The following is a 288,358-nucleotide window of genomic DNA, read 5'->3' on the forward strand; positions in this document are numbered from 1 at the left end:
ATCCTGTCTCAGACACTTTCAGACTGGATGACACAGAGACTCTGTTCTTATCTGCAGAATGTGTATAGAAATAATTCCTGTTTCGTCGTACTGTTGATGGGAGGAGCAAATGAGCTAATGTGCAAAGAAGGTTCTTCTCAAGGAGCTGTAAAAATATTTGCCAGCCTTGTGGGAGGTGATGCAGAAAAAAGAACATAATTCATGATGGTAATACTGGTTTTGGGTGTTCCAGCATTACGGGTGCTATGCTATGCTTAAGTACAAAAGTGGTGGCATTTTTTTGTTGGTGCAAAATACTGTTATTTTTATAATAGTAAAATAATAGGATCTAACTATTATAATTCATATAATCCTATACTATTATGTACTAGTATAATGTTTGTATAATATAAATAAATTTTAAAGCACGTTATTATATTCTAATAAATACTGAATGCTATTATTTCAGAAGCTGTAAAAAATGTAAAATCTGAATTATTCACATCCTGAGGCATCTTGGGAGGGATTTCTGGCATTAGTACTTCAAATCAAGGAGGTGTTATGTAGAAAGCATTTTGACTGTATTCTTCTTCCATTTAAAACTTTTCAGAGTATCTCTTTTCATTTTTTATCCCTTTTCCCCGGTATTACTAGTAAAGTCAGTTATTATTATGTTTCTTAATGATTTAGATTTTCTCCAGAGCCAGTTTGCCTCTCCAGGGGCTGCCAGGGGGTCCTGAGAGAGTTGTCTTAGAATTGGGGTGGGACAGGGATACCTGGGTGGCTCAGTGGTTGAGCGTCTGCCTTTGGCTCAGGTCGTGATCCTGGGATCCTGGGATCGAATCCTGCATTGGGGTCCCTGCCAGGAGGAGCCTGCTTCTCCCTCTGCCTGTGTCTCTGCTTCTGTCTCTCATGAATAAATAAATTCTTAAAAATGAAAAAAAAAGAATTGGGGTGGGATAGATGACCTTAGGAACAGTGGGAGGAGGAGGTGTGCAGGAGGGATGAGGGAAGAGGACCGAAGAGGCCCCCTCCTTTCCTCTCAAAGCTGACCACCTCCCATCCTCCACGCTCTGAGTGGCGTTTTCTCTGCCCGCCTTCCCTTTCATCTACCAGGTTCCAACGTCACTTCAGGGACAAGGACAAAGGACCTGCAGTGCTGGAACTGGCCATCTTTCTGTTGGAACATCTGAAGATAAACTTTGGAAGAATTTCCTTTCAATCTGTCATTGTTATAACCGCCCAGTATTCAATAGGAGGAGGATTCCGTGTGCTTTTTTTCCCTTTGATCTTGCCATCACTGTGGATAAAGTATGGAAACTTGGTGTCAGACAACCGTGCCATATTTGTCAGCTTGGCAAATCACATCACCTTCCCGAGCCTCAGGCTCCTTATCTTTAAAATGGGAGTTAAACAGAGTCACTGCTGGAAGCAAATGGGATCATCCTGACTTTTTTTTTTTTTTATGATTCTATTTATTTATCCATGAGAGACACACAGAGAGGCAGAGGCACAGGCAGAGGGAGAAGCAGGCTCCATGCAGTGAGCCTGATGCGGGACTCGATCCCAGGACCCTGGGATCACGCTCTGGGCTGAGGGCAGATGCTCAACCGCTGAGCCACCCAGGAGCCCCAAGAGCCTGAGGTGTTTTGCGTGGCTCTTGGCACATGTCGGAGCTCATGTTGGGGTCTCCTTCTTAGCTCCGATTAGACCTCCCTGTTCTACCCTAGCCCCAAGAACCATCTAATTAGATGAATCCCAACACTCTCACCCCTTCCATCCCTGACAATGTTTAATCACTTGGTCTAACATCTCAATTACACAATGTTTGTGGCAACGGCGGTGGTGGTGAATTGAATTCTCTGATTAACTGAGTGTTCCTGAGAAAACCCCCCTTTTGTCCTCACCTGTGCAGTCACACATCTTGGTAAAATAGAGTATAATCTATTTTCCTGCCTTCGCAAGTAGGGCTAGAGACAAAATAGGCTATCTGTCTTTTTGATGACTCAGTGCCCCTCTCAAAACACTGCACAGTCCTGAATAGAAAGGGCAGAGGACACTGAGCTGAGCACACCCTGGTCTGGAAGATGAATTCCAGAATAACACCTACACCCACTTTGTGATCTCACGAGTTGCCTCTCTCTAGAGAAGATTGAGAATCAAAAGGTATAGGAGTGTGTGGTCTGGGTGAGGAGGGGGGAAAGGCGTGTGCAAGCTAAATACACCAATTAAGGATTTCCAGTGCACGGTGGTTGGTTGTGGTCACTTGAGAATTCCCTGTAGTTTGGAGGCCCCTGAGCTGTCTGTCCACCACAGCCCAGGTCCCACAGCCAGACCAGCCTCTGGGAAGGCTGGTGCAACTCGCCCTCTGATTTGCAGTGGACAGCCAGAGCAGAGACGGCTGTGGCTTCTAGAAAATTCCTCTGATGCACACATTCCAACAAGCAGACACTTGCTTGGCATGATTAGCCGACATCTGTATTTGTACTGTTTCCTGTACCTTGTTGTCTCATTCCTTCCCCCAGGATGGTCCCCATTTCATAGGAGAAGAAGGAGTCATTCAGAGAAGCGAGGGGACTTGACTGGGGTGAACCAGCTGCAGCCAGGCTGTTTGTCAAATGTGCAGACTCCAAAGCAGTTGAGTCTTCCAGGCTCTCTCTCGTTTCCATTGCAAATGTTACTCTATTTAAATATGTTTGGATCATCCACAGTGCAGTTATAATAACTTTTTTTAAAAAAAGATTTTATTCGTGCACATGAGTGTTAGGGAGGGGTCAGAGGGAGAAGCAGGCTCCCCGCTAAGCTGGGAGCCTGATGTGGGGCTCAATCTCACCACCCTGAGATCATAGCCTGGGCCAAAGGCAGATGCTTCACCAACTGAGCCACCCAGGTGCCCCTAGAATAACTTTTTAAATGTGCTGAGTTTTTTTTTTTTAAGATTTTATTTATTTATTCATGAGAGACACACAGAGAGAGGGAGAGACACAGGCAGAGGGAGAAGCAGGCTCCATGCAGGGAGCCCAACGTGGGACTCGATCCCGGGTCTCCAGGATCACGCCCTGGGCAGAAGGCAGCGCTAAACCACTGAGCCACTGGGGCTGCCCAAATGCACAGTTTTATCCTAACATCTAAAGGATATCAACCAGACAAATGACAAATGTGCGTGCGTGCACGTGCGTGTTGGGACGGAGGTGGGAAGATGCAGGCAGTTCCCAGAGCGTGGCTCTGCCTCACCTGAAGAGAGAACTGCAGAAGAGAGGGACTCCGGCCACCATCCTGTGCCACATTATCCCATTTGATCCCCATGACCTACCTGAAAACTCAGATATTATCTTCCCCATTTTACAGATGACAAAACTGAGGCTCAGAGAGATTAAACAATTTCCCTAAGCTCATGGAGCTGGGAAGCCATAAGACCAGCCCAAGCTTCCTGTCTCTCAAGCCTGCTGCCTTCCAGCTCATTGGATACCTTGGTGTTAGTTTTCCGAGGCCTCCGTAGACATGCAGAAGCCCACAGAGGCCCAGGCATGCTGGCTGTACAGCTGAGGATGCTTCTTTGTGACACTCTGCGTATAGGAGGAACAACGAAACCAGCAGCAGCCAAGCAGGGCAACCACATCCCAGCTCCAACCTCAGAAGCAGCGACCTCGCACAGGCTCGGGGGCCGTGGCTGAGTTCTGCGGCATTTCCTGAGCCACGAGGCAAGGCTGCCACTCCCGAGGTTACTCCGTGTCCCAGCAGTGACACGGAGGGAACTGGTCATGGACTCCGAAGCCCGTGCCCTTACCAGTGTCTCTACAGGCAGTGGGCTGGCTCCCTGTGGTTCGAGGCCAGGGCGGATGGCCTCCCAACGGGCCATCCGGAGCCTTTCGGCAGCAGACTCCGCCGGGCCCCATAGCACCGAGTACTGACTGTGCCAACGTGCTATTTCCAGTTCCACGCGTGCCTGCGGTGCACCAGTGAGTTGCTGCCCTCTGCCTTTTCTTTACACGTGTTACACCCACAACCACCCTGGATGTGCTACGACGAGGTCCATTTTGTAGATGGAAAAACCAAGGCTCTTGGAAGGTAGCTTCTCAATGGGCGCCTGGCTAGTGAGTGGTGGGTGCAGAATTTGAACTCAGGTCTTCAGTTTTGATTGGTTATGTCTGAATCACCTGGGAGCTTAAAGTCCCTATTCCTGGGGCCACCTTGGAGTTGTGTTTTAGAGGTCTGGGAGGGGGGCTTCTGAGTCTGCAGTTTCAAGTTCCACATCTCCACCCCACATGGAAGAGCAGATACCCCGTAAGTACCCATGTTCCTTCAGCTGTCTCCAGCCACCTGCGATGCCTTCTAGCTAGCTGGCAGCCCCTCCTTCCTCCCAGACCCCTGGCCAAATCCCCAAGGTAAAGGTTAATTTCTAATTTCGGCCTCTGTTCCTTGCCTCTGTGCCGCGCTGTACCGGTTTCTCCTCTTGGAATGGCATCTGTGATAGTTTTGTGTGTCGGATTGGCTAGGTACACTACCCAGTTATTTAATCAAACACTAATCTGTGTTGGTGCTGCTATGAAGGTGTTCTATAGCCGTAGTTAGCATCTATAATCAGTTGGCTTTACGTAAAGGAGATCATCCTCCGAAATGCGGGTGGGCCTTGTCCAATCAGTTGAAGGCATTAAAAGCAAATATTGAGATCCTCCCGTCCCCCCATAAAATTCTGCCTTAAGACTACAGCATTAACTACTGCCTGCATTTCCAGCCTGCCCTGTGGATTTCAGACTTGCCAGCCCTCTCAAGTGCAAGAACCAGTGACTTAAATCTCTTAATACATGTAGTGACTTAAATCTCTTAATACATGTAAGCGCGCACGTACGTGCATGGGAACATGAGTGCGATCTCCCTGTTTTTATTTCTCTGGAGGGCCCTGACTGACACAGCATCCCTTCTTACCTCTTAACTAATTGTCCTCCTCTTTCTCTCGCTCCACTCCCACTTCCTTCTTCTTACCTCCTCCTAACCTACTCTCCCTTCTTTCCTCCCTTCCCTCCTCCTCCCGCCCTCCCTTCTATGAGCCAACAATGCCTGTCACACGTCAGACCCCAAGCTGAGGGAAGATCATGCCACCAATGAATAAGATGTCTTTCCTGCCCTCCAGGAGCCCACAGTCCACCAGTTATGCATAAAATCAGTAGGGGACTTGTAGCTTATAAATCACATTTGCTTACATTCTCTCCTTTAGATCCGGATGTAACCCTTTGAGTTAAAAAGTAGAGCCGTGATTCTCCTACTGGACCCAAGAAGGTGCGGTGGCATCTCGTGATCTGCCCTATGGATGGGGTCGGAGGGGACCTAGTGTGGCTGCCTGGTCCCATGGCCCATCCTTCCCTCCTTCCCCCTTCCCCTGCTCTGCTCCCCATCCCGTCCCTGGCTGGAATTCATCACTTCTTCTCCCTTAGTTTTTGTTTATGTTTTCCTTTTGACACATTATATCATATCTTGCATTTCAGTTACTTGTTTACATAGATGTTTCCTCTCTGTGTTGTAAGTTTCTCAGGGGCAAAATACAATGCTTTACTCAATCCACACTTTTTTTTTTCCCCAGCACTTACGATGATATGGACATATTTTTCCTTTGCAGTGATTCAGGGTGCTGACGCCACTCAGTCCGCTGGTTGTGAATCCTGGTTTCCTCTCTGTGTGTGACCTTGGGCAAGCTACTTAACCTTGCCGTGCCTTATGTCCCTCATCTGTGAAAAGGGGATCGTGATAGCACCTACCCCTTAGGGTGACTGGGAGTGACAAGTGATTTCGTGTACACCAAGTGCTTAGAAGGACGCAGGCACTCAAAAATATTAGCTATTGATAATTATTATTCGCAGCATCTCAGCAAAGCGTAAATATTTGCTTAGGAAATGTCTGAATGAATAAATGCAAGATTTGTATAAGCTTGGAACCGTCCCATGTGAGGTCTGCTAAAAGGCTGACGCGCTCCAATTAGTAGTGAAGCAGAAATGCATTTCGGCTGACTTGGGTTCTAATCCCACTTCTGCTGCTAACTGGACATTCGCATTCGAGCAAGTCCTCTGACCTCTTTAAACCTCTTGTTCCTAATTTGCAAATGGCAAATAAAATACATTGCAGTAGATGGCGTGAAATCCTGCCCTCAGCCCGCACGTTGGCCTGCCTTCGGTGTCAGGTCCACGCAAGGACCCCTGCCCGCAGGTGTGATCCAAAGCCCCAGCCCGGATCACCGTGACCCAGCTCTGAAGGGCCAGTGCTCAGGGCTCTGGACTTGTGCCTTTGGTTATTAGCACTGAGGATCCTGACACCAGATTTCAGAGCCAGCGTTTGCTGAGTAGTCTATTGTGATCCGCTCAAAATAGCCTTCTGCCGCGGAGCAGGGTATCAGGCCTTCTCCTAATACCCAGTAACTTCGTACTCAAAACATCAGCCAGCTATTGTGTGACTCCAGTGACAGCAGGTTCTTGCTACAAATCCTGAAAGCTGTCTCTTGGATACCCTTAACGTATTCATAACATTGGTATTTATGTATTTATCTCTGAAAACCATAACCTTGGAAAAAGCATTTAGGGGAAAGAAGGCTGTAGTGATTAAAGAAAGCTCTGTTCATTTGAACAACATTAAATACAACTGGCATAATGACAACTGTGAGATCTGATAGAGTATAGAGAAGGCTGCAAATAAAGGGCTTGTATTTTTCCCTGATGTAACATAATGGTCACATTTTTCTTTCACAATGGTTTTGCCGAGATAAAGAACAAATTATACTGATTTGATTGCTACTTAGAAATACTTAAAATTGAAAAAGACAGCAGGTGGGCCTGGTTGGAAAGGATGGTTATTTTAGCATAACAGATGCATGCATAAAACATCGCCCAGCCAATTTTTTAATCATAAGACCCCCCAAATTTTTTTCTCTACTCCTTTTCCTCGGGATGTGAGCAAGTGGGAGAAATAAGTAGGCGCTGCTTGAGGGCACCCTCTGGGCTCAAAGAACCACCAGCTCCAGAGAAAGCTCTGGGAGGAAGGAGTTCCGGCATGAAGTGAGCCCAAGCTCTGGCGGATTACGGGTGAGGATGGGGAGCTGGACCCGCAGGGGACCAGAACCGGGGTCAGGGCACAAGCGCACGGGGCTTTGGTCACAGGACACTATGCTCTGCCCTTTTAAACTTTGGTCTTCCCGTTGCTGAGAAAAGGGTGTGTCCGGCTTCCCATTCAGCCTTTCATTCATTCCGGGGCCTCTTTTTTCTTGGATTTCTCCAGTTCTCAGTGTCACAAGGATGGCAGAAGCCAGGGACGGTGCCAAATCCTCCTTTTCGACTTCCAGTTTCTCTGCTTCCAAGAGACGTGAATTGGCAATTGTAAAATGAAGATGTGCTCGTTCCCCACTCCAGATGATGCCCCGCGGACCTGTAGCCTTGCTCCCCACTCCTGGTCTACACCCCATCTTCTGGGTTGGAAGGCGCGGGAGCCCCGGACTCGCACATCTATTTGTTAGAAATGAAAGAACGACTTTATTCCAGGTGAGTGAGTCCTGGAGTTGGGACTATAGGAAATAGCAGGTTTTCAAGCGGCTGGTGGACTGCAGAGTTTCAGAGCTTAGTTTTGTCTTGCTTAACACAAAGCCTCTGATCCTTGCTCCGGTTTGCTTTGCTGTCAACCCAGACAGACTCGCAGTTTTGGAGGACAAGGTAAGCTGGAGCATTTCTGGCAGGAACCAGGCAAAAACCCTCAAATGCCCCCATTCTCCTGGCCTGTTGCTTTGTTCTTGGTGGTTTCCCAATGTTGGAAATTCATCTGATTTGTTCCTTTCTCTGAGCATCTAGCCTCACTCAGCTTCCACAAAGTGCTCACACAGGCCCAATCCTCTAGTTTCTTCTTTAGGCTTGAAGTTCATACTGTAGAATAGTTTTACATTTACAGAAAAATTGGAAGATCGTACAGAGGGTTCTATATAGCTCATCTCAATTCTCCCGATTGCCAATATCTTACATTAGTACGGTACATTTGTCGTAATTAACAAACCAGTATTGGTACCTACTTGTTAACTAAAGCTTTTATTTTATTCAGATCTCCTTATTTTTCACCAATGTCCTTTCACCGTCTAGGATTCCACTCAGGGTACCACATTATATTTGGTCCTTGTGTCTACTTAGGCTGCTCTTGGCTGTAACAGTTTCTTAGACTTTTTTTTTTCTTAATTTAAAGATTATTTATTTATTTTAGAGAGAGAGAAATGCAGAGGGTGGGGAGGGGCAGAGGGAGAGGAAGGGAGGGAGTCTTAGGCAGACACCTGGCTGAGTATGGGGCCTTATGTGGGGCTTGATCTCTCCACCTTGAGATCATGAATTGAGATGAAACCAAGAGTCAAATGTTTATTAAGTGATGTGTCACCCAGGTGCCCTTCTTAGCATTGATTGATTGATTTGTTTATTTATTTTGAGAGAGAGAGAGAGTACATGCTGGGGGAGGGAGGGGCAGAGGGAAAGGGAGACCTAAGCAGACTCCCTGTCAATTGTGGAGCCCAACATGGGGCTTGATCTCATGACCCTGAGATCACAACCTGAGCCAAACCTGACACTTGGACTCCCAACTAACTGTGCTACCCAGGCACCCCCTAGACTTTTTTTTTTTAAGATTTTATTTATTTATTCATGAGAGACACACAGAGAGAGGCAGAGACAAAGGCAGAAGGAGAAGCAGGCTCCCTGCGGGGAGCCTGATGCGGGACTTGATCCCAGGACACTGCGATCATGCCCTGAGCCAAAGGTAGATGCTCAACTAGTGAGCCACCCAGGTGTTCCACTCCTAGACTTTTAAAGTTTTTTGGTGCCCTTGACAGTTTTGAGGGGGACGGGCTGCGTATTTTGTAGAATGTGCCTCAATTAGGATTTGGTTGATGTTTTCCTCAGGGTTAGGCTGGGGCTATAAAGAGTTTGGGAAGGAAGACTACAAAGGGTAAATGTGCTGTCTTCATGTCATGCAAAGGGTACATACTATCACATACGTGGTGTATCACTGTTGGTGTTGACCTTATCACTCCGCAGAGAGTGTGTCTCTTGGGTTAATCCACTGTGAAGTTACACTTTTTCCATACTGCCCTGTCTGAGGGGAAGTCACTGTGCAGGCTGCACTCAAGGCAACTCTTCATTGAGGGCAGAGGACCTACATAAATTATTTGGAATTCTTTTGCCAACCTGTCTCTTATTTCCCATTCATTTATTTACATCAACATTTATATCACTACATTATTTTATCACTTCATTATAACAAAATGCTCCATGATTTAGCCTGTTGCTCAAAGTTTTCCATTTTTGGCCAATGGGAGCTCTTTTAGGTTGGCTCCTATGTCCCTTGGACCTGCTCAACCATCTATTTTTTGAGCACTTCCTTACTTACTGGTACTACAAGATGATCCAGGCTCAACTTAGGTAGTTTCTGCCCCAAACCTAGAATCAGCCATCTCTCTGAGGCGCCTTAATTTCTTTTTATTGGAGAATGGTGTTACAAATCAAGATCTGGGTGCTAGGTGTTCCTTAGACCTTTTAAAAACTCTGCTTTCAAGGTTGTCTTACACAAATCTCTATTTAGGTATTTACAGTAGAACCTCTCCAGCCTTTTCCAGGGGTCTGTCATCAGCTGCCTTATAATCTAGTCTCTTCCAAAGTCCCTGTATAAACTAAACACATGTCATATAACCCTGATCTGCAGCTAATGAAGTAGTAAGGTATACCACCACAGTGAACCTAATTTTGAGGATGTGCAGAAGTCCTCACAGGCTGCTCTGACTCTCCAACTCTGTATCACTTCAATGAACACCAAAACTCTCCATCCTGAAAAGATACACACAGGGGGAGCCTGGGTGGCTTGGTGGGTTAAGAGTCCAACTCTTGATTTCAGCTCAGGGATCTCAGGGCTGTAAGATTCAACCTTGAGTTGGGCTCTGCAATCAGTGAGGAATCTGCTTATCTCCTTCCTTCCCCACTCTACCCCTCTCTCTCTAAAATAAATAAATCAAAACCTTAAAATAAGGAAGATACCAATAGGCTCCAAGTAGATAAGAAGAAAATGTCTGGATGTGAGGGTTGTCCTGTGCAAAACAGGCCACCTAAGGAAGAGAAAAGAATCTCTTGATTTGGGAAGGCCAAAGACTGACCCCTGTAGTCTGAGTGAGGGGCAACAGTGCTGTAATAAGATAGGACCCATCTGCTATCACTTGGGGAAATTCATGCCTTCACTCTTCATGCCTCTTCTGTTTCATCTTCTCTGACACTGATCATGCTCATATATGTGGTTAGAAGACAAAGCTTCTAGCACAATCTTATACTATCAAAGGAGGAAGGACCCTCATGGGTTCTCTGGGCCAATGTCACATTCTGTTTGGGGCTCCTTTGCCATTTCCCATATCTGGTGGTTGCCCTGCCTCAGTTTGGAATCCTCTGATACCAGGGAAAGCATGACCTGCCCGGGACATCCTTTACACTTTGGACAGCCATAACCACTAGAAAAATTATAATCCTCCCCCATATTCTTCTTGGTAGCCTTCTCTTATGGATACTATTTCCCTTTCTCCCTCTGCAGCCACTCAGAATAAGTTAACTCCATCTTCAATCTCCAGCCCTTTGTATATTTGAAAGTAGTTTTCTTTTCTTTTTCTTTTTAAAATAAAATTCCATATCATAAATGTTTTCCTGTATCTTTAAATCTTTTTTGAAAACATGATCTTTAAAGGCTTCATAATATTCTCGTGTAGTTACACACTATAATTTATTTAACCATTTTCTTATTGTTGATATTGAGATGGTTTCCAATTTTTAGTTATTGCATATAAGATGTGGTGAACATTACATAAATCTTTGTGTTTCAATTATTTCCTCAGGGTAGATTATTAAAAGTGGTATCACTGAGTCAAAGGGCAACTCTAACATTGTATTTTATTAGAGAGTAGAGTAGTCTTACTATTATATGAAGAGATCTGAGTATCACACTGTGGTGTGAATCTAGTACTCTGAGATGACATTTGAGTGGTTTGTGGAAAATGGGGATCCTTGATTGAAACTGAAATACAGCATAGAGTAGATCACTCTGTCTTTGAAGAAGAAGCTTTAGCGGCCAAAGTGCGAGTTGTCCTGTGTTGACATGAAGGTGAGTGGCTGATGTTTAGAGCAAAAATGTAAAGTCCCATTTTGGATGGCAGCAAATAAGCCTGCAGGTGAGACCCCTGGCAAGTGAGAAGTGGCATATGCAGATGGAGTAATGCCAGAAGCAAGTCTGTGTGAAGGCATCCACATTTTTAAGACCAAAGTCAAGCTGTCCACAGTGATACATGGAGCAGCTGTCCAATGGCCCGATGGAAATATTGAAAAAGTCAGAGATTTCGCACATTCAGATAGAAGGATGGCTGAAGAGTTAAAATTAGATATAGGGACAGATTCATTCTGGAACCGAATCTGAAGAGCAGTAAAGTTTTTATACAACTTTTGCTATGCATTTTCAGTGATGAAGAGAAACAATGAAGTCTTGGCATTTATTCCATTTTTTTTTGAAGTAGATGAATAATATAATTTGAAATAAAATATTAACTTGGGATTGGTGTGTGGTATGGAAAAGGAGCATAGACATTAGCACCAGAGGGAGCTAGGATTAACCCTGGTCTCTTACACATGAGGGGTGGGGGGAGGCAGAAGGTAGCCTTGAAAAAGTTAATTAACCCCTTGAGCCTCGGTTTCCTGCTCTACATAATGAAGATTATGTTTCTTACTTCATGGGCCTGCTGGGAGGGTTACATGAGACTAAATGCAAAAAGTAGTTTATTTTATTTTATTTTTTTTTCCAAAAAGTAGTTTAGTACCTTGTCCATTCATTTATTTATTTAATCATTTATTTACATCAGTAAGGACTCATGGATTTTATTTTATATTTTCGTTATAAAAATGCTACACTACTTATTTCGTTGCTCAGATTTTTCCAGCTTTGGTCAATAAGAACTCTTTTAGTTTGGCTCCTGTGTCCATTCTTTAATTTTTTTTTTGAGCACTTCCTTACCTTGTGGTACAATTAGATGCTCCAGGTTCTACTTCTATATTTCCTGCAAGGAACTCTAGAATCAGTCATTTCTCCAAGGAGCCTTGATTTTTCTTAAAATTGGAGAATGGTATTACAAAATTAAAATCTGGGCACCAGGTAGTAGGTGCCTAGCAACAGTAGGTGCTCACTGTTGCCATTTCTGCTGTGAGCTGGAAGCTAAGAGCCCAAGCATGCCATGGAGAATTTCAATATCTCTCAGATGATGGAAAGTATGATCCAAGACCAAAAGTAAAGACAATGTTGATTTATTTCATTGACATCAATAACATTATTCGCACTGAATTCATTCCAGAAGGTCAAACACTCAGCCAGGCTTGTAATGTAGAAATTCTGTAGCACTGGAGAGAGTTTGAGCTACACAGAAAGAGTGAAATGTGACCCACGCTTAGGCAAGTCTCTCAGGTAGAAGAAGGGGAGAACTAGTATTTCTTCAGTGCCAGTGAGGTGGCTGATTTTGGACTAAACCCTTTCCATATGTCATCTTAGAACAATGAGGCGAGATGGATATTTGTGTCTTTATAGACACACAAACTGGTGGAATCATTACCTGAATTCAAAGCCTGGGCTTGCCAACCAATCATGCCAACTCTACGAGCAGACTTGGGTGGCCTTGTGTGATTAGACTTTTTCTGAATCTCAGGGTTTTTATTGCTAGAAATGGCAACAGTTACCAAAAAAAGTGGTTATTCCTGACAAAAATATGTTATTGCCCACCTTGGTCAGCCACTTTATTCTCTGTGATTGTCTCTCAAAGACTTCCAACTGCAAATCTCAAACCCATGCTCCAAGAATGGAGATTCGACTCCATGACAGGCACGTATGTAACCTCAAGCTCCCAGGTCACAGCAGTACAGAGGGGAAGGGCATAAGGAGCCAGAAAAAATTGCTGACCTCTCCCCTCAGCCCTCACAGCTCCTCACATGCTTCCCTTCTGTTCTTACCCCCACTGTTACCGGGTTGTGGTATTCCCCCTAGGGGCCATTTAAGGATTCTTGAAAAGGTAAAGGGGCCCATTTCCCTACCCGCCAGCCTCTTGGCATCTGCAGGTGCTGTTACACTGTAGCTTTTGATCAAGTGGTCCTACTTTGTCTTATTTTGGGGGTCTGGTGCCTCTCCCCAAAGGAATGTTATTTTTTCTGTTTCCTCTTCTGTTCCCTGGATAGTCTTCAACTCCAGCAGTAGAGTATCACTTCTTCTCCAGCTCCCCACCCCACTCTTGAACCAGGATTAATGGCTCAAGGGCAACTATGATATTCCTTTTGTAAAACTTTCAGAATCAGTGCACAGAACCTTTAAGAATGAGAACAAAGGAACAGGGTGGTCAGAGAGCCATCAGCTGGACCATCTCCTTCTACAGCATGTGGTCTGAACTCCATGCTGCCCGTGGGACCCACCTTTCACTCTTTGAGGATTCCTTGCCATCAGACCTACTTGTAGGTTTTTTTTTTTTTTAGGAAGAATTCATTTATTGACAAAACTTTAATGTCATTTCATACCAATAATTTTATTTACATAGCAAGAACATACAGGTTTCCACTGTAAATGTCAGAGATCATCTCAACAGAGAGCTTCACTCAGTTTGAGAGTCAGTAAAGGAAGGTTCTCTAACTTCCCATACCCTTCTTGCCTCTGCTTTTCTTGTACAAGGTGTGTAGTGCCAGCGAGTACATTACCGTAGCCTATTTTTAAAAGTAACCTTTACAATTTGAAATAGGTTTGATATGGTGGAGAATGGGTGCTGTTTTTTCCCCGTTACAGATTCAGAAGGCAGAGATGGTAGTCCTCTGATAGCATCTGAAGTAAATCATGGATGGCTGTACTGATGAATGATGGCAAAGTGACTCTAAAGTGTGTGCTAACAAACATTTAGTGTGGATTATATCAAGATGGTATTATTAACAGATTTAGAACAGTATCGTATCATATAAGATACGGTACTCACCCCTTGGTCTTTGCTCTGTGACTTGTTCCCCTCTGACCACAAATATGTGTAGGCCTCTTTCTAGTCTACCTTCATCTAGTCCTGATCTGAAAAATTATTGCCCCAAACTACCTCTACCTGCACCTAGGTTCACTCTGTTCTCTACTGCTCTCGGAGCCAGTGCTTGTTAATAGGTTTTTCATGTGGCTCCTCCTTTCATATTTTATGGCACTCCTTTCCTGGGCTTGGCACCACGTCCCTCTAGAACAGTGCTGGGAGATAGTACAAATGTCACTGTTAAGGGTAACAATGGATCGTCCCTTCTTCTTTAATGATCTAGCAGTGTCTGTGGACTAAACTGTTTCTCTTCACTGGGACAAGTCAATGGAGACCACTTCCCAAGAGATTAAGGTTCAGGGAGGCCTGGGTGGCTCAATGGTTGAATGTCTGCCTTCAGCCCAGGTCATGATCCTGGGGTCCTGGGATCGAGTCCCACATCAGGCTCCCTGCATGGAGCCTGCTTCTCCCTTTGCCTCTGTCTCTGCCTCTCTCTCTCAATTTCTCATGAGTAAGTAAATAAAATCTTAAAAAAAAAAAAAGATTAAGTTTCAATCTTTGTCTGCCTTCTTGACAGCTCCAAAAGTCTCATACTTCTAAAGAGATTTATGGAAGCCTTATGGAAAGAAAACCCCTAGTGGATGCCTGAATTCCTCTGGAAACAGCAGGAATCCCCTTTCTGGAGCTGTTATTTATTTATTTTTTATTTTAAAAGATTTTATTTATTTTATTCATGAGAGACAGAGAGATACACAGAGAGGCAGAGACACAGGCAGCGGGAGAAGCAGGCTCCATGCAGGGATCCCAACGTGGGACTCGATCCCAGGTCTCCAGGATCACATCTGGGTGAAGCCGGTGCTAAACCACTGAGCCACCCAGGCTGTCCTGGAACTGTTTTTTATTAAAATCACTTACAGTCAATTCCAGGAGAGATGTTCCAAAAAACGCTGGAGCAATGGTAGTCCTGTTGGATGGGAGTGAGAACACAGAAGGTGGAGTTAGCCAGCCCAAGTTCTGATGGGCAGACACCAGCTCCTCACTTTCCAACTGAACAACCTTGTGTGAGTCATCAAAACTCCCAAGCTTTTGCTTCTCCATTTGTAAAATGAGGATGAAAAGAAAGGCTTTCTGACGGGTTTGGTTTGGAGATCAAATAAAATAATAAATGTGAAAGTGTACTGTGAAATGTCAGGCACTTTTTAATGTTAACTATTAATAGTAAGATGTATTACCATTAGCCTATGATTCCACAGGATGCTTTAGCAGCAGAGAACAGAAACCTGGAGAAGTTTGGTCCAAGATGGTGGCGGAGGAAGACCTTAAATAAACCTCTTGCAGGACAGAGCAAATCTACATTGAATAGCTTCTGCACAAGAAAAGATAGACCACACAGAGACCAGCAGGGGAGTCAGAGTCTTCAGGAAGGGAAACCCACTCTGAGCTGTGAACAACAAGGAAAGGGATAACCCTGGGCGCAGGAAAAAAAAAAAAAAAAAAAAGAAAGAAAGAAAACAATGGTTTAAAAGAACAAGTAGAATATAAAGGAACTAGCCAGTTTGCCAAATAGTAGCAAGACAGTAGCTGGAACTCTCTCCAGTTTGGCAAGGCTGGCAAGAGCCACAGTTTATACCCCTCCACAGGGAAGGTGAGCTCTGAGCTATAGGTCATTCTAGCTCTGAGTGCCCTGGGGCACAGAAAAAAGCCTTGGTTTCAAAGGGCAACAAGAATACAAAGGATTCAGCCCTAAACTCTGCCAAATGGTGGGAGAGCTAGATCACACCCACCATGGCTCAGCACACAGCCAGCTTGAGGGCACACACCAGGACACTCCCAGTCAGCACTCACCATAGCTCCAGCTCTCTCACCAAGGTGACACATGTGCAAAGTACCCAGAACACTCCAGTCCTATACCACTTTGGGTCCAGCTGATTCACCAGGGTACCCCTTGCACTGAGCACCCTTGGGCCTCCTGGCTTGTACCCACTTCAGCTACAGCTGTTCTGCCCGAGTGCCTCTTGCATGGAAAGACCTCAGACTCCCTGGCTCATGCCCTGCTAAGCTCCAGCCACCCTGCCAGGGTATTTCTGCATGGAGTACCCTAGGACCCTGGCCAAGAGAGAATGGCATAATATATTCAAGGTACTGAAAGGATAAAAAACCTAGAACCAAGAATACTCTATCTAGTAAGGTTAAAATTCAGAATTAAGGGACAAATAAAGAGGTTCCCAGGCAAATAAAAGTTCATCATCATGAAACCAGCCTAATAAATGTTAAAGGGACTTCTTTAAGTGTAAAGTAAAAGGCCATAATTAGAAGTAAGAAAATTATGAGTAAAAAGATGTAAAATATGGCAACATATACATAAAATGTGGAGATGAGAGTAAGAAAGAAGTTCTTTTAGTACGTGTTGAACTTAAGTAACCATCAACTTCGTACAGATTGTGGTATGCCTAGGATGTTTCATACGAGCCTCACAATTACCACTAACACAAAACCTATAATAGATACAAAAGAAGAAAAGAAGCCAAATATAATGCTAAAGACAGTCATCAGGAGAGCAAGAAAAAAGGAACAGAAAATTACAAAACAACCAGAAAACAGTTAACAAAATGCCAATAAGTACATACCTATCAATACTTACTTTAAATGTAAATGGTCTAAATGCTCCAATCAAAAGGCATAGGATGGTGGAATGGGAAAAACAAACAAACAAACAAACTCTATCTCTATGCTGCCTATAAGAGACTCATTCAGACCTGCAGACACTCAGACTGAAAGTGAATGGATAGAAAGTGATATTCCAAGTAAATGGAAGTTAATGTATAGAAAGAGATTTTCCAAGCAAATGAAGAAAAAAATGGGATAGCAGTATTATGTTAGACAAAATGGACTGAAAACAAAGACTATAGTAAGAGACATTACAGAATGATAAAGGGATCAATCCAACAAGAGGGAAAAACAATCATAAATATCTATGCACCCAACACTGGAGCACCTAAATACATAAAACAAATATTAACAAATGTAAAGAGAGAAATAGTAGGGGATTTGAACCATTGATATTAATGGAAGATCATCCAGACAGAGAATCAATAAAGAATACAATATCTTTGAACAACATATTAGACCAGAAAGACTTAACAGATATATACAGAACATTCTAACCCAAAACAACCAAAACCACATTCTTTTCAAGTGTATATGGAATATTCTCTAAGATAGACCACACGTTAGGCCACAAAACAAATCTAAATAAATTTAAGAAGATTGAAATAATATCATGCATCTTTTCTGACCACAATGGTATGAAACTAGAAAGCACTTAGAAAAAAAAAAAACTGAAAGAAAAGAAAAACAATTAAAAAAAAAAATCCACAAACATGTGGATGCTAAATAACATGTTACTAAATAACCAATGAGTCAATGAAGCAAACGGAGAGGAAGTTAAAAGAAAAAAAAAACTGTGGATACAAATGAAAGTGAAAACACAGCGGTACAAAACCTCTAGGACCCAATGAAAGCAGTTCTATTTGAGAAATTTATAGCAATATAGACCAATATAGATCTATAGAGCAATATAGACCTATAGCAATATAGAAACAGGAAAAGTCTCAAACATTCTAACCTTAAAGCTAAAGGAATGGAAAAAGAACAAAGCCCAAAATTAGTAAAAGGAAGTAACTAATAAAGATCAGAGTAGAAATTTAAAAAAAGTAAAAACAAAAATAGAACAGATCAATGAAACCAAGAGCTGATGCTTTGAAAAGGTAAACAAAATTGATAAACTTTTAGCTTGATTCATCAAGAAAAGGGAGAGGATCCAAATAAATAAAATCAGAAATTGACACTATAGAAATACAAGGGATTATAAGAGAATACTATGAAAAATTATATGCCGGCAAATTGGACAACTTAAACATACGATCTTTCAAAACCGAATCAAGAATAAATAGAAAATCTGAACGGACCAATTTCTATAAAGAAAATTGAATCAGTAATAATGATAATAAAAAAACTGCCTACAAACTAAAGTCCAAGACCAGATGGAGTCACAGGTGAATTCTACCAAACATTTAAAAAACAGTTAATAACTATTCCTCTCAAACTATTCCAAAAAAAACAGAAGAGGAAGGGGAGCTTCCAAATACATTCTGTGAGGCCAGCTTTACCCTGATACCAAAACCAGACAGAGACTTCAAAGAAGAAAAAACTACAGGCCAATATCTCTGATGAACATAGATGTAAAAATCCTCAACAAAATATTAACAAACCGCATTTAATAATACATTAAAAGGATCATTCACCAAGATCAAGTGGGATTTATTCTGCATATGCAAGGATGATTCAATATTCACAAATCAATCAATGTAATACACCACATTAAGAGGAGAAGGGATAAAAACCATACGATTATTTCAGTAGATGGAGAAAAAGCATTTGACAAAATTTAACAGCAGTTCATGATAAAAAACTTTCAACAAAGTGATTTAGAAGGGACATACCTTAACATAATAAAGAGTACATTTGGAAAAACCCACAGCTAACATCATACTCAATGGTAAAAACCTGAGGGCTTTGCCTTTAAGATCAAAACCAAGACAAGAATGCCTGCTGTTGCCACTTTTTTTCAACACAGTACTGGAAGTCCTAGCCACAGCAATCAGACAAGAAAAAGAAAAGTCATCCAAAGTGGTAAAGAGTAAAACTGTCATTATTTACAGATGATATAATATTACCCATAGAAAACACTAAAGACTCCACCAAAAAACTATTGGAAGTAATAAACGCGTTCAGTAATGTTGCACGATACAAAATTAGTGTGCAGAAATAGGTTGCATTTCTATACACAAATAATGAAGTAGGAGAAAGGAAAATTAGGAAAACAATTCCATTTACAATTGTATCAAAAAGGATAAAATACCTTGGAATAAACTTAAGGAGGTAAAAGATCTGTACTTTGAAAACTGTAAAACACTATGGAATTAATTGAAGATGACACAAACAAAAGGTAGCCAATGCTCATGGAGTGGAAAAAGTAATACTGTTAAAATGTCCGTATTACAATTTGCAATCTACAAATTCAGTGCAATCCCTATCAGAATACCAACATTTTTCATAGAACTAGAATAAATAATCCTAAAATTTGTGTGGAACCGCAAAAAGACTCAGAATAGCCAAAAGAATCTTGAGAATAAGAACAGAGCTGGAGGTATCATAATCCCAGATTTCAAGATGTACTACAAGGCTGTAGTAATCAAAACAGTATGGTACATGCACAAAAATAGATACGTAGATCAATAGAACAGGATAGTGTAGAAGCAAACCCACAACTATATGATAAACTAGTCTATGACAAAAGAGGCAAGTATACACAATGGAGACAATTTCTTCAACAAATGGTGTTGGGAAAACTGGACAGCTATATTCAGAAGGATGAAACTGGACCACTTTCTCACATCATCCAAAAAAAAAAAAAATGAAGTGGATCAAAGACCTACATGTGACACCCGAAACTATATAACTCCTAGAAGAAAACGTAGGCAGTTATCTCTTTGACACAAGCCTTAACATTTTTCTGGATATTTCTCCTCAGGTAAGGGAAACAAAAGCAAAACGTAAACTATTGAGACCACACCAAAATAAAATGTTTTGCACAGCCATAGGAAGCCATCAATAAACGACAAGGCAATCTGCTGAACGGAGGAGGGTATTTGCAAATGATGTATCCAATAGAGGTTAATATCTAAAATATATAAAGAACTATACAACCCAACACTCCAAAAAATCCAATTAAAAAATGGCCCGAAGACCCGAATAGACATTTTTCCAACAAAGACATACAGATGGCCAATAGACACATGAAAAGATGCTCATCATCCCTTACCATCAGGGAAATGCAAATCAAAACTACAATGAGATATCACCTCACACCTGTCACAATGGCTAAAATCAAAACCACAAGAAGCAGCAAGCATTGGCGAGAACGTGGATAAAAAGGAATCTTGACACTGTTGGTGGGAGAGGGAAAGGAAGCTTTTCCCCAGACCTTCAGCACCTTCCTCTTACATCTCATTCTATAGGAGTTGATTCATTCACCCATTCCTCAAACAATCAGAGGCAGGGGTCCTCCAACCAATCAGGCTCTGGAGTTTGCCAGAGGGATGGTATGGATCATGCTGAGGCTCGAGCAGGAAGAAAGTGGGTGATGGATGCTGCGTAGCATCAGCCACAGACTGCCTTATTGTGATTATTGTTAAACTGCTCCGAAGGTGGGGGCTATTTCTGGGTGGCCGCATATGTCCCCGGTGCCTCTCACAGTATCTGGCACAGCGTAGGTGCTCCATAAGTGTTCATCGAGTGAAATAAGTGACAGACAACGTGAGATTTGATGAAACACCACCATTTACAAGAAAATGCCAGATGCACCTCACTTTGTAACAGACAACTCTTGCTGGGGTGCCAGGGCTATATTTCTCACTTGTTCTCCTACTCCCAGCACCAAATACAATGTCCTCCACATAATAAGTGCTCCATAAAAATGTGCTAGGTGAGAGGATGGCACATGTTCTATGGAAGAAATTAATAGTAGCAGATACGCTGTGCTGCTTCTGTTCCAAGTGTTGGGCTAAGTAAGCACTGAATATGTGTTGATTCCTGTAATTCTCACAGTCCTGTGACTTGGTACTCTAATGATCTCTATTTTACATCTGGGGAAACTGAGGCATGGAAGATTTACTAACTTGCTCTGGGCTATGTAGGAGGCTAGTGGGTGGGACTGGGATTTGAACCGGCTCAGCTGGCTCAGGGTACGTGCTCTTAACACAGTGCCCAGCAAAGCTGCTTCTCCAGAGAGCTCTGTCCTAGCAGTGTTCTGGCCACCGAGGAGGGGCCGCTGAACAACCTGCCTGCTGTTCCCCTGGCTGCCCTGCCCCTGTCCCTGGTGTCTGGCTGTTGGAACTGCCAGTAGACCACCTTTGCGGGGCTTCTCTCGTGGGGGATGACAAGGCCATGGTAGGGGAAGGAGAGGACACGGGGGGTCAGAGGCCTCCTTGTAATGACCCTTCTTCTGATCGCAGCTGCGGGTCACTCCACCTTCCTCCCCTGGAGAGCCCCAATCCGCAGGAGCACAGTGGCTTTGCTGCAGAAGCCTGCCATACATCATTGTTTATCAGTGAGTGCCCACTTCTGGCCCTCCCTCCTGTTTGTCAGCAAGGGGGACTATTTATGGGGCTGCCACTCTGCATAGATAGGAGGGAATCAGGCTGCATTAGTGGTGTTTCTACTGTCGGCTGGCCCGGCTGGGCTGACTCGTTTGTTCATTTGCAGGGCCTGGTGCAGCGTAGAGATAAGTCTCTCTCAGGAAGAGCCCGCCTCTGCACTGGCTGCTTGGCTTCCCTCAGACGACTGTGGGGGAACTGACCCCCTTATGAGCTCATGGCTCCATGCCCCTGACCTGGTCGCAATGTTAAAAAGGGTATTGATGAAATATCAGCAAACATTTATTGATCATGTATTATATGCTAGACACTATTGTGCTATTCTAAGCACTTTCAAGTATTAAATGGTTTATTCTTTAAAACAAGAGCCTCCTGTCATCGCCATCATGCAGATGTGGAAATTGAGGCACATTTGGTTTCTTGGTAAGCAGCCTGGTTGGGTTCCAAGCCCACACATCTGGTCCTAGGGGCTGCACACGCAGCCACCCTCACAGAACTGCTGGTGCTGCCCAAGCCTTTGCTGTGTGCCAGGCCCCATTTTTAGGCTTTATATATTCTCTCTTGTTTATTCTTCCCAGCGGCCCTCAAAGATAGAGATTATTAGGATCCAAGGAAACCAAAGTTGAGAGAGATTAACTAACTTGCCCAAGGTCACACAGCAGCAAGCTGAGCTGGATTCCAACCCAGGCAGCTTGCGTGGGTCCTTCACCACCTTGTTCTAAGCCTCTCATCCTCTTTTGCAAAAAGTAAGAATGGTTTGTCAGCAGAAACCAGTCATTCTAGCTTGTTTCTTGTATGAACTTCCCCTGTGCCTTCCAGGTCTTTCCTTCGGGGAGCTTTTCCTTAGGTCCAACATGTGGGCCTGAGGAAGGAATGAAGGAATCCTCATACTGCTTAAGGATAGAGAGGACTTGGCAGTGGTCTCATCAGGCTGCATGTCATAGAATCGAGGATCTCTGTAGCCAAAAGGGGCCTCCCTGAGGTCACCCTGTCATCCTCCAGCATCCGGGCAAGACTGTTGCAACACAGTCTCGCTTTCCTGATGCCACCTTTCTTCCCGATTGTTTCCAGGGAAGGAATGAGTGTTCCCCAGATGAAGATGTAAAGGGCTTGCCCAGACCTGTGCTCAGAGGGACCTTGCTCCCACAGTGACCAGAGCACCTGGAAGGGCAGGTGACAGAGGGATCCCAGCAAAGCCCAGAGAGCACTGGCGAAAACAGCTGACGGCGCCCTGCCAGCCCTGCCTGCGCCCCGGATGCCAAATGCAGACGACAGCCTGAAAACAATTTGTCCGGCCTGTGAGTAATGTCTAGTAACTAAATGCTAATTAATTTGCTGTTGCATTTGAGTTAATTTATGGGGTGTTCTCTTCACCGAGTAAATTTTAATTAAGAAGAGTAAAACAAATGACAAAGTAATTTCCAAAAAATTAATTTTCAGTAAACACAAGCCATTGTTTTTCTTTGTATCTATAATAAAAGTTAAAGTGAAGCCTCCGTAAGCCCGCCGCCACCCCCTCGTCTCCCCCTTGCTTCTAAAGATGAAGTTTGAGCCTAAGCCAGGCGCTTGGAGGCGGGCAAATTAGCAGTCAGGCAGGGCCAAAAGGAACTGGGCAGAGAGCCTGAGAGAAATCAGGCAACAGGCCTCAAAGAAATGCAACAACCGCTACTTCTCTGGTGTCGGGGGGTGTATAATTTTCATCCAACTCTGCACCTTTTAGAACACAGGAGGGGGAAAGGTGCGCTGTGCTTGCTTCTCGTAGGAGCACTAATGAGGAAGCAAGAGGCAGAGGCGTTTTGTTATTATTTTTTAATTAGTCCACTTGCATAACCAAATAGGCAAGAGAGAAGAAAAGAAGGCAGGAGGATGTCCTTTGCACGACTCTCCCCGGGGAGAGTGGCATCTACTGCTCGGACGCAGCCCCTGTGCCCCACCGCTCCCCGAGGAAGGGAGCACCTGTCGGCTCCCGGGTTAGCGACCAAGAAACTGAGGCTCTACAGCGTTCCCAGAGCCCCACGACCGGGCCGTTGGATTTGGAAACGCTCCGTGGCCCCTGCGCTCTTCCGCATCATCATGCTGTCTGTCCAATTACGTGTGTGACAAAATGAGCTTTGGAATCAACGGGCATGGTTGTGCTGGGTCTGCGTGGGGGACTGGGGGCAGCGCCCTTCTGTGGCTGGCTTGACTGAGACTCCAGATTCGGGTGGGAGGGGGCCCGTGGGCAGGTGCAGCTGGAGGCATGGGGGGTGGGGACAGCCATCGAGGCCCAGAGGGAGGCCTCGGAGACCGGAGTGGCTCTGAGCAGGTGCAGGGCCCAGGTGGGGACAGGCTGAGCAGGAACTCAGAGGAGCGAGGTCCTCCCTTCTGTCCCTGTTGTTCCATCCTTCAAGCTGTCCCCCTCGGCGTTCCCTGTCCTGAGTCAGGGCTGCGGCCAGGTCTGTGAGGGTGGCTGAGCAGAGTGAGCGGTGCCCGGCTGGGCAGGACCCCTGCCGCTGTCACCCCCACTTGAGGGTATCCGTTTTCGAGCATCCTGCTGGTCCTGCTGCGGTCACTGGGGGCTCCTATGAAAGTATGGATTTGTCTGGGTTTCTCTGTTTAATCCCAAATCTGTCAGGCCTTGTTAAATTTGATGGGGCCTGAAAGGTCTGGTGTTAAGCAAATACTCGGTGACCAGAGTCTTTGACGAGAATCAAGCTGAAGCTTAATCCTGAGGTAATGGCTTTCCCCATAATCCCAGGAGGCCGGGGATAAGGAAGGGGGAGGAATCCAGGAGCCTCCAGAAGCAGGGCTCAGAGCCAGTGGGGAACCGAGGCGGGAGGGGGAGAGTTGGCTGCCCCCTACAGCCTAGCATCCCCGGATGACACATGCCACCCTCTGGGGGTGAAGGCCATCCAAAGGGCGAGTCACCTGGAGAGCACATTCTGCTAGAAGTGGGGTCGGGGAGGAGAGGTCGGAGGCCTGTGAAGAAGGAACTGAAGGGAGGCCAGGAAGGAGGATGAATGAGCCGGGAGGTCAGATTCTGCAGGCCGCAGCCTCGGGGGCACGGGGACCCCGATCACTACCAATTGGGGTGCATGGGTCACTGTGGCCGCACCCGACTCTGCTGCCAGCCGGGGAGCTGGATGCCCTGGGCTGGGTGTGGCCTGGGAGGGGCGTGCCCTGCAGGTGTGACAGACGGGGGACGTGAGGCAGAGGGCCCAGGGCGGTGGCCCCGCTCCGCCACCCTCCGTGAAAAACAGCACTGATCACGCCACCTCCGGGTGCTCTCTGGAGAGGGCTGCTGTGCGCCTCGTCAAGGCACCTGATTAAACATTCATGGGAAAAAAAAATAAATAAAATAAACATTTTGCAAAGAGATGCTTAAGCAATCAGGCGCTTCAGGGGGTGGGTTCCCGTGGCGCTGTAACCACCAGCCCCGGGGGTAATCGGCATTTATTGTCTCCAGCACCTCCCGGTTCCCCACCTGAGGGGCTGATGGGACTGCCTCCCTCCCCAGAGACCCCAGCACCCCAGGGAGGCTGGGATCTCCTAGCCCGATTCGCTCAGCTGTTTATTCTCTCTCATTCTCATCCTGGCTTTGCTTTATTGCACCAAATATAACCTGCGTGGGAGGGAAGGAGCCGCCGTCCCAGGAAGGGAGGCAGGGAGGGAGAGTCATGCTAAGGGACAGGTCATTCTGTCCTTCGGGGTGTGAGCTTCCAAAAGCCAGTCTGGAGTTCGGCGTGGAGGAAGCGCGTCGCCCCAGACCCTCCTTTGTCACCAAGTGTGTATGCAGCGACGACAGAGATGTGCACGGCTTCGGTGTTCTCTGAACTGGCACGTGCCCAAAGGAATATTGATAAAGAAGCAGGAAACAAGGGTGATGGTGATGACATGCACTTGCCCGTGCCAGTGCTGATTTTCATTTTCACAGCAACTATGTGAGGAGGCCGCTGTCAGCCCATTTTATAGATGAGAACGGGCAGGCACTGAGAGGTTATGCAACTTGCCCAAAGTTATACGGAACAGGGATCTGAATCCAGATATTTTGGCATGAGTCTCACCTCTGGCTGCCTCTGGGTACTTAATAAATTGGAAAAGTGCTTTGGGTGCCTTACCAAGGCTTTAGGCAGCTAAAGGGAAGCTTTCCAGAGGAGGTGGCTTCTTAGCTGAGCCTTCAGACACCCTGGACTGTCCAGCCAAGGGGGTATACTTTCAGCACAAGGCACAGAATTTAATCCCCAGGCATCTCCTGATCTCCAGGTGACATAGTCTTGGGGCTTACTTCCTCTCCTTAGGCTGCTGCCCACAGAAATAAATAGGTATTGATGGCAGCCAGGGGCCCCTCTTTCTACGATTGGTGCAGAGGCTGCTTGGGCAGCTGCCCTGTCGCTGCCACAGGTGTCACAGGAGGAGGGATGCTGACACCCAGGCCGCTGGACAGATGTTGAACTAATACGTCCATTAAAGCAGAGGATCGGACACTTGCATCCTGAGCTTCTCTCGCCCACTGAGCATCTTTGCCGTGTAGGGGCTCATCTTTTAGAGGGATCCGTTTCTCTGGTAGCAAAACAAGCTCTCCAGGCCAGGAGACTTTTCTTTGCAAATTAAAGTAATTCATTGTGCATCTGCAGTCAAATACACATCCGGACCCTCTTATTAATATGGGCTCTGTTTTAATTGGCTTTCTCCATAGCTAATTACCTGTCAGATAAAGGGTTACTCATTGCATGGAGGGCAGTTATCCATCAGGGCATGGACAAGGCGAGGGCCACAGCACTGTGGGCAAACGATCAACCGAGTGCAGGTCATAGGGCCAGGGGGGTCCTGAAGTGAACTCTGGGAGGTAGTCACCTTGGGGTAGACCAGAAGATAATGGAGGGTAGGGGGCAGAAAGCCAAAGATGCTTATTCATTTACTCATCCCTCTATTTAGCAACCCTTATCAGAACACCCTTTCTGAGCCAGACACTCTGCCAGGAGCAGGATTTATCATGAGTCAGGATGGCAGCTAGCTGACACCCTTACCTGAGCTGGGAGATAGGAGTTATGGGGTTCCTAAGACCTCAGATCTCCAGCTTCCAGGGAAGGGCTAGACTTTTCTAGTCATCACTGACTGCTCCGTCGCACTCCACTCAGGGCAGCGGGAAATGCACTGTTCTGGTGGAGACTGTGAGTACAGACTCGTATAGCCCAAGCCCGCTTATAGGCCAACCTCTTGATTTTGCAGAGAAGTGAAAAGAAGCTCAGAGAGGAGAGGTAAACTGCTCAAGGACACACAGCAAAGTCGAGACTTGAATCCAGCTCCCCAGATTCCAAATGCACAGCTCTTGTTTATGCTGCCGGCCAGTAATGGGGCTGGGTGCATCCCTGATGACAGGCGGAACAGGGCAGGGCAACTGCTGGCCTAGGAAGGGAGTGCTTTTTCTTCTGGGCAGTGCTTTCCATGGCCCTCTTTTTTGCATTAAAAAAATGTTTTCTTTAGAAAGTAGGAATCCTGGTGCAGGACAGACCTTGCTCTGGACTTCACTTTCTGTATCTGTCCTGCAGAGTCCATTGAGAGAGACAGGCCCGTTGGAGGTGAGTGGAGAGTGTTGCCCTGCTGTCAGGGAGGATGAGGGCTGAGCCAGTGATCGATGCTTCTGGTGGCAACATCCCAGTGAGGGCGCTAGCAGGTCCTGGGCCCTTGGAGTCATGTGGGGTGTATGCTCTCTGTCTGGGCTGCGGGGAAGCAGGGGTGTGCACGTGTGTGTGCTGTATGTGCACATGTACACATACATTAGTGGAGGGGATGCTACCCTAGAGAGGGTGTCAATGATTTGTAGCTTCTCTGCTCTGAGTGATATTATATGTTCTGCTAAGGATTTCTGTGCCTCCCCTGGCATTTGGTACCAGCTCCCATCCTTGTGCTTTGTCCTGGGGCTATCACCCCTCCATCTACTGGGGTCCTAAGAGCTCTCAGAGGTGCTTTCCGTGGTGTGTCTCAGGCTTTAGTGGAATGTGCTCTTGTCTGATCAAATCTTAGCTTTTTGCCTCTTACTAGCCAGGTGACTTAGGGCCAGTTATTTAGTTAATCTCTCTGAACCCCAGATTTCTCATGAGTTCGATGGGGCTGTTGCAGGGGATCACATGACACAGAACACAAGATAATTCACTAAATGCCTCCCCCCTCCCCCGCCTCCATACCTAAGCTAATTCCATGTTAGCCTGTAGCTCTGTCACCCACAGGTCCACATCACCATTTGCAAATAAAACGAGGTAATGAAGAAGAAAGTTATTTTGTTAACTCAAAAAGATCACTCGCAAATCGGTGGTAGTGTTAGTAGTATGACCAAGAAGGATGATTTCCATGGATGATGGATGTTTGTTAAGCACATACCCTCATCTGTGCAGGGGAGAGGTAGGGCACAGCTTTAGTGTTAGATCCCAAGTAAGGAGCTGTTTCTCTTTTGGGGTGAAGGATCTGAGCAATCAGAATCCTTGGCTTCTGCTCCTCCCCAGCTAGGCTTTTTGCACATCAGGGATACCCATGATTCAAGGTTGCTGTAAAGAGTGTGGTGGTCTTACTAGCTGTGAAATCCTGAGAAAGTCACAGTTACCTGGCTCTCTGTGCCTGGATTTTCCCATCTGTGAAAAGGGGACAATAAGATACCTCCATCACAAGTGAGAAGGAAATGGGTGAATGCATGCAAAGCATTGGAGCACGCCTAGCACATGACAGGCACTCCAGGACTATTAGCAGCTGTTCTTATTATTTGGCTTTTGTAGCAGGTAGAACTGGGTTTAGAGTCCCAGCTCTGCCGCTAATTAGGTGCGGTATGTGAGCCTCAGTTTCTTATCTATGGGCTGGGAGCTCTGATAGTCCTGCCTCTTGTGGCAAATAGGGGACTTAAGTGAGATCAGATACGTGAAGCACGTGGTACCATGTCTGGAACGTGGCAACTGCTCTGCAAATTTTGATATAACATGCTATAACCACGGCCTGCTGGGACCCTCTCTGGGGCTCGCCTGTCCCCCGCCTCCCGGTACCCAATCCCAGACTCCGTGGTACGTGCCCAAAGCACGGGGCTGGTGAAATCTCCAGAGACTTGTGACTCTCCCATTCTCACTTGCAAGCCTGCTTTCAGGGACACCACCACCTCGCAGATATGGAGTTCTTTATGATTTTCAAAGTCACTTCATGTCTTTAATCTTTGTTGGTCCTGGCGATTCTGTAAGACAGGGTATAGATTATTAATCTTGTTCTGCAGATAAGGAAACAGAGACTCAAGAGAGGTTAAGTGATTTATCCGGAGTCATTCAACAAGTTCACTGCGTACTCAGCTCCAAAATCCATGGTTTCACAAGAATAATGCACACGGATTCATTGCTTTGTGGTGAAGAAAGACTTCCTCATACGTGGTCTTACTTGATTGTCATAACTCTGTAGGGGTAGGTGCTATTGTCATCCCCATTCTGGAGACCCAGAGAAGGCTATAGGACGTGCTCATGATAACTCAGCAAATAAATGATGAAAGAGGGTGTTAAAGTCATGCTTCCTTGCTTCCTGTCTGTGTTCTTTTACTTGACGTTGGTTTTGGTCTTCCTTAAGAAGTCAGCTTCTCATAAAAACAAAAACAAAAAAACAAAACAAAAAACCGTGAAACCGAAGGCAAGAAGACAAATAATAAACCAGCCAAACAGGGGCAGCAGCTACCCCCAGACCAGGCAGGTTGCACCGTGCCTTTCCTGACAACAGCATGGAGCAAGATCCCCAGCAGAAAGCGGGGAACTCCCCCAGCCAGCTTTGCACGGAAGGGTGTAATTAGAGAGCTGACAGGTGTGCACGCAATGCTGCTAATGGGTCCACCTGCGAGAGGGACCTGGCGAGCACAGGTAATTTGGACAGAGTGGAGCACTCAAAGGAGATGCGTGCTTCCAGTGCCCAGCGCGGCCCCCCCAGCCCAGGGCCAGAAGCCTCCCCGTCAAACAGGAGGGAGGGCCTGGCCTGGCCCCTGCTGCCGACACAGAGCTATTTGCTGTGGTGCTCGCTGCACATTATGCTAAAAGTGTGACAGATTTTACAGGCAGGCTGGATGGGAACCATGGAAACAGGTTAGGGAAGAGGAGAAGCCAATTGCCGTCGTGGTGTGAGCGGGAGGAGGGTGGGCTCGAGGGACGTGCCCTCCCTCCTCTGCCATCCTCGGCCTGGCTCCTGGCCCTGACCCCCAGGCCACATGCAAGCACTGCCCCCCTCAGCACGCAGCCAGATCGGGGCAGAGACACCCTCGGCTGGTGTCCGGGCCTGCTCCTCTGGACTCGGTCCTGATAATCCAGTCCCATGTGCCGAATGCCTATCGTGTGCCAGGCGCAGTGTGGGGTGTTTCCCCTATGTTGTTTCTGACCCTCTCAACAGCTCTGTGAGATGCTATCATGACCCTCGTTATGTGCATGAGAAATCTGGGGGCGGAGAGCCTCAGGAACTTGCCCTCCATCAGATGGAGAATTTGATCTAGAATGGTCTCTGGCGTTTATGCTCTAATGCATTTCACGGCGCTCACCTCCAAGATAACAGCATCCCCTTATGAACATTTACAAGCCAAGTTTTCCAACAAATCATTGAGGAAAGAAAAAAATTGCTAAACCCTTCTATCGATTTGCATGAGGTCACCAGAATTTTCCATAGTGGTGGCTCTGCCTTCAGAAAAGCATCGGGCTGGGATTTGTCATACTTTCTGCTGGTGGGGCCGTTCTGCGGATCCAGGCAGAAGGGACGAGGCTCCGTGCTGTAAGATCTCTTTCTCTGTGGGTCCTCACCAGTTCCTCTCTTTTTCTGTGGCTCGGTTATGGCCAATCACCATGGTTCCCACACTCTCCAGCCGAGAATCCATTGTTTTCTTCCAGGCTGGAGGAGGGAAGAGGTGCTGGATGTGTGGTCTTGGCGAGCAGCCCTGGTCACGCAGGGGAGCGGCAGCCGGATGGAGGGGCTGACAGTTCAGCCTGTGTGGCAGAGCAGGCCGGGAGGAGCCAGGCTGCTGCTGCAGATCCAGCTCCTGGGGTTCACAGAGCAGTTTGTGATAGTGAAGGGGGAGGAGCCAGTGCCCCTCCTGGGGCTGGTTGGGGGAAGGGGTAACCCCTAGTTCTGAGATGTCCAAGCTTTCAGGGCGCAGAGCCTCTGGCCTCTTGAGAGCCTTCAGCTTTGTTCCTGGTGACTTAGATCAGAAACCCTCCCCTCCCCTCAAAGGAGATTTGAAGGACTGCGTGCCAGGGCTCCTGCTCAGAGGGGCAGCCGAACGTACCCCAGGGAAGAGGCTATGCAGCTGGGCTGACACCAGAGGGGCTTGGACTTGGGTGATTCTATGCAGGGAATGGGGTGAGGCAGGTCATGGGGAGGGTTCCCTAGGGTGGAGAGAGGAACAGAGATCTTGGAACAGGTGGTATTTGGAGGTCTGGGAGGATGTGCCCTGGGCCCCATGGGGAGTAGTCAAGGACCCTCTGCTCCTCACTTCCGGGAACACAGTTGGAGAAAATTTCCCTCCTAAGCCCTCTCTAAATCCTGCATCTCTCCTCCTCTCTGCACTCTCTTCCCTTTCACCATACATTTTGTTGAAAGAGTGATCAATGTCTGTTGTCCTGGTTCTTATTCCGTTTGCCCCCTGGTCTGTGAGGATGTGTTTCTGCTCCCACTGTGTATGCATGCTCCCGGTGGACGATACGGACTGAACCCCTGCTGGGCACCACACACACACTCCATGTGCTGGGCATACAGCTAAGCAGTTCCTGTCTTTAGGACCTTACTTAAGTCTAGCAGGGCAGGTGACAAAAATAAACGCGACATGACAGTGGTGATAAGTGTTAAGTAGGCATGAGATGTGGTGCGACGAGAGGAAAATGGCATGTAGATGGGATCTAGTTGTTGGGTTGCAATAGCCACGTCGTTGCCAGATCCGATAGACACTTTCCAGTTGTGGGATGACTATGAGATTGCCCCTGAGAGAGACTCCGAGGAGTACTCTGAGGGGCAGGGGAAGAGCCAGAACAGAATAGTACCTCTGAAGCCAAAGGTTCAGAGTTCAGGGGGTGGGGGCATTTTGGGGCTCTCTCTGTCTAGAATACCTTCCTGTCCTCCTGTGATTGGCTACCACCCATTCTTTATTAAAGAGATTCAAATTGGACCTTTTTTTTTTTTTTAGTTAAGTCCTCCCAAATTCCTCCACCCCCATCCCAGTGATCTGCTCTGTACGCTACGTTATGCTGTATAGCTCTGTGCACCTACTCTAACTCTCAGCATATTGGGCTGGGACGTATTCTTTATGTCTGCATACCTTCCTCTCTTGGGGATCAGGGGAGCAGGGACCTGGGCAGGATGTGGTATGATGCACATTCTTATGCTCCTGCCTCCCACTACCCTGTGCACACACCCAGCCTTGTATCACAGAAGGGAGGGAGGGATGGATGGATGGACTATGGACCAATGGATGCCTCTGAACTCATTTGCAGACACATCCTCATTCCACAGAGGCAGTGAGATACTGCTGAAGGATCAGTGCCGCGAGGACTTGGCCCCAGATTTGGGGCCTGGCTGAGTCCCTTAGAATTATGACATTGTTTGCCTTTCACATCTTTGTATCCACCTTTCCAGTGGGTGAAATGAGAAGATCTCATGATCTGGTGTCTAAGTCTCTTTTGTACTCGATATTTCTGTCTCTTCAAGGCAGCTAAGACCATCTCTAGGGTAGGAACCATGTTTTCTATCAGATCAACAAGTCTTTTTGGGCTGCCTGGTGTGAGGCCAGCAACTGTTTGGTGTGTACGGTTTCATAAAGATGAGAAGGATGTGCTCCTTGATGGAATGACTGGTTAGTTGGAGAGAAGTTTGGGTCCAGTTGAAGCCATCCAGGGCCAGAATGTCACATAGGAACTGCTCCCTTCCTCAGTCTCTCTTGCTCTGGGAAGCCAAGATAAATGCCACCCTGCCCCTACGCCCACACCTATTCCCTTTTCTTAGGAAAGGATTTGGCTTCTTTGAGCTCAGTACCTCTGTACAGAAGCTCCTGCTCTGCTTGGGAGATGCTTCCAGTCCCTAAGGACCTGCCCTGGTTGCTCAGACTATAATCTAAACTGACAACAGACTTTCTGGTTTTTCAAAAAAGTCCCATCGTTTTCATTCTCTTCATTCAGCCTCTTTCCTCATCACTCCCTCCCCCAGCTTCATCATCCCCCTTCCTAGGTTGATAGTGAGTCTTATTAAGTGGCGCTGTGTCATAAAGTGTTGAGTTGTGTCAGCTGGAAATGGAACATGATTAAGGATATAAAGGAGCCCCAGCCTCGCCTGCCACAACATTCTACAACAGAAGCCTTGGCAGTGTGCGAACATCTTTTCTTTCTCTCCTTCCTGGGGAGCAGTGAGACCCGCCTCTCACCATGTGGGTCTAGCGGCTGGTCCCAGGCTCAAGTTGGCTAAGGGTGGAGGAGCACATGGGTAGAGGAGGGAGTGTCATGGCGAGTGGCTGGCAGGGGGGGTGATGTTTTGAGGGGTTGGAATTAAATTGGGCACAGGCATGCCTGGTTAGCCCCACTGGCATAATAAGAACTTTCTTATAGGAGACATGTCTCTTGCAACTGACTAGAGTTCAGATGAACCCATGGATGTAGCATTTCTTTGTCCTTTTTCACTCTAAAATATTTCATCAAGCTAGAAGAGTAGAAGGAATTTGGAGAGTGTGCTCCTGAGAGAGCCTGGGGTCAGGTGCAGTTGCCAGAGGTGAGTGGGTGCCCTTGACAACTCGTTCTTCCGCTCACCTCCTAGGTGGACTCCACTGGAGCTTTCTGTGTTCTGTGTTCCTTCTGAAAACATGCCGACTCTGTGAAACTTTCGGGACTGATCATCTGAAGCCTACTTTGTCCCTACCAGCTGCCCCAGCTTGGTTGGAAGATGCTCAAGAGGCAGAGGAGAGAGACACCTGAGTCCTTCCTGGGGCCCAGGCAGGACACACGCTGCTAGAGAGTCTGAGCAGCTCCCTGTGTAAGGCAGGGCCCAGGAACTGGGACAGTTGTCCCCGAGCTGAAAGAATGTGGCAGAAATTGATGAGGAGTCAGGGCATGGTCCTGGTTAAGCCACTGAGGATGGTACCAGGTGGGTAGAACTTCTGGATAAACCTCCGGAGGGACATAGCAGAGCCTGCATATCTTCTTATGGCAGGGAGCTGAATCCCCATGACTCCTCTCCCTCCCGATGTCTGATTTGGTAACTTTTCTGTGGGGTTGACTTGGACTCATCTGGTAGCGTCCTGTGTCAATGTCATGGGGAATCTGGAGACCTGTGACCACGTGTCCCGATTTCTGGTGTGTTGGGCCCCAGACACCCTACTCTGCTTCTGGACTTTTTTTTTTTAAGACTTATTTATTTATTTATTTATTTATTTATTTATTTATTTATTTATTTATGGAGGAGAGAGAGAGAGAAGCATGAGTAGGAGGGAAGGGGCAGAGGCAGAGGGAGAAGCAGACTCCCCACTGAACAGGGAGCCCGATATGGGGCTTGATCCCAGCGCCCTGAGATCATGACTTGAGCCAAAGGCAGACACTCAACCGACTGAACCACCCAGGGTGGCCCTGCTCCTGGACCTTTAAAGGGCTTTACTTGTAAGTTCATTAACTTGAGGAGTTACTTGTAAGTTCATTAACTTGAGTTCATTACTTGTAAGTTCATTAACCCCTTGATTCAGTATACCTCCCCTGTGTCATACGACCTCCTCCCGCTACAGATGAACCCGAGGCCCGGAGAAAGTGGTTGACACAAAATCTGGGTGTTTTCCATCTTCTTTTCCTCTCATTTCGCAGAAATCTCTGCTTTGATTTGGAGTTAGGGACTTTTGATCCACAGCAAAGGGTCACACGTGCCTGTGAGTTTGGGACCCATCCATGACTGTCCTTCTCCGGGATGTAGGACATCTCCAGTCTCTCTGTGACCTAGAGGTTGCAGCACCTGTGAGATCCTGAATTCCCTCCTGAGCCCCATACCCTTATTTCCCAAATGCCTGCTGGATATATCTCTGCTGCAGATTAATTCTTGAATTCTCCTTTTTCTTTTATTGCTCACATTTAATCAACACTGAGTGCTGGAGAGTCTCCCGTCTAAATGCCTCTTAAATCAGTCACTGCCTGATTGTCTCTCCAGCCACGGACTTAGCTGAGACCCTGGTGGTTTCTCTCAGGATTGTTGCCTCCTCTCCTCCTACCTGTTCTCCCTGCCATGCTGCCACCCTCCCTCCCTCCACCGTATCACCTCCAGGGTTGTCTTTCTCAGACACACATCTGATCATGTCTCCGCCCCGCTGGAAACTTCCAGGGGCTCTCCATCATCTTTGGTGTGGTGTCCAGAGATTGTCACAGTTTGGCTTCGGTCTATCATTCTGGCTTCGTCCTCTGCCCTTGGCCCCTTCCTTTTTTTTTTTTTTTTTTTCAAGCAAAAACTTTTATTCAGAATAAGCATTAGTGAAATGAATGATCCCAGGACCCTGAGATCATGACTTGAACCGAAGGCAGACACTCAACCGGGTAGGTGCCTCATAATGCAGGGCCACAGAGTACTCAGAAACAGATTAGAAAGTCATTACAAAAACTTTGCTACAGATTAAAATAAACTTGAAACCACAATCATGGGCTATAAAATGCCGCTGTATGGAGTCACTCTAAAAATAAAAGGTGAAAATCTTCAGACGATTTGGTCTCTTGCTTGCCCAGGTTGCAGGGAGTCAATAGCCCTCAGAATCCAGTGCAGCTGTGACACCCAAGGCCAGGGAGTGATCAGAGGACACCTCAGCCCCACCGCTGTGGCCCTGCCATTGAATCTGCATGAAGACCACCTGGCCTCCGGGTTCAATTAAGTGCTTGTGATTCCCCCAATGAGGACTCCCAATGACGAAGGATGGGTACTTGCAGCCATGCTGAACTACTTACTGTCCCCCGACATGCTGTTTTTGTTCCTACTGTGGTGTCTTTTGTACACCCTCTGTCCTTGACCTGGAAGGGGCTGCTCTGCCTCCCTCTACCTTCTCTACCTAGTTAACATCACCCCATCCCTGAGACCAGGTCAAATGTTTCTCTTCTGCCTGAAGCCTCTTCCGACTGTCCCAACAAGTCCTTCTCTGTGCTCCTATAATCCACTGTTCACATCTCAGTCATTTATAATATTGATTTATAATTAATTACATATGTAATATAATTACCAATATAATTATAATTGGACATATGTTCTCCTTCATTCAACAAAGAGCTTCTTGAGTGCAAGAACTGAACCCCTAGCATGATGCTTAGTGCAGACTGTAGGTACTCAACAAACAGTATGAATAAGTGTTGAGAAGTTTGCGAGATGAGCATGGGGGGTGTGTATGGGGGTCCACGGGGAGCTGAGAGCACATACTGGGAGAGGACAGCTTTTGTGTCCCTGCAATGTCCCTGCAGGGGCCACTTGGCATTGATTTTCAGGGACTCTCATAAAGAAAAATATTTAGTCCTATTTTCTATTTATATAGGTACATGCATTCCCAGATCAGGTAAGATCCTTCCCCGGCCACATGTTTCTGTCTCTCCTTTAGAGAACTTCCTCACCGTAACTGGTAGCCGATGCAAATGTTCCTCCTCCCTAGAGCCTTCTCTCTCACAAACTTCCAGCACCCCTGTCCCCACTGACTTCATAGAGATCTACGCATGCCCACTGTGTTGCCATTTGGGGTAGGAGGGAGGCTTGAAAATATGGTTCGTGAGCACAGAACCTGTCTGGTTCCCAACCAGCCACCAGTTGTGGGAGGATGCTGTTTTTTGGTTGCTGGAACGGCCAAGAGAAAAATCCATGTGTGGTTTGTGAGAGCAGGAGCTCACCTCAGCTGCCCTTGGGAATATGGCATTTAGCTAGCTTTTATTTGGCCTGCAATGTTTTGTCCGATTCTAATACATGGCTTTATGTGTTTAGCTTGTATACAAAGTTTACTCTCATAAATGGCTTATATTCTGTCTAGAGGGACTGTGAGTCCCAGACCAGAGTCTGTGAGCAGAGTGTAATATAATTCTTGTATTTTATTAACCATAATAACCAGAAGTCTCCAGCTACTAATATATCTGCATAGAGGTTTTTCTGAATTTCCAATTATTTTAACATTCAATATAAACTGGACAGAAAATTCATTTCAGTGCAGTTGAGCTTTTTATTCTTTTTAAGCCGAGAGTAAGTCATCTGCTGTGTGAACTATAAGTCCGGCGGCAGCAAGAGGCTGTCCTCCCGGACTTCTCCCTGCTACCGGGAATGGTCTCTGGAGCCATATGGATTGAATAGATTGGGAGGAGTTTCTTTTCCATTTCCCCGCTGCCTTGGCTGTGAACAAACGCCCTCAGGACCCAACGTGGGCCCTGTGAAATCTGACAAAATATTGGAGAGATTTGCCCCCCCAGACCCCCGCCATCCCCAACTACGGACCTGTTAGGCCAAGTTGTTGCTGGTTCTTTAAGAATCTTTTTTTTTTAATATATATATTTTTGTGTCTATCCCTTTAATGGGTGATAAAATTGATTGAATCTCTGGCTGTAGATGACTTCAGAATATTAGTTGGCATGGTATTGATTTTTTTCTCTTTATAAAGCTTTTCTATAAAGTAAGCACCTGACGACTTTAAGTTACCAACTTTGAGTTAAATTATGAACCTTTTAGCTTTGCATTAGAAGTGGTATCTGGAACCTGATTTGCTAGATCAAACCACATTAGTTAGCTGTGTTATGTTATTTTCTAAAAACACATTTCAGAGAAATAACTCCAATCTGTGTTGCATTTTATAGAGCAAAATAATTGAATGGCGGCTGTTTGTAATTTTAGCAATCTCTTAACCTTAATCATATTTAATGGCTTTTCTCTTCAGGCTAACAGGAGAGGAAAAAAAGGTCCCAGCTCCGTTATATAACGGCGCTACAGTAATGCACCCCGGTCCTTGGCAGCACTGTAAATTCCTCCTCTCTGAATTGTTGGTTCGGGACAATCATTCAGCAGGGAATTACTTTCTCATCTATGAAATAAATGAGATGTTAAACTAGTTTTCTGCTTCCTGCGGTACAAATGTATCAGTGTGCAGTCCTGTGCGGCGGGAAAACAAATGCCCAGGGCCTCTGATGGTGGCGGCCAGGAGCTCGAGAGGGCTCAGGGCTTGGGATCCGTGAGCGAGCGAGAGTGTGGCCCCTGGGAGAGGAGACAGGGATGAAATGAGATGTGAAGGCAAAAGGGAGAGAGTGTCACTGAGGTGCTGCAGGTGCTGCCCCTGGATGCAACAGAGCTAGGAACGCAGCTTGGGAACGTAGAGCAAGGGAGGCCCCCGTCCCTGGGCGCCTCTGCGCTGCCGTCTGCTGTGCATGGAGAACAAGAAGAATTGATTGGTTGCAGGTGACACTCCTTGGGATTTCTTCTTTAGAGCTTAAAACACGTTTCCTCTCAGGATCTCACTGTCATGGACAAAATGCACAGGACTTTGGAAAAAAAAAAAAAAAAAAAGGAAAAGATTCTTCCCGTTTTAATATGGGGAAGTTGAGAGCTTGGGAAGGGAAGGTGATACACACTATTGAGTTAAGGGTACAGCCGAGGACACAGCCTGAGGATTCAAGATCCCTGGGTTACAGATGGGGGCACACTGCTGCTCCTGCAAAGACAGGGGTGCCAGCCTTCCAGCCCGGGTGCCAGAGAGATGCCATCTTCTCTCCTGGCACTGGGTGGTCCTTTTCACAAGGGCCACCTTCATGGCCTCAGTTCCAGGCTTGGGAGAGCTGATAGGATATGATTTACTTATGGAAGCCTTCTTAGAAGGTGGGCTTCAAAATGAGGTGCCCTCCCCTGGGCTCTGCAGTACCCTGTCAGGTACTGCAGATTCCTCTAGAAACAGAGCTCAATGTTCTTGGCTGTGATCCTATGAGCCTGCTTAGATAACTCATCAGTCCTCTTTCAGGGAGAGGGGAGTAGGAGATGGAGTCATGCTCTTTATGTGTTTCATCAGCCACAAGTTGGGAGGCCTTCATGAACTGAAGCAAGAGATGGTTTTTTGTTGTTGTTGTTGTTGTTTTATTGAGCACATATTAAGTGCCTTAGATTGTGCCAGGCACCATAAGTCCATTATCTTAACTGATCCTTACAGTAAACTCATGAAGTAGTTATCATGTGCCCATTTTATAGATGAGACTCAGAGACTGTGATGTGGGAATTCAAATCCACCGCATTATGCTTATGCATCATTTCCTGTGAGAAAACTGGCTCTGCCTTGCTGACTATCTAGGGCCCTGGCCGTCACCCTTTGGCTACTCCTTAATTACTCAACAATTTCTGTATTTTCCAATAATCTATAAGCTCCAGGAGGGCGAGAATCATGTCTTTCTTGGTCCTACCCTTGGCAAGTCTTGGGTAAATGTTGAGTGAACAAATCTGCTCCTCTGTCTCCCAAGCCCACGTCACTCCCAGCTCAGCTTGTAAGAGAATGGGTCCAGTGGAGAGAAAGATCCACTGCTTTGTTTGCTCATCAGCATTCTGGTTCCTGACAGGCTGTATGCCTCCACTCAACTCCTAACCCAGATCCTAGGGTTTTCAGAAGCCTGTGTCTTAGACCAGGGATGCAGCTGGTGCCTCATTCCTGGGCTTACTTTAGCCTGAGACCCAGCTCTGCCGAGAGAACTGCTTTCAGATTGCCAAGGCTTTGTGTGTTGTTACTAATTAGGAAATTGCCTTTGGAATTGAAATATGTTTCACAGACGAATTTACTGAACTCCTCGCCGAGGTGCGATTCTCTCATGCTTGTTGTGAGACAATCCCACTCTGTGGCGGCATATGGAGATACCAGCGTCTCTGCAAATTACAAAATCATCAGCGCTCAAAAATACTCCCAGTGTCTTGGGTGCTTGCAAATAGTTGGGCTGACCACTGGGGAGGTCTCGGGTCTGGATCTGCCCACAGAGTGCCCTCTGCTATGGGTTCTCTGCTTCTGTCCCAGGGCTCAGAGAGAAGCCTCCTAGAAATAAATCTAGGAGCACGGTCTGCGGCTCAGTCATAAAGTGACAGCTGAGTTGAAAAATGCACATCTTCACTGATATTTATTTAAATAGTACCATTTTCCCCATTGAGACAATATTTTTGGCGTTGCCAGAGAATGAACCCTTAATGTGTCTAATGTACCTGACATTTTTGGGGCACCATTAAAAAAAAAAAACTCCAGGAAATGGGAAAATGAAGGGCCAAGAGGTCTCCCTAAGTCATGGTCAGAGAGAATTTGCCAGCCATGGGCCCGTGACACAGACCCTAGGGAATGTGTGAGTTCAGAAGACCTTTGTGGGTGGTAGGTTCAGACCCGTGAAGACAGCACTGTACAAGAGAGACACATAATGTTATTACTGCTCATATGAATGTAATTACTGTGAGAATTGCTGCATATTCCATGTCATCTGAATCAATCTTCCCAACAGCCCCTACTCTACAGGAGTGAAAGTACCTCAGAGAGGTTAGGTAATCACCCAACGCTACCCAGCTGGTATGTGGTTGAAGCAGGTTTTCAACTTACATCAGACTGCCTCCAAAGCCTGAGTTCTCGCCGTGACATGATGGACTCAGGAAACAGCCTGGGTGAGAAGGCATGATGGGGAGGCCCAGGACGGGCTGGTGCATGGAAGTGGAGGCATTTCACAGCTTCTGAGTCTGTTGACCATGGTTCCTCGATCCTTTCTGGGCCTTTCCATCTACTCCTAGCATACTTCGTGGCCCACTCCCCTCAGTACATGTTGAGTGGATGAATACATATGGAAACAAAGTAGATGAACACAATTGCTGTCTTCGGAGGCTACCCATGGGCAGCTAAGAGTGAGCCTAGGTGTTGATGAGATACACAAAGCTCACTGCCCTCTGGAAACCTGGGAGCAGAAATTTAGCCAGGTTCAGAGGCATCTTGCCATGACCCTTGGAGGAATAGAGGAGCTCCTTACTAAGACTGGCAAGAGATCCTTCTCTCTCTTCCTCAACCCAACACTCCTTAGAAGGCCCTCAGGGCCTCCTACCTGCCTTAACGGAGGACACAAGGCAGGGAGGTGGAGCTAGTGTCATCTGGCTGTCCAAGAGCCAGCCCCCACCCCTAGGCATTTTCTTGGTTCCAGGGGTCACTCTCTGAAGGCAGATGCCATGCCCCTCTGTGTGGGCCTTGCTCCCCCACATGCCCAGAACCAGCTCTCATTGGGCCGGGCCACCCTTCCCTGGCCCTCAGCCTGCTGGGGGGGCATGACAGGGGGTGTCAGAGGCCTGCCGGGAGATAATCACCTTTCTGTGGACCTCCTCATTGCTAGCACCTTCCTAGAGCATTAAAAGTGCGTTTGTCTCGTTATCTGGGAATGTTGCTGGTGTGTGTGTGTGTGCACGCGCATGCCTGTGTATGCGCGTGTGTGGGGCCAGAGCTCCCATCTGACATCAAAAGGGAAATATTAAACAAACCAATCATTTCTCTCCCTCCCCATCAAAAGCACAAATAACTTAGTTATCTGGTGAGCAGACTGCCTGATTTCCCATCCCCCCCACCTAACGAGCTCTTCCTGAGTTGCCTCGGATCCTAATTGTTTTTAAATGTCTGTGCTAACCGCTTCATACGGAGAGCATCAATCTGCATGTGGGTAACTGAGAACCACACTGCTGCTTAGGATGAAACATTTTTGCAGTAATTAAAAACATGCTTAAGAAGACTCAACCCCTCTGTTTCTAAGATGAGGCTGGCAAGGGTTAGGGCCGGGCCGAGTTTCCAGTCTGTTCTGGCCCAGTGGGTTGGCAGCTGAGCCCAAGCCCTCTTCAGGGGCAAAAAGAGCCTGTCTGCCTGTTCGGTTGCTCAGGGGAGCCCTCCATAGGGTCCTGCTTCTGCAAGTGGCCTGTAAGCCCCTCCAGGGCAGCAGGAGTCTTCTGTCCACTTGCTCTCCCTATCCCCTTCCCTGATGCTTGGTGTGTGAGCTGTACAAGGTCAAGGGCAGCACTTGATCCGCAGGAACAGAGCTCTGAACTGAGACTGGCAAGAGATCCAGGCCTGTCTGGCTGCCCTAAGTCAGGCTGCTTCTTCTTGGGCCATCAGTGGGCTAGCCTGACTGTGTAGACAGCAGGGCCTGTGCGTTTGACACCAGGCAGCAGGCAGAAGGAGACCCTGGGATGAGCCAATAATAGAGGCTCCTTTCCATTCGCTGAGTTCCTGGGACCTTGGGAGGGGGAAGCAGTGGCTGTCAGTGTGTTTTCTACGAACAGAGGTTTGTGTTGCCGCACTCCCCAGCAATCTGCAAGGACAGAAGCCTGGGAAAGTGTGGGGTGGAAGAGCAATGGGGCCAGGGCTCATGGCAACACTTGATGATACTTTCTGCGTCTGTGTGGGTTTTGATGACTGTTTGCCAGGTTGGCAGGGAGAGGAGTATAGGCTCTACTGGGATAGATAGGAGTGGGAGGGCAAAAGTATTATGATGTTCTCAAAGGTTGATTAGCAGTGTAACAAGATTGGGACAGGCACAGACAGGCAGGGGAGGAAGCAGGATAGGATATAAGACGGTGGGAATGATGATAAGTCCTCGAACTAGTAAGCCAGGAAGAGGTCAGGAGCATCTCCATCTCTGCACATTCCAGTTTCACTAGGCTGGGCTGGGTCTGGGAGTAAAGAACTCGACCCAGTGGGTCTCACATTTTGGCTAGAAAAAGCTGGAGCAGCCTCTGGAGCAGACAGTCTGGCTGGAGGAGCAGTTGGTTCCTGGCATATCGTGTTGCTTCCACCAAGAGCAAGGCCCCTGACACATTGTAGGGCCTGCAAGCTGCCCCCAATATCAGCTCCCACCCCACCAAGCTGCTCCCGGTTCCAGCTGTTGCAGCATCTGCTGAGGCCAGGCTAACAGAAAGCAGGGATCTGCTTGGGAAAGTTTCCTCCTCTCCGGACTCCAGGCTCAGAAAATATCTTCTGAATCAAAACTACACACCCGCTCCCCTCCCTCATCAGTGGGGAGGTGTGCATGTGTGCAAATGCACGCGCATACGTGTGCGCACACTTGAGAATTCAGCAAAACACAGGTCTTACAAGTATATCTAGCCTGCCACACTCCTAACTTTCTGCGGAATTCAGTTATGCACAAGCTTCCCACAAAACTTGAACCTTGGTCCTGGTTTAATTTGAGCTTCCTGAAAACAGTGCATCCCTCAGGTCTTAGGCAACCAGCCAATCAATCAGTCAATAAAATAATAAATAGAATTCACAAAGAGTAGAGCACTGATGTCTGTCTGTTGCTGGAAGTAATTCTACTCCGATGCCCCCTCTCTCTGAGCAGGGAGGTGAAGCTAATTCAGGGAGATGCAAATCCAGCATGACTCTCGAGCCCTCTTTCTTTAACCAGCTCATTATGCATTAACCTGTAAGACAATATGTTTTAAAGAGAACCACATTCATCACCTCAGAAAAGTCATATTAACATAATTTCTGGGAAAGAACAATGGGGGAGAAATGTTAGTCATTGTTGATGGAACAGGTAAGTTTCAGTAGCATGATCTGATCTGTTGAATATTCATACGATATTGTTTTTGACATTTAAGAACTCAATTATCCGATGACTAATCAGTCTTTTACAGTATGTTATTTTTGTGACTAGGACTGAAATACCGATAAGCCCCAAGAGAGCATAATGTTCGGATGGATTTATTAGTATTTTTCAACCCTGGCTCTCTCTGGCATGCATGTCCAGGGGAATTTAGTACCTGTGACAGTGAGGGGCTGAGGGCCTGGCTGGAGTCTGCGAGTGCACGGAGACCAGATGGTGTGCGGATTGATTTTGCTCCGGTGATTTTTCCTGTGAGTGAGGGCCAGCCAGACCTGTGATGTGCCCTAATGCTTTGGGCTCAGAATCGTCTCTGCTCCCCTTGGCTGTCACATTCGCTGCAGGTCATGGGTGAGGGTACCTGTCCCCACCTTTGGGTGTTCGACTATCTGTGTAGCAAGGCAGTTTAATGCTGTAATGGTTGAATGAGGTCTATGTTTGGAAAGTGTCCACGATGACTTTCTCTAGAACCAAGGTCTCTGTAGCAAATGAGCTCGCTGCCCATTCTTTCCTACCCTTCCTAGTGAGAGGGGTAATCTGTGCCTTTCCTCTCAAACCTGGGCTGACCTTCGGGACTTTCTTGATTGATAGAATGAAGGAGAAATAGCATTCTGGAGCTTTCAAGACTAGGTGGGGAGGAACCTGACAAGTCTTTTAGAAGGTTTGTTTTTGGAACCCAGATAGCATGCTGTGAGGAATCCCACACCACTCCAATGGAAAGGCCCATGTAGAGAAGGATTCAGGCCCTTAGATGATGCTCATCTTAGAAGTGAGGCCTCTGGTGCCCATCAAGCCAGCCCTATCAAGAACATAGAATAAAGTCTGGCTATCCCCACAGAGCTCTGCCCAGATTGCAGGCTTTAGAGCAAAATCAATAATTGTTTCTAAGTCACTATGTTTTGGAGTCATTTGTTATGTATCAATAGATAACTGGGACCATCCCCAACCAGTCCATGACAGTTATTCATTGAATTTGGAATTGCAAGCCCAGGTTCTAACCCTAGCTGTTGTGTTACACAGCTCTGTGACTGAACAAATAATTCTCTTGAGGCAGCCTGGCATCATGGGAAAAAGTTGTGCCTAGGGTCAAAAGATTCTAAGTTTGAATCCTTGTTCTGGCACTTACTCAGGTAACTTAGGGCAACCGTTTAGCCATCTTCTGTCTGCTTTCCTGTGTGTTTTCACCAATTCTCACCTGCAGGATTGTTTTAATAGCTGGCACATGGCAATGGGCAGTGCCTAGTGGCCCCATGTCCTCAATGTTAAAGTGGGGATGCTAGGGTATTGAGGGGCCAATGGATTTGTAGGGGAGCACTTGGACTCTGGAATTGGGTTCATCCGGGTGCCAACTGAGGCTGCTGTTGGCCCATATGGCACCTGCATCTGCAGAGGAGAAAAGCAGGTGCTGCCTGGTGGGTGGTGGCAAGCAAGCGGACTATGCCCTTGTGTAACTAGAAACAGTCATCCCTTCCCTCAGGTGGGCACAGCCCCATGCCAGGTGCTCACATTGGTGAGCAGAGCATGGGTAGAGCTTCAGTCTCTCTGCTGAGTGCCTGTGGCTGCTGGAAGACCTGCACAGCTGTATGAGATCAGACCAGACTGACCTTGTAACTTTAAACAAGCATTTATACTCTCAGTTTTCAAATCTAGGGAATGGGCGAAACCATACTCACCTGGTTGAGTGGTCGGGAGAGCTCAATGACCAAATGTGTAAAGGGTCCAGCAGGGTTCTTCGCACAAAGCAGGTTCATAGCACACAGTGACACACAGAATCATATTGGAAGCTTGTTTTTTAAACCTCTTTCCTACCCCAGGAGTGGATGAAGGAAGAGAAGATTTGGCTGCAGCACCTATTGTCTCCTGAAGGGCTAGGGAAGGTGTAGAAAGAAGGAGCAACAGTTTAGGAGTGGTCTGTTCAGGGGGTGGGGGGTGGTGGTTGAGGAAGAGACTCCATATTTTAATATCCGACAGACCTGTGATCTGATAGTTAAGTGTGGAGCTCAACAGGGCCAACTATTGTCAGTCGTGGGCACCATGGCCCCACTCAGGGCTGGGTTCCAGCTGGCTGAGTCAGCACAAGAATGCATGCACAGGTGGAGTCAGGTGGTCCCCCCTTCAGGACCCCTACATACCCTGTGCATTTCTTTATCATCACTCTTACCTAGTTTTCTATACTCATCTGCTGAATTATCTCCTCTCCTCATCCGAGGCGTGAGTTCTCTGGGTATAATGCCTATGCCTTTCCATCTCTGTATCCCCAGCCCCGAGTACCATGCCTGGCACATCATGGAACACAGCGAATGCTTTATGACTAATGAACACAGGGACAGAGAAGCTAGCATGTATTAGGCATCATAATATGCCAGGGATGTTATCTAAGTTATCCACTGATTCTTCGTGACGTCTCCGTGTGTGGGAAAGTGTAGAAGGTAAAGCGATTTGCTGAACTCCATCTATGCGCCAGGAATCCTGCTAGGGACTTTATATACATAATTTAATCCTTTAAACAAATTTGGAAGTGCTATTATAACCATTTTAGAGAGAAACATAAGAAAGCTCAGACAAAAATTAAGCAATTTACCCAGGCCTACATGGAATTCAAAGTTGGTATAGTTGAGATTTAAATCTGCATTTGCCTGTGAAGTCCTTGAGCTTTCTACTATACCATAAGCCTTCTTCTGGAGAAAGTTAGAGACTGAGTGTTCTAGAGATGGGAACACAAGAACCTGTGTTCAAAGACAGAAAATCCAGGGGATGAGGGAAAGAGTCAGGCAAGATGTCCAGTCAGTAAATATTGAGACCTACTTTGTGCCAGACAGTATTCTGGTATTCTAGTCACGTAGGATGCATCAATGAGTGCACTGGACAAAATCTGCTCTTCTCGAGTTTATAATCTATGGAGTGGTGTCATCTGAGAGCAAAGCTGAGTGTTAGATCCAGGTATCTATTTGAACTCCTGGGAGACAGTCTGGAAAAGTTCATAGGGCAGAACTGGCAGAACTGAGTGTTAGATCCAGGTATCTATTTGAACTCCTGGGAGACAGTCTGGAAAAGTTCATAGGGCAGAACTGTTGTGGCTCACAACAGGTATAGAGGACAGCACTATTGGGGCTCTGGCTCAGTTAAGGAAAACACCACCATTGTTGGATTTTCGGGTACGAAACTTGGCTCCTGGAACTACTTCCCATTGGGTAAGATGATAACCCATGATGTGAGATCTAGAGAACAAAGAGCTGGCATAAAGTGGGGAGAGACTGATTCATTACCAGCAGAGAGATAGGTATGCTAGTCTTCCTCTATTTCCAGCTGAGATTGGTCTTTTGAGATTGGGGCAGAGTGTCACCTGCAGATGGTCTTAAGTAAATTTAAAGAGTCAGGCAAACCATTTTATTTGGAGGTTTCCAGAATGTGAGACCTCCCCACCGCTTACTTGTAGCATTTAGTAATGGCCATCGTTGCCGTCACACTCAGGAATTTGGATCATTTGCCCTCTTACCATCCCTAACTTGAGTGACCACAAGCCCCTTGGGGAATGAGCAGTAGATTCTCTGTGGTATCAGTCTGAGGATCTTTGCTTTAGACTCTAGAACAAGCAGGCCATCCAGAAGTATAATCAGTTCTTGATTATCTGCACGAATTTAGGTTACCTTCCCTGTCCCTCCTGGGCACAGGTAACCTAAAATAATGGAAAATCTAAAAACCATTTACATTTGGCTTTGGGATGCATTATATGATTTTTTCCAGCAGGTTTACTTTCATAATGATGTTTAACTTAGGATGATATTAAAATTCGTTAGCTTTCTCTGAGCATACATAAGCTGGGGAGTGGGCGGAAAGAAATAGAAACCAATGGCCAGAGATGCTGGAGTCCGCAGCAGCTCACCGTGGATCTGGAGCCCGGTAATCCCTGTTGCTGACTGTGCCCCATTCAGGCGTATGGGCATTTTCGCTCTCGGGCTGGGTGAGGTCAATATTTGATCCTGCAGATTCAGATCCAACAAGATTTACTGATGTGTCAGACACTGTGATGAGCACTTCAACATCTCTCTTTCATTTCATCTGCCCATTGGCCTCGTAATGGAGGCATTATTATGCCCAAATTACAAAAGAGGAAATTGGATTTATGCTTCAAAGTTTGAAAGCTAGTAAATCATGGAGCCAAGATTTGACTCTAAGTTTTCTTGTTGAAAGCACACCGCCCTCCCCACGTCTGGCTCATGTGGGCAACACCGTCCATTCAACTGGTGCTTTGTGGACGCCTTGATGTGTCACCAGAGATCTGGAGATGAATAAGGCTTTGCTTCAGGATGTTGGGCGAGGCACCAAAGCTTTTCTCCCTTCTAAAATTCAGATGAAAGTAAGATAAATGCCATGAATTAATCACAGAGAATTTTAAACAAGTCCCTTGGTGGCTTCTATCCAGAGGTTGTATCTGCTTTGGGGAAGGGAAGTGGAAAGTGGTGTAGGTTGCTGACAAATGTAAGTGTGTCCTTGTGTCTTGTCACCATTGTTCAGGGAAGTGTGAATCCTGTTGCCTCCCTACCTGCAAATAATTCAAACCAGTCCTATGTCTATTTTTTAAATTTATAGATCCCAGAATGGGCTATTTCTCTCCCTCCATCAAGGTAGCTGAGAAGACAGATAGAAGAGGTTGGACTCTTGCTCTCTGGCCTTCCTCATAATGGCCAAATGGCTTTTCATTTTGCTCTGGAATCTATCCCACTAGCTCTGCTGATTTCATTATTGTTCTCATAGCCCACAGAGTCGAGGGGGAGGCAGCCAATGTTCCCCAGCCCAAGAATGGCTAATATCTCTCTCTAGGGCACCTTCTACTTTCTGAAGAGGAACAAGTGGCGGTTTGGGTCTCTCTGTGGAACCCACTTTGTCTTGGATAAAATTTCCTGGGGCTATACGGAAGTCAACAGAGACAGTAGCATTTACAGTAACTGCCAAGCTTAATAGCATCTTGTGAGGAAGTTTTACTGTAAACAGCAGAGAGGGTGGAGAGCAGCGAGCGGGGGCCTCACTCATCCTGGCAGTATCGAGTGCTTTGTCCCTACTCAGAAATAACACTTCTCGTGTGTGCTTCTTTACCAGCTTTTTAAATTGTTCTATGTGCGAGAGTCTTGGGATTAATACCAATGTCACCTGCTGATTTGATTGTACTTCTCACTAGTTTTTCTTTTTTTCTTTTTCTTTGGAGAGGAGCTGGGGAAGAGGAGGAGGGGCTTGTGAAGGCATTTTATGGGGAGCTGGCCCCGGCCACAGAGATGGCATTCCAGAATATTCTCATTCTCCTTCCAAGCATGCTCCTGCTTTCCTCTGCTCTGGGCCTCCTGGAGTTTCTGGTAGAGAGGGAGTGTGTCAATGGCCACTGGAGATGAAACCAGTCCAGATCTCAATCCTGAGATGTCGGGGGCACCTAGGACCCCCAAAGGACTCAGGTTCTGGTCTGTTCTGCCAGCCAATGAGTCATCTGGAGATGTCTGAGAAGCCTGTTCAGCTTGAGGCTGGCATGGTGCCTCCACTGCTGGGTGGGCAGAAGGATTATCAGGGAAGGAGGGAAAGGCTGGGCTGCAAACAGATGACCACCCAGGATGGCTCTCTGGGCTGCCAGCAGCTGGGCATCGTCTTTGCCCAGGGCCCTGCTGAGGTGAGGAGATGCAGAGGGCAGGCTTGTCACTGAATTCCCAACCATGTGGCTTGCATCGGGATGGTGGCTGTGTTCTGAGGGTTCCCTGAACACTCTCCGCTGTCCCTTACCCCCGCCTCATTTATCCCATATCCTTGGAGGGATGGAGGCAATGACACTCCATTCCTGTTGGCATGGGGCCAGGGCCTGGCAGGGATGGTGGTGGGAAGGTGTCAGAGTGACTCACTCAGTTTTCCTGCCTGCCCTCCCACCCACTGCTGTTTGTGCTGCTGGAGGCTGGGCAGTGTAGGAAAGATGGGGAAAGAGGGTTTCTGCATGTGCAGGGGGCTGTGGCAGCAGGCAGCAGGGCCTCAGACCTCTGTGAGTCTCTACCTGACCATACCTGTGAGGCTGCCGAATGAGCAAGGCCCGAGCACAGGATGGAATCCCAAGGCATGACTGCCAGGCTTCCCTCAGACAGGGACATAGCATTGTAGCCAGGTGATGATGATGATGATGATGATGATGATGATGATGATGTTGATGATGATGATAGATCCACTTCTGGATTTCTGAGGCATTTTTCTTCCTTATTTTGTCTCTTTTCAAACTCTCACTATACTTTGTAGATGGGAAGCATCTACCTTTAATATTTACACATGGCGAAACCAGGCCTAAGGTCATACTGTAGATCGGTGGTAGGGCCAATCAAAAATAATAAACATGACAGATATCATTTTATTAAGTGCCTACTCTGGGCTGTGACTTAACTATTTTTACTACAACTCTATGATAAGGAACAATTATCATCCCATTTGACACAAAGGAAAATTAACCTTCCCGTGGGCCGAGCTCAGGCGATGTCCTTAAACACAAGGCAACACGGCCTTCAAATCCAGTGTGCAGTATTTCTGTCCTCCATGCTCATTTGTGGTGGTTACTGGAATCACCTACTCTCCAGTGAGACACCAAGGTGCCCAGAGGCAGAATGAGGACAGCAGGTGTACTAGTCTGCTCAGGTGGTCATAGAGTTTATCATAGACTAGCATTGTAATGACAAAAGTTTATTTTCCTACAGTTCTGGAGGCTGGAAGTCCATGATCAAGGTGGCAGCAGGGCTGGTTTCTGGCGAGACTGCTCCCCTCGGCTTGCAGATGGTGACCTAATGGCTGAGTCCTCACATGATCTTCCCTCTGTTGCTCATACTCCTGGTATCTCTTCCTCTTCTTATGAGGACACCAGTTATACTGGATGAAGCCCCACCTTCATGATGTATTTTAACCTTAATTACCTCCCTAAAGGCCCTCTATGTAGTCAAATTGAAGGTTAGGGATTCAGTGTATGAACTAGGGGTTGGGGGGGAGGGGGCGGTGATGGGGTTGGACACAGTTCTGTCCTTAACAGCAGAGTGAAGAATTCGGCTCCCCGGAGTAGTTGAAAATTGAAGGCAAAAGAAGAAAGGACCTCAACAACCGAATACAAACCAAGCCTCTTTCTCCAAGGTCTCCACAGACCTTGCTATATCATGGGGACAGGGCTTTCTTCAGAGAAGCTGGCTCTTGCAGAGACTTGGACCAGAGTGACTGTAGGGTAGGTCCCAGCCAAAGAGGACAGTGTGAGCTCCAGATTTCATTCTGCTATTCTTCTTGCTGTATGCAGCTTCTGAGGCTTATCACGGGGCTCGCCTGGGGAATGTGGCAGGTGAACCCCAGCAGGAGAGACACCTGCAGAGTTTTTAAAGAGGGGTGAGCATCCCTTGGCAGCAGTGAAAGCCCCACTCAGGCATTTGTGGCCTTATGATAGTGACTAGAGCTTTCCTTTTGAGGAGAGGAATGAAATAGGACCTGGAAGGGGAGGCAGATAAAGGCCATGTGCCATCTATCCCGAGATACCTGACAATACCTGAGGCCATTTGGGCTCTCACCTGGTTCCTCTTCCCACGGAAGCTCCTTCCAGGTGAGGTGCATCCGAAGTGTCTTGTTTAAGGAGGAGCCTCCAGTAGAGCTCCAACACTTTGCCCTACATGCTCCTGGAGCCCTTTCTTCAGGGCTCCTGGATACTTTTGTGAAAGGGAACAGAGACGGTCAACTCTAGTCACTCTCCGTGGGCCTGGAGAACACAGCGGTGTCACCAGCTTGGAAGGCACTTGGCCCCCCGTGGAGCTACCCTGCTTGAGCTCCACCCCCAGAGCCCAGATTTCTGCCCCAACATCCAGAGCCTACATTCTCTCTTCAGCTCCCTGCCTTGTTCTGATTCTTCCCAGGAGCAGAAGCCATGGAGCCCAAGTAAAGGTGGCTTTTCTCTGGGGTGACTGCTGGGGCCAGAAAAGAGGTCACAGCTGCAGGCAGAAGCAAGGTTTGGGGATTATCTGTGAATTTCAAATACCCATGTTCTTGCCTGAGGCTAAGGGAGGTAGGTTTGTTCTTGCTTTTTGCATTTACCATGGTGACAATCCTTCCCCAGGACAATCACTTACCCCTGTCTGCATGGCTGGAGGAGGAGATGTCGGAAGAGAAAGCAGTGACTGCCAGCCTCTGGAAATTCCCTGTTGGTTGGTTTTAATCTATAGTAGAAAACCTCCACATTATTCCGCCATCCTGGGAGGTGACAGGTATTAATAACCCTATTAGCTGCAATCCCATCCGGCGCTATTTACACAGGCTGCGTCTCTGTCACAGCAGCCACTCGGTTGCAAGGGACTGGGGACGTTCAAAGCTAACGAGACTCTGGCTTCTGTTTTTCTCCTCCGAGCCCAGGGTGTTGACAAATTAGGTTTTTGGAAGGAGATTCCCCAGCCCCACGTGCCAACCCTGCACATGGACCCAGGCCAAATATCTCACAGCAGTTCTAAGGTGGTTTGATAACTTGGAGGAGGGTGACCGTGGGGGTCCTCCTGCTGCTTCTCTGCCTGAAGGGCTTCACCCTCCCTTTCTCTGTATCTGCAGAGCCTTTCCATCCTTCAAGATCTGGTTCAAAGTCACTTCTTCCTTGAAAGCTCCCCCGAGACCCCCAACTAGAAGTAAATGTCTCCCCTGAACGCTGACAGCTCTTAATCTGTCGCTCGCTGATGATGCTAACCACTTTCTGCTCCGTGTTCCGCACAGTTGTCTTAGCTCTCTTCCCAGGTGGTTAAAGGAGCTTTGCAGGCACCCCGGCCTCCCTGGCACCCGTACCCCGTTTTGCCCGCAGAATGTGGCTGGTCCCCGCCTGCTGGAGGAGGGAAGCTGGCCAGTGCAGTGGGGAGTCGGTGCAGGACAGGTGCAGGGCCTGCTGAGCTCCGGGGCCATGGCTGGCGGGACCACCCTTTATCCAACGGAGCAGAGGAAGGAAGGGAAAAGGAAGGGTGAGGCTGACCAGGGTGGGGGACTGATGTGCAAAGAGCTTTAGAAGGGTGGCACTGTAAGGGTCTAGAGTGTTAGCTAGAACGAGGCTGGAAGGCAGACAGGGTCTGGATTTCAGCCTGATACGAGCAGAGAACATGGGGAAGAGCGATGAGAACATGGATAGCACTGATTTTTGCAAGGATGGCCACTAACCCATGTGGTGCCTTTGTGTGAGTTAGCAAGTAGAATCCTCCCCTCGGGGTGACCCAGCTCTGGGTCCGGTGCACAGCAGAATGCAGGCTGTGGTTCAGCCCCCACGCATCCTCCTCAGCTGGACATCTTGTATCAGTTAGCTGTTGCCACCATATGCTGTGTAACAGATCATACCCAAACCCACGGCATAAAATGGCAATCCTGTATCTTGCAAATCTGACAGTTAGTTGAGGGTTAGGTGAGCTCTGTTGGGCAGTTCTGCTGACCTCCTGAAGCTCATTTGCAGGGCCAGGGTCGCCAGGGACCGTGTGATCAGGAAAGACTCAGCCAGAGTTGTTCGCCTTGGTCCCATATGTCCTACGTCCCCCTCCTAGGACTAATGGGCTGGTCTGTACCTGGTCTTCTCACGACAGTGGCTGAGTGCAGAAAGCAGACCCTTAGTGCCTCTGGAGCCCTCGGCCACTCTGTAGCTAATATTCCACTGGCCAGAACATGTCATGTGGCCACATCCAAGACAAGGAACAGGGAAATACAGTTTGCCTCGTTTGTGAGAGGAAATGCAGAGGCACAAGGCCAAGAGTGAAGTGGAGTCAAGGACCATTAATGCACGAAGGCACCATGTAGAGCACAAAGCGTGCCTGCCCGGACGCCACAGCCTGGCCTGGCACAGAGATGGCGTTCTGTGCCCTGGATCTCTTGGCCTGACCTGTGCTCACCTCAATGCTGTGTCTGTCTCAAAGCTGTTGCCTTCACTACTCGGGGCGCGAGGCACATTTCTGTCTTGCAGCTTACGATTTTCATCTTTTCAGACTGGTGTCCTGCCTTTCTCTCTTGGAAAATCATCCTTTGACCACTGTAGGCTGTATCCCTGGATCTCTCAACCCTTCCAATCTTCTCCCCACCTGGCAAGGTGGCGCCTGGAGATGCTGACATCCAAAGGCATGTTCAGGATATGTGGACTCGTCCCAGAATATGTGACTTTGAAGATCTAGTGCCTTCCTCCAGTGTGATGCCAGTGGATATTTGAAGTGACTTGAAAGGTCACCTTGGACTCATCTCCAAAATACCCTTTAGCTCTATGTCTCAGGGGTCCTGACATGTAATGTCTGGAAGTTTTCCCCAGTACCCAGCTGCAAGGTCCACTGTCATTGAAATCTGTTCTGATTTTGTTCAGCATTATTGCTGTTGTTGTTGACCAGGTGTTTTTTTTTTTTTTTCTATGTTTAAACCAGCCAATTTTCCTTTTATCCTGAAGAAGACATGCACTCACCGTGTGTCTGTGATATCCCCATTAAGGAAAGAAATAGAGACCCATTCTTTCCACAAATGCTTCTATTGTGAAGCAAAGAATCCAAACATTTAATCCTTGACGCCTGGACCCCACTTTATGGCAGCCCCTTATTTTGCGCACTTACCTTCTCTCAATGCACACAATTCCTTCTTGATGGAAACACTTGTATGTTTTCTCAGTGGACACTTTGGGGAATCAGGCCCTTCATGCTGCTTTTTGGGTTATTACACTGTCACATTTTACCACTTTGCAGAAAGAACATATTAAGCAAAATAGAGTTCTCAGGAGCAAGGATTGCTATTGTTAGAAAAACAATACTCAGGAAATAATTCCCCCCAATTTCATCTTCATCTTTTCTCTGCTGTGCAAAGAGAGGAACAATTTATTAACAGGAGGCAGAAAATGTTACTAGTGCTTATGGGCAATGGAGGTTTATGGAGTCCACATTAAGGGTAGTTTTAGTGGCTTAGAAGGCAAGAGACTTTGGGATCTGGTAAAAAAAAAATAATAATAATAAGGAAGAGTCCCCAGTGGGGAGGGCTGTTAAGGATAAAAAGCCTCATTTGAATTTCACAAAGGTTTTGAAAATCGTGGTGGTGGTGCTGTCCTGTTTACGTGGCACGCCCTCATGGTTTGAACGGCTGTCAGCCAGTAGAGGAAGGAAGTTCCGGTAAGAGAAGAGGGCAGGCTCATGATTTGGAGCCCATTCAGCTGAATCTCACCCAGGACCCAGAAGCCAAGCTGACCCACCACGCTTCACATGACGTTCATAGCAAACAACTTAGAACCCACCTGTCTTCACTGCCACCCTTGTTCTTTGCTTCTTCAGACAGTCTCCTGACTTTGGCTTTGCCTCATTCCCAAATCCAAGCTCATCCTTAGATGTAGTGCTAGGTTTTGTTTTTCTGTTTTGCAGTCACCATCGTCCCCTGGGCGTGGATTGTGCTTCTCACGCTTTTGGCCACTCTGGCTCACCCGCAGCCTAACACACTCTGAGCTTACTATTCCCTTCTTGGCAGTGGGTCACGTGACCTCTTGGGATGATTCATACCAGCCCCAGTCCGGGGTATGACAGCTGCTTCATCAGGACATGTAGGGGAAGCGACTTCCAAGAGGCCCAGCAGAAGCAACTTGCCTCGTAGGTCGTAGAACACTGTCAAGCTGAATGTGAACTAGGCCCCAGCTACGAGTCTTAGGAGGTAATACCGATCCCTACAGCTGTAGAGCATTTTCTAAGATATGCGCTGCCTCGAATCAGCACTGGCGTCATCTCGTTAAAGCTAACCCAGCCCCACGGAAGGCATTTTGATGCTAGCTTTGGTCAAACTGGAGATCCTGGTCAAGAAAAGGCACCCCCTGGGGTCTGCGGGGAGCTTGCGGCTCAAGATGCCTCCGACACAGCTGCAGCCCAGCCGAGCAGGCACGTAGGCAGAAGCCTTACCCAGCTCCATAGGAGGGGCCCGTGTGACTCTATTAATGAAGCAAAAGATATTGGAATCCAATTGTTGATGGATCATCACACGCCGGGAAAACTCTCAGCTGCATTGACTGGACGCGCAGGGGGTATCGTTTTGAACTTCTGGAGTTAATGAACTATGGCCTGAAATTTACAACCTGGTTCCGAGTGTTATGGATTTAACTCCGGAGCATCACTCTGGGATGCTGACTCACTCCCCTGCCCCTCCTGTGTGTGCCACAGGCTCCTCTGCATCCGGCCTCTCTGTTCTCCCATTTCTCTGCAGCCATTGAAGGTAGCCCAAGTGCCCTGCTGCTTGACAGGTGCCCCTTGGTGCCTGTGGGTGGGAGACTCCTGCTCCTCAACCCTGTTGCAGCCATCGTTGTACCGGGCAGATAACGAAAAAGCAGAACTGAAGCTAGAGTCCTACTTGGTTGCCATGGAACAACTTAGAAAATCAATTAATACCCGTGTAGGGCAGGTGGGAAGTGGGTAGCCTCTCGAGCCCCTAATTTAGAACACATCTTTTTTTTTTTTTTTATTCAGGCATTAATGGATTCAGTCCACAAAGAGATTTTGAGTTCTATGAACAAAAAAAAAAAAAAAAAAAGAATATATAAGGATTGCTCTCTACTCTTATTTGGGAACCAGTTATATACACATACACCCGGCGTGCACCTATTAAAAAAAAAAACCTCTCATAATACAAAACTAGAAAAACAAGGAAAGGGAGAGAGATTTCTGGACATGTAAAAACAGTACATAAGCAGTGATCCATGAATGTATTACATATAAATAAATAGTAAGTTGTAACAATGCTTCCCTTGAAAATGGTGCTTCACGTTAGGAGTCATAGTAAAGACTGGCTTCTTCAATGTGTGAAATGAGAAGAGTTCTATTTTGACAACTTTCCTCTTCTGTTTGCTTTCACTGCTTAACGTCAAGAGCAGTCAATAGTGGCTGCTGCGGCTTCCTACTTTGTCATTCCTCCTTGGCTCATCCTGGTGTTGGCTTTCTTCCTACCTTGGCACTAAATTTGCTCTTTTGAGAGTAACCAGTACTCTCTCCCACACCAGCTCCATGGTCCGACGGGGGCCTCGGTCTGTACCCTCTCTTGGTTGTGTTCAACACTACTGCTCACCCCCAATTCTTAGAGTTTTCTTTCCTCTGGTTTTCAGATCACATACCCTCTTGGGTCTTGTCTAGGCTTGCTGGCCATTTCTTGGCCTTATTTATTAATTCTCCAACTATTAACTTCCATAACTCTAAATTGCCAAAAAAAAAAAAAACAAAAAAAACCCCTAAAACCCAGACCTCAGTTTTCCTTTGCATTCCACCTTTTCTTCTATTCTGTTTCCTCACTTTAAAGTTTCAAGTGCCACTTCTAAACATAGGATATCTAATTCTACGTAGTACCTTTCTCCTGGGGTGTAGCTTCATTTAGCTAGCAAACATTTATCAAGCACCTAATAAATACCAGGCCCTTCTCTAGGTGCTGGTAATAGGGTGGTGAACAAAATATGCAGCACTCCTTTTCATTGGAGAACTTTCATTGTAGCAGGATAGTTAATAAATAAATAGTAGCTTGCACTTATAGAATGCTTACTGTATACCAGATGTTCTAGATACAGGGTAACCCATTTAATTGTTACAATAATTCCATTGTACTTTGCACCGGATCACACAGCTAGTGATGGGTGACGCAGGGACTCAGCCTAGGTGATTTGGCTTCGATCGGTAAGCTAATTGGTGTCTTCATATGACAAAGTACATGGTTCCTAGTGCTGTTTAGAGCAACAAAGCAGGGGAGAAGGATGGGTGTGTGTAGGGGGGGGAGTTTGCAATTTTAGACAAGGTGGTCAGGGAAGAGTCTAGGACAAAGTAGCATTTGAGACCTAAAGGAGGTAAGGAATTGCCATGAGGCATCTGGAAAAGGGCCTGAGGTGAGTGGTAGGGAAGGAGTGAAGGCCAGAGGGGACCTGTGGGGTGGTCCTCAGGGCTGTAGAGGTCATGGTGAAGATGCTGGCTTCTACTAGTGCAACGACAAGCTGAGTGTATTTGGACAGGATCTGTCATTGGAAGTAGATTAGGGAGCAGGGATGATAGAACTGGGCTGGACGCTATTGCAGAAAACCTGGTGCCTGCCTCAGAGTGGGGAACTAGCAGTCAAAGGGGTGGGAAGTGGTGGACTTCCAGGTCTATTTTGAAGGAGGAGCCAAAAGAGTTCCTGTTGGATTGGCTGCGGAGGTGTAAGAAAATGGAAATTAAAGACCTTTTGAAATGTTTTGGCCTGAGTATCTGGAAGAGTAGAGTGGCCATCACCTGAAATAAGGAAGATTATCGGAAAAAAAGGTTTGGGATGATGATGCAGGGAGTTTGGTTCTGGACATTCTGAGACGTCTATCACCTATAGACGTGAATAGCACACACGTGGCTAGAGAGACAAGCCTGGAGCATATTTTTCAACACACACGCACATAAGTGTTGTTTGGATACCTGGAAGGATATTCTGATTTTCCTGCCTTCCTCTTCTCATCTTCCTTGCATCGGATGCTAATTACTGGCTAGGGTCTGTCTCGGGTGTTTTTCATGCTTCCACCCTTTTGGTCCTGACAGCAACCCTGTGTTGTCAGGACTATTGTTAACCCCATTTTACAGATGAGGAAATGGAAGCACACCTACTCCAGGCTGTTAGTAGGCCTCCAAAGAGAAAAGGAGGTAGCTTATGATAAAATATATGGGTAAAAATTCTAAAGTGATTAATACAAGGAAACAAAAAGAACATATTTAAGAAATAAGAAAGGGGGATGTAATTGGAGCAGAACATTTACACTAGGTATAATAAGCCCTCTAAAGAAAAAACACAAGCTTGAGCGTCTCAGTAGCAGAAATAAAAAGAGAAGCAGCAGGAACCTCAGTTCATCAGGAGGGATGAATTTTTCTTAAGTACTTAGTTATTTAGTTTTTAAAATAACTTCTCCTGGGGGAGTAAAGTTTATTCTTGGAGGGATGCTTAGGAGGCAAAGTAAGTTGGAGAAAAGACTGAAATTCTTGGTTTCTCTTGTTTTGTTCACCATGTTAATTACTGGTCATTTATTAAGCAATTATATATGTGAGATTCTGGGCTGATGCTGTGAGAAGTTCGGAGACGTGTGCCACACAGTCTCGGTCTTCAGGCATCTTATGATATGATTGAAAGATGAAGCACCAGCACCCGAAATGACCACGAAGCAACAGCAACACATGCAAATAAAAGCATGTGGTCGTAGAAAGGATTTTATGCTGGTATTTATGAGACCTGAACTGCAAAGCCAGGCTTCCAGGTGCCACGTCCAGCCACCACTACTTGCCCGTATAGGTTATGTCACCTCTCTGCCAGTTTCCTCAACAAAAATATAGGGATGACAGTAATAGAACCTACTTTAAAGTGTTGTTGTCAGGATCAAGTGGGTTAATAGCATCCATATAAGGTGCACAGTGCAGAGCAAGCACTGCAGAAGTCTTGGCTGTGGGTGTAAAGGGAGAGAACAGGCACATTCTCGGGGAAGGGGACATGGACAGCATGTGCAGGAGACAGCCCTACACCGTGAGCTGTTTAGGAGAGTGTCCTGGTGGCCGTGAGACCTGAATTCAATTCTAAGGCCCCTTATGTGTGCACACAGAGACACACTCCTGAGCTTCATGATGGCTGAAATCACCAAGGTGTCACCTCTACCCCTACGGTGACCATCACCCACCTTTTCCAGCTGTGTCTTCCAGTGGAAGCTTCTGGAAGGTGATGGGGCATAGATGTAACCTTGTTTAAAGACGGTTAGTTAAGGGAGACACCACATTTTAGATCTGAGTCCTTCTGCAAGGACCCGAGGGCATCGGAAGTTAACCTCATGACAGTAGGGAGAAGAGTGAATAACTCCTCCAAACCAGCTCCCATCCCATCCTTTTCTGGAGCCCCTGAACATCACTGAGGGTGATTTTTGTTCTTTATCATAAAACAAACCTGGAAAAGTGTCCGAAGAGAAGCTGGACACGGGGACCTCTCCAGGGTGGGGCTCCTTCTGAGCGGCCCACCTCCCTGTCTCCCACGCCCCGCTCATGCCCCACACATGCCCCGCACATGCCCCACACACAGGCCTGTTGTGGTGGACGTTGCACTCAGCAGTGCCCTGCCCAGCTTGGATTCTCTGGAGCAGAAATCTTGTCTGCGGCTCATTGGAGACAGCTGCTCGGGCGGGTCTAGGAAATGGGAAACATACGGGCGGCGGCGACAGACGGAGGTGCTTTCCTGAACAGGGGACATTCTGGAGCTGAGAGCTGCAGCTGCAGACACAATTAGGAGCTAACGTGGCCTCGCAAATAAGTCCTGAGGGCATATGAGACCTCCAAAGGGTTGGGTCACCCTCACCCTGTAGGAATCGCAACAGGGAGCTAAAAGTAGGCAAGTGGGATTTTTTTCACAACTCTTTCCTGGAATAATTTCACCTTCCGGGGACTCTCCTCCCTTCCTCTTCCGAATCTCTTGTAAGTGAGCATTATACACTTGGGGCCTGGGGTGGGGAGTGATGACTGGGTTCAGGTCTAGCCTGATGGGTTTTGCAAGGGACAGTTTCAGGAAGAGGGCCTGACCCTACTGCCCCCTTGTATAAAGCCTCACACTAAGGTGAACAAAGCAAGGCTGGATTGGAGCTGGAGGTTGGAACTCAGTGGGGAGACCAGGTCAGGGTATTCTGTGGTTAGCAGTGGACTAGACTGGCAGGATGCGGAGGGCAAAACCTATAAACCAAAGGCCTTACAGACAGACCAGCATCAGAATCAATAAGAACATAGAGCAGCGTGGAGTGCCAAGGTCAGGGTAAGAATCCCTAGACAGAATGCAGCCAAGAGTCAGGAGCCGAACGGGTCCCTTGGGGACCACCGTGAGGAAGAACACAGTGGGTGCCTATGGCTGCTTTGCTCCTGGAAGTCAGAACACGACCATGGGTTGGCTTAAAGGTAGGGTGGCGGGGCCGGATTAAAACGTACACACGCTGCCTTGAATGGCCCACATCTGGCCCCTAAGAATCGCGGCTGTGAGAGCCGGGCCAGCTCCTGCAGCCCCCTCCCACCCTCCATCTGCGCAGAGAGTCAATACCAGTTTTAATTTTATTCATGGGGCTTGTACTTGTTCCATGCTGCATCTCCTCAATGAATACTAATGGAACTCCAGATTGTTTTAAGTGAAGATCTGAGCAAGACACCTCCTTTCATCTTGTCAAGAGCTGTCATTTCCGACAGAGGTTTTCGGAGTTTCCTTTCTAACAGATTCAATGCAAACTCCTCTCTACACAGAGCTGCATATGTATTGCTGGCACTGGGCAATTGCAAAGCAGTCCTCGCGGAAAAGAAATCATCCTTGGCCTCCTGCCCCCACCATGGTCACTGTCAACAGAGAATTCTCCTGCAGGAGGACAGAAGGAATGAAGGAGGAATCAGGCAGGGAGGCAGTTCAGAGGGCATCTCTTAGAAGGTGGTGGAAGCCGGGGTTCTCTTTCCTTTGCAAGGCTGTTTTGATCATTTTAAATGTCATTTCCATTATTTCCATAGCCATGAGGCCTTTAAGGTTTAGAAGAATGGATTCATGACCATTTGAACTACTTCTTTAGTTCCCATCTTTCCTTGTTCCATGCCCATTGTGCATACAAATGCTATACATACATAGTTGCCATACAAAAAATAATTTTTTTGTTTAAATCATGACTCTGCCCTATTCAAAAATCTTCAGTGGTTCTGGTGGCATCTCAGGTAATCAATCTTCTTTGAGTAACCCTGTCACGCCCCTTTCCTCCCCCTCATCGCGATCCCACACATTGCTTCCACCTGCCCTTACCTTGCCCGGCCACAGAGGCATGTTCAGTCTGACATGGTTCCTAAACCAATGAGAGACAAGCCTGCAGTTAATGGATTTGCCATTCTGCCAATGAGCACAATCTGGATTCATCCTTCACCCCAAGTCCAGACAGCCAGGGCTCTCACCAAACTAGTGCCTTTCTGCCCCAACCCCAACCACGTGTCTTCAAACCCCAGGTGGTCTGGAAGGCCACTACCTAAAGTAAATATAAAGTTGATTGACATAGAGTGTCCAGCTCAAAACCTCCCAATTTTAAGGGAAGCAGTGGAGGGAGGTATTAAGAACAAGGGACCTAAGGTTCAATCCTAGCGCTCAAACTTCTTTATCTTGGGCTGGTTAGTTAACCCCAATTCTCATTTCCTCATCTATACAATTAGGATGATCATAGTACCCACTTCATAAGTGTGTGATGATTAACTGAGATTACAGATATCAATATGAGCCTGGAGTGAGGCACGCAGTTCAACAAACATTAGCTATTATTCCACTATGTCTCCATGAGAGTTGATGGTGTCAGTCACGCATGAAATAGGCAAGGCTTGGATAGGCATAGATAGATGACTCCTTGTGATCTGGTAGTCCCTCGCTTTCCTCAGACACCCACCCTGAGCAAAAAATCAAGCAAAGCCCACGAAACAGCATGTTTTCTTTTCTGACCTGTCACCGTGGGAGAAGTGTTGTTTTAGGTAAAGGCACCGCCTCTCAGGCATCCTGCTGGCCTGCTGGATGGCGCCGATCTGTCCAAGTAGGAGACACTGCTCCCCTTGCTCACTGGCGGTGGTGGGGAGGGAGGTGTGACATCTGCTGAGGCCCAGCTCTCTGGGGGTGAGCCAGCTGTCCCTGCAGCAGAGGCAATGTTCTGCTGTAATGGCCCACAGCATTACGACTCCCAGAGGCCTCCTGGCAGGGGAGCTGGCCAGGGCTGAGTGAGCCGGGAACACTCAAGGGCAGGGCTGGGTGGCTCCTCGCCCGAGTGGCCCATCTGTGAGGCTGGCCAGAGGGCAGGAGGCAGGCTTCATGCACTCCATTCCTAGGAAGGCACTAACTTGGCTTTAAGAAAAAACAAATAAACAGCCCCCCACCCCCATAAACCTGACAAAAAAATAAAACCCCCCCAAACCGCACAGACTGATGCAAACCTAAATTCTAGGTACAGGCTGGGTGGGGGAATGGAGAGGGGACACATTTTCCCTGGTAGCTCTGCTGTGAGGGCCAGTTCTGGGTTCCATCAAAGATACGGTGTGAGGACCAGTCTCTCTGCAGAAACACCATGCCTCTCTAGACCCCAGAAGTTCATGGTTTTCTTAAGGGTTGAGAGTCCTCTTCCAGGGGCTCTGGTCCCTCATCTTCCTGTCTTCACCGAGCCTTCTTGCCTCTTTCTTCTTCTTAACCTTCTAGTCCAGGTCATAGTTAGCAGGGGCTGCCCCCGATTAACCAGTAATTTGATATTTCTTCAAAATGGTGTTCTTTTCTTCCCCACTATGTATTGTATCTTTTTGTCAAATTTTTCAAATAACGCGTGTGTTTTCATTAAGATAAAACCAATACAAAAGTAAATGTAGCAGAACAGGAGAGGTACCACCCTCCTCCCTACACCCTTACTCCCTCCTCCAGAGGCACTTGGGTTACCAGAAAGAGCTACTGGCTCTGTCTACATCTGTATGTCTATACTGCAAATGGAGTTGTTGTGGCTTTTGTTTGTATTTTATTTTTAAGTTTTAAATTATTTATTCATGGGAGACAGAGAGAGGCAGAGACACAGGCAGAGGGAGAAGCAGGCTCCCTGCGGGGAACCCAATACGGGACTCGATCCCAGGACCCCAGGATCACGACCTGAGCCAAAGGCAGACACTCAACCACTGAGCCACCAGGTTCCCTGTATTTAATTAGTTTTTGTATTTAATTTAGTTTTTTTATTTTCATCAAAGTTTCGTAGTTTAGCGAATCAGCTGCTCCTCTAGGCTCATAATGAAAAACTGAAGTCCTGCCCTGTCTCTATCACCTCCATTTCCCACTCTCCGTCTCTAGTCCCTTAGCTGATTCCTTGAGTATTTACCCCCATCATACTGAAGCTATTTCCTTATATGAAATGTCTTATCATGCGTTTAGTTTCAGACATAATCTCTTGACTCTCCATATGGAAAATGCAGATCTGGTTGTTTCTCCCTGGTCTCCCCACTGCACACTCTCAGTAATGTTCTGTGTTTATGATATTATGACTATTATAAACCATGTGGTACACTGTGTCTACTTTTCCGCCTGTAACATGTTGTTCCCTGGAGTTAATAATTGTCTTGCTTGTTTATTTTTCCCCGTTACTGTCAATAATTCATCCTCAAATACTTCCTCAGTTGCATATACTTCCTCTCAATATGTGCAGCCATGTCTGCGAGTTAGTCTGTTTCATTTTCTTGAAATCTCTCTGGAACTTTCCGACCTGCTCCGGTTCGGACTGGCCAGTCTCCAGGCCTGTTGCATGGCCATCACATCATACTTTTCTTTCCCTATCATCCTCGATATGCTCTTTGATCCTCTTACACATGATCTCATATGATCCCATGTTTTTAAACCCTGCGTCATCTTCTTTGCTTTATCCCTTGTTCTGCGGGGTGCTCATGCCTCAGTTGCTTCTTAAAAAATGATACAGAGAATCAAACCATTGATTCATTTATTCAATGTCACCAAACACTTATTAAGAATTCTAGGAAAAGGGGCATCTGGATGACTCAGTTGGGTAAATGTCTGACTTTTGATTTCAGCTCAGGTCATGATCTCAGGGTCATGAGATCGAGTCCTGTGTTGGGCTCTGTGCTGGGGTCTGCTTAAGATTCTCTTTCTTCCTCCTCCCACTCACCCCCTCCAACCCCCACTCATGCACATCCTCTCTCTAAAAAAAAGAATTCTAGGAAGAAAATATTTTTTATATGTTGGGCACTATTCTGGGTGTCTGAGACTCATCAGTGAACAAACTCTAAGATCTTTGTCTTTGGGATGCCTGGGTGGCTCAGCAGTTGAGTGTCTGCCTTCAGCTCAGGGTGTGATCCCAGAGTTCTGGGATCGAGTCCCACATCGGGCTTCCTGCATGGAGCCTGCTTCTGCCTCTGCCTATGTCTCTGCCTCTCTCTGTATGTCTCTCATGAATAAATAAAATCTTTAAAAAAAAAACAAAACAGAAGTCAATTAAAAAAAAAAAGATCTTTGTCTTTGAGGACCTCATATTCCGGCAGAGAACATCTGATGACAAATATAAACAAAGGCAAATTACATAGGATTTTAGAAAATGGCAAGCTCCAAGGAGAAAGCAAAAGTAGAGACAAATGAGGGATCAGAGAGTCCTGCTCCTAACATCTGTAGAGCCTGAAGCAAGAGATCAGGTGAGGACCCATTTAATTGGCAACACAATTGACTTATGGTACCATTAGCCCTACATATATATAAATTTAAAAGCAATATGGATCATTTCATATTGCAAAACATTCTTCAGTTGCCACATGCAACTGCTATGGATATCTCTTGAATTTGTGAGTACCTTGGAATCACAAATTGGAATTCAGAGAAAAGGGAGAAAATGAATGTACAGCACCACTAGAAAATGTTACTTTCTTATGTAAGCATCTATTGCATTTGTGCTATCTGGGAGGAAGGATTTGACAAGTTAATTAATTTGTCTGTTATTTAAGTGTTTCTGCTGCTCAAATCTTCTCTACACGCCAAAGCAGCACCCCTCTTTGGTGTTGGTAGTGGCCCAATCCACAAGCCTTCATGCATTCAGTTTCCTTTTATGTCAAGGACAAAGGGAAAAAGATGGAGGGATGCATTTTCCTGGAGCCTGGATGGTGTTAGTCATGAGAATGGATGTTAACAGTTATGGCTAGGCCTGAGTCTGCTTGGAGGGCCAGATTCCAATGGACAGAAGTGTCCATATATTCTCTAATAATGCATGTGAGTGCACTTGTGTGCATATATACACATACTAGTGATATGCTGGGCCTTACGAAACCTAGACCCAGGTCAGAGGCCCTCTGGCCTGGATCTCAGAGGGCTATTGGGATTGGGAGTGCAAGGACAGTTAGAGAAAGTTGGACAGTTAGAGATGCTGGCATGTGAGAAGACTTAAGGGAGGTGGGAAGTTAACCATGATGCCATTTTGTGGAAGAATTTCATATATAGGGGATACTAGTGTAAAGGCCTTAAAGCATGTTTTATAAGCATTTTTACTGTAAATTCACATTTAATTGATAGTTTACATATAGAATTTAGGATGGAAATCTTTTAAAGGATTTTGAAGAAATTGCTCCGTTGCATCTACCTTCTGTTGTGGCTGTTGAAAGACTGATGCCATTCGGATTCTTGACACTTTGTCTTATTTTTGCCTTATTTTTTTCTCTATAGAAATTTGTGGGGTCTTTTTATTCCCCTTATCTTTCTTACCATATTCTTGGTATGGAGCTATTTCCATCTACGGTGATGTATGCTCAGTGAGCATTTACTTATTATTTATTCAATAATATTTGAGTGCTCACCCTGCACCATGCACTATTCTATGTTCTGGCAATGTAACAGAGAACAAAACAGACAGAACGCCCAGCGCTCAGTGAGCTTACGTTCCACTAAGAAGGAAAGACCATAAACAAAATAAATAAAACAGGTAGCGTGTTACATGATCATAACTGCTATGGAGAGAAGTAGAATGGGGAGAAGGGACAGGGAATTCTGGTGGGTGGAGGCTTGGGATGGAGGCAGTTTTAAGTAAGCCTGTCAAGGAGTGTCCCACCAAGGTGGCATTTGAGTTAAGTCCTAAAGGAGCTAAGGGAAACAGCAGTGCTGGTACCTGGAGGGAGAGCATGTTGGGCACAAATGTAAATGCCATTGAGACAGAGCTGGTGTGATCTGTCTGGGCCATCATACCAGGGCACTTCCTGTTTCATCCCTTTCACGTCGTCTTTGGGTTGGCCATATTAGCGTCAACTCTTCCAGTTCCCCAGGTGGTGATTAAATGCCTGGCTGTCCACTTAGTGGGAATAAAGTAGGGAAAGAAGGTTAGAGATTAGTTCCTAGTAGCCTCATAGAAACTGTTAGAAAATCCCTCTGTTTTCAGTATGGCAGGTGCCTGTTTTATGTTCTCCAGAGAGTACCTTTCCAGTTTATGGGAAGACTCAGTGCTACTAAGGATACAAAAGAGACTCTGCTTTTTGGACATACCTCCAGCCAGCCCTTCTCTTTCCAAGCCACCCTTTACCTTTCACTTCCAAAAATACCTCATGTTGCCAATTTCTGAGCCTTTCAGGTGTTGTGCGATGGAAATCGACCTGCTCCGTGGGTTTACACACTCAGGTTTAGGATCCAGTGTTCTCCTGCTGTTAAGCCAAGGCCTGCCTGCCCATCTATTTTGCAGCTTTCAAAATTTTGTTATTCTACTTTCCTCTCCAGTACTCCTTGTCCTCATGGGTTTATTCCAAAAGCTAAAATACAATAAATCTGGAATCTGGAAGAGAGCAGAGCTAAATGTGTATGTTAAATCCTCTGCCTTGAACTGAAACCCAAATGATAGTCTTTAAAGTTATTTTTTTTAAAGATTTATTTATTTATTTATTCGTGAGAGACAGAGAGAGGGAGGCAGAGACACAGGCAGAGGGAGAAGCAGGCTCCACGCAGGGAACCCAATGTGGGACTTGATCCTGGGACTCCAGGATCACACCCTGGGCTGAAGGCAATTGCTAAACCGCTGAGCCACGCAGGCATCCCTTTAAAGTTTTTCAGTGTTTATTTGGTAGAGATGTGAGGAAATTGAATTTTCTTTATTGAAATTGTATACTTTTTCTTAATGCTCAAAATAGCATAGCTTCATCTTTTTTCCTTCTTACATTTTACAGTTTTATCATCATTCCTAACTAGCACAACTACTCAGTCATTTACAATTGAAGTAATTTACATGGTTAGAGTTACAAATCATGTTAACATATATTTGTTTCCCATTTTCATTCATTTACAAGTCTACAAACTGTTTCTAATTTTGTATATTGTCTCAACTGTTTATTTGGAAAAATTTCAAACCTATAGAAAAATAGCAATAACAAGCTTCGATATCTCCTGCACTCGAATTTATCAGTTGTTAATATTTTGCCACATGTGTGTGCTCACTCTCTCCCTCATCCATGGGCTCTTGGGCTAGCCGTCTTTGTGTCTTTCGCTATGTGCACATATATTTTTTTTAATTTTTATTTATTTATGATAGTCATACAGAGAGAGAGAGAGAGAGAGAGAGAGAGGCAGAGACACAGCAGAGGGAGAAGCAGGCTCCATGCACCGGGAGCCTGATGTGGGACTCGATCCCAGGTCTCCAGGATCGCGCCCTGGGCCAAAGACAGGCGCTAAACCGCTGCACCACCCAGGGATCCCGTGCACATATATTTTTATTTCTCAACCATTTGAAAGTTGCAGACATCATGACATTTTATCTCCTGTCAATGTGATTCTTTTAAGAATGACTATTTTTCCTACCGACATAACCATGGCATTATTCTCATGCCTAAGAGATTTAATATTACTATAATAATACCACTTAATGTATAGCCCATTTTCAGCTTATCCTAATAGATCCCAACATTTCCTGTAAGGTTGTCTGTCCCCGTCTGCAATCCCATATCTAATCAAGGACAAGATACTGCATTTGGTTACCATTTATCTTTAGTCTTTTTACATCTAGATCATTCCCACAGCCTCAGAAGTGTGTGTGTGTGTGTGTGTGTGTGTGTGTTTGTGTGTGTGTTTTATGACATTAACATTTCAAAGAGTCCAGGGAAACTTTTGGGTAGCGTGCCTCATAATCTGGATTTGTATGGTTATATCTTCATGATTAGATTTGGATTCAATACATTTATCTCTATATATTTAGCAAGGATACCACACAGTTGATGCTGTGTACTTTTCATGCATCCCATAAGGAGGCAGATAACATCAGATTGTTCCATTATTGGTGATGCTAAATTTAGTCACTCGGATAAGATGGTGTATTCCAGATCTCTATTTTAATAGCTCATTATCTTGATACTTAAGAAGTAAACTATAAATACTAGCAGAAGTAATAGAAGTAAATACACTGTTCCCTGACAAACTCTAACCCAACAGTTTTAGCATCCATTGATGATCTTGCCTGAAGCAATTATATTGATGACTGCAAAATGGTGATTTTTCTAATTCTCTTTCAGCTTTTATTAGATGGCATTCTCCCATAAAGAACCTTCTCCTTCCCCTCTCTTCTCTTCTCTTGCTCACTAAGTATCACTATGTATGGATTTTTAAATTCAGTGTATTATAGCCTATTACCTTCACTAGTAATTTTGAGGCTCAAATTGTCTGACAGTTTTCTAATCAGAGCCCTTTCAAGCCAGTTTCTATGTCCTTTGGAGGTACCCGCTTCAGTCTTTGAGTGTCCCTTGCTTCCCAGCACAGAAAATATTCTAAGCTCCCTTTGTACTTTCTCTGCCTCACATCCAGAATTTGTCATTTCTTTAGGGAGCCCTAGTTTCTTTTAGTGAGGACTTATATTTAGAAATCAAATACCAGGCATTAAGTTTCATTATATCTCCCCTTTTGTGTATGAAAAGAGAAGTAGAATATTTCGTGTGTGTTTGTATGTATTTGCTTGTTTTGCAGAAAGAAACTCAGTAAAGATAAATGAGAAACAAATGGAAATGGTCACTTATGGGAAGTGGGTGAGAATGATGTGGAGAAACAGGCATGGAGACATGGGTTTTGGGAGGATATCATTTCATATGCTGGGTGTCATTTTCCTTTCAGTGGGCAGAGATAGGAAATATCACAAAATTGTGAGTTTTTATCGATACCTCCAATTCAAAGCCAACACCACCCACTTTTGCTCATTCTACACCGACTGTCCCTTCTCCACAGTGAGAACCCCATTCCCCAAAACCTCACTACAGGCATTCATTTACACATGTACTATATGCAATAAAGAGTTTCAGAATTACTACACCGACACCACTTCTAGCAACAAATGTGTAGAATAAAGTTCAAGATATTTCGCTTTTTCAAAAAATCTTAGGATATGGGCCACAGTGTGTATACAGCCAGAATACTGTGTTCAAGGGCCTTTTCAAAAACTCTTGTGTGGTCATGTTACTGCTATATAGTGCAATCGTTTATTTATCCAAACTTTTAGGGAGGTTCCTGGGTGGCTCAGCGGTTTAGCGCCTGCCTTTGGCCCAGGGCGCAATCCTGGAGTCCCAGGATCGAGTCCCGCGTCCGGCTCCCGGCATGGAGCCTGCCTCTCCCTCTCCCTCTCCCTCTGCCTGTGTCTCTGCCTCTCTCTGTGTCTATCATAAATAAATAAAATCTTTAAAACAAACAAACAAACAAATTTTATGGATAGGCATTTGTGTTACTTGCAATATTTTGTTAGGCTCATTTATCTCTGTTTGCATTCTCTTTGAAGATTTGCTTTTTCATCCTTTATCGATGTAATTTTACTTTTGAATATGCAGAAGAGTTACATGGCTCAATAGTCAAAGCCATATAAAGGTTAAATTTGGAGAAGCTTCTCTCTCACCCCCATCTTTTCTTCCCTACTCTTCACCCACTAAGGTAATGATTTTTCTTTGTTTCTAATTATCTTTCCTGAGTTTCTTTTTTGCAAAAGTATGCTTTTCCTTTTTTTTTTTACAAAAAATAATATTCTAATGTATCTATACCTATGAATAATCTATCTATATATAATATATAAAATATATAAATAATATATATAACTTTTGCACTTTTTTAAAAAGTCATTTTTAAAAAAAATTAAAAACTTAACAGTTTATCCTAGAAATCACTCTTGGTCGGTAGAGATCTTCCCCGTCCTTTCTTCTTGCTAGTCCTACGCTGTCAGAGGATAAATTGTTGCTTACTTATCCCATCTTTTATGGATAGGCATTTAGGTTGTTTCCATATGTTACTAGTATAAATAGTGCTTTTATGAGTGACTGTGTGCATACATGGAATATATCTTCAGTTCTTTTTCCTCTTTCTTGTCGTCTTGCGTATATTATATATTTTGTAAAGGTCCCACACTTCTTGATTATTCTGCTCTTTTATTTATTTACTTTTAAATCCCTCGTCTTTCAGTTTGGGAAGTTTCTAGTGAGATGTATTCAAGTTCATTGATTCTTTCTCTCAGCCATGTCTAGTCTACTGATGAGCCCATCAGGGGCATTCTTCATTTCTACTACTGTATTTTCAGTTTCTGGCATTTTCTTTTGGTTCTTTCTTTGCGTTTCCATCTCTCCTACACTGCCAATTTGTTTTCACATTGGTTCCTTTTTTCCTTTAGAGCTCTTCGCATATTAATCGTAGTTATTTCATATTCCTGGTTTGACACTTCCAAAATCTCTGCCACATCCTAGTCTGGTTCTGATGCTTGTTCTATCTCTTGAGACTGTGTGTTTTACCTTTTAGCAGGTTTTGTTATTTCTGTTGAACTGGACATGCTGTATCAAGTAAAAGTAACTGAGATAGGCCATTAATATGAGGTTTTATGTTTACCTGGCAAGGAGTTTGGCTGTGTTTACTGTTTGCTATAACTATTTATATAGGTATCAGAGCCTAAAATTTCTTTATTTTTATCTCCTCTGCTGTCTTTGGGTTTCCCTAGAAACTTCTTTTTAAATAAGGTCTAAAATTTACAGTTTCTTCCATTGCATTTCCCTGATATTATACTGAATATGTATATGTGATGGAGTGGTGAGGTAGGGGCTGGGAAGTGTTCTATAGGTTACAATCAGGCCTCAGACTTTTGTGAAGCTATGCCCAAGGCTGGGAACTTCACAAGTGCCTCTCAGCTTATTTCCTCCTCCCCCCACCCAGCCCCTTTAGGAGACATCAGAAGGCAGTAGGAGGCTGAAGTTGGGTACTTCCTTTCTTCCATGTGCATGGGGCTCTGACAAAATACTTTTCTTAGAAGGCAGACCTTTGTTAAGGAAAAAAGAAAGCACTAGGTAGATTTCAAAATGGTTAATTTCCCCCTCCCTCTTGTGGAAATACAGGGGGATTTTTCTTAGAGCTTTGTCCTCAGAAACTATGAGGATCCGAGAGGTAAAATTCATGAAAGTGAAGGCCCCATTGTGGATGGTCCCCAAGATATTTTTTTTTGACTACAGCACAGTCAGTCCTTAGCAATTAGCCAGTAACCTCCATTTTCCTACTGATTTTCCTACCAGTTGGTGGCTCCAGCGGTGGCTTCTGCTGTATTTTCCTGTCCAATTCTCAGGGAAGTTGTTTCTCCTTTGACCTCAATTCTCTGATGGACCTAAGAACAGTTGTCGATTTTCAGTTGATTCAGCTTTTTTTCTTGTTATAAAGATGAAATGATGACTTCCAAGCTTTTTACAAGTTGGACTGGAAACCAGAAGTTCATATAAATTCTGAAGGTGTCTTCCCCCCCCCTCAGTTTTATTGAGCTCTAATTGATATATAACATTATATTAGTTCACAGTGTGAAGCATAATGATTTGATATAGGCATATATTACAAAATGATGACCACAATAAATTTAGCTAAGATCCACCATCTCACATGGTATATCTTAAGTATGTTTTTTTTTTTAAAGATTATTTATTCTTAGAGACAGAGATCATGAGTGGGGCAGTGGGGGAGGGCAGAGATGGGCAAAGGGAGAAGGAAAGAATCTTTGAGCTGACTCCACATTGAGCACAGAGCCTGATGTGGGACTTGATCCAGCACCCCAAGATCATGACCTGAGCCGAAATCAAGAATTGGACACTTAGCCCACTGAGCTACCCAGGAGCCCTTCAAGATATATCTTAAGGATGAAATCCTAAAAGTGGTTATTACAGAGTCAAAGGGTTAAGATGTATGAAATTTTGTTTAATATTACTATATCTTCCTCCACTGGCTGTTACTCTTTTGTGTTCCACCAGCCCTGTGTGAGATTATTGGTTTTCCAACAACCTTGCTAACAGAATGTTGTCAAGCTTTTGAATTCTTGGCAATCTGAGGGCAAGAAATGGTGTCTCACACAGTTTTACTTTACATTTCTCTTATTAGGAGTGAGCATTTTGTCATGTTTAAAGGACATTTATATATCTTTTCCTGTGAACTGTCTGTTCATGACTTTTGCTCCATCTCCTGCTTTTTAAAAAATAGAGCTTTGGTGTTTTTCTTCAAAATTAAATACTGTATGTATTACAGAGATTAGTCCTTTATACATGATATATTATGCAATTGTTTTTATTATTTTGTAATTTGTTGATTTTTCTTTTTAATTTTGGTCATGAAAAAATTTACTTTTGGACCTTCTGTAGATGGAGTGATATAGTATGTACTCTTTTCTGTCTGGCCTTTTTGTTCAAAATTTATGTCTCAGAGATGACTGCATTAGCTATGCATTGTGACTGTAATATATTCCTTTTTATGAATATACTGCCCTTTATTAGGTATTCTACAGTTGATAAATGTTTGTGTTGCTTCCAGTTTCAGTCGATTGTAAGTAAAGCTGCTATGAATATGCTTGTTCATGTCAGTGTGTGCACACGTGCATACATTTCTGTTAGGCACATACATATTAGGAGCCCAACTGCTTGATCATAGCCTGTACAAATATTCAAGCTTAGTAGACACTGCTTACATAGTTTTTCAAAGTAGTTGTACCAATTTACACACCCACCCTTCGTGTGCATGATTTTAATTTACTCCCCAAGTGTCTCCAGCATTCTGTACAGTTACTTTTTAAATTGTACTCATTCTGAAGCATTTACGTAGGTGGCCCCATTGCTGCTGAACATCTCTTCGTATGCATCTTGGTCATTGGGTATCTTCTCTTGCAAAGTGTCCGTGAAATCTTTTTCCTGTCTTAAAAAAAAAAAATGGTTGTCTGTGCTTTTCTTGTTGATTTAATATTTTCCTTTGTGATATTTTTCCTTGTTCTTTTGTTTTTAATTTTTTTGGTATTTAGGAAGTTTTAGTTGTTCTAGAATGTACCTTTATATTGATTGCTTGTAATGCCTGCAGTCTTCTTTCTCTTTACATGGGCAACTTCTGAGGGGTTTTAAGACTTAAGTGATATCTTCTGCCTCCTACTTAACTGTCTATATGTCAGTCAGTGAGTTTATTCTGTTTCTCCAATTTTCTTCTTCTTCTCCACCCATTTTAGTTGTCTTATTTCTACTTTTCCAGGACCTCTGGCATTCGCATACTATTCTTCCATACTTGTCTTCACTGTTGTTTTGGCCTTAGTTCCCTACTATGTCCCATGTCCACTCACTAATCCTCTCCCTGAGATTCTTCAGTCATCTGTGTGTTGGTTGAAGGTTATCTTTGAGTGCATTTCCTACAAGCCTTTGGAGTATAGCATTCCTTGTTTCCTGGGGGCCTAACAGGTTTTCTCATACTATTAATCACATGTGTCTCAGAATTGATTGCTATAGGTCAGTTTTCCCAGATATATGTTCTCAGATATTATTTCTTCAAATATTTCATCTCCATTTTCTCCTTCCTGTCCTTCTGACAGACTCTTTATATACATTTGACTGTTGACATTGCTTCATTGATCTTGAGTGCCCTCTCCTCCCACCCCATCCCCCCATTCTTTTAAGTTTTTTTATATTTCAGTTTGGATAGTTTTTTTTTTTTTTCAGTTGTTCAGTTTCACCAATCCTTTCCTTGCTTGTGTTCATTCTGCTGTTAAACTCATCTATGAGTTAATTTTTACGTTATATTTTGATTTCTAGCATTTTTATTTCATTCCATCTTAGAGTTTTCATGTTTCTACTGAAACCTTGAATCTCTTCATCCATCTTATCTGTCTTATAAGCTAGATTTTTAAAATATTTTTATCAGAGTTATTTTATTTTATTTTTAAAGATTTTATTTATTTATTTATTCGAGAGAGAGGCAGAGATATAGGCAGAGGGAGAAGGAGGCTCCATGCTGGGAACCCCCCATGGGATTTGATCCCCAGTCTCCAGGATCACACCCTGGGCTGAAGGTGGCACTAAACCACTGAGCCACCCAGGCTGCCCTATCAGAGTTATTTTAAAGTCCTTTTCTGTCCTCTGGGTCATCTCTTTGTCTGTTTCTATGACTACTATTTACACTCTTGAGCACAGATGTCATTTTCATTCTTTCTTTTTTATTTTTGTAAGTGTTTAAAATTTTTTTCTGGACATTGTATATAAGAGGAAAGTAGAGTCTGACAGAAATAATATTTTGTCTTCAGAGAGGGGCATGCCCTTTCTTGCACCAGTCCACTAGATCTATAGTTGAACTGGTTCTGGTCTTTGTTGTGGTTTTAGATTGATTCAATTTATCACTGACTTCAAGTATTTTAAGAATGAAATCAGGACATTTCCTTCACTTTTGCCTGTACTCTGAGAACAAATATAAGCTTGCTGAACTGTGCAAGATCTCTTCTTGATTTACAACCCAACTACCTGTCTTGGGTGTCTGAGTTCTCTTTGCTCATGAATCTAGCTCCCTTCTTTCTGAGCCCAGGGATATCTTTTTCTGTTCTGTGGCTCCACTCTTGAATCTCCTTAGGGTAGGATTCCTACCCTGGTGAAGACCTGGGATAAATACAGGGATTTCTTTCAGACTTTCTGCCTCTTGCTGAGTCTTTGGGCAGTAGTTAAAAGCCTTGTGTGGCTTGAGGTCTTTTTGGGCTTCTCTTCTCCATCCCAGTCTATCTTAGGTTAAAGTCAGGAGTACCTAAGATCCTAGTTTTTCAGCTCTTCTCCTTGCCTTCAGCCTGAGAGCTTAAGATGCTTTTGTTGGACTTCTCTTAGCTACTCTATTGTATTCCTCCCTCCTGATTTCAGATGCCATATATCTTAGAATTGGTGGTGGTCCTACTTTTCATAGTGGGTCTCTCTCAGCATTCCTTTGCCCTCTTTCCTTTTGGCATACTGTCCTAAATGCTTTGTGAAGATCCATGAGATTGAGTGGGGTGGTGCTTGCTCTGTGGCTGTGGCTCTTCAGGATTCCAATATATTATAGCAGTCCATACATGGCCATAACAAATTCCCTTAAAAAAAAAAAAGATTTATTTGAGACAGAGAGAGAGAGAGTTCATGAGCAAATGTGGGAATGGTCAGAGGGAGAGAATCCTCAAGCATACTCTCCACTGAGCTCAGAGCCTGATTTGGGACTCGATTTCATGACCCATGAGATCATGACCTAATCTAAAACCAAGAGTCAAATGCTCACCTGACTGAGTCACCCAGGTTTCCCCTCAACAAGTTCTTTTGACTTTCCTTCAAAGTTCCCTTTACCCTACCATAGTGGATTTCTTCTCTTCCTGCAGGTTCATCAGGGATGAGAATGACAGTAAATCTTTTCTTTCCTATAAAGAACTCCTAACTTAATTTTCTGGAGTTTATTTCATTTGGGTTTCTCCATGTTCTCCTTCTCTGATCAATCTTTTTAATCTCTGATTTTGTATGTGATCTGGACTGTTTTGGTGATTAAGATGGGAGTGATGTTTCTGCAAAATTCTACATCCAAACTGAAAGTGGAATCCAGATTTTCTGTATTTTTTGGTTTCTAGTTTAAAACAAATTGTTTTCAAATATTCAAGCCAAGAAACTTTTAAGAAGACTTATTAAAATGTTTTAAATTTAAAAAAAAAACATAGTTTCTGGAATGTGAAGTGAACATGTCTATTTTTATCTAAAGCTAAAATGATCTAAAATAAAATTTTAAATGATTTTAAAGGAATAAAATAATGATTTGACCTCTTCCCCCCCAACCAACACATATAATAATAAAACAGAATTGGAAGTGTTCCATGAACTAGAGAAAGATCTCAATACATTTCTACAAGACGGAAAGCCAAAGAAAAAGTCATGACTGAGAAGCAGTAGAAGAGGGAAGATGAAGCTGAGAAAAGTCACCCAAGTGACTACAGTTGGGAAAGGATTGCATCTGCCATTCATTGCCCTTGGGACTGAGACTAGGTGAGCAGCAGGCATTACAGCTGATGCGGAGTTGTGGTGAATGCAGGAAATAGTTTACACATCTTAATTCATCATTCTCCTGTCTTCCCCCTACCCAAAGGGAAACCTGCAGCAGGTACTTTGTCTCAGGCCAAGAAAAAAAAAATCACAGAGTTCTTTCTGAAGAACTGTCTGGAAAGAACTCGAGCAGCTTAGTATAGGTGTTGGTGCTCAAGAGCAAAGCTATCACAGATCTTGCTTAAGGCCTCAAAGAGAAGGTTAAGTCACTATCTGTAGGATGAAGGCCACCAGCTTTGTATGCCTAGTCCAGATGCCTATAATCAGTCTTCCTATTACCACATTTTAAATATGAATGGAAACCAAGTGTTCTAGTGATCTATTCCTGCCTGACAAACCACTTCAAAATTCAATGCCTTAGAATACCAATTAATTACTATCTCTTGTGGTTCTCTAGGTTGTCTGGGCTTATGTTGGTGGGGTCTCTCATGTAGTTATAGTCAGATGGCAGTGGGGGCTGGAGTCCTCTGAAACTCCTCCACTGCACGAAGATGGCTTGTACTCACATGCTTTGTAATTCTGTTTCTCCTTGGCCTTATTCTCTCCCTATGGTTTGTCATGGCATGGCAGTCTCAAAGTAATCATGCTTATTATATGAAGGCTGGTTTCTAAAAGAGAGAAAGTAGAAGGTGCTGAGCTAGTGAAGGGTACACCCAGAACTGTCACAGAGCACTTCTGCCTCATTCTATTGGTCAAAACAATCCGGCTTCCCTGATTCAAGGAGGTGAACATATAGACTCCACGTCTTGATGAAGCATGTATTATACTGTAGAAAGCATGAGGAATATATGATACTATTATAGCCACCTTTGGAAAATATAAGCTACTACATTAATTATTACAAATCCTTACAAAAAAAGTCTCAACTCAAGAAGGACCAACAAAAATAAGTTAATAATTAAAGATCTTGGAGAAAAAAACCCAAAGATCATTAAAAAGTAGAAAGGTCTGTAAAAAACAAAACTTCACAATTTATTAGTATCTCTCAGAGAAAGTCAAGATACTATGGCCTCTATAGAACAAGGAATTGGGTGCTATGAGAAAAGAATGATAAGAAAATAGAGAAGAACTTGCAAAATTCAAAAACTGAGTGGCTGAAATGAAAAAAAAAATGGATTACTTCAGTCTGTATTTGCTTGTATGCATTGAAACAAACACAGACACACACAAAAAAACCTAAACATCTACAGAGATGTATAGAAATAAAATTTTCTTTAGTTCTTCTTGATGAGTTTGTCTATTCTAGTGAAAGAAGAACAAGTTTACATTTTGGCATGTATGTTAGAAGGTTAGTATGAACAACCTGAGTCAAACGGCCCTGTGTTTTCAGTTAATTCATCTTATGTTTTAAGGGCCTTGATGGCCTAGGGTTCTGGGCAGCTGGCAGCTTGGCCCAGGCCTTATTTGATGCTGCCTGTGTTCCTCCCATTGCTTCCTCAAATCTGTACCCACATAAAGTCAGGCTAGCATAAATATCAACACCATACAGCCCTGAGTGGGGTGAAGACACAGGATGGCAGCGAGGCAGCCTTTGAAGGCTTAATAAAGCAGTGAAGGGCAGTCTAGCACTTTGACCTTGCTGGCAACAGGAAGGGCATCTTTAAGCTGATGATGAAATGTGCTCTCTTGGGGGCATATGTTGGAGGCACCACCACATTCTCCCCTTTGACTTTCTTCCTGGATACTACTCAGCTGCCTGTGGAGTGTGTCATTAGCTTCCTGAAGCTTCTGTCACAGAGTACCACAAACTTGGTGGTTTAAAACAGGAGAAATTATTCTCACATAGTTCTGGAGGCCAGGAGACAAAAATGAAGTGTTCACAAGACCCTACTCACATTGGAGGGCTTGGGGAAAATCCTGTCTTGACTCTTTCCATTTCTGGTTGCCTTCCTGTTCTTCCTTTGTGGCCACATCACTCTGATCCCTGCCTTCAACATCACTTCACCTTCTCTTCCATCTGGGTCTTCTTCTGTCTGTGCCATATGTCATGCTGCATTTTTCTGTAAGGACACTTGTCCCTGGATTTAGGACCCAAATGGAAAACCCTGGGTAATTTCCTCACATCAAGATCCTTAGCTTAATTACATCTGCAAACACCCTTTCACCAAATAAGGTAACATTCAATCTTGTATTATATCAGGTAATATTCACAGGTTCCAGGGAACCGGACATGGACATATCTTTTTGGAGATACCATTTAACTCATTACAGAGGAGTCCCTTGAAGCATGGGGACTGATATTCACACCAATTTCTTATATAATTTCTGCTGGCCATGGCCTGCTGTGTTAATTTGATCGTAACTGCTTGAGCTTCCTATGTGCAATCTTGTGCCTACGTGTCTGAACTCTTCTTGGAGCTCAGAGTATCAGGGAGGAAAACCTAGTGAGGGACTTAAATGCCCCAGGGTGGGTCAAAAGGACAAAATTTTGACATCATCAAAATGGGCAGTCTTCTCCAGAGGACCCTGCCCCCTCCTTGTAAAGCCAGGACAAAATCACTAGAGTTTGGCTCCCAAGACACTCCTTAGCAGGCTGAATCAGAGATGAGAATTACTCCACTTAGCAAAGTGGATTAATGTTTTATAACAAAAGATAATTTATTCAATTGTATGCAAAATAGGTGGTAGTAATGGCATGTATAAAGCGCACTTATTTTTGTCTATTGTATCATACGTTTAATTCCTATAAAAACACCAGTAGTTCTATTGAGTACCTTTCGGAGAACTTGACCACTTCCAGAATGAATTGGATTGTGTTAATTAAATACACTTGACTTTGATGAAACCGAAACCTGATAGGCTTTCAAGGAAATGAGGCTTAGCAAGCTTTAGTGAATTTTAATAGATAGTGGATAGGATTAAATAGAAGATCAAGCAGTTCTGGTTTTCATCAACTGGAATGGCGAGAAGGCACCAGTCACTCCTACCCATCTGGCAGGGAGTTTTACCTTCTAAGGGCTTGTATGGCTAAGCAGAGAGTATGTTTGTGGCACCCCAAAAGTTTTGTCTATGGTCCTAGCCAAGAAAGGTTGATTCTCCTATATTCAATATTAATAACAATATTACAGATGAAAGAATCAGATTTTTAATTATCTTAACAGGATGGCCATGAGGTTAACACAGTGAGATGAAACTGAACAGGGAAAACCATAACGTCTTTAATTCAAAAAAGTTAATTGCACAACTGTAGAGTTGGGGATATGTGGCTTCACAGTAATTCATGTGAAAACTGGGGATTCAGAATAATGACAATTAAAAATTCAGCCAAGAATAATGGAATTGCCTAAAATATTGATGTTGTCTTGGGTTATGTTAATATGAGAATTTGTGTCTAGGGTGTGGTGTAGTCATTGATAAGACCACAGGGGGGGCATCTTGCTTATTGGGTTGATGCATTTCAAGATGATCAGAGACAACTAGAAAACACCCCAATTAGAGTGACCATCATAAAGAGGGGCCTAGAGACCATGACACATTAGGAAAAGCTGAAATAACTGGAGTATTTTTCCCAGAAGAGAATGGAGGTAGCTTAGGAGGCATAATACTTATTTTCAAATACCTAAAGAAATGTCATGAGGAGCAAGAATTAAATACATTCTCTCTTACTCTAGAGATCAGATACAAGAAATTATAATGTATTCCTCAGATCTTCTTTTGATGCAGGTAAGAGAAGCCAGACAATTTATTGTCTTACATAATGAAGGCATCAGAAATGCCTGAATCTAGGACTTGAGCCCTTAAAGGAGTTTCTTACTCCATTTATCATTTCTACTTCTTTCCATGTCATCTTCATTCTTTCCAATCCCAAAAAGCTTTTTCTTTGAGGACATGGCCGTCAACAGTTTCTAGCCTCCCATCATTCAAGATTTACCATCATAGAGGGAGGAGTTTCTCTCACCTTTGCAGAGGGTGAGGGGGGGCCACCACCAAGGAAGAGTTCTGAATGGCTGACTTAGATCATGTGTCCACCCCCGGAGGAGTTGCCCTGATCAGGAGGCTGGCACGGTGGCTTAGCTAGGCACAGAGGCCACTCTCTGTGGGCTCATATGAAAAGCTGGAATCCCCCTTTCAGGTCCCAAGCCCCAGGTTATAGAAAGCAACAGATGTAGCTGACCAGAAGGAAGAAGGGGTGGGGGGTACAGGGAGACAAAGCAGTAATTCTCCACTACACAGAGAAAGTGGTCTGTGCAAGGTGGAAGGAAGATCATTTTAAGAGTTAGAAGTTCCTGGGTATTTAGTTCAAGGTAGACAGTAAAGTAGCCATTTACAAGACTACAAAAGAGCACAACAAACAGCACCAGGAGCCCCAATGAAAGGTGCACTGCCCTACATTGTCCATTGATCTACCCTTTGACCATAGGGATCATCTTCTTGGACATCACATTTCATCTCTCCCGGTTATAACCCAGAGCTTCTAGACTGTGATTCTGCCTCACTGCCCTCATAACATTCACAGATGACTTTAACAGCCTTTCAGAGGAGATCTAGACTCACCTGTCCTCACCTCTCCTTGAACTCCGCCACCCTGGCCATTCCCGCAGCTTGGTGAGTGGGGCCCTGGGTAGTTTCTACACATACGTGTTCTGGCCAGTGTTCAGCAGCAGGCAGGAAGGGGACCCTCTGCAGGTCTCTGGAGGGCTCTCTCTGCTCCCTAGTACTCTGAACACTAGCTGCATTGGCCTTCCAGACCCTAAGCTCTGTGTCCCCAGCTCAGGAGGCCCAGGGCTCCTTGTGGGTCTCCCTTCCTGTGTTATATCTCTCTTCTTTTCCCTCAATCCTGGGCTCCTTGTTTTTCATCTCTCAGGGATCGCTGTCCTTCCTTGTCCGCTGTCTTCTGTCTCGAGAACTCTTGCTTCCTGGGTTTGGTTGCCTTTAAAATTTGTTTCAGACGGGAGGAAAAATCCAATCCTTGTTACTGCATCTAAGCCAGAAGTAAAAATCCCATAACCGAAGGTTTACTATGTTTAAAAATATTGTTGAAATGTGGTATGTTTTCTCTCCATCTTGTTCACTGCTCGGTCTCTTGAGCTCTATATTAAAAGTCAGAGGAAATTAGAATTTGTTCTGCCTTTCATTATCAGTTGGTAGAAGCCATGGGATTGTATTTTCTCCACATAGAAGAAAGTTTCCTTCCAGTGGATGCTTCTTTATCTTTTTCGTGCTCCTGCTTCTTATTCTAGATCAGTTCTTTCCAAATGAGCACTGTTTACACATATTCATTACCTGCTTTAATCATGACAGCTCTAGCTCAGAGGACAAACTACAAATTGTTTTCTTAAAAAAGCCTAGAGTTACAAAAAATGTCAGTTTTTATCAGAATAAAAATAAAATCTGTAATAGAGGCTCAAACAGTGGAGAAATGGTCATTATTTACTGAGAAAATTGTAATTGTGAGGACTAGTGTTCCTTTAATGGCAGAGACAAAGTGAAACCAGCAACAAGGGGAGGGTGAGCATAGGAGGAAGAATGTTCTTTTCTTCTTCCCTTACTCCATATATACGTGAACAGAGCTGGGCTAAAACCCTTCAGTTTGACCAATACTTTACTATGCAAGATAATAGTTTTAAAAATTGACAATGCATTGTTGATTACTTATCTTAAAATAGCAAATAATTTCTTAAAAGCATCTAATACATTTTTAAACATCTTTCATATTTTCAATAATTTGAACTATACTTCGAATCAGGGACCCACTTTCCTATGTAGATAAGAATCATTTGTAATTAGCACATCAATTATTTGTATGTAAATGACTACTTCTAAAGTAACAGTGAATGGTTCATTAACTTAAATAGTCTCCTCATAAATTTGTTCGAACCTCTCTGTTACTTTTTTTTATAGCACTTATAAAAGTAAATTTCAGCTTAGGCCACTGATGAATTATCATAAATTCTAAGTGAGTAAGGTCCAAATTAATGAGGCTTTACCATAAATTCATCCAGGGGCATAGTAGCCTGACTGTCCCAAGAGAGAGCAGATGTGTGGTTGACAGGAGGGCCCTTGAGAAAATGTATTTATTGAGGGCTTACATGTGCCAGGCACTTAGCTAAGTGCTTTACATGCATGATCTCATTTAATGCTCCCAACAACACAGTGATTTAGGTGATGCTACCCATTTCAGACGCTAACACAAAGGCTCAATATGGTTTGATAATCCAACCAAGACACACTTGTAGGAAGTAGCCAAGCAGGGACTAAAGCCCAGAAATGCTTGGTGGCAAAGTTCCTGGACTTCATCACAGGATATGTGGCAGGTCTAGGGGGCATACTGTACATGCTTCTCTGCATACATTGGCAATGTTTACTGCTTTCTCTACCCAACACGTCTCCGCAGCCCTCCCGGACTCCCCATTCATCCCTCAGCCTTTTGGGTCTTAGCTTCTTGGGGCTCATTCAAGCCCATTGCTAAAACGGGGAGTCTAAGTCAGTTAGGGTTATTGGATGTCAAAGGGCATGGGAAGTGTTATATCTTTTGTGAAAATGGTAGTTAAGGTTCTAAATAACAGCAATGGAGGATATTGGAGGCGGTTTGAAAAGGGGTTTTGTTGGCTGATTTATAACCAACTTTTGAAATGAAATTTAATAAATCTAGGAAGATATATGAGCCTTCCAGGGCTTGTTATATGAATTGTTTGTAACTGATTTTTTTTCAGAGAGCCTCATATCAATTTCTTTTATGTATTTTATGTATTCTTGGAAAATGACCTCCAAAAATCAGAGTTCCTGTCTAGCCTCCTTTGTCTCTTTTTTCCGGACAAATGCTGATCATTTCATGTTAGGCAGGATTCCCTCTTGAAGAAGAGGGATGTGATGGTGCCCAGGATTCTTGGATCTAGCCTGCCTGTCTTTCCTGCCTTGACACGTGACTCTGGTCATGTCACATCATTCTTTGAAATGTAACATGGTCTGCCACCCTCTCCTCCACCACACTCACCTCCAAATCTTTTCAACACACTTCAGAAGTGGAGAGGGTGAACCTCTCTCTGGCTCCGTATAGCCAATAATCTCTCCCAGAATTTGTCTTCAGCCATTTATTCATTCATTGTACAGATGTCTATTGAGGGCTAAGTGCCAGGTGCTACTGTAGGTGCTGGGGACTATGATGGTGAACAAGATAAAAAAAAAAAGTCCTTCCCTAACAAAGTTTTTATTATGGTGGGGAAATAAACACACAAACAAATTAAGAAGATAATTTAAATTAGCAAGTGACACCAATGAAGAAAACAAGAAGAGTCTAGAGTGATGGGGTAAGTGGAAGGATACAATTTTATACAGAGTGATCAGCAAAAGTCTGACTTCCTGTTGGAAGAACCCATGAGATATAGGGGATAACTAGTACAAGGTCCTGAGGTAGAAATCAAGGTATCACCAAAAGAAGGCTGTTGTTGCTAGAATATAGTAAAAAGCTGTCCATTTTATGTAGGGTCTTGTACACTATCATTAAGATTTCAAATTTTATTCTCATTGCAGGTAAGTATATTTTAAAAGAATACTCTGGCTGCCTGGCAAAGAATGGAGTTATCAGTGCGGCTGCTATCATGGTTTAGGTGAGAGGTGACAGTGTCTGGGATTAGACAGGAGGCATGGTCAGAATTGGTCTGATTCAAGAAATGTTTAAGAGTCATTGCTGATAGGTCTGACTGATAGATGGTGTAGGGGAGTGAGGACAAGAGTAAAATCACCTGTGATTCTCCATGAGAATACCTAGGTGTATACAAGACAGACAAACAACCCCCCCCCCCAAACCTAGATCAAATTGCAACAAACTCCAAGTAATTCTCTCATTTCCCTTCCTAACCATACTCAGATTTGTGTTGAGGCCATCCATCCCTTCCCCCATGCTGACCTTATCTTCACCTACAGAGGTACAGTGATTCTGTCCCCTATCACAGTGATTATTTTAAGAGACCTAAGCCAGTTAGTGCATGCATTTCCTTGGTCACAGTGGTTGGTTGAAAGATGGCCAAATCAGAGTGAAGGTTAGGATTTTTTTTTCAATAATTGGAGGAGGTGATGCTCTTTCTCTGTGTGTTTGCTTGGGATGAAGTGTGCAGCTCTGGTTGCTTCTGGCAGCCATCTCAGAAAGCCAGCCTGATGAAAATAATTGACATGTGGAGGAGGGCAAACAAGGAAACCACTGGGACCAGCAACTGAACTCTGTTCAAAATATTCCTGAACTGTTTGCTTTGTTACGGGGTAAGCTGGCATTTATATTATTTGCAACCCAAAGCATCCCAAGTGATACAAGCTACATGCCTGAAGATAGAGTCTCTTTATAATTGGACCAGAAAGCCACTGGGAAGGAGCAAGTTTGGGTGAGAGAATGCAATAAGGATATGTGCCAAGAAAGAAAACAGGTAAAGTTAAGATCGGGGTGGGGGTGTGGATTCCAAGGATTCTAGACTTGCATTGGAAGAATCAAAATCCTTTTGGAAGCAATGAAGAGCAGGTCTGACTTTGTGGAAAATTGAAACAGCAGTGCTTATAATTTTTTTTTTTTAATAAAACAACTCCTTGGGCAGCCCTGGTGGCTTAGCAGTTTAGTGTCGCCTTCAGCCCAGGGTGTGATCCTGGAGACCCGGGACTGAGTCCCACGTCGGGCTCCTTGCATGGGGCCTGCTTCTCCCTCTGACTGTGTCTCTGCCTCTCTCTCTCTCTCTCTCTCTCCTCTGTCTTTCTCTCTCTATGTCTCTCATGAATAAAAACAAAAACAAAAGCAAAAACAAAAAACAACTCCTCTGCAGAGGGAGCTTAAAGAGAATGGTGTAGACGTGGAAGACAGGAAACAGCTCTGCAGGTGTCTCCAAGGTACCATCGACATCAGCTATAGCAGAAACAATACAAGGAAGAATTGAGAGAAACTCTCCAGAAATGAAAAACTGAATACGCAGATCACAAGTGCTCTCTCTCTTCCAGGGAATGATAATGGAAGGTACACCATACCTCTGCCATAAACAAGCCCTCCAGGAAAACAAAACAAATCACAGCCCCTACCACCACCAGCAACAAAACTGGCTGTTGCCAAGGGACGAAACTCCTGCTGACCTCTGACTACTTCTCAGCAACACTTAAGTGCTAAAACCAACACAGAAACTTGTTGGATTTCCTCTGTGGCAAATGTTGCTGACTCAAGGCTTCTATACCCTGGTCTGTTGTTATTTATGCTCTAGGTGTCTAGGTTCTTCTAAATTGTTCAAATTGGGGAAGATAATAATATTAAATACCTTCTGCAGAATTTCAATATCATATAGTTACTTTAAATCTTAAAAGATGTAATCTTTATAAAGAATTTAGAAGAGTGTGCTGCACATCTATTACATCTAAAAATGTTACCTCTTAATTTTATTGGTAATAATAATATTCTTCATTGGAGAAACTACTTGAGAATATACCTCATTGGATGAAGATGGAGCAAACATAGGATTTCAGGAATAAAGAATTCATTAAGCAAAAGAACCGTATAGGCATCAAACTATTGAAACATATAATTAAAAGCTAAGTGCTAAATATTTCAAATCTGTGAGGAAAATTAAAATTATTGATTTCTATAATTATTATTTTGGGATAATGCATATAAACATTCCAATTTTTAAGAAGTCTTGACCAATAGATCGTTTTCTCAGAAGTAGAAGTTCTCAGTCTGGGGACCCAGTGGATACTTCCAACTTTCAAGAAACACATCATCTTTGTGCTATATAAACTGTCCCAGAACATCAAAATAGATCGATATCTCTACCCAATTCAGTTTATGAGGCCATTGAGGGACAACTGCTACAGTGTCTGTGGCAGTGTCTTTCAGCTTTATGGGTAGAAATTGAATTGCTGGACCAAATTTTTTGTCATTTGAACTTTTCTGCCAACCACACTTTGTCTCCTCAAGACAAAATAATTATGAATGACCACATATTTGATAATGATTTTTCTGTTTCCTTTTCTTCCCCTTCTTTTTATTCCTAGCTAGTTTTTTTAGAGTACCTGTAACTTTTCAAGTCCTCATAATAGAAGCCTCAGGTCCAGGTTTATGTAAACTTTAAACAAGTTGGGGTCTTCAGAGGGCATCCCAAATCTTGATACATAGAAGCATGGATCATACACAAGAGATAGAGTACCATACGGCATACTGGTAGGAGGGAGAGCATCGTATTGGAGGGACGCTAAAGTAAAGAAGCTACTGGAATAGGTATGCTTAAAAATGGTTGCCAGCTTTTCCTTTCTGAGTCCAATGAACCTAGCTGCAATTGTTGCCCAAATTCCATGGCACAGTGAATGTTGCATGATTGATACAATTTCCTAAGACACATATGTAGTTGCCACCATTGCTATGTTTTAGTGCAGCATGTCAAAGGCTAATCCAGGAATGGATTCTGGTTGTCCTAACAACCTAACAAGTGGTGGAGGGATAGGAGAAAGAGTCACAGATGCTGGTTTTTTAGAGGATGACCCTGTTAGAGGGGCTCCAGCTGTGTGATTCCAGCCTTACCAAGTGACTTATTCCTATTCTTTATTTTCTCCAGCACAATAAACTACAATCATTGAAACCACCTAAATATCATTTTTGAAACATGAAAGAGCCTAACAAATGCCAAAGATAACTTTCTCAGGTTTCACGCCTTGCCATATAGGAAGATTTCATTGATAACAATAGAAATACTCTTGGAAAAGATGCTCAATGCAGTTTCTTCAACATAGGGTATTAACATTTTAAATATTATGCCACTTTTAATGGGATAAACTTGGTGTTTTACTTTTGTGTATTTTTTCTTGAAAAATGTTGAAAATAAATTTTTAATGTTCAGAAAATAAACCCAACATCAGGGTACTCACCACCTAGAATTTTAAAATGCTAACATCTTGTATTCTTGCTTCAACATTTTTTTATAAAATAATAGAACCATACAGATACAACTGAAGTTTCCTTTTTTCCCTCATCTCCTTTCTATTCCTCATCCTCCCTTTCAGAGAAAATGTCTATTATGAATTTTCCTCCTACTCTTCCAATCCTTGTTTCATACTTTTTCTATTTAAAATTATATCTATAAAAAATAAATGTTGTGTTTCTTTGGGTTTTTAATACTGTATAAATATTTCATATTTTATGCATATATTTTATGCTTTTTAGATATTTTCACATTGATATGCATAGATCTAGCCCATTCTTTTAATTATTGTATTATATTTCATCGTTTGTGACTATGGCACAATTTATTCATTCCTCTAGTAATGGACATTTTGGTTTCTTTCCCCCTATTTCTTTTACTATTATAAGCACTGCAATGGTGACATCCTTGTATGTGTGTGTGACAGTGTCTTTAGGGTTTATGGGTAGAAAATCAATTACTGGACTGTAGTGTATGTACTGTTCAGTTTTACAAGATATTGTCAAATTGTCCTCCAAAGTGGTTGTATCAACAAACTCTATCAACAGTAGTATCTCAACGGTTCTTCCTGCCTCTGCCTCCTCCCTGTCTCTGTCCCTGAAGGCTTATGTTGACTTGGGATTTCTACTTTCAGAGACTCAAACTACACCACCTTCTCTCTTGCTTCATCTTAGCTTAAATGCCACTCTCAGAACAGCCTGACTCATTAGGTCCACGCATACTTCTTATTAACTCTTAGTGCAATCATAATTTATAAATCATTGTATATTTATTTTGTATTTGTCTCCACATTAGACCCTAAGCTAGGAGAGCGGGACCTTTTCTGCCTTCTTTATTTCTCTCCTCCCAATACCTCCCACGGTACTTGATAAATCGTTATTGAATAAATGAGTGCATTCAACACTCCCCTCCAAGAAGGATTCCAACAGTCTTGTCCAGGCACCAGTTACTGTGGGGTGCCTCTGTTGAGGAGAGTACAGTGTTGTGATTCAGAGCCAAGGAGACTTGGGCCTGAGTCATGGCTCAGCAGCTAGTTAAATGCATATGACATTGGGAGAGTTATGAAAACTTTCTAAATCACTGTTTTATTCTGGATGAGAAGGGAACAAATGATATTACTGGCTCCACAGGGTTGTTATGAGAATTAAGTGATGTAAAAATATAAAACTCTTAGCATGGTGCTGAACACATATACAAAAAAAGATCAGCTACAAAGATATGAATAGGCAATTTATAGAGAAAAAAAACCCTAAAGATTAATAAGCATAGGAAGAGATGCTGAAATTAATTAATGATCAAAGACATGTAAATTAGAACAACAATGACATGTTGCTTTATACCTATTAGACTAGCAGAGTCAGGATGATGCCAAGTGCTGTTGGAAGGCGTGGCTCTCCAGTCTTTGTGCAAAGGCTTTGTGCATCGCAGAGTCGTGAGGCCATTCCAAAGAGCAGTCTGGACACATTGGCACATCACATACAAGCAGACCCTGTGTCTGGCACCTGTGGAATATGTCTGAGATAGATTCTTGCACAGATCCATAGGAGGACAGTGAAGAACTCTGTTGCAATTCTACTTGAAGGCAACATCGTGCCTGTGCTGGGAGAGTGGGCAGATATGATGGGGGACACCTCAGAGAGTATGATGCAACATTTAAAGATAGAAAACTAGATATATTCATGGCTAGATCCTAAAATCAGTGCTAAGTGAAAAAAAAAAAAAAGATCTAAAATGCAATGTATACTTTACATGACACCGAGGACAAAAAATACTTAATACGGTAGCCTGGCTACCTGCGAGATTGGAACTGGAGTGAGAGTGAGGAGCTAAGATTAAAGAAGGTAAATTTTTAAAAATGTATCACGATAAGGGGTCCTTGCACAAATGACAGCATGTTGTTACACTGAGAACTACGATGAACTCATCTCTCTACACCTGAAGTATTAAAGCCAAAAAAACCCAGCAAGGGCAGGAGCCTGGCAGGATCCTGGGGTGAAAGCAAGATGACCACTGTAGAATGTAACTTTCACTTCTAGCATGATGGTGTGAGGGAATCCATGGAGCTGCCCCCTGTGAAACTGCTGAAAAATATTTCTGTTAAAAAACTGTTTAAAATCTTTGGAAGTGGTCCTGAGGATATAATAGCAAATGAAGGAACATTTGTTCGGGAAAATATACTAACACTCAAAGGAAAGCAAGAATCTTAGTATTTGAACCAAGACCTGCTTCCTCCTCCCCACCCAGGGAGACAGAAAGTCCTCTTTGGGCTGGTGCAGTCACGAACACTGGGATCCCAAACCCCAACTTCGAGTCAGAGGGTTCTCTTCTTGCGAGAGGCTGGATCTCTGCATTTTTCATCTTGCTCCCAGCTACCTGCTGTTCAGGCTAACCTGTGTCCACATGGTTATTAGTTTAAAGAATAAAAGGAATTCAGAATATTCTCAATGCCTCTACTATCAGGTACTGTTCTAGGTGCTGGAGACAAGCAGGAGGAGAGCCAGACAAAGTCTCTGCTTTCCATTTTCAGTGGAAGAGATATACAATAAACAAAGAAAAGAGTATATAAATAATACAATATCAGGCAGTGACAAAGAAAAATAAAACAATGTAATGGATAGAGAAATGATGGAGAAAGGTGGGATGCTATTTTGGATTGGATGGTCAGGGAGAGCCTCTCTGACAAGGTGCCTCTGGAGCAAATACCTAAGTAGAGTGAGTGAGAGAAATGTGAGCATCTGAGAGAAGAACATTTTAGCCATCGGGAGCTGCACATGGAAGTGCTCTAAAGCAGGAGCATATATGGCAAGTTGGAGGACCAACAAGGAGGCCACATGGCTGGAACAGAGTGGGAAGTGGGCAGAGTGATCACAGGAGGTCAGAGAGGTATCCAGGGGAGCAGATTAGTTATGGTGTCCTTGCAGTTGTCTCAACAAAGGACAGCAGGCTTGGACAAAGGTGGTAGCGATGGAGGTTGGAAAGCAACTAGTTTCTGGTCTTGTTCTTAAGGTATAGTTGACAGGATTTGCTGATAGTGTAGATTGGGAGTCAACAGGAGTCAAGAATGAGAGAGAGAGTGAGAGAGAGAGGAATTAAGAATAACTTGCTTTTGATCTGGACAGCTAGATGAGTGGAGGAACCATTTGTTAGGATTATCCTGCCTTGGGGAAAAGTGCTCAATGTCAGTGTGGACATGTCCCTCTTGAGGCTTGCCTGATTTCTCCTTCTCCTCCTTACATGAGTCTAGCATTTTCCAGAATGTGATTTTTGCTGAATTAATTTGAAATGCTTATTAATTGTCCAATCAGAAATATGGAATAGGCAGTTGGGTATGTAAATTTGGAGTTCAGGAAAGAGATGAGACTCCAGTTATGAAATGATCAGTATATAGATAGTAACCAATGCCACTCTGTGGCCTGAGTTCAAGGGCACATGGTCATTTAGAGGTCAAAGAAATGAGGAAGAAACAGAAAGGAACTAAGAAGGAGCATCCTGGGAAGCAGGGAGCAATTAAAGAAGAGTGGTGCCCTCCAAACCAAGTTGGGGGTGATGATCAGCTGTGCCAAATGCTGCTGAGATGCCAGGTGACTTGCCTGGAGGTTGAATCTTGAATCTTGGAAGGAGGAGGTTGTGGCCCCCCTGCCAAGAGCATTTTCATGATATCATGAAGATAAAAGCTTTCTAGAATTATGCTCAAGAGAGAGAAGAAACCGAGGAGACTTTGAGAACAGGCAGGTATTAAGCAAGGGATTTTTATTATGAAGCAATGGAGAGAAGGGGCTGGAGAATGGTGTGAAGTTAGGGGAATTTTGCATTATGCTGTGTTTGAGTACAAGAGAAAGGGAAACATGGTTTGTATCCCTTGGACTGATCCTTTAACGAGGGAAGCATTGATGATGCCAGACAGGAAAGGTTACCTGCAGGGATGAAATCCATGAGTAGGTGAGAGAGGCAGGCTCAGCATATGAGTGGGGGGAACAGGACTGTTCAGTTCACCCATCATCAAGAAATAGATGGCAGGTGGTGAAGGCACAGATGTAAGTAGGTTGATAGGTTTGGTGGTAGGTGGACGTGGAAATTCTGTTCGGATCGTGTCTTTACATTGTAAGAAGCAATCAATTGGTAGTGTAGAGTAAAAGGGGGTGTCAGATTTAGGAGGAGAATGTGGATAGGCTAATATTTTATTCTTCTGTGAGTAACAGACACTCAAAAAAACAGTGGGTTAAATAAGTTTAAAATTTGGAAATAATCTCCCCAATACCAGTGTGGGTGCCCTACTCCATGGAGTTTTCAGGGTCTGAGGGTCCTATTCCTGAGACATAACTCTCATCTCCCAGTCTGAAATGAAGCTCCAGCTGTCACATTCACCTTCCAAGTGACAAAGTGAAGATGGGAGAAGGGGTGTACTAGTTGGGGCTCTGCAGTCTTTTAAAGAAAGTTTCCCAAAGTTGCCACGTGAAAGTTGCACTGGGAGAAATTTGGCCACAAGCCCGCACCTAGCTGTGAGGAAAACTGAGAAATGTAGTCATACTTCTGAGCAACCATATGTCCAATTAACGATTCCATTACTAAGAATATTACAAATATTGTGGGATGACTATCCGTCTGTGCCACAATGTGACATAGTTCCTTGGAGAATGGGATAAGGAATAAAGAAATGCAGTAAAATTGTTGAGTATCTAGATCTTACTGTTTCAGTGCAACTAGCAAGAGTTGGGGTTTATGCCAGGTGAATTTAGCAGAGGAGGAGAACAAGGGAGCTAAGGGTATGTGCCAGGGAGAGATTAGAGTGGTGTGGTTTGGAATCACAGCTGGGTAACAAGGAATGCAAAGACAAGAAAAATGGGAAGAAGTTTTAGCCAAAAAAATGAGAAGTTGATGCATGGAAATCCTGGATGGGTTTGGAATAATCTTAGGGTAGAGACACTAGAGTAGTGAGGGGAAGAGTAGGCCTGGTGACCTGATTGTGGGCTGGTGGTACAGTTATAGGAAATGACAAAGTCTAGAGCATGAGTGAAATTGGAGGGAAAGTCCCCACTTCATTGGAAGGGGAGAGTTCAAGGATGTGGAAAGGCTGTGTGTGTGTGTGCCATCCATGTGACAATTAAGTGCCAAGAGCAATGCCAGGAATGGGAAAGGGGGTGACTGGCACAAAATGACCAGGAGGTGGATAGGTAACTGCTCCAGGGGCCTTCAGAGGGGCAGGAGATTTAGAGAAAGGAAGGATGGAGGAGAGGAGGCTGGAAAGCAGGAATGAAGAAAAGACGAATATTTGCCATGCTCCACACTGTGGGATACCACTGGTCACTACTCGGAGGGGTTCCTGGAAAGCACAGGTGGGGGGCAGAGGCAGGATTTGGAGATGAGATCTTTCAGAGAAAAGCTTGAACATCCTCTGTAGGGGATTTTGCCAATGATGACATGTGTCCTCCATGAATCCTGGAGGACATGTGGAGGGCCTCAGGGGTCTGGGAAGGGGGGAGATTGGATAGCATTTGTACCGGAACATTTTCACATGGGGGTGTGAGCCGAATGGGAAGGGAGGTGAACAGTGTCATAGGGTCTTATAAGATCAGCCCTGGAAGGATTTAGGGAAGACAGATCATCAGTGCTATATGTAGCCTCCTTCAGGGATCTGTCCTCCCAGCAGTGCCATCCCAGCAGGGTAGGGTGTCTTACCAGGGACAGATGGGGCTCTAGAAACTTCCCTTAAATCTTCCGAGGGTCATGTTGCAGCCACAGGAGGGCTGTTCAACAGTGATTGGGCCTAGCTTTGGCAGCTGGTACCCCTCATAGAGTTTAGGGGGTGGTCTTGCAGCAGGGGCAGGGGCTGGGCAGTCAAAGCAGGATAATCCTTTTTGGGATTATCTCGATAGATGCCAAATGAAAACACATCTGGCAACTGGCAATACCTATTCCTGATTTAAATTCAGAATAGAGGGGCGCTTCCTTCACATTGAAATTAAAGCCAACATCATGCTTAAAAATTATGAAAGCATTTTTGTTAAAGTCAAAAATATGAAAAGGAGGACCACTATCATGACAATTATTCAGTGTTTTTTTGGAGACAATGATGTACATACTAGTAAAAAGATATACATATTGAACAGGAAGTTGCAAAATAACTATTTTTAGATATGAGCGTAAATCTGGAAAACCTAAGAGAAGCACTTAGAAAACTATTAATGACTAGAAAAGAATTTAGCCAAGTGGTTGGCTAAAAAAATTTTAGAATATAAAATTCAATAGCTCTCTTTTATACCAACAATACAGGGTAGAAAGCGTAATGGAAGAAAAACTTCCATTCATAGTGACAAAGAAGATAAAAAATCCATGAATAAATATTACAAGAGAGGGGTAGGGCCTGTAGGAAGAAAGACCTGAAATTCTAATGAGATTTCTTAAGTTGAAAAAGTGGAAAGATACACTGATCTTTCATAAAACCATTCAACTTTGTTAATTGCATCAATCCTCCCAAATTTAAAGTGTATATTCATCATGATCCCTATCAAAACACAAATGGGATTTTTTGGAGGGGTTTGACAATAGTGCTGAAGTTTCTCTAGAAAAGAAGCCATGCAAAATAGCTAAGACAAGTGTAAAGAAGGTTTTAAATAGTGAGATATTAAGATAGTGTCAGAAATTAAAATGTGTTATGAAGCTGAAATACTCTAAGTATTTGCATCTAGAGTAGGAATAGAAATACAGAGTCCAGGGACACTTGGGTGACTCAGTAGTTGAGCATCTGCCTTTGGTTCAGGTCATGATCTTGGGGTCCCGGGACAGAGTCCTTCATCGGGCTCCCTGCGTGGAGCCTGCTTCTCCCTCTGCCTGTGTCTCTGCTTCTCTTTCTCTGTCTCTCATGAATAAATAAATAAAATGTTTAAAAAAAGGAAATACAGAGTCCAGAGATAAACCCCAATACATTATGGGAACTTAGAATATGCTGAAAGTGGCATTTCAATGAAGTAGTGGTGGATTATTTTTAAATGAATGCTGGTGGATTATTTTAAAAGGAGGACTGAGGCCCCTGGCTGGTCATTGGGGTTGGGGGGGACACCCCGGAGCTCTACCTACTGTCTACTTGTGTGGCTGCAGACTGGCAGCCCGAGCCAGCATTGTGGATCGTGAAACATTAATGGTAGAAGAGTTGGATTGGTTTCTGACCTCTCCTCACTGGGAGGTTCTATATTTGGGAAATCCTCTGTACAAAGGTCATTTTTTTTTAAAGATTTTATTTATTTATTCATGAGAATGCACAGGGAGGAGAGAGAGGGGCAGAGACAGGCAGAGGGAGAAGCAGGCTTCATGCAGGGAGCCTGATGTGGGACTCGATCCAGGGTCTCCAGGATCACACCCTGGGCTGCAGGCGGCGCTAAACTGCTGAGCCACCAGGGCTGCCCCAAAGGTCATTTTTGAGCTGACGTGTGGGGGAAAAGAAGGAAGAACTTTAGACCATCAGAGACTGAGTGATACCAGGAAGCAAAGGGGTGGATGTGGCTGGAGCACGGTGAGCTGAGCGGAGCAGAAGAGGGATGTGAGAGCTTCCAGATCTCAGGGGCAGGGCAGCCAGATCACGCCAGGGCTGCAGGCTACTGCAAAGAGTTTGGATTTTATTCATAAGTGCACGAGAAGATCCTGGCAGGCTGTAAGCTGTTGGTGGGGGATGACATAATCCGATTTGTACTTTTGAAAAGATCACTATAAAATGGTTAAGATGGTCAATTTTATGTCATGTGTATTTTATGATTTTTAAAAATGCTAATGTAAGAAAAGGTCAGTGTTCTGGCGTAGAATAGTTACTACTCCTTGAGGGACCGGTTTTCATTGTCCAGTTCACCACCACGACCTTAGCACCACCCAGCCAGTTTTATTCATCTATGCAAGCTTCTTGGCCCATATATGCAATCTGCACATACATTTGTGATTGAAGCCCTTGTCTTACAACAAAATCAATTCCAGAAGGATAAAAGATTCAAACCTAAAAATTATACACGGAAGGGGCACCTGATTGGCTCAGTTGGTGGAGCATGTGACTCTTGATCTCGGGGTTATGAGTTCAAGCCCCATGTAGGACGTCATGGAAACTCACTTACGGTTTCAACAAGTCTAAAAATCCCCAATAGGTGTTGTTTATTGAGCATGTGCAATGTGCCAGGCCCTGTGAGAAGCACTTTCTATATTGCCTTGTTTATTCTCACAATGGTATATATACTCACAGAAAGTCTTATTTCACTTTTTTTTTAATAGGGAAAATGGAGGCACCTGGGTGGCTCAGTTGGTTGAGCGTCTGATTCTTGATTTCAGCTTGGGTTGTGATCTCCAGGTTGTGGGATTGAGGCCTGTGTCGGGCTCCCTGCTCAGGATAGAGTCGGCTTGGCCCTCTCTCTCTGCTCCTCCTCCCACTCATGCTCTCTCTCTCTCTCATTCTCTCTCTCTCTCAAATAAGTAAATAAATAAAATCCATATATAAAAAAATAGTGGTGCCTGGGTGGCTTAGTTGATTAAGCAACTGCCTTTGGCTTAGGTCATGATCCCAGGGTCCTGGGATTGAGCCCCGTGTTGGGCCCCCCGTTTAGTGGGGACTCTGCTTCTCCCTCTGCTGCTCCCCCTGCTTGTGTACACACTCTCTCTCTCTCTCTCTCAAATAGATAAAATCTTTAAAGAAATTTTAAAAATTAAAAAATAAAGAAAATGGAGCTCAGAGTAGTTAAGTTCCTCATCCAAAGTCACGAAGTTGATAAAAGGGAAAACTGAAATTTGATCACAGGACATAAGCCCAGTGTCTGGTTTGCTCACCCAGATCCACTCTTCATCCTTCTTCCCCAGCGTTGAACCCTGGAGAACAGGACTTAGGACTTTGACCAATGAGCTCCCTTGACTTCTTGTTGGGTCTTGCAGTGGAAGGCTCTGGAAGATGGCTGGTAGAGAGCGAGTCAGGATACTTATTCCTCCTGCCCCCACTGGTTGCCCCCAGTGGACTGTGCCTCTCCTGCCAGCCACACCCCACAGGACTTGTCATTGTCCTCTGTCTCTGGCTTCCCTCTCTTGCCCCTTCTGGCCTATGAGTGGTAATGGCCCCCTGCCACTCTGGGTCCTTGTTGGTTTCCTCAAGGCTGCTCACAACTTTAGTCAACAGTCCCAGTGGTGAACCTTCCACCCACCACCTTGCTTTTGGTGCACCCTGTTCCCTGCTGGGACCCCTAGCAATCCAGATCTCATTCTGAAGCCTAGACTCTTTCTTAGCAGGGGTCACATTGGCATAGAGGGAGTGGGAATGAGTCAGGGGACAGTGAGTGGTCTGATGGAGGGGGCTTGGCCGGGCCAATCGTAAGAGGTCAGATGTGGAGAGTGTCGATTATAGGGCTGAGCCATTTCCAGAGTGTCCCGGCTTTCAGATGACCAGAACCACCTGGTTGTCGGCCAGTGTGGCAGATTCCCGAGGGCAGCCCTGGCCTGGCTGGGATGATTGAGTGTGTGCGGCATTTGGGCTGGGTGTGGGAGAGAGGGCACAGCTGGGATTGGTGGGTCGGACTGGGAAATGCTTCTAACAACTCTAGTTTGAAGTGCACCCTTTTTCTTCTGGGGCATTTCCTGTGTGCCTCAGAAAGATCTTCCACACCTCCCCCCTGCCCCCCAGGCCCCTGCAACCTTTTCTCACTGGCTGTAGCATTCCAGAAAAATCTCAGCCCAAGATTGATGGCTTCATAACCTGCCCGGAGTCCTTGTGCTACCGCAGCCGCGTCATGAATCACCGATGCCACATCACCCCACTCCCGCCACAGAGGACCCGAAGGACACTCCCGGGCTGCACGGGCACTGGCACTGCTCTGCTTGCCGGATGCGGGGGCCGTGGCCGTGAGGACGGGGGAGGACACGCCGCAGGCAGGGGACACGTGGCTTTCGGGGTGACAGGACCCAGCAGCTGTGAATCAGGCAGTTTGGGGAAGGTCTCGTCGAAGTGGTCAGATCTGCCCATCTCCACGTCTCCCCGGTGTTTGTGTAAGAGTCATTACGATCACCACGAGCGTAATTAGTGGCCATTTCAACTCACTGAACCAGGTGCTTGTGTGAAACCAGGCTCAATGTACATTTGCTCCTTTCATCTTCTGGGCAGAAATGCGAATCAGCCCTGTCTCCCCATGGTAGGTCCGAGGGAGCCAGTGGCTCCGAGCAGGAAAGCAGAGCTGCGAGCGTGGCTGTGATTCCAAAGCCCGGGCTCTTTCTAGTAGGCCTCATGGCCACCAAAGGGAGTGCCACCTGGAGTGCCACCTGGAGTGCCACATGGCAGAGGGCTCTCTCCCACCCTGTTTCTGCAGGGGCTTCCACTGGAGAAGGGGGCTCCCCAGCCCGAGGAAAGACTTGAGTTTGAGTTCATGTCCCAGGGCTACTGTAACCAAGTGCCATGAATTGGACGACTTACCAACAGCTAAGTTTGTGGCCTCTCAGGTCCAGAGGCTGGCCGATGGAGAGCGAGGTGTCACGGGCCCGATCCCTCCGAAGGCCTGGGGGAAGCCTCTGCTCCATGCCTTGCTTTCGCTTGGGGAGATTGTTGGCTTGTGGCCACACAACTCCAGTCCTCATATGGCGCTCTCCGTCCCTGTGTTTGCATCTTGTGTCCAAGTTCCTTATAAGGACATTTTTTTAAAAAGATCTTATTTATTTATTCATGAGAGAAACAGACTGAGAGAGAGGCAGAGACAGGCAGAGAGAGAAGTAGGCTCCACGCAGGGAGCCTGATGTGGGACTCGATCCCTGGTCTCCAGGATCAGGCCCTGGGCTGAAGACGGCGCTAAACCGCTGAGCCACCCGGGCTTCCCTGTTTTTGTTTTTATTTTTTATTTATTTTTATTTATATTTTTTATTGGTGTTCAATTTGCCAACATATAGCATAACACCCAGTGCTCATCCCATCAAGTGCCCCTTGCCCACCCAGTCACCCCCACCCCCCTGCCCACTTCCCTTTCTACCACCCCTTGTTCGTTTCCCAAAGTTAGGAGTCTCTCATGTTCTGTCTCCCTTTCTGATATTTCTGTTTTTGTTTTTAAAATAAGGATCTCAGTCTTTTTTTTTCTTTTTTTTTTTTTTTTAAAGATTTTATTTATTTATTCATGATAGTCACAGAGAGAGAGAGAGAGGCTCAGAGACACAGGCAGAGGGAGAAGCAGGCTCCGTGCACCGGGAGCCCGACGTGGGATTCGATCCCGGGTCTCCAGGATCGCGCCCTGGGCCAAAGGCAGGCGCCAAACCGCTGCGCCACCCAGGGATCCCTCTTTTTTTTTTTTTTAAGGATCTCAGTCTTAATGAATTAAGGCCTGCCCTGAGGACCTCATGGTAACTTGATGATCTACAAAGACCCTATTTCCAAATAAGGTCATATTGACAGGTACCAGTGGTTAGGACCTCAACATCCTTTCGGGGGACACAATTCAACTTGTAACAGGTCCTCTCACATATGCCCAGGCTGCCCTGCCAAGACACAGGCCTCTCAAGCATGGGCTTAGGTCTCCAGCCACGAGAAGATCGTCAAGAGGATGGTAAGAACATGGGCATGCAGGCGGAGGGGGAGCAGGGCCTCCTTTGAGGGGCGGGGAGCAGGGAATGAGAAGTGAAGAAAAGCAGCACATCCGTGTGCCCTTTGCTGTCCTTGAGGAGAGCTAGTTCCCTGAGAGGCTCTGGGGCCTCACGAACTCCTGCGCATCTCTGTTTTCCGAAATGAGGGTTTGCAGCGGAGGCCCCGTGGAAGCACACAGATGACTATTAGCGATAGCAGCTCACAAGCACTGTACCTGAGCCCCGGCTCAGCGAGTGCCAGACAGCCCTCTTGGGGGGATGGGGGGGTCTCCCAGCAAAGAGGGCCCGGCTCCACCAGCAGGCTCGTATCTCTCCCTGCCCAAGAGCCCAGGCCACTCAAAATCCCGGCAGATACAGATCAATTCTGGGGCAGCAGAGAGGAAACCGATCAGTCGAGGAAGAGAGGGGCCTGCTTGGAGATTAGCAGATCTAAGGGAGAAAAAAATTAACAGCGGCTAATTCAGTCACACTTAATTTAAAATCTTCTCGCTAAGAGGTTTAATCTAGATTGAATAAAGCAGGATCTGTGCATTTGTCAGTAACTGGAAAAGTCTCGAAATCGTGTGGGAGTTGGGGACGGTCCCGTTTCCTTATTTTCTGCATACCTCTCGCCCTGCTGATTATGGCTGGAGTGCCCGTGGCTGTGAGAGGTTTTGCATGTGATGACAATATTGGATAAACAAGGAAGCAGCGTATTTGCATACCAATGATGGATTCAAGTGTTCATGCCACCGATTCACTCTTCACGCACTATTCATTCAACAAACATTTAATAAGCGACTGCTATGTGCTGGGCGCTGCGGCCGTGTGGGGCGTCACAGTTTGAATGCATTAGAATTTCTTCCCCTCAAGTGCTGTTGGTCAAGAGGACAGAATTGTAAATGATAAAACCAGCACTCAGACTCATGAGTCCTCCAGCAGGTGTTTGAGTCATGTGCTTTGGCAAACATGGGAGAGAGACCGTTAATTCGGGCAGGGGGACACAATGCTGGTGGGAAAAGGAGTCACAGAAGAAGTGATATGGGAGCTGTGCTTTGAAGGACGAGTAGAGTTTTCCAGGGAGACACAACCTGTTTTTATTTTCCCTTTGACAGTGGAGGGCCAGCAGTGTCGTGTAAGGAGTAACATTTCCAAGGATCCAGGTTGTCACCGGCAGAACCACGATCCAAGCCCACCTGTTCCATTCCAGAGGTGACACTCGCTCTGTGATTTCCATGTTTTCCAGCGCCCTGAAGCGGCGGTGTGGGGAAGCTGGGGCCAGAGGCACCCAGAGAAGATCCCTCCAGAGCAGCTGTGATGCCGAATGCCCAGGGGAGCTGGGAGAGGCTGCGGGCTCAGGGTGCTCGGCAGGCCGCGGGCGCCACCCCGGCAGCCCCTCTGGCATGTGGTGGTGATGAGCAGTCATCCTCCCGGCTGCATTTCTTCCTCTAACAACTGAACTGATTAGAAGCAAACTTCGACTTGATTAGTGATTATTGTCTCAGTGCAGCCGTGGCTCGAAGCCTGCTCATTTTGGAGAGGGGAGGGATGTTTTGGGGGAAAAAAAAAAAAAAAAGAAACAACTGCAAGCAGGCATCTCATTGCCTGAGTGAAATGCAGGCTCATCTCAGCCCCTCCCCACATCTGGCCCTTCTCCGCTTTGCTTCTAAACTAGTGTCTTTTCCTGGGTGAGGGCTGGGTGGGCAGGGCTGAGCTGAGTCCTTCCCTGAGCCACCCCCCACCCCCACCCATGCCGAGAGGCCCTGCAAGCAGCAGCATCTGGAGCGCAGGCCAACCACCCACTGAGTCTAGTCGCAGAAGCCGGAACGTACCCTGCACCAAGCCTTTGGGCATAGAACATCTGCTCAGGCTGTAGTTGAAGACCAGCTTGGGTCCTACCACTGACAGCCCATGGCTCCTTGGGAAAGTTGCCTGACCTCTGTGCCTCGACTTCCTTATTATTTTAAGGCTATGGAGAGACCCACTGGAGATCAAGTCAATAATGCAGTAGGTTCATCATTGTTGTGACATTCAATACAGAGATCCCAGCTTGGCTTCTGAGGATCTGTGTGGCCTAGGGCACCCTCTCCACATCTCTGGGCTTCAGAGAGATATTGCACTTGTTTGGTAAGAGAGATACTACATGGAGCTCATGGGGTTTATTCAGATTAAACAAGGCAGGGAATGTGATATGCCCTCTGCAGGCAGGATGCACAAGACACTGTAGGTGGATGGGTGTTGAGTCGTACTGAACACAGTCACCCAGCCAAAACTCAGGCCAGAGGTCCCTGGGACCAGGGTCCTGGTGTGCTAGTCACTGTGGGGGTTGTAGGGTATTGGGAGGTGTGGTCTCCATCCTGGAGAAGTTCAACCAAAAGGACAGAGATAGACGGCCTCAAGACTTGAGGGTTTCCAAACTCCGGCCAACGAGCAAGGCCACGCCTGCTGCTTACGCTCTGAAGGGAGTGGGGGAAGGTGTGAACAGTGTGCACAAGGCTGATGAGGGGCTTCTGGGCAGGATCAGAACATGCTGCAACAGGGCAAGCCTCAAGGAGAGTGGGAGGCAAGAGGGAACATTTTACTGAGTGCCTGGAGTCGGGTGTGTGCCTGACTCATCCCTCCCTTCAGCCTCCCAAGGGGCAGCGCTAGCCCAGCATGGTGGCTAAAGGACCCAGAGATTTCCAGAATGGCTTGAGTTCAGTCAGTGGGCACGGAGCTGGGATCTGCTCTGCTCCCAAACCTGTGTTCTGGCCACTGTAAAGGGGTGTATTTTCCTGCTTACAGTACAGTTCTAAGTGACCTCCTTTCTACCAGGCTTTGGGGCCGTGGGCCTGCGCCAACCTGAAGCATCGGGTCTCCGAATGAGACTCAGCCACCTCGCTTGTATCCTCACTCCCTTCTTCCCGCACTGCAGCGCCGGGCACTGAGCAGGTGCTCACTAACTACCTATTTGCTGCACACGGACTGTAATAACCCAAACAGACATCACTGGCTGGCTGTTGTCCCTCCAGAAAGAGGCATTTGCGGCATTTTTTTAGAGCATAGAGAGGTGGGGTCCCTGAGCTCTAAATCCATGACTCATGTCCCAAGGGGGGTCCGACACTGACCCAGGACCAGAGTCGTTGCTCAGGCTCGCAGCCACTGGTCTCCTGCACACTCTTGTCTGTCGCATCACCTCATCTCCTCATTCTCTTGTGCCCTGCCTCTTGGCCCTGGATGTCCTTTTTCTCTTCAGGCAACTCTTAGCATTTGTTGACTCTCATTCCCTTTCCCTGACTCCCTCTCTGCTTTGGGCCTGTCCCTAGGGGCCATGAGCATGGCCCAGAGCCTCAGGGCAGAAGCCGACTGTGAGCTGGGCTGTGTGTGGGTGGCAAGTCAGGCTGGCCCAGAGCCCAGGGAGCTAGAACAAGTACCAGGTGGGGTGTCCCTCAGCCCAGCTGCACACTAGCCGTGTGACCTCGGGAGGGGCATGTAGACTCGGAGCCTTACTTTTATCCTCATTCCGCCTTCGCATTGAACTACAGTGAGAGTCCGATAAGGCCACGCCAGACCCTGCCACGTAGGGGACAGAGCACCGGAGTCGTCATCACACCTCGATTCACACTCTGGCTCTGCTGTGTGACTTTGGCCAACACGCAAAGCCTGAGTCTCTGTTTCTGTATCTGCAAAAGTAACTCTCGTACAGGCTCGCAGTGAGGATTTAGTGCGGCAGCTACAGAAAAGTGCTCATAAATGCTGAAGCTCTGGTCTTGGTGGCAGCTTTGTGGACGGTGCCCCAAGCTATCCTCTGTCACAGCTTCCTCCCCGGGAAAGGGCTGGCCACTTTCCCAAAGTCGCCTATAAAGGTGCCCTTCCTCCCTTGCCTTCCCCTTGGGACTCCGTGCCGTCTCCTCCTCCCAGTCACCTTCCCTGCCAGGCTCTGCCCACCTCACCCCAGGGGTGTCCCCGTGGAGCAGGTCCCATCCGTGTCTGAGAGTCAAGGGTCTGGCCATGTTGGGTTTGTCCACATACTCCTGGCAGCCAGGCCGCTGATTTATCTCCCGATGCTCTCTTTGCCATCTGTTTTTATATTGCTTTCAGCACAAGATAAGTGGCTCCCATACAGCGCTGAGCTTCAGAGATTGCAAAGTTCATGAGTTTGCAGAATTTATGATAAGGCAGAGAATTGTCTTAGTGCATCATTCATGTGCGCAAGGTCCAGAACGAAATGCTGCTCCTTCCAGATGTTTCCTTCTTTCCTCCCGTCCCTTCCTCAGGAGGCGGGATGGCCCGCCAGCAGCCCGGGCACTCGCGCCTGGACCTCAGGAGCGCTCACTTCCTTACTGGCTTCTGCAGGAAGGCAGTAGAGAGCATCTCTCTGCAGGGAGGAGGAGGAGGAGGAAGAGAAGGAGGGGAAGGAAAAAAAGGCAGGAGGTGACCAATCACCATACTGTGTCCTCCAAGGGTCGTTGGTTGAAAACAGGTGTTGGGCACCTGTGAAAAGCATTGTCCATGGTTCTATTTCCCTTTGAATTTTTGTTTGGGAATATATTTCACCACCTAGAGTGGATATGTATCATCAATTATAAATGTGCCTTCAAAAGACCACAGATGATTGTTTCAAGAGGATATTTCTCTACTCCACTTGCAGTCACTGCCTTTCGGAGCTTCATTATATCATTCATTATTGTGTTAGAGCGCAGAGAATAGAGATACGGACGAGGAGTCTGTGAGGTGCCTTATGCTCTGCAGAAGGGGATCCCTGTATTTCAGGTAGAGGAAGGCTTTGGAGGACATTCCTTGGTCTGATTGGTGGGAGTAGGAGCCAGTCGGGTAAGAAGGGTGAGAGAGAGCATCCTGAGCATCTCATGCAAAGATACAGAGGCAGCAGAGGACGTGGCTCGTTCCGGAACTACGTGTGGTTGATCATGGCCTGAGTAAAGTGAACCTATGGCAAATGTGCAGAAAGAGATGGAAAAGTCAGCTTGTATGGTGCCTTGGTGCCATGCTAAGGATGTTGCACTCCATCCACGGTGAGCCACTAGAGGTGTGCAGGTATGGATGTGAATCAAGCTACCATTGACTGAGTGCTTCCTCTGTGCCAGGTATTAAAATGTTCTTTATAGATATTATTTCTCATTTGTATCTCATAGCAACTCTGTAAGATAGGTCTTATCATGCCCATTTTACAGAGGAGAAGATTGAGATAAGCTACTTGATTAAGGTTGCACAACAAGTGGCAGAGCTGGGATTTGGGTCTTTCTGACACAAGCCCTGTCTTGTTGTTCTCTTCCACCTCCAAGCTCTATCCATCCATCCCTTTAAGATGGTGAGCATCCTAATGTCATACCTCAGAACCCTGGGTGTAGGGCCTATAAGTTACAGCAAGGTCATGCCGCGGGAGGACCAGGATGGAACAGGCTCTGAGTTAGGATGGCATGCTGCGTGTGCTAACTTGGCAGGCCACAGCTCCGTGAGTAGTTGGCAGCAGTGAGGACAAGTTCAAGTGAAAGCAGCACACGTGTTCAACACAGGGGCAAAGGTGTCTGCAACGTGTGTGAAAGTCCTGGTAGACAAGCCGTGGGGCTCTAGGAGCTAGACGCTCAGTATATATATAGGACATATCTCATGTGTGTACTTTGTGTCTGGGACCAGCTGACCCGTTCACACGGTTCCCTTATTTCCTGTGATAACCCAGACTTCTCATGCTGTTTCTGGTGTCATTAGGTCTTTAAGGGGTCTTGGCTCAAAGCAGTCTGCCCTTATTTTCTGGGCTTTGACTATGACTTTCCCCCTCTATCCCAGAAATCCACCCGTGGCCCTTGGATGGCACCCTGACACCTTGGACCCCAGGGCTCTTCCACCTGTGTGCATCTCCATGGGCCACCTCTCACACAGTTGCCTTTGCCTTATAGATGACCAAGACAAAGTCAAAGGACAGGCTGTGACAGAGGAGTTGGAACAAAAAAGTCCTGGACCCTGGAGAGGAAGGTGGTCAGAGACATATGATCAGAAGAGGTATTTGTGGGTCAGAGGTGGAGCCTCCTTCTCAAACCACAGCCCCACATCTGAGTGTGGTGGGAGTAGCGCACTGAGGGGCCAGCATGCTCTACTGCTCAGGAGCAGGGGCCAGAGGCAGAGCTGAGCCCAGATTCCAGGGGAAAGTCTGAGTCAGAGTGGACCTGAAAATCCTTGGATCGGTCCTGGTGCTGAAACAACCATTGTCAGCATAATGCACATTTCTGGGACCCCTGGTGCCTCTATCTTCTAGGAATATAGACCCCCAGCAAATTCTTGTGGGAGATAAGCAAGCAGGGCCCCATAATGTGGGTAAAAATCCCTAGTGATGTCTTTGTGATAGGAAAGGGGCACAGAGAAGGACAGCTAGGGTGACACAGAGGTCTGAGGGGAAAGGGAGTGAGCTGAGGCTTCTGGAGCATCTGTGCTGGCCCCTGCTCAGCCTGAAGTCAGCCCCACATGCAGTGGTGGGGGTTAGCCCCTCTCTCATCGGTGAGCAAACGGGGCTCTGCAGCGTTAATGGCCTCAGCCACTGTCATGACAGTTGTCAGAGGCAGTCTCGCGATTGAACTCGGGTCTGACTCTGAGATTCACACTTTAAACCCCTGGATGTGGCTTCTGAGTGTCTCAGCAGGTCTGAGTTGTAACACTGGCTCTAGCTTCAGCATTGCTTGATATTTCTCAGGGGTATTTACATTTTAATGATGAGCTCTTGAAAAGAGAAAATCCATCATAACTCAAATAGCAGAAGTTTGACTTCCTAATAGGATTTTTGGAGAGGGTTTTTTTTTTTTTTTCCTCTCAGTTGTGTTAAATCTGTGCTGTCCGATACAGTACCTACTAGGCACGTGTGGCTCTTGAAGAATTGAAATGTGGTCAGTCTGGATTGATGTGAGTTCTAAGTGTAAAATACAAACCAGAGTCGGAAGAGTTACTGTAAAGAAATCATGTAAAAATATCTCATTCATATTTTTTAATATTGACTACATGTTGAAATGATAAAAATCTTGGATATGTTGGGTTGAATAACATAGCTTATTAGAATTAATTTTATCCACTTGGTTTCATCTTTATTTCTGTGACTACCAGAACAATTTAAATCACATGGTGGTTCGCATCATGCTTCCATTGGACATCTTACTATCCTATATTCCTATATTCTTTATTTCCATCAATCAAAACATATTAATGGTGACTACTCTTTATTGGAGATTTATTGTGTTCCAGGAGTCTACATAGTTAACATATAATTGACACATATAATGTATAAATATTATCATCCCCATTTTAAAGATGAAGGGGGAAGAATCAGATTAGTTAAACCCCAGGTCGCTCAGTGAGTAATAGCCCAGCACACGGTCACATGGTCACAGGTGGGTGCAAATCTAATTTCTGTCACTTATTAGTTGATGCCTTTGTGCACAGCACTTGACTTCTTTCTGTGCCTCAGTTTCCTGTTCTGCACTTGGAGATAAAAGCCAAGTAAGCTTAACTAGATAAGTTAGCAGAATTCAGTAACTTCTTACATGTTAAGCACTTTCCAATACCTGACACATATAAAAACAAATGGTGATTAGCTATTATTATCTTCAAGTGACCAGAACTGGGATCTAAATCCACTTTGCTCAATACTCTTTCCATGAGACGGACTATGGGTCATCTTTCACTTGCTAGGCATACCCCTTGGATGCTGTGGGGTTTGTAACAAAAATGAGGAGCAGGGCGTGCCCTCAGGGGACTCACAGTCTAGTAGAGAAGATTAGAAACAAATACAAAAAATGGGTAGAAAGAGGTAAATGGTAACAACAAAAACAATGATGCTGCAAGGACATAAAGTGAAGTGAGAGCTCAAATGAGGACAAGATCCCCTTGACTTGGAGGCAACCAGAGGGGACTTCCTGGAGAAGGTGGTATTTGAGCAGGACCTTAAAAATGCATGGGATAGTGTTAGGCAAAAAGGTGGGTGAAAGCATTACTGTTAAAGGAAACAGTAGAAGCAAAAGTGGCTTGGAGGATGGGTAGGAATTGCCTCGTGCTGGAGTGTGGATTTGTGGCGAGTGATACGTGAGACAGTCAGAGTGGCGATGGCTCCCGGAGGGCCAGCAATGCCAGCCTAAGGAGTTTGTCTGTCAAAGGCTAGTTTTCACGCTACACACGGCAGATGGTTCTCTGAACAAGGGTGCCCAGCCAGGGGGACGAGTGGAGGTGGAACCCATGCCTCCCTCCCCTCCAGCGAGACATGTCCTTCAGCGGTGGGGACATGCCTTCTCCCGTTTATCCAAAGGTGCCTGAGCCCCGTGAGCATTGTCGCCAGTTTACTCCTCCACCAGACTTGCTGACCACTGGCAGCCCAGGTGTCACCTTGTCCATCCTTAGCTCCTGCAGCCATCGAAAGTCTCCTCTCCTGCCCCATCCATGCAGAGAGCCTCCCAGAAATAGGGCTCTCCCTCTGTCCTGTGACCATAAATGACAACGCTGTCTCCAGATGCTCGGGTTTCTATACTGGTCATCATTGCTGATGATCTCAGATGTCCCGGGACCACGGCAGGAGGAGCTGCTGGGTGACTTCCCAGAGCCCCAGGCTCCTTCAGGTAGAAGGTCAGATGCCAGTGTCTGCTGTGGTGACCCCAACACCAGCCCCGCCCCCACAAGGCCAAACAGGGAAACGGCACCTCGGCTGTCACCTCCCAGGGAGCTCGGCTCTCTTAAATTGAGTTACTCACTGCTCCGAACTTTGCTGTCATCATTTCCTTCTGCAGCCTATTAAAACTCTATCCCTCTGACTAATGTAGCTGAACACACCGCTCCCACTCTGTTCTCCTGCCAGCAGCATCTGTACAAAAAAATCAGCTTTGTCAGGCAGGCTTCTCATTCCTTCTTCCTCCCTCACCCCCCTCCCCTCCTCTCCTCTCCCCTCCTCTGCTCTCTTTTCCAAGGGTCCACTCAGGAGCTGTCATCCCCCAAATATTCCAGAAACCTCCCCATGCCCTTGGGCTGTCCTCAGCCTGGATTTCAGGACTCAGGAGCACATTGCTTGTCTCTCAGCCTGGCAGGAGGCAAGATCCTCACCCAGCTGCCATCTCCCCCAGCCCATATGGGCAAACAATATGCTTTCTATAGAAGCCCTTGTAGGTTTGGTCCAGCTCGGTGCACCCGCTTTCCAGCCCTGCCTGACAGTGCTTGCGTGGGAGAGATATAGGAACAAATCAGACAGTTTGTTGACATGTTCAACACATGTGGCTTGGCACTGGTTCAGACGGAATGTGTTCAGGTGTGTGTGAAGTATGTTTTCAATTTGCAACCTCGATGTCATGCCTGTACACATCATGGACACATAGGCCCTCTAAACACAGAGCCACAAAATTTCAAAGCCAGCAGGCAGCAGTCTCCTTTGTAGATGCTGCCTTCTTCATCTATTGCCTGCTTTCTCTGATTTTCATGGAATTCTGTGCTGGTGAATTCTGGGGGTGTTGGCCACAGACCCTGCGGGAAAAGATAAGGGGCATGTCAGGAATGAGCCAGGCTGGGGGAGATGGAGGCATTTTGCAAATGTCGCAGAGTAGAGGGCATGAAAATATTGCTTCCATCTGAAGATTTTTTCTTTTCTTGTTTTTTTTTTTTTAAATATGTCTCATCTAAAGATAGAGGCTGACTAATGTCCACAGCAGAAAATAAGAACAAGCAAATTTGTCAACTAGAATCCTGTTTGTGCTTCTATTGCCCAGGTCAATCATTTCGCTAATTAGTTAATTCATTCCTTCATTGATTTATTCACTTATTCATTCATTTGACATCAATTTATTTTTTAAAACTAACATTTTTTTCTGATTATAATAGTAATGCATATTCATTGCAGAAATTTGGAAAATCCATTAAAGTACAAAGAGGAAATGAAAATCACCTTTTCCTCTCAACCCCAAGCTAATGACTGTTTAATATTTTGGTGCATTTTCTTCCTGAAAGATATCCCAGATGGGGCTGGGTCCCTCAGACACCCTTGCTTCTCGTCCCTGAGCAAGAGTCGGCACTTGGACACCCTCCCTCCCCAGAGTGAATCTGTCTCCACAAAGTAGAAAAGGAAAATGAAGATTTTGCCAGAGTTTTCAGGCAGAGGCAAAGGAGAAGGATACAATATATATTGCACCGCAAAATTTAATAAAAATCTCCGTTAGACATGTGAGTTCTTTGCCATGCCCCCAATTCCCACCAACTGTCAGCTGCCTCAACTCCTAGCCTGCCTTGTCTCCAGCCCCAGCCTAGCCTGTCTCCTCATCCTTACACGTCCCACTCCTCTGTACATGAAAGATGCCCCATCTTTACCGGCCAAAAGGGACTTGCAAGAAATGCATGTTCTTTCCTTGTAGTAGATCATTTTTTTCTGTCCCATTCAGACATGTATGTGTGTGTATGCATGTATGTGTGTGCATATATGTGCACATATTTTCTATATGCATTTTGTTAAAATGACGTTTTGGCATATCTACAAGCTTTTGAACTTTTTCTCCCCTGTAATATATTTTATTTTCCCTTACAATTATGTGTTCTTTGAAAACATGATTTTTCATTGTTGTATAGCATTCCATTATGTGATATACACTAATGTATTTAACTGGTACTCTTTTGTTGGGCATTTTGGTTGTTAATCAATTTTGCTATTATATATGGGACTGCAATAAGCATCCTATATATCTCCAGTTGTTTTCTTTGTGAACATCTCTGATTATTTTCTTAGGATATGTATCTAAGCTTGGAATTTTGGGGTCAAGTTGACTGAGCATTTTGAAATTGGATATAACCTCCCCTCCAGAAATGTGTTAGCGTGAAGCATTTATGGAGCACCTGTTGGGTACCAGGCACTATGCTAGCTTCCAAAGATTAAAAAAATGTGTAAGATGTGTTCTCTGTTATTGAGGAACTTATGGTTGAATATTTGCTGTAATTAAATAGGGGGCTCCTGCTCCCCCTCTAAAATGTTTATTTGATCTGCACTTAATGATATGATTGAGAAGCTGCTGAATCTGACCCTGGATTTATTTTTTTGAATATGCTCATCACATGCAAAGAAGACCAGGTAGCTCTTGAGGCCAACCAAAAACTTCTGTATACAGTATTTTCCAGTATGTTTCCATAAAACAGAGGCTTTAATTAAATGCTTCCAATTTTACCCAATATTATGACTGTTGAAGAAGAGGAGACTACTATTTTGTTCATATAGATGTTCTAGGTGGAAATCTTGTAGGAAATCCTAAACTCTAGCTCTGCAGGGTTAGTCTGCCAATAGGGAATGGAATTTTTGTCTTTGCTGGGATTTTTCCTGCTGTCTCATTCCATCACTGGTGTCAACTATTGTCTTGTCTGTATTTCCTATCTAGAGCTTATGTAAGTATTTCTCAGCATTCTTACAGTTAAGGGAAATAATGTAAGCAATGAACTTGGATTATATATGTCATAGTAGGTTGTATTTTTATCACCAAATATTTGCAAGGATTATGCATCCCTGACTCAGTGACAGCAGTCCTCACTATATGATGGACTTTGGCCAATAAAATGTGTTAGTGATGTTAGCTACTTTCAAACATAAGCTTTAAGAGCCGTAACTTGGTTCTGCCATAACTTTCTCTCCTCTGTCTCCAGACCGACATGTCCCTGATAGAAGCTGCTGCTTCAGCCTGGGTCAGGAATAAAAATGAGCCCAACACTCACATAATATAAGTGAGAAATTAACTTTTGGTGTGGAAGTCACTAAGATTTTGGAATTATTTGTTCCACAGCATAATGAAGCTAAGATGAATACCATATATGCTAAGGAGAAAATGTCATTCAGAGGACATGATCCTTATTCTGTCCTTAATTCGATTCATTAATTCACACCTGTAGCCTGTGGCTTTACATTCATAATATTGACACATTGGACTCAATAGAATTTTGGGGCTATCTTTTTGAAGGGTGAGAGAGGGAAATCTATTTTTCATACCAACAGATTACCTATTTTCTTACAAGGACCAAAACTATATTTTGCACTGATACTCAAAATTTCCAGCTCTTCTCTCCAGCATCAACCTGAGTTGATGTCGAGCTAAAATGTAAGGAAAATGTAAATTTTAATTTCACTTCAATCAACGACAAAAAAAATTTTAAATTTATCAAGTCCCTATCTTGTGTCATCCCTATCCTGTCTCTTTGTAAACTTTCTGAATTCTTCCACAAGTCCCCCAGACTGGTTGGTTATGCTTACCTCTGCATTTCTGTATGAGCTAACCATGCCTCTCACAAAATTTGGAGCTTATATTATACTGGGTAGCTCATTCCTTGAGCACAAGGACTGTGTCTTTTCAAACACCTTATGCAGATTTAAGATTCATTCGTTTTTTTTTTTCATTCTTTTTTTCAACCATTCATTCATTCAGCAAGTATTTATTGAGCAATTACTATGTTCCAGACAATGTTTCCAGTGCTGAGAATCCAGTGGTTTACAAAATAGACATGGCCCATGCCCTTATGGAGGAGACAGGAAACAAACAAGCAAAGAAAAAAAAACCCAGAAAGTGGCTAAATGCTAGGAAGGAACAGGGTGGAGTAATATAAGAAAATGGTAGGCTAACAGTTACAAATCTAGCTTGGAGAGTCAGGAACGCTCCTATGAGGAAGTAAAATGATGCTGAGACCTAAAGTTCAGAAGGAAGAGTATCATGCCAGAAGAAAGAGGGCTAGAGAGAGCTTGGTACATTCCTTATTTGAGGAACGTAAAAAATGTTGAGTTATCACAGATGCATCCCATGAAGAGTAGGATGAGGGGACTTTGGAGAGACAACAAGTGTTTACAGCACATGATAAAGTAGTTGGAGTGTTTTCCAAGAGAAATGGGAGACCACTGCTGGGTTTTAAGTAGGAGAATGGCATGATCCCATTTATATTTGTGGAGAGCTTTCTTGTTCAGGGTATGATGAGTTTGTGTGAAGCTATAAGAGTGTGAAAGATCCTACAGGAGTCTACTGGAATTGTCCATGGAACAAGTGTATAGCCTAGATCATGGGGGTGGCCATGAAAGTGGGGAGAAAAGGAGGGGTTTGGGATACATTTCAGAACAAGAAACAAGAGTTGCTAGCAGGCTGAAGTATGTGGGGGAGAGAGGAGGAGGGAGGACTCAAAGTGATGTCCATGTTTTTGTGTTAAGTAAATGCATAGTTAGAGGTGCTATTTACTAGTATAAGTCTGATTGGAAAAGTCCCGTGGTAGGGAAGAGGTAAGAATTTTGGTTATATTAAGTTTGAGGTGTCTTTGAGTTGAGTAGGAGGAGATGCTGAATAGTCAGTAGGATATATGAGTCTGTAGCTGATAGCAGAACTTGGGGCAGAGATATAAATTCTGGATTCATTAGAATATAGATGCTATTTAAAGCCATGGGAGTGAATGAGATTACCTGGGGAGAAAAGCCCGTAAATGTTTACAGAGTGAATCACGGGTGCCTGGAGAGGGTTGAAGGCTGGTGATTCCCTAACTGAAGGTGGCGATGCTGGAGGAGGTGTGGGCTTGGCAGTGGGGTTGGAGGGGATGGTGAGCATGGCTTGGATTTGTGAGTTGGTAATGCCTGTTCCTCACTCAGTTAGAGATTTCCAGAGATGCTCACAAATGTGTGTGTGTGTGTGTGTGTGTGTGTGAGAGAGAGAGAGAGAGAGAGAGAGAGCGCTTTGGGGGAATGATAGCTCACAGCCCTGCCTACCTCCTGGGACATTGAACCACTGGAATGGATGAGATAGGAGGGATAATTGAGAAGATTGAGAAGAGATGAGAGTTACTAATGGGGGCAGTGTCCACATAGCTGAAGTGTCCACACATCTGAAGTGGGGATGGGAGGAGGGACCCCTGAGAAGGGATGGTTGCAGATAGGGTGAAGGGCTAGGGGCAATGGCCCTGAGGAGCCTGAGGGTTGGGAAGAGTTCATAGTCAACAGTGTCAGTGGCTACAGAGAATGGGAATAGGTCATTGGGTTTGGCAAATTGAAGCTGACTTTTCGGAGAGCAGGCTCAGAGGTGGGGGGAACAACCAATGAGAAGCTTATGCTCTCAGGAGGCTCTTAGAGATTGGGAAGGTCATTTCAGGGGCAGGTGGTCTGAGAAAAGATGTTTTTTAGTTGAAGGAGAGAAGAGGTCACTAACATTTATTGATTGAGGATGTGCCTAGTAGGGGGAACATAATTGTTGCATTAACAGCTGACACCAGACTTCCTCCTAGGAAGAGGACTGACTTTGTTTAGGAAAATACCTCGACAGGGTGTTTTGGAGGTGGAAGATGAGACTTCAAGCATGGAATGGGAAGACAGGCCACAGAAGAAAGTGACCAAACTGCTTGGTGTAAGAGATGGATAGGAATTTGGGGATGGGGATGGGGATGAGCAGAAGGTGAAAAGAGGGAGGGGAGAGGTTGAGATGCACAGAGAGTTGCCAGGGAGGTGGTGGAATGGTGAAGGACATTCAAAAATTGGACAGTGATGTCCTCACCAGTTAGAGTGTTTGGTGTACCATGAGGCAAACTCTTTCCTCACATTTCAGTAAAAGCCTCAGTCTCAGGGCAAGAGTATTTGGAAGTAATGAAGGAGGCAGGGTGGCATCTAACTTCAGCATGTGTGAACTAGAAAGGAGATAATCATCTTTAGATAAGAAAATGGGTCCTCCCCTGGAGCCAGGAGAAGCATTAAATGCCTCCCCTGGGAACCTCTGGAAAGACTAGGTTTTCTCCCACAAGTGGGCTGGGGTGCAGGCCAATTTCACGTGGCTCTCAGGATAAGGCTGACTCCAGCTGACATCCGAGTGTTTGCGTCCTCTGGCAAGACAGAGTATGTTGGAGGCTAGCAGTTGTCATCTTACTGATTTTTCAGATTCACCCTGAAAGGTTAGTATTGAGGGTTCGTGCCTATTTTTTTGAGTGAGCCAAGTATGACTCAGAGAAGTAAATGAGATGGCCCAAGAGCACACAGCTGGTGTTAGTGATGGAATGATTCAAGCTCAGGTCTCTGTGACTCTGATGCTCTATTTAGTTCACCCAACTGGCCCTACTTGTGGACTGTGCTGAGGGGAGGGATAGAAACACATGAAACATTAATAGATTGAACAAAAAAGAGCCGAGAGAGATGGAGAGAGAGAGAAGATACAAGGGTGGGCAGAAATATTTGATGAAGTGAAGTGATTTCCTATCCCTTCTCTACCCCTACCTTCCTCCATCTGCCTGACAGATTCTGAGACTGGCACCATGCTGCTGGGCAAAAAAATGAGATCAATTAGAGGCCTCTCCCTCCCCTGCTTCATTTCGGATGCCTAGCCCCTTCACAGAGTAGTTACTTTCTATTTGGCTGAGCAGATAGGAGCAATGTTAATTCTATAATTGGGCCTACCACCCTGGGTGCTTGATAAGCATTAGGCGCCAGACAACGTTGTTCCAACCGAAACAGGCTCTCCTTAAAGCTATCGGGGTCCATGTGCAGGCCCTAAGGCTTTTACATGCTTCAAATAAGCTTAAACTGCACACTTAGTATTTCACAGCAGGAACCCAGGCTCCCTTAGTACTTTGTTTTTGCCGAGGATTACTCTAGGTCATGTTGTGGCTTATTTATGTGAAATGATGATTCCCCCGTGCCCGGCCGTGGAAACAGGGCCTCGATTCATAAATCTGCTGCTTCATGGTCTTCGCTGCAGTTTTCAGGCCCTTGGTGCTCATTGCTGTGATGTTTGTGTTGCCTGTGCTGGGGAAACGACGACAACGGGTGGCCGCGCACAAGCTCTAAGGTGGAAACCCTGGCAGGTCGTCCAGATTTCCATTAAAGTGCGAGCCATGGCATTTGCTTTTGTCCCGACCTCAGTTTTGTCATCGGCTGGCTGTGGGCCAGGGCGGGGTGGTTCGGGCTACAGCAGGGACAGCAAACATGCCACCTCTCTTGCTGAGCCTGCGGCAGATGTGACCCTTGCTCTCCTGCCCCCCAAGACTTTCGCAGCGCATGGCTGGGGGGCAGCCCGGGCCCACGGACTGCACATGATGCTATGGCACATCGCTTTCAGACCTGTCTCCGGGCACCTAGGAGTCCATCCTGACCCTCATTTTTATTTTTTTTAAAGATTTTATTTATGTATGTATTCATGAGAGACACAAAGAGAGAGAGAGGCAGAGACATAGGCAGAGGGAGAAGCAGGGTCCCTGCAAGGAGCCCGATGTGGGACTCAATTCCAGATCCCGGGATCATGACCTGAGCGAAAGGCAGCCCCTCAACCACTGAACCACCCAGGTGTCCCTGACCCTCATTTTTAAGAAAGATTTTATTTATTTATTTGAGAGAGAATGAGAGAGAGAGAGAAAAAGAGAGAGAGAGAGAGAGCACAGGGAGGGACGGAGGAAGAAGGAGAAGCAGACTCCCCACTGAGCAGGAAGCCTGGTGTGGGGCTCCATCTCAGGACCCTAAGATCACGACCTGAGCAGAGGGCAGATGTTGAACTGACTGGACCACCCAGGTGCCCCCCATCCTGATCCTCATTTTATCCAGGATTCTATCCCCTTCTTTAATAGCCGTTGTGGACATTTTATAGCCCTTCCTCTGGGGAATCCCTTTGATAATCTTAAGCTCTTCTGTTAAAAACCCCTGTCTCCATTTTATTTCTTTTGTAGTATAGAAGAATATTAGATTTTATAATTCAAGATAGGGAATGGCCTTGGAAATCACCAATTGGTTGCTGCTAACAATAGCCAGCATTTAAAAAAAAAAAAAAAAAAAACAATAGCCAGCATTTATTGAAGATTTTGTGCCAGTCATTGTGTGGGCACCTTCGTGCCTTGGCTTCTTTACTGTGCACAACAGATACGGCCATGACTGTCACCAGTGACTCCGGTGTTGGTGTGTCTGCTGGACTCTATCATGTATTGTACTCAGCTGGCAAATTTCCACGACGCCTCTATTGCCTCTGCCCCTATACCTTGATTTGTTGAGAATTCCAAAGGGACATCGCATAACCCAGGGACAGTCTGAGCTCTGTGGCAAAACAGGCCAACTATTTCGTCATTGGGCAGCTCTCACTCTTGCTCCTCCTCACCACTCATCCCCTTCTCTCTTCTCAAGCTTCCTTCACACGCTAAGCAGATGTTTTCATCCATTACTTCCTCTGAAAAATTAGAAACCTGAAGTGTTGAAGCATCTTCTCTCAGGTGTCGGCACCATTTGGATTTATGCATCTTTCCCAGTCCGTTCCCACTATCGAAGGAAGGATCTTCCCATTCATGGCCCACTCCCCACCATCCCCAGATCACATCTTCTCCTACCAAGCTGGGACCTCACTCCCTCGTTCTCTCTCTGTCCTCCATTGTTTCATGTTCTTTCTACTTGTTCCTCCTCTTTATCCTTCAAAGAGGCTCGGATTTCTCATATCCTAAACAGCTCTCCTTGCTCTTGATCCCGGGTCTTTGGATTCTTCACTTCCTACCTAGACAAGTTGCTTGGAAGATTAATCCACCCGTTTTCATACCTCTTGTTCCCTCCATGCATTCACTTGCCTCCCTTTCCCTACTCCAAGACCTCACTGGATTGTGTGTCAAAGCTCATTGAGGGACTACAGATTTTTAAGCCAGGGGACATTTTCAGTCCTTTTTCTGGACTTCTCTGCATCATTAGATGTGACCACCACTATCTCTTTCTCAAAACTCTCCATTCCCTTATCTTTTATGATTTCATTTTTTTTCCTGGATTCTCCTTCTACCTTTTATTTTTATTTTATTTTTAAAAAATATTTTATTTATTTTTTTATTCATGAGAGACACAGAGAGAACAGAGAGAAAGGCAGAGACACAGGCAGAGGGAGAAGCAGGCTTCCTGTGGGGAACCCAATGGAGGACTCAATCCCAGGACCCCAGGATCACGACCCGAGCCAAAGGCAGACATTCAACCACGGAGCCACCCAGATGCCCCTCCATCTACCTTTTAGAATATTGATTCAGGGACAACTTTCCAGCTCCTCTTTTCCATCTGCCTTTTCAACATAGGTGCTCTCTAGGCTTCTTTCTCTTCCAACACAAGCTGCCCTTCCTGGGTCATCTCATCACCTCCATGGCTTTAATTACCACCGTTATGTGGATGATACCTTCATCTCTAACCTCCATTCCTGCATTCACTCTTGGTCGCGGACCCTGTCTCCATCACTGCCCCCCAGGCCTTCACCCTAGATAACCAATTGCCAATGGCATCTCTTTTGATGCTGCTGGAGGATGAAGAGTGGTGGCCAAGAATAGCTCTTCTCTCTCTCAAACCCTGAGGTACCCTAAAGCCATTTGGATGTGAGTGTGAGCAAACCCAAAAGTTCTCCCATGGATGAGGGGCTCCTTTAACCCTGAGTATGAGCTGGATACTGAGGGGTTAACTACTGTTCCAAAGAAGAACAGGCTCAGGGGTGGGTGGGAGGAATGTAAATGGTCCTTTGAAACCTTTTCTAATTTGCTACTAATCATTTAAAAATATTAACCCATCTCCACCACTCCAGCCACCCTTTCGTCTCTTCATTAAATATACAAGGCCAGTATCCAAATAAGAACTGGTCTTTGGTTTTACAAGAAAAGGGTAAATTCAGAGGCTGAGAGGAGCTAATCGTTTTCGATTAGTTAGTTTCAGACTTCACTGAGTTTTGTTTGGTCTAGATTATCTGAATCTTTATTAAGGGAGCTGGAATTGGCAGCAGCAAATGCAGGAGCAGTAGCATTTGTGTAAGAGTGCATTTATACAGCGGCAGCCCCCTGTGCGTGGAGAGGTGTTCATGGATGCCTGCGCACGTGTGTGGTCCATTGTGCCTCTGGGTGGGATACGGCACGGGCGTGTGATGCGTGCGTGTGTGGGAGACAGAAATGAAGTTTTCCAAGGTGCAGGCTCCCCAGAACACCAGGGGCAGCTTCTTAGTCTCCAGTCTTCTCTTCTAGCCCAGCCCCTGCGAGGCCTGCCTGCCTGGAGGTAATTTTATTTAATCTTGACAATCTTCCGGGATAGGCTTAAGTAAACAAGGATCAAGCCACTCACAACCTTAATTAGGCTACACATAAATAATGGATTGCCGGATTAGCTGAGAACATACAGGAGGGATGTGAGAGCAATAAAACCAACTTTCCTTAAGTGGGCCCTTCCTTCAAGGAGCTCCAGTTTCTCCAGGCAGATGTCTGTGTCAGGTGCCATGGAGACATTCCAGCGGCCCATTACTCATTCATTTATTCATTTGTTGTTTATTCATTCATTGCAAATTCTTACTAAACCCTTCTGAAAACAAGACCTGCTGCTAGATGTTGTGGGGGAAGGCAAAGGTGAAACCCATAAGAACTTCTCAATTGCTCACAGTTACAAACTGGGCTTATAACTATAAGTGAAAATTGAAAAGAGGGTCTCCTGACAGAGCGCGGTGGCAGATTATCTTCTCCAAGGATGAGCGTAGCACAGCCTCCCATCCCACGTGTTCTTCTTCCAATGTGACCTCAATGCTCCCCCATCCAAGTCTATGACCCTGACAGTCTGTTGAACTTGGGCGGACTTTTGTGCCTGCCTTCACCAACAAGGTGCAGTGTAAGTGATGCTTTGTGACTTCCCAGGCTGGGGAAAAGGCCATGCCCTTGGCCCCCTTGGAATGCCTGCTCTTGGAACCAAGCCACCATCTTGTAAGGCAGCCCAAGTGAGCCCAGGGCCCCTGGCTCCCATCTGTAGTTTAGCTGAGGTCCAGGCTGACAGTTAGCATTGACCACCAGCCACAGGAATACAGGTCCCACATGGTGATTCCTGCCTTCAGATTTTCTCAGCTGAAGCCTCAGAAATTGTGGGTCAGACAAGCCATCCCAGCTCTGCCCTTCTGGATTCCTAGCTCACAGAACCCGTGAGCTTAATAAAATGGCTTTTTGAAGTGGCTCAGTGAGGGGAGCATTTGTCTCATAGCAACAGAGACTGTAATTAGCACTGTGGGAGAAAACGTGGACTCGGGAGCTTCTTTTCTACTGCTCAGTGACCAACAGTTACCAAGTCCAATCAAGTCCATACAGAAACCTTCCCTAGTATCTACTCTCCCCTCTCCCTTCCTGTCGGTGTTGCCCTTCCTAGCCGATCTACCTCTTACTTGGTCTTCCTGCCTCTGGCTTCGTCCCCCTCCCACTGCCTCCTTTTTAATGCTCAGATCTGGGCATGACACCTCTCAGGGCATGCTTCTCAACCTGGATTGGGTGTGCACCCCGAGGGACTTGGCAGTGTGTTGGGAGTGAGAGACCCCACGAGACGAACATGTCCAATCCCTGTCTAACTCACTAGGAAGTGGTTGCAAATATTATTTTTATATTAAAAGAGACATGAATACATTATAGCATAAACCAACACTGGCAAGGATTTTCAGGGCAAAACTAAGACTCCAAGCACATTTCCCTCGAAGAACTTCCAAAAACTGCTAGTGGCCCAGTTATACTCACTTCCTCTGCTGATTGCAATATGCTGAGGGGTTGCTTTTCACTCTGTAGTAGTGGTGGCTTGAGAAGAAGCTCTCCTCTTCAGTATGATATTCAAGGCCACTATCCAGCCCTCACCCACCCTTGTAGACTGGCTTCTTACCAGTAAGCCTGTTCCACATGCCCAGCTGGCAGGTGTCCATGGCACATGCATAGGCGTCTAGCTGGAGAATGGAGAGGTACTTGGAAGAAGGATCTAATTAAGGAAAACAGCTAGTTAGGTGAATTGTTATTTTGTGTAGTCCCGAGCCCTCCATACTCTTTATGTCTCGATATGCTTTCTATCTCTGGAAAGACTTTGCTCATTCTTTAGTGTGCAGTTCAAATGCCTCTTTGAGGCTTCTCCTGACGCCTTTGTGCCATTAGCTGCCCCCTTCCTGGGCTCCCATACCACTTTGTCCATATAACATCTAAAGTGGTATTACAGTGTGCTAAGTATATGCTCATCTTGACCACTACACTGTGGGTCCCTCAAGGACAGTAATCAAACCTCCCCCACCCCCATTTTAACAGCTCTTTCTACTCCTTGCTCCCCACCTGATTTTCCACATTGTCTCTTAAACAGTTGGATCTCAATTTTTCTTTGTTGAAGCAAGTTACTTTACTTACTTTTATTCATATTTATATGAATAAAAGAGGTTGGCCCTCAGGTCAAGCAAGAACGCACTGTACCCCAACCCCTCATCTAGATTGGTTTACAGATTCTCAAGAGACATGATCCCTCACTGGGTCTAGACCTCACTTTATTCCCAGTCAGGAATAACGTTGATCCTTCTCGTTATTATGAAAGATAACTGGAACATGAGCACAGCTAGCTGCTTTCTTCCTTTCTCTCATATTTATTTATTTTAGAGATAGAGCAAGCACAAACAGGAGGGGTAGCAGGAGAGAGAGAATCTTAAGCAGACTCCACACTGAGCATGGAGCCCAATGTGGGGCTCAATCCCCTGACCCCGAGATCATGACCTGAGTCAGACGCTTAACCTACTATGCCACCCGGGCTCCCCAGCTGCTTTCTTTATTGAGTAAGAAGCAGTCTCTGTCTCTCCAAAGTCCCACAGGTGGGCTTTGCAGATAGGCCCAGTGTGAGAAATTGATTGAGAAGATAGTGTCCCTGCCAGGTCTACCCCACCACAAAAGAGTGCTCCCATTGTCTGCCTTAAGGTATGAAATTCTACTGTTAGAGATTCATTCCTTGATGTGGAAGATTTCAACCATTAAGAGTTCCCTGTTTAAATGCAGATACTCCTGGGAGGGGAGAGAACTTGAGTCCTTTTTAAACTATCACTTCCGTTGAAGATTCAGTGATAGCTAGGCCGAGAGCAGCAGCCCTTAAAGAACTGGGACAAAAGGTAGGATAGATTCTGTTGAAAAGAAAGAAATATGTTATGTTCACCAAATTGTGTCAGTGCATCAAAAAGCCCTCTGCTTGCATTGTATGTATTCGAGGCTGGCTGCTATGCAACATAATGGGGGTTAATTCCAGGGCTTAGAGCACTGACTGGGAATTGGAAGCTTCTACTAGGAGAGAAAAAGGGGTGATGATGGGTTTGGTTTTCTTGCATAATGTCCTCTTTTCCTGGAGAATGGAGGCTTCCCTCTCTCAGGATTCCAGACCAGAGGAAACATGAAAAGAGGGTTAAAAGATGTCTTTTGTCTTTGTAGGAAATAAGATCTTTTTGTAAAATTTCAAAAATTGGCAAATCCAGCTTCAGGGGGGCAGAGAAAAACAATTGGGGAGGGGAGTAGAGGGTTGCATTAACGTGAGGATGATTTTCCACTCCAGCTGCTCACCTTATTAGTTTTAAAAATTGCTTTAATATCTATATGTTTAGTTAAGAGGAGCGCCGCACATAATTGGAACTCTCAGAACCAGATGGCACCTTGGAGATCAACTGGTTTAACCCTCACTCAGGGACGCAGAGCAAGGTATGATAACCCACCCCTATCTCCCAGCTCCGTCTCCTGGATTCCAGTGAGGAGGTGCTGGGCTTCCTCTGGTCTCTGTACTGGAGCTGAGACAGCCAGCTCCCCTTCTGCTGGTGGCTTGTATGCTATGACAATGGTGACCCTTCAGCCAAGAATCTGAATGTGCTGAGCCATGACTCCATCAGGCAAAACCCAGGGGAGCTTGAAAGAGGCTGAAGCTCTGTGGTCATTTTCAGCTATTTTACATCACAGACGCAGGTAACAAGGGTCCTGCCTACTTGATCTCTCTTTCGGGGAGACCAAAAAGCCATCCACAGGCAATCTCGAGGACAGACAGCATGGTCTGGATGCAGCAAGCCTTGCAAGGGGCATTTTGCTTTCAGCTCAGAGGTCTTGGGAGGAGTCCCCATCTCTGGCCCACCACTACCCAGGGTCTAGTCTACCCTTCTGCCCACAAGGAGCTGGTGAGAAGCATCTCCCTTCCCTTGCCCAGTGTCTCTGTGACCCCACGACTGGGTTGAATCACATGTAATTCTTTTGGTGGTGACAGTTCACCCTGGTTCAGCAGACCGTGTGGTTGCGATCGATCAGTGGTGTCCCTTTCCTAATGACGCAAGAGCTGTGAGAAGTTGAACTGTTTACACAAGGTCACTTTATTAACAGGGAAATCGCTCTTATGATAAATGACAATTCTGTTGCAGCTGTCTCTCTCTCTCTCTCTCTCTCTCTCTCTCTCTCTCTCTCTCTCTTCTTTCTGCTTCAAGAGCTTTGTAGACCCACAGATTCTGTGTCCTCAGATGCTCCACCTCTTTGGGGCCTGGAGACTCAGCCCTCCCTTTGAGCCCAATCAAATGAGCCAGTGTCCAAGGAAAGGGGAAGGTGATTATGAGCCTCTTCATATGATTTTCTTCCAATTCAAGTTCAGCAGCAGCAACCAGAAAAGCACAACATCCTTTTTATGGACCAGTAGATGGGATTTCAGATCAACGATGGTCATTTCTTGAATTTGCACAGCACCTGACAGCTGACAAAAATTTTTTAAATTCTTTACAGTCAACCATTTTGCTTGCACTCTCTGAATAAGGGGCCAGAGAGAGGTATGACTGGTCTGATTCCCATTTTAGGGATGAGAAAATTGGAACTCAGGTAAAGGCTTATTGCATCTCCTGACTTAAAACCTAGGAGCCAAAGTTTAAGTTAAATCATGGCTGCCCACTTATTGATCGAATGACCTTGGAAATTTTTTTGGTTTTGTTTTGCTTTTGATAATACTTTATTTTTTCGAGCCATTTTAGGTTTATAAAAAAAATTGAGCAGAAAGTAGGGAGTTTGCATATACTATCTCCCACCCCACCATACACATACAGCTTCCCCTATTGATAATACCTTGCATGGTACACTTATAATCGATGAACCAATACAACTATACAATACATTATTACTAACTACAGTCCATAGTTCACATTAGATTCACTCCTTGTTTTGTAATGGGTTTTGACAAATGCATAATGTCATGGGTCCATCATTATAATATTATGTAGTTTCACTGCCCTAAAAATCCCCTGCATTCCACCTACTTATCCCTCCCTCCTTCCTTCTTCAGCCTCTGGCAAACACTGGTCACTTTATTGTCTTCAAGTTTTCATCTTTTTCTAGATTGTACTATGCAGCTTTTCCAGACTTCCTCCTTTCACTTAGTAACATGCATTTAAGATTCCTGCCTGTCTTTCCATAGCTTGATACTCATTTCTTTTTAGTGCTGAATGGTATTCCATTATCTGGATGTGCCACAGGAGAATTATTTTTTAAAGTCTTAGTTTTTTTCAACTATGAAAGGGTAATAGTAGGGTTGTTATGCCCTCATAGAGTTGTTGTAGGGATTAAATGAACTAATACACAAAGAGTATCAACATAGTGCCTGACTCATTGCACATGCCCCTGTTGTTGTTTTTACTCTATTGCTATCATTATTCCTGAACACGGACTCCCAGGACTGAGGGGGCTGGTTGTGGAGGCTTGTCTAGCACTTGGACAGGGAGAGTTCACAGTACATTGGAGGCAAGAAGATCAGGGCTCTGGGTGCAGGCCCTGGGGCTGACACCAGCTTCTGTTAAGTCCAGGTCACTTTAATCCTGTGGGTCTCCACCAAATGATCTGGAAAAGGAAGAGTAAACCCAGGTGTATGAACATCACCTAAAAACCTTTGGCAGGACAATGTACCTCAAGCCTCTGCTACTGTTGGAACCCCACAGCATGGAATGCTGTGGGGGTTCTCTTTGATTTCCTCAGGCAGAGAAGGGCTGGCTCTATCTATGGGGGATCACTGTGTGGCACAGAAAATTAGTCTCAATATGGTACCTTCCAGACAAATGGAGTAACTAGAGATTTGCTGAGTAGAAAGGGATTGGCCAAGAAAGTTTGATGTTTACCCACTTGACCTAAAGGAGTCCAAAGACCCTACACACTCACCATATGTCTGAACCGAAGGGCCATTGAAGCAGATGAGAAAAGCTACAAGGCCCCCACAACATGGCAGTACAGGCAGGTGGATGCATTTTCTCATAATGATCCTCCTGCCTTGTTCAGCTCCTAGCTCTACCACGGGAACCCAATGAGATGTTTAGGAAAGTACTTCATAAACAGAAACCAAGTAAAAGTGTCATTGTCTAAATACCTATTATGTATATTCAACAATCTTAAATAAATGGTTTAACTTCTCAAGACTCCGTTTCCTTGCTGGTAAAATGAGGAGCGCAGTAGTAGCAGGTTTTGGGGGTTACGATGACAATAGGTGAGATAATCCACCGAAAGTGTTGGACCATATCAACTCTGTGTATGTGTGCGTACATTTATTGTGCACCTAGTGTATATACACATAAACACATACACGCATAGCAAGTGCAGAATTTCTACCATGATTTGATGATTACTTTCACCTCAGTTACAATTCTCCAAAATTTCTTTGGCCAGCTATCATTATCCCCATTTTATGGATGAGAAGACTAGAGCATGGAGAGATTAAATATTGCTCAAGAATACCCAGATAGTAAGAGGATGAGTTGGGATTTGAACTTACACCCAAAGCTGATGTTTTTCCCTCCAAACCCCTACCTGTTAAGTGCTACACACATGTAAGATTGTATTTCTTTTGGAAAATATCATACAGCTTATTTCCAACTGGAGTTCACTTAGTTTTCTTATCCTTAGAGAAAAGAAGAGTCAAGTTGTGGCCACAATGGTAAGAGAAATGGCTCAGCTGATTCCAGTTGGAGCTGTGCTTTTGTGCCTGGGAGAGTATGCATGTGTATACAGCTAAGGGGCTCTATCTGTATCGAGGAGGGAAAGTCACATTGGTTAGGAAAGAGAATGACTTAGAGGAGCTGCCGAGACACTGGAACTCAACCTAGTGTTGATGTATGATAACCAGGGCACGTTACTGAAAGGCATAAAATAATACAAAAAGTTATTTTTCAGCCAATATGCTGACACAGCACCATTTTGGGTCCCTAACTGAAAATGATATATGAATTATCTCAACCTAAAGTCGGAAGTATAAATTATAGAATATATCTTTCACTGTTTTATTTGGGCTGTAAAGCGACACCTTATTATTTCTCCCTCCTGGGCTTCCTTTAATGAATCGGGATTTGAAAGTGAAATATTTATTATATTGCAGGGGAGAGATTACATCGTGCTTCAGAAAGGAGGGAGGAAGGGTTATGGAAATCAGGCGGCATCTTGGAAATTGGTCTCTTTCTTGTTTATGAAAAATGGCTGATGCGGGTGTTTTTTTCCGAGTTGTGAGCAGTGTACTGAAGAGGACCCCTCCAGCGTGGTGAACATGGGGGCATGGGTTGCCAAGTCAGGGATCCAAGCCTCCAGCTTGCTCTCACCTGTAAACCCTCCTCATCTGATTGGGAACATCCAGTGAATGAGAGACACTTGATTATGATGCTTTCATGGGTTCCATGAGGAGATGGAGTATCATGAGCCATCTTATTAAATCTGGTTGGGGTGGAGGAAAGAGGGGGTGGGAGGAGGAACGCCTTCATCTCCATTGGTTATTGGATGTTGGGTAATGGCAATTGATTATTCAAACCATACGGCAGTTACTGAGACTCAGCACTGGCTTAATGGATATATTTCTTCTACTAGCTCCCAAATCAGTCCTGATGGATGATTATGGGAGTGTAGTATGTCATATAACTGCTCAGAGCCAGGCAACCAGACTGACTATCCTACTGTTTAGAGTGGGAGCAATTGTTCCTAAGATGCTAGACAATTCCTGATGTCCCCACTATAGGCGGTGGGTGAAGAAATGGGTTAAAAGATTGGCCCCACATCATTGGACAGTGTTACCAAGCAGCTACATCGTATTTCATGTGACTGTGACCATAGCTCAGGGACAAGAATCTATGCAAAAATTCAAAGTGTTTGGCCCTAATTCATTCATTCACCTATTCATTTATTCCATGAATAGTTATGAGCACTTCTGTGTGCTATACACTGTATTGAGCACTGTGTAAGAAAAGAAATAATAAACAGTCCTTCTATTCAATGAACTATGGTCTAGTGGGCAAGACAAACCATAAACAGAGGTCAAAACAGCATGTCGAGTTATGCCATAAAGGATATGCAAGGATAATGTGACAAAAAGGAGGTGATTGACTTTGCTTGAAGGGAGAGAGTGCAGGAAAGCTTCAAGCTCCCACAAGTTGATTTGTAGACACATATGTATCGTGTGGATCCCTTCATCATTAATGTGATGAGACTTAAAAGCAAGAAAAGAGCATTCTATAGCATGTACAAAGGGGAAAAGTTATCAAACAAGATGTTTGGAATGGTTTGTTGAAACAGGATGGCAAAGCTCTCAGAACGGGGAGTTCATTATGGATCTCTACTTTGTGGGTTTATAAACCTTCTATTCCCACGAAGAATTCTCTCTTCCTCCCATACTAATGGTTTCATTGTGGTTGTTCTGATCTTTATATTGTCTCTCATTACTCCAAAATAGAATTTGTCTCCTTGATCCCCTAATTTATATAAGCCACACACATTCAAGGGGTTGGCAAGCATGGAGGTTGAACACTTTTATCTGGCACAAGAAAAGTGGTGGAAAGAACAATGCCCATTGCCCCTACCCTCACACCTTCCTTGCCTCCATCACTCTGTCCCAGTCCATTCAGCTCCCACTCTCTGGTGTGGTGGCATTCACTGATGGGTCACCACATATACTCCTTAAGGGGCTGGGGAGTGGGCGCCTCTGTCCAGAAGCCAAGAGCCCTAAGCATTTTAGCCCAAGTAGCCTGAGGCTGCTTTGTAAGCAGGAGGTGTTTGCAGTGGATTTGACTGGTGCTCTGAGCCTGAGAGGCTGGAGAGGCTGAACTCCATTTGTCAGGGCAGTGTTTCTGTGTTGAATGCCATTAGCACTGGGAAGGATCACATGGTTTTGGAGGCTGGTGCACCCGCGAAATGGCAGCAGCCCCTGATGGGGTCAGTAGCAGGGGGGCCTCCAGCAGGGGCTCTGCAGCTATTCTGTATTAGCAATTCAGAAGGGATTGGCAGCAACTCTGAGCTCTCCCTTGACAGCCAGCTTGTGGGAGCTACAGTTAAGGGAAGGCACCTGCCAGTCGTAAGATTCCCCGAATTCTCTGAATAACCATGGTGGCAGTGGCAGTCCAGACGAGGAGGCCATGGCACTTCTTCCTGACAAGGATGGCATAACTCAGTGATTGCAATGCATCTCGGCTCCTTGTCATAGCAGTGCATACATATCATTCATAGAAACAGAGCTGCACGGGGACTTAGATCTAACCCAGTCCAACCTCTTCATTCTGCGCATGCAGAGACTGTGTTGACAAAGGTTATAGAGTGGCTAAGTTCAGACTTGACCCCAGGTTCCCTGACCTCTATTCCTCTGGCCTTCCTTTACATCTTTGAATGCTGAGTGAGGAGGCAGGGGGTGGGGGGCGGGTAGGATAAGAGGGGGAAACTAATTGAACAGGACAAACAAAATAGTGACAGATTCATGGTGCCCCTAATGCCTAGTGGTCAATTTATTTTTTTAAAAAAAAGATTTTATTTATTTATTTATTTATGAGAGACACAGAGAGAGAGCAGGGGCATATAGGCAGGCTCCTTGAGGGGAACCGGATGTGGGACTCAATCCCAGGACCCCGGGATCGCGACCTGAGTTGAAGGCAGATGCTCAACCACTGAGCCTCACAGGTGCCCCTCTAGTGGTCAATTTGTAACTTGTTTCCAAACTAGTTTACTTTCTAACTTTTGCTAAGTTTTAAAAAGAAGATTCCCAGTCATCTATTATATTTATCACTATGTTTTACTTTAGTAAAATGCATTTTGCTCCCTTGCCTCAGCACATATAAATTTATATTGCAATTGGTGAGATTCAAGAAAATAACATCCGGGTGCTAGAAATCACTAAACAAAGGGAGTAGTAGGGGTTAGGGCTGAGCCTTTCTGGAGAGGCTCAGGAACCAGGAGAGGAGTCAGGTAATGACTACTAGAGGTCTCTTCTAGTCCTGAGGTGAGATCATTTCAAGCTTCTGCTGACACTCACCCAGAGTTGGTTTAGGTGGGCATGTTCAGGAGCAATGGGCTACCAGAATTGATGGATCGTGGTGAAAGCAGAAGGATGAAGACAGGCCCTCATATTTACAAGAAAACACCTGTCATGAATGGAAAGAAAAGAATGTCTCCAGATTCTGGTAGGGTGTGTGTGTGAGTGTGTGTGTGTATGTGTGTGTGTGTGCGCACGCATATGTGTGTTGGAAGGGTCTACAAAGTAGGAATGGCAGTATGGTAAAGAAGGTCTTTCCCTCATACAGTCTCCTCGTCAACCTACCAACCTGCCTCCGAGTTCAATCCCTTATAGAAAGATCAAGGACTCACTCTCCTGTCATAAATTTAGATCTATGGCCCTATGGTAAGGAAATGGAATTTTTAGAAACAAACACTCTGGAGCTTTAACATATAAAAGGATTGTGCCCCTGCTTTCCTTATTTGTTTTGAGAAACAATGCCCCTCTCTTCAATGCCATTGCTTGTGCCATCCTGGAATTCCTCTTCGATCTTCAGTGTGGTCCTGTGAGTCCTTTCATTTGGTGCCTATCTTCATTTGCAGTCAGTCAAGGTTATGCAGAACCAAGTCTGAGTTCAAGCTGGGAGATTTGCTGTGATAGGGTTGGTTTTAGCCACAAACCAAGTATAGCCGTATGATAGGGAGACTGTGTCCCTTCTAGTCTTTGTTGATCAACTTGTCTTTGTTTTCTATAATGAAACATGCTTCATTACCCTCCCCTCCCCATGTAATTTATACATTGTTTAACCATAAACAACTGCCTCCACTACCACAACACAGCCCTGGTAATATCAAATCTTGATGTAAGTAGACTGATACTCCCTCCTCTCCATCATCTTCAACCTGTTTGCATGCAAAGAGCACTAAGGGAGCTTAAAAAGGCTGGGCTTGATTCCAGTTTATTTATCAGCTGTGGGACCTTGAGCATGTCACTTGACCTCTGTGAATTTCAATTTTCTGAATTACAGAAAGAGAATAAGAATGTTTGCCTTGAAAACTTATAAGGATTAAATGAACAAATGCGAGAAAGTATCCAGTGCACCGTAGCTGTTTAATGAATGTTTGTGTCTTAGTTAAATGAAGTAGCAGCAGGGGAGTGCTTTCTTTTTCTGTTCTCTTTTTACTCTGTGTTCTGTTTCTCTTTCTAGACCTGACTTCTTATTTTCCTCATATTTATTGTCATGCCCTGTGATATCCCCTGGCTTCTCCATCTTTTTCCAAGAAGCAGTTGGGAGATAGAGAAGGTGGAATGCAGGGTAATGAAAGGGAAGGAATAGAGAAGGTCAGTCATGGCTCCAAAGCCAGACACAGACACTCAAGACCTCAGACCACGGATCCCACTAAACTGAAAATACCCTCGTGAGCCACTAGGTCTATGACGCTGGGTCTAAGCTGGACAAGAAAGGTGAGGGCCCCTCCTCCTTGCTCCATGCTAAGTGCTGGGGATACAATGGTGAACAAGACACAGTCCTGAGTAACTTCTGTGTCCTGGTCTCTGAAACTTGTTGAAGGGGAAGATATAGCGGAGCCTATAACCTTCCCCCAAAGAATCCTTGTCTCTCGGTATTTATACACTCGTGTAAGCTCTTCCTCATGATGGCTGGCTGGGCCTGGTGAGTCCTTTCTAATACCTAAAATATCGCAAAAGCGATGGGATGTCACTTCTGAGGTCAGCTTATTAACAGAATATAACTCTAAGGGGAACCATCTGGTGCATTTTGAGCTACTCTACAGAGAGGCCCATGTGGTGAGGAATGTAGGGAGGCCCAGCCAATAGCCAGCTAGGAGCTGATGCCTTCAGTCAAACAGCCTGCTATGAACTAAAGCTTGTCAGGAACCATGTGAGTGAATTTGCAAGCAAATGCCTCCCCAGTTGAGCCTTGAGATGAGACAGCAGCCCCAGCCAACACCATAACCTGTTGAGATATGTTGAGGTGGAGGCACCCAGCTAGGTGTGCCTGGATGCCTGACCCACAAACACTGGGAGCTAATAAACATTTGTTGTTTTAAGTCATTCAGTTTTGGGGTAATTTGTTACACAAAAAAAGATAACTAATAAGAGGGGGTGCAGATCGAGTGACTCTCCTGACTTTCATATAGCATTATTTTCCAGTTTTACTGAGATATAAGTGACATATAGTGTTGTGTAAGTTTAAGGTGTACAACATAAAGATTCGATGTATATATATCGTGAAATGAGAAAGACCCAGCCCCCATAACTGTGGTGCCCAGGCTGTCACAGTCAATGCTATACTGCCAGGGCCTAGTACACAGAAGGTGCTCAATAAGTATTTGATGAATGGGCAAACTGCAGAATACGGAGAAATTCTCTGAGGTTCCCCCTCAGCACTTTAACTGTGGACTACCCAGGATACCTAGTCAAATTGAATTTCAGTTCAAAGAGGAATTATCTGTAGGGTGAATACATCTCATGTAGCATATGAGAGATACTTACACTATTATTTGTTTGCCATTATTGCTAAATCTAGTGACCCTAAGCCAGAGTGGGAACAGAATCAGCCTGGACCCACGAGACGAAGACAGATTGTGTGCATAATAAGACTAGTTGACCCAACTATTACCTCACATAGTTACGATTTGTGTGGGTGTGTGGTAAAAACTTTTAGGATCTACTATCTTAGCAATTTCCAGACATATAATACAGTACTGTTAACTATAGTCACCATGCTATTCATTACATATCCAGAAAACTCATACATATTTTTTAAATATATCAAAACCAGAATGTCTAGCCCCCTAAAAAGGAAGAAAGAGGGAAATCCCTTTCTGGAGGAGGAGTGCCTATCAGAGTTGTTTTTAACTGAGGCCCATGCACTCTGGTGGTAGAGCTGCTGGCTTGCTGCTTCTTGTAAATTCTCCTGGCTAGATTCTTTGGGAGAGGGACTTTCCTCCTCTCTCATAAGCCTTTTTCTCAAGTCCTCTGCTATATATTCCACTTCTATTTCTGAAGTCCCCTTGACCCATCCTAGTCTGCTTCGGCTGCTCTAGCTCCAGCTTGCAAATGAGGAGGAGACAGTTTTATCAGGGTCCCCAGAGGCAAGGGGGCCTTGGCAATCAGGGACCTGGGTTGCCTGGCCGGTTATGTCCTCAACGTCTCCAAATACAATATCATGTCTCAAGAAGCAGAAGGGCCCCACTGAGCCTGATTTATTATTTTATACCTGTTGCATGCCAATGAGATGTCAGCCTGACAGACCACAGGGTAGGAACTGACTTCCAGATTCCCAGAGTCTTCCAACTATGGATCTACCAAAGCCTGACATATCCCTATTCTAGAGGATCTTTCTTCACTTGTCACTGTCTCCATAGCTGGTCAGGATGGCTTCCTGCCCATTCCTCAGAGGCTCCCCTTTCAAACCTCCAAAAGCACAGTAATTGTCATCATGTCAATACCATCCTACCTCGTGCTAGCTTGTGTCTGGCCCCTGAGCATGTGTGTGCACATGTACACATACCCCCCCCAAACACACAACCCACATTCATGTTTATGCATGCACCTGCACACATGCATATGCACACCTGCACACACATTCACCTGCACACACACCTGTACATATACCGACCCCCACACTTGTACTCATGTGCCACCCACCTTCTTCTCAATATCAAGACTCTAAGTCTTCTTTGAAGATGAAATCTATTATCCACTCAAATAATCATCCCAGCACCACCCCTCCCCCAAGATGATTAGCATCTGTGAGCATTATTTAAAGCGCTGCTTGGTTCCCATTGTGAAAAGCTGTTTTCCCCCCTCCCTTTCATGCCAAATCCCCAATGTAGGCTCGACGCAGGGAGCAGCTCTGCAGGGCCGAGAGAGGTCGGCTCTCATTAATACAGATCCCATTTATTTAAAAATAGCAATATTATGCCACTTTCAAATAGCCCGAGTGAGCTAAACCATTAAAAGATTGTGCGTCGCTGACTTCGGACCTATTGTGAAGGCTTAATATTTCACAGCACAGTGACATACGGCACATAACCCATGGAGCAGCGCTATTGGTTTGGCTGTTCTGAAGCGAGAAGTAGAGAAATAATTGAAGAGAACATTTTATAGCCCAACGCAGAGGGAGGAAGAGACTGGAGCTTGGAAAATGTGAAGACCTCCTGAAGCTGCGGGTGGGGCCTGAGGCACAGATGGAGTGCTGACGTCAATGGTGCCTCTGTACATATTCAGGGGTAGACTGGTGCATGGATAGTCCATCTCCTGGGGCCCCTTCACAATGTGGCCATTTTCCAGAATCGTTGTTCCTAACATGGCTAATGGACAGGACTTTCATGTGTTTCCATTTAGAGCCCAGAAAATGGCCAAATAAGTGGTACTTGAAATAGAGTCCTACTGGGTGGTTGGGGATGAATTCGGAGGTGACGGGGAAATTGCCAAGGAACCACAACCATTAGCTTTGGAATTAAGACGAATTTCAGTTCTGATCTTGATTCCAACTCTCACTGTGTGACCAAGAGTAAATTCTTGGCTTGTAGCTTCTCAATTCCTGAATTTCTGCAATGGGAATGATAAAGGCTACATCCAGAAGCTGCAACAAGCTGAACATACAACGATTCTCAGTTAATTTTGGTTTCTTCCTTCTTGTTTCTCTATTCACCTGCATTACATCCTTCCTTCCTTTTCTTCCCTCCTAACACAAGTACTCTCTTCTCCATCACTATGTTCTCCACTGAGGCTTGGGCCCAGCCTGGGGTGTGGTTTCTCACACATGCACCTTGCTTCCTGGAAATGATCCCAAGTCATCCACATTCCCACCAATCTTAGCCATGGTCCTCTTTCCGCAGGCTTGAGCCTTCTGAGATTGCTTTGATTACAAGTGCTCTTTCCAAAGAAGCCAGGTAGGTGACTCTCAGAAAATATTTGTGTTTCAAAGACACAATGGTTTGAGGGGTAGATCTTGAGGCTGTGGAAGAGCCTGGCTAGATGCAAGTCTAATGCGCCCCAAATATTCCATGGCACCTTTTCAAGGCTCTGAGTCTCGGCGGGTGTGGCCCATGTCTGGGCATCTACTGTCCAGGAGGCTGATTAAATTTTCCCAAACAAGGGAATAAATATAGCATGTGCACACATGGACCTCTGTGATCCTTTGATTGAATGTGCTCTTCCTCACTCCATCTTACACAGTTCAGATTTCAAGAGGGGAAGAGATGAGCCTCTCTGTTTATGGAATCAGCCTGCTGTAGCCTGAAGAGTGGGACATTTCGACAAGCATTAGAGGCAAAATAGGGACAAATTCCCTCCCACCCACCCACCTACTGGTCTCTCTCCTCTCCACATTCTTTATCCTGCTGGTCTTTCCTTTCTTTTTTTAAATTTTTTTAAGATTCTCCTTCCTCCACTGACAAGGCCCCATGGGTAACCACCTTCTTCTTCCTTCATTCTGTTGTTTCCTAAAACAAAATGACAAAAAAAAAAAAAAAAAGTTTTCCTAAATCAAAGATAGCACAAGCAGCACCTTCTGTTTTGTTGGTCTCTTGAAAAAATATCCTTTGAATTCTTCTTCCTTGAACCAATGGGGGCTTCTTGCCCTTTGCCATAGGTTCTGAGCATGAGGAGCTCAATTGTAACTGCACAGACATTTAATTAGACTGTGTGGGGGGTGAGTAGGGGTTGGGGGCGGGGTGGGAGACTGAGTTTGTTCCTTCTACAGCTACAGAGCAAAGGCTGCCTGTGGAGCTGAGAATACAGAATGCGGAGCTCCCCTGGATGGCAAAGAATGGCCAGGCTTTCTGTTCATGGGGAGGGGTTATGCAGAGATTAAAGGTGGGGAGGGGGCCTAGATATGCTACTCTCCCCTCCCCCAGACACTGCTGAATGGAATACTATCTTTAAATCTAATAGGGCCTTCCGGAACTAAATTCATACTTCATGGAATTGCAGTGACCTTGAGAGGTCATCCAGTGCAGCTCCTACATGGTAGGGGTGGGTCTGGGGGCCAGTCCTGCCCTCAGTACTTGAGGTTGAAAGGCAGCAGAACTCTAGATTTAATTTAGGTACCTTCCTTATGAAAGGGAATATGTGATTCAGAAGATCCCCTTAATCCCTTTTCCTCCATCTTTCTTTTCTTCTTCTCTCTGAATTCCCCTTTAATAATCTAAAATAGCAGGCTTACAATGGAGGATGCAGAGGAGGAAAGCATATTCAAAGGTACTGTAGGGTCACCATTTCTGTTCCTTTTTCTCCTGCCTTAAGCCCTGCTTCGGGGAATAAGCAGACCTATAAATGAGATGTAGCTCATTCATGAATTGCTTGTGTATTACTTGGGAACACATTTTCCCATCAAAAATGATTGATGATTTGGTTCTTATGCTGGCCCACAGATGCCCATTTAACCTAATAGTGGCCTTGAAATATGAGTCTCCTCGAGTTTCCTGAGAATTATATAAGCAGAGAGTTCTCAGCAGCCTACGTGAGGACCCCCAAGCTTAATTTTTGAGTCTTTATGAGTGCAGAGCACCTAGCTCAACCTAAAGCCCTCCGAGGCAATGCTGGGGTGGTAGGGCAATTGCCAAGGAACCATTTGCATTAACTTTGGGATTAAGACAGACTTTGGTTCTGATCTTGATTCCCGAAACTCTGGGATTGGGAGTGGCTGGTGAAGGAGGAGGATGATATGACCCATCCACACATTCTCAGAGGTCAGGGTCGTCCAGTGGAAAGTGCACCAGGCCTGTGCTACATAGTATGGTTCTAAGTGTTGGCTTAACCACTTTTTACTTTTACATTATTGAGTGAGTCATTCAACACCTCTGGCATCATTTTCCTTAAAGGGAATACAGACAAACATGAAGAAACACATATAAAGAGATATATATACACAAGCCGATCCAGAAATAAACATAAGTCCATAAATATATTCAAATGAGAGCAGGAGTGTTGGAAGAATGTGATTGGAACTGAGTAGTGGTGGCCTGCAAAGACTACGAAGAGGGGAAGGGGAAATAATATTTATTGAACACTTACTATGAATCATGCACCATCTTGAGTGGTTTGCATAGGGCAAGTTGGGAAGAAAATGTTATTTAAATATATCACACCAGCATTCTGAGAAAAGAAATTGTCTTTCTTTAGAAAAATACCTTCGATAAGCCACTTTGTGTGAGGAGGGTGAGGTATTGAGGGCATCTTTTGGAAAGAGGCAGGAAAACAAAGAGAATGCCAAACTGTTCTGCATAAGAAATGAATAGAGTTTCTGGTTCAAAATGGCAGACTGGGGCAATAAATTAACCTCTCATCTCTCTGGAGACCCCATTAAAATGATGCTAAAGGAATACAAAAGTGAATAAACCCATAATAATAAAGGGAATAGGGAGTGAGGTCAGAATCACCAGCAGATGAAAGATTTCAACGAATCCTTGGAAAATGAGACCTAGATGAAAATGCATTGATAAATGAAGCGGAGTGAGGAGTCAAAGCCCAGAATACATTCAGGTGGCAGCTGCAGAGGCAATGGAAGCCAATCTTCCTGGCAGAACAAAAGAAGGCTCTGGGCTAAGAGTCAACAGGTGTGGGGAGAAGGAGGGTGGTGCAATCTGGAAGTGTCTCCACTGCCCTCTCCGCTCAGCACAGAGCTCCTCTTGTACAGAAGGTAGGCAGTCTAGGGCTTCCAGTGTGGGTGCTGGAACCCCATAAGCCTCCTCATCGGGCTCCCACCTTACAGATGACTTTTCAATCTGTACCCTAAAGCAAAGCCCGCCACTGAAAAGCTCTGTCCTGTGAACTTCTCACTCAAGGAAGCCCTTCGGGGAAAGAGATTTACATACACAACAGCTACATGGGCAGTCAGGTAGGTCCTTGTTTTTAAATCCTACTGTGCAAATCCCAGAATGCCAGATATACTGAGAAAGTCATCCAAGGGAATTATAAAGAGCAAAGTAAGCAAACAGAACAATTGACTGGGAAGAACCCCAGTTAGCTCAAAAAAAAAAAAAAAATGGAGAAAGCCTTCTAAATGTTAACTAACGACCCCAGAGAACCTCAAGATAATGTGTCCATCACTGCCATCATCAGCACCATCACTGTCATCACCATGACTGACACTTCCTTAGCCTTCTCTGGTCAGGCACTGTTGGAAGCACTTGACGGGCATTAACTCATTGAATCCTCAAATATCATGGGAGGTGCCTCCAACCATCATCCCCCCATGATGGAGATGAGAAAGCTGGACACAAAGAGGTTTAAATGATTTGCCCAGGTTCACACAAACAGGAAGTGGCAGGGTTGAGATTTGAATTCAATTGGTTTGATTTCTATGTTTGTGTTTTCAACCACAACTTTGGACTTTCTCACATTAAAAATAAAATTAAAATTAAATTAAAAATTTAAAAGATAACCCCCCAAACCCCACAATCCCTCCAAAACAGTCTATGAAATAGAAATAATTAAAGAACAAGAGAATCCTTGTGGAAATTAAAAATATATGATTGCCAAAATAAATAATTTGATAGAAGAGCTGGAAGATAGGGTCAAAGATACCCTCCAGTATAGAGAAGAGAAAAAGAGAGAGAGAGAATGAGTAAGAGATAGAAGGAAATTATCAAAGAAATTATCCATGAATGTTTCCCAGAGTAAGAAAATCATGAGTCCTTAGGCTAAAGGCCATATTAAGTGTCTAACACAAGAAAATTGTGTTACAAGAATGACAAACAGTAAAATCACGAAATGACACTGACTGGCCTCATCTGAAATGGTCATCATCAGCCTCCAGTGGGCCCCTGGGGCTACCCCACACCCCATTATATTTTCTTCTGACTCACCTGACCACTGTTTTACATCATCCCTTGTCTTCTTGATCCTCAACAAATGTCTTGCCTATTCTCTCTCAGCTGAAAAAAAAAAAATGGCAGGAACAGAAGAGAACTTCCCCCACACCCACCCACACTTGTACCCATCTGCTTGCATCTATGCCCAGATACCCTGCCTTCTATGAGGTAACCGCACTAAACTGTCTGAACTTACACCTAAAGCCACTGCATCAAGTGGTCCAGACCCCATCCTGCTCCCCATTCTCCCCTTAGCACATCTTCCCTCTCATGCAGCTCATCCTTTTTTACATACAAACAGCTCAAACAGACCACTCTCCTCTCTACCTCCCTCCAGCAACTGCCTCATTCTTCCCTTTATAGAGAAAGATCCCCTTGGAAGAGCTACTATACTCTCTGTATAGTTTCTCTCTTCCTATTTTTTCCTTGACTCCTCCTCAGTCAGGTCCCCCACTCCTCAAAACTGATATTCTTAAATTCACTATTCACTTGAACTTTAAAAATAACTCAATGTTCACTTCTTAATCCTCAATCCATGTGACACATTGCAGAGTTCTGATACAGGTGATAACTTGCCCTTCCTTAAAGTTACTTCGTTCATTTGGTTTCTGGACATCACAGTTTTCTGCTTTTCTCCTTCCTCATTGGCTACTTCTCAGTCTTCTTTCCTGGCTACTTTTTATCTCTCTGATCTCTGAATTCTGGTCATTTTGGAGCTGTCCAGAGCTGCATCTTGGATATCTTCTATCCTCTGTCCACATTGACTCCCTGTGATTATGATGCTTGTGGGGGTGGATTTTTCTTGGCCCTACCCTGTTTGGGGTTTGCTGACCTTCTTGAATCTGTAGGTGTATGTATTTCACTCAGTTAGAGAAGTTTGCAGCAATTATTTCTTCAAATAATTTTTCAACACTTTATGTTTTTCCTCTTCTTCTTCTGGGGTACTGATGGCATGAATATTAGAAATTTGTTATTGTCCCACAGGTACCTTAATTGTTTTCCCCTAATCTTTTCTCTCTGTTGCTCAACTTGGATAATTTTTAACAATCTATTTTATTTTATTTTAAATATTTATTTATTTATTTTAGAGGGGGAGGGTCAGAGGGAGAGGTATAGAGTCTTAAGCAGACTCTGCTGAGTCCAGAGCAAGCCCCACCCGGGGCTTGATCTCATGACTTTGAGATCACAAGTTGAGCTGAAACCAAGAGAGGAACGCTCATCCTACAGCACTACCCAGGTGCCCCAACAATCTATTTTAAAATTTACTTATTCCTTTGTTGTCTCCATTCTACTATTGAATTTTGTTATTGTGTTTTTTGGCTCTATAATTTCCACTTGATTCTTTATATCTTATACTTTTTTTCTGATGTCATCTACCTTTCAAAAGTGTTTCCTTTTATTTATTGGAGTCTCTTTATAATAGATACTTTAAAGTCTTTGCAGGATAATTCCAACACCTGTTTTCTTGGCATTGGTGTTTGTTAATTGTATTTTCCCATTGGAGTTGAGATTTTCCTCATCTTTTATATGCTGAATAATTTGAACTGTATCCTGGTCATTATGAATATTATGGTTTGAGTCTCTGTTCCTAGTTTATATCCTTTGGGGAAGTTTTTTCAGGAAGTTAACCTGGTTTGGCTCAGGCTGCACATTCCAACCGGCCTTCAGTTGGTTATGGTTTCAATATCAGATCTACTTCAAGGTGTTTGATTGCCACTTTGATCAGTTCCTGTACCCCACCAGTGGCCAGCATGGAGACCTGGGTGGTGGTGAACTGTTCAGTTCTCAAGGTTTCGGGTTCACTGTTTAGGCTCAGACACATGCACACACAGCTCAGGGAGATCCTGAGAACTGATATACAACTTTATGGAGTTGCTTTCTTGAGGTCCTCCTGGTAATTTCCAGGTCCCTGGGCCTTTTCTATTGCTCCTCTGGACAGAATGCCGTACTTTAGTTTTTTCACTCTGTCTTACACTATTTGCAACTGTGCCCACTTCAGGGGTCAAGAAGTGAGAAGATAGAAAAAAAATCAATCGGAGTTTGCCCCATATTCTTCTATGATTGGAGGGGAAGGTACTTCTGCCTCAGAGATTTAAATATCTGAGACTCCTAATGGCACTGCTGACATGACAGGAGAATCAGAAACACACAGAACAGAGAAAATAAAGCAGAAGAAAGAAAAGCATAGAACTCCCCACTCTCTCTGAATGCTAAGTCCCTTCTCCCACTCTTTTTTTTTTTTTTTTTGGAAGAGTAATCACATTTATTGGTTGATGACTAGGGTAGACAGTCACTACATCCTGGCCAGGCTGCCCGAATGCTCCCTGCCTGGGTACCAGGAAGGAGCCGGTCTCGGTCACATGGTCAGGTATACTAGTAGTCCAGCTGTACTACTTCGATAGGTAGCCTCCGCCCTGGCCAGAGATGGGTCGTGCGGTCTCACCCATCACTCTGTTGGCCTGGGCCTCAGGCGCAGTGCCTCAAAGCCCGTCGTCTGCCTGCCTGCCCCACCTCCGGATGAGCAGGGTGTGGGGACAGGAGAGCCTGGCTGGGACCTTCTCCCACTCTTGATTCAGAATCAGATGGCCCTTCTTGGAGCTCTTTGCCCAGGCCTGGGGATACCAGAGGAAACATGGAAAATGTACTGCTGGTTTGATGTACCTCGAATTCTTGTCTTCTTCCCCAATCTGCCTGTTCCTATTCACTTTTCAGAGTCCTTAAGTAGTTGTACCATTCATTCTATATGGATTTCATAGCTGTATTCAGTGTGAGAGGCAGGGTGGTATGTGATTGGTTCATCAATCCAGATTTATAGGTTTGAAGGCAAATGTATTGAACCTAGAGCCAGTATTATTTGTGAAGGATAAATAGCATCATTTTCAAAAATCCAAAGACTGAGAACACTTGCCTCCTAAACATTCTTCCTAAGGAAATTACTTGAGGATGTACTCCTACAAAACAAAGATAAAATAAAAAAGGAATGCATGAGATCCTGGAAACTGTACAACTAACCTATGAGATATGTGAATATGCAAGATAATAACTATGATAGACCCAAAGGGCAAATTGTCTAGATTAGAGCAAATGGTATGATGCTTCTAGAATTCTATTTCTGTGAATTAAATGGATTCCATGTAATAAATAGTTGAAGGCCTAATGATATGAGGTTATACTGAAGGCAAATTATTCTTTTCTCTAGAAGGAAAGAAAGAAAATTTCAGAAAATGCAAAAATTCACACAAGAAATTAATGGTCTATATTTTTTAAGATTTATTTATTTATTTTAGAGAGAGAGCGTGAGTGGGGGAAGAGACAGAGGGAGAAGGGGAGAGGGAATCTCAACGGACTCTCTGCTGAGCATAGAGCGTAACAAGAGTCTCCCCACGACCTTGAGATCATGATCTGAGTCAAAATCAAGAGTCAGTTGCCCAATTCACTGAATCACTCAGGTGCCCAAGAAATGAATGATCTATATTTGAATCAAAATAAAGTTTGTCATGTTTTATGTGCAGTGCTTGAGTGTGGAAAAAAGAATACATTTGATCTAGATCATAGCAAGATTGTCTTTCAAGTGGCAAAGGAATCATGGCATTTGATCCATTTGGGAAAGGCATAATTCTAACTCACTTCCTGGCTATGCAGTGAATAATATTTTCATAGAAATATTAACTTAAATGCCAAATGAATACCAATGGATTAGGTCATGCTGAGGTAACAACCTCAACTCTCGTTGACTCTCATTGACATGAAAGTTTATTTCTTGGTCACCTCCATGGTCTAAGCAGGTCAGCACAGAACTGTGCTCCCTCTAGTCCCTCAGGGATCCAGGTGACAGAAGCTCTTCCACTTTGGAGCTGTACCATCTAGAACAGTTGGCTTCAGCTACAGCAGCAGAAAGCTCAGTAAATCTCACTGGGTTTTCAGTATCTCAAATTGAAAAAAATTAAGAGATTTCTCACATTTCTGTGGCTAGAACCAGTCATAGTTCTCTTCCCACTAGACAGTGAGGAAGATGGAAATGTAGGGGAGCAAATGGAGTGTTTGGTGGCCATCACTCTGCACTATCACTGCTCATTGGCATTCAACTTTTATAATAACTTATATGAGAGTTACAAACTGGTCACCTAGAACAAACATCAGATGATGGATGCTACTTTGAGTATATAGAATTTTTTTAAACTGTAATGTTTTTAAGTTGGACACATTATTTCTGGTTCAGTACAGTCATCAATGCTCCCCCTGCCAAGACTCTGGGTCAGTTGACTCATATACACAGCCAGTATGGTCCTTGTGGGCACTTGCAGTCCCTACAATATAATGCAGGGCAGACCTGAGAACGCTCAGTACAATGTAAATGTTGTCAGTCTGGAGAGTGAAAAGGTAGAGGTACAGCTGACAGGGAGGAGTGTGGAAAAATAGATGAGAAGTAGAAGGAAATGTGGGTGTGCTCATACATTCCTTTTATAAGGCAGGAAGGCAAAATGTATGACCTGATATAGATGAAACAAGACGTGTATATTCACATGTATTATTTAAAATTATGAATGCAATTAATAGAACTAAAACATAATAATCATGAGAGCTGAGAAGAGAAGAGGGAGTCACCTTGGGTATGGTGTGAATATAACTCTTGATATTTTCTAGCAGGTAATCAATAGATAATATCTGTGGTCAATAAATCAAGAAATGGAGGTGTAAATACACCATTTAGAGTAGGGAAGAAACCACTAGGAGCTCTCAAAACAGAAATGGCTTAACATGCTTTCCTTTGGGGAGTAGAATTCCAGGTGGGGGGAGGAGAGAAGATTTAATTCCAGTATAAGAATGTCTGTACTCTTTGGTTCTTTAAAAAAAAAAAAAAAAAAAATATATATATATATATATATATATATATATATATATATGCCTTGCTCTGATTTAAATATTTGTAAATTCTTTTTATAAATAAATGAACAGAATATGGGTGTGGGGAGAGCAGGAAAGATTCGAGAAAGGAGGAGGTGGGGAGAAGGAGGATGAGAGAAAAAGTACAGATGCCATAGTGGGAAGATGGAGTCCATGGAGAAACGCAGAGGTAAGACATTCTCCACTGGGTGGCTTACAGACTTTTAAGGATATAAAACCTGATATTCAATTTTAGGTTGTTTGCATTGTGGGGATATAAGTCCTTGTCATTGCCCCAAACATTCTGGGTGTCTGCTACAGCCATAACTGGTTTCTATGTTTAAATAGGAGGGAGATCCTAGAGAAAGGGACTGGGCACAGAGTCCAGGGCAGAGATAAGTAGAAAGAATGGCAGTCAGAAGGGAATGATATAAATTGCAGCAAGAATTCAGAAACTGAAGAGATCATTAAGATTTAAGGTCTCTGACATTCATGGGAATCTTGGAAAGACATTAGTTTCCCACGAAATGTGAAACAGGAAGCTTATCAACTGCATTTAAAGTCAGAGGACAGAGTGACCTTAGCTGACATCTGGAGTATGTTAGTTATCTTACTGGATCCTCAAAGCAATCTTAGGAGTTATTTATTCATTAATTCAACAAACATTTGTTAAATATTTACCTATAGTTCCACTCAGTAAGTCTTTGTCACTATTCTCTAGGCACTTAGAGTCTAATAAGGAAGATATTACAATATAAGGTCACGAACATATGTACTAGCCCCATGAAAACATGGAGAAGGAGCAGCTAACTACCCTGGGCTGGGAAAAGATAGAAAGCTACACAGGAAGATGCTCAGGCTGAACTTTGCAAAATATAAAGAACTTTGCTTAGCAGGGAAAAGGGGCAGAGGTCAGGAAGTACTCCGAAGGGGGAACAGTGAATGGGAAAGCACAGAAGCAAAACTCTGTGACTCACTAGGCTATGTTTCAAGGAGGACAGAGGACAGATGGGGGAGACCACAGTGCTAGGCAGGGTCCCTTGTGGTGTGAATAGGGGCCCTGTCTACAGTTTGGGTCACCCCAAGTCAGCCTGTTAACACCCAACACTTCCATTCCATTAAAGAAATACTGCTCTACTCAGTGGGAAAGATCCATGAACCAGGCCACCCTCTTGGAACCAGTGCTGGGTCATGACACCCCAGGACAGCCCCTAGCAGGAATTTTGAGCTTCTTTGGGTATTTGGTCTAATGCATGTGTTGGGGTATAATGTAGGGAGTACCCTGAAGGGCCGAAACAGGAGCCAGTACCCACATACACCCTGTTCAGATCTCGGTTTGGGCAAAGGTGCCCCACTGCTCATCCTGGGGATGGAAACTTAAGACAGTTTCAGCATGTTACTCCAAGGTAGAAAGATGCTCTGGCAGCCTTGAGAGGGGGTCAGACCAGGACTAGAGAAGTTAGTGATGAGGCCGCTAAGGAATCCAGTCAAGAAATGAAGGGAGGGTAAATGAACCGAGGCCCTGGCATTATGGATAGAGAGGAGGAGATACATTTGAGGATATGATAAAGTAGGATCTATACAGCATGATATTGGTAAGAGTGGGAAGGGAGGAGCCTAGAATAAGTCCCAGATTTCTGGTTCAGATAGTTGGATGGACAGGGATAGCATTCACTCAGATCCAGAACACAGGGGCAGCAAGTTTTGGGGTGGGGTAAGGAGGATAACTAGGAGCTGTGTTTGGAACATGTTGAGTTATGAGATATCAGTGAATCATAAATTGGTGATATATGGCAGGCTCTTGGATTTCTATAAGCCTTGAGGCTAGAAATACCACTTTTTACCACTATCTATGTCCTTAGCCAAGCTACCTAATCTCTCCAATTCTTTATTTAAAAAAAAAAAAGAAAAGAAAAAAATGGTGTAATTTTGATGGCTCCTAGCACAGTGACTGGCACATTAATAGTGCTTATTAAATGGTGAAGAAGATGAAGGAAAATGAGGAGAAAGATGTGTCTAGAGATCATCAAAAAAGTCAGGGTTAGAAGTGTGGGTCTGGAAAGTTTGGAAGAGGTTATTGAAACAGAAGGTCTAAATGTTCCCACTGAGGGATCTTACATGAAGTGTAGACATTAGAGATTGGAATCGTGAGTGTTGATCTTAGAAGATAAACTGCCCAAGATCATTCTGCAGGGGGGAGACAGAAGCAGAATGTGTCCAGGACCATGTGACCACAAAACCCACATTCTTTTGCCTACATCATGCTGGCTCTTAATGTATTTTTGAAGAAGGAATATGACTTAATAGGGAAAAGAGTGAAGGTTCCCTGAAGACCGGGGAAAGAGGCACATGAGCAGAAAGCCCAACTGTTCCAGGGCATAACAAGGCAGATTCAAAGGCCAGTGTGGTGGACTCAAACCAAGTGCCACTGTTTATGAGTGGGAAGGGGGCCCAGGGTTTGTGAAGCTTGAAGTTTATACAGTGTGGGGGCTATTTTATCTTGAGTTTCCTCTGAAAGCAGAACCCAAGGTAGATACGTGTGTGTGCAGGAGGTCTTTGGGGAGATAATTCCAGGAGGCAGGAATGGGAGGCTGAGAAGGTATAGGAAGTGGAGAAACCCAAAAATGTGTGTTATGGAGGTCACAGCCAGAAACAGCTGGGCTCTATTCCACCTGGGACCTTCTGTGGAGCATAGAGAAGGTGAGTCAGAATTGTCCCCTGGAGAATCAGCTAAGAGAAGAATTTACCATCTTTCAGTGTCTATACTGGTTATGGCATTGTCTTGGGGCATTAACTTCTCCATACTTTAAGGCTGTTCATGTGTGTTTGAATAGTGGGGTCCTTTTCCACCTGCAATGATGAAGCCCCTGGGCAGAAGGCAAAAGAGCCATGATGTGTGTCTGAAGCCCTGGTGTTCTGGGCAAGAGGGAACTTGAAGTCTGCATGGAACTATCCATCCTCAGCAGCTGTGGTTGAAATCAGCGTATGTAAGATCTGATGCACAATCTGCTCCTTGCACTCCTCAGATCCTCTTGTGTCTCATGGGAACTCAGCCTGGGTTAGGTTGTTTGCCTCTCTGGGTGACCTGGATCTTCATCCCAGGGAGTTATAAGCTCTTTTCCCTTCCAGGCTGTGATTGCTGCCCATTCATGTTTGTCACAAAGCAAGGGGGCACCAAGGAATGCCTCAGGGACTCACTGGAGCCCCCTACATGTTTCTTTCTTCCTATTACATAGCAGCAACTCTGGCTTCTTATAATTATTAAGATCTGCTTTGTTTTTTTTTTAGATCTGCTTTTTGACCTCACCATCTACCAGCATGAGTAGTCTGAAATGAAGGGACAGTCCTTGGAGCTTCAGACTGTGTGGAACCCTTACTGTTCCCTGTCTTGGAACCAGAAACTCTGACGCCAAAGAACCTGGATTTGGAGGGACTCAAAGTACAGATTCTGCAAGTTGGAGTGATAGTGAGAGGGACCACAGTGACATCTACTTCTTGGTTCCTGAGCTTGTATATTCTAGCCACTAAGGACACAGAACTATGGATCGGCTACAGGCTCAGCATGTGCTGTTCTACAGCACAGCACTCCAACCTCAGAGGGTGCTGCCTCTAAGCTAGGGTTTTAGGTGGGCTCCGTTGTTTTGGCTTCCTGCTTCGATATGGTATGTGTAGTATCAGTGGGTCAGAGAGCCAAGAGTCCATTCTCATATCTTCATCGTCATAAAATATGTCCCTTGGTCTGACTATGTTACGTGGCATCCCGTGTCAGTGAACCTGCATTTCTCCAGCCTTCAGAGAGTGATGCTGGCAGAGGTGCTTCAGATAATAAAGACAAACCCATATCTAGAGTAGGTGTCAATTCCAGAAAGGACAAAGCACTTCTCCTTTCAGGGGAGAAGGGGTCCAATGTAATCCACCTGCCACAAGAGGTCAATTTGTCTTCTCAACATGTGGCATCACATTGAGATCTCAGCAATGATTTCTGCTCCTGACATTCAGTAATAGCAACAGCTAGATCAGCCTTGGTGACGAGGAGCTCATGCAGTTGGGCCCAGGCACAGCCTCCATCCCTGTGGCATTGGAGAAGCCCCAGAACAGAAAGCAGAAGATGTGCAGAGAATGATGTCAGCATGACAGCTGTCTACTGCAGCTAGAGCTGACATCACTAGTGAAGTGAGGGGATATGACACAGAAGTATCGGATCCAGTGGACTCCTTTAAGATAAAGAAATGAAAACATGTCTTCTGGCAATTAAAAATCAAAGTCGCCACTTGAACACATTGCTAGACGCTGGAAAGTTTTCCAAGAGTGAAAGATGCTGATGATGATGCTGGGATGGGCACAGGGTACGGTTGGAGGAGGGCTTCCCATCCTGGTTCAGGTGCTTGTTAAGCATCAAGGATCCCATCTGGAAAAGCCTTTGGAAGAAGCTGTGGGAACCTGGCAAAATGCCAGTCTTGCTTGTTGCTCTGGAGGTTGCTAGTGCTTTCCTGGCTTAGCATCAGAGACTATCAGAGGTAGGTGGGACTGTAGGGACAGCCCAGGCTAATCCCTATTCTACAGATGAGGATCCTGAGGCCTGGCGTTCGCAAGGGCAGCCCAAGGTCATTCAGACAGTTGACAGAGGCAGGTTAGCACACTGTGGCTTAAGGTTAAAGTTGGGGATCTTAAGGCAAAATTTCTTGGTAGACTCCACTTATATTTTTTAATTACAGTATAAGCACACGCTCAGTAAAAGCCTGGCCTGTGTCCTTGCTGCAGCATAAAGGAGAGGGCCAAGGAACACTTGGGCAGACTTTGTGCTAGTGGTCACTTGACGCCTTCCTCACTTCTCTACCCCAGTGTCCTGAGGGAATCTAACTAGACGGTGCGTTTGCTGCACATCTATTGCTGTGTTCCTCTTATAAAAATTGTGTAAGATGATTTTTGTTTTTGTTTTCCTTAAGATGATGCTTTGGTTGTTTGCATGCTGGGAAGTCATAAAACCATCTTTTCTTCTGCCTTCTCTTTTAAAATCCTAGAAAGTAACCTATTTTCCACCTGAGATAGATTGATCTATCAATCTGTTTGCCCATCCATCTACTCATCCATTTCCTTTCCTTCCTGCCTTCCCTCCCTCCCTCCCTCCCTCCATCCCTCCCTCCCTCCTTCCCTCCCTCCTCCCCTGTTTCTCTCCCTGTCTCTCTCTCCTCTACCTCCCCTCTCTGTCTTTCTCTTAGTTAAACTCCTATAAAAGTAAGATAGCGGCTTAAGAGGAGGGGCCCTTCCTGAAATAGGAGAATGTTCTCTAATGAGGATGACTTGCTCAGAGGTGTGTTCTGTTCCCTGGCTATTGAAACAAGGCAAGGTGTTAGGAATGACAACAGGTCCTTGGCCATCACTTATCTTACTAGAGAGAGCTCCTCCCTTCATCCCTCTGGGAGACTTGTTTCTCCCAGGTCCTTACCATGTGCTGGCTATAACCTGGTAGAGTCCAACACACTGTCACTCTGATTTTGCATAGTCCAAGCTGATGGAGCAGGAGCCAAGGAGCTCCAGAGATAAAGGACACCAAGATAGAGGAAGCAGGTATCTCTTGGGTGTTTTTTTCAACAAAGAGCCAAAAAGCATGAGAGACATGGTAGAAATGCCCGTAAATCAACAGTCAGCTCTCTTCTCCTGCTGACACATCTCCACCCTGTGTTGGAGCCCACTGAACCTTATACTTCTTTGTAATTATTATGATCCTGGTAACTATGTGTTCAAGGTTGGCAGAGTTTCAGCCCCACGCAGTAGGTGCTCAGTAAGTATTATGCTGACTAACTGACCGATTGATGGAATGAATGAACGAAGTCACTTTATTCAAGCGCCACATCTTAGCCTAAGACCCTCCTTCTCTCCCCCATCTCCATCCTCACTCTCAGAGATCTTGAAGAAACCATCTGGGAGGGAAGCTCGGGAAGGAAGGTCAGCCAGCATTGGCAGCCTGTCATCTTCCTGGTTCGCCCCTCTCCAGGGCTCACGCTCACTCTTGCTCCTCCCCTGCTTCCTTCTTCCCTCCCTCCCTCCACTCCTCCCCCATCCCTCTGGAGGCCCCAGACTCAAACTGCTGGGAAGTCTCTTCAAACAGGATTGAAATTGCTTTAAATATTAGAGGATTAGGGGAAGACAAACAGACCTGGGGAAGGTCTGTGTTTGGGGGATTAGGATTAGATCTCCTCTGCTGTCCAAGCATTAGCAGAGGCTGTGCCGCCTGCCTCCAGCTCTGTCCTCTGGAGCCTGGGCAGCTCAGGGTTAGGCCTCCAGGGCAGTCCACATCCTTGGGCTGATCTTTGCACAGAGCTCCATATTGAGAACTTTCAGAGTGAGCCCCAGCTGTGTAGCCATGCTGTTCCCTCCCTGAGTCCTGCTCTCCAGGCAACCACCACCAATTGAGTTAGCCTGAAATAAACACTATTTTCCACCACTGCCTGTAACCTTTGCCAGTGGTACCCACTGACCATACATGGGCTGGGTACTCTACCTTGAACTAGATATTGGTAATGAGGAAAGAGAAGCCCTGTGGCCAGGCAAAAAAAGGTAAATCCAATATATGACAGGAGTTTGGATGCATACATTAATGTCTGTTTGCTTAACTAAGCAGTCAAATGTATCATGCTTCATATCATGGCTAAAGCTCCCTACTGGCTATCATTGAATATCTATCAAAGTAGATTTTATCACTAATTAGAGTCTTCAAATCTTAGAGTTTGAATAGACTGGAGAGGTAAGCCTCCCCTAGAGCATCCCTGATGGGTTATTACCCCTTCTTTTCTGGAACCTCTTGGGTGACAGGCAGCAAGATGGCCCATGTCATGGATGTCCAGTCTGAAATGTTAGAAAACCTCTGGTATTGAAAATGTTCCTCTTTCTAGCAGTAGCTATAGTGATCTCAATTCTTCTCCTAGAATTAAGTATACAGATATAAATCTCAACTTGGAATTTGAAGGGCAGAGAGACAAATTTCTTAAACAGAGCACAAAATGAATTCATCATCAATTTAGAAGTCACCACATTTGGCTACATTAACATTATGAATCTGATCATCCCAAAACTCCATTAAAGTGTGGAATGCAAACCACATGCTAGGGTAAGATAGTTGATACACATACATCTGAGAAAGCACTCCAACTCATCCTGCATCAAAAACTCTTCCAAATGATGAGAACAAAAAGAGACAACCCAATCAAAATGGGTAAAAGATGTGATCAGTCCTATAAACAGCCAGTAAACATGGGGAAAAGAGCTCAACCTCATTAATAACCAGGTAAATGCAAATTGAAACCATGTTGGGCTATTACTACATACTCATCATGTTGGCAAGAAATGGGAATGTGACAATAGCAAATACGCAAGAACATGAGGTGCAGGGTTATCCTTGCTAGTGGGGCCATAAATAGGAATAACCAGTTTGAAAAACGCTGTTCAGTGTGATCTGATTAGGAAATTCCCCAGACCTCACCTTCCTAATCTTATACCCTATGGGAGCATATGTGCACAAGTGATGCTGTTCATAGCAGCCTTATCAGCTTACTGGTTCCAGATTGGAAATAGCCCAAATATTCACCACTATTCAGTTGGATTAATAAATTACAGTATATTCACACAAGGGAAGTAACATACACAACAAAAATGGAAAAACCAAAACTACAAAAAACAGCATGGATAAATCTTGAAAAACTACAATGTTGAGTAGAACCTTTTGGTACATCACACATCTCCAAGTACATAAACTTCAGAAATAGGCAAAAGTAAACTATATTGTTCTGGGTACATACGTAGGCGATAATGAAATTAAAATTTAAATGAAATAAAAAAAACTGATAGCCATAGAAGACAGAGTTCTAAGGACAGTGGTTTCCTCTGAGGGTGGGAAGCAGGGGTGGTTGTGAAGAAGTAGGAAATGGAGGGGCTGGAAGGAGGTAGCTGGCACTGCTGTAGATCTTGATCTGGTTGGTGGATGCACTAGTTTTCTTTCATGATTGGTTAAACTATAATTTACTTTCCATACTTTTATGCATGCGTATCATATTTCACAATTTAAAAATGTTTTTAAAAATATAATTCTAATTTAGGGGTACCTGGGTGGCTCATTTGGTTAAGCATCCGGCTCTATTTTGGCTCAGGGCATGAACTCAGGGTTGTGAGATCGAGTCCCACTTTGAGCTCTGTGTGAGCATGGAACCTCCTTAAGATTCTCTCTTTCCTAGGGTACCTGGGTGGCTCAGTCAGTTAAGCATCTGCCCTTGACTCAGGTCATGATCCTGGAGTCCTAAGATCAAGCCCCACATCCACCTCCCTGCTCATTGGGGAGTCTGCTTCTCCCTTGCCCTCTGTGCACTCTCTTTCTTTCAAACAAATAAATAAAATCTTAAAAAAAAAAAAAGAAATATTTATCTCTTCCTCTTCCCCTCTCCCTACTGTCCATGCACCCTGTCTCTCTCAAAATAAATAAATAAATAAATAGATTCTAATTTTAACAGCTGTAATCCCACTGAAATGTTTTCTTTTCTGGGCCAAATACATTATTTCCCTCAATAAATGTGATTTGAAAGCTTCTGTCACCCTAGAGAGCTTATTATTTCTACCCATGTATCTATGTATCTATCTACCTACCTATTTATCTATCTATCATCCATCCATTTATACAATGACTGTTACCTTCATTAGGGGTGACAGAAGGTAGGAGAGGTGGGGAAAACCCAAATAAGAGTAAGTACAAGTCCAATTTGTACTTTATAAGGTTCAAATGAGGACAGATGCCATCAATAAAATAAACAAACCATTAAATAATAAACAAACCATTAAATATACAAACCATTAGTATGAGAACAGAAGTGTCTACACATTCATAATTTCTTAATTTCTTATCCTTGATGATAATTAGTCCATTGACAGACATTAGTTGGGGTAAGCTGCAAACAGGTGCCAACAGGCAAAATCAACTGCAGAGACGCGAGCTGGCGGAGGAGCCTGCCCAGACCTGGAGGAAGAGTGCCATCTCATCATCTCACCAGATGTGGCCACTGTCTTCCTTGGAGGCGTGGCTTTGTCGCCTCGGGGAATGAGATGGAGCTCCAGACCTCTCCATGCCGAGTGGTCTGGCTGGGCCTTGAGGCAGACCTCTGGTCCCAACACTAGAGGTACCTCCAGAGACTTCCCAGCGGGGATGTATTTAGGTGCAACCAGTCATATCTTCCCCTCCTTTCCTACTGAACACCCCAGGGAAGTGATCGAGCTTGGGGGAAAGTGAGGTCTTGCTGGATCACTTGCAAATGTTCACTAGCAGCGCTTACCTGGCAGTGTGAAATCCCCCAGATGGCCTGGGTAGTGAGAGGGAGGTAAAGGGCACAGGTGAGGCTCAGCAGCAGACAGCCCCTGGGAATGGGAGCTGAAATGCAAATCCCCTATCACCCACCAGCTCTCAGGCTCTGGAGACAGAGACACCTGTGTCTCATCAATGACAACATCTGTCTACCTAGAGCTTCACTCCGGGTCTTTATTTACCATTATTATGACATCAGACTATCCAGTTTTCACCATGCATGTAGCTCTCCTGGGGCCAGGGCTTATCAGCCAGTGTGCCTGCAGTCAGATGAAGGAGAAAGTCTATCAAGGGGCTAAGTCCCTTGACATTGGCTGTGGGCCCTGCCTAGGAACTGCCTTCTGAATCGTGCTGATGGAAGTGTAAATGGATCTAGGCCGGTTGGGAAATTTAATTCTGCTTTTCAGCAAAACACGCAAAGCTTGTTGTTGCATATTTTCAGTTGAGAAGGTGCATCTCAAGTGGGAAATACAGGTGTCTCTTGGGATTACAGCACCTTCCTCACAAATAGAAGGCAGTGCAATCGGTACAGGCATGGAGATTCAAATCGAGGCCTACCAAACACTGAGCAGGCTCTTTCTTCAGACTGTCCCCCTCCCTTGCTCCTCCTCCCTCCACCCTCTCCCTGAAAAGTGCTTCTGGAGACAGACGTTTGCTAAGGTGGGAGGTCTGGGGAGACGGGTAATTTGCTCCGAGGGTGACATGGGTTGGGGTAGGTGTCTCCTGTACCACCGGGGGCCAAGTCTGCCCTGCATGACAGGGCTGAGCCCTCCGAGCCAGGGGCTCAGGAATCACGTTTAGAGGCTGTTTGTGTCTTCAGCTGACGTAGATCGAGTACTTGCTACGGCGCTGCGTCCTTCAGACTATTCATTTCATGTCTGACAATTTCCCGGTTCCTTCTCATGGAACTGTGGCATTTTGGGAATGGGAAAAGGCCTGATAAACCCTCTTATCCCTTTTATTCCTTTTACTGAGAGTCAGCAGGGAAACATGTTTTACCTTACGCTACTGAACTGGTTCTTAGCAAATTAGGATTGAACTCTGTTTTCTTGACTTCAAATTTTGTATTCACTCCATCACAATCTAGTTGAGAGGCTGTCTTTGTGTGTCTTTGGGAATGGACAGTTATACAGTCTCAAGCATTTGGCAGAAAGGCACAGCCAGGCAGGCAGAATGACTTGCCCAAGGTCACTCGGAAGATTGGCATCTTTATCTGGGTACTTTCTGGCCAACTCCATTGCCGTTCAGCCGGCGGTCTTCTTGGGCCAGAGTTTTCCCTCTTGTTCCCTCGTTCACCTTCTCCTCTTTGCATTTTGCCATAATCTTCTCTTTTCACATGGAAGGTTCCAAGTCATACGATGGAAATAACCACCCATCCACCCACCCGGGCCTCCCAGCACCGTGGCCAGGACAAATGTCTGCTTTGGAGATGGGATCTGGAGTTGAGGAATAATAATAAATTGAGAGCAGAACAGGACTGAGCATTGCACACACCTCCCCATCTGCTCTCGAACAGGCTGCTGGATTTGCCTGAGATCAGGTCTCTGTTTCTGATCTGACAACAGATGCCCGAGCCATAAATAACTGTGTGTTTTTCCCCTGAACTTTCGCTGCCATCTCCCGATGTCTTGTGTCACATTGTGTTCTGGGGAGAGGTGCAGTGGAGCATGCCGCCACCTCCTTGTCCTCCCTCTCCTTCTCCTCTGAGCCCTGCCCCCCCCCCCCAATGGGTGCCACACTGGTATTGCTGGGAGCTCCTGTGGAGGCTGGGGCCAAAGGGACCCAGGGGTGCCGGCCCTACTCTCCATTCACTCGGCTCAACCTTGGCCCCTCTGGAGGAGACTGAAGTTATCGTTTGTTCGCACGGGCAGGGATCATCTGTGTGAGGTCATGCTGAAGCCACTGGAAGAGTTCTCACTTGGCATTTGGCAGAAACAAAGGAGGTAGAAGGGAGACTTTTGCAGGCAGCCCGGCCAGCCCCAGAACCCCTGGGGTAACAGATGCCCTAACGTGACACCAAGCCTCCAGTCCCCAAGGAGTGACACTAATGTGTAAGGAAGTCTCTCCTCCAGCCCCTCAGGGCATCACTAAATGATTTTGTTTTCCACCCTTAGTGGTGCAGCAGCCACCTCCTCTGTCCCCACCTCCCTCCCCACGCTCTCTGACTGCATCTGGTTCATCTAGAAATCCAGAGGAGTTACCCTTGGTACAGATCAGGATGGAACATTCTATAATCAACAAAACCTGCAGCTTAGCTCTTTCAGCTTGTCTTAGTGACAGATGAAAAATTGATAGCAGAATAGCAAGTTCAGATGTTGGCAAAGGTTCAAAATTAGGACCCATTCCATTTTCTGCCTCTCCGACTCCATGCCGTACATCTTCTTCCCTCTTTCTCTCTCTCTCTCTCTCTCTCTCTCCTTCCTCTCCCTCGGCCTCCTTCCCTCTCACTATCCTCTCAATCTCAAGACATCTCTCTCAGTTTCTCTCCCAATCTCCCAATCATTCTTGTAGCCTTTCCCGCCCTTATCAGCCTCCCCTCCATCTCTCTGAGTTCCTCTCTTTCCTGCCTCAGCTTGTCACTGTTTGTCTTTCTGCCTCCCACCTCCTCCCCACCCCATGGCATCTGCCTCTGCTTCTCTCCCTTATCTTGTCCTCTTCCCTCGGTCCCCCAAGGTTTCTTCCAGGAGATGCTTGGGAGCCTGCCCATGCCCAAGCCGTGTCAGCGCCCCGCAAGCTCCCCACCGCAGGTGACAAGGCACTTCAAGACCAAGGACCCTGGGCGCATTGCTCTTCCAGCTGCCTGGCCGCAGGCAGTTCCCCCCGGTGGTGGTCTCAACAGAGGATGGGTGCTTCCTCGGGGAGTAGACCAGGCTGACCTTGTGCTTACCCCCCACCCCCTGCCACCCTCACTTATCCTCTCCTTGACTTTGTGCATTTTTTCAAGGGCTCACACTCTCTGTCTTCCTCTGAGTTTTCTCTCTGGCCTTGTCTTTCTCTCCCTCTCTGGCTCTTGGCCTTACTCTGACTTTTTCTTTGTTCATCTCCTCCTCTTTTTTTTTTTCCTCCCTTTCTCTTTGTCCTGTCTTGTGACCCAGCTCCCTCCTTCTGTTCCTTCCTTCTGTTTTTCTTTCTCATTACTTTTTCCTCATACTGCCCATACCTTCCCCTGATCCACTCCTCCAGCCCAGTCTTATCTTTCCCCTAGAGGAATCCCAGACCCTCTCCTTGCTAAGGAAGCAATGCTTTCATGCTCACAGCACCTTGGGCTTTCTCTTGGCCTTCCTGCCATGCTGTGTCTCTGTTCCAGGTGTGGTGTCCACATTCTTTCCTGCAGAGCAGCTGGGACTCTCCACTCGTCACTGTAGGCCTAGGGGTTTCTGAGCAGATCAAGTAGAACATGGCATGCCGCTTAATAAGCAAGATGTGAGAGCAGTGCAAGAAACTGAGGTGGGAGATTTGGGGCTTAAATAGTATCCAGGCAGAGATGAAGGGGGACATAGAGAGTCTGCAAGTAGTTGAGGGGATGCTGTGTACAGCGAGGCATATATAGCTGTTCCTCATCTCTGCTATGCACAGAAAAATAAAGAATGAAGGATTAGCTGAAGCCACGGGGCTCTAGCCAAGAGATCCATGGGTGGCTAGAGAGCATCACCAGGGAGGCTGAGGGGCTGCTCTAAGATGGTTTTGGAGAAGGGTCAACATATCCTGATGGAACGCTTCTGGTGCTGTCCATCCCTGTGGCAGATAAAGGAAAAGGAGACCTCAAGTCCCTTTGTGTTTTTAGCTCCAGCTCCTTGCTTCTTCCTCAGCCACAACAACACTCAGATTCTGAATCTGTGACTGAGGATGCTTCATTAGCCCCTGTAAATAGCGATGTAGCCTTGCTACGTGAGCCATCACAGGCATGATTCATCATCCCGGTGCACTGACTTGACACAGCCCACTTCTGCTTTGATGCCATTTCCTCCTACCCCAGGGTACCAGCTCCAACCTTATTCCCGCATTCCTCCCCCGGACCTGGCTGGATGGCTTGGAAGCCCTCAGGCACTTTCGGTTCTCAGGTCTAGGTCCCACTTCCTCAAGTCAGACAAGTGGCCCAGTTCCACCTCCTCCTTGGACAGTTCCCACCTCCCTTCTCTGCCTCACTTTAGCATAATCTGGGCAGTGAGCATGATACGAAGCAAGGCAGTGCAGCTGGCCAGCCAAGACCATTCTGCGTTCCCAAGCTTTGAGACAGAGTTGTCAAGGTCTGGAAGCTGCCAAAGGGCATCTGACTGAGTGAGACATGCATTTTTAATAAACTATATTTGACTTCCATGATGGGCAAGTTATTAAGTCGTTTGACAGCCAATGGCATGAGGAAATGAAAGAATACCTTAAAAGTAGACATTTCTTGGCAGATAAGGGAGAAATTCAGTGAGCTGGAGGCAATAGAAAAAGAAATGCAAATAAAGATATGATGCTTTTACCTATCTGCATATAGTGGAGAAGCCATTAATATAACAGTGAATAGTGGGATTTTTATCACTACTTGACTTGAATGTCTTTAAAAACTGGCTCAGCCTTGAAAGGATCAGTCTTTGTAGCTCTGGACCAAGCCCTGGTCCTTTGTCTCTGTGCTAAGAAGATGAATTTGTTTTCTGATGTGTTTTCCCTCTGCCTCCCCTTTCCACATCCTTCTGAAATGAGCTTTGGGTTGGTTTCCCATCACCTCTTGATTTAGAATTATTAAGGATAATAAGGAGTAAATGGGTTTTTTTCTCACCCAGAGGCACACTATACTGTATTGATGGATGCTGATCCAGACAGGCAATCTCCCTGTCCACTGCTTCAGGTGATCCAGTGAATGCTCCTCATTCTTGGGGACCTCCGTGGGGCCCACCTTCTCCATGAGCCTTTTGTGGTCATGCTGGGCATCCAGTGAGTTTCCTCTTTCTCTAAACTCCTACAGACTCCCATCCATTTGACCTATGTGTTGGGTTCCATCTTTCACTGCCTAGAGTTAGTAGCTTTCTTCGCAAATGCCTATGGCTTGTAACTCTTTGGTAAGCTCTTTTAGGTTTCTTGCTTTAGTTTTCCAACCTCTATCTATGAGATCTGGGATAGAACTTGAGGTGACCACACTCCCTCTCTGAACCTAGGAAGGAGAAATCATCTGCTTTCCTGCAGGTCCTGCTCACCTGTATTTAATAAGACAAAAAGGCAAGAACAGCATATAGCCCTTCATAGTGGGTTTTTTTCATATCACATCAGTGCTGACATGACCTTGAGAAGCCCAGGACTTATATCCTGGAAGAAGTGGATATTTGAAATTGTTCAGGGGCTTCTCCCTTAGGTGGTTCTCTTATCACCATTCCAGGGATTGTAGAGGAACGGTGTTTGTAGACTTTAGAGCTGTGCTGTGGGGAGATGGCTGGGGGTGAGGGATGGGGTGGACAGCCAACTCATCTTATTGTCTTATCCTTTTTTATACATGATCCTGTAAGGTTCACAGATTTCCTCTTGCCTTGACACTAGCATTGATACCCAAACTCCAAACCCTTCCACTGAGCACTGTAGAACTGTGCTCCATCCTTGATAAAGTCCCCTGAATACTCAATCCCATCTCTGAGCAGATCCATCACCTTCTTGCTTTAACTGAACTCAGATCTTCCCTGAGGATCCTGTTTCCCCCTGAAATCCATTCCATGGTGGCTCTTTTTGCTCCTATTCCCCACTACCCCTGACCTGGGGGCTTAGTATGTGTTTTCCTTGGTTCTCATTACTGCATCCAGACTTATTTCCCCCCCTCCCTAAAGCCACACAACTTTTTGAAGTCATCAGTATAACTCCTTGACCTGCTCAATATGACCTTTTGAATGCCTAATAGGAATCCCCCAAATCCAATTTTGCTATCACCAATTCCACCCACAAAATCTGTTTCTCTTCCTCAGTTTTCAGATCTTAGTAAGTGATACCATCATTTGCTCAGTTGCTTTGGCTGAAAATCACATAATTATCCTTGATTTTTACTTATTCTTATTCTCTCCATCCAATCCTTCATTTAACTCTTGCTGAATCTTCCATCGAAACATGTCCTCTGACTACTTGTCACCATCTTCCATACTACCTCTCAAGTCACTATCTCTTGCTCAGTCTACTATACCAGTCTCCTTGTCACCCCCTTCTCTTGCCTCTCTTTCATCTATTCTAAACAAAACAGCCATCAAAACACTATTGAGATTTACATTCCAGCATGTTCCGCCTCTGCTCAAAACTCTCTAAAATCATGTCGTCCAAATTAGCACAAAACCCAAAGTCCTTATCAGTCTAAAAGACCTAAATAATCCTGTCCTGGTGGTCTCACTAACAACCATTCTTGCCCTTGTTCACTCTACTCTAGCCACACTCTTTTCCTTACTGTTCTTCCACCATATCAAGAATAGTCCCACATTCCATCTCTGTTGTCTGAAACACCTTTCCATCGGGCTTTCACATTCTCTCTTCCATTATTTTACTTTCTTCTCTGCTCTAATATCACCTTCTCAGAAGGACATTCCTGACCCTAAGACTAACTCCTTGCCCAACCTCCTGGAATACCTCCTACTAAGCAATTTTTACTCAAAAGAACTTATGACTGCCTGGCAATATATTAATATCTTTATTTGTTTAATTATCTATTGCCTATCTCTCCCAACAAACTGTAGAATCCAAAAGGGCAAGGCCTTATTTTTTTAAATCACTACTGTATTCCTAGCTCCCATACCAAGCATGTGGTTGGTGTTCAATAAATATTTGTTGATTGAACAAAAGAATAATGGCAAGCACTAACTGTAGGCTACAGGAAGATGGAGAGATATTGTGCACAGTTCGTGGTACTAACACCAGAGGGAGAAAGGGAAAGAAAAGCAACCATTTGGGGGCTCCCAGAGAGGGATCAATTCAAACAGAGACTTCCTCCCAAGCATAGAAAAGAGACATGATAATGTAGGACTCTGAGAAAAATAAGAGTGAGAATTTAGATGGCAACAAGACAAAGATTCTGCTTGCCACTCAGGAGATGAAATTTCCTTGGGAATAGTGATTAAGGAATGACTCTTTTTCCTCTAGAAATTTCAGTCACCGTCCCAGTCCTTTTCCTTACAGACACATGGTGGGGAGGAGGGGGGCTTACACCTTCAAGAGAAGGGAGAGCACTGTGGTTTAATCCCAAATGTAATTTCCACAAGAGAAGGATAGTGAACACATGTTTAAGGGAAGTGACCATGGTGGGCCCAGAAACTTTTCTCCATTTTACAAACTCCAATTAACCAGTAATTTTTCAAGAACCTCTTGAAAAGCTGTTTCCTTTTCCTGACTGTCTCAGGTGGAATCACTTACCCTTTATAAATACCTTTGCAACACTACTTTTCCCATTGGGTGATGGGTGGTTGTTTACACACTCACTCCCCTTTGTGATTGTGTAGGTAATGGCCATGTCGTATTCATATTTGCCTCCTGTACATTCTGGTATTTCATAAACACTGGTTGAATTAGGGGCTATCTCTATCTAACCCATGGAGTTAAAGGAAGGGGCTCTTATCAATCTCTCTCTCTCTCTCTCCCTTCTTTCCCTGAGTAGGACTTAAAAGGTTGAGTTATAGAGCAGAATTTCTTTGTTATTACTCACCTAAATCCTGTTTTGTTGTTGCCTGTCTAGGTAAAGCCCATTTACACCCATGACCCTTACTTCTGGCTCAACAAAGCTTTTGTTGCAAGGGGAAACCACTGTTCTCTTGGTATCCACCTCCACCACCTTCTTAATATTATCCTGTAACCTGGCTTTCAGTATTCTGAATTCTGTCCAAGCTACTCAGCCAATATTCAGGACCCTCAACAGTCTGTCCTGAACTATTCCAGATGGCTGGCTGAGGGAGCTTGAAGGAAAGGAGTTGAGACAATAGTTTATCCTGATCGTCCTTTACCCACAGAAGTGTTCAACACTAAGCCCTCCAAATAGACCTACTTAATAAGGTGCATTGATCACAGGAAGACATTGGGGCAGAGCTGCCCATTTCCTTTAATCCTCCACTCTTGGCCTCAGAGATACTCTGGAGGTCCTTTCTTGGCATGGATGTGGCTACAACAGATACAACTGTCTAGGGAGAAATGGAACCATGGCAGTAGCTCTTAAACATGATGTGAAACAACTGGGATGTGTGTTGGAGCTGCCTCATACTGTGACCAGGTTCAGTCTTTTAATACTTCCTATTTCTTCTTCCATCAACTTGAGACTTGTTTCTCAGAGTTCACCTCCTCTATGATGGCTGGCTCAAAATTGGCGCTTACTTCTTGTTGACTTGTTCACACACAGTTTAAAGACAGGGGCCCACTTGGCTAGTGGAAATTATTTTAATAACACAAGAAGGTAAATAATTTCTGGTCTTAAGACTATACTTACCAAAGTGCTGACTCTAATTAAAATTTAACAAATGCCTTCCTTTTCTTATCTACCACTAATCAGAAACATAGCTTTGAAAAAGGTGTATGCAAGTCTACTTTTCCAGCCCCACCTCATGCTCTACCCACCACAAATTCCCCACTCTGCAAAAGACAATGCAAAAAGACCACACTCCTTTCTGAAGACATGTCTCTGCATGTGGAGTTAGCCTCACCCATATGTCCTTCCTTCTACCATTATACAGTCTCCCTCGCTGGGTAGTTCTGTGAACACAGAGACATTGTCCCTCTCCCCACTTACAGGAACTGCTGTTGTGTGTTTGAAACATTGATGATTGTGGCTCAAAGTGGATTCATCCTCACCTCCTGGGTACATCAAGTAAGAGGAAGAAAGCATTTTCTCCAATGACAAAAAGTCTTATGTATTACTTCTTTCTCCTACCAATTTTCTCTAGTTAAAGACTGCTGAGTATAGCTATAGCTCCATTTTCTTCAGATCTCCCATAGCACATCTCATCCCTAACTCTAGTATAATGCTTTCCCCAGAATATTCATTGTAATTGGGAACAAGAATAATGAGTTTACTGTGCGTAGGCATTGTACCAAGGGCTTTAAGTGCCTTATCTCATTTAATCCTCACAACAACCTAAAAGGAAGGCATTACCTCTATCCTCATTTTACATAACAGAAGGCTGATGCTTAGGGAATTCAGGTGACATGACCTTCCCATGAGCCCATAAGACTTCCATAAAGGCAGAGACCAGAATACAACTTTGCAGTCTCCCTAGTACATAGGAATATTCAAGAAGTTATGACAGGGATATTTTTAAAGCAACCAGTGCTTGGCCATAGTAGGCAAAGGCAGCCTAATCTAAAGATAATTAATCTTTCTGTCTAGTCTTTTGAGTCCTGGGGAAAGAGGAGGGGTGGGGGTGGTAGGCAGGGGTGTGTGTGTATGTGCACTTAGACCCATATTTGAGGAGAAGAGGAGGGAACTGCAGGAAATTTGACCTGGCCCAGAATCTCACTTCTGAATTTAATCATGAAGCAATGGTAAACCTTGAGAGTTTTCAAAGGCTGGCACTGAACAGAGAAGGCCATGATAAGCCAGGTCTGCATAGCAACCAGTAGTTCCAGGATCTTGGTAGGTGGCAGGGCATAGTCTCCCATTTCACAGATGAGGATGTAGAGATTCAGAGAGACTGTAGACTGGTTACCGGGCTGGGAAGGGGCAGACTAGAGCTGACATATCTGTTTTCTGAAACGTGGGTCCTGTATACTTTCCCTTTATTGTGATTCCTTCCGTGGCTGATGAATAAAGCTGGTAACCTGACTTGAGGATGGGAAGGCTTCAGGGGGTGCTGAGCTCACCTCACTCTTTCTTCTTCAGTGAAGCTGCTATATCTCGATGGGACAAGGAGAGTTCTAATCCTGAGCATTTAAAGTTCTCAGACATGGTTATTTATGGTGGGTTGAATGAAGTGTCATTTACTGAGTTTGTTGGAGCCTTGAATCGTGTGCTTTTAGTGTGAGTGCTGACATCTATCTGTGAGGTTTTCCTTTCAAAGGCATCCTCTCTAAGGATGTGTATGTTGGTGTGTGCATAGAATTGAAAAGTCAACTCCTTGGCTTCCTAATCTATAAAATGTGATATATACATGCCCTGATTATTTAGTGGGATAGACATGAGAATTTAATGCAGTAATACATGGAAAAAGTGTGTTATAAACAGAAAGTGCTCTACAAGCCATAGCTGGTATGAATTCATTGAACTTAAGAGTAGTGATTTTATAACTTGGGCTCAAAATTGTCTATCTCTATGATAAAAATAAAAATTAAAACATGGTCTCTGAAAAGTTTCACAAACCTTGTCATTGGCATTTTCAAGATGGTAAGAGATAAAGGGAACTCAGATGCTCAGCCCGGGCCTGGGATGCTGAATCAACTACTCACTAGTTGTTGACCAGAGTGGGTCATGTAGGTCTTTGCCATCTCAATGTGTCTTGAGCGGGTGAGTAGAATATAGAGGGATATTCATTGGTATCACTTGTCTGTAAACTTGTAAATAGACTCTACTTTTGCTTTCATGTTGCCTCCCCTTCATCAATAAACCCTGGCCAGTTACTATGAATAAAAAAGTAGAACAAAATGTTTTTCTCATTCCATAGCATAACTTGTTTCTCACATGTGGTGAAGAGCATAGGACTCTTTCAGAGGCTGTTCTAAGATTGAGATATGAGTTCCTTTGTTTACCATCTCTCTGCATAGACACTGAGCCTCTTGGGTTGAGCAAACCAGTCCTTGCTATAGAGCTCGCCCTGTCCATGTATGTTCTCATGCTGCCTGACCATTGTGCTTGTTATTCTGAGTGTTTGGGGAAATATGTGGGTTCTCTCTTTACCATCTCCCCATTCTCCAAAGAAGCCCTGCTCTCTCCCCTCCCTCCAGCCAGAAATACTGCATTTATCTCAATGTCATTTCTTCGAGATGTGAGCTGGAACAAATCTGGAGCAGCTGCTTCGCTTCTAAGTGTCCTTTAGGGACCCCCTCGGCAGACACTTTGCAGAGTATAATGATGACATTCTAACGAGCATTAATGTACATGTTGTCATTTTTCTATATTTACTCTTCCCGCAGGAGGCATAGCTCTGAGAAGGGAACACAAAAAGCAGGGAGACAGGGAGAAAGTTCTGTGGGCAAACCTCACTGCTAATCCACTGACTGGGAGAGAAAAGCTTGGAGGGAAAGTGGGGGGAAGATGGAACATTCTGGAAATCAAGAAGGTGGGAAAGGGGAGCAAGAATGGGGAGAAGCCTGGAAGAAGTAGGAGGCAGGATTTGAGAGCAGATTAAAATTCCAAAATTAATTTCGGACTCAAGATTCTCTTTCCAGGACAAGAATATTATGTACATTTTCTTCAGCTCATGATCCCAACCACTGTCTCATCCATTAATTCATTCATTTACTCATTCACTCATTCACTCATTCATTCATCCATCCACTTAACAGGTATGGATTGAAGTCTTTTTACATGGCAGATATTGCTCTAGGTACCATGAGTGCATGAGTATACAAGGCTGAGGCCCTCTCTTAGACTCTAATTCACTCATGGTGGACAGATGAGGTCTATAAAGTTTACATTACATTATACCACTGACCCATCACAACAACCTCAGCAGATAAGTGCTATTTTCTTCACTTTATAGATGAGAGGAAAGCTCAGGAAAGTGCAGTAAATTCTCATAGACTTCAGTGTGAGCACAGCCACACCATGATTTCATTCGGTTCTATCCAGTGTTCAAAGATCTCTCACCTTCATGGGACGCCTGGGTAGCTCAGCTGGTTGAGCATCCAACTCTTGATTTTGATTCAGGTCATGATCTCAGGGTTGTGAGATCAAGCTCTGCACTAGGCTCCACACTCAGCACAGAGTCTGCTTGAGATTCTCTATCTCCTTCTGCCCCAGTTCTCTCTAAAAATAAATAAATAAATAAAATCCCCTTTTAAAAAAAGAAAAAAAAAGATCTTTCACCCTCATTATTTTGCAGAAATCATGAGAGGGGTGTGGTGGGGACTAAATCCTGGTTCTGTGGATCCTGAGAATTTGGGGGGACTCTGGAGATGTCTACTAGGACTGTCAGCCAAAATGCATCAAGCCACTAAAAGCAGAGGTCTCCCTTTGCTTGGGGTCAACCTGAAGTATCTGTCACTAGAGGCTGGAGATAAGCATATAGAAAGCCTCACTGGGGGATCCCTGGTTTAGCGCCGCCTTCAGCCCAGGGAATGATCCTGGAGTCCCAGGATCAAGTCCCACATCGGGCTCCCTGCATTGATCCTGCTTCTCCCTCTGCCTGGGTCTCTGCCTCAATCTCTCTCTCTCTGTCTCTCATGAATAAATAAATAAAATTTAAAAAAAAAAAAAAAAAAAGAAAGAAAGGCTCACTGGTTGCCCCCAGCCTGACTTCTTTCCCAGTTTTCCCTCTGAGTGGGTTCTGTAAATATCTCGTAATGTATTTTCACTAATTAATAGATTCATGATTAATTATACATTTAGATATTTATTTGCTGCTTGCAAATCTTTCATATTCATTATCATCTTAATGACTCTGTGAGGTCAGCAGGGGAAGAGCTATTAACCCTGTGGACAGATCAGGAAATAGGGGCTCAAAGATGTCACCTTGCTGAAGATGTCACCAGCCAGGAAGCAGCAAAGCCAGAGCCTCCCACCAGTTCTCCTGACCCACATCCTCTGTTCTTCCCAAAGCCTAGTAGCCTCCATGGACTTGAGATCTGGGCAGCATTGTAGAGATCCCCCTCCTTATTTTACAGATAAAGACCCTGGAAAGGTTTAATGACTAGCCCAAGGTCGCCAGCTTGGTCCAGTACCAATATTCTTTCCCCAACATGGAGCCACCCCAGATTGGCTTGGAAAAGGCTGTGCTAAATGTCACTCTGATGTTTGTCCCTAAGAAGCAGATCTGGACAAGCAAGAGACCCTTGAAATCATCACAAAGTTGAACACAAGCAAATATGTGAGTGGGTGGTATAGCTCCCAGGGGAGAGAAGCAAAGTCAAAGCACGATTTCTGTGCGGTGAGAGTCCCAGAGCTGTTGGGATGCTGAACCTTCCCAAGGGCATAGAGAGAGGCTAGTTCTTTGAGCAAACCAAGGGAAGATCCCTTACTTTCCCTTAGACGAAGGATAAGGTCAAACTTCGTCCTCTCCTGCCCATAGATCTTATCTGGGTGGGATTGTATCAAATAAATAATGTATCAGAAGATTCCTCCCCTGTTACATTAGCCCCATCAGGAGCGAAAGCACAGCCCGGGTGTGTGATAAGTGGTAATAAATGGCAGTGCTTGTCGGTGGAAATTTTTCTGGCAAATTTCCGAACCAGATTAAAAAGTAAATTAGATTTCTTCTGAAGAGTTATTTTCAAGGGTTTTTATCCACTGACGTGTGTATGCAAGATTGCAGCTTTGCCAAGGGGGAGAGAACAAAGCTGAAAAAAAAAATAAAATAAAATAAAAAATCAGCACACAATTATCTGTCTGAACAAGGCTATCGTTGGGAAGGCACCTAATCAGAGATGTCTCAAATTTGCTTAAAATACAATGTGCAATATAAAATGTATTTATAATGTGCCTCCTATGCTCCAATAAAATTGTTACCAGGACCAGACAATTGCGGGAGACAGGGGTTGTAAAATGGAATGGATAGAATCAAATCAGTTATTAATAATAGCTGAATAAAATACAGCTTTGAGGGAGTAGTGTATTGTTCTGTTGGTTTTTTGCTTGCTTGACCAAGTCTCCTAAGTCCTGTGTGTGTCTAATGCCAATGAGACTTGCTCTGCGTCCACGCTGCTCTCACAGGCCCTCCTCCTCTCTCTCCCTGCACTATCCAGCTGCCTCTTACACGGTCTGCCTGCCCCCCATCTGGCCTTCCACACTGAGCTCCGAGTGATCTTCTATTTGGCAACAGGGACTCCACTGTCCCCCTGCCTCCAAGTCTTCCAAAACATCTCATTGTCTATAAAACAGTCTAAACTCCTCAGCCAGCCATGTGAGCACCTTCGTCATCTGGGTCCAACTGACTGTCCCACCTCATTCTTGTGTGCCTCACCCCCTGAACTCTGTACTTTCAGAAAGACAGGAGCACTGCAAATTTTTCCTTGGTCTCCCATTGCTCCAATGTTCTCAGGAATGAATGAATAGGTGGACGAATGGGAGTGGGCTGTTCTTGCTGAGAGGCCCTTCCATGAAAGGGGTAGGAGTGAGGGCTGATTGGGGGGAATTTTGGCATCTCCAGCCTGGGATTTTACAATAGCCTCCCTCCATCACTGGGCAAGCTCATACTTTCATTGAAAAGGGTATTCTCTTTCTTGAAAACCACCAGTAAAGGGCCAATCAACCAGGCCGGCCTACTGGAGAATGTAGTGTATTGGTTAATTTCCAGTTTTCATCAGGGGTCCAGATTTTCTCTGGATTAGAGGTTATTCAAGACTTGTTTCTTTGTTTTTCTCTTCTTGTTCACACCCACTTGTTGACCATTTCAGGGCTTAGAAGCAGAAACAAGAGAGTTGAGACTCATTATACTTCCAGTGAAGGAAAGGTAGGGGTAGATGGTGAATATTCTGGCTCCAGGCTAAAGTGAGCCCTGTGAATTTCAATCCTCCTCCCCTTCCCCAGCAGACCCCATCAGCCCTCCAGAAAGAGAGTCACCTGCATCTTCCAGAGAGGCAAGGAACTCTGTAGAATTTCCCTATGTTTTCCCTGTTCTCTGTGCATACACGTTACTCACCCCCTCCTCCTAGAAACTTCCAGCCAGAGCGTGATGGAAGAAGGACCTCAGGAGCAACACCTCACCACCTGCCCAAATAAGTGGATACTTTTCCTCCATCTCAGAAAATGAGAAAAGAAAAAGGAGCAATGAGGTCTGGTGCTGTTATGCAGGACAGAAGGCCTCAGGGAGAGGAGGCAAGGGCCTAGGGCTGAATCATGCAAATTAAGTGGGCCCTGGAATTAACTGAAGAGCCACTTATTTCAGTCCGGCCCCCAACAGCCTCCCTTGGGAAGCTGAGAGTTGAAGGTGCTGAGAGGCCTCCGGGCTCTTCCTTCCCTAATGATGTTTACTTTGACCTCAAGTGGTATAGATCCATGTACTACTCTCAGTCTGAGAAGCCAGCCTCTGATTGCTCAGCAGGGGGTGAGCACAGAAGACTTTCCGGCCCTCTTCAGAGAACAGCCAGAGCCCAGCGAGTCCTGTGGCCAGGGCACTTGCTGGAACCTTCCCCTTGCGATGTACCCATGACCTTGCCTGGACGCGTGGGAGTCGGGACTGTCGGGTCAGGGCCTCTGCAGTGGCTTTGGAGAGCAGGTGCTAGGAGGCACACGCGGCCAGGTGTGTGGGGGTGGGGGGTAGGGGTGCAACCCGGCAAGGAAGGAAGACCAGCGGGGTCCAGTTAAACCCAGCTAGGTCTTGCGTCAGCCCTGCAAAGCCACCAGCCAATGGTTTTCCTGTGGGCGTCTATCCAAATAGATCCAGCTGGAGCCGGTGATGACAGCGAGGAGGGAGCGGGACCTCCTCTGTGTTGTAAGTGACGCCCGTTTACACAAATCAGGCCGCAATCGGACCCGCTGTGTCTGGGCTGTAAGGGAGCCACACTCCGTTGCACGGGTCTCAGGGCACAGCTGCTGCAGGGGGGACCTCGAGGCGCCTGTGAGGACGTGGGGCTGGGAAGAAGCGGGTCCCTGGGGGCCTGACCAGCGGTGCTGACAAGCCCGCAGAGGGTCTCTGGATCCATTTGCACCACCCCCCGTCAACCACCGGCCTGGTGTCTCTATCTACTCTTCCCTTTTATTTTTCTCATTTCGCTTTCTACTTGACCTTGTGGTTTTCTCCCTTCCCTTCATCCTTTTCCCTCCTGCTCTGCTCTCCAGGGACATTCTCTTCTGCTTCACCGCCTGCCTCTTCCTCCCTTCCTCCTCTTCCTCGCTCTCTCCACCCGCCCTACCCCTGTCCCTCAATACACGATAGTGATGCACCATGTGTTTGAGACTCGGGGTTCTGGCACAGGACGCAGAGGAGCCAGAGCCAGAGCCCACCTCCAGCAGCATCCTGGTTCCCTGGTGCAGTGGGGCAGGGGGGCAGGGAGGCAGGGGACAGGGGGGCTGGGGCTGGTGCAGGGAAGGGAGCAGATAGTCCGGAGCAGTGTCCTGGAGGAGGTGTGTGTGTGCAGGGACCCACTATCATCTAGTTCTGCCTCAGGGACTCAGGAAAGGCTTCCCAGGGGAGGTGATATTTGAAGATGCCTGATACTATCCTAAGACAGGGAAGAGCCAAAAGGCCTGACTCTCAGAAGGCGGGCCAAGGGCAAACTGGAAGACACAGCCCTGGGGTGTCTCTTGTGGTTGGCCATGTGGCCGGATTGGGGCAAGAGGTGAACCCAGCCGAGAGCACAAGGCTGGAGCCGTGGCTCAGGAGCCTGGGTTTTCTCGTGCAGGCGGAGGGATTCTTGGAGGGTTTTCAAGAAGGGAAAGGCCGAGAGGGCCTCGGTCCCTCTTCCGTACTCCACGATCCTCCGTGTCCCCCTTCTCTTCCACCTCTTCTCTCACTGAGCCTCCCTCACCTTCCCCACTGCGCCTCCCGCGGTGCAGTCCCCAGCCAACTCACCCGGACTTGGCGGTTAGCTATGCACACAGATTCATTTCTGGAGGCAACAGCTTCCTTAGCCTCCCCAGCGCAGACACAGCGGACTCACCTCCCTCTCTCTCTGGCCCCTGAACAGTCTCCTCCTGACCTTCTCAGTGTGTTGCTCTGCCTCCCTTTCCTTGCTCTCCCACTTCCCTGGTGGTGACTCTCTGCCCTGGGTGGATCTGGGGCCCCCAGTCCCCTGCTCGGGTTGGGGGACACATAGCAGAGGCAGGTGGGCCTCTCTGTCACCTCTCAGACTGTGTACCCAGCTCATTATGATGAACCCATGTTTCTGTCTGGAGGTCTTGGTCTTTACAGATTGAAGGGACCTCAGAAGTAACACTACTCCTGCCAGTGCTGGTACTAATACCAATACCAGTACTAATACTAATACTAATACTAATACTAATACTAATACTAATACAGTACTTAGACCAATGTCAAATACTAAGAGTAAACTTTGTAGAGTGTCTTTCAGTTTAAAAATATCCTGTTTAGTGGCGATTCCTTTTGAAACTCACAGCAGCCTCAGTAAATGCTTGCAGAGATCATCTGTGCTGAGCCGGACACCGTGTCAACAGCTTCACATGCATGCTGTCTCCTTTTAAGACTCATGAAAATCTCATGAGAAAAGCCCTTGCTATGTTCATTGCACACATGAGCAGAGCAAGGCTCAGAGAGGCCAAGGAACTTAGCCACGGGTTCACAGCAAGAGGAAGAAGAGCTTGGTTCTCCTGACTGCAAGTCCAGGCCTCTGTCCACCACGGCTACAATAAGGGGTGTTTCCATGCTTCCACACTTTACAGACAACAGGAGCTGCGTTCCTAGAGGTGGAAGTCTAACGCTCTCATGATACAGATAAATAAAGTGGATCCGAGGGGTTTCGATGTGAGTTATGAAGCTAACACTCAAATGACGTCCCTCCAGAACATTATGGCTTCCTCCCCACCCTCACCTTTGCATGGGCTTCTGCTCCTCCCTCTGGCCACCCTACCCTCCCAAGTCAGTCCCAAGGGACAGAGAGACTCAGGGTGAGAGGCTAGGTCATCAGGGCAGTGTAGTGGGGAAGGGGCCTTCGGGTCCATCTGTCACCGTGACAGCCCCATATGTCTTCCGATCAGAAAACCCTCACCTCCCCCAGAGCAGCTCATTATTCCTCGTGATGTTGTTGCCCGAGGAGCAGAGCCCAGCTTCTCCCCTGCTGGTGAGTGACGGCAGTCGCAGAACAGCAGCGTCCAAGCGCAGCCCCCAGCTCCCAAGGCTCATCGGTGCTGGGGGGAGGCAGGGGTGTGACTGGCTGGTCATTGTTTGGAGAGTGGCATTGATCCATCTGTGTGCAGATGTAGCTGGAGGGGCGAGCTGCCTGCCTGGTCAGCTCGTTAGTAGGACTCGCTCAGAAGAATCAGGTTGGGAGTATTTGCACACGTGTGAGCAGAGATGGCATCACATGTGGGAAGACCCAGCACAGATCGATACAGTCCTGGGCTTGAGTGAGCGCTGCTAGGGGCTGTGGAGGGCTGTGGGAAGGCGGGGGCAGATAGAGAGGGTCTAAGGCACAGACCCTGCCATCCAGGAGCTTGAGGAGGGAGACAAGGAGGGACATGTGGGTGGAACTGACCATATCCATGGGTTCAAAGCTTTTGTACGTGACGATTGGGAAGGATAAGAGTGTTTAGTTAAGAAAAGCTCAATGTTTTCATGACTGTAAGATGGAGTCAGGAGGACATGGGAGGTGGTGTGTTGTGGTTAAAAACACAGCTTCTGCTGTTAGACCTGGCTGTGTGGCCTTGGGCGAGTTATGTGACCTTTCTGAACTTCACTGTCCTCATCTGTAGAGTGTAGATGGCGATGCCACCTCTCTCAAATGAGATAAAGCATACCAAGGACTCAACCAGGCACATCACAACGCTCAGGGGGTGAGAGCTGGCTTCTATGGCTGTTAGAATTAAGAAGCTGCTTCCCATTCTGGGGGTGCCCTACTCTGCGCCTCCCTTTGCGCAGGTGGCCCGGGGTCCCCCTGGGTCTCACCTGTAGGACGGGATGATTGCATCCACCTCAGGATGTTACGTACCTTGTATGAGATCAACTATGAAAATTTCCTGACACTTAGTAGGACCTCAGTAAAGGGTAACTACTGTAAGATGTCAGCAGAGGTAAGCATTTGATTAACAGTCCTGACAGGAAATGAAACCCTCTTAGATTCGAATGTCCTTCTGGAAATTAATTGCTTTTTACTTATTCATGGTTATTACTGTAATCAAAATGAAATGTCTTACTTAAAGGCAAATGATTAGTTCTGCTAATAGAAAGGTAAAAAGAATCTTAATCTATGAACTTCCCATTGTTCTCCCTGCCTGAGATTCTGGTGGGAGTTGCACGGTGCTGGGATGCTGAGCATGCTCCCAGCAAAACCCCCCTTTCACTTGCTCCTGAAAGATCACCCACTTACGCAGCTCAGAGGTGGGGGGTGCAGCGGGGTTCAGGTAAGGGACACGAATCTCTGTCCTGCATCATGCCCTTAAAGTAAAAGTCGCTGACAACCCTTTAATCTTGCCCATGGTGTTTGCAAATTTAAAGCAGAACTTTATTATTCCTACTTCCACTTTCGTCTCCCTTAATCCATTCTCCATACTGCAGTCAAGGCCACCTTCTAGAAACACAGGCCTCCTCGTTTCTTTCCTCTGCTTAAAACTCCTTAATGACTTCCCATTGTCCTTAGGATAATGTCCAAATTCCTTATCAAGGGTTCCAGGGCCCTGCGGCACTGTCTCCTCTGCACCACCTCCCCCCTGGGGCCAACCTTTCTGCCACTGGCTCTTTGTTTCTCTTCCTGGACTATCCCAGGATCCTGGCAGCTTTCAGAGTCTGCACCCATGGTGCTTTCTGGCCAGACTCCTCTCTACTTAGCCAGCCCATTTATCCTTCAAATCTCAACTTCAAATGTCCTTTTTTACAAAGGCCTTTCCCGATTCCCTAGGCAGTCTTCCTGCTCCTATGGCATCACTGAGGACAAGCTATTTCCTCTGCTCTAAGAATATAAAAATGTGTAAATGGCATCTGTCTCGAGAAGTTTAATAGACCATGTGGTTGATGAGGAGTAAGATGGCTTCAGCACACCCCTTCCTACAACCATGTCCTCGTAAGGTGTCTTTGCAACTATTCCCATCAAAAGGTAGGGTCTGTTTTTCCACTGCTGAATTTCAGGCTGGCCCTGTGACTTGCTTTGGCCAATAGAATACAGAAGAAGTGGTGACATGCCAGTTCCAAGCCTTGGCCTCAGGAGAAATTGCACATGGCTAATGGTCCTCTAGAAGCTCTGCCAAGTTGCCCCATGAATGAATCCTGACCAACCTGTCAAAAAGGTTAGAGACCATGTTGCCCTGTCCCCTCTCATGTGTTAGGCAGCATCCACCTCACCCCCAGCAGCAGAGACCAGCATCTGACAGTAGATATGTGGATTGACCCAGCCAAGACCAGAAGAATCGCCAAGCTGAGCCCAATCCTAATTGCCAGCCCACAGTATCATGAGCTAAATACATTGTTGCTATTTGGAGCCAAAGAGTTTTGCAGTAGCTTGTTAAGCAGCATACCCTAACTGCCACAGGCCTTTTATAGAACAAAATAAATAAATAATGCATGAGCAAATAAGCAACAACGCGAGGGTGTGCTGAGTCTGTTATGAGTGGACAGACAGGTAGGCAGAAGAGCGCAGTGGAATGTGAGGTCCCTGGGAGCTGGAGCTGTTCAGATGATTAATTTGGGTCTGTTATTTCCTCGAGCAGACTGGAAGCTTTCAGAGAATGTAGAATATCACTTACAATTACTGTGTACTTTCTGCAGTTCGAAAAGTGCCCAGTGGATATTTAAAGCAGAGCTGGAAACTGCATCTCTGTGGTGCATTTCATGTCCCCTGCATCTGCAAGCACCTGTGACATAGGGGACACTCAGTAAATACCTAGGGGATGAATAAATAAGTGATTGACTTCATGAAGAAAGAAAAACAACGTATGGACTTTTGAGTGTCTTTGCAGGTGACCCCAGGTGGTATTTATAGGTATGTGATGTAAGGAGGAAAGGGCAGAAACCTGGTTGTAGGTAAGACCAGCCACCCCACTGAAACCTGTCCTGCTGTCTGGAGCTGCCCCAAGGCACAGTGGCTGACACATGTGTCCATTGCTCTCTTCTGACTTCTCCTTTTCCAGCCTCCCATCATCTCTCTTTCCTTCCTTCCCTTCTTTCCTGTCTTTCAATTCTCTGTTTCTTCTGTCCTCCTGATCCTTTCTGAGTTACATCTTTAATGTAGGGTGGTGATCAAGGCCAGGGTTCCAGCTTTGTGTTGGAAGGGACTACAGAGATGGTGAGGGGTGGGGAGGGAGGGGAGAAGCAAGGTCTTGTGGCAACTGTGGCATGCAGAAAGGTTCTGTACTCTCAGTTCCCATCTCCTCCCCGTCCCTAGAAATCCAAATAAGGGGGAAGCATGAAGGTGAGCTGAGTCCATGTGTGCAGCCTACAATGGAATTTGTCTGGGATCTTCTTGCTGATCTGAAATTGCCACCTGAGAGCACTCTTGACATTCTGTGTGCACCTGCACCCTTCCAGAGTCTTGATGACAGTGTCCCTTCTCTGGTGGCATGGGGCCAGACTCTGCGTCAGAATGTAGGGACTTTATTTATTTATTTTGAGAAAGAGTGTGTGCCTGGGGATGGGGAGGGACAGAAGAGGAGGGAGAGAGAGAATCTCTTTTTTTTTTTTTGGAGAGAGAGAATCTTAAGCAGACTTGCTCAGCAGGAAGCCTGAATCAGGGCCCAACGTAGGACTGGATCTCATAATCCTGAGATCCCAACCTAAGCTGAAAATCAAGAGTCAGATGCTTAACCATTTGAGCCACCCAGATGCCCCAGAATGCAGTGCCTTTTGAAAGTCACTGTAGGAGTCTACCTTCCAGGCCCACGCCCTTTATACACGTGCATAATTTGCATACATCCTCTTCACCTTGGCTTTGTTTTAGTTGCTCCTTTTCAGGACCACTCCATCTTACTGAGACCAGGCTGTCCCAGCTGTTCCTTGGTTTGTCTCCCCCTAAAGGTTCTAGCCCTCCCTGTATGTTCCTCATTTAATACTTGCCACACAACAAATGATCTCATGACATTTCTTGTTTTAAGCTCTGCCAAACCTAAACTCCTAGAAGGAAGGGAATAATCTTTCATTGTTCACAGAACCAGGAACAATTCTAGCCACATAGAATTCATTTTCTGAGGGAGTGTATGAATGTGCATCCTCCTGGGAATGGCTGGTTTGCTTTGGAGGCTCTACACCATTAAAAGCTGTTATTTTTTAAGAAGTACTTAATATGTGCCCTATATTGAACTATGTGATTGCTGTGTATTTTAATCCTCATGATATAGCACTGTGGGGTAGGTGCTATTACTGTCCACCACTAGGAGGGGAGGCATAGACATTCAATTCCAGCCAGTTGGGTTCTGAAGCCGGCACTTTCCATCCCCAATGGAGGGTTACTCCCTCCAGGAATCACGTGACAGTTGTAGCCATGATTTGGCCACACCAATTGGAGAAACAGCCAAAGATGTAGTGCACCTTCTTCATGAAAATAAAGGGGGCACATTTCAAGGGAAAATGTTTTCCTTCATGATGGCTCTGAGCATATCAGGTCCCCTGGTTAGTAGCTTCCTGTAGTTACACCAGGTGCATTTATTTTGTTTACATGAAAAAACTATAATGATTATTATATAATAAGAGCTACCACATATCACCATGTAACGGGCACAATGCTAACTAAGCACGTTGCATTCAGCATTTCATTTAACCTGTGCAACAGCCCTAAGCATTGATATTATTATGATTCTTATTTTATAGATGAGGAACTGAGCATTGGGGGTTTAAGCAACTATCCAGTCACTCAGGTAGTGGGTGTAAAGCTTCTAATAGAACCCCAGTCTCTCCTACCCAACACCGTGTCCTCTTAAGTACTAAACCATTGGATTTCAAATTTCAATGTACATAAGGATCCCCTTGGGATGCTGGTCAAATGCATATTCCCAGACCCCACCTTCAGGGATTCCCTAGTAGCTGTGCAGTGGTGTCTAGAATCTACCTTTTAAACAGATGTGGATCTACTGCCGGTCATCCGTGGTGCACCTCACTGTACCCACTTCCCTCCCCTCTGTGAGTGTCTGGAAGCAAAGTCTTCTGTAGCCGGCTCCCAGATGTTGGGTTTCATCAACCATGAGAGATGCTGGCAATGCCTCAGATGTAGCATTCATGACTTTTACCTTGTAGCCTGCCATCAAAATCAGAATTCAAAAGCCTGTGGCTCTTTCTTAGCTATGGTTTCTGTCCTTAATGCTCTTTTGCTCTTCTGTTTTTGAGTGGCTTGGCTGGAAACCTTAAAAACCCTTTTTACCTTATGTTTTAAGGTGTAACCTCATCTAAATATCCAGCTCCATACTGCTTCTTCCCTGGATCCCATACTGTTCCCTTCCCCACCTCTCTGAAGCTGCCACCCAAGCAAAAGACATTCCTTACTCCCTAAAAGCCATAAAGCAACTATATAGATCTTCTGACATCTTAACGTTCTCCCCCGAAAGAATTACTTCTTCATCCTGAGAAATGTATTAGTGGGGGATTTACACAGTGGCCCTATAGTTTCCTTTTGTTCTTCCAGAAGTTAGAAAGGGTGTTCGCAAGAGGTCCCCCATTGTGTTTTGCCTTTTGTTAATTCACTGAATTCCAGAAAGTCTTGCTGCCTTTTTGCCCCAAGGGACATTGTCATTGAATTTTGCAAAAGTTTTGCTTGCTCCATCACAGGCTGCTTTTCCCATCCTTGCCTGTGTATCCTCTGGGGACCAGGGAGATGGGTGGTTCTCTCCCTAAGGGGGCTTTATGAATGTCTCTTTCAATATTAATGTGACACCTGCAGATGTGCTATCGAGCGGCACGGGTTGCGGAGTGTGGCACAGCTTCCTGTGAATAACACATCCGGGTACGAGGTACAGTGTGAAGTCAAGCTGGCACCACAGAAGGAGGCCGTGTTTATTGGATGTGTGAGACCCTTGCCCCTCCAGGGGGAGCAATCTTAATAGCAAATGTTTCTACGCAAACAGTGAGCAGTACAATAGCTTCGGACACTTGTCTGTGGAAGGCGAGACGTTTGTGTACTATACCGGTGGCTGCAAAAAGAGGTTTCCGGTGACAGGTTGACCATTATTTTGACTAACGTAATTTCTTAAAATATGCCTATGCCTTTGGCAGGCCCCTACAGTGAAACACGAAACCATGGAGAATTACTGGACTGGATTCACAGTTCTTCCGGCATTCATTTATTGACTCCTGCAGAAATATTTATTCGCCATCGATGATGTAACAGGCACCATGCTAGAAACCCAGGCAATGTGTAAGAGTAAAAGAGAATTCCTCCCCTTGAGGAACTTGCAGTCTGATGGAGGAGACAGAGAGGTTATAATGCTATGTGCTAACTGCTATTTTTAAAGTACATGCTGTGATTGATGATCGCGCAGAAGAGAGGTTCTGCACTCAAATGGAAGTTGGGGGTGCAGAGGTCAGGGAAAGTTTTCTAGAAGGGACACTGGAAATGAGTATCCATAGGCTAAGGGTATTTGGTGAGAAGGAGGCAGGAAGATATAACAGGAGGCAGGAAGAGAGGATTAATGGCTTCACCTTCCCTGGTTGTCAGTCAATCCTTGCCAGTTGTCCAGGTTTTACCACCTGTCAACTAAAACTTAATTGAGAGAAATCTCTCATCAAGAGGTTAATTGTGACACACATTCCCATATCCAGAGGAAAAAATCCGTCACCTGTGCAGACTGCTTCTGTTTTGGCATCTGGAACAGTCCTGTCTACTTGCAAAATGTAGATGTTTGCAGTATACTTCCTTCCAGCCCCCAGGTTCTCACTGACCTTCTTCTCTTTCCTTGAATCTTCTCTCTATATTGCAAACCTCTTGGCTTTCCTTCAGACTGAGATTGTCCCCATCTTTCCCTCGGACCCCTACTTCCTTGGGCATCCCAACCCTGAACTGAAGGTGTTCTCAAGAAAACAGTCTCTATTCTTTCTTGTGAGCAGAGTAGACTTCTCAGCCCTGGAAAACTGGAGGATCAGTAGGCAAAATTTATGACCTTACCCACCCTGCAGATACAGCCTCCTCTTCTCTCTGTATTTCACCCATGCCAGATGGAGCTCAAGGATCCTTCCTCTTGTTCCCACCACGAGGACCACTGTTCTAGCCTCAGCTTTAGAGTCCCTTCAGTATGTAGCTTCCCTAGCACTTCCTTCTTCATCTCCCTCCTGCCCACACTCTTTCCTCTTCCTCTCCCTAACCATGTTCCTTTCTGCTCCACCTCTTATCAAATGATGTGTGTGCATGTGTTTGTGGACATTTGAGGTTCTGCGGGGAAGCAGTCAGGCTGTCTGGTACGTGAAGAAAGTGTGAGCAGAAATAGCTTCTAGATGATTCCATGCTTAATATGACTCTTAATTCTACATAACTTTTCAAAGAGTGTAAGTTTAAGTAAATGATGAAGTCAACAGGAATTAGATAAATCAAAGTACTAGGGAATTATAGAGGAATATATGAAAAACAGACCCAAGCCTGGGATCTTCTAGAGCCTCACAGGTAAGACCTTCTATTTGATCTCTGGGGATAATGGCAGGGGATTTTTGTCCTGGGTGTTTATTGCAGGCAGCTCTTATCTTTATTACGTAAAAGCCACTACAGTTCATGAGGAACTAAGGCCCGGAATCCCAGAGAAAGCCCATGTAAAATCCTCCAGAGCATGCAGGCAGCTTGAGCAGTGATGCGCTGGCTCACCTCAGAACGGGGCTTTTAAAACAGAGCAGGGACCATATGCAGAGGCAGATGTCACTGGGAAATGAAGTTGTTAAGTCCAGTCTAGGTTGTATGTGACTTTACAACATCCTAGAAAATTAGAGCATGAGTATTTTCACTGAAGCAACAAATAGCATTGACAGTCTCAACCTGTGGGTGCTTGGGAGCAGAACATGCTGGGTCACAGCCAAGTCAGGGTGCTGTCTTTGGAGGAGCAATAATCATGGAGTCAGACAGACCAGTGCTCCAGTCTAGCTTCTCCTGACCAGCTACAAAACCTTAGACCAGTTCCTTAACTCTTTTGAACTCTGTTTCTTCGAATGAAGATGAGATCATGAGATCTACCCTCTTCCAGGGGCTCGATGTGGCATGTGAAGACCTGGGCATAATTGCTGGACATACCTAGCAATGCAGTAGCACCTGCTCTAGTCTTACAGGGCAAAACCCAGTGAAACATCCAAACAAGGGTAAGACTCTAGAAACTAGGAATTGAATTGAATTTTACTTGGATTTCAACACATGTATTTAGTAACTACTGTGCTTTGGACCTGTGTGGGTGCCAGGGACATAAGAACCGGGACACCATGGGCTCTCTCCCAAGAAGCTCTCAGGCTGGTAGGGGAGAAAGGCACAAGAACAGAGAGGAAGAACCATGTGCCAAGCACTCTGAGAGGTGTGTGCAACAGGCTTGAGAGCATGGGGACTGGGGAGGGGGTGGTCAGAGTCAGAGAGGGCATCATGGAGGAGATAACAACTAAGCTGGGCTGGGACCCCGAGGGGATGGCTATGAGTGAGCTGTCACCCAGTTACCTGCCATAAGGAATGCAGAATAGCAAGTGGACTGAGCCAAGAGGTCAGAGTGGAGGTGACCCAGTCCCACAGCTCCAGGACAGAATGTCATGTCCCATAAAGCAGCTCGCACAATTAAGACCCCAACCATTTGCAGGTACCTCCTATTTACCTTGTCTGTCATTGGCAGACCATTGGCGCCTTTTCTATTGAGATGAATACGATAAGAGAGAGTAATTAGATGGACAAATTTCTCAGCCAGGGAAACTCTCCCAGACTCTAATTTCTGGTTGGTCTCTAAATTCAAGTTGCCAGTGAAAAAAAGAGGTAGAGGAGACCCAACATCAAGGGAAGGGACTAGAAGAAGGATGGACACAAATCAGGGAAGGAGCCAGAGTGGTATTTATGGAACTCAGCCCAATCTGAGCAGACAATTATCTTTCCTCCCCACCCCACCTCTACCAGTCCATCTATTAACTTACTAAACAGCTTTAATACATTTTCTGATTTGCATGTCAACAAGCACACATGAGTCATCATGTTGGTTCCCAGAAAAGCCCAGAGAATGACCTTGGTCCAGTCATTTCTTCCTCTCTGAGTCTCATTTTCTTCACCTTTAAGATGGGGGACTTGGGTGACAACAATCTATCTGGATTTGTCCAGCTCTAATGTCTGGAGCTGTGTGGATTTGAGTTTCAGAGAGTTAGAGGTTCCAGGGGAACACAGATCTCAAAGGGAAGGATGGAGAGAAAGGAGTTTAACTGCAGGAGGATTTGGCCGCTAGGGGAGAACTGCATCCAGGTACCCTGTGGTTTAATTAGCCTGAGTGAGAGCAATACTGACCCTTATAATTCACATCTGTGTCTCCAGCACCTGGAACCATGCTTGGCACATGGTCTTTAGTCAACAAATGCTCATTCTGTTAGCTGAACTGAATACCCAGTTCAGGGATCTAGAGAAAGAGACACTGAATGGGACAGAGGACAATTTAGCTTTGCCCCCTGGATTTCTCTACAGGTAATTCATTTTATCCATTATGATTGGTTCTTCTTCATTTTCCTCTTAGAGGTTAAACTAATCTCAGTCCTGCAGATACCTTCCTTTCCGCTCTATACTGAGCGCTTCTCCTCTTGGCTTGGGCTGGAGGTCCTTCTCCTACCCTGTACTACCTTCTGCTTCTTTGTGGCAATGGCAGAAGAGTGGAAGGGACTCATAGTGTGAGCCAACCTGTTAGTATTTACCTTCAGCTATTTTCATGCTTCCGAAATTTAGGTAGGCTGGGCTCCAAAGCTTTGGAAACTGATGGGTGGTTGACAAATCTATTTAGAAGGTGATACGCAAATGTCAGCATGGGTCAGTATCTCCAAGGATCCTGATTTTGACCATCTGCTTAGGGGATGGAGATTCCTCTTTCCTAAGCTGAGAAAGGAGGGATAAATATCCCCCTGCCCAGCTGCTCCCCCCTCTCCTGCCCTGAGGGGAGAAAACACTTGGCTAAGGCTCTTCTTTGAAATACTTGGATTCAGGGGGCCTTTACTGCATCCAAGATGACAACCCTGTCCTGACAGCAATGATGACCAGGGGACTGTCTCATTTGGAAAGTCCCTAACCTCTATTACACTGAGGTACCTTTTGATAAATTTCACATAAAATATACATCAGACTGTATTTTTGAAAGGCAGCCAGGTATAGTAAGAAGAGCATGGGATTTGAAGACATAAATTTAACTTCTGGCTCTGTTATTTCTTAAGTCCGAATCTCTTTCCTTATTTGGCAAATGGAAATAACTAATCTCCCTTAAATTTACTATGACATTTAAAGGAGAAATATTCATTTATTAGTTTGGCAAACATTTGTTAATCAGGATAAATAGCACTTAGGCCCCAGTAGGTCAACCCCTAAAGCACAGTGATACAATGCAACAGAAGTCTGAAGAGTTTGGTGTAGGCCGGTAGGGGTCCTCCTCCATCCAGTGACTCAGGGATCCAGGGTCCCTTCGTATCATGAGGTCCCTCTAGTCACATAGGGCCAAGGTTGCTGTGGCAGGAGAAGAGAGAGGGTGGAGTCAGTTGTTTTCTCCACACCTAGGGCCGGGAGTGACACATCAGTTCCACTAGTATTCCTATATGCGAAAATTTAGTCCTATTCCAGTTTAGGGGGCCTGGTGCCAGACTCAATCCCAGGACCCTGGGATCACAGCCCAGGCCGAAGGCAGATGCTCAACCACTGAGTCACCCAGGTGCCCCGATAATTATATTTTAAAAATATTTTTTAAATTGAGAGAGAGAGAGAGCACCCCTGCACAAACAGGGGGAGGGACAGAGGGAGAGAGGAAGGGAGAATATTTCCAGCAGACTCCTTGCTGAGCACGGAGCCCATCTCGGACCTCGATCTCACGACCCCGAGATCAGGACCTGAGTGGAAATCAAGAGTTGGTCGCTTAACTGACTGAGCCACCCAGGCGCTGCCCCGGTAATTATTTATACCTTACATATGGTGTACTTACAACTTTATTTGGCGCCTATCAGCTTCCTGTGAGACATTCCTGCTTCCCTCCCTAGATGGTAAAGCCCGAGGGCTGGATTTCCATCTTAGTTACCTGTCAGGCCTCCATGCAACCAAAGGTGGTACCAGGCACAGGTGGATCCCCCTTTCCCTTAGAGTCTGTTGCATTAGAGCTTTCATTTGTATCTTTTTGTTTCTTTTCTTCAGGTGTGTTTCCCCAACTCCCTCTGCGCCTGGCTTCTTGGACCCCCTCTGTCCCAGCAGCCCGCCCCAGGCTGAAAGAGGGCATACCCAGGTCCCCAGCCCAGCTCCCCACTCTGACCTCTCAGGCCCTGGGGTTACCCCCCCCCCCGCCCCCAGAAGCCAGAGGAGCACACGCATCCTTCCTCTCCCCCTCTCTGCCTGCCAACTTGTCTGGGGACTGAGCCGCAGATCACACTGCCTGCGCTCGGGGCAGAGGCGCTGTCCGTGGTGTTGACCGGCTGCGGCGGGAGAAGCTGCAAAGAAACAAGGGGAAGGTGCTGGCAGGTAGAAAGGGAGGCCGTGGTCCCCTGGGGGAATCACCGAGGCCCCCCTCACTGGGATCCTCTCCCCTGCTGCAGCCCCCACCTGCCCCGGTGGCTCGGGCAGGGCGGCACCCGACGGCTGGCCGGTCACGCTCGGGTCCTCCCTGGCTGCGCCTGGTCCCGGCGGGCTCAGTGCTCTTATCATCGCGGCAGCCAGGTCCTGCCATGTTGGCGAACAATGAGGGATTCAGCCTCCCGTGTTCATCATTACCCTGAACCTTTAATCAGGAGTGTTATCCGCAGCTCCTGCCCAGGCCTCATTTAGATTTCTTGTTTGTAGCAATAATACCCTTTTAATATGCTAAATGAGCGAGCAAATGAGCCTTCCTCCACTTGCGAGGTTTTTAAAAACATCCCTTCTTTAGTGGATGAAGGTCATTCTTTTGGCAGATTAATACTTAACTAGGAGGCCCTGTTTATTGTCTGGGGTCACTTCAGCGGCTGTCACAGCATATTAAAAAGCGCACGATCGCCCGTGCCAGAACAATGCGGCTAGGTGGGAGACGCGGGAGGGGCGGCCCCTCACCCGATTCCCTTCCCTGGCTCTCATTTAAACTCCGTAGCCGTTATTAATACTTTAATTTGTAGTGCATTAATGAATTCTAATCCCCATTATGCGTTGAGCAAATGGGCCCTCACCGGGCTCTGTGCAGTCCAAGTGAGTCCTGGCTGTGGGTCGGTCAGGCTCACTAACAGCATTAGCGGGAGGCAGGGGCCCCGGGACCCTCCGTGAAGGGCCAGGAGAAGCAGCTGGGCCTGGGTGGCTCAGCAGCGGAGGGCCAAGTGGACAGGGAAGAGGTGATCCTGAGCGCACCGTTGGAAACCTCGGCGCCACTGCACCAACTCCTGCTTGGCCCTTCTCAGTTTCTGTTCCTGCTTCAAAATTGTCCTTATCTGTATCTAATAATAGCGTCTACCTTATGGGGCAGATGTGCATATTAATTGGGGCAATATATATAGACCACTTACAGCGCAAGTGTTAATTATCATTGCTATTCCCTGACCGAACCTCCTCAATCTCTTCTCTACCAGGACCAGCTGGGGAGAAGGGCTTTTTCACCTTTCCACGCTCCCGGCTTGCCTCTGGGAGCCCATCTCCTCCCTCTGAAGGCACTGGTTTATGAATCTGACTTCTCTAGGGGGACAGGCACTGGGTCATTCTTATTTTTCCACCCCTTAGTGTTGGACAACAGTGCTTGTCAAAAAATGGGTGCTTCATAAAGCCTTGAATAAATGAAGAGCGTTGAACTGGGCTCTGGCCTCCCTGAGTCTTTCTATCTGTCCTGGGAGGACAGTTCACCGAGGCCACAAAGCCCTCTTCTTGGCGTGTCTAGTTCTTACCCATCCTGAGCTCCTGGCTTAGTCCTCCTACTCCAGGAAGACCTTCTGGGTTTATTCCAGCCCTTCCATATTAAAGCTCAGGATCACCTCCAGTTGGAGGTGCTTGAGACTCAGAGAGATTTAGGATTGTCCAGGGCCACACAGCTAATCTGTAACCCAGCCAGTGCTCAGAGTCAAACTCTTTCCTCCTGCCTTGCGCTGAAGGGTCACAAGTTTTGACAGAGCAGGCCATCCTGCTGAGGCTGACGCAGAGGCCCTGCCGGATGGGCCAGGACTCCCAGGGCCAACGCCTCCAGCCTCAGGGCCATGAGGAGTAGAGTCAGGCCCTGGTCAAGATTGCTCTGCCCTCTGGACTCCCCAAGGCCTCCAAGTGCTTCAGCTCAATATGACAAGCCCTTATGGAGGCCTGCTCTGAGGGGGAAAAGCCCCCAGCTGGAAACCAGAGACTCTGACTCTGGCACCATCTCAGCGACCAACGTGAGTTGTGGGTCATGGTGGGTTGGCTCGATGGGGGCTAGTATTTTAAGTGGAAGTCTCACGGGGCTCCCTGACCATACCGCCGCAGCTCACCGTGGTGGCAGGCTACCCCTTCCCCAGTGCCCCATTACAAGAGCTCCCTCCCCTCACCCCCTATGGATTCTAGCACACAGGCTTCTCCCACCTCCTCCTGGTGTCTGCTCACAGCCCAGGGAGCAGCTATGTGGAAGAGAAGCAGACACTCCTGTGGTGTTGCATACTCCTCATGTACTGTATACCTTCCCAAACTCCCAACCTGTGGGAAACAATGAGCTGCTTTCTTCCTTTAATGTGGGAATTTTGTTCGATTCAGACTTCCTTTCTATGGCAGTAGACAAACAACTTCCTTAGTCCTCTGTGCCACCCTGCCACACAGCCCAGTGTGTCCCATTGCTTCTATTGGCAGAAATTTAATGGATCCAAAGTTCAGTGAATCAGAAATCTGAAGACAAAAGAATAGACATTGATGAATTGTGTTCTGCAGAGACAATGGGCTCTCTGGCCAAGTTGCTGTCTTGCTCTTTCCTGATGTATCAGCCTGGGGTCACCCAGCCAGCACTGGCCTCTGCCTTGGCTCTTAAGATGCTCTCAGAGCCAATGGCAGCCTTCCCTCTGGGAAGTGCCAGGTCTGCCCTGTGTGTTGGCATGGGGATGTGGGGGGCAGACAGGTGTAAGAATATGAAGAATGTGTGAGTGATATATGGAGGTGACATGTGGAGGATCTGTATGCATGAGTCCATATAAATAATATGTGTGGGTGGCTAAATGTGCATATGCGTGAATGGAGGTTAGTTGTGTGTTTATTGCTGGGGATGTAGGGAAATTGGGTATTTGAATATGTGCGTAGTGAATGCACTTTTAGTGTTACATGAGTGAGTGTATTTGGATCATATGGATGCGTGCATTGACATGTTTGGGAATTCTGGGCATGGATACAGATGGAGTATTTGTGTGTTTGCATTAATGGGTAGGGTTTCAGGTATATGAGAATGGTATGTATATGATGAATGTGTTAAAACAGGGAGTAGTTGTGTCAGCATTTATACATTTGGGGTTGTATGAGTTTGAGGGCATCTATGGATTGTGAGTTTGTGATTATGTTTATATAATGTAGCATGTGAGTTCAATATCTAGGGTATATATGAACACTTTGTGGGTACGTACATAGGTGAAGGTGTTAGTGGAGTGTGTGTCCATGAGTGCAGGTTTGGAGACATATGTGAATGAGTGGATGATCGGTTATGTGTGTAGAAAATACCTGAGGGTTTGGCATGTTTATGCCAAACCACGGCCAATGGTATGCTGGAGCTGGCCTGAGCTGGCCTGTGAGAGCTGATTTGGAAGTTTAGGAATTTTGCAAACTGGTTGTTGAAATCAGCCATTATAAAAAATTAAATTGCATATGTTTATAATTATATAATTATATAAAAATAAAAGTAATAATTATAGCTCATTCCTTCCTAATTATTTTACAATTCACTCTTATCTGCATCTTGAGGTTATTCAATCTATGGTATCTGCATGACAGAATGGGATGCTCCTATTTAATTTTTTCTCAATTTATGTTCAGTGACATCTGTCAGTTACTTCAAATTGGCCACGGTGGCAGTATTTACATCATGGAAGTTAGCAGATGTTGCAGATCAGAGCTTTTTTTTTTTTTTTTTTAACCTGGAGAGCTGGTAGTTAAATATCTACCATCCCACAACTGTATAAGAGAGTGTTGGTTGAGTATTTTTGAGACAGGATTTAGAAATGTGTGTGTGTGTGAATTGGTGTATAAGTGAAAATCTAATGACTGAATGTGCATAACAGACAAGTATACACATGCTAGCTAAGTCTGGGTAATGGATAACTGGGATCCGTGGATCTTCAAGTGTCCGTCGACGGAATTCAGAGGTACCAGTAACTTGAATGGGAAAAAATATTGAATCTTCATTTTTACTAACTCCCAACTAAAATGTGACATTTCTTCCAATATATAGTAGGCAACAATTACAGTAGTATTACAGTATCTATGATTTTATCAGCAATAGAAATCACAGATATTTTCATACCATTTTATAGTTCTTGTAGGTCTATCAAAATATCACTTACAACATTAGGTAGAAGATTTACTGTTAGATATTATTTAAAGCTTTAGTAAGGAAGCACACATATTACCAATCCACAGGTGTGTTTTAAAGAGGTTTTGAAAACTGAACTTTAATGTAATTGTTTTCCTTTATAATTTTATGCATTTTGTTTTATGCATTCAAGAGCAGTTTTATACCCATTAGTCAGATGCTATGTGTAGATGTGGTCAGCAGATCAATGAGTAGGGTTCTTGTGTGTGTGTATGTGGTTATGCTTTGGGATGGAGGAGCTTATATGACTTGCAGACATTAGGGATGTGAGAGAATGGATATATGTTTCTGATCCAATCCCTAGAACCAGTATCCTCCTTCTTCCCTAGGGAGACCCAGGGAGTCTGTTGGGGAGAGAGGGTAGGTAAAGGGATGGGGAATGTATCATCAAGAGTGGATGTGAGCTGAATTCTCAACCTTTCCTTTCTTTTTTTTTTTTTTTTTTCAACCTTTCCTTTCTGAGATAGACTTACTCCCAAGCCCTTTTATGCAATTATTGTTAGCAGAAAATAAATTTATTTCTTGAATGCTGGCTGCCTTGTTGAACATAGATGGGTGACATTTCCCATTGATTCATGGGGACCCTTACCTTGTCCCTGCAGACAACTTCAGATCTCTGTGGGCACAGGTGCTTTCGCCACTGACCTATTCTTTTACTTGTTTATCTCCAGACACTAAAACCTACCCTGACCTACCATATCCTGACCTCTTTGGCTTGGCTAAACACATTCCACTCTCTACCCCTTGGCCTTTGCACAGACCCTTAGGCCTTCCTTCACATGACATCACCTCCCAGCTCTGCTTCCTGGCTGGGGTGTCTGCAAGCTGGGCTCAGCCAAGGGACAGCTTAAGGACTCTTCCAAGGAATAGCTTTGTGAGCAAAGGGGAGGAGGAGGAGGAGGAGAGCGGAGGGACTAGGATTGCATTCTGGGGTTTTCTGCTCAAATTGGCCAGGTCCAGAGTGATGGGTCTCAGGGTCAGAACCCCTGGCAGGCTGCTCCTTTCCTGACATTAAAAAAAAAAAAAAAAAAAAAAAAAAAAAAAAAAAAAAAAAAAAAAAGTTAATTTCTGACACTGATTGGCTTTTCATCCTGGAATTTATTTGTCATTGACTTCTGAAGAGAGGGCCAAAACTCTGCTTCTCTGGACTTTTAATCCACCTCCTTCCTCCAGGTGAGATGCTTTCAAATTCTCTCAAAAGATAGCCAATGGACATGCCCATAAGCCTCTAGAGAAGATGCGGCTCTTCACCCTCGTTAAATGAGGTCTCACAAGACTTCCTCAAAAGCTGTTCTAACCCCAAATCCTTCCTGCTTCAGCATAAGCCTGTTGACTGGCCTTTGGAGAAAGCAAAACAAAGCCGTGTGATCTCTGAGTTTTGAGAGATAGCAGCCAGTCTCTTTAAATAAGCCAAGAAGCTGGACTGCCTGGGAGCAGCATGGGAGCATGACCTTGAGAGGTCTCTGGAGGCTAAATTGGTCTGTGCTCACCTGTGTGTGTGGAGGGGGTAGGGAGGTGATCCCTGAATAGACACACAATTTGGCTGCCTCTGTGTTTGTGCCTTTTGTGGGAATGAATATCCCATGACCCCTAGGACTAGGGGAGTCTTGGTGAGGATCCCAGAGGTGGCCAGACACAGCCTTCAGGCCTCTGGAAGTCAGTTTTTATAGAAGCAATAACCAGAAATAAAACCAGAAGGAACCTCACTGACTATGGGAAGCAATGAATCATGCTGTTCTTTATTGCATACAAAATTCTCCTCAGATTGAGATTTTTTTCTGAACTTATAAAAGAGGTCTTTCTCGGGGACAAGCATTGCAAACAGGTCTTGTCCTCTCAGTCTGCTTGGGTAGATGACAACCTACCTGGATGCACTGGTGTGATTCACACACCCTTCAATCTGTGTTCCCCACACAGTGAGGCTGATAAACTATAAATGAGCCACATGAAGCCAAGCCTACACCCTCAATTTATGGAGAAGGCCCGACTTCTTCAAACATCCCACCGGGTGATGCTGGTTAGAAACTTTTTTGTGTGTCCTTGTTCTGAAAAATTCCATTTAGAAGTCCTGGTGAATTGTCTGAGAATCCCATCTCAGGTTTAGGACAACTCTTGCTGAGAATGGTCCTCATTCAAAGTCTGACATTCACTGAGACAGGAGATGAGGCTCCTCGGTTTCTGCTGGTCCTACCCTGGGTGGATGAAAATGATTGGAAGGTAGTTAAAAAGAGCCACGTGCTGAAGGATGGTGGCCTAGGTGCTGGGGGCCGTGGTAGGGGCACGATGGGTGACTTTTGGTGCTTTCCCACCAGAGGCATGTTGATATTTGTGTTCTCATTGGGACAAAACCCAATCTTGTATTTTTGAACGTGAGATTCCCTGAGTGTTCACCCATCTTAGGATAGATACATAGACTGCTTGCTGCATTCCTCATTTCAGTTGAGGCAGAAGCTAAAAGTGGAAAGGTAGAAGCCTCTCTTTCTTGAATTTCTCCAGGTCCTCTTTTCCACGGCTGCGTTAGAATCAAGTCATCTCCTGGACCAAGGCCAGAGGCCTTCACCCGGTCACCACCTCTGTGTTGTTCCTTTCTTGCTTACAAAGTATCCACGTCAATTAGTTAAAAACATAGGGTTATGGGCTTCTACTACCCAGATCATCACTTACTGTTTGTACCACTTTTGCAAATTATCCAACCTTTCTGAGCTTTAGCTTCATCTTTTCTACAATGAAGCTAAGGACAGTACCTTTGTCACATGGTTGGTAACAAAATTAAGGTGAGCTATGTAAGACAATTAGCCAGAGCCCACACGTATTAGTAATCTATAAACACATCATGAGAGGTGGTGTTACTGTTACCGTCTTCATTCTTTTGGACGTCAGTCCTTTCTACCCCTGGCTTTGTGGATTTCCTTTAGGCTTTTGTCCTGTTCTCCAAACCCATCTTCTTTCGGGGGAAATCTGTAGAGACAGGAGTAGTGTGGGGTAGCATCCCACCTGGTCGTCTGTGGGAATGGGTTGCAGTGTGCCCTGACATTTATCCCAGCAGCACCCATAATGGTCAGAGATGCCTCAAAAGTTGCCCTCCACTTTGAGCAGCTTCTTGTGGGCCCTTAGCATCCTGCCAGAGTGATGGCCCCTTGTGTGAAAAAGGGCACAGAAGCACCTGAGTTGAGAATGTTGGCTCTAGGGCCACAAGGGGCCACAAAATGTTCATACCAGGAAAAAATTATGGTCCATACAGCCTGAGCAGGGCTTAGTATCTCAAGAGAAGATATATATATAGAGAGAGAGCCTATATATATATAGAGAGAGAGCCTTCTATATTCTCCTGGAGAGGGAGAGGGATGTTTGTGAGAGAGGCAGGGGGAGATGAGCAGGTTAGAGATTCTGGGGAGAATGCTTCCCACTTAAACTTGGATACTGTCATTTTTTTTTCTGGCTGGAGTGCCCAGGTGTCAGGTATTTCTGTGCCTAGATTCTTGCATGGGCTCCCCTCATTTTTTTGCCTACATTTCTTTTTTGTTCCATCAAAGCTTCCTTGCAGATAAACCATCCTTTCTTGGTTTTTTTAAAAAAAAAACATGGGGAATCCTGAGTCTAAGCGGCTTATTTCCTCTCAGATTACTTACCAGTCCTTGTAGGTGGCCTTAGGTTCCTTAGAAACATCTCTCACTACAAGCCTTTTCAGGATCCTGTGAGAACATCCTTAATGCCTGCAACACCGTCTGCTGAGTGTTACTGACCTCATGTGAAAAGAGATGTCAAACAAATCTCCTGCTAGTCACACATGACTTGATGGGGGTGAAGAAACCACAACGCAAACCTCCCCATTGACCCGGTGGACATATCTCTCTTGTTGCAGCAAAGCCGGCTGTGGAGGGGATGTGATCTGAGGCCCTGTGTCTTACATCTCCCTCCTCTTTACATAGGGTGTCTCCAAGAAATGTCTTCTGGGGTGAAGCATCATTCAAAGTAAAGCAGGATCCCCAAATATCCATCTCTTTGCCATTAGGAAAACAAGACTTTGCAGGTTAAAAAATACATATATTAATCCTAAAAGCAAACAAAGAGGAGTCACCCAAAATGTGAGGACTGATCACCAAATTGGAGTGAGGGGAAAAAGAGGCTTGAGGCGTAGAAGAAATAATTTTATGTTTAAAGAAAGAAGCAGGATTTTGCACAGTTGACAAGAACCTTCTGGAACTCCTTATCCCATGGGTTGGCTTGAATTGAAAATTTAAAGATGTTGCAGAAGTCAGTGAATTTTACAAGGTCATGAAGCAGAGTTGTTTTTAAGTCAACGTTTATTTAATATCTAATATTTCTCAGGGACTTTACTAGGTACCTAATAGTCTTTGTTTGATTTGATTTTCAGAGCCATTCTGTAAGTTAAGGATCATTGCTATTTCCATTTTATAAATGGGATTCATATAGGTTAAAGAACATATCTAACTGAGATGCATCCTGGGAATCAAACTTATACTTGTCCAATTCCAAAGCCTGTGATACGTGTAGCTATTCTGTTTTCCTACAGCAAATGAAAATATATGGAGCAATTGCATACCTTTGTAGGTTGGTGTCAGGTAAAAGAGCAGGATTGCCATTTAGTTATTCATGCTTTCATGCATTCCTGTGTTCTTCCCTTTAAACAGTATTTAGGGAGTGACTACTCTGCTGTAGGCACCGTGTTCTTGGTCACATCATGTCTCTTGGATCTATGGTTTAAAATAAGTCACTAGAATTATAACTAGTATAAGGGAATATTTTGCTTCCATGAATTATATCAAAGTAGTACAAAGAGATAGATACAAAGAGCCAGGAATCCTTTTGTCCTAACAGTTTTTCAGTGGCCAAAGACTACTTGCAGTCATCTGTCCCAGGAGCTGATAGACTACTTTTCCAAGCCCTCTTGTTTGTAAAAAATCATTTGCATATAAATGCATAAGCCCAGCCGTCTGTCTAGTAAGGAGCATGAACTATCTGTGACCCAAACGAGGCTGATAGCTGATAGTCCATGTCCTGGACCCCATCTCCTCACTCCTATTCAAGGACATTTCTCCAGTAACCTCCTTTTTTTCTCTTTCTCTTGAATCATCCTCTCTTGTATTATTTTTCTCCTTTCTTCTGGATCATTTTTATCAGCATTCATACCTGCCATGATTTCTCCTATATTTAAAAAAAAAAAAAAGAGAAAACCTCCTTTGACTCCATTCATCCTGCCACTTCACCAAAATCTCTTATCAAGATCACTCTAAATGTAATGACCATTTCTCACTCCTCATGCTGGGTGACTTATGAACAGCAACCTTCAACCTAGTCGGTTCCTCCTTCTTGAAACATTGCCTTTACTTGGCTTCCAGGACACCATATTCATTAGTTTTCCTTTAAATGTTCTGGCTGCTTTGTCTAAAGAAGTCACTTGTTGATCCTTCTTCATACACCCAACCTCTCAATGTTGGAGCGCATCAGGAGTCAGTCCTCGGAGCCCTGATCCTTTCTACACACGCACATTGCCTTGGGGAGCTCGTCCAGCCCTTGGCTTTAAATACCATCATCCCCCAGTGCATTCTCTCCCCTCTGCTCCAGATATACATGTCCACTGCCTACTTGACCTGTGTTACAGGCATCACAACATAACATGTCCAAACTTGAGCTCCCGCTCCTCCTTCCTAGGCCATCCTCTCCTGTACCTTCTGCATCTCAATTGATGGCTATTCCATTCTTCCCATTGTCCTGGTTCAAAGTCTGGGTGACATCTGTGACTCTTCCCCTTCTGTCATTTACTATGTCTCCTGAAAAAAAAATCCTTTCACTCCTAACTTCAAAATATACCCAAAGTTCAACCTCTGTCGACTACTCCCACTGTCACTACCTAGGTCCAAGCCATCGTTATTTCTTGCCTCCAATATTGCATTAGCTCCATAATTATTTTCTTTGTTTCTCTTCTTGGTCCCTCATGCTCTATTTTCAACAGAGCAGTCAGAGGGATCCTGCTAAAAACTTCCAACACTTCCTGTGCCCCCCTCCAGAGTAAAGGCCCAAGTCCTTACACTGACCGGAGAGCTCAACATAATCTGACTTCCTCTATGATCTCAGCTCCTTCTGCGCTCCTCGTATTACCTCTGCTCCAGCCACACTGATCTCACTGTTTCTCAGATACACTAAGCCCAGTCCTGCTCCAGGGCCTTTGCTCTTGCTTTTCTCTCAGCATAGAATATTCTTCCCTCAGGTACACATGGCCAGCTCTCTCACTTCCTTTTAGGTCTTTTTTTTTTTTTTAAGATTTTATTTATTTATTCATTATAGACAGAGAGAGACAGAGAGAGAGAGAGAGAGAGATTGAGAGGCAGAGACACAGGCAGAGGGAGAAGCAGGCTCCACGCCAGGAGCCCAATGTGGGACTTGATCCCGGGACTCCAGGATCACACCCTGAGCCAAAGGCAGGCGCCAAACCGCTGAGCCACCCAGGGATCCCCTACTTTTAGGTCTTTATTCAAATGTCCCTTTGTCTAATAAAGATTTTTTTAACCTCAAATTTTATCCTTCACCTCTGGATTGTTATGCCCTCTTTTATTTTCTTTTCCAAACAACAGTAACTACCACTATATATTTTACTAAGTCATCTTGTTTATTATTGGTCTCTTCCAATAGAATATAAGCCCAATGAGGACAGGAATTTTTGATGGTTGTATGTATTACCGTAGTTCAGCATTTAGAAGGGTATCTGGCCTATAGTCTATTCTCAAAAGTAGTATGTGAATAAATTGTATATGGAGAAAAGGAAGAAAGCTTAGCCTTGAGAAAATGCCTGGTTTGCAAAAGAAACCTGAAAAACACCAAAAATAGATCAAAAGCCACTTTTAAAAGCTTAACACTGGGAAGTTACTAGATACTAGGTCTTATACCTCTGAATTTCATCCATAAAATGCTTAATAAGGTAAAATATTTGCTATTCTCTTCTGGGGGTCGAGAGGGGGAAAATTGCAAATATTGCAAAAGTATAAGGTGAAGGCCAATGATAAATTAACTAGGATATTGCTTATCATGCTTTAATATCAGCAATAATAAAACACAATGCAAGCATGGAGCCAATTGTCACAATGGGCTTTCGAGTGGCCGTTCCTCTTCTGTGAAATGTGGGCACCTATTTAAGTGGTAAACACTGCTTAGCAACTTATCTAAGAAGCCTGTCTATGGGATTGTGTGTTGAGAGAAAGTGATAGAGCATGAGCTTACCCTGAGCATGGGGACTTATGGCTCATCCTAAGGGTGAGTTTTCCATCAGCCTATTTGCCAAGCAGATCTGAGAAATGGGTGCTAACTGCAAGGACCTTCCAGCAGCAAGGAGAACCTTGTCTGGGGCGGTGGGAACAAAAGAAAGCTAAATAGGGACTAAGTGGTTTCAAGGGTGCAGAAGGGCCTTGAAGCCCAGGCTGCACACTCACAGCCACCCCTACCCAACCCCACATCTTATGGCTGCCAGTCTTCAAAGGTACTGTGGGTCCCTTACCAGCCATGGCCTACACCTCCTGAGTTTTCCATCCATCTTAACTCTGGTTAGCTTGTGATTCTGGTCATTCCCATTCACAGTGTTGGATTTGCTGACTGTCCTTGTTTCCCCAGGTGCTACCCAGTTGCTACCTAAGGATCCTACCCAGATCTGGCTCCGCCATGGATCTTCCCAGCCTTTCCACCTAAACATAAGACAGCCTAGCACAGCCACCCCTGCCCCAGAGCCCAAATCCCCACACGCAAAGGGTGACTTTCTAGGAGGGCTGTGAGTATACCTTTGGTAAGGAGAGTATGTCACTCCAGCAGTCAGGGTCACCTCCTCTTACCAGCATCTCCTTGTTCTGTGTCTAATTCAACAAACTCCATGGCAACACGGGGCTTGCTCAGCTTACCTGACCTTCCTGACCTCACTGTTAACAGCCCTCTCACTTAGCTGAGTGTGTGAACCTCCTCTCTCCCACTGGCCTCCTCGGATTTCCGACATCACACTGCAGTGAGTTGGAGGTAGCCTCTCTTGGACAGGAGAATCGGGAAAAGAAATGGGGTGGGGGGATTCAAGGCTGTGGAGAGAAGAGCAGGAAACTAGTTTCTGTTCTTAAGGGAGTCCTGTTCTAGAAGGTGACAGTTCAAGTGGAAAAAGTGATTCTGTTGTTGAGTCTCCCATTCAGTGACAATATGTCATAATGCATGTTCTAAGATTTGTTATAGTTTTGGGCAACCAGCTCAGTGGGTTGATGCTCATGTCACTCAGGATGACTTCTGACAGCTAAGTGTGAGGACACATCCTCTATCCTTCCCGACCCATAGCCCAGAGGGACACTTACATGGGGATTTGGGGGACCTTTCTTGCCAAACTAAGGCTTTTCTAGCCATGACAAATATCCATAATGTGCTATTTGGGAGATTATGATCAGCCATTTCACAGGCCCACTGATTTATGCTAGGCTTTTTTATCATTATTCTTTCTTATGATAAATATTCTTCTTATTTTACTCTCGTTTTTATTCCTCCTTTATATTTGTAGAGTGTTAGACAGTTTTTGAAGCATTTTCTCATATGCCATCCCATTTGGCTGTCACAGAAGTTCTATAAGGAAGGCAGTGAAACTACTGGTGGTGGTGCGTCGTCCTGAGGGTGCTCACACTAGAGTGCTGATAGGTTAAGGATCCTGAGAGATGTGAGGACATGAGCCCAGGCCCATGGTTCCTACGTCCAAGGCTTTCCCGCTAGCCCACACTGTCTCCTTCTGATGGTGTGCTTTGGGAGGACGTTTGACTCGTAGAACGTGTGAATGTGAGAAATAATGGCACGAGTGATAACAAGGCTCTGTGCTCCCATGCATGCCGTTCAGCAGATGTCAGGGAGTCCTGGTATCACCCTGGCCCTACTCCTTTCTCTGGAACAACTTCCCCTCGACAGAATCAATCTCTCCCGCCTCTGTCCTCCTGTACCATGTAATTCAAAAGTGCTAAGAAAACACTTATAAGATTGTAGTACAGATTGGTGTAAAAGGGTGTCTCGGCTGAGACTAGAATATGACAACTTGGAGGTGAAGCAACACTCCCCTGGAGGCCCTCTCTGTGCTCTGGGCAGAAAAAAATCACTTCAACTGTCACAAAATGTTCAGAGACTTGGTTACAGGTGTCAAGCAACATCCTGTGATTTCCCTGGGGCCTGAGAGCTCCATGGGAAATAATCTGAACCTTTGCTTTATTTGGAATTCAGAGCTTCATAGATATATCTGAGGGACAACTGAATGGGGAGGTGGAAGGAGGATGGAGAAAGGAGAGAGAATGGGAACCTGTAGAAAGAAATCCCTGTAAGGGAATAACAAGTCTGGGAAGGTGAGCTAGGCTCAGCCACAGGGTTGAAGATTGGAGTCACCAGAGACCCTGATGCAGAGGGAGGCTGCCCTGGAAACCACCTGTACCTTGTCACCCTCCAGCTCCTCTCATGAAGCCATGGCCCCGGCAGAAGGAGCAGGCATGTGACTGCATGTCCCGTCCCTCTGCTGTGGGTCCCCTGTCGGGGCCCTGAAAGAGCATCCATTTCCCCACTGGCTCCAGAGAGAGGTGATCAGTGGATGCAGCCGGAGGAGACATTGAGGAAACTCCTAACCATGCTGCTGAGGAACATGTGCTGCCCTAGGACCACCCCAACCTGCGTGCAAGCCCGTGACTCACCTGTCACCAGCATGCCTGGTTGGCGAAAGACCCCAGAGACATCAGAAGCGAGGAAGACAGGCTTGGTGGATACAAGGCCGACTCTTACAATGGTAGATGTAAGACCTCCACCATGGACGAGGGTGCAGCCCAGGCACGCCAACGGAGGGGATACCTTTGTTTGCCCCAATTATCCCTAATTAACTGTGAGGCTGCCAAGTGGGAAGCCGGCCTAGTCATCTCTAGATGTGGAAGGTGCTTAGTGATGGTTGCAGACACTTGTGTCCAGAGGTAGGAGCCTCTTCTTAGCTCGGTATTGTGTTTGTTTAACTAAATAATTTTTAAAATTGTGGTAAAACATTTAAAAGTAAAATTTACCACTGACTGCCCGCCCTCCTCGCCCAGGTCCTAGCAGCCACTGCTCTCCATTTGGTCTGTGTGAAGCTGACCACTCTGAGTACCTCGTCTGAGGGGATCATGCAGTGTTTGTCCTTTTGTGACCGGTTTATTTCACTTGGTATAACGTCTTCAGGGTTATCCATGTTGTAGCCTGTGTCAATGTTCGCCCTTTTGAAGGTGAATAATATTCCATTGTATGAATAGACCATAGTTTATTTATCCATTCATATCACTGGACACCTGGGTTGCCTCTCGTTTTTATTCCTGCCTTTTGGGTGAAGAATGCTGCCCTGAATGTGGGTGTATACATATCTCCGTCTGTGTTGTTTGGTGCATTGTTTCTCATGCCCCCCTCCTAGCACCTTCTCAGCTCTTTGACTGGACTGATTCTTTTTAGCCATCCTTCTTCTCTCGCCCTATAGGTCACTTCCTCCAGGAAGCCTTCCTTGATTCCCCAGGCCAATTTAGTTGCCCCTGCCAGGTTCCCATAGCTCCCCACAGCACAGTTCATGAGTTACTGCCTGTTTGTCTTTCCTACTAGCCTGCTGACTTCCTATAAAGGGGACCCCACTGTATCGCTAAGACCTAGCACAGTGCCAGGACCATCGAAGCCCTAGGAGAACTCTGGAACGCATTCAGCAAACCAGGCGGGGTACCCACAGGCCCCCTCGGAGGTGCTCCTGCCACCTGTCCACAGTTCCTTCTTTGCCCATTGGCAGAGCACCCAGTATGTGCTGAGCCCTACATTGAGCCCTGAGGACATGCAAAAGCTATGTCAGGTGTATCCCCCTGAATTTCTGGGGGCCTCTAGGCCAGGCAAGGAGACGAGGATTAGAGTTGGGGGCCATGTGAGGCTGACCGCGATGACATAGCAAAATGAGTAGCAGAAACACTTTCAGAAAGGGGAGAATGCGCTCCTACTTTCCCAGGGCTGCGGTAACAAATCATCACACACCTAGAGCCTTAACACCCCACCAGTGTTTTCTCTTACATTTCTGGAAGCCAGAAATCTAAAACCAAGGCGTTGGTATGGCTGCACTCCTTTTGGAGTCGTGGGGGTGGGATTTGTTTCATTGCCTCCTGCAGCATAGAGGCTGCCCGCATGCCTGGGCTCGTGGCCCCTTCTTGATCTTCAAGGTCCATAGTTCAGACCTCTGCCTCTAGCCTCCCTCATTTTTCCAATTCAAAACTGCCTGCGTCCCTCTTCTAAGGACCCTGTGGTTATGGTGGGCCCCCCTCCCCAGAAAATCCACCAGCACCTCCCCATCCAAGGTCCTTAACATGAGCACATCTGCAGAGTCCCTTTGCCTCCATGGGGAACAGAGTCACGGGTGTAAGGCAGGAGGGCATGGACATCTCTGGGGGGCCCTAGTGTGCCTGCCATGAGCCTCACATGGTCCGGGCGAGGGAGGGCAGATGTTGCTAAGGGTGGGGCTTGAGTGTGCACCTTGCAGGTGGGGAAGATTTAGGAAGGCTGGGTGGAAGGAGGGTACTAGACTCTTCAGGTGCCTGAGGGGTGCAAGGAATGTGTGGCTTGCTGGGGGTGGGGGTAGAGCGGTGAGGCCCTGGCTGGTTGGGAGCAAAGGCTTTCCTGTGCGTGAAGCGATGCTGGGGAGATGCTGGGGGCATTGGTGCGACTTCGGAGGGCCCTGGCTGCTAGGTAGAGCATCTGGCCTCACTCTGAGGGCCATAAATACCCCGTGGCAGTTTCCGTGTAGGAGCTCTGCACTCTTCTGCTGCCTCTGCTCCGGATCACCTCCCAGCATCCTTTTTTACATGCGTTTTAACGAGCACTAAGGTGGCAGTGGAATAAATCTCCACAGACCCTTACGTGAGCATTTTAGTTGCCATTCCCGGCAGTCCTCAGTAACACAAGTAAATAAAAGTGACACCCGGGAGCTGGAGGGCCTCAAGAAGGGGAGGAGTGCTCCGTCCCCAGGTGCGGTGCTTGGGGCTGGCTTCGCAGGAAAATCGTGTACCAGCTGCTTTTGGAGAGCCCAGGTGATGGCGAAAGTTGTCATGTCCCCGCCTGCCAGGATGTGCCTTTGCATTCCTGTCCCCATCAGCACACTGGAGAATGGGACCTGGCGCGGGTTGGGTCGGAGGTGTCTTATTTTTCCCTACAATTTCCTTTTCCCTGTCCTCAGCCTAGGCCTGGGGGGGGGAGGGGGGGCAGCAGCCTCTGGTGCTGCCCTAAAGGTCTCAGCACCTGTTGTTGCCAGAGTCCCAGCTCCTGCACCATCTAGTGGGTGCTGGGGGAGAATGCGAGGTGGGGCAGCGTGGGTCCTGGGCAACATCCTCGTGGTGCTCTCTAGCACTCACTTCAGGGGGCAGCCCCATCATCTCCTTCAAGAAGCAGCCAGATACCCAGGGCCTACTGGTCTGTCTGCTCTGATCCTTGGGCCCTGCTTATGCCTTGTCTTGGCCAGGTTTCCGGTAACGCTGGAAACTGGACATTGCGGGTTCCAGCCCTAGACTTTTCCGGCCGGGAGCTTGCTTACTCTCTGCAGGCTAAAAATAGAAAACCCAGTGCCCGCTGTACCTGACTATGCTCTATATCTACACAGTGCAGGGCATGACCATCCACATGGAATCCCCCAATGTCTCCTTCGTTTACTCTTGCCTCCTGACTACTCTCACTGCTTCCACTCTTGTTCCTCTCCCATTCTCATGAGGCAACTTGAAACACAAATCAAACTGCACCAATCCCCTGCTCGAAACCCTGCAATGGTTTGTCCTTTCTCTCAGAATAGAGTCTGGCCTCCCCTCCATAGCTCGCTACGCCCTGCATCACTGGGCTCCTGTGGGTCCCCTTAATCCCACCTTCTACCTGTTCCTATTCCTGTGTGGCCTTTCTGTGTGGTCCGGGGACACAGCAGGGCTACTCTCACCTCGGAGCCTTCTTCTCACTCCTCCGTCTATGGACAGCACGACGTCCTTCAGACTTCAGAAGGGCTCATTCTCTCACTCCACTCAGCCCCTGCACAGAGGCCTTTCCGGGCCACCCACATCTGAAGCAGTCCTCCCTCCCTCCCTCATGCACCATCTATCTTCAGGGCAATCCCTGACGTTTGATGTTTCTTATGTGACAGTATATTTGTGTCTTCCCCACTAGAAGAGGAGCTCTGTGGAGGCTGGTTTTTGTCTCCTTCATCACTGGGTCCCCAGTGCCTTGTACGGTGCCTGGCCCAGAGCCAATAATGCCATAAATATTTGTTGAATGAGTAGATGAATTCGTTTGCTCCTGAGTTTGCCACTGAGGCTGTTGCCTGCCAGGCACTATGGTAGGTGGACAAGGCTTATTCCCAGTGTCCTGGGAGCACACAGTCCTCTGAACAAAGATAAGGAAATTGATGTGTCTCTATCTATTATCCACATTATCTATCTATCTATATCTGTGTATCTATATATAACTTTCATGGCGTGTGATAGATGCTATGAATGAGGTATGCACAAAGCTTCATGGAGCAAGTGAGGTTGACCTGAATCTTTCCCAAGGTCTCAGGAGAGGGGTTTGCACTTGAGCTGGGTTGCACCCTCATTAGGCAAAGGGCTCCAAATTGCCCTCAGAACCAACCAGCTGCTCTCAAAGTCCTAACACCCCTGAACTATCTGGGATAAAATCACCCGGAGTTCTCAAGGATGCCCATGCCTCAGAAGGTTCTGATACTGAGTCCCAGAGGCTTGTCCCCATCAGGGCCTCCGAGACCCTCCTCGGAAACCCCTGTATAAAGGCCCACTGTTCCTAGGACCCCAACAGGGCAGGGCTCCCAAAGGACTATCCTCCGTGTGCTGCTGAGACTTGAAGACTGACCCTTAGGCCACCTGTGGTGGCCAACTGTCACAAAGAACTGTCCCGGCTGTGTCATCCTGGGTGCTGGAGGTTGGTGCTAGAGTAGCCTGTCTTGGTTGTGAGTATCTGTGGAGGCCTCTCCAGGCTACCATGTGTCTCTTCCAAGACTCTGTAGGTGCATCTGTTGTACGTGCTGCCAGTAGCATCAGTTATCCAGGGTAGAAGAAGCCCCTACCCCCTGGCACCATGACAGCTGCTGGGAAGCAGAAATGCTGCTGTGGAGGCAACCATACTTAGAAGAAGGGATAGAGTATCAAAGCCACCTCTGTCCAGTCAGCAAGGCTGCTCCCATGTAGCATTGCTGATCCAGGGTGGGCTCTGTAAACAGCACCAGCTCTGAATATACAAGGATTATTAATAGTCATCCTTACATTTACGAGAGACTTTTATATACATTGTGTGACTTGGTCCTCATAGCAGTCTTTTGAGGTAAAAGGGCTGTGTATTTGATCATGCTCTAAATAGTGTTTTTCCATTATATTTTATTATAGAAATTTTTCAATATCTGAAAACGTATACTGAATAAAATAAAAATCACATGTAATCCACCATGCAAAGTATCTACTAATATATTGGTGTGTCATCCACCAGGTTTTCTTCTTGAGGCATAAATGTATAAAGAGGCATCACCTTATGGATCATTCTGTTCTAAAAATAAAGTCAGCTACAGGGCAGCCCGGGTGGCTCAGCGGTTTAGCGCCGCCTTCAGCCCAGGGCCTGATCCTGGAGACCCGGGATCGAGTCCTACGTCGGGCTCCCTGCATGGAGCCTGCTTCTCCCTCTGCCTATGTCTCTGCCTCTCTCTCTCTCTGGCTCTCTCTCTCTCTCTGTCTCTCATTAATAAATAAATAAAATCTTTAAAAATATATATATAAAAAAGAAAGTCAGCTACAATGTACTCAAATCCCTGTCTGATGGTGTATGGCAGTATGTCCAAGGATTATAGTCTCACGGTTACCTGTGGCTCTCAGCTACCATCATCGCTGAATTTCCCTCCCAGTCCCACACTAGCTGTCATTATTTCACTCCATGACAATGGGAATGTGGAACTTAACTCCTTCTCCCTTTCCACTCCCCCTTTCCCCCACAAAACCATTCACATTCAGCATCCTTATGTGTAGAAAAATGCCTTAGGACAAAATGTTTAGGGAGGCAGGTCTTCTTCGTAGTTGTTCAAACAATTTTACCAGGTTGTTCAACTGCATTCCCCCCCCCCCCTTCTGTTCTGTCCTCATTTTCCAATGTTTTACGTATTTTTAATGTGGAACAGTTAGGGATAGCTTTTGTTCACTAGTCTCCATCTACCCCTGCCCTGTGCTCTTGCTTTTCACCTCAATCTCCTATCAGAAGAATGTTCCTTAGCCAAAAAAAGTTTTCTCCTGCATCCCCTAAGGTTTCTTAGTTGCAAGTCATGGAGAATGACTTAGGCAAAAAAAATAAAATAAAATGTGTCAGGAAACAAGGAGGTATTTCACAGAATTGAGAGGGGGAAAAAATGCTAAAGAAGCAATCTCAGAAAGGACAGAAACCAAAGTATCTTAAAATAATGGATGGCTGAGAGCCTCCTACCACTATGGTAAGCTGAGCTTTATCTAGTCTTCTTTTAACACACTTAAGATTCAAATTCTGGAGAGAGCCCCTGATTGGCTTAGATTGTTTCATCCACTCACAGTCTGGCCCCAAAGTGCAGGGCACTGAACTTGGCATTCCCACCAAAACTGTATTCAGTGGCAGACCAGCAGGCTCTAAGGCAAATGGGATTGCTTTGTATTACCCATACTTGAAAGAACAGAAACTTGACCACTAATCTCAGCAATCTATCTTTTACCTATTAATTTATTGGGAGAGGGGAGAGATATCCTGTGTATATTTCTCTCTTTCCATAAAATACCCTTTGATGCCCTAAGCCCGTGTCCCTTGGCTAATTCCCATTCATCTTTTATCCTTCAGTTCTTAGCTTATGCTTTTATTTTTGAAGACATTGTCCATGATCCCCAACCAAAATCTGGATTAGGTTGCTCTATTTTGTGTTCCTAGAGCCCCACAGGTCTTCCTAGACAAACTGCAAGTCTTGATCTACAGGACCTAGCATAGAAACTGGTATGTAGATGGTGCACTGACAATATTGTGCGTTGACTTATTCGACATGCAAGAAGTGTCCTCAGAGCACTTGCCTGGGGAAAAATAAAAGGAGGCAAAGGGAACTTGAATTGATCCCAAGGGGGAAAAGATACCTAATTGAGGAGAAGTGAGTAAATGGTCACTGGAATGAGCATCCTTCACACAAAAGAAACACAAACACCTATACACGCTGCCCCCAAATCACAAAGGACCAAACAATTGGAGAGCATTCTATAGATAATTGCAGCTTGAAGTGATTAGCCAAACTGCAGGTTCTGTGGATTCCAAGAGGGTAAGCAGTGGGGAAGGCCTCAGCAGAAGCATTACAACATTTTGCCAAAACTCTGGGAGGAGGATTTTGCCTTTATTTTCAGTCATGTGAAGAAAGTCAGGAATGTGGAACGCGATGAGGGATGCATGGGCTCTACCAATGTCCAGTAACAAAAATACCAGTGTTAGGTTTTATAAGATTCGTTAATGAAACTTGTTATTCTGTGCCTGTAGCGTTTAAGAAATATATGTAAGCGGTTACCACCCAAGCTAGTGTAGATAGATTGCCTTATAAAAAATTACAGAGCTAACATTTAACACGTTAAACATGTGTCACACACTGTGCTAAAGCACTTTCCCAAACAATCTCACTTAAATCCTACAGGGGATGGCCCAGTTTGTTCAACATCTACTGCACCCTCTTCTTTGATTGCGTCTTATATATGTCATCGTGCCTCGGAAACTGAAAACTACACTTCCCAGAATGCTTCATAGCTAGAATCTAGATGTGATTTTGTTTATTCAATCAGATTTTTTTGAAACTTGAATTCCTTGTTGTGTTAGATAGGGAGAAAATCTGTTTCCTAATACAGATCCAGTTAGTCTAGTCCATTTGACCCTGGGAGCAGCAGTTGTGATGATAGCTTCCAGACTGTTCTTCTTAGAACCAGCCGGTCTGGTGGCTTCTGATCCTTGGATTACATCTCAGGTGATGTGTTCTTGAATTTAGCAGTTGGGACAGTGACCTACTGTTTCCTCAGCTTTATGATGGGCAGATGTAGGGGTTCTCTTAGTGGGTCAGTAGGGCAATGGTGTTTTGGAACTGATTTGTATAGGCTGATCCCAGAGCCTGCTCCTCCCATCATTTGACAATTTTGTAAGCACATAATTCGGTGTCTTCAATCCTTTTCTGCTTAAAATACCTGGTATGTTTTCTGTTATCTGCATGAATCTTGACTAAGCCAAGCAGTATTGTCCCCATTTCAGAGAGAGGAAAACTGAAGCAGAAAAGAGGAAAATCACATAGTAAGTGTGGAACTGTGGAACTGTGTTTTGAACTCAGGAAGTTTGCCTGGGTTGAATATCTGTCTACCACCATGCTATTCATTCACACTTTCACCCACAATTAGTTGTTGGAGACCTGTATGTCATGTAATATGTTCATCTCTGAGAACATTACAGTAAAAAACAAAGTGGAAAATTCTTACTCGTTCTTCTTGACTTTTAATAGAAAGTAAGATGTTATAAGTACATTTAAATAGTGATATGTTTTGCTACGGGACTGCATTGGAAAGAGGCACGTAGCGTTTAAAAGCAGTCTGTATCAAAAAGCACTGTATTGTAAAAGAGCTGGTTGCTAAAGGGATTCAATTCAAATTTTGGTTTGCATATAATTTAGTCAAAATATTGATAAGGATGAAAGAAGGAAAGTAGGAAAAAAAAAGAAAGAGTGAGTTAGTAAATAGGTTGGCATCCCTTTCTTTCATGAAGCCCTTTGATCTTCCCCCTGGCTTCCCAGAATCCCAGACTAGCAGCTTTATGTGGCTTCAGCGCTTCTAGATCCCACTTGGGATTCTACTCTATGGATAAAGAAGAAGGTAAATTTTGAGTAGGGGACTTGAAAGGAGATAGTATTCCCCCCGCTGGAAATTTCTTTCTAGTACTGAGATGGAAGAACTTGTCATCAAGGTCATGTGAGACATCTGATCACTGATGACTGAGAAAGAAAACTCTAGAGAAGCAAAAGGCTCTCCCGGTAGAGGCTTAATCTGCTGTTGGCAGAAGAGAGACTCCAGGGACATTACTATCTGGTGAAGCCACAGAAGCACTGGAGCCATAAATATGCCCTAGGAAGGAATTTTGATTCTAAGTTTCAAGACTGAGAGTGACTCGAAAGAAATGTTCTCAAGGTTAGGGATAAAACCAGGGCAAGATAATCGATAATAATGAATAATTAGTTAGAGAGATGCCCAAAATTTCCTGGGGGATTAGGTTTTATTTCCTTTAAAGATTTACACTTTTGGACTATCCACATCTCTCTTTGGCCTTTATTTATTTAAATAGAGAATCATCTTTTATGAGAGCAGGAAGCTAGGTGCCCAGATGTCCAGGCCACATGTTTATCCCCAAGATAACTTGAAGGAATCGGATTCTAATTGCTGGCCGGGACCCAGGAAGAAATAAAGAATTTTGTGTGTGCTGGACTTGTGAATCTAAATGTAAAAATGACAGCAACATCATGGATTTTGCAGAGAACTAAGTGAAAAATTACTCTAAGAAGAAATCTTGAGGCAAATGTGGACTTGGAAGATACTCAAGTTAAGCATATGTGCCAGGTGGATGGTTTCATTTGTTTTAAGGAAACAGGGATCTATGATCCTTTACTGTCAATTCATCAGTTGACACTTTGTCATTTTCAGACACTTGCTATATATCACCAAGGAATTTCTTCTTCAATCACTCAACTCCATTCAAAATGTAGAGACATGATGAACACCTACTACCCATCAATAAAATATGTATTTACTTCCTACTATGTGCTAAGTTCTGAGCGATATGAAAGATATATCAGTTAAATAATTGATGTTGGAAAATTAAAATAAATGAAAGACTTATAACTATTTTCCCCCTCCCCTTCCTGAGGGAGAATCATTCTTTTTTTGTCCCTTTGAAGTCAGACTCTGTCTTATGATTTTGACCAATAAAACACAAGGGGAAGTGAGGTGTGTCATTTCCAGACAGAAGTTTTAAAGGCCAGTTCTTGCTTTACCATAGTCTCTTTCCCCTTTGCTGTGATGATGGGTGATGTTCCACTAATAGCTTTGTAGTCAGCCTGGTTCTCGGGAGCTGACTCAACCAAATGTGGAGCTGATTCCTAACTTTGCTACACTAGATATGTACCTTGAGTGAAAAATAACCAGCAATGTTTTAAAATTCCTTGTTACCGTAGCATAACTTGGCCTAATCTGACTTATACAAGATATCTTTATAAAACTAACATTTATTATTTACTGTATCCTGAGCATATGCTGAGGGCTTTAAACATATTATCTCAGTGAATTCTCATAAAAATACCACGAAGTATATATGCTATTACTACTATTTTATGGGTGCTGAACTGAGTCCCAGAACTAGGTTTGGACCATACTGTTTTGTAGTGTTGGGGTTGAATTTCAGACTCTGGTTTGCTTGGCTTTGGAGCCCACGAACTTAACCATTTTGTCAAACTAGCATAGATAGTGGACTACATATGATTACAGTTGATAAGGAATTTTTGCAATAGACTCTAAGTGCCCTGGACAGCTCAGAAGGGGAGAGATCAATGTGCACTAGAACTTCTTGGGAAGAACTTTGTGGAAGAGGTAAAAATTGAAAAATGGGTAGGTTGTAGATAGGAAAAAAAAAAAGGAAGCTATAATATTCTCTGACCTTTTTTGGAATGGGGCGGGTGAAGGAAGAGACCTCATCTATCTGGGTGAACCAAGGCAATACAATGGATATGCCAAACCTGGAAATTGGTTTAGTCCACCCTTAAGAGCTTCATAGTCAGAGAGGGACGATAAGGCATTTACACAAATTGCTATCATAATTCAGGCAAGCTCCATTAGGAAACATACTAGAATTCTCTATAAAGCTGTGTTAAGATGTATCAAAGCAAGACTAAGCAGAAACCTCCTCACCAATGCCGGATAGGAGTTTGAGAAAAATAAGTCATCTGCACAGAAGGCAGCTCAGGGACCCAGATACAATATCCCCAAACACATAGCAGTCTCTGTTCCAAATTCAAAAGGTATTGGTGTAGAAATAATCCAATAAATCAGTAGAAGATGGCAGGAGAAATAATTATTTTATTGTCCATCACAGTTCCCAGTAACACTAGACCAGAAAGGCTAAAGGGATATTTCTATACTCCTGCCTCTGGAGTGCTGGCTCAGGCATGGGATGAGACCAAGGCTTCATGAGCACCTCAGCAGGGCATACATATAGAGAAATGTTTCTCCATCTTTTACCCATCACCTCCAGAGACTCTGAGCTTGAATGTCTGAAGTTGCCCTCAAGAATCTTCATTTTTACCAAGCACTCATCTGACTTTAATGTTGATGATCTTTGAACCTCATTAAAAAACAGACAAACAAACAAAAACATAGCAATAACAACACCAAAGAAAACGCTTTTCTGGAAATTTAGGAAGACCTGCATTAAAACTAACTGAAATAGGGATCCCTGGGTGGCTCAGCGGTTTAGCACCTGCCTTTGGTCCAGGGTGTGATCCTGGAGTCCCGGGATCTAGTCCTGCATCGGGCTCCCTGCGTGGAACCTGCTTCTCCCCCTCTGCCTGTGTCTCTGCCTCTCTCTCTCTTTCTCTGTGCCTTTCATGAATAAATAAATAAATAAATAAATAAATAAATAAATAAATAAATAAAATCTTAAAAAAAAAACCTAACTGAAATACCAGCAATAATGTGATGAGTTCTTTGAAAAAGATATGTGATGTTTTAAGAATTCAGGGAATTAAAAAAATTAAATATGAAAAATCATTCAGTGGTGTAGCAGTGTTTCATGGGCCTCTGAAAACATATGCAAGTGTTCTACTGGCTCATTTGTGTCTTTCCTGAAGAAAATCTAAATTTTCATCAGATTTTCAAACTGAAAGTGTTTAAGAATCACTAAGTCTGAATAAGTGCCATTTTACTTGGACTTTAAAGGGAGGTAGAGGGGCACCTGGGTGGCTCAGTTAGTTAAGTGTTAGACTTTTGGTTTTGCCTGAGATCATGAACTCAGGGTCATGAGATCAAGCTCCACATCTACCTCCATGCTTAGTGAGGAGTCTGTTTTGAGAATCTCCCCCTCTCCCTCTGCCCCTCCCCCTGCCCCTCCCTCTCTCTCTTTCTCTCTCTCAAAGAAAATAAATAAATAAAATCTTTAAAGGGAGGCTGACATTTTAGTTACCACACATGGCAGTATCAGTAATAGGAAAGGCATAAGCAAAGATACAGAGTCAGAAAAGCAAGACAAGTTTTTGTGATACACTAAGTTTGGGTAGAGTTTGAGATCCTTACAGGGAAGTTGTGGGAAATAATGCTGGGAAAGCAGGCAAGGGTAAGATCATGGAGAGCCTTGAATTCTAATTATTTGTAATGTAATAAGATGTCATTCAAGGTATAGGGGCAGAAAAATTATGTGTTGAATCTGCACTTCAGAAAGATAAAACCCTCAAGTATATAGGATGGATTGAAGGGTAGAGAGGATGATGGAGATACTGGATAAAAGGGTATCGTTGGTCTTAGCAAGAAGACTGAGCACATGAAAAGCACAAAACAGAAACAAAAAACATATTATTAAAGAAGAATTGACAATATTTGACAATCAGTTGGATGTAGGGTGGAGTCAAGGATGATCAGCTGAGTTTGAAAAGCAAAATAAGATGTTATATATAGGAAAAGGCAAGGCAGGTATAATAACAACTCACATTTATTGAACCATAAGTATGCTCCAGACACTAAACATGGTGATTTGGATGCACTCTCCCTTTTAATTTTTTTAAGAACTCTGTGAAGTAGATACTTCTATTTTCCCATCTCTCAGGTGAGGAAATAGAGACACAAAAATGAACTTCTTAGGGTCACACAGGTAAAGCAATGAGGAGCTTAGTCTGGAACCCAAGCCTATACAACTTGAAGAGCCATGGCTCTACTGCTTTGATGGAAGTGAACATTAGTTCAGACTTGGAGCTATTTCAGTGTGTTCTTTGAACATCCACGTGGTGATGTCTACAACACATTTGGAAAGATAGAAATGGAATCTGTGGTGTATGGATGATGGTAAGGCCCTGGGGTAGGCGAGATCACTGAAGGTGGTGGGAAGAGAGGAGAACTAGATACAGGACCTGGTGACCAGCTACCACTGGGGACAAGGAAAAGAAGAGCAGAGTACAAAGGGCAGAGAAGAAAAGACTACAAATAGAATAATCAGGGTAAGGCACTGTCATGCAAACTAAGGGAAGTGGTAGCTATAAGGAGAGGCCAGTTATACACTGCGGAGAGGTCAAAGAAGATAAGGAACTGAGAGGGACTGTTGAAGCTGTCAATTAAGAAAAGTTCAGTTGTATAGAGTGTAATTTGTGTTAATAATTATTTGAAATGAGAGCCAGAATGAAAGATGTTAAAGGGTACAGGATGGTGATAAGGGGAAGCAGTGAGAGCAGACAGGATTTGGAGTACTTGGGCAGTGAAAGGAAGGAAGAAATAGAACAATTGGTTGTTTGAGGAGGTTCAAGAAAAACTTTTGTTTGTTTTCACTCAATGTATGGAGAAGCTGAGCATGTTAAGAGTGTAAAGGGAAAGAGATAGAGGTGAGCAAGGTTTGATGACACAAGGGGAAGTGGGGAAAATTGATGGAGAGAACTATCTGGAACACGAGAAGGATTGGACTTGGACAACACTAGAATGTTACTGTTCATACAAAACTGCCATTACTATTTAATGTTATTGTTAATAGAATAAAAATGACAATAATTGCACCCTGGGGTATACTAGTAGGACCTCTATGATTAATCTAGCATATAACTCAAAAAAATAAGAACAAAAGAAAACAACCTCCTGATCCATCCTTCTGGAAATAATCACCTAGCTGTTGGGTCTCAGACTTGGCAGCATTCTTTGACTGGAGAAATTGCAACCTCTCCTTTGCAGAAAGAAGTCTCGAAGCTGCTTAGCAGTTCAGCATCACCAACTCTTGAGTCCTTAGTGGTGTGTATGACAGAGCTGCCCCTTGGGCTTCTTATTGGGTAGCTTTGTTGCAAGCTTCTAGTAAATATTTTACTAATTCCAGATGAACAGAGGGGTTAGATTTGCCTCATTGGGGCCAATTAAGTGGGGCTGGGAAGACCTCCTTCAACTTTTGCAGCAGTCAGGCTCTACTGCCAAAGAGACTGTGACTTGCCCAAGGTCACGTGCATGTGGCAGAGTTGGATCTCAAACCTACATCTCCAGAACCAGTCTCATTAAACTACATCTGGAAGAGTAGCTTAAGTACAGAATTTTTCTAGGAAGTTTCTTCCTAGAAACAAATATGCCTTTCTGTAGTCTTTCCTCACCACCTCCTTCAAGTTTCCCTCCTCAGTGGAGAAAAGCTGCTCAGTGCTGTGGTTAGGTGTCTGCTGTAGCATCCACAGAGAGGTACAAAGATGTCTCTTGATGCCTTTAATCATTAATGTTTTTCTCTCACAGAGGGTCTTAGCTTCCTATTGCTGCTGTAACAAATTACCGCAAATTTGATAACTTAAAACAACATAAATGTATCCTTTTATAGTTCCAGAGCCCAAAATTTGGAAATAAGTTTCACTGAGCTAGTGTCAAGGTGCCAACAGGTCTGGTTCTTATGGAAGCACCAGGAAAGAATTTGCTTCCAGAAAGACCCCTTATCTGATTCTTCCTGCTTTGCTCTTATAAGGACCCTGTGATTACATGGGGCCCACCTAGATAATCCTGGGTGATCTCTCTACCTTGAGGTTTTAACATAGTCATATGGCAAAGTCCTCATTCACATATAAGGTTATATCCACACATTTGGGGATTTGGAGCTTGGACATCTTGAGGGGCCACTTTTCAGCCTACCACACAAAGTAAGAAGCAAAGACACACTATTGTAGACATAAGCCAATAAATCAGTTAGCAAGTATTTATTAAACACTTACTACATGCCAAGCTGTAATAGGGGAAGTGTAGAAAATCTATATCACTATAAGCTGTGTTCTCTTCCCTCGAGGACCTCACAGTATTGCTGGTAAGAGAAAATTAATACTCATGAAACAATTATATTCTGAACTCTGGGGTACTGACTATAAATGCCATGGGCTATAGGAAACTCACTTGAGTTATATAGGTTGGAGTGATCAATGAAGTTTTCATGGGGGAAAATACAGAGACTCAAAATAGATATGTAGAATATGGATGGAGCTGGAAGGGAGGGAGGGAAGGAAACAGTTCTAAATGAGATGAGCTATAGGAGCCAACATGTGGCCACAGGAATAGAACAAGGCTGAAGAACGTAGAGATTCCCCAAGATCAAGGGTCAACAAATTATGAGTTCCAGGTCAATTTAGTTCCTCCACTTGTTTTTATAAATAAAGTTTTATTGGGACTCATAATTTGATCTATGGCTGCTTTCACGCAACAAAGGCAGAAAGGAACAATAGCAATATAGAGCATAGAGCCTGAAAAGCCTAGAATACTAATAGTCTGGCCCTTTACAGAATGAAGGGAAAAATCTGCCAATCCCCTAGATAAAAGAATACTTGGTAAATCTCATGAGCAGGAAATATATGAGAAAGACTCAAAGCAGAGATAGAGCAATGAGGAAACTAATCGAGTCAAGACCCCTCTTTAGCTCAGCTTGACTTGGTGTTTTCTGCTCTCAAAACTTCTACCTGGTAGTAGAGTTTCCATCCTCTTTCCTAAAGTTTGCTTTGGGTCTCTTGGCATGAGGGCTGTTAGCTAGTGGAGATATGCTCAGGAGAGTGGCACGGCAGTGAGTATGGAGGCTAGTTCTTTGGGTTCCTGGGCAAATCATTCTTTGTTGCCATACCTCTATGTCTTTTTATGGAATATAAAATGGACAATCCCATCCCTCATCTGCTACCCTGGGCTCTTGATATCTCATGAATGACAGTAATGGTGATACAGAGGAAATGGACTGTGACAGCCCAGGATATATTTTGACAATTTTTTTCAAGAGGAGAGATGTGTTTGTGTTTATTCAGAGTGTTAAGGTATGATTCCTGTAAGGCTTAGGTTAAGGATTTAGTCTTTGAGTTAGTTTTCTCATTTTACTCTTCTGAATGCACCCTCTGTTCCATCTACACTTTTCATAAAAGCCTCTTGTAGGTTAGAAGAGGGACTGGATGAGAGAAAGAGCATGGATCAATCAGCAAAAGCCTCCTCAGTCCTAACAACTGAGCTTATTTGTATTTTTAACAAATATTTCTTTTGTACATAGACTGTGGGGGAAACAACAAAATTAGTCTCTGCCTCTCAGGAGCCCCGAGCCTGATAGAAGAATCCACACATACGCACAAGGAACAGTTTAGTAAGAAGAGTAGGCACAAGGTGATAAAGATGTCAAAGTAAGGGAGAGAGATGGTAAGCATGATAGGAGTGATAGGAAGAATTTACAGAAGAAAGGGATGAATGCGAGTTAGACGTACATAGAGTAGTTTGGGGAAAGCCTGGAGGAAATGGGATTAGATCTGGTCTTGAGGGATGGATCGCATTTGTGTTGCAAATGGAGATGCAGTATGTGCATGATGGAAAGAAAAGAATGGCCAAAGGTTGGGATTATAATCATGAGTTGCAGCTCAGAAGATAAACAGCTGATACTGTTGGGAAGTTAGGATACTAAATTGTACATCCAAAGTACACAAAACTGCAGAGACAGCATCATACCTACAACAGCCTTCCTGTAGGTCTAAGACCAATTCATCATTAGACATGTACACACAAGGCAAACAACAATGATAGAAGGTAAGGTATGGTAATCGTCAAATGGGTACCATGAGCAGTAACTGTCATAATCTGGTTATTCCTGTCTGAGATGGTTATGGCTCTCTCAGGGGAAAATCATTCAAGAAAAGTCAGGTGTACTTTCACAAGATATTCCTTAATTTTTGCCAATTATTATTTCTGCCCCTAACCTAGGATAAAAAGGAAGATGAGTGTTTATAGCCTTGGGGCCACAGAACTTGCTTTCCAATTCTCAGCAGTTCTTCCTCAGTAGAACTATTTTGGCTAGTCCACAAATTTTAGTTCAACAATGAATGGAATGACAGATTCTAAATCTGTGTAAAGACCTTCCTCAATCTAGACATGTCTAAAGATAAAAAGGACAGTTGTAAGAAGTAATGAATTTCCCATCACCGGAGGTTTTAAAGCAATGTGTCTAGATGTTTGCTGGATAAGAATATTGTAGAAAAAATACATACCTTGAATAGGGGGAAGCAAAGGGAATGCTGGAAGAGATGTCCTTTATGGTCCATCCTAAGCTCAGGAGTCTTTATTTTATCTTATTTTAGGTTCAGTGGAAAAATGATAATACCTACTTAATAGAGCTACTAGACCCATTGATCAGATATAGACAAGTAGAAGGTAATTAAGTGAGACTTGTGTTAGTAGGAGGGTTGGCCAAGTTTAATCAAGTCAGACTTTGACTTAAGTCGGAAGTTGAGAAGGACATAATCCTCTGGGGCAGTTTGAAATAAGGAAATATGGTGGAATGGGGAGGGAAAGGATGAGAACCCATGAGTCAACAAAGTTGGTCTGCCCAGGAAGGGATACCAGGTTTTGCTTGGAGTACACTCATTAACAGAGGTGAACTCCTTGACTGAATTAAGATAAGAATAATGTTGGCTTTGATGGAAATAAACAGATAGCTAAAAACACCTATAGGAAGACCTATTTTTTGCACAAATCAAGAAACAGCACCACTCACCCAAGCAGAGCCTAAGAGACACAGCAAGTTGGTATATTTGTTTCCTAGGGCTGCCATAACAAAGTACTATAAACTGCATAACTTCATATGACAGCAGTTTTTTTTTAAGATTTATTTATTTATTTATTTATTTATTTATTTATTTATTTATTTATTTATGATAGACACAGAGAGAGAGAGAGAGAGAGGCAGAGACACAGGCAGAGAGAGAAGCAGGCTCCATGCCGGGAGCCCGACGCGGGACTCAATCCCGGGACTCCAGGATCGCGCCCTGGGCCAAAGGCAGGCGCCAAACCGCTGAGCCACTCAGGGATCCCTGGTGACAGCAGTTTATTATCTCACAGTTCTGGAGGCCAGATATCTGAAATTAAGGTGTGGGTATGGCCATACTACCTCTGAGAGCTCCAGGGAAGAATTCTTCCTTTACCTCATCTAGCTTCTGATGGTGACTGAAAATCCTGGTGTCCTCGACTTACAGAAGCATCACTCCAATCTATCCCCACCTCCTCATGGTAGTTTAAGATTTTAATTATTTGGAAGCAAATGTGAGCATAAGCCGGGGCAGGGTGGGAGGAGAGGGAGAAGCAGGCTCCCCACTAAGCAGGAAGCCTGAGGTGGGGATCAATCCCAGGACCCCGAAGTCATGACCTGAACTGAAGGCAGACACTTAACTGACTGAGCCACCAATATTGGATACCCCCAATATAATCTCCTCTTAACTAACTACATCTGCAAAACAAAACCAAACAAACAAACAAAAAAAAAACCCCACCTATTTCCAATAGGGGCATATTTGAGTTTCCAAGTGGACATGGATCTGGGAGGACATTATTTAACCCAATACAGTTAAGGACCCCAAATTGTATTAACAGTAGTCAAAACCAGTTGAAAATAGAGAAAGAAAGCCACCACCCTCTGCCAATGTGTTATTTTTATTTTAAAAGTTTTGGTTCACCATTTTTCTCTTCTCAATAACGATAGCTACCGTGTGTGGAATACTTCCTTCCTGCCAGCACACCGTCCTGAGTTCTTCCCAGGCACTTTCTCACTTAATCTTCACAAGATGGGTGTGATTATTAGCTCCATTTTATAGAAGAGGTAACCGAGACTTAGAATAAGTAACCTACCGAAAGTCACTTCAACAGTAAATGCCAGAGTGAGGCCTCAAGCCAAGGCCATGTGACTGAACGTCTGATAGAGATATGTAAGTGATTACTGATTAATACATATTTATATTGTTATCTTTCTGAAGTCATGTTTATATTAACATCATAATTGGGCGGAATATATGCATTAATCTCCAGATTCTCAGTTATCTCTGCTTGGAAGCAAACTTATTCTTTTGAACATTTGTTATCCAGCCACCTCATGGCAAGTCTGTTGAACTGGAGGCATACTGCCTTGGAGGAACCAACCAGACCACTTTGTAGCGAAGTGCTTCAAATTCTGCAGAATGGAAGTATTTCCAAAGCATGTACATTTATGTGCAGCACATGTAAGATGCTCTCAGGTCCTGTCGAAAGGGAAATTGCATCTGATGGAAAGGTGGTTACTCACATATGTTTTGTTATTACTATCATTAGTTTTTTTTATCAGTATCATTTAAGACAGTAATTCTCAATTAGGGTGATTTTTTTCCCCAGGGGATATTTGGCAATGTCTGGAGACATCGGTTGTCATAGTTGGGGGGAGAGTGTTATTGCATGTCATGAGTAAAGGCCAAGGATGCTCCTGAATATCCTGTACTGCACAGTGCCCCAGAGCAAAGAATGATCTTGCTCTAAATATGAATAATGCTGAGGTTCAGAAACCCTGGTTTAAAGGTTAGTGGTAAAAGACAGTGCTCCACAGGGGTCTCATTCCTCAATATGGGGTTCCACTGTTTCCACCAGACTCCATCACTTAATCAAAATTTTCATGACCTACACTGGTGACTACTCTTAATATTTATTGAGCTCTTACTATATGCCAAGTACTGTTCTTAGTGCTTTTCATGTATGGGCTCAGTCAACATTCACTGTGACTCTTTTAGTAGGGTGCCATTATTATGCTTATTATACAAATGAGGAAATTAAGGCACAGTGAGTTTGAGAAACTTGCCATAGGCTATAAAGCCATTGTAGGGCATAGGGAGGATGCTGCTGCTCTAACCTTCATTCCCCTCTTCCCCTCTCCTTCCTCCAGCAGTCCATCAGGCTGAGCACCTGGTTGTATATTTTGTGGAACAATGAGTAGGGGTAAAACTTCCACTTAACAGATGGGGAATTAGAGGCATCAACAAGAGGAGGAAACTTGCACATTGCTCAGGGACATTAAGCAAACATATAGGGCAGCAGTGAGACCCTATGCTCAGTGATGAGATCCCTAAGGAGCACCCTATCTTAGCACTAACTCTCACATAATGCTTAGCTCACATTCTCTTCCAATTTTTTTCCCTCCTGAGAAACCTTAGAGTGAGGTGTGCCTAGTAGAGTTTGAGTGACTGCAACAGTGCCAAATGGATACTATTAATTGGATAAATGAATAAATAGATGAGTAGATGGATGGATGAACAGATGAATGGCTGGATGGCCAAATACTGAACTACCAAGATGGCTTAAGGAATTATATATTAGGGGAGAGGAACTCCATTCCTAAGAGTACAATTATGATCAAGAATCTCAAAGGTGGTTCTCAAAGGTGGCAGCAAATCTGGGAGCCTGCAGAACTGGAAAGAGCCAGAGACCAGAAAGAGGAAAGAGAAGCATGACCTGAAACTTACCTGAGCCCAAGTGCCATAGCATATAGGGGGCCCTCATTCCACATAGCCTAGGAGTGAGTCACCTTTTCATGTGTCTGTATCTTGTTTCTCCTTCCTGACCGAGATTTTTCAACCTCAACATTATTGACATTTAGAGCCAGATAATTCTGTAATTGGGGGGGGGGGGGGTCTTTCCTATGACTTATAAGGTATTTGTCACTAACCCAAGCCTCTACCTACTAATTCCAGTAGCAGCACCCTAAGCCATGAAAAGCAAAAACGTCTCTGGACATTGTCAAATGTCTCCTGGCAGGGCAAAATTTTGCCCAGTTGAGAAAAACCATTGCAGGCTATGGGTTCCTATAGGACAGGGCTCAGGTTTCTTCACCTTGCTGGCAATCGCAGGTTTGGCCCAATGATAAAAGCTTCGTAAATGTCTATGTGCTGGTAGATCTTGGTAGACTGCTTCACTCATTTGACAGAAAGTCAAATTTCAGGGAGAAAACACTGCAGGAGAAATGAAGGATTGAGAGAGAGAGAGAGAGAGAGAGAGAGGAGCAGGGAAGGAGGGAAGCAGGAAGAGAGAATAGAGGGGGAGAGACAGAAAAGAGGGAGGATGGAAAGTGGAAGGGCCACCCATGGCCCATTCCTGTGGTGGTGGCTCAGCAACAGGTGTGGTGTAAATTCTCAAACTCAGTGCTTCAGGTGGCTTCACCTCTGCTTGAACCAGAAAGCTCACAGTTTTTGCATTCATGTTGCTTAGAAGGGACCAGGGATATCTTTTTTGTGTGTATGGATATGTGTGTGTGTGTGTGTGTGTGTGTGTGTGTGTGTGTGAGAAAGTATAATTATCCATCGCTGATTAATCTTCAGACTGAGTCAAGCATTCATTGCAAATCCTTGAAACAAACAAGTCTATTTATATTTTAATTATTTTTTTGAGTTTCAAGTTGATTTGTCTTTCTTCTGCATATTTATGAAGCCGTAGATCCTAGGGTAACCTTATCCTTACCTCTTGCAGAGCAGAATGAAGGCAGAAAGAGAAAGAGAAACACAGAAGAGCTGCCTTTACCCCTTTCCTGCCCCAGGATGCTATGGTATTCCCTACAGCTCTAGAGGACAGTGAGGATGACACGCAACAGAGACTGTTTTTTAAATTAAGGTGTAATTAATTGGGACCCCTTGCCCACGGCTGTCAGCTTTATTTAAGGTGACCTCAACTCTCTTGCTAGAGTCAGATTTTAGTCCTGGCTTCTTTTGCTTCCTTGTTACAGGCATATCCAATCATCTTGCATCTCTATCTTACGTCATTTTCCAAATGACCTGAACTTGTCCTTAGATAGTGCCCATTTTTCTATTAAATTTCATCAGTGAATTTGGGCTTTTGAAGAAATTGTGCAGATATCCGTACTAGATGGTCCGTTGCACCTGGATGTGAAAAAACACACAAGTGAGGTCAGGGGTAAAGTGTTCAGCAGATTGGCAAGTGGCTGTCAGCCCCGCTGTTGGTAATTGGCTCGCTAACAAACATCAAAATAAGATAAGCATCCTTAAACATCTGGATCCAGTAGCGTGGGGTGACACTAGACACTGCTTAGCTAATGTTTTGGCTTCTTTAATAGGTTGTTAGTCAACAAATATTCACTCCCTCCAACAGACCTCCATGGAGGAGAGGCGTGTGTTCCTCCGGCCCACTGATGTTGGGCTTGGCCGTTTGACTTGCCTTGGCCTCATGGTGAGAAGAGTCTGCTTGCCTCTTTCTTGCTGAGGTCAATGGTGTGTTAACAGATGCGATGCCAGCAGAGGCTTGGGTCTCTGTGCTCCTATCACTGTGGAAAGAAAATGCCTTAGGAAGTTGCTGGCCCAAAGAGGATGAGAGATACATCCTCCTCAAATCAGCCCAGCAAATGAGAGCCAAAGCTGGCTGAGCCTGCTCTGGATCAGCTGAGCTCCAGCTGACCAGCAGATGTATAAGCAAGAAATTTAAGCTTGTTGTTTTATGCCACTGGGGTCTTGGGATGAGTGTTACTCTAGTTTCGAAGTTTGATTGCCTTGACAGATCGGCTCTACCAAAAAATGCCTTTGAGCATATGATCTTGCGCTAGAGCCAGAACTCGGGAGAACAACGCCCACACTTCCACAGCACAGAAACACTGGCTTATCCAGGTCCATCACACGATTACATAATAACTTTTCTATTATATAATAATCTTTTGCATCAGAATCCTGTGGTTTTCAAAGTCGTTTGACATGCTTTGCTCATCTAACACATCAAGGCTATATAATGTTAGATTATTTTCATCTCCGTCTTACAAGTGAGAAGACTGGACTCGGATAAGTTAAATGCTCTAATTCAGGTGACACGGTCAGTAAATGGAAGATCAAACCTTAGCCTTCTCCTTCCCAATTGCACCCTTGCATCATACTGTCTTGTTTCTTGTAAGTATAAATTAAGTTTGGTGATGGTGGTTGGTTAAGACATAGAGCGGGTCTTCGCTTCCTGACACTGCCCCTGCTGTGGCTGCTTTTAGCTCTGTGGGCCTGGGGCCCACACATGGCATCCCAGTCTCTTAGAAACCGTTCTCAGGTTGACAAGACAGAAGTTTAGAAGCTCATGCTCCTTATGCCTCTCTCCTCCCACTCCCATGTCACCTGCCCCCTTAAGTGGCACTTGTCTTGGCTTAAGGGTCTCTGAACATCATGCAGGTGGGGAGTTCTATTCTGGGAAAGTTGGTCCCACTCAGCATGTCTGAAAATCACATTGAACAAGACGTCTGCTCTCAAGAGGTGAGAATAGAGGTTGGCCAATAGACTCTGTAAGGGCCACATAGTCCATTTTCAGGCTCTGGGGGTCATCCATGCTCTGTTACCGCAACTCAGATCTGCAGGTGTAGTGTGAAAGCACCTGTGGATGATACGTAATCATACAGGCCCAAAACACTTGATGTTTAAAAAGAAGGTGGCAGGCAGGATTGCACCCAGTGGCTGCAATATGCTTGCCCTGGTTTATGGGGTAACAGACACCCAAACACAAATTACAGCATCAACGCTCCCTGTCTTGGAAGTAATGAAATGAATGAAAGAGCTGTCATTCTTTCCTTCTTTATCTCTCTTCTTTCTTTTTTACTTCTAGTCTTCTTTCTTTCCTTTCTTCTTCCTCTTTTCTCTATGTCTTGCCTCTTGTTCTTATTGTCCTATTTCTTCCATCTTTCCTCTATCTTCCATCCTTTCTCTCTTTATCTTTCTTTCTTTTCCTCTCTCTTTCATCTTTCTTCCTTTCCCCCTTCCTTCCTTTCTTTCAGCCTATCAACAGATATCTACTGAGCACCTCCACTGTGCCAGGCCCTGGGCAGACAGGTCAGGAGTGTCGGCCTCTGCCCCTGAGCTCTGCGGGTTCCAGCCACAACTGCAAGCCCTAGGCACTTTGTTTCTAGCTGTGCCCTGGGGAGCAAGGAGGGAGGGAAGAGTAGAGATGAAGACAATCTGGCAGGAAAAGGAGGATGCTGCGGTGTCATTGCCCTGGCCCGCGGCGTAAAGGTACAGAGCGTCTGCTCCTGAGTCTGCGTTCGGGTACCCCTTTCATCTGGAGTAAGACTCTTTAATTTGTAAACATTAATAACCATTATTATTATTAAAAAGGAAAGAAAGTGAGTAGCCCTGTAACTAATTACTTTAAGTGTTCTCAACAAGGCACAGTTCAACTCCTTTATAAAACCTCCTGCTGTGAAGACCAGATTGTCATTATGATCAGATCCTTCCTTAGACCTATTAATTTTACCCAGAATAACAGCAGAACAGATGCAAGAAGAAGGCTAGTCTGATTAACATAATTCTTTTCAAAGACCATTTCCTCCCTAAGGGCCACCGTACTGAGTCTTCTATCTTGTCTCAGATCTAATTACATTCAGGAGAATTCAGACACTGACGGGCGATCTCAGCAGATGTCACTTCTCAGATTTGAAGCACACTTCAGGATATGAAACCTTATCAGAAAATCAATTGAAATTAACAATTCCCTCTCTCTTTTTCTCCATCTCTTCCCTCTGCCAGGGCTCCCTCTCCCCGTGTCTCTTCCTCCCTCTTTCCCTTTTCTTTGGCCAGATTAAAGTTGTTTCCAAACACTAATCTTTCTCAGGAGGAGAGACAGCATTTCCGGGAATTCAATAAACCTGAAACTCAAGCCTACGCTTACCTTTTGAAGTGTTTCTCCGCTTCTCCCTGCCTCAGCATAATGAGTGGTGTGTGTGTGTGTGTGTGTGTGTGTGTGTGTGTGTCTATGAGTGCGTGTGTGTATTATGAGCAGCAGTTCTTGAGGGGCTCTATAGAGTATAAAAATAAGGTAAAAACAGGAGAAACAGGGGCTTTCTGCAGCACATTGAAAAGATACACACCACAAGCTACCTCTTAAGTATCTGATCTCTGATTGAAACCAGAACCGATTTGGATACCAGTGTCTGGTCTTTGATGGGCAAGAGCTGTGGGTTTACAATGGAGTCTCTTGCTGCTTTTAATGAAGTATTTGACTTTTCGCCTGCTGCTTTCAATTGAGCTCTGGGAGCTTTGGATAGAAGCTCCTGGGGGAGCCGCAAGTGAGTGGGGGCTGGGTGAGTAGGGCCTGGTGCCTAGGTCAAGATATGGCCAACCCGGAGTTCCGGCAGCACCAGGACCTCTTCACTCAGCCTCACCTTGGCTCCAGGGCCTTTTGTTCTGGGATCTCAGAATGTGGAAAAAATGAGGCCTGGAAAACCAATTAGCTAAAAACCAACCACGCGTTTTTCTGCTGCCATACTTAAGCTCCACTGTGGTCTGCCTTGCCCGGCCTCTCCGAAGTTGGCTGGGTGTGGGAAAATAGTACCATAGACAGGAGTATTGGAGGACATGACTGTAGGCAGAAACCATGGACAAGCCATCTATTTTACATACCCTGGGAGAACAATGAAAAAGTACGTAGAAAGTAGGAACATGCAGTTCTGCATTATGCATTTGCTTTTTTGCGGTTTGCAGATGCTGTACAGTGCCATGCTGACACAGAGCACGAGCCGGCCTCCACTCCCCAAAGTCTCATTGCAACAGCTGCTCTTGCCTGGCTGGGCCTGGCTGTGTCTCTGAGGTGGTGTTCCTCAGGGTGGCCAGCTGGGTGTTCTCCCCAGATAGCCCGAGGCCTTGGCACTAGCCCTCTGGGAAGCTGCCAAAGCAATCGCTCTGGAGCACGATGGGCACAAGGCATCTCTGTGCAGGGACGCTGAAAAATCTCTGATCTTTTACGCTGGTGGGGTGAGAGAGTGAGAGGAAAGTACTAGAAGCGGAAGAAGAGGTGGAGAGAATTATGGAAACCAGGGCATCTCTGTCATTCTCTGCTTTGCCGTGTACGTCTTGCTTACTACCCCATAGAGGAGTGGGAGAATTTGACTTTTAAATACACATCCATGCTCCCTGGCCTTTCCGTGCTCCGGCCCTGAGAGTGACACCAGCATGTGCATAATTGATGAATGAGGAGCCTCTTGGCTCCTGAGAGATTGCTCTGTCTCAAGCTTTATACTCTGGGGATTCCTAAGAAGGTTTAGATTTATGCCATTGTCAAGACAATAAAACAAGAGGAAACCAACCCCTTTTCTCTTCCAGGGTTCCCTGCGTGTAATGTCATCATTATATAGTCTGCTCTTGTGGGAGAGCGAGAAGCTCATTATGGTGGAAGGCAGACCACGACATGTCGGGGGTCCTTAGCAGTAGGTGGGTCCTCACACCATCTGTGCCGTCACTAAGCCTGTAGGCAAACTCATGCATGAAGGTGGGTGACTCTCAAGCCTGCCTGGGCCTGTTAGGTGTCCCTGCAGTGCTCAGCTTCCTGCTGCCTCTTGGGAAAAGCAGCTCAGCTAGTGCTCAAATGGTAGGGATGGAAGTGAGTTTCAGAAGTCAAGCCTCTATCTTGCCTTCTCTGAGTTTAACACACAAAAAGGTAAGCTCTGTTTGGTCTAGGTGGTCTGAACGGAAAAACTGATGGCTTGTGACTGCGACAGCTTACAGCCAGTCCGAGCCCAGATTCAGTGAAAAATAAAATAATTACTGAGTGTGTTCGGTGTGTAAATACGTCCACTTAGCATTTATTAAGCATCTACTATATACATAGTAATGTGATAGCCAATGGGGAGAGGTGTTGAGAAATAAATCAGACATGGTCTCTGACACACAAATAGTTTATAGTATAATGGATACACACAAACACACACACAATTTACTGCATTTTGTTTTGTTTTGTTTTGTTTTTTCACCTTGACAATATACCTTGAGTATTATTTTATATTAGTTTATAAAGATCTGTTGGGGAGCCTGGGTGGCACAGTCGGTTAAGCATCCCGCTTTTGGTTTGGGCTCAGGTCCTGATCTCAGGGTCATGAGATGGAGCCCCGAGTCAGGCTCTATGCTCAGTGGGAGTCCGCTTGAGATTCTCTCTCTCTCCCTCTCCCTTTGCCACTCCTACTTGCACTCAATCTCTCTCTCTCAAATAAATAAATCTTAAAAAATAAAGATTTGTCAAATTCTTTTATATTACTGTACAATATTCTATATCTTTTATATATTTATATACACACTATACTATATATATAGAAAGAGAACTATTATAATCAGTGTCCTATTATCAGGCACATCTAGAATAAATTCCTAGATGTGGAATTGTATATCCCATATAACTTTTATTGATCCTGTTAAATAGCTCTCTTTAGAAGTTATACTAACAAGTGTGCCTCCCAGCAGCATATAAAAGTGTGTCTCCTGATGCTTTCAACAGCAGTGTCTGGCCCAACTGCAGGTGCTTACTTTTGATACATAAAAAATGGCATCTTATAGCTCTATTTTGCATTTCTCTTATTAGGACTGAGGTTGATAACCTTTTGTTCATCTAAAGTCCATTTGTATTTCCCTTTCTATGAATTTTCTGTGTGTTCCATTGTCTATCTTCTGATGGGTTGTTGGTTTTTCTTTATTGATTTGTAAATACTCTTTATGTAGGCCTTCAGGTCTTATCTATAGCACTCGGAAAACAAAAAGAGTTCTCACACATTCAATGCCCAAGCTCATTTGGTGGTAAAACTTGACCTGGTTTTAATGTGAGGTTTTATCTAACTCATCTAGTATGAATATTCATGCTTGCTGCAGAAAAAATAATGTGTTCAAATTTATAGGATGCTACCCCGTACTATACTGGTGACCTTTCATAATCTTCAATATATTCCCAATATTAACCTTCAAAGAACATTAAAGAGCTAATGATTTCAGTTAAGAAACTGTGGAAAGAACTCATTTTTGGCATTAATACATATTTTTTAAATTTAAATTTTATTTAGTTAACATACAGTAAAAATATTGGTTTCTAGAGTAGAATTCAGTGATTCATCACCTACATACAACACCTACATACAACACCCACTGCTCATCCCAGTAAGGGCTCTCCTTCACCAATCTAGCCCATTGCCCCCCTCCTTCAACTCTCTGTTCTGTATGCTTATACTTTATTTCTCCTTCTTTATTTCCCCTCCCCCTTACCATATGTTCATCTTTTTTTTATTCTTTTTTTTAAAAACTGTAGTTTTTTTCCATTTTTATTTAAATTCAGTTAATTAACATGTAATGTATTAATAGTTTCAGAGGTAGAGTTCAGGGATTCATCAGTTGCATATAACTGCAACTCCACATGCCCTCCTTAATGTCCATCACCCAGTTACCCTGTCCCCTCACCCCGTCTCCTCCAGCAACCCTCAGTTTGTTTCTTATGATAGTCTTTTATGGTTTGTCTCCCTCTCTGATTTCATCTTATTTTATTTTTTCTTCTCTTCTCCTATGATCCTCTATTTTGTTTCTTAAATTCTGTGGAAAATATTTAGAAAAAAAAATTTTTTCACATTAATGTTTCCCCCTCCCCAACATATTTGAAGCCAGAAAACCCAGGGAAGAAGCAAAGTTTGCATCCAATGTCTAATCCTTTACACCTTTGGATCATAATCTCAGGATGCCACAGCCATATGTCTATGTAGGAGGCATTTCAAAATACATCATGGAATCAAGATAGCCAATTGAAACTTCTTTATTTGCAAATTCAAAGTTGGCAGATGAGTCTGCTTACAGAAATGTTACACACAGTTATCACAAATAGGGGCTGTCTGTCACACAATATTTTTCTCATCTTCTGTTACCTAATAAATAATATATTTATATTTGAGACAACTTAGTCGCAAGGCCTTCCTCACTCTGAGATTATAAATGATGGCTCTCATGTTTTCTCGCAGTGCTTTTATGGATTCCTCTTTCACGTTTTATATTTGATCCACCTGGAATTTATTTTGGCATAAGAGGTGAGGTAGAGCTCTAACTTAATATTTTATCAGATGGCTACCCAATTGTCCCAAACCAGATTCACTGATAATCCATCTTGGCTCCATTAATTTGAAATGTCATCTTCCTAATACACTAAATTCTTATGTGTATTTGAGTCTATTTCTGGGTTTTCCTGTTTGTTCCTTTAATAAGTCTATTTAGTACAAAGTGTGGACTCTTGCTTTATAGTATTATATTGCTCTCCTGGAAGGTTTCATCAGTTTATACTTCCTTTTTTATTTTATTTTATTTTTTAATTTAAATTCGATTTGCCAACATATAGTATAACACCCAGTGCTCATCATCAAGTGCCCTCCTCAGTGCCTGTCATCAACAGCATCTGACTATCTTGCCCCTCTACAGTCTTGACAATGATCCCATTTTAAATCCTGTCCATTTTAGAAGATAGAGACTGTGATTTAATTGTTTTTATTTGAATTTTTATTATTAGCAAAGAATATATATAGTTTTGGGGAGAACATTTATGTATCTGCTTTTGTAAATTAGCTATTTGTGTCTTTTGCCCATATTTCTGATGGGAATGTTCAACTCTTTCTTGATGTGAATGGTATCCTTTAAAGATCTTTGCCAGAGATGCAGTTGATATCAAAAGCTGAGTTTGTAAGAGCAGGCTGGATGGAGGGGACCATTCTAAAATGTATCTTCAACAGTATGCCTAGAAGCAGAAAGTCTAAAAATGGGGAGTGGATAGGAGATAAATTATAACCATCCCTGCTATGGACTCAATGTTTGTATACCCTTAAAATTCATATGTTGAAACCTGATCCCCAGGATGATGCTACTTGGCAATAGGCCTTTGGGAGGTGATCGAGTCATAAGAGTGGAGCTGTCATGGTAGGATTAGTCCCCTTAAAAGAAAAGACAGGAGAGAGCTTACTTCTCTCTCCAATTTCAGCAGGAAAGATGCTGTCTACAAACCAGGAAGTGAGCCCTTTCCGAAGCCTGATCACCCTACCCTGATCTCCAACACCCTGGCCTCTAGAACTGTGAGAAATGAACTTCTGTTGTGTGAGTCACCCAATCTATGGCATTCTGTTACAGTAGCTCCAAATGACTAAGTCATTGCTGAACATTTGCTAGCCACCTATGTGTTAGTACTTTTGGAATTTCTGTTCATTGTATCATCAGAATAACCTACAAGGTGGGTACTAGGGTTCTCTCCATTTCTCAGGCAAAGAAACCAGGGCTGGTGGTTGAGTAAGCTCAAAGTCACATACCTAGAACATTATAGAAGCACAACTAAAATCCAGCTCTCTGACATCAAAGAGTGTTCTCTTAATGGCCATAAACACTGAATTCTAGCAGCTAGTAGCTCCAGGCTAGTGAAAAAGTCAGATCTATTCACACATGAAATCACGAGGTAGACAAGGTTTGTCTTCAACTGACTTGTTTCTCTGTCACAAGATGGACAGGTAGAATATGCACTGCAACTTCTTTTTTCATCATTACCCACTGTCCTGCTGCCTCTAGGTGGTCAGAGTTCTTGACCATGGCACCCACTGGGCCTGACCCCACTGGTGGCACCCCATGGTACACACGTGTCCCTGAACCCTTCCTTTTTTTTTTTCTCATCCAAGTGTCCCTGGCCTTTGAACTAAAAGTCATAGTTTCTGCTAATTTGCTCAACCAAATTAGGCAGTGTTTTTAATGAATGCTAATGAATTAATATATTATTCACATGGAAGGCAGGAAGGAGACAGGTAAAGAGGAAAGGGGAAGAAAAAATGGAACAAAGCATACCAAGTGACAGGCATGAATTTGACTCTCTAGGTAGACTGGGATCTCTCTCCCTAAGAGTGTTTCTGTGGAGAAAGGAAGCGTTGGCTCAGGGCTGGAGGAAGACAATCAAGGACCAGGTGGGCCTCAGCTGCTCGGTGTTCTACATCTCCCTAGCCTAGATCTGTGGCAGACCTTGGTCTCTGGGGCTCGTGGCACACCTCACAGGGCAGGGTTTCTACCCCAGTGGTTCCACAGGGCTAGTCATGTGTTGGCTGGGAGGGTGCTGTGAGGGAGGCAGTCCCCACAGAGCTGGGCCTTCCAAGGGGACAAGACTCTAGTAGGCAAATCAGAGAACATTCAATTCAAGAAATGACTTAAATAACCCTGCACTTATAGCCAACTCTCAAAATCTTTTAAACTTGAAGGCAGTTCCCATTTGCAGATCTACCTTATTTGCCTCCCTGAGGATTGTTCCTGCAGCTTTGACATGAAAGACCAAGGAGAGGAAACTAGACACAGAACGAGGGAGCAGCTCTGCATTTCCCACCTCAGATTGTATAAATGGCTCTGTTTTTGCAGGAGGACCAGGGGTAGGCAAATGGGAGGTGATCTATATATTTTGCAATTAACAAGGATAATGAAATATTTTGGGGAATGTTTGCTTGAGGCTCCAGGTTTCTCTCCAGACATTTTCCTTTGATAATGAGAGATGCTTGTGGGGGTGCATGATGCAAAGACCTGAATACATCTCAGAGTCACCCAATCTGAAAGCGACCGTCTGAGTGAGATGAGCACTCAGGACCTCTCGAGCCAGATGCTTCTGTGATTGGGTCTGCCTTTATCTGAAGGGACGAACCACACTCAGAATAGGGAATGAGAAAGGATTAATTATACTCAATTGAATAGAAACATTATTAAGAATAACCCCTTACATTTTTTTTCTTATTACTCTGCCTTTTTACCCTCTTGAGGCACTATGATATTTCAAGGCTATCATAAGTTTAAAATAACCTCACCATTAGCCTTCGGAAATAGATAAGATGTGCATTATCCTCCCCTTTCCGTGGAAGAGAAAACTGAGGCCCAGGGAGGTCCAGGGGCTTGTCTAGAATCCCAGCAGGAGCCCAGGTCCCTCTCTGCCAGCCTGAGCTGTTTCCAGTGGATGGGCTGCCTCTCCCTGCAAGACACAGTCTGCTGATTAGAGTGGTTTCTTTTTCCCAAGCCCCATTGCATTGGACAGATGCATTAAAAGCCTCCCCGGGTAGACAAATCCTGGGGCCGACAGGTAGCTTTCCATTAATAAAGCAAAAATACAAATTAAGCAGTACTCTTGGTGATGCTAGAACAGGACTTGCCCCTCCTCCCCCACCCCCTAGGAATCCACAAACACATCTTTAAATAACAAAAGAAAATTGAGTAGCTGATGCAGTTAGCAGTGGCCCCGTGGGGGCTGGGGAGACCAGAAAAAGAGTCTATTATTTTGCACCTGTCCTGCCCAATAGCTCATCGTGCAGCAGTATTTACTTAAAAAGCAGAAGAGGAAATCATTATTTGCTTTTAGTTCTGCGATTCCCGTGGCTACACTCTTTGGAGGAAGTGTTTTATTTTATTTCTTTTTTCCCCTTCTCCCATGCCTGAGTTGCAAGGGGTAAAAGTGTCAGTGCCTGGCGCATACGATATGGAGAATCAGCACAGAGGCCAGGAAGGGAGTGTGGCATACGCCTGCCCTGCTTGCTTTCATGTCTGGACAGCGATGAAGAGAAATGAGCTCAAAGGGAGGTCTCTCTCCTCTCTCTCTCTCTCTCTCCCTCTCTCCCTCTCTCCCTCTCTCCCTCCCCACCCTTCCTCCCTCTCTCTCTGCCCTCTTCTCTCTCATTCTCTTTCCTGATTTGCAAAAGCTGCATATACATCATACATGCATGCACCACTGGGGCATATACATATACACGGTGTGTAGTATCCACATGTCATATACACATAGGTGTGTTACACATAATATCCAAACATATCTACATGATCCATGGTGTATCAAACACATACACACACTCACATACAAATGCATTCCACTTCCCTCCTCCCAAATGGAAATGCTAGTGGAACACTGAAAAGATTTCAAAGAAAAAAAAATACACAATCTGGAGCAGAAAAAAAGGAAAAGCAAAACCCCCATTTTAAATGTTTTAAGTATCTTCCAGTTACTAATGTCTCCCCCTCTTAATGGCTGTGTTTCTCCAGCTGGAAATTGGCAGCAATCAGCTTTACAAGTGTTGGGGAAAGATTTACTTGGACAGATGAAAGAAAATCATTTCCTCCCAAATGCCGGCACCCACCACAGATAATGTGGCACTCCCCTGCTTGGCAGAGGGCAGCGCATTTTTGAAGGAGCTTGTTTTCTTGGAAAATATAGTCATTGGGCAGGGAAGACAAAAATATGACCAGGCTGGTAAAAATGCTATTGTTAGAGGTAATAAGGTGTTAAGGGCAGTGCTTTACAAGTGCAGAGCATTTTCTAAAGCTTTGAGAGCAGGGTGGGTAGAGGATAAATGGCATTGGGAGAGAGAGAGGCCCAGCAGGACCGGCTGACCTATCTTTAGCAGTTTCTATGCCCTTTGCATTCCCATAGAATGCTAGTGTGGAAAGAGGCCCGCAGGATCACTTAGTCCCACCCACTCATCTCTAAGGCCCAGAGAGGAGAGAAGCACCTAGCCTGCGTCATGCAGTGGTTTGAGGTGGAGCTGGAGCTGGCAATCCCAAGGCATCCAGCTGCATGCAAGGTTGGGCTCCATTAGCTGCACGAAGGCCAGTGTTCTTTACACCAGGCAAACAGTTTTCTATCTTTCTGTGTCTGGGGGGGAGGGTTCTAGACTAGGGGAGATTGGTAGGAACCAACTCTCTGGTTTGGACCCAGACCAGCACGCATCCGGGCAATTTGACTTGCATTTTCATTAGTTGTCTACCAGGCAAAACTGGAAGCCAATGTTTCCTCATCGATCCACTTCTAGGCAGCTCTCTCAGGCTACCATATCCTTCCTGGGGCTTCACCCTATTTTCTGCTCTTGGCCTAGACTCAAACCACTGTCTTTGACTTACTTTTTGCGCCAGATTGCTACTAGCCAGATTTTGATCCTACCATTAGGTCGTCTTGTTTTCCTGCCCTAACCCTTCTCTTTGTACTTTGGGCATCACATTCCACACCACATTCCCCAGGGTGACATAGGTTCCTCTAAACTGTTGTTCTAATCTCTCCTCCACTAGGTGTGTAAGTTCTCACTGCCCACCCTGTGTTTTCCTGCACTTGACTCATGTTGGCAATTCTGGAATCTTTCTGCTGCTGATTCCCAAATTTATTTCTCCAGCCAAGGTCACGGACCTGGGTGTCAGCCTTATATCTTCCAATACGTCCTGGATCTCTTTGCATGAATGTTCCATGTCATAACTTTTCTGCACAAACCTGTTTCTGCGTCTGTGTTTATAATCTCACCCTGCAGAATCAGCACAGAAACCACCATCTAAACCAGAAGGCAGGGTCAGAGAGCAACCTTCTCATAAGCCAGTCAATCACCAGACCTGGGCAATTTTACCTTTCTCTCCATATCCCCACCTCCTCCCCACGTCCACTCTCCACCCTGCTGGAGCTCGGGTCATCCTGCACCTGGCCTACCACAAGAACCTCCTTAACTCTCCAGCTTGGTTCTACTCTGTTTCCCCTGCATTTTGCTCTCTGCACAAACATAGGCATGACCTAGCTGGGGAGCAGATCCCACCACCATGCCTAGAACACAGCCAATCCCTTAGTTGTGGCCCTATTGGGCTGAAGCTGTGGTCTCGCCCCTGCCTACCCCTCCTGCCCCATCTCTCAATCCTCCAGCCTTACTCTTTTCTCTCTAACAAATTGTGTGCAGTTTCCAGAGGTCCACTCTGCTCCTAGCCTTATGCATTCGCTGTCCCTCATGCTTATCATGCCCTCCCTAGCACCTCCTCTCCTAGCCAATCTAGATTCTTCTAAGTCTCCTTTGGGAACTACTTCTGCCATGAGCCTTTCCCGTGTCTCCCATTTCCTAGAGCTATCTTAGCACCCTGTGCCTCCCTGTCTGTATGCATTCATTCCACCAATGTTTACCAATTGCCTGCTTTGTACCCAGCATGGCACTAGGCACCCAGATTGACACCGTAGTGACAATCGCAAAGAAAAAAACCCTGTCTCTTGGATAGTAAATTCCACTAGGTGAGAAAGAAAGAAGCAAGACACAGAAATAACATCTCTAGTATGTTTGAGAGTGATAAGGACTGAGAAGAAAAAGAAAACAAAGACAAGGAAGAAAGAGTAGTGAGTAGGGTTGAAATTTGGGTAAAGTGATTGAGGAAGGCCTTATGGAGTTGTGGATGTTTGAGAAAGATCTGAGGCCTATGAAGAAGGAGCCGGGCAGATCTTTGGAGAAGAGCATATCAGGCAGGCAACAGCAAGTGCTAAGGCCCTGTGGTGTGTGTGCCTGGCGTGTTTGAAAAAGAGCAAAATGCCATCAAGGAGGAGATGATGTCAGAGTGATAATGGGAGACAGAGAGGGTACACATCCAGTTCTGTTGGCCATTGTGAAAACAGTGGTGTTTACTCTAAGGGAGACGGGAACCATTGAGAATATTTTTTCTATTTTAAATTCAATTAGCCAACATATAGAACATCATTTGTTTCAGATGTAGTATTCAATAATTCATCAGTTGCAGGTAACATCTAGTGCTCATCACATCACGTGCCCTCCTTAATGCCTGTCACCCAGTTATCCCATCCCCCTCCCCATTTCCACTCCAACAACCCTAGTTCCTTTCCTATAGTTAAGTCTCTCATGATTTGCCTCCCTCTCTGATTTCTTCCCATTCTGTTTTTCCCCTCCCTTCCTCTATGATCCTCTGTGTTATTTCTTATATTTCTCATATGCGTGAAACCATATAATTGTCTTTCTCTGATTGACTTATTTTGCTCAACATAATACCCTCCAATCTATGTTGATATAAATGCTAAGATTTCATCCTTTCTGATGGCTGAGTAATATTCCATTATCTATCTATATCTATCTATCTATCTATCTATCTATCTATCTATCTATCTATCCATATATATATCTTCTTTATCCATTTATCTGTCCATGGACATCTTGGCTCTTTCCACAATTTGTCTATTGTGGACATTGCTGCTGTGAACACTGGGGTGCAGGTGCCCCCTCCAACTACTACATTTGGTCTTTGGGATAAATACCTAGTAGTGCAATTGCTGGGTCATAGGATAGCTCTCTTTTTAGCTTCTTGAGGAACCTCCATACTGTTCTCTAGAGTGGCTGCACCAGCTGGCATTCACACTAACAGTGTAAGAGGGGAACCATTGAGAATTTAAGCAGAGGGCTGATGTCTGATTTATATGCAACCAGATATCTCTGGCTCTCGTGTTGAAATAGACCAAAGGAAAGCAAGGGCAGAAGCAGGGAGACAAATTAGGGGGCGATAGGAATAATCTCAGCAAGAGGTGACTTTGCTGTGGCTCAGGGATTTGGCAGGGGAAGCAGTAAAAAGGGATCATGTTATGGGTGTATTTTGAGATAGGGATGAAAGGATCTGTTGAATTAATAAAGTAATTGATTGCTGAACGAATCATTGACTGTCTAAAAAGTAAATCATTATGTTCAGGGAGGGGAGAGATAGAGGGCTAAGTCACACAGACCACAGGGCCATGCCTTCTAAACCCCTACCAGCTAAGTGCGGCAGTAGGGCAACTACACACGCATGTCAAATCACGATAAACAAATAGTGCTAAGAGCGGAGCAAGAGCCTCCTCACGAGTAAGGACCAGCTAGCTGCTGTAGCAACCAGCCCCACCTCTCAAGGATCATTGCCCCAGTGTACTTCTCCCTCCCTCACTGTGCATGTGGGCTGGCAGATGGCAGGAAGGTGGGTGGCACTCTTCATCATAGCCAATCAGCCTTCCTTAACATCAAGTGTCTTTACTGTCCCCAAGGTCCCTGTCTCCTCGGTATCCTCTTCTTGCTTTACCACTCATTTTTAGAGCTTAAAAGTCCTTCCGTACTTTTCTCCAGTTCCATGAGCACTCATCAATTCCAGTAGAACAGGAGCGGATGAGAATATATCTGGTCTCGGCCAACACTATCTAGAACACTTAGGATTTTTCCAGATTCTCTTTTCTGACCTCCTGACCAAAAGCATGGAATGCAAGGGATGCTGAGAAATGTTACTGATCACTGTGCCAAGGCAAGATTTGTTATCAGAGTCTCCTGGCTGGCCCTCTTGAGTCCTTCTTCCATTATGCCCTGCCCACCCTCCAACCAGTGGCCAAGGTCATTTTCCAAAATCAGAGTGGATTGTGTAGGTCCCCTGATGAAACACCTCCACTGCTCCTTTTTTCTTTCATGCTCCATGGGAAGACACGTGAAACCTTTTCTCTAAGCTCACTCTTAGCATTGCTTACCATTAGTCTACCTTATGGCATCTTATGTTTCTATGGACACATCATACCCTTTCTTCTTCTATGCTTTTCTATAGGTTGTTCCTTTCCCTAACAGCTGAGCCCCACTCATCCAACAAGACCCTGTGAAGCCTTTATGACTCCCTGTGCTAGCTTTGTGATTTCCCTCCCTGCAGTCTCTTCACAGTTATATATGCTTTGTTTATATCTGTGCCATCGGAGATGGTGGCCACTAACCTCATGTGGCTCTTGTGTCCTCAAAATGTGTCTAATTCCACAGGTTGAAATTATATTTGAGGCTTATTGAGTTAAGTAAAATTTGTTATTAAAATTACTGTTACTTTTTTTTTTTTACCTTTTTAAAATGAGTCTACTAAAAATTTTTAAATTACATTTCTGGCCCATGTTACATTTCCAGATAGCTCTGGATGTAGTATTTTTCATACTATAATGCAACTATTTGAAGGCATGTCTGTCTCCATCACTAGATATGAGCTCTTCCACTACAGTGAGAATTCTCACTCATCTTTGTGTCCAAAGGTGCTTGAATGGAGGGATCCTTGTCTGTGATAGGATCCCTGGCCCCACACAGTGTGCTGAGTTCGATGAATGAGCTCTATGAGAGAAACACGATAGCGCCGGCAGTGGACAAGGGCATTCTAACTGATGGAAGAGAGGAAGAGAGAAAGAAGTGGTTTCACAGGAAAATCAAGTGTGAATAACACAGGGATCTCTGGAAATATGAGTAGTAGATAGAGAATGTGAAGTGAAATGGTTTGTCTGGAATGCAGAGCTGTTGAAATGAGGACAGAAGACTGTGATGGGCAAACTGTGAAGGCTTTCCAGCACCAGAATGTAGAGTGTGCTCTTCTTTCTAGAAGCAATGGAGTCACTGAGGATTTGCAAGCAGGAAGTAGCTGCCACCATCATATATATTACAATGGTCACAGACAGCTATAGGTTGTCGTTCCACAGGCTGTCACACTGCCAGTATACATTATTTGCATTTATTCACTTGATTTGTTTTTTTTTTTTTCTTTTCATCTCAATGCTTGGGGTTTAAAGCCCCAATCTCAGTATCCCCAGGGTACACCCTAGCTTAAATTCCCATTCTCGATCTCAAGTCCCCTGGGCCCAAACCTTTTTTCAGGGGAGGTAGAAAACCTGGTTCCCATGGGGACCTTCCCTGCTGAATTTACTCTTTGTTCACTGAGAGGTGACTCGGGGAGCCCTGGGGAACCAGGCTGGGTTTTTTCAAGCTGCGGACTCAGAGCTTTTGTTCCTTTGAACACAACTGCTTTGGAAACAAGCAAGGAGTTGGCCACAGCACCCAATTCCAAGCTTTGATGTGGGGCTGCTGGGCTCTTTGATGAGTGTGTACCAGAGCCAGCCTTCAGGATAATTAAGGTTTTGTGTGTGTGTGTGTGTGTGTGTGTGTGTGTGTGTGTTTCATAATGAGAGCCAATTGACTACTTAATTATATTTTTTCTCCATCTCATATTTTAAAAATGTGAACCACCTAGGTTGGTTGATCAAAAGGTGTGTAATATGCGGTGGGAAGAAGGAAAGGATCAGATTTAAATCTGAGCTCTCGATCTTTATTAGTAGATGAAAGCAGAAGCCTACGTAGTGAGGCTAAATCCAGAGATAGGATCAGGGCAGCAGCTTGACAGCAGACTGTGACAGCTAATAAGCAAGTCTCCTTAGGGACACAGGATGCCTTGGATCAAAACATCAAATCCCAGGAAATAAGCCCTGAAGGGCATCTGAGGTATTTCGGTCCCAAACTGTCATCCTATTGATGGGAGATTTTGGGTCCAGAGAGAAGTGACTGGTCTAAGATCACACTTTTCATTGTACCAGGTAGTGAACTTCCTCAGACTTTAGCCAATATTGTGACACAATAATAGTTCCCTTTTGCATATTATTCTCTGCCTTAAACAGCTCTTTTCTAGCCACTGTCCACACAAGGATCAGAGTGGTTCAGCATTCGCCTGAAGCCACACAGTAGACGTCAGATCTAGGAAACACGAAAGTATGTATTCTCTCCATTTTGGTATAGCAGCCCATCCATGCTCTCATTACCATTTTATTCATTTGTCAAACATCAGTTGAGAGCCCAGGGCCAGGCCCCATGCTGGGCAGTTTTCTTTAGCATCCCCCAGCCTGTTTTTTCTAAGTCCTATCTGCTTTCATGGAGTAATTAGGTTTTTAGCCATAGGAAAAACATGATCTTCTGTGAGCTGTAGAAAAATCTCTTCCATTGAGCGTGAAAGACAACTTGGTGAGGGTAGAGCCTAGAGGCAGAGAGACCAGCAGGCTGGCCAGGGTGCTGAGAAGGCCTGGAATGCAGGGTGGGTAATGAGAACCGAGAGACAGAAGGGTGACCTTAGAAGAGATTTGGAGTAGAATGTAGTTGCAGATGAGGACAAGAGAGCAGTTGGAAGAAGTCTGAGGTTTTATAGTTTAGTTGCTTGGTAGGTCCAAAGAGTGTGAGCCAGGTCTGGGCTATCAAATAGAGTCTGGTGTTTGAGGGCTATTACAGTAGAAATATCTTCCAATTAATGGTGGACAACCATGAGTCTGGAGTTGAGGAGAAAAGGGAGGTATGGAGTCAGTCACATTGGAGTTATGAGAGTGTTGCTGACCCAGGAGGAGGTGGGGGCGGCAAGGGAGTGGGTGTGCTTAACTGAGGAAAGTGTAAGAAATGGAAGAAGGCTCAAGGTGGGCTGTGTTCCAGGCTCCACTTCCAACGGACTTGCCTGGACAAAACCACGAACCTCAGTTCTCTCCTGGAAAAGCCAGAACAGATGATCTGCACTTGGTCTTTCATTGTGAAAGGCCATTGTGTCAATGACGCAAGGATGGTGTGGGAGTTGCGAGTCCGGACCTGTCCCACTGCTGACTGGATGTGGCTGGTGTCAAGGCAGCCCTGGTGGCCTCCAAAAGCCATGGGGGTTCTTTCACCAGCTTCCCTCCCACCCACATGGGGCGTGTTGTTGAGTAATGGCCACCTCCCCAGTGTCTGCTCTGCGTCGCTCTGTCCTCTGCTCTGGCTTTTATTACTTAGTGAGTGATGTTTGCCTGGAAACACTTTCTTTATGACTTATTAATAAAAAGCAAGAAGGGAAAAATGGAAGAAACACTAGGTAAGAGAGCAGGATTGTATCTAAGTGAAACACTTTTCAAAGTGTCAAAAGGTCTTTGGGGAAATAGGAAAAATAAATGAGTCAAAGTGTGAAGTGAGTGAGAGGCAGGAAATTTTGGCTTCAGGAAATAATTCCTCAGCAACAGCAATTTGAACTAAAAACAAAACAAAACAAAATAGAACCCGACAAAATGAAAACTAATAATAATCATTGCCATATTCCTCATCATGCTCACCCTCACTGCAACAGCCTGTGTTGACATATTATTTCGACACTGGGTTGATCTGAAAAGTGACCAAATCATCAGGGAGTAATAGAACAAAGTTGACGATGGCTGTAGGTGGATGCAGGAAGAACAGAATGATGGGAGAGGCCCTGCCTCTCCCTGGGTTCCAGCACGTGCCCCTAAGTCCCATGGGGATGGGGGGGGTGCATCTCCAGGATGGGGCAATGCCTTGGATCAGGCTCTATTTCAGAATATAGGGTCTCTAGAATTCCCTAGCCTTCCCTGAAATTCTCTGCTCATTGAAAATAGGAGGTAGCCAGGTAACCACCAAGATCACAAATCTATGCCCTGCGGGGGAGGTGGGGGTAGATGGGGGAGCGGGCAAAGCTGCACAATCCGTGAATCTTTGAGATTCTTTGTGACATGTGAGGGGTAAGGTCCAGCCTATCAGAGGCCTTCCAAAATCACCCCACTCCAATGGTGGCTCCTGGGCTGAAGCTTCAGAAAAGATTTTCATGCAAGAAAGCAATACAGCTCCTCTATCACTTACTCCCCTTTTCTGAAAGTTCCCAATTTCAGGAGTTTTCCCATTGCCCTATTCCCCAGCATCCCAGATCCTGGCTAACCTAAAGGGTATTTCTTCCAAAAGGAACATCCACTCCCATGGCTTTGTCCACACGGAGTCCTCTCCCTAGAGCTCCTCCCCACTCTCCATCCTAATTCTCCCTCTTGAAATCATACTTGTCTCTACAAAGCACAACTTGATGCCTCCAAATGGAAATAATTTCTTTTTCCTTTTTTCTACTTTTTATTGTGTGCATCCCATTCCTGCATATTTTATGAATATCTGTACACATTCAGGACTTATCTTCCCTACTAGACCACCAAGTCCTGCAGAGAGAGGACTTTGTCTTATTTATCTGAATAATGTTCAGAACAGGGAGCCTACAAAATTTTTCAGCTACAGGGGTAGCGAGTGAAAATGAAAGAAGTGGGGTGCTTTCCCAGCGTGGAGAATAACAGCTTGGCAAACTGAGCTAAGTGCCGTCCTAAGCCATCCTTCAAGGTCCAAGTCAAATGCCACTTCGGTCTCAAAGCCTTGCCAGATATTTTCATTTGGAAGTGGAACGTCTCTCTTCCTGGATTTCCTACAAAGAGCATTAATACTGTTCACCAAACATTCCCAGTTTTCCTTCTGGACACATGGTCAGATTGTATATCCCTGGCCCGTTTCAAGTTCAGCATGGTCACATGACTTGCTTGGGCTACAAAATCAAAGCAGAAATCATTTGTGTCACTTCTGAGTGTAAACTTTCCAAGCCATTGAAAGATTCATTATACCCTATTTCCCCTGCCTCAGCAATTGTGGAAGCATAGAGATGGAGCTTCCCTTTGGCTGCAGCTCTTAAGTGAGGACATCATAGAGCAGAGTATCTCTCCTGACCCATGATAGAAATATAGTAGGAGCAGGAAATAAACCTTCAGTTTTTATAAGCTACTGAGAATTGGCGGTTGCTTATTACTGCAGCATAACATAACTTATCCTGTCTGATACACACACTATAATACTTTCTGATATTATATTATATGTAGAAATGTCATCTTCCTAATAAGCTGAGCATTTATTCATCTGTTCAATCATTTGCTCAGCCTTGCACTGACCTAATGGTTATTGATAGAGCACCACCGTGTGTTAGACAGTGTGCTAGTTGCCTGAGATAGTACAGCAAGCAAGGCCTGGTATCTGTCCTCAGTAGGCTTTGGGTCTGGGTGGGAGGTGAAGAAGTAATCAGGATGTGTCAGTGAGGTGTGGTGCGTACCAGAGGGGGAAATTCAGAACACTATGGGAGCATAGAAGTAGGGCATCTAAACTCCTAGAAGTTTGGGAGAAATTTACATCTTAGGCTGAGGCCTTCGAGACAAGTCAGAGTTGTGCAGGTGAAGGGAAAAAGAAAGAAGAGTAATCCGGGCAAAGGGGATGACAAGTGGGAAGGCCAGATGGGCAAGGAAGAGCAGAGGACGGTCAGGGCAGGTCATGTGGTGTGGCTGGAGCACCAAGCCTGCAATGGGTGGAGTGGAGACTAGGGAGATAAGGCCGGCCAGGTAAGCTGGGCTTGGCTCTAGAAGAGTCCTGGGTGCCAAGTTAAGGACTTCACTTTGGACTTTATCATAAAGGCAATAGGGAGCCATTGAAAAAGTAATTGAGTGGCATAATCATATCTTGTCTTAGATTTGTAAGTCATCCTGGTTGCAGCAAGGGGAAGGGATGGAGTAGGGCAGCGTCATGAGCCCCTGAGGGTAGACTCTGTCTGCTTCACCTGATGACCCTGCACCAAGCCCTGAGTGCTGCATGCACATTCCAGAAATGCTAATTGGATGAAGAGATGACAAGAGGCACACAGGTCCTCAGCCCTCAGCCCTGCTGAGTCCCTGTCAGTAACACCTCCAGGCTCTGAACAGTCACTCAAGAATGGCAGCCTCTTGGAGCTTGGACCGGCGGTGGCGATAGATGCCAGCATTCTGTAATGAGCAAACCTGAGCAAGCCCCAGCCTCTCAATAACAGCAAGTCCCTGCTGGGCAGGACGGGCCTGCCCTCTTCCCTAGGAGACAGAAGCATCTAGGCGCTTCCAGAGGGAAACCAGCCAAGTGGCTGATTGCTGAGTGGGGTGGGGGGTGATGCGGGGGCCACACTGGGCTTTGCCACACCACACCCCAATCTGGCTGCAGGCTCTGCTGGGCCGGTGCCCCTCACGTGCCTCCAAAGCTATGAGGCAGGTGGGGCAAATGGAAGCTCCTGCAGATCACAACAGAGAGGGAGGTTTTATAACCCTTTGTAGGCCGGGGTTAGGGCGAGGAGGTGCCAAAGCACTGCTATTTCGGGCAGGAGAGTTGTGCTTTTTCCCTGGGAGCTGGGCTGCGGGCCCAGCCAGGTGCGGTGGAGCAGGAGGACTGCTCACACTCCAAGAGCCAGGCCGGCAATTCCAGAAGGCAAAACTTCACTGTATTCCAATTTTCCAAAATAGAAAGAATAAAACAAATCAGAGCAGATGTTCCAACATGTAATTATCAACTAATCAGTTTGGACTTTTTTTTTTAAAAAAAAAAAAAAAAGGAAATTTCAAAATAGCTCCCGGATTTCATCAACTGCAGTCCCGGTGGAGGGCTGGCCGGGCTGGAAGGGAGTTACTGCGAGGGCTGCAGGTGCCCAGGTGGGGGGGGTGGGCAGGTGCCGCCGCCGCCGCCACCGCTGCCGCTGCTGCCGAAGCCGCTGCCGCTGGGTGCGGCAAGGGGGGAGGAACACCAGGCTGCAGGTGCCAGGTTGAGGCAGCTGGGCCTCAAGACACGCAGTTTCCTTCACAGGAACACTGCTGTGAGCTGGGAGGAGTCAGCTCCAGGCCTCATCCTGCCCTAGATCCTGTATCCCCAGACGTGAAGCCTGGCCACCCCCCAACACACACCCCATGGAAGGGGTGTAAGAAAGAGAAATCTCTTTCTCCCTAAGCCGATAGGACTCACAGGACTCGTGTCCTGGACCATCAGGCATCCTGGAGCCGTGGGCCTCTGAGTTTAGTTCTGGGATCCGTCCTGAGATCTGGGAGGGCGGTGCTTCCTTAAATGCTGTGGGGACCTTTGAGGGACTCCCTGGCAGCAGCTAACAGTAAGAGGGAGATGGCAGGAGAAAGGGGGGAAGGAAGAAGGGAGTGTGGGGCGGGCGAGGGGAGGGAGAGAGCCCAATGGGATTGAGACCCCAAGGCGGGGCCTCACATTTTATTAGGGGTTCACAGTAGGGTTCTCACGTTCTACACCTTGTTTGGAAATGCACCCAGGCTTGCTACTCATCAGGTGCAGGTGTCTGTGTGACTAGAGCTCCCCCCATTACCTGCACCTTGGGCATGTTTGGTTTGCAGGGATGCCCTCCGCAGTCCCTAGAAAGTGTCACTAAGGCACATGAGCACTCCGCAGCTTCCTGCAGGGAGGGCTGAGCCCCGGTGCTAGCAGCCCTGTCCCAGCATCCTCGCTGTCACCCCTTGGGTGCAGCCTGTTCCTGGGGGAGGGCTAGAGCGAGCCCCTCCCTGGGTGCTTGCTCTCAGAGAACCCGTTTCCAAAGACCACTCAGGTGGCCCCAGGGCACAGTGGCCGCAGCTGCAGGTCATTGGCAAGCACTTTTGAGAGCGCAGCGTGCCTCCCCACCGCCTGTCCCTGCAGGGCCTGGAGCAGCCGAAAGGTCCGGACCTGCAAGTGCTCTGTGGCGCCTGCTGTCGCCTGCAGGGGAAGCTCTGCTCGTCCCTGGGAGCCCCTCGAGATTTCCCCTCCGTTTTTGATGCTGGGCCTTCCCGCCAGCATCCCTTGTACCGCGAGCATCCTTTCCTCATGCTCCCCACTTCGCGCAGCCAAGCTGAGTAGACTCCCCGCTGCCCAGCTTGATGCCCGCCTCCTGCACGAAGTCCTCCGGGCCGCTGCAGCCCCAAGGCATCTCTTGCTCCCCTGAACTCTTAGCACAGCATCAGTGTATGTCTCGGTGTGACGGATGGCCCTCTAGCTGGTGGTACAGTTATTTGAGTTCACGTCTTGGCTCCCCTAGGAGACTTGCTCCAGGACAGGGACTCTCTCCCTGTCCATCTCGATGAGGACCCCACCCCCTGGGACGACCACAGAGCCGCTGCAGGCCTGGTGCTCTGTCGATGCTTTTTACTGTGTCCATGAAGAAAACGCATACCCTGCACACAGCCTCACTCGTCAACATGACAAAGGAGAAGGATGACGGGGACCTGCGGTCCAGCTGCAGTTGGCAAGGACCTAGAGTCTGGGGGTGCAGGGAGGGAGGTGCAAGTGAATGAGGTGGGGCCAGGGGAGCCACGAAGAGCTCTCTCTGCTTTCCTACTTCAGGGGCTTTGGCTTGCTGGAAAGAGAATGGTCTATCCTCGACCTTTTGATGAGAATAATCGCATAGACTTGGTTCACCTTCCTTTGAATTTATTATTGAGAGGTGGCTTAGCAGAGCGGTTAAAAATAAGCGCTTGAATCAGATTGTCTGGGTTTGTATTCCCGCCCTACCACTTCCCTGCTGTGCAACCTTGTACAATTGACTTGACCTGTCTGTGCTTCTTCCTCCACATTTTTTTTTTTTTTTTGCCCCTGAAATGTGGATAACAATAGGACTTGCCTTTTATGATCACTGGCAAAATCAAAAGGGGTAACATGCGTAAAGTATGTGGGTGGTACGGTAAGCACCAAGTGATAGTTGGGATTATATGCCCACGAGTCAGGCCACCAAGCTCTTGGGCCCGCCTCTGTGGGCACGGGGAAGGGAGTCAAGGGATCTAGGTTCAAATCCTCACCTTCCCTTGCAAGTTCTGTAACTGTGAGTGAGGTGCTTCCCTGAGCGTTGCTGCCTCGGTTTTTGCATCTGTAAAATAGGAGTCGAATTGGTGGATTTCTAAAAGCCTCTTTTAAACTCTATTTTAATGTGTTTGTGAATATTTAGGGAGAGGCAAGGCACAGGAAACATGTTATATACACCCAATACTATCTTCGTGTATCCTTTTCTGTAATTTATTTCTTGTCTCTTTTTTCCCTTTTCTTCACCATTTCTTACATGACCTTTATCTGAAATCTCTGTCTCCCTCTCCTTTTTTTTTAAAGATTTATTTATTTATTTATGATAGACACACAGAGAGAGAGAGAGTCTGTCTCCCTCTCCTTTGCGCACACACACACACACGCGCGCGCGCACTATGATCTCATTTATCTTTTCTTTCATCGGACTCTGCCTCTGGTCCATCGCTCAGTTTCTCAGGAAACCTCTGGGTACAGAAGAGACCTGGGCAAGGTGGAGACAGGAGAGCCTGGACCCACTGCCACATGGTTACCTGCAGAGCTGAGGAGCCTGCAGGAGGATTAGGGCTTTATTACATATATATGCCCCGGCTTTCCATGGGCTGAGCTTTCCATGATGCATCAAGAACTGTGGGCTTGACAAGTAGTCAGGGCACTGGAGAAAAATGAAAAAGGATTTTTTTCTTTTACTTTTTTAATAAATTATAAAGAAGCAAGATAAATTAATCCTCCCCAGACCCCTCCCTTTGCTCATTTCCCACCTGGGTGCTGAGGTGCCTGCATGCCCTGGGAGGGGCGGCCGTTCTGGGTGCTGGCCTCCTGCCCCTCGTCCCAGCCCAGCCAGCAGCTCTGCCCTGGTAGCTAGGGCTCCGGGGAGCCAGTCGGGACTGCTTGAGGGGTTTCCCTCCCACCTAAGATCTCTGTGTCTCCATCTCTCAGCTGCTGACTCTCTCATTCTCCCTCTCTCCACCACCCCCTTTCACATCCCTTCCCCAACCTTCACCGAGAGGCTCCAATTAAAGCAGAAATGGCAGTTTGGCTCTTGAGCTGACATCTCTGTTGCTGTAGAAGCTCTGACAATTGACAGAAATCCTTGGCTTTCTTACCTCCCATGTGCCAGGTGGAAAAGAAAAATTCACCGCAACCCCACTCCCCCTTCCAGTTCTCCTGACTCCGTCTCCTTCCCTAGGCCTCGGTGCCCCCCACCCTTCCCCGAGCTCTCCCCTCACCTCTGCCTCCTCTGAGGGACCAAGTGCCTTCCATGTCGTTAGGGTTTGAAGGAAACCCGATCTAGGGAAGCCCCTTACCTGCCTGCCCGCTGCTTGGAAATGTCAGGTTTGGTAGTTCGCTGTTTCCCAACACTGTTCACTAATGATTACATTTTGTGAACATTACCCTGAAAGGCAGGGCTGAGAGCCTTCGCTTTGCCCGCATCCCCTTCTGGCCTGGCCTCCTCTACTGCATCCTTTCCCTGAAAGGTAAGCCCCGGGCTCAGGCTCGGGCTCCGGGCCAGATTTCCCTGCCCTCTGCCCCGCCACCCACCCTGCTGCCTGCCAACCGCCCCCCCTCCACAGTCTGTAGTGCCCAACTGTGCAAGCTGCTTCCCAGCCCCAGTGCATCCAAGGGTGAGCCCAGGCCCCAGGCCCCATGAGCACATCCTAACCAACCTCCCCAAACCACCACTGTGCCAACCTGCTTTCCTCCGAAGTGACAATGTCACCATCCTCTCAGTTCCCAAGGCTAGACCCAAGTCATCATCAGACCTCCTGTCCTTAGCACTCATGGAGCCCTGAAGGTATAGCCTTCCTGCCCATCCTTCTCCTTCTGGGGTGTCTGTTCCTAAACCAGGCTGTTTCTACTACCCTCCAGAACTTGCAATAGCTCCCCATTGCTTATGGAGTCCAAATCTCCTCTCAATCTTACGTCTCACTCCTCCCACCCTAACTGCCTTCCCGCCATCCCCCCAAGCTCTCCCTGCTCTTTTATAGCTCCCCATCTGTCTCCATGCTGTTTTCTCAGCCTGGAATTTCCTTTCCCCCAGCCTGTCATTGTGTCTAGTCTGACAATTTATGCTAATAGGATGTCTTGCCTGGGAAAGGCACATAATAAATATTTGTAGGTTGATAGATGGAAATTTTAAAATCTGAAAGTCATTTATTTATTTTTAAAACTATGTATTGGGTGCCTACTGTGGGTCTGGCTGCGCTAGACGCTGCGGATACAACAGTAAGTAAGAAGAAGCCATGGCTCCTACCCTAGATGTGGTCACAGCCTAGAGGAATGGCAGCAATGGAAATAAAGGGATTATAATGCAATGCTGATTTGATAAATATGTCATCATTTGCTAAGTATCTATTCTGTGTCAGGAACTGTGATAGTTGCTGAAAATAGGAAAATGAACAAGGCACAATCTTTATGTGGAGGGTTTCCATTCTGGTGGAAAAAGGGGAAAAGAGGACTGAGGACCAGTGGGGTTTTGTCTGCACGTGCTCTGGGCATGTGTGGCAAGAACACTTGACACAGGCCTGTGGACTCAGAAGGCCGAGTCTGAGCTCCGTCATGGTGGGTGGGGGGTGGCCGGATGCAAGAACTGGGAGCAAGGAGAGGGAGCCGCATGTGAGCCAAGAGCCACGGGAGAGAAAGTGGTTCTGGGTGACCAGAGGGGGTTTGGCTGCAGGTGAGGAGCTGCGGTGTGCGAACTGAGACTAGAGTGAGGAGTATAGGGACTGAACAGAGGCCAGGTGAAGAAGGCTCCAGTCAGGGAGTTCAGGTTTTATTCTGAGCACTAGGGACTTTGATCAGCACAGAGAGAGGTGGTCACATTTGTATGTTAGGATCCCTCACTCTACTGGACTCCCTCCATTCATCATCCATTCATTCATTCCATCATTCTACTGAACTCCCTCCATTCATCGTTCATTCATTCATTGCATCATTCTAGGGACTCCCTCCATTCATCATTCATTCATTGCATCATTCTAGGGACTCCCTCCATTCATAGTTCATTCATTCATTGACTCATTCAGCATATATTGAGCGCCTACTACGTGCCAGCAAGGATGCTAGGCATGGAAGGGAAGGTGAGATTAGAGCTTGGAGTTTAGTTCACAGATAGTGACAGAATTCAAGAGAGAAGCCGGTGGCCTGGAATAAATGAGTGGAGATGGAGCAGTTTCAGGGAGAGGAACCTCAGGCCTCCATGGCAGATGAGCTGAGCTGTGTGGGGTGAGAACAGGGGCAAGCTTTCACCATGTGGCGGGCACGGTTCTGACTACTGCAAATGTATTAATTTCTTTAATTCTTAGAATAACTTTAAGGGTGAGGCTCTATTTTTGTCCTCATTTCCTGAGTAATGCAACTGCAGTACAGAGAGGCGGTGACTTGCCCAGAGTCGCATAGCTGGCAAGTCACCAAGCCAAGATTTAAGTATGAGCAGGACTTGAATTTCCTAATGTGGAAACAGCCTGAGTAGGAAGGCAGGGCTAAAGGTGGACGTGTTAGGTAGAAAGGAGCAGAATCACGTATGTGTTTCATCAATTTTAACAATTTTAGAGAAGTTGAAGGCAAAGGGAGGTATCGCAGGAGCTTCAGGGCTGGGAAAGAAGCTGTGGAGACCATTCCCCTGAGGCCGCGATTTCTAGCTATTTCGGGAGAGCACACTTAGCCTGCTTAAACAGAAAGGTCTTGCCTACTCGGAGGACCCAGAGTTTCTCTGGACCCAGGACCACCTAAAGCAGAAGGGCCCTTTTCTTTGTTGGGTTGGAACAGTTCTGAGAAATGTTTGTTTTGTACTGTTTATTGTTGCATCCTTTCATTACTTTTCTTCCTGTTGGGATCAACTAACTCCACCTTGGAGTGAAGTCACCTTAGGAGACCCCAGGGTAAAATTCTAAACTGGCCCCTATATGCAGAGGGCAAGGAAAGACCAAAGAAAGAGACAGTGAGTGGCAATTCTAATTAGCAAGGAACTCACATACAATGCTTGTCTGGTGAGCACCTGCAAGAGAAGACCTTTGCCCCCACCCACCAGTTATAGAGGCCTTAACTGGATCCAGTCACATATTCAATCCAGATGGTCTCCACAATACCTTACTCTCTCAAGGCTGCATCCTAGAGATGGCTTCTAGGGTGGGAACGGTGGACAGCACGTACATTCCAAGGACAGTGGAAGGGTTAAGGAGCCTCCAGTTGTCTGGGGCCAGCTCTGGCCTCAACAGGCAGTCATATGCTCTTGATGACCTCCTCAAACAGTCCAGGAAAACTTCTTTAACATGGCATTCTATCCGCATTCCAGTGTCCTTGGGTCATGCTGACAAGGCAATTGTAGGCATGTTCTTGAAGTGTGATATGCATGCATATATCCAGGACTAGATACATTATCGGGGGGCCCAGTGCAAAATTAAAATGTTGGGTGTCTTGCTCAAGACTTATTAAGAATTTCAAGACAGCAAGAGTAGAGCATTATTAGACCAAGCACAGGACCCTTCTGAGCAGAGGGCCCTGCATGACTACACAGGGTGCCCACCCCTGAAGCTGGCCCTGCATGGATCACTCACCCAATTGCATTGTCCATTTCTTTAGGGTGAGGATTGTGTTTTCGGTCCAAAAAGTACTTTAGAGTACCAAAAAAACTCATCAAATTTGGATTTAAAAATATAGTAAAAGGAATCTTACATTACTATGCTAACTCCCACATCGGGTGTGTTTTATAGATGAGTAAACAAGGGATCAGTGATTTGTCTAAAGTTAATTATTGCTAATGATGGACCGAGTCTAGATGGGCATGCACATTTTTCTGCTCCAAAGCCCATACATTTTGTAATATAGCCCCCAGTCGAGTGTAGACTCATATGAGGGGGACCTAAGCCAGCTTCCCTGAAACTGAATAGTTTCAAGACCTCATCAAACCATTAAGACCATTGAAATGCTCAGAAGGGTGGGGTGCTTGGGGTATGATTACATTCTTGCTAAAGCCCCATTCTCTTAACGGGGTGGCTTCCCATACTTCCAGGAAGAAGAAAAACCGAAGTTAGAGATGTGCCAGGGGCCAGGGAGCTGTGCCGGGCTGAGCCTCGGGGAGAGGGTGAGTCGACAAGCATTTACTGGATTCTGTGTGCCTGGCCCAGTGCCTTGGGCGGGCTGGGATAGAGAGATGCCAGGGAGAGAGCAAGATGCACGAATAGGGTATGCATCTCCTCAAACATTTTATTTGTTAATTCAGCAAGTTGCAAGTTTCATTTTTCACTCAAGTTTCTGAAATGTCCACTGCATAAAAACAGCCCTAGTGCAGTCGCTTTGTGTGGACTTTTACTTAGTAACGCTGTGGTTCCCAATGTTTTTTGCTCTTTTCGAATGCTAAAAATACTCTGAAATCTCCCACATCAAAGTAGTTTTTCTTTGAGTTATCTGTTCATCAAGAAACCGTGTAATGACAAAAAGCCATACTTGAAAATGTGTTTTATTCTTCACAACATTGATAACATTTGACAAATAATTGCACATCAGGTATGTGTGAGATACATTATCAGTGGAGCCCAGGGACAGAGCTAGGTGCACCCAAGGATTTACTCACTAAATATACCCCACCCCCACACAGGCACGTGCATAAATGCACACACACGCGCGCACACACGCACACGCACTCACAGGTGAGAAGCCCACTGAGTGGGCGCGAAAGACCCAGAGCACAGAGCCTTGGCTTGAGCTGCAGTTCGCAGATGCCACCAGATGATGAGTCTGTTCCAAGGGGTGTGTGTTTGGAGACTCTCAAGCGGCTGTTTGCAAACCCAGTCTGGCTGGTCCCTCCTCAGGCCTTCTGGGCAAACGGCTTTGAGATGAGCTGCCTGATTTGCTGGGAGGAACCTGGGTGCAGCTACCTGGAGAGGGACCCAAACAAAGGGCTTCAGAATGAGAGAGAGGCCAGAGGGCAAATCTCCTGGCAGCTCCTGGGCGGAACCTGTGATTACACCTTTTATATTCTAACCACTGGGTGGATACAGCAGCTTTGTCTAGTATAGTTTTCCTCCCCTAGAGTATGGCAATTAGAGTTGATGGGGCATAAATAGCTACCCAGATGCCTCGTTGTCCTGGGAACTGGCACCGACAAGGATGAGTTGGAGGCAGGGTGGCCCTGGCCCCCAGGACCCCAGTAGGGGGCCTCTCTGTCAGCCCCTTTTCCCAGGGTGCAGCCTTACAGCCCCGGGGAGCTTGGCTATTTATAGTCAGGCTCTGATATCTCAGATGATTACCTTTCAGATCTCAAGTGTGAGGTCTACTTTATGGAAATAGCACGGTACAAACTAATTGCAGGCTTCATGGTGCATCTATTTTTTTTTTCTCATTTTCTCTTCTCTTGCCACCTCTCCCCTCCCCCCAACCCCCAGCACCACCACTATACCAACTTTTGCAAAGACCAGAAGCAGCACGGTGTAACTGGGAAGCCAGGAGCCCCTTGCAGACGTACCACCTTCATCATTAACCCCTGGGAAAGATTATTGTCTCAGGAGGCCAAAAAGCACCAGACAAGATTTCATCCCGAAACTTTGCTGGCAATGCCTTAGCTCCTTGCTCCACAGCCATCACAATTCCAACAGAGCATGGTCCCTTAGCATCTCCACCACAGCACCTGGGAGGTCAGCTGGTCCAACCGTCTCACCAGGTGTTTCCTGTAAGAGTGTCTGTGTGTCCATCTTTTGCTTGATCACTTCTAAAAGAGGAGCTCGCCCCTTCCCAAAGCCACCTTTCCGTCTTTAAAATGACTATACTTATTAGAAAGTTCTCATTTTGAACCATAATTTTCCCTTTCAGACATGCTTTTGAAGAGAAAGATGAGAACAAGTCTCATTCCTTTTGCAGATGATGTCCTGGTACTTTTTTTTTTTTTTTTTGAGATTTTATTTATTTATTCATGAGAGACAGACAGAGAGAGAGAGAGGCAGAGACACAAGCAGAGGGAGAAGCAGGCTCCATGCAGGGAGCCCAACATGGGACTCCATCCCGGGACTCCAGAATCACACCCTGGGCCAAAGGCAGGCGCTTAACCGCTGAGCCACCCAGGAATCCCCAGTGCCCTGGTACTTACTCAAAGTGTCCCGGTACTTCCTCAAAGCCAACTAAGCTATAGTCGCATCTAACCTGGCTCCCAGCCTCAGCCTCCCTCCCCGCTCCCTGGCTCCGGCCACCTCATCCTTAACTCTGGACTCAGCTCAGCTCTGGGGTACTGGGACTAATCTTGGCCTCGGGCAGGAGGGATTTAAGGCACTCTAGCCCAACTGTGTGGGATTAAAAATCAATTTTCTCTCAATGCTAATCTGGATAATGTGGTTCTATTGTTGTGTCTTTTGTTTCTGATTAAACAGGCTTCTACTTATTTTGGTAATAATAATAATAGCTATTATTTTGTGAGTGTTCACCATGCGCCAGATACTGTGCTCAGCACGTTATCCTGCAATCCTACCAGCAGTTCCCCAGAGTTGATATTATTGCCCTTGGTGTACAGATGAGGAAACCGAAGCCCGGGGAGGTATGGTGATGTTCCCAAGGTCATGGATGTCATAAGTGGGAGCTGAGGATGCCACGGGAGCAAGCCTCACTCTCTAAGAGAGGGCCAGCTGCTCTAATGCAAAGCTGTCTACCCTGGACTTTCTTGGTGTCCTCAGTTTTAGTTCCAGTTGATGCCCCATGTCCCTTTTAGCACCTCTAGGTAGAGGGCGCATCCCTGTGGGTCCCCGGTGCCCAGACTAAAGTCCTACCTGAATCCCAGCCCAGGTGGGGCCCAGGTAGCCTCGCCTTCTATTTAGAGACTTCCCTGACACTCACTACCTGTCTTGTCCGTTTGCTTAGTTCCACCACATTGAGTGCTTGAAAGTTTCTTACATTTTCTTCTCCCCAGCCTAGTTGTGGTGTTTAGTATTTGCATATTTTCTCTTCTTCACAATTCTAATAGTGAGATTTCGGGAGAAGGTCTCTCCTGCCCCCGCTTTAAAAAAAAAAAAGAAAAAAACAAAACAAAACAAAAAAAACTGGTAATCCCAAAAAGTAACCTAAGGAATTTTATTTGGCCCTGGAATCACATGGAGAAAGGCTAATCTCATCTCACACCTAAGGAGATGGCTCTGATTGCACCTGGTCCCACTACCTTTTTGGCAGCTGGGAGAGATGTGTGTTATTTGGACTCCTATTTTGAGGGGGAAGGAGTAGAGATATATTCTAGAGAGAAAACATCTCTTGAGAGTTCCTTAAGGGAGATTACACTTTCCAATTCCTTGGGCATCCGTGGATCTGATCTGTCAGGCCTGGAGACTGTGGTTCACAGATGAGGAGCTTGCCAAAGGCTGTGGTTCTCACCAGTTGAAGGTTTTGTTCAGGAAGCCACCGCCCAGGGCCTGGAGCATTCTCATACAAGGACACAATATCCAACTCTTTGTAAGGAAAAGGGAAGAGCTAACATAGCACCTCACTCAGTAATGGCCTTGCTGACCCCAATCTGAGCTGGTTCCTATCCTTCACTTTGATTCTACCGTGTAGACAAAAATGAAGATTTCTTTCTAGGATCAGATGTTTTCAGGGACAAATAAAAAGTGACAAGCCAAATATGCTAAAGAAAGAGCATCAAAAATCAAAACAAACAAAAAAGCCCTCCAACTAGCTTCTGGGCTCATCCTGAATACTTAGGCCTTAATTGTCCCTATTAATGTTGCCCTTTTAGACTCTTAGTAGGGAAGGATTTCCTCTTGTGTTTTTTGTTTGTTTATTTGTTTTTTAGAGACAAGGCTCCAGACCCTAGGATCTTGCTAGAGGAGATAACATGGCTTTCTGAGTAAAGGTTATAAAGGTGAAAAAGTATAGCTCTCTAGAACAGATCAGGTGGGTTTGGAGCAGAGAGAATGGGGATGGTCAGAAATCTTCCCTGACATCTAATGAGTTTCATTTGGTCATATTCTTGGGGTCACTTAGGGGGTCCCTCTCAACAACCTGCCTGAGGACTCCTCGAGATCGCAGACTGCAGTTAGGTGCATTGCATTGCATGGATAGCCTTCTGGATACCCCTGAAATTGTCGTCTTTTATAGGAGCTCTAAAGAGGCATCGAAATGTGCATCTTAAATAGGCCATCTGAGTCACCGTTATGGAATGTGTGATTCACATCATCATATTTTGGTTAGTAAATTCGGGATGTCACTTTTTCTTAGTCCCCTGAAGTGTGTGGGCTTAGAAATAAATTCTTCTACTTTTTTTTTTTTTTTCCTGCACAGTGAGTCAAAACAAAACTTGGAACAGGCCCAGACTAGAGTCAGGTAATTACAGAGTATGTACAAGGTAGTCAAACCAGAACAATTGGCATGGGGCGGATGGCCACTGTCTGTGGCTTTAGCTCGGCCTATTACAGGAGGTAGAACCATTCGTTGGCAGGAAGGTCACAAGTGGTCATCTGACCTTCCCTGAGATATGCCGATCTATAAGGAAGAAGAGCCTCTGGACTGGGAGACCCAGCTTTACCACTGCCAGTGAACACATCACCCCTAGAATCATATGGTTTGGTGTCTGCAGAAGGTTCCCGATATTCTGGGGGGGGGGGTCCTTTCTTTCTATTTTTCATGACCCACTTTACTTTCCAGTATTAATATTGAGTACATCAATTTCAACTTTAGATAAGAACACATTTATTTATTTAAACTTGGGTAAAGATATCAAACCAGAACTAAAGCCCAGGCTATCGTGTCATACTATATTTGGAGATATAGACAGATATATCAAGTTTACAATTAGGAAGCAGATCTAAATTGAAAAAGCTGCCTAGCTCAGTGATTTCATCAATAACCACAAATGGGCTACTCTCTTTTAAGAAAACAGGCCATACTTTTTTCAGGAACTCTAGGGAGCACAGAACCAGGCTGGGCCAGTCAGAGATAGGGCTCTGCCCTCCTGGCCTAGGATTCATTGAAAGCATGGCTTGTGACTCATACCAGGTCAATTACTGATCTTCCATAGGATTTTTTAAAAAGATTTTATTTATTTATTTGCGAGAGAGAGCCAGAGGTAGTGAGAGAGAGCACCAGCAGGGTGGAGAGAGAGAAGCAGACTCCCCACTGAGTGGGGAGCCCAATGTGCGGCTCAATCCCAGGACCTTGGGACCATGACCTGAGCTGAAGACAGATGCTTAGAAGACTGAGCCACCCAGGTGCCCCTTCCTTAAGATATTTGAAAGATGTTGGGAAGAAGATTTTTCCTTTTCTCCTGCATTGTGAAGATGGAATTCAGGGCTGTTTATGGCTATGCTTCCTTCAAAAAGAAAAATTTTTAAGTTTACAGAGGGGAAAAAGGCTGAGTTGGAAGATTGAGGGAGTTGGGGCAACACCAGAGTGGCAACGAGAAACAGACAGAACCCTGATGTCATCCTAGACCTTGAGTCCTACTGTCCTGAGGTCAGTTCCACTCTGGCTAAAACCAGTTTGATTATCAAGCTAATGAATTCCCTTTTAGTCCTGAATCTTTCTCTTCTAATTGACCCTTTTTAAAAAAAGATATTTTTTATTTTTAAGTAATTTCTACACCCAACATGGGGCTCAAACTCATGACCCTGAGACCAAGAGTCACATGCTCTACTGACTGAGCCAGCCAGACACCCCTCTTCTAATTGACCTTGAAATCTTGGCATCCCCAAGGTTCATTCTCCAAACCATTTTCTTGTCTTTATCTATACTCATCCCTTAGTGACCTCATCAGGTCTCATGGCTTTAAGTGCCATTTATGATGGCAGTGTCCTTTGTACCCTAGCCCTGACCTCTACACCCATATGTCTGGCTGCCCATTCAACGATTTGTTTGTCTGGTAGTCATCTTGATTGGACATATCCAACACAATCCCCTCTCCTTCCCTCATCTCTCATCCAAGCTCCCCATCTCCTTAGTGGTGCCACTGATTGCCTTTTTCAATTGTTTAGGTCAGAAAACTAAGCATCATCCTTGACCTCTCCTTATCTTATACCTCTGGCAACCAATCTACCACCAAAGCCCATTGGTTCTACTTTTAATTTTTTTTTTAATTTTTATTTATGTATGATAGTCACAGAGAGAGAGAGAGAGAGGCAGAGACATAGGCAGAGGGAGAAGCAGGCTCCATGCACCGGGAGCCCGATATGGGATTCGATCCCGGGTCTCCAGGATCACGCCCTGGGCCAAAGGCAGGCGCCAAACCGCTGCGCCATCCAGGGATCCCGGTTCTACTTTTAAAATAAATTTCCTGCCTATCTACTTCTTCCCATCTCTTCTTCTCCCAGCCTGGTCTACAACAATAGCCTCCTAACTGGTTTCCTTATTTTTACTCTTTACCATTTACAATATATTCTCCATCCTCACACACCACACAGAGCACTCTTTTTAGAATTTAAATAACATAGTTTTGTACTTAATTTCCTACAGTTACTTCCACAATAATTAATAAAATCCAAACTCCTTATCATGGTCCACAAGATTTATGATCTGGCCCCTGTTCATCTCTCCCACTCACCTTCTTAATTAAGTCTTCTTTTCTTGAAACTGTCAGATTTGTTCTCTGCCTCAGGGCCCTTGCATTTGCTCATCTCTGTGCAGAATGTTTGCACGACTGTTCCTTTTCATCCTCTGAATGCCTCAGAGAAGCCTTCTCTATCCCCCAAACATAAGTTATCTCTGAGTCCTCAGTAACAGTCCATAGTAAGTGTATGTACTATGTTATTTACATTTCTTATCACAACCTGGTATTCTCTCCTTACTCATTCTTTGTATTTTGTCTTTCTTTACTACAGAACATGTGCATCATAAAACCTGGGATCTTGTCTTTTCACTACTATAATCTCAGCACCTAAGATAGCTCCTAGTAAATGGAAGTACTCAATGAATGTTTGTTGAGTGAATGAACAAAAGTTATGTGGTTGGGTTTCATTCTCTTGCAAGGAAAGGAGATTCTGAGGGATATAAAATTTTTCCTTACAATTCCACACAAAAATCAATGATATGTTTGATAGTTATGGTAGTAGATCATAAAGCTGTCATTGAACACTACAACAGCAGCAGCAACAATGACACTATTTATTGAGCATTTACTATATACCAGACACAAAATTTTACATTAGTCTAATTTAATGCTCACAGAAACCCTGTAAGACAGCTCTCTTAGTCTTTTCTCCTTCCTCAGTGTTGGAAATTGAGACCCAGAGATATTATATGACTTCTCCAAGATTACATATCAAGTAAAATTGGTGGGTTTTGAACTTAAACTTAAGAGTATAGATTCTAATGTCAATATTTACCTATGACATCACGCTACCTCTCTTAAGTAAATATAATAAAAACGTATGAAAGATAAATATTTAACAAAGCCAACTCCTTACTTTTCACCAGGTATGAGGTTTTTAAATTATCTTCCTAGACAGAAACTTCACTGCTGAAAAGAATAGAATAAAATACGGAACAAAAAACACTTGATAGGGGCCGGGGGAACCTAAGAAAATTAGTTTAACAAGCAACCTGAATAATCAACGAGTGTCAGAAGTCTAAGGTTCATTATTTGTCTCACATTATAATGTAATGTAGCTTTAGGAGAGATAAAATAACATCTACCCAAGCATCTCATAGTGATGCTAGGATATTCTGAAAGCTATTTTAGAAGTATTTTGGGTAAGAAAAATGGTATCAGGCCCACATGAGGTTTAACTGTCTCGAGGTTGCCTAAAACCTTAATCCTAGGGACAAATGTCTGCTCATCCAAGGAGCTTATGATTTTTTTTTTTTTTTGTAAAGATGCTATATACCACAGGACTCAGTTGTTTTTGTTTGAGAATGAGAGAGAGAGAGAGAGAGAGAGAAAGGAGGAGGAGGGGACAGGACCAGGGTGAAAAGAGAGGGAGAGGAAGGAAGGAAGGAAGAAAGAATAGGGAGGGAGAGGGGTAGAGGATGGAGAGAGGAAGGAAATAAAGAGGAACTATCAACCTTGTCTGCCATGAGGTAGACTATGGGCTCATCACTGCAGATCCCTCTGTCCTCTTCGTGTTTATAGACACTGCCTCTGGCCACTGATTCTTTTGCTCTGGGACTCTCTGGCTTGCTGCGCATCTTCCTGTGGCTGTTTACATGGGTGCAGCCCCTCCGATCCCCCATCTGCCTCAGAGGTCTGGGAGAATGATTGTAAGCAGCGTGCAGAATACACCGGCTAATTTCCTTCCCACCCAGGGAGACCCATCATTGGACTGCTGCTCCATTCTGATTTGGAATGTCAGTGTTGTCTCCTTGGCTCTCTCTCCCCTCAAGGTGTCCATTAGCTTATAATGGTCACACTTCATCACCGTCTCATTTATCCATAGCCTGCCTCCTCAGGACCACTCTATCCTCTGATATATTTGATGAAACTCTTATTTTCCCGAACTCTTCTCCAAACTATAACTCAGCCAGGATTTTTGCCAGCCTTAGCATCTCCCAGCAGTCTTAACTGATGCAGCCAATTTTTTTGCCCTATTCCCTCTCATCTTCTCCATTTCTAGGACAGATGTTTCCTTCTTTTCTTATTAATTATCACAAATACCCAAATAAAACCTAAATATAGTCTAACTTATGTTCTCTTCTCAATCAATAGGAATTAAAGTACCGCTATCTGTTCCTTCCTGTTACTAAGAAAATCCCTGGGTAGAAAAATAAAAATAAAAACACTGAAATTACCCATTTATTTAATTACAAGGCACTTGCTTTCATAAGCCACATTTTCACTGCTGAGAAGATTCTGATTTGGCAACAAAAGGCAAAAGCTATTTCTAGTGAGAGCCGCAAGGAGTCAACGTTAGCAATGCGACAGTGTGAAGAAAGCATGTGGAGCGGCTTTAATGGCTTTCTACCTTTGAGGGAGGGGCAACCAGGAGGGGGGAAACACAGGCATGGGAAGGCACAGATGTAGAGAGATGGATAGAGTAAAGGCAGGAAGATCAAGGGACAGAACGAAATGTTAGAAAGGGATAGAGCAACACAAAGAAACTTATATACAGAGGCAGGGGCAGAATGGAGAGCCAAGAAAGAGACACAGGAAGTAAATGATACAAAGTGGAGAAGGGCAGAAAAACTAAGAGACGTAGAGAGAGAGAGGGAGATGAAGGTTACCGGGCAAGATCATTAGAAGTTGGCCATGTTTTCCTGGGGACAACAGCTGTAATTCAGGTCATTTTTCACTGGACAGTGATGGCAATTTCAGGGTTCATATGTTGCCATTTATAATTACAAGTCTCAGAAATACATATCCAGGATTCAAGTATTGCTTGATATTTTTCTGTTGAAATAGGTTTTTATTAAACTAGGGATGTGACTGGACCAGCATTTTCTTTTAGAGATAAAGATGAGTATTATAAATGGAAGCAAAACTTGAAGAAATTGAATGATCTAGGCACCACCGAGATGTGAGAGCCAGGTTAACTTTAGTTTTGGTTATTCCCCTGTTTTACTCTGGTTTCCACACAAATACTTAGACCCAATGTTGACTTTTTCAGACACTGAAGAGCAGATCTAGGACTTGGCTGGAAGCTGCTACTTTGTGCTATTTCAGACACTAGATGCTCAAGGCTGCGGGCCTCAGAACTTCACATGAAACCTGATTGTTTTAATATGAAAATCTTTAATCGTGGTGTTGTAATATGAGCATTATCCACACCGATGTTCACGGACCCTGTCTAATAAAGTTGCCAGAATGAAATGTCCTCGCTGTCTTATGGCTCACTGGAAAGTCTCAGAGAATTCATTGAGCTCTGGAATGCCAAATGGATTTGATCTCAAGAGCAAATTCTGGTTTAGCTGCCTCGAAAGCTTCTCCGGGAAAGAATGTGTTGGGAAGGAGTGAGCAGGTGCTCAGAGGGAAAGGATGCTGAACCTGACTAGCTCTGTGTGTGCCACAAATACAGGAGAATGGGGCAATGGCAACATACGTGAACCAACTGAGAACCCGAGGCCTGGCAGGAGTTAGCTTCCTAACCCTTTACTCAGGTATCAGCTTGAGAAATGTGAGACTGTACTCTTCTCCTGTAGGCCCAGGAGGAAAAGAAACAGAAGAAAGTACAGAACTAGCTCAAAGTCACAAGGTACACCATCTCCTGGTTTCCGCTGAATCCTTCTGTCATCGTTCTGATTTTGTGCCAGTTTATTTTGAGTGGCAGTTACAGAAAAGAAAGGAGGAGGGACAATAAGTTTCATTCATTTCCATTAACATTATTATGGTGTCTAGCATATGCCAGGCCCTTGGGATACAGTGATTAATATGACATTATACAGTCTTCATGGAACGCACAGCCTAGTTAGGGTGGGCAGGGAGAGCAGTCAAGCTAAGAATTATTTTATACGGGATGAGTCATGTAATAGTGAATGCCAGTCTCCTACATGAAACCTTTCTGTGACCTATTGCTTCCTGCCTAAAGGTCAAATTTCTTACTATAGCACGCAGATATCCCTGTTAACACAGATTCCCCTTACCTCTCAACGTTCTCTCCCTTGTAATCGGGCTTCATTTGCACTGAACTATTTTGATTTCTCAAAAAAAAAAAAAAGATATTTCAATTGCCTCTAGACTCTCATTGTACTTTTTACTCCATCTAGAAAACTCTTACATCCTCCCCCACCCCACCCAATGCCTGCCTGCTCTGCTCACAAACTCTTAGACAGCCTGCCTTCCTCCAGAAAATCTTCTCTGATCTCACTTGTCTTGGTTATGTCCTCTTTTATACATTCTCATATCACATTCTACCTTGCTCCCCTGAGCTCTTACCACCCTATTATCATAATTGGCTTGTTACTTGTCTGTTTCTACCTGCAGACTCTTTGCCCTATGAGGGCAGAGACCAGAGATGCTTGTTCATCATTGCAGCCCCAGCAAGTAGCACAAAACCGGGCACAAATTAGGCTCTGAAGGGATCTTTGTAAGATGAAGAAGTAAACAGGTAGACAAGTGGGTGGTTCACTATGTCTTCACTGTACCATTGTTGGATATTGGACACAGAAAGGGGTCACAAGAGATTTATTTGAATCTCAGAGGAAAAGATGACCACTTCTTCATCTCAATAGCTTCAAAATTTTTCTAAGGATATCATTCTAGGTCATTCCCTGATCTTTGTTTTCAGTTTCTAACTCAGGAGGTGTTAGCTAGTATTCATAAAAGTTTACACCTCCCATGGATATTTAAAATTAAAACTTGGTTTGGGAAGGTAAAAAGTCTTCAAAGACTGAATAAATGAAGAGCAGTAATAATTAATAGGTGCACAGAGCTTTGGGGTATTCAACAAGCTTCCAAATTATTTTCATTTGCTTCCTGCAATACATAGAGACCCAGAAAGCTTCATGACCCACCCAAGGTCACACAGACAGAAAGAACAGAGCCAGGAATTAGAGATGGGTAGATCTCTCTAATTCAAATCCGGTGCCATTTCTTCCACAACACCACGACTCCCTCTAGATGAGGGAGGAATTCTAGGCATTGGACAGAAGCGTGAGAGAGCTATTTGGGGAATTGTGGGTCTGCCTGGCACCATCCCAATCACACCATCTAAGTGACCACTGTGAAGCCATTCCTGGAGAGGAAACATGACACTGATCCCTCTTGAAAACCCATCAGCAAAATCTGAAGGAGTTTCCATGTGTTTGTGCAGTGCGGAGCCCTACCGCCCGCACTCCAGTAAATTCTCAGCTCACCGCTGTGAACCTGCCAATCCGCTGTAACAACTGCTTTAAACTGATCAAGTGGGTGCTGGGGCTTATATCTTAGGTGAGTGTAGGACATGCCCAGGTGCATGGTGGCCAGAGGCAGAGGTGCCATTCTAACTAGAAGAAAGAGGTTTCATCCAGGAGCTGCACTGGATGCCAGTTGATGGCGGATATGAACTCATGTCTTCGTAGTGTGGGGTCCCTTCAGGATATGAATGATTAATGCGGTTATGGGACTGCCAAAGCTAAGATGGTCAGCAGGGCCTGAAGAGATGGGGAGAGATGGATAAAGAGCTAATCCGAAGGTAGAAGCCAGAAACCAGCTATCACTTGAATCTAAGAGACGTGGATTAAGGGGAATTATAAAGTATGCATGCAAAGACCAAATGAAGTTGTCCGGGCGGGACTCAGTTGTGCTAGGATTCTTTGGGAGAGTTTAAATTTCCTAACCCCAGGGAAAGGCTCTCTGAGCAGAGCCTCCGAGAGCTGACTGGGAAGCCAGCTGAGAGAAGCTGATTCAGAAGAAAGGTAGCCAGTTTCTACTGATGAACGCATCCCATCTGGTAATTTTAACGTCATTTCCTCTGCTCCCCTGCACTCAGATCCAGCCTAGGTCCTCCACTTCCCACTTCCATCCATTCGCAAGCCAAGAAGGCTCTCTCCCCCTTCCTTCAGCTCCCAGGGATTGGCATCACACAGGAACTTACAATTCTCTCTGTCACTCAGCCTTTTCCTACCTCAGGGAGAAAACTGCCATTGATTACAGACCTACCAAATTAAAGCTTCGGGAGACTTAAGTGAGCAATTATTATCAGCTACAAAATGCTGGAAATTGTTTATTAGACATCATCTCGTTGTTTACTCTGACAGCTTCCTGTTGAGCTTTCTCTCAACTACTCTGTGAAGCAGGAGGACTGTTCCAAAGCAGTCTGATTGGTTTCCCGAGGTTGCCGAGTTCAGAGCTGAGACAGAGTTACTCCTCAGGATGCAGGAGTCGATTCAGCCATCCCCTTGCCTCAAGGCAGGCTTTCATTACAACAGTGTAAATTAAGAAAGTAAGAGACTGAGAAGAATAGAAGATAGGTATCCCCTAATTAAAAATTGCCCTATGAATGGGAATCCCTAAATATCCCCGTGTTGTAGTGAGGACATTTGGAGGTCGAGTCTGTCCCCACAATAGTGACTGTACACAGACCAGATTGCATCCATAGCAAGACCTTTTCTCAGGTTCCTGCAGCCAACCTTCTGAGTTTCACTGGATTCCTGCTTATTTTTCAAGCCTGGCTCTCCAGGTTGGATTCTGTGAGCCTCTGTTCACTTTCCAATAAAGAAAAGATAGCCTAGTTGTTTCGTATTGTTTCTTGCACAGTATGGCAGGTACACATTCGCACTCAGCGCCCTGAATGTTTGTGCATGAAATGCCACAAGAGACTCTGGAAGTAGAGGGTCACCTCATTCAGCTCAGGTGGTCCACAGAAGTGTCTCCAGAGGCTACACTAAGCTAATTCATGGAGGACATTATTGCAAGGTGAGAGGTGCTCCAAGGAGAATGAGTACCGAACACAAAGGCCAAGAAATTGAACGAGAATATGGGATGGTTGAGCAATTAAAAAGTTTTTGGTACACTGTTGAATGGAGTGTGTAGCTGGATATCATCAGGCTGGAAAAATGGGCAGGAAGTGTGGACTTTGTTCTAAAGATGATGGAGAGCCAATGGGAGAGATCAAGCAGGAAGTGCTAAATAAGGTTCATGCAGTCGCTGGCAGGGGTGTGGAGGGAGCACAGGGAGGAGTAGAAGCAGGAGGCAGGCAGGTATCTCAGAGCAAGTAATCCTGGCAGGAAAGGAGTCCAGCTGTAGGAGACAGCACTTCAGGCAAAGTGGGATTCAGGCAAGGTAAAGGAAAAGGAACTGGCCCTGATTGAAATCGACAGACACAGAGAAGCCAGTTGGGGGTAAATTGGAATGGTGATAGAAATTAGCATAGGTGCCCTGCAGAGAAATTTGGGGCCCATGAAACCAAATTATGTGAAAGGCTGGACTGAACAAAATGCCCTTAAAATAACCTCCTGCTCTCTCACTGATTCCACGTTCACATGCATATAAATCCTTTAGCTTAATATTCAAGATTGCACCATCCCCCATCCTCATCTCCCTCTAAACTTTTGGCTCTTTCCCATGCTCATTTCCCAAACCCCCTACGCAGCCATTCCCCTTTTTGCATTCAACAAGCAACCTGCGATTTATCCCTGTGGTTCACCACCCTGAATCCTACCTATCTCGGAAGCCCCGGGGTGCCACATGTCTTCCAAGCAGCTTTCCCCTATGGCTCCTGCCTACTCCTGTCCCCCTTACTGGATTTGCTGTGATGCCTATAGTCAGATCCACAAAGTAAACAGTTTACTAAATATATTGCCTTATTGTTTCTTATCCAAGAAAACAATAAAATTGTAGCTTGAGGGCAAGGACTTTGTCTTATATGTCTTTTGCTTAGCCTCTAAAATTTAGCACAAGAGAGAAAATAAATGGTAGAAACAAACAAACAAAAAAACCCAACAGTAGAATGTATCATTATATTTATGATACAGTTATTAGGGCCCTACCCAGGGTGCCCCAACTGAAAGCAAATTGGAACAATCAGGCATCATCAAAAACAGTCATATGAGAAAAACTCGAACCTGGAGATGTTTTGCAAATTTTAAGAGAAACATGTGAGATGTGGTATTTAGAGAGCTGTCAGATTTGTTCTATCTTCCTAAGGTGTGAAACCAGGGCAAGGGGTAAAAATTATAGAGAGGCTTTTCAGCTCAACATGAGGAGGTGCTTTCTCAAAGTCAGAACTGTCAAAGATGAGCCAGATGTCCCAAGAGGTCCTGAGTTCCTCTCCACTGGAGACATCCAAGTAGAAGCTCAGAACCAATAGTAAGTGGGGTCAGTGGGGGATGGTGGTTCAGAGCTTGGGCTTCGTTTCTGAAACTATACCATGATAATGACAGTTTTTTTCCTCATGGAATTATCAGGATTAAATGAGGTAATATATGGAAAGTGTCTAGCCAAGTCCATTAATGTTAGCTCTTATTATTTTGAAATAATTAATGTAATAAGGAAATTTGCAAATCAGAGAGGCGTCAAATTGGGTATCTTTGAAGTCTCTCCCAAGCCCAGATGTCTATGATTATAAGATAATGAATATTAGCCAGTGAAGTTGGATTTACTGAAATGGTATAACTTCGGTGGAGGGCTGGTACCACGTGGCTTCCACTTCCCTAGTAAATTACCAGTCTCATTTGGGGCCCAGAGTCATAGTAAAACAGGAGTCTCTGGAAATGCACTGGATCCAGAAGAGGCGATTTGGAGCTAGGCACAGAGAGATGTGAAACTCTGGATACAGACAAGAAATCCGAAATCAGGTTTGCCAAATCAAAAACATAATGTCAGGAATAGACAGGGAGTCAGCACCCAGGCTGGCAAAACGCAGATTTAAGAGCATCTAGAAATACGAGTTCACAGGAGGCCAGATGTAAAAACCAGGCAGATGGATCTAGTGGAGTCAGGGCTGATCTTTATGATAAAAACTTCACTACGGCAGAAGCTGCTTCGCCCAGAGCCCAATGACATTCCCGATGCAACAGAGCTCGGGGTACCCCTCCTTAAATCTAGTAAAGGCACACCCACGAGGATGGGACCCATGAGACTCTTCAAAAGGCCATCATCTGCCAGTGCTATTCTTACATATGGAGCTGCTGATCAAGTATGTGAGTTCCCTCGCCCTCCCTTTTTCATCCCAGCCCACCAGCACCCAGCATGGATTTCTCTTCTGTTTCCCCTACTCATCCTTAGTGGCAGCCCATCCACTGTTTCCATCCTGGTCTCAGCTCTACTTTCTCCCCACCTCATCCATTCTTTCATTTGGACTACCTCTGGTGATGCCCTGACTCCACCTGCAAGCTGACCTTGACTCGGCCTCTGATTTTTGTTACTCTGCTTTAGTAGCCCAGACATCTTGCAGGAGTGTGACACGTGCGATTAGTCCAGTCCTGGGGCGTGGAGAGCTCTGTGCTTCCCTAGCCGTGTGACTAGGGAAAAGGTAGCCCCACTGGAAAGTTAGGAGAAAACATGGTGGAGAGCCCCCTTCCCACTATTCTCCGGGCATTACCTAACTCCTGGTGGCCTGATGTCCTCAAGCAGCTTCTCTACAGGGCTCCCATTCCCACCAGCAGAGTAGCTTGGACACAGCCCAACCTGGACCTTTCTCTCAGAGCTGCACACAGCTATTTGGAGGAGGACACCAGAAGACACGAGAACCTGTATTAGCTCAGTGGAATGGGAGCCCTGTTAATAGCCCAAGGTTTATTTCCCACGTCTCTCACTTTTTTTTTTTTTTTTTATGTGAAATCATTCTGTTGTCAACGTTGGTGAGGGTTAGCCTGTTTGACTGAAGCGGTAATTTGACAAGATGTGTCTTCACTGTCATTCAAATTGTGGAATAGAGCTCTTAGCATATGCAGGTTTGCTCTCTCTGCCACCTCCATCTCCTCTGTGAAACTTTGCCTTCCCCTTGGAGATACGCCTCCTTAAAGATTAAGAAGAAAAAAACCCACATAATCCTGAGGGTCAAGAGGGCACGTGCTTAAATCTGCAATGAGTCCACAGGCTCTTAAGATTCAAGATGAGCTTCGATGCCAGGGCTCTTTGGGTACAAGTCGGGGCAAGAAATCAAGACAGGAGAGAACAGCCTGGGTTCTGCTGGCAGAAGCTCCTGCCCATCTCCATAAATCAACCCCAATGAGTTAATTCCTCATTGAGAATGATGAATGAAAGGCTCTAAGACCTGGCACGAGCTGGGCTTGGGGAGGGACCCAGATTGCTCAAATGTCTGCCTGACTTGTCCCAAAGGTTGGAGGCAAGGAACCAAAACCAGAGAAGACCCCTGTGTGCATTTCTGGCCCTGAAAATTCCAGACACTCTAGGAAATTGGGAACAAGTTGAATTTTGTACTGATACAGCTTAGTGATTAAGAGTACAGGTTTAAAAAAACCAGAGACACCTGGAATTGTAGCCTATCACCTCAGGCAAGGCCTGTGACGACTCCATCTATAAAATGGGGATCATAGGACCCACCCTGGAGTGCTCAGTAAGTGGTAGCTGTTACTAGGAGTATCTCATGCATCTTCCCACTGCACCACTGGTCCCCACAGAGGCAACTGGATGGTCTGGAATTGGGGGTTCATGAACGACCTATGCTGTCAAGCCAGGGAAATAAGAGATGGGAAAAGGATGTGTCTAGTGACACTTATTTGGAATTGTAACCCTTCCTGGGTCTCTTCCTCCTTCTTGCTTGGCTCGGTCCTGTTGAGATCCATACTCCTGAACCATTGTAGGCACACAGATCACTAGTGTGGAGCTGGAGAGCCTGTAGCCATATCTGTCTCTGAGAAATCCTCGCATTCACTGCTGGAGTTTACTGCATGATTTTTTTTTTGTATATATTCCCAGCAAACATTTGAGTCCAGCAGACTGCCAGGTATCACTCTGGGCAGAGGTATACAGAGATGAATGAGATAAGACCCCTGCCATTTGAAGGACCTACCCAGCATGTAGGATGGAAACACACCAGTAAATGAATAGCAATGAAGCCATGGAGTGCCACGATGGAGGTAAGGAGAGTGAGCTTACCACAGGAAAAAGGACAGAGCCACCAACTGCCACCAAGGCTGCCCTGAGAAGCCCTGGCTGAAACCCAGCTTCTTTATGAAACCCTCACCATCCAAATAATTCTCTTTTCCCATCCCACTGTCCTACAGTACCACCCAACTCAGCATTTAAATATCTTGCACCTTTTAGGTTTATTTTTTTCTCCTGAATCAGAATTAGATGATGATTACCAAACAAGATGATGTTTGCAAAGTACCTGGCGCACAGTCGGTATGCAGCAAACGCTGCTTCCTTTTATTCCTTTCCTCCTTGGGCGAATCTATGTCCTGGATTTGGTTGTACCATGTGAAATTACCATTTTTGGTAATTGGTTGAATATCAGTTTTGGGTAATTTTTGGTAATTTGGGAAATGGTTGCTATTAGGAATTTCATATGGTACATGTTAATGGTTTTTCCAGTGACCCAAATCTCCTTGATGGATTAATTGATTTAACTTAGAAGAAAACGTGTCTTCCTAGCAATGCCTCAGGGAAGATGAACACCTTGTTCTGTATATGAAGCACGTTTCGCACATCACCTACTCGCTAGGCGCACACGAGGACTTAGGGGTGTAGAGATAGGAGGTCCTCATCCTCAAGGAAGAGACAGACATGCAAGAAAAGTTATAATTTAATATAATGGTTAATGCAACCAAAATCCAAACAGTTGTGCTATGAAAATGCAAGAAGGGGGAATCAGGAATGAGGAATCAGGAATGAGGAGGGTCAGAAGCACCTCCCAGAAGGGGTGACTTAGGACCTGAGCTCAAAAGGCTGCAGAGGCGGTCTTTACAAAGCGGGGCATTCCAGGCAAAGAGAATGAGGACAAGCTGTGAAAGCAGCACAGCAGGTGTAAGGAGCCAGTGGACCACTGTCGCCAAAACAAATATGCAATCATAAAAGCAAGTATCTTCTTATGGATCTTTAAAAAGAAACCAGTTCTTCAAACTAGGGAGATACTGGTGATCCCACTTGCTAGGAAGATGAACAGGGTTTTCTCCTGTGGCCCTCCCCCTGCACAGGAGTTGCGCTGGCTGCTGCCCTGGGCCCTAGGTGTGTGCCCTCCATCCAGCAGTGTCTAAGGCATCCGGCTCCCCATGAGCCTCAGGTTCCGCCGTGCATCTCTGACCATGGTCCAGCCTGTCAGTAACTGGAATTTCTCAGCCTTCCCCAGGGCTGGCCCTCACATCCACCCTCCCATTAACTGCAAGCAATAAGCTCTGCTCTGCCGGGAAAGGGCCTGTTTCTTTGTCCTTCTTTTCATGGCCACATTGCAAGCCCATGCTGGGGGCATGGGCTCTATGGTTGTTATTGATGCCTCCAAGGGCAGGAGAAGCAGGGGGCTGATGTCCTTCCCCCAGACATGTGAGCTGGATAAATTGCTCCTTATTGTACTGGCTTCTGTCCTCCTGTCTTCTCACCTCCCTCCTCCAAGGCCTTCATTACAACCTGAGAGCCGGGCCCTCATTCTGAAGGTCCTGGGGCTGGAGGTTGCAGAACCTCTAGGGGATGACTGGAAAGGCATTAATGGGCAGGGGGGTGACGGGTAGGGGTGGGGGGTAGAAAGTGGGAGGGGCCAAGTCCGAGGCAGAGAGGTCCTAGGCAACTCCTGGAGCAGACTCTGAACCTGGTTGAGAGGCAGAGTCCATGGAGGGAAAGACCCAAGAAGGGAGGCAGGTCTCTTTGTAAGCTGTCAACTCTTGGAATGTTTTATAAAGAACAGAATAAATGCATACATAAAAAAAATAGCATCTGCATTTCCCTAATTAAACTCATTTTGTCAAAGGATTTTTCTGAAGAGCTTGGGCAGTCCTAATGCTGCCTCTCCTTCCCCACCACCGCCCCCCCTCCCCCCATCCCGGATTAATATTTCAGCAGGGTGCCTGCGCTCTCAGTAAATATACAGGGATCAATTGTTTGCTATAGCCCCTGCTCAAATCCGCCTTAGCCGGTAATATTTTAAAGTTGATTGGATCTTAAAATTGTAAGAGGTCCCTGGTGTCATGACTTTGCTGGCATTATCAGCTCAGCCATTGTCTTACCAGGCAACCTCTGCCTAAGCATAGAGCCCCCCACCCACTCCATCCCCCCCCCAGCCCATGCCTGGGGAAGCTCACTTAAGAGGCAAGTGATGGTGAGGAATAAGGATGCCTCCCCTAGCCCACCCTGATGACCTTGGGAGTGTGGGAATGGCTCCTTGCAGAACCAAGGGAGGCTTTGGGCTTTTTTTTCCTCCTCTCTCCCTTCTTTTTCCTTTTTTTATATGCCCGTTGACAGTGTCATCTCTCAACTTGATAAACTTGTCAGAGGGAGCTCCGGGAAAGTATGACATGGAGGTTGGAGTGATTGCTGAGTATGCAGGGAGAAGGGGTTGGGGAGTTGTGGGAGGCACTGGGACATTAGCCTGGGGGCAGGCAGCTGTTCTGGGATGTTCCTGGCTCAAGGCAGCACGCACTGCCCCCATGGTGCACCTTAGCAGACCAAGACCCCGAAGGAGGGTAAGCCACCAGAATGTGACAGGAACGAAGGGAGATGAAGGTGGACAGTGCCAGCCAAGGAGTGTGGGGGCTGCATGTGTGTGCACCTGTGTATGACACTGTGTGTAACATATAAGGGGCATACATGAGACAGGTCATGTGAGGCTGTATGGGGGCAGTTGCACGTGAAGGTAGGATAGGAGGTGAAGGGCAAGGAGCATTAGAGTTCTCTTGACAAAGCAAACTGGAAACTGACTTGGACATTTTTTCTGGACCTTTCTACCATTTACTCCCTAAAAGATCTTTTCAGATACCCACCTAGAAGTCATAATCATCTATAATCATGGAAGTTTACTCTCAAAAATGTTTCTTTGGGCACAGAGAGTAAGGAAGCTAGTGATCGTTGTGGTTCTGGGCATGACACAATGCTTTGTGTCACTCACTGGCATTTTATTGCTATTAATCAAACAAAGGTTGAATCAGTGAATTAAAGAAACCAAGTACCTCACTTTTGTCAGATCTGATCTGGGGGGGGATATGGAGAAAATGCACATCTTACGAGTACTGGGGGAAGGGGATAAAAAGATCCGAATTTGAATTCCAGCTCTGTTCAGATTGCCTCTCCAATCCTCAGCATCCTTATCTCTATAATGGGAGTTCTGAAAATCCATTAAGGAGGACATCATTCAATATTCTAAATTTCAATAAAAATCCAAATGCCATCCTGGGGATTGATGCAACAGTGCAAATGAAAGACATTTGTAAGTTGCAAAGCACTGAGCAAATTCCAGAAGATTGTCCAATCTCCCTCCATTGGGAGAGACCCCCCCCCTTGTTACGAGCTCCTACAGCACCCCATGCTTACCCTCTTGTTGCACTTACAACCACCCCACCTTCATTTTTCTCTCTGGAGGGAAGGATCTGGCGATCTGCCAAAGGAACAGGTGTCTTCTTCTTCCTGCAGTATTTAATAGTATAATAAACTTCTGCCCCAATGCCTCTCAGTGATTAGAACACATCTCAGGTGCTGCCTTGAAGCGTTGAGGCCAAGAAAGTCACCTCGCCTGGGAAGTGCAATAATTGCTCTATGGTGCCCTGCCTAGAGTGTGATATTTATATTATAAGATAGGATTTAGGTCTAAAAATAAGGAAAGTTGTCAGAGCCCAGGATTATTGATACAAGTGTGAATGACAACACTGACAGCTAATGTGAAGCCAGTCGTGTCCAGGTTTCTAAACTGGGAGGGAGGTAAAATTAATAAATTAGGTCATTGACAATGCCCAGGGAAGGAAAGAATCAGCTCAGCTCACTGACTCACATTTTTGGCCATCACATAAGGAGAACTGCATTTTGGAAGCCCAGGGTAGCTAAATGCACACACCAAACACACAGGAATAAAACTGCTAATGTAATTAATATATATAAATATCGAATCATGTTGTAGACCTGAAACTAATATAATGCTATGCATCAATTATACATCAATTTAAAAAAAGAGAGAGAAAAAAAAGTCATCGATGAGCCCTACTTAATCAAATAATATGGTAAAAAAATTAATCCCCTATTATCCAGAGATTACCCATGTTCAAATAATTATAACACAATAGCGTTTGGGGCGTCAGTGTGGTGTGATAGGAAACAGCAGTTGGAACGCAGAGGTTTAGGTTGTTCCCAGTTACACATCAACTTCTGGGTTGATGAACTCTGGGCCTCAGTTTCCTTGACTGCAAAATGAGAGGGTTGGCCCGGAGTGCTTCTAAGGTCCCATCCAGTCTTGCCATTCTGAGGTTCAATATTGGGTCTAATTACATTGGTCTTTGTGGATGCAGAAAGCACTTCAGGATCCTGGATGCCTGTGGGCGCCATTTTGAACATTAATGGCCTTTGTCTGGGGGAGTGTCCTCTGATGGAGAGGCCTGATGAATAGGATAGGAGCTAACAGGGCTCACCGTTGCCACTGTCTTTTCTGAAGCACTTCTCTCCTTGGGGAGCGACATAAGACTGGTCAGTTTTGCTTTTGCTTTTCTTTTTCTCTTCTTTCCTTTTTTTTTTTTTTTCCCCCTTCTGGTTTTTATCCATACCTCCAGCAGAGATTTTGGTTCATTTACTTTCACTGCAGGCTTCAATCTTCCCCACCCCTAAAACAATATCCTCTACCCTGGTGCATAAAATTGTTTTTTTTTTTTTTTAAAGCTTCAGATTGGCTCTGCCTCCTTAAGCTTTGGGAAACTTTTACTGTAAGGGTCTGCAAAACCTAAATTTGGGGCCAGCACTATTTGGTGGTGTCTCTTTGCCTCAGAGGAATCTTCTGGCTTTTTTTTTTTTTTTTTTCTTCCCATTTCAAAGCCCTTGGGTCCGCACAAATGCTCTCAGAGAGAGAGCTTTTTTTTTTCCCCCCTTAGCAAAAATTCAGGTTTGTCACCAGGAAAGAAGAGGTTTTTTTCTGTGGAAATCTTCCTCATGCTGGTTATAAAGCCGCTCACATCTCAGTGTGAACTCTGCTAACTCGCCAGCCCGTTGTCTTTGTGAGTGAGAAGTGAAATCCACACAAAGGTATAAAGAGCTGATCCATATAAAGATTGCTCTCTGGATTTCCATTGGGCAGCAGCTTTCTGATGACTACATCTTTGCTGTAGACAGCTGTGCAATTGAGGCAACAGCAGGACTCCAGATGTGCTGGGACTTGCTAGGCAACAGACTTAGAAGTTTGGCCAAATCAGCCCCAGATAATCACCAGAGAAGGGGGGAAAAATACAGGGCTGGTCCAGAATTTCAGTGTAATTCGGGGCCTGGGGGATTAACGCAGTGGACAGAGAGGGAACTAGTTGGAATGGTTTACTTCTCATATAATGCATGAGGTCTTTTCTTTGCCTGTTAAGAAACAAGTAGGAGAATAGAGCTGTTGGGGGGAGGGGGGTCCATGCAGAGAGGTGCAGGCACAGTGCTTGGAAGCCTGGGCTCACGAGTCCAGCAGACCTCCATCTGAATCTGGGTCCTACCTCCGTCAAGCTGTGTGACACTGGGGCTCGATGCTCACAAAGTAACTGGAACATGCTCGACACATTTCATCGTAGCAGCCCCTTCACTTACAAGGGGGCATTTAACACCCCGCAAGACACTTGGACTCCACGAAGATGGAACGGCTACGGGGTGGTCAGGATTACTCAAAAAAAAATCCAATCCTCCTAACTTTCTCTTCAGTGTTCTTTACACCAGTGACTCCAAATTTACGGATTTTAAGAATCACCTGGATGAGTAACTCTTGAACGCAGTCTGGAATTTTGAATCTGAGTCAAATGTCCCAGGTGAGTCCTGAGACAGAAAAAAAAAAATTTTTTTTTTTTTTTTGAGAAAGACCCTCTGTGCATCACAGACCCTAAGATGGAATATTCTCAGAGGAAGGCTCTCATTCCTTTATTTATCTCTTTTATATATGTTGAAAAAAATGAATTATTGATCTCCAGAAGAGAAAAGGAGCCCAGAAAGAGTAATGTAGATAGTTCTTGGTGGTGTCTTTGCGTAAACAAAGTAACCAACATTTCACAGATCCTCAGGAGAGGAAATCTGTGTGCCTTTTATGTGAAATTAATGGTGACTGTTGAGAAGGCTCATAGTGATTCTCTCGTGGGCACAGTTTAGTTGAGATCCGTCTGCTTGGGAGTGACCTGGCTTTTCCTTGGACTTTGCTAGAAATCAGGGAGCTATTTGGGGCTTGTAGCATTCAGGCACTGAAAGGGGAAGACAGGAAAAAGGGCCCCTCAGGTGAGAACAGCAGAGGAGCAGATGGTAAAAAATGTTCTTGTGTCTCTTGAACATTAACACCCTGGAAACTTTGTTTTAACTTGGGTTTTTATGGTTACTTTGGGCAACCACAAAGGATAACAGAACTGTGGCCGCAGCTATGCTGGGAGCGGAGAAGCACGTGTCCTAAAGCATTTTAGGTACAAAGGCAGGTGGCTTCAGATCGACTGCAGGTTATGAAATGGAAAAGCCCATTGTCATTTTGGTCTTTGCAGGGAGCCAGGAGTAAATAATACTTCTCATATAGCTTTAGCCCCGTGCTATCTTAATTGCAATCTCTGGTGAGATTTGGAGTTATGCGTTTTTAACAAGCAAACCATAAAATAAGGTTTAATCTCCCCAGAGCCCTGGAGTTAATTTATCTGTCCACAGGCTAAGATCTTTTTAAAGGTTAAGAATGCTTGGGTTTTCTTTCTAGGTCTCTGGGTTGGCTGGAACGCCTGCAGGTGTCCCCTATGGCTGGCGGCTGGAGTCTGACTTTCAACAGCGCTGAAGACCCAGCCCTTAGGAAGCCCTGCAATAAGAATCGGGTGCTGGGTCCTAGTATTCACAAACTGTCCCTCACCCTGACAGAGAGGAGTTAGTATTCATCAGGACTATGTCTGTGGCAGAAAGTACATTTGACTCAGCCTCAGAAGACCAGGGATTGAGACTTGGCTCTGTAATTTGGAGCTATGGGATTTGGGGGAAATTACTTAACTTCTCTGAGCATCAGTTTTCTCATCTGTAAAATGGAAGTCTTCATAGGTGTTCTGTGAATGTTAAACGGCATGTGGGTGCCAAAAAAAAAAAAAAAAAAAAAAGGAAAGCACTAAATAGATATTAAGCTAACTTTCTGACCGAGCTCTTCATGTGGGTGGAATTGGCTGCCTTTGTCCAAAAAAAGTATTTCCCCATGAAGCCATGCTATGGAAGGACGCTCCCAGGTATCCTGAGCACATCTGAAACCCAAACCTGGCTCCCAGCAGGCCAGCACAGATGTATTGCCAATATATAGAAAGCACAGATTATCGCATAGCTCTCGGACCTAACCGTCTAACCACAGAATTAATATACACGCATAATCTCTATCGCTCAGGCCACTTGCCTTGGTCGGAAGACCTTTCCTGCCCTTGCCAATCTTACAGGGATTGACTGTAATGTCAATGACTGATCCGGATCCCCCAGTTGCAGGGTCTTCTCTCATCCATCTGCAGAACTGTGCCCCAAGGGAGTAAGAGGGGAGGCTGTCTACACTCTGGATAGAGGTGGAGAAGGAAGAGCTCTGGAGAATGGGTTGCTGGTGGCCCATTATTTACATATTCCTCTATGGTCCTCTATCGCCTGGACTTCATAGCACCATTGATTGGCATCTCCATCTTTGAGACCTGTTGCAACCTCCCCACCTGCACCTCCTCCCAACATACTGTGCCCTCCCCACTGTCTCCCTCCTGCATCACCTCTCCTTTTTATATCCTCCCAAATCATTTCACTACTACCTATGACACCGTGATCACAAGGCCACATCTTTCAGGAAGCCTTTTCGGAGTGACCATACCCTTCTCTTGCTCTTATCCCCCTTTTCCTGCAAATTCCCTTGATATTTGTAGATTTGGCTGGATTATTATATATGTACCTAATGAAAGTCAGCATGGCTGGGGACAGGGATGGGATAGCGCTTGACCCAGGGTCCTTGGGAAAAGCCATTCTGGCATCTGTGCCCTGATCTGCTGGAGCTTTGCTAAAATGATCCACAGGGCAGCTTTGGACAAGCCAGAGGCCAGGTACAGGGGTAGGGGAAGCTCATGCCACAGCTCCGGATTTCTCCTAAACCACACTGAAGTGTTCAAGTGTCCTTAGCTTTTCTGATGGCAAGGCATGGGGTGGGAATAAAGGGTCAGGGCGCACGTGCCAAAAAGGAACAGAAGTGTTCCTCTAAAGTATCATCCTAATCTCACCACTCCATACCTTATAAGTCCTGCCTCTTCCCTAGGACACAAAAGCGAAAGGCCAAATTCCTCTGCCTGCCACACAAGGCCCCACACAACTGCTGCTGCCTTTCTGCAGTGCCTCCCCTGCCCCCAACAACACCTTCCCAGTTAACGTACCCCAAACATGCAGGCACACCAGCACTGCCCTCATAAGCACCTTCCATGTGGGGCCCTTCTGTCTGGAATGTTCCTTTTGCCATCATTCTACCCTCCCAGATATAATCCACACAGCTGAAATCATAGGTTCCTGAGGCTTTTATCAGATCTCCTTACGTTGGAATCAAGTCTGCCTTCCTGATGCTGCTGGAGCATGTTGTTGGTTCACGCTCAGTTATGCCAGCCAACCACTGCCTACCTGCATGCACATCTGGCCACTTCTTGCTCAATGGGGGCCTCTGGTACTCTGGCACCTTGCAGCTCCATCTTCCTTCCTGCCACCTTGCCTGATGCCTGGCATCTAGGGGTGGCCATACCTATGTGTGGGTTGAATTAAAGTTACTGAATGAAGCCACAGGACATCAGGAAAATCCCTGCTACCTTCTCAAGTCCTCCACAACACCCTATCCTCCTGTCCTCCTCCCCTCCTGTGTGGGAACCCGTTTCCAACAGGCAGGGCCCTATGACCACATGGGTTGCCAGCTGGACAGGAAGCTGAGGCCTCCTGAGCCCAAGGCAACAGACAGGCAGTTGTTGAAGGAAGACCATGGAAGGGAACCTGCAATCCTTCTCTACCTCCCTCAGATGCCTCTTCCACTTGCCTTTGTCTGTGGCTTTGGAGCTATTTGGGAGACACCTTGAGACAGCTGGAGAAACAGCAATAATCCAATTAAAGCGTCTGACACTCTGGGCCCGTAGCATCTTGGTGGGGAGGAGGTGGACACACAGGGGCTGTTTCTGGTTCCATCTGTGATATGTGTTTTACTGGCTGTCGATACCTACAGGGAAAACACTAGCGGTAAGATTCACAGATAAAAAACAGTGGCCTCTGCTTCCTCCCCGGGGTGTTTTCATGAGAAATTGGTTTCTGGGCAGGGAGGGGACAAGACAGGGAGGGGACAAGACTCCTTTTCCTTTCCTCACTTCCAGGGCCTTCAGAGGAGCTTAAAAGAGGAAGACTTGGAGGGAGGGAAAGCAAATCAGAGGAGCCAGCAGGGTTTGAAGAGTCAAGAATGTCTTCCTGGCCACATGAGTTTCCCATAGCCAGGGATGGATTCCTTTCCTGCTTCTGTCTCTCTGCTGATACCCACGCTCCACTTTCTGCTCTCCTCTCTGCCTTCCTTCTTTGACTATTAGTCATTGGTCCATTTCTAGGAGTTTCAGGGGGTTATCTGGGCCCCCCCAAAAAAGCACAGGAACTGCCCCCCCCCTAGAAATTAGAACAGTGGCACTCATCGTCCAACCGCTATACCTATCAGACCTGGGGGCAAAGCAATGATGGACGGAAATGAGTGATGTCCCAGGAGTTAGGTGTTGCCACTCTCTCTGTGATAGTCCTGAGAGAAGGGGCTCCCAGCACCCTATAGGTCCTCCCTCCACCACCTCCCGGCCCTGCCACCCATTGCATCCCTTCTCAGACGTGCCCAGGTTGCCGCCGCCAGCCCCTCGTACTGCCTGAAGCCAAGGCTCCAGCCCGCTCCCCACATCCCACTCCAGGCCAACTTGACGGTGTGATAGCTGGAAAAAGTTAAATGCTCTTCCCTTCATTATCAGAAAGAGTTTTATTCTGACTGAAGTGAACAATATGAAGAGACACTACAGAGCTTTGGCGGAGGATGAAAAGTTTCTTCTATCCACAGAGCTGCACTTCAAAGTGTCCTGTGAAAAGGTTCCACTTTAATTAGGGGGAGGAAATTGCCATGTAACTTAATTAATATCAAAAACATTTTTTCCTTAAATACAAGAAAGAAAGATGGCTCCATAGAGAGGGAGAAAGTCGCTGACAGCGAATGTGGACTGGCCTGTTCGTGGACCGCATGACGATAAACTTTGTTTTTAATTACTCCATATATGTCCTAGGTTCAATTAACAACTCTGCAGCCCCAGTGGGTTCTCTTCCTCTCTGCAGGTTCTCTACCTCCATCCCCCACAATCTGGCCTTTCTGCCAAGTAAGTGAAGACCCAGACTAGTTATGTGGATAATTCAGAAGAGGAGCGCAGAAACCCTGTTTTCTTTCCATTAGCTAAGAAGGATTTGGCGAGTGATTTTGGTAGAGCTGGGTCATCTCCCTTCTTCATTTGCTACCTAGAGCCCCTATGGGCATCTTCCCTGACCCAGGGCTCCCTGTCCCTGTCATCATGTCCCACCTTCCTTCCAACCAACTGCTCCAAGAAGACTCCTGCGCCTTTGCCTGGGTTCTCTTCTCTTTTCACAATGCATCTAATCCAGTATACCTCCTAATTACCTCTCCATCTGTCCTCTTCTCTACTGCTACCATGGGCAGGGTCACCTCCCATCTCCCCCAAACCATTTACAAGTAGGCTCCTAACTGGTCTTTTGTTTTTTTCTCTCACCCACTGGAATCCATACTCCACCCAGCAACCACAGTGATCTATAAGATGTAACATCTTGCATTTCTCTGCCCAAAACTCTTTGGAGCCTCAGGGTCCTGGGCATGGTGTTCCTTCTGTTAGAACGTTCTTTCACAACTCCTCCACCCACTGGATGTTGGCCTGATACACTCCTATACATCTTTTCAGTCTTGACTTAAATGTTATTTAATCCGGGAAGAATTTTGAGGGACTCATACCCCACATCTAGATTAAATCCCTATGTTGCTTACTTAAATAGACTATTCCACTTCTTTGTAATACACATAAAAATTGTAATCAATTAATCATTTGGGCAAACAGTGGCTTGAGATTTATCTTTCCCCTGGACTATAGGCCGGGCACAAGTAGACACCAAGCCCGCCTTGTCACGGCTGTTTGCTGAGCTGACATTGTTCTATTCTCCAATAGGTATTCAATCTTATAGCAAACTAATAAAATACACTATTTTATTAAATCCATTTTATAGAAGTAGAATCTGAAGCCCAGAGTTTAGTTAGATATTATCTAAAGTTACACAGGTAGTAAGTAGATGGTAGGTCATCTGGGTCCTGAGACCTGCTCTTCATCACTGTTCTATGTTCACATGGGAGGAGGACATATTCATTTGGGGAGGGCAGGAAAGGAGGGAGGGAAGGAAGGAGGAAGGGAAGGAGGGATGGATAAAGAAAGGAGGAAAGAAAGAAAGAGGGAGAAATTAGCCTAGGAAAAGTTGGAGAAGTGACCAGATAGTACCAGGTATGACCCTGTGCACCCAGACCTCAACTCATGGAGGTACTCCCTTCTATTCAGCACAATATATCTTTAACATCCCCAGCAAAGTCCCCAGCCTCCTGATTTTCCCTAGAAATTCCTCTTTATAGACTGAGCATAGTCTGAGGATGTGTCCTGACAAAGTTAAGCTATGGGTTAGTCCCAGCAAATTTTCTCTCCCCGTTCTTGGCCCCCATCCCAACTTCTAGCCCATCCCTACTTCCTTCAACACAAGGAGATGCAATCCACCTATGGAGTACCTAGGCCACAGTTCCCAAACTATGCACCAGCGGATCCTGGGTAACATGGTAAACTCTCACAGTTCTGCAGGATATTTCCATTTTTTTTGGACGAAAAGCTGGAGATGACTCAACATCCACCAGACACCAAGCAAATTACCAATTCAAGGAAGTTTACAGTTTTGACATTAGATCTCACCATTTCCTTTCAATGGAGCCATTTCTTTATGAAAGTGGGTTTTCTGCGATTGCTGTGAGAAGAGGCAAGTGGTAGACAAACATCAATGTGGAACAGAAAGTGAAGATGGCAGTGTCCAACGTTTGAGAAGTTGTGCAGTGCCCAACAGGTGCCCACATCCCTTTAGTAACTAATTATGATTAAGAAGATATTATGATGAATTTTTCCTTTAAGAAGGAAATACAAGTGTTTTTCCTGTAAGTTGATATTTTTCCAAATAGCTATGAAGGCGTTAGGATGTTAACACTTAAACAAAGCTTTTTGACACTAGCTACCTCCAACGAAGATGGAAACGACCAGTTCATTTGGTCCCAGGCACCATGAAAAAAACACTGGGATTAGGATGCTGTGATAGAAGCAAGTATGGGGATCCCTGGGTGTCCAAGGAATTCCTATGGAGATTGACATAATCCCAGAGGGGGAATAAACTACACTCCTTAAATAGGACCACCTCCTCCGGTGGGCACCGTCATCCTGTGGGGTGGGGTCACCCTGACACTACGGCAGCTCCCGGATAGGGAAGAAGGCAGGTCCCCAGCCAGGCCTCACCTGGCTGCCAGCACCTGGGCTTCTCCAGGAGGAGCGCGCACATCCCTTGGCAGACAGGGCCCATCGCAGCCCGCCCCGAGGCTTGAGGGACAGGTTGATAATTGACAGTATCTCCGCTGCCCTCGGAGAGCACTGCCTGGAGCCAGAGGTCTCTCCACAACAGCAAAGAAAAGCCTCTTAACTTCCTGCGCTTCACGCAAGGCCGTCTGTTATCAGCCGCAGATGGGAGCCTCGGCCGCCTCCCACTCCGCAGTGCTCGGTGGAAGCAGCCTTGGCAGGTGGACAAAACGGACAAGATGACAAGCGCTGTTAAACAGCAACACGCAGGTTGTTGTAACACATGCTGAGGACCTTCCTTCTCTTGGGCTCCCGGGGCCGCACACCTGGTGGCCTGCGGTGTCAGAGGAGCCACCGCGCCCTCCCGATTCCCGCGGTGGCCCTGCGGCCCGCCCGGCCTCCTCCCAGCCGGGGAGAAAGACACCCACGGGGTGGGGGCAGGTGTTACTTTGGTGTCAGGTGCGTGTGTCCACTTATTCAACACCGCGTGGGGGACAACTGCAAGCCAGACACGAGTCCCCTGTCTCCTCCAGTTTTCTCAGGAGCTGTGACATCCCACCCTGGAGGTTCCCAGCCTCGTCAGTCTGTCCGTGGTCTTCCGTGGTGCCCTGCACACTGTGCAGAATAAGGAGTGGGGCGAGCTGAGTCACCCGCGGGCAGCCCCGGGCAGGGGCCTGGTCACTGGGCACACCCTGGCAGGCAGTCTGGTGACCTCAGTGTTCGTGTTCATACAGAAGGTGTCATCTTCTTAGCCACCTCTAGCACCATTCTCCCTTCTGTGGTCCAAGAGGGCTCAGAGAAAGCCGTTCAGACCCTCATTGTCTCCTCACCCCATCCTGAAGACCCTAAGTCTTGCTGAGGGAGCCAAACCCTGGCCAGCCTCAGCCTGCACCGCCTGGAATCTTGAAGCCTGGATGTTTCTCACCTGGGAGGTGCCTACCTGGAGGCTAAGGCAGGAGGAAGGGAGAGACAGAGCAACAGCTGCAGACAGGCAGCTTCCCATTGAGGGCGCCCCAGAGTCCTGCATTCCGGAGGTGTGCAGCTTGGGCAGCCCCCCTAGAATGGACCTACTAACTGGAGAATGCCTCTGCCTCATTTCATCAGAGCCAGAGATGTCTGTCTCCAACTGCAGTATCGTCATCCCCCCCAGCTGTAGGACTTACTATAATTTCATACAGTTCTGTAGACAGATATTGAAAAGGCATCTGGAAAAATTGATAGCATATCAAGGCAAAGATTTCATAAAAGTCATTTTTTTAAATGTCCAGCCATAGGTACCAGCGTGCACTCCTCACAGACACACACAGTCAAGGTCCCCAAAGGCCTTTTTCCTGATCTTAGAGCGCCCCCTTTGGAAATGATGCTCTTACTGCAACAGGCCAGGAGGCTTCCGAAAGAAGCTGAGCTCTGGGACGCCTACAGGGCAAGGGATGATCAGTGGGGAGTAGGTGGAGGGGGCCCCGGGGACAAGGAGCAGGCCTCCAGGGAGCCCCGAGAGTGCACACCCTCATGCGATGAGCAGCATGCCGCACACTCCACCTGTATAATCCCATTAAACGTTCACACAAAATAAACCTCCAGCCCCGGGTTACTAACAAAGACACAGAGAGTCCAAAAGACACACAAGGAGTGACTGCCAGGGCCAGCATCCTCTAGGATAAGCAAATCCATGCTCTTTCGTTCAGTAAGACCATGAATAGCATCTTCCCTTCTCATAATCTCTCCTCAAAGGCTTTCTCAAATTCTCCGCTGAAATTGCAATGAGAAGCAATGATTGAAGGATAGGACACAACAAGTTTCAGGGAGCTTTGGCTGCCAGTGGAGAGCACACTCGAAGGAACAATAGTGAAGGGCAGGTTTTATAAATGTTCCCCTTACCCATGTTTTCATTTCGTTTTTGCTTCCTCTCTGTGCTCAGTGGCTGTGGTCAGGTGGCAGCCACCGAGGCATGAAAAGAGCCCCAGACGTGAAATCAGAAACCTGCTCTGGCATAACTGGGCTGAGCCTCAGTGGGGTTTGGTCAGTAAGGAGAGAAACTGCTAGGCTTCAGGTTCCAATTGTCCTTCAGGAGGCAGGTTCAAGCTGTAGAAGCATCATCTGGTGATTACAGGAAGAGCAACAGGGAGCTAGTCTAAAGTGTAGGGAGAAACTCAAAACCCTGGGATGAGAAGCCAAGTCAGGAGCCAGGATATGGCCCAGTATTGGAGGTAGGGATACAAGAAGAGAAAAAGGGCAGTTCTCCAGAAGGATCCTTGAAGGATAATTTTGTTGAGTCAAGGGCAAATGGTGGAGGTGGTGGGGGGAGCGGGCTCTTACCTGGGAGTATCTTAAAGACATAGATGTCTGAGTGGGTCAGAGGTTCCAGAGATCCAGAAGGAGGGCATGCAGGGTGTGAGCTGACCCCGAACTCAGAGCTTTCTTTTAGAGTTTCTTTTGAAGGAATCTGGAATGAAAACAGAGGAAGTTGTGCACTAAGGAATCTCTTTGGCAGAAATGTGCATCCTCACAGGCCCACACTTGAGGAGAAGCCGAGCTTCTCTATGCCTTCTTGGCAGGGAGTGAATCTCAGAGTTAGTGAACCTGAGAACCTCACTCATCCCTCTGCCTCAGGGCCCCACAGCCTTCCAATCCTTTCAACCACACCAGAACTGATTCTGCTTTGAATACTCAAGAGGGCTTGAAAGAGATATCCATGCATGTCCTTCCCAAATAGCCCTCTGGAAAGTCAGGAGAAGAGGGAGAAAGGCTGGCTCTGATGATAATGCTATGATGAAGAGAGAAGATTATGCTGAGGTGGTCTGTGGGGGGGGCGGGTGAGCCTGGAGACCCACCTGTGCTCCAATAAGTGGCAAACCCTTGTTTCTGTCTGATGACTGTCTTCATGAGCAAACACGTTAGTGGGGGTAGGGCAGAGAAGGAAGGTCTGTTTCCAAAGAAGCAAAAAGTAGGGGTACTTTTTAGAAGGACTTTGCTGATGAGCTGGATACTGTAGGAGTCAGTAGCCTTTTCCATCCTGCTGGACCCCATAAGCTAAAATGGCCTGAGCGCTGTTCTAATAAAACTGAGGTCACTCTTTGAGTCCCATGTGGGAAAGTCAATTCTTCAAATAAAACATTATTCCAAAGCTCCAACACTCAGAACCTTGCCTGTCAAATACAAGACAATACTATTAAATAATATTATCGAAAACATTCTCTATCGCTCAGGTATGTGAAGCCCTACATGAAAAGGTCCTTTCAGAATTAAGAACGAAGACCTTTTTTAATCCCCTAAGAATCGCAGATAGTAGGAAGCGCACTTCCTCCTTTTAGATGATGAAAGCTATGGTGATACGCCTTATTTCCTTTTTTGCCTTAGCTACCAGGAAGCTCTGATCAGATTTAGAGTTAATTGCAACAAATATGTTAATTAATCCTGTGGATTAATATGCTTCCTAACTCCCTTCTTCAATCCTGGTTTCCTCTTTTGAATTCTGTCTACCTTATGGTAGATGTCCTTTGTTTAAGATGTTCAAACCATCTTTGGAAAGAGGGACACGTTTCTATGAGACAGCAGCCTACTTAACGCACCCTGACGTCCTCAGCTGGATCGGCCACGCAAAGGGTACATTTTTTTGGCAGGAACCCACATTACATCAACGCTGCTTCGGAGATAAAGGACAGTCTTCTGAGTTCCTCCCCTGCCTCTTCCCCTGCCACCACCCTCACAAGGACAGTGTCGAGGGCATTCTTTAATCTCCTCTCTTTTAATTGGTGAGAGAAAGTGGTGCCACTCATCAGTGCTCTAAGTTGGAGGGATTTAATTAGATCTAATGACCAGATAAATGGAGAATTCTGAGTAAGGACCTTTGGGGACTGAGTGGTGTGAAGAGGATTATGTTGTTATATTTCCCTGCATCCGTCGCCGTGGCTGAGGCCACGATGGAAAGAGAAGCAGGACACCAACAAGAGTCAGATGTGGATGCTGCTGTGAGAAGTGGGGTGGAAGAGTGGAAGGAGGGTCATGGGCCTTGGCCGAGAAGGCAGGCAGAGCAAAAGGTGACATGGGATTGAGCACTCGCAAGGATGTTTGGTTCTCCCACCCAAGTAATCCTCACTCTTAAGTAATCCTGCCTTCTACTTGACCTGTTTCCCAGGTAGTCTGTCTTCCCACGACCCTGGCATCTTTCCCTCCTTTGAAGGAAGCAAGAAACCTGGCCCTAGAATGGGTAGAGCTGCTCACTTGTCAGGCTTCCATGAGCCAGTGCTAAAACGACCTGTCCCCTTTTGACAAGTCGGCTTTATCTAGTGTGAGCAGGTTCGTTGTGAATATCCTTGCGCTGTCACTTAGGGCCTGGAGTGTCAGAGATTTCTCCCCTCAAAGATCATCTGTCAAAGTTAGTGGGGTATTCTAGTCCCAAGAGCCCTGAGGGAGAAGTTCTGGGGGCAGAGGGGGCGGACATTGGTGGGGGGTGGTGCGGGGAGACAGGGAAGGAAGTCAGTCTGCAAATACTCTAGATCTGACTCACTCCCAAACGAGGGTGAAGGAATTCTTCCCTGGAGAAAGGTCAGTCAGAGCCATGAGCCTTGGGAGGAGGCCACATAACTTTTACTAAGTATCCACCATAAAGCCAGCATTTGGCCGGATACTCACATCTGTAATGGCGCTTAATTCTTATAACATCAGAGTCTGGTACATAATATGTCCTTAACAGACATAAGGAAAATGGATGAATAATTGAATTATTCTGAGAGGTATCACGGTCCTTATTAGACAGAAGAGAAAACCAAGTTTAGGGAAATAAGCAATTCACCAAAGTTCACACACCAGCAGAGCTAGGGTTTAAACCCAGGTGCCAGAGATCACTCTCTTCCCACCTGGGCATGAATGCAAGACAACCTTCTCTAGGTCCCCTCTGAATGAAAGCCTGATCAAACTAGACGTGTGTGTAGTTGGATCTTATAAGACCCCAGTCTGCTCACCTAGAAAATGACCGGGCTGGGGCAGTGCCTTGTGTTGAAGGAAGCAACCCTTGTGTTGAAGGAAGCAACCCCCATTTTTTTCTGGGAGATCTCATAAAGCTGATTTGTATGGAGATTTGTGTGGAGATGCAGCTACCTTGTCTCTAAACCCAAAGCCCTGCCCTTGGTGATAAACAGCATTAATGTGATGTTAACTCTGTTTATACAACTGTCTGTCCCAGGAGATGGATTTACATATACGCTAAATGCATTTCCCCAGTACCTAAGAGTAATGCTTTATTTTACTGCCTCTAGATAGCTGGTAGCAACTCAGGCCATTAAAGAAGCATCACACACACATACACACCTGGAAACACAGTAGCAGCAGGAGATAGATGGGGAGGGCCCTAGCAGGAAGGTCCAACTTTACAGGTATAAATAAATGACAAATGACCTTTTGTTCCAGCTCTCTGTGAGGTTCTTAGAGATGCTAAAAATGACCTGCCAGGGCCATCCCATCCCTTTACCCCTCGGAGTTCTTCAGATGAAAGTGGAGTTTAGAGCCCAAATTATTTGAATCATTGTCTAAATCCTCTGTTTTAGTTTGGCCAAAAAAAGATCTTTTGTAGGTTTGAATCTGAAAATGTGCTAGTCAGTGAGCCCCAGGCTTTAGCCAAGTGGATCCTAAAGTACATCAATCATCCTTCCCTGGTTTATGTTCTAGGACCTGGGCTGAGTGCTTCAAATAAATCATCCCACTGATTTCTCATAACAACACTGGGATTTTTCACTATTATTATGTCCATTTTACAGATGAGAAAACTGAGACTTGGTATGTTAATAGCTCGTCCACAGCTACTCAACTAGCTAATAATTAGCAAAAGAAAGAAAGGTATGAACCGTAGTTTGTCTGAATCCTAACTATGCACAGACTTCAGTGAGATGTGTGTTTCTGAGGATACTGGACTGTTAGGGTGAAGGAGATCAATAAAGAGATGTAAGAGAGAGGAATGTTGCAAATTTCTCTACAGTCACACATAATGTGCCATAGAGAATACACAGTTGTGTAGAGTCTGGGGCCAAATTCTCTAAGAGGCAGACATAACAAGTCACAGTTCTCGCTCAGTCATTCATTCTGTTATTCATGCCTTAATTCAGACATCCAACCGACACAAGTTATGCCATTCACTGGAAACATGAAATATAATAATACTCTATATGTTTAGTAAGCTCACAGTCTAACGGGGGAGACCAACTTGTAAATTAATGATTACGCTGCCATTACATGCATGGGTAGATGGAAACCATGCAAGCCCAGAGGAGGGGCATCCAGATCAGAATGAACTTAAAGTGATGGAAGGAGCAAAGGCCTTTGAATAACAACACCTGGATCTGTGTTCTGTGTGTGTAGTCTCGAGTCAGGTCAAATCCTTTGAGCTCTACTTTCATTTTTTGCTGGATTACAAAAATATTAATCTACCGATATTACCATCCCTAAATAGATTGAGGAGAGAATTGAATGAGTCGATATAAATGAAAGCACAATAGTGCTTCATCATCATAATGACAAAGATGGGAAAAATGAGAAAGGAAAGTATGAACAGGAATAAAAACAAGGTAAATATTTCCGTGACACAGAATTAGGTAACAGTGTAATAATAGATATGGATGCCCCCAGGAAATGGGTTGTTCTGGAACTTTGAAATCACCAGCTCCCCTTTCAGGGGCCAAGTTCATCCTTACGGGGTTGAGGAGGAGAAATATTTTCAAATATTTGTGGGTATAATTCCTCCTAGGGTAGGAGGATTAAACACATAGCCAATACTTTCTATTAGATCTCAAAGAGATTAGTGAGTCAAATTATAAGGATCTACTGACCACAGCCATGTGCCTGGCATTGTGGTGATTTCTAAGTAGAACTTCAAAGAGCTAATAATGAGTTAGTTGGGTGAAACTTAAGAAACAAAACAAATGAGGGGGGAAGAGAGAGAGGAAAACCATAAAACAGACTCTTAACTATAGAGAACAAACTGAGGATTGATGAAGGGAGGTGAGTGTGAGATGTGTTAGATAGGTGATGGGTATTGAGGAGGGCACTTGTGATGAGCACTGGGTGTTGTATTTAAGTGATGAATCACAAAATTCTACTCCTGAAACGAATAATATACTATATGTTAACCAACTGGAATTTGAATAAAAAGTTGAAACAACCAAGAAATACACAAATATTTCATTCAAAAAAGAGAAAGAAAAAGAAAAGAAAAAGATATATTAAAGAATAAGCTACCAAACTGCAACTAAATCCAGTCACAATGGGAACAGGAAAATTTTGGTGTATAAGCTCTGGCAGTGAGAGATGCTTTCATGGGTGAGGTGGGAGCATTTGCAGAGAGGCTGGCATGGATGTGAAGGGCATGGCTAGACAGCTGGTGAAGCAGAGTCTGTGATGTGGGAGAGTTTGAGTGAAGGCAAATTATATTCTGAGCTGAAGAGTCTGGATGTGATGCTTCTGTCGGATGGACTCTTTATTTGGGTCATGACTGGGATTATCATGATAGAATAAGTTTTGTTCGATCATAGTTTGAAGGGCGGCTTGGGGAGAAGCCAGAAGGAGAAGTAGAAAGCCCAAATCAGAGCGGTCTGTGATCTGCGCTGCATTCATGAGGGCCTGCATGGGCAAGAGCAAAGAGGAGTGGGCAGATCTAAGGGAAAGAGATAGGACTTGGAATGTTAGAAATAAGAATGAGGAATGAAGAAGAAAAAAAAAATCAAAGAATCCTGCCAGGATTTTACTAGCTTGAGAAACTGGAAGGAAAGAATGCCTCCGGTGGTGGGGCGGGATGGGTGGGAATTAAGTATTTGGAAAGAGGAGGTAGGATGGCTTTGAGTGAAAATGTATTGGGTTTGAGGTGCTGGGCAAGACACTCTAATGGGAAAATCATCTGAGTAGCTGGACAAAGAGACTGAAATGACAAGATGAGGTCATGGCTGGATGTGTACATATATACTGGAGGTGACAGTCAACAAGCTCTTGCAGAGAGTGGTTAGAGGGACAGAATGAGAAGGGGCAAAGGAAGGTCCCTGGAGAATCCTCATATTTAGGAAGGCAGGATAAAAATGAAGCATTGAAGAAAGATTAAAAGCAATCCCAGAGCATGGGAGCAGAACCCCTAAAATCTGGCATACAAAGATCAGCGTAGGAGAGGATGTCAAAAATGAGGGAATTGTCAATAGTGCCCCAGAGCAGAGATCACAAATAACATGGCAGAGGACTAACATCCCCATTTGTTTTGCAAAAAGACAAAAGACATTGCAATAGAGTTTGGGAGCAAATGCTGGCTTGTGTGAAAACCAAGATTGGGGTGTCAGGAAGCAAAGACATCTGCAAAGGCCACAAGCTTGAAGGGTTTATCAGGAAAAAGGAAGAGTGGAAATTAGAGGTGTCCTAGGTTGGGAACACAGGGCTTTCAGAGACAGGGAGCCTTCAGCGCCAGGAGGCCAGGGGGCTGAAGCCCCAAGAGATGGAGGAACCAAAGCTCTCCTGTGGAAGCAAAATGCCCAGAGGAGACAAGGGTCCAGAATTCATACAAAGCAGCTATCTTTAAGAGGAAAGAAACCTTTTCCTTTGGAGAAAAGCCCACTTCAGAGGCACAGCCCTTCCATGGTGAGAATGGGGGCACAGGAGATGTTGGCAAAGATGACTTTAATCCCCCACTGATCTGAAATGGCACGTAGCACAAGTAAGAAAGAAATCTTTGAGGGTTGAAGTTCCTGAGCTTTTCTGATCATTTCTGCAGCATAACCCAATCCATCCTGACTGAATGCAGGGAGAGAGCTGCCTCCTGGGATTAGGACAGCAGGGAGGAATTGGGATTTGAAGGAAAGAAAAGCTAGGAAATTGTAACTGTGCTAGTATCCACGGGATTCAGAAAGATTCTTTTTCCCAGCTTGTGTTTTCAAGGTTTTGAACCTACAGAAAGGTTCAGAGGCTAGTATAATGACCACCCTTAGACCTTTCATCCAGGTTCATTAATCGCTCACATTTTGCCACATTGGCTTTATCTCTCTGCATGGCATGTATATGGACACACACATACACCTTCCTTCCTTCCCTCCTCTCCCCTCCTCCCTTTCTTTCTTTCTTCTTTCTGTTTTCCTTTAAAAAAATTTGAGGGGCACCTGGGTGGCTCAGTGGTTGAGCATCTGCCTTTGGCTCAGGTCAATCTCGAGGTCCTGGGATTGAGTCCCTCATCGGGCTCCCCAAGGGGACCCTGCTTCTCGCTCTGGCTGTGCCTCTGCCTCTATGTCTCTCCTGAATAAATAAATAAAATATCTTTTAAAAATTTTGAAAGTAGGTTGCAGAGATCACATCAATTCACTGAGCACTTCAGCATGCATCTTCTGGGAACAAGGAAGGTTCCCTGCAGAACTACGATACCTTTGTATATCCCAAGAAGTTAATGCAATACTTTTACCTTATCATGCATCTGTATTCAGCATTTTCTGATTGTTCTTCAATATTCTTCATAGCTCTCCTCTCTCCTCCACCCCCCCCCCCCATTTCCAGTCTCATCAAGGATCACACACTGTATTTGGTACATTTAAAGAGAGAAAAGCAGTGAGGTGGGCTAGACTGAATTTGGATAGACTGATCCTTTAGTGAGCCAGATTCGTGCTGTGGGGAAATAATAGCATGTGAGAAGATCCGCTTGGTTGGGGAACATAGACCTTTGCCCGAAATCATCTGTAAACATGTCATGGTGGTGGTGGTGGTGGTGGTGGTGATGAATATCAAGGTGACTGGTGGAGGGTATCAGAGGAAAACAATTTTTAGATATTAAAGGACCAAGAGAGAAAAGAAAAATTAGAAAGATGGTTTGGCAATGTAAAATTAATATTAGACTCATTATACTCCACCAAAAATTGTTTAATTACCATGTGTTAAATAATAAATCATTAAATCTTTGTGAAATTAATTTGTTCTAAGTTCTCTACACATATATGCTCAATTTACAAGTAGCATGGCCAACTCCTCCCAACCTTAATTAATTAGAGTTAGCATTGGTGATGGAATATTTATTTATGGACCAGGGGCAATTAGAGGAATGGGCTATGTTCACTGCAGGGAATGCTAAGAGGGGTTTCAGATACGAGAGACCGAGAAAGCTACACTCTGAGAGCCGGCGTTACGTTTATGGTCATTTATTTCAATGGATCCCTTCATTTTATAGGGATCTCTGGTGGCTGTATCACAAGGCTGTGTGCAATTCTCAGTATTTCCAGCTGACTAGCAGAAATGCTAGATTTACTCAAGATAAGGCTGCACAGGCTAGATAACACATCAGAGCTTCTACTTTTTGTTTTATTTTAGGCTGGGATTAACTCTTTACAGGAACGTTGCTTACCTTCTGCTGACCAGATGCTCCAACAGAGTATGTCTTTGATGGGAAAAATAAAATAAAAATAAAAGATAATGAGGGTAACAAATTAATTTTCTTTGACCAGTGAGTTTATTTGGTGGAAGAGATTTTTAAAAGAAGGGGAAAGGGCAGCGTGCTGAGGGAAGTAACAGTAGAATCCTTTGAAAAGATAGAAAAACACCCTATTTGCCCCAAACCCTCATTTTATAGATGACGAGATTGCCCAAGTGACATACCCAAGCTCGTGCAGTTACTTAATGGAAGCAATTAACAGCAATCCTTCTAGCATATCAAAGGTTAGTTGAGGAATAAATTTGGTGAGCTAAAAGTGGGATATCCCCGGTGACAGCAATTCTTAAGCAGAGAAGCCCTTTTTCGGAGACTGTTGCTTGCAAGCCAAAGGGGGCCATGATGTCCTGATTTTTTAGGCAGTGGATGAACTGGAGTGTTATGGAGCAAGTATGACCAATAGGCCTCAATGATGGAGTGGATATCAGCTTGGGCTGGGGGGCATGAGAAGCGTGGGGAAGGACTGGGAGCATCCCAAAGGACATTCAGATTCTCCATGGCAGCTTTTGAACCGTGCCATTTGTGCAGGGAGGGGGCGCAAGAGGGGAAGAGCACTGAAGACAGATCCTAGGAAATGACCTCACAAGGCGCAGGAAGGCTGAGTCTGAGGTTCACTTCTGGTCCTAAAGGGTGCTCAGGTCTTCTCTGAACCCAGGGAGGGGGGGTTGCAGGGAGCATTTGGAGCCCACCAGCTAGCTCTGCGCCTGCGGTGATAGACCTCTGCACGAGGCAGACACCAGGGGTCAGTGCAGACCCAGCTTCTCTGGAAGGGCTGCGAGGTCCCTTTCCTTTGGCGTCTGTTCATTACCAAGAGAATTTAAGAGACCTCTAAAAGGCAGATTCGTTTATGATAGCAGCATTTACAAGCAGTTGTAATTATGGTGTATGGCAAACAATTATTCCCTCCTAAAATTGCTCTTTTAATTTTCTCTTATTTGTCCCGTAGTGAATGTTAAGTAAGCCTCACTGCCTCACACACTGCCTTGGATATGTGCACAGAGCCTCCTAAACATCAGACTGAAACACGCACTGCGCTCCAACCTGCACACACACACACACACACACACTCACGCTCGCGTTGCCCAGACGAGCCCTAGGACAGTAGAGGAGGTGCTGCCAGGGGGACTCCCAGAGCCAACCCCTGCCAGGGCACAGCTTGCAGAGATGCAAAACACCTCTCCACCTGGAGGACGTCTACACCCCTTCCAAAACCCACCTCAAGAGTCATCTCGCCTATGACACCTTTCCCTCCATCACCACCAAGTGGACTTGCCTTTCCTGTCCTTCCTGCAGACATTTTCCACCTGTGAAATTTTCATCTACCTCTCGTTCACATGTCAGTCCTTACATAAACTTTGGTCTTTCTTGCCTTGAACGTGAGGGCCTTACCTTAGGTGTTACCAGTCCCCAGTGTTTGGCACATGGGACAGCTTAATAAAAAAAGTTCTGGGTTAAATAAATAACTGATTAAGTCAGAAGACTGGCTAGAGGATGGGGGAGGGGGATGTGGAACAAGGAAAAATGCAAGGATAAAAACACCAATGAAGACATTTGGCATGAAGGAAAATCACAAGAAGCACCTGACTGGATCTGAGGCTCTTCTAGAGAGGTCATAGGACATGCTGCTTGAGTGTAGCCTGTGTGAGACTGAATTGGGGGATGCTCTGGATGTCAGGCAGAGAAATTAAGGCTTGATGAGACAAACAATAGAAAATCACTGGAGATTCTTCTTCCTGTAATTGTGAAAACAGCTGATTTCTCTCTCAGGCCATAGCTAAACATACTGCCCTCCTTAAAAAAAAAAAAAAAGCCATAAAACTGGGTGCTTCTCCATCATGTTGGTTTACAAATAGCTCAGTTTCCATGTTTCCAGCCTCTATCATGGACAGTGTGAGAGGCGATAGGTGTCGGGTGTTGAGTTCATCTGTTTTCTGAGGACTTCTATGACAGCATGTCATCATTGCAGAAATGCACCCCATCTCAAAATGTCTGGGATCCCAGTGAGGATGCAAAAAGGCAATGCATAGTCTGGACCCTAATACTACCTTTCAGCAGAATTCTGGGAGAGATGGGCAGGTATGAGAAACAAAACAAATCCTCACAATCAGGAGCAATGACATTTAATAAAGTGATTAGGCAGTGACATTAGATAAGTCCTGGGGCCATCTTGGAGTGATTAATGTGGGTGGATGGAGGCCAGGATCTATTAGGGGAGGGATGTAGAGGGCTGTTCTTTTGATTAAAAAGCCTATGTTTGGAGGGGGGCTGAAATTTCAGGGAAGTGTTGTCATTAACCGGTTGTCTCTGGCCTTGAAATGGTCTTTGCCTATTAAATAGCTCTCTGTTCTCACAATAGTAGAGCGAAGGAGTAGGGAGCAAGGGGCAGAGGGAAGGTGCCAATGACAAGTGGCCTTTCTTGGAATCAGACATTTTGTTATTTGCAGACCCTTTGGACTCTTCGCTATCCACTGACATTCCCTTATCTCGGCTCAAATGCTAAGGAAGTTTCTGGATTAATTAATTTTCCCTTGTATTACCAGTTATTGCGATAGCCCTGGGAATCACCCTAGCTTCATATTTAAGTCCCTTCTCTGTAACCTCAGGCTAGTGAGAGTGGAGAAAAGATGCCTGAGTTTTCATCTTTCATCTGGTTTAAGAGCTTTAAGAAAAAATTAAGGGTGGTACAGGAAGACAGATGCAAATTTTGTTAAGCATAGACTCAGCATCTTGTTGAGAGTGGTGACCCTTAGAAGCAGTGCTTATGCCTGCAGAATTCATAGGAGACTTGCAATCTTCCAGACTGAGGAATCTCAGAATTTTGGATTTCATAGACCAGTAAATTTTTTTTAAAAAGGAAGACTAATTTTTTACCTTGTCAAATAAAGCAATAACTAAATTACCATCCACCACTAACAAAATTACATAAGGTATAAAAAGTAGGAAGAACATAATCAAAGTGACTAAAGGATAATAAACATAATGCAATTTGCTTTATGAACAACTTACTCTTTATCGTAATTTTTCTCATTTTGTGGTTTTTTTTTTTTTTTTAACCGACCAAATACTCACTCCCAAATACCTGGAAGCTTAGCCTCAATACCATCCCCGGTGTGTTCCTGGGAGGCTGACTCGGTACAAAGGGTAACAGCAGCTAGCCATCAAACAGCACTCTCTAAGCATCAGTAAGACCAAAGGAGTAACACTTATGCATATTTTGTATGTATTTGTACATGTCTTAATTCAACATCCCTAGTGGTAAATACTATCACTACACCTGATTTTCAGAGAAGAAACTAAGGTACAGAGACATCAGGTGGGGACTTGCCCAAGGCTTTACAGCAGTTGCTGATAGAGCTGGAGCTCAAAGCCAGGCAGTCTGGACATGGCTAGGGGACCCCCATGTGTTACCTGACTGAATGGAAACAGCCTGTCTGGGTACATTCAGCCAATCCATTTGAATCTTACATTGGAATTAGAAGGAAGCATGTATATGAGTGAGTGAGAGAGAGAGTGTGTGTGTGTATATGTGTAGACCATGTAGGATGTGGGTCCATATACATGCCCTTCTTTCAGTGATTAAAAGAAAAAACTTTTGGGGTACCCAGGTGCCTCAGTCAGACCTTCTTTCAGTTCAGGTCATGATCTCAGGGTCCTGGGATCAAGCCCCATGTCGGGCCCTCTGCTCAGTGGAGAGTCTGCTTCTCCCTCTCCCTCTGCTCCTCCTCACCGCCCCGCCTTCCCCGCCCACTCTTATATTCTCTTTCTCTCAAATAAAGTCTTCGAAAAAAAAGAAAAGAAAAAACGTACATCTTCAGAGTGATGTAAATGTTACTAATTTGATTCTTCAAGAACCCTCATGAGTATAAGGGTATATTTTGTTACCTCCATTTTGAGACTGAAAAACATGTATTATTATTATAAATAATAATTCCAACAGCTAATATTTATTAGCACTTGAATATGTTTCAATTTATTTAATCCTAGCAATGACCTTTGTAGTTTCATAGTATTATTATACTATTTAAAGTATTATTGCTGTTTTATAGGTTAAATTGGGACTGAATAGAAGTTGCCCAATGTCACAGAGTTCGTGGTACTAGGATTCCAATCCGAGTGGGTATGAGTTGTGGATCTTTTAGGGATGTTTGAAAGACAAAGGACACAAAATTAAAAACAAAATTAGGTACAAAGGTGAAGACATTTAGAATGAGAAAATAAATCATAACACATTTAGCACATTAAAAATAAATCAATGACACATTTTTAAAAGCTTATATATTATGCCAAACATTACAAAGTTCAGAAAAATAACATTTTTATTAATTAACTGCCTGACGCATCTCTCCCTTCCTTTCCTCATTTTTAAATTTTTGGTTACTTACTCTTTGCTGTGTGTGTGGAGTGTGGAGGGGAGGGTTTAATTGTACCAGAGAGGGTTTATTCAAAGAACGACAACATACGTATGGATTTGTTACAGGAATTTGACCTGACACAGTTGTGGGAGCTGATGAAGCATTCTGTAACGTGCATTCTTCTCATCTTCCACTGGGGATTACAGGCCACTGGGGAGGCAGCTGAGGAAAGTAGATTTGGGGGAAGGTACAGAACAAATGCTGGCAACGTCAGAAGCTGAAAACCCATGAGGATG

General features: G+C 45.2%; 2 long non-coding RNA genes across 4 annotated transcripts; one reads left to right on the forward strand and one right to left on the reverse strand.

The window, feature by feature from the left end:
* The first annotated feature begins 5,074 nt into the window (after positions 1 to 5,074).
* On the forward strand, positions 5,075 to 149,389 carry LOC112671301 (uncharacterized). Of its 2 annotated transcripts, XR_003143533.3 has the most exons (4): positions 5,075 to 5,256; positions 7,240 to 7,499; positions 22,330 to 22,556; positions 144,049 to 149,389. It is a non-coding gene; the product is annotated as an uncharacterized LOC112671301 (long non-coding RNA). The 2 variants fall into 2 exon arrangements; XR_007410682.1 differs by lacking the exons at positions 5,075 to 5,256; positions 7,240 to 7,499 and adding an exon at positions 21,876 to 22,004 and having other exon boundaries at positions 144,049 to 149,388.
* Positions 106,989 to 150,259, reverse strand: LOC112671300 (uncharacterized). 2 transcript variants are annotated; one of them, XR_003143530.3, is made up of 4 exons: positions 150,075 to 150,259; positions 135,871 to 135,939; positions 118,664 to 118,756; positions 106,989 to 107,553 (listed from the first exon to the last, which is right to left on the reverse strand). It is a non-coding gene; the product is annotated as an uncharacterized LOC112671300 (long non-coding RNA). The 2 variants fall into 2 exon arrangements; XR_003143531.3 differs by lacking the exon at positions 135,871 to 135,939 and having other exon boundaries at positions 150,075 to 150,258.
* Between the last annotated feature and the right edge of the window lie 138,099 nt (positions 150,260 to 288,358).

Source organism: Canis lupus, chromosome 5, assembly GCF_003254725.2.
Source record: "Canis lupus dingo isolate Sandy chromosome 5, ASM325472v2, whole genome shotgun sequence".
Taxonomy (NCBI): Eukaryota; Metazoa; Chordata; class Mammalia; order Carnivora; family Canidae; genus Canis; species Canis lupus.